Below are 281,319 nucleotides of genomic sequence, written 5' to 3' on the forward strand. Positions count from 1 at the left end.
TTTTCAATGTCCATTTCAGTTAAAATCCCCTCTTTTTTTTTTTTAAGATTTTATTTATTTATTTATTTGCGAGAGAGAGAGAGGGGGAGAGAGAGAGAGAGAGAGAGAGAGAGAAAGCATGAGCAGGGGGAGGGGCAGAGGAAGAGGGAGAAGCAGACTCCCCACTGAGCAGGGAGTCCGATGTAGGGCTCAATCCCAGGACCCTGGGATCATGACCTGAGCTGAAGGCAGACGCTTAACCGACTGAGCCACCCAGACACCCCTAAAATGCCCTCTTAACATAAAGGAGGGGAAAGTTCAGAGGTGAACAATAGAATATCCCTCACATTGCTGGCATTCTGCGCTGGTTAAGTGACTCCTTGGATAACTCTCTCGCCTATCCCAAGCTGAGAGCATCTAGATTTTGATTGGACTTTTGCCAGAGCTCATTAGCATAGTGTACCTTGACCTGGATTAGGGAAATGCAGCTTCTGTGTAGAAAATGACCAGAACCTGCTGGGACCTGAACCAGAGATGAGATTTTTATGACACAGTATTGTCTGCATCTCCATAAGAAGTCAGAAGGTAAGGAAGCCAGAAATCCCCAGGTGAGGCCAGTGTAAGGAATATGCTAATAGTCACCCCATTCCTACAGGGTTTCAGTTCTACTAGGTTCTCTATAGAAATGATGAAATTTGAATACATTTTGGCCCAAGTTGCTTAAAAAAAAAAGGGAAGTCTTTACAAATTAAGTTTTTTGATTCTGGAGGAAAACTGAGTTGTTTATTTTCGAAGGGCTGCATACGGTCCTTCCTATGTTTTGTTCTTAACTTTCAGGAAATACTAAATTAACGTTTGTTCATTTGGCAACAATTTATAGCCAAGAAAACCAAAAGGGCAATGTAGCTTTTGTGCAGCAAGATTTTTTTATTCCCCTCCCCTTAATTTAAAAACAAAAGAATTATGTCTATGTCGCTTAAAATAATGCTTGGGAATTTTTGAGATGTGAATCTTGTTATTCAAGGTTTTTGGTTTTCTGTTTTGTTTTGTTTTTTTAAAAAAAGATCAATCTGTCCCAATTAGCTGTAACAAGTTTTAGACCATCTGAGTTACTGTTGTTAACGCTCAAAGAGGTAAGTGCATCCAGCTGCTGCCATCAGGTCGACACGCGATCTCTGTGTCTCATAGACTTGTCATTGAAATCTGAATTCGGGTCGGTCTGTGACGACCTTTCTTGAGCGACTTCATGTCTATTTCCCAAGCAATTTTTTATTTAAAACTCCTGGGGATTTAACCTTGCATGGCAGTGTTTGAAACATGGGTGATGGACTTCATGCTCTTTGAATCTTTAACCACTAGGTTGTAGGTGAGTGTGGTGGGGGGATAAGGCGCAGACGGACCCCTAATTAGCTTGTTATCTAATGGTCATCGGTTCAGGTCAGCTGTCTTCTATATTCATATACTTGCCCTCGGATCTCAGAGACTGACAAGTATTAAGGTTCATATGAAGTCAAGTAACTAAGGAATGGGGCCCATGGCACTTCCTCAGCTGGAGACTATTAAACTCATAGTTCAAGTTTCTATTAAGTTGTTTTATGTAACATCAGTATGTCCCTTGTTTTTACAAGAAGCACCAGCAAATGGAGATGTCACACATGTAAACATGTGTCACTTTGTGTTCTACTAATAAGCACATTTCATCTGCAAAATGATTAGTTTTTTTCCTCAGAGTAGAACATTTCCTTCCTTCCTCTTTTTCTTCCTTCTTTCCTTCCTTTTTCCTCCTTCCTTCCTTCCTTCCTTCCTTCCTTCCTTTCTTTCTTTCTTTCTTCTTTTTCCCTTCCTTTTCTTTTTTTGGGTAAACTCCTTTAACAAATTATGATTAGAAACCAGAGTGGTATTTCTCATGGGGGAAGAAATGCAGTCTGCACAAACATTTTTGAATCTCTATCATTTACATAATACAATCTAATCAAAGTAAAGTGAGATAGAAGAATCTTCAGTGGGGGGCGGGGGGCAGGGAAGGGGGAGATTTCTATTAGAAAGCCTTGAAGGGTGCTTTGAGTTAAAGTCAAGAAACACTATTTTTATTTTTTTTATTTTATTTTATTTTATTATTAACATATAATGTATTATTTGTTTCATGAGTACAGGTCTGTGATTCATCAGTCTTACACAATTCACAGCGCTCACCATAGCACATACCCTCCCCAGTGTCCATCACGCAGCCGCCCCATCCCCCCACCCTCTCCCCTCTAGCAACCCTCAGTTTGTTTCCAGACATTGTCTCTTATGGTTTGTCCCCCTCTCTGGTTTCGTCTTGTTTCATTTTTTCCCCTCTTCCCCTATGATCCTCTGCCTTGAAGAAATACTATTTTAAAGTAGTAGTTCTCAAGGAGTTTTGCCCCCGCCAGGGGACATTTGGCCATGTCTGGAGACATTTTTGGTTCTCACAACAAAAAGATGCATTGCTACTGACACTTAATGGTCAGAGACCAAAGATGCTGCTAACCGTTCTACGGTGCACAAGATAACCTCCCACGGCAAAAAATTACCACGTCCATAATGTCAATAACGCCAAGGTTTTAGAGGGAATCTGATTTGAGGCTATCCATTGATAATATTTGAAGATACAGAGTACACACTGGATTTATTGAGGAGTTACAAATTAATGTCTGAGGCAATTTAGATTTAAAAAATACTTGTAGATACATTTGGTTGTGATGTTTCCCACTTGTAACTTGAACCACATATTAGCTAATGTACAAAGGTATATCCATGCAAACAACTCCAAGCTAGCTCTCCCTCTTGCCCCAAGGTATATGGAGGACAATGTTCTAACCATTGGCTGCAGGCGACCATGATCCCTACTCCGGCTTTCCCAGCCTGGGCCTAGAAGGGAGAAAGGCAGCCCCAACCCAAAGATCATGGTGCTTCTGATTCCCCGTGGTCAAGCTTTATTGCCACAAGATCACTAATGACTTATACCTTGTGTTTTTATTTTGTCTGTTGGTGCTTGCAAAAATGTCAATGAAACAGGTTTTTCTGGCAGGCAAGTACTGATTTTTATCTCTTTAACTGTCAGTATTACTATCACTTATTTTTTAGTGTCAGAAAACAGTCTCCAGGTCTAAGCTGCTTGACTCAAGAGTGGATTGATCCAACGGTAGGAAACGCCTTTGAAAGGAAAATTCTCCACCACTTCTGCGGGAGATTGGACAGGCAGAAACCTATGGGTGACCTGACTGTCATGGAGCCTGAAGACTTTGATTCCGAGGACAAGGAGATGTTAAGCTGGGATATTAATGATATGAAACTGCCACAGGTACGCACTTACATAAGAATCTGCCTTCAGCATTTGACTGTGAAGCCTTAACTTGCTAAAATCTGGAAGGAAATTGGTGAAGGTCCAAGCTGGGTAAATTCCTCTCCTGCAGAGCTTCAGCTGGGCATCCAACTGAGGAATTTTAAGAGGAGATGCCATGACCTAGAATTCGAGCAGGTTTTTACCTATCAGACACCACACCCTCCGCCCCACAACAGTTACAGATTGAAACAAAGGAAATGCTACTTCCCTTCTCTTTCAAAATTTGACTTGGCTTCTGTTGTACCCACCCTAGCTAGCTGGTAGAATAAAATCCATGATAAGGTATTTGCCAATAGATTGACTCTGCACAGTGCAGAAATTCCCATACAGTCTTATTTGCTATATAGTAATGGTTTTATTTTTTTATTTTTATTTTTTGAAGATTTTATTTATTTATCTGAGAGAGAGAGAATGAGAGAGAGAGAGCATGGTGGGGGTGGTCAGAGGGAGAAGCAGGGAGCCCGATGCAGGACTCGATCCTGGGACTCCAGGATCATGCATGACCTGAGCCAAAGGCAGTCGCTTAAACAACTGAGCCACCCAGGTGCCCCAGTATAATAATGGTTTTAAATTAAATCTGTAACTGGAATGTGCAAATGATAGTGCTCTTATGGGATAGAGCAGCTCTTCTAGAACTTTTGTAAGTAATGCATTTCATATTTTCTTTACCTTCTTTTTTGGCATTTGACTTTTTAACTCTTAATTTGGTGGAAAATAGTAGTTGTTTAAAACTGACCTCCCCTGGCTCCCTTTTTGGCATTCAAAGGATGTGTTTTCATTGGAAGTTGTTGGAGAGGGTGTTGGGAAGGCTGACTGGAGATCACCAGTACCATGTAATGAAAAGGTCAAGCTAGTCTGCCTGATTCTGGGGAACAAGAAATTTGGATTTTCCAAGGCAGGGCAGAAGAAATGAGATTTCCACAGTCTTGATTTATAACCACTCCAGATTTCATTCTAATGAAGACTTCCGGATCATTCCAAATTGCACTCTAGTGAAGATTTTCTTCTTTTTTTTTCCAAAGATTTTATTTATTTGATAGAGAGAGACAGATTGTGACAGAGATAGCGAGAAAGAGCACAAGCAGGGGGAGAGGCAAAGGGAGAGGGAGAAGCAGGCTCCCTGTGGAGCAGGGAACCGGACGTGGGGCTCAATCCCAGGACCCTGGGATCGCGACCTGAGCCGAAGGCAGATGCTTAACGACTGAGCCACCCAGGCACCCCGAAGATTTTCTTTTGTTTCTCTTAAATTCCTGCCTACGTTACCTCTCAGTAGATCTTGGAAGAGCTGGAAGACACAAAGCATACCCTGCTTTCCACTCAGTGAATGTGGTTAAATAAACCAGAACTGAATCATATAAATGTCTATTGTAGGGATTTGTCCTTATGGTTGCTCTTTTTTTTTTTTAGATTTTATTCATTTGAGAGAGAGAGCACGAGCAGTAGGGAGGGGCAGAGGGAGAGGGAGAAACAGGCTCCCTGCTGAGCAGGGAGACCCATGCAGGGCTCTATCCCAGGATCCCCAGGTGCCCCTTTATGGTTGCTGTTAATTGGTTTATGATTGTTGTAGCTATTTTAGGGGAAACTTTAAGGTACATTTTAGTTCTACCTGGCTCAGGGGTCTATATTGCTGCCTATTCCTAATTTCATGATTGTAGCTCACAAAGAGCTGCTGGATAACCTAAACAGCAAGAGTAGAAATAAACAAGTACAAGGAAGATTCGCAGTTTCGCATCCTAGAGCAGGAGTTTTAATGGGGTTTGAGAACCTTCTGAAATGGTGGGTAACACCGTGTACTAACATGCATTTTTTTCTGGGACAGAGGATCCATATCATTCATCAGATCTGTAGGCAAAAGAAAGGAAGCACCACTTCTCTGGAGGAAAACTCAGGGCTCATAAAAGTTCATTTTCCAATGTGAATTTCCAAAAACAAAAGCATTCACAGCTACCCAAGACATTAAACTCAGAAATTTACAACAAAAATACACAATGCAATTTTGAAAATGTATCATTTATAGTTAATCAAAAAGTTTAATTGCTCATGGAAATAACTCAAGTGCCCTTGTAAATAGGCCAGGGAAATGATTAGAAGTGCAGTGTCCCTTGGGGCACCTGGGTGGCTCAGTCATTTAGGCCTCTGATTCTTGGTTTTGGCTGGGGTCGTGATCTCAGGGTTGTGAGATCGAGCCCCACGTCGAGCCCCACGTCGGACTGCGCTGGGTGTGGAGCCTGCTTAAGATCCTCTGTCTGCACCCCCCCCTGCCCCCGCTCATGTGTACTCTTCTCTCACTGTCTCTCAAAAAAAAAAAGGTGCCGTATCCCTTTAATATTTTCTAAGCAGAGACTTCACCATCCTGATCTGGGTTTATGCTGGCTCTGGAATCGTATCAAGAACCAGTTGAGGTGAAAAATAAAAGGGTCTTGAAAAGATTTCCAAGCTAATCAGGTTGTGTATTTTGGGAGTATATCTGGTTGTGAGTATTACGAGGCCGAGAGGTTGCACCGTATGGGGACAAAACCCTGGCTTGGAATTCCAGTTCTGCCTCTTTTTAAACTGTAAAGCCTTAGGGAGTTGTTTACCTTTACTGAGACTCCCTTTCCTCTTCTGGAGATGAGGTGGTTGCACTCACCGGCCTAGGATTCTGTGACCTGAGATTAGGAAGGCAGCCTGCCTTCTGGAACTGTCCGCCCCATGCTAACACAGTACCTGGCATATATTAACAGCAGTGGATCAATGTGGAATTCATTAGCGGGTGGCTCCACTGCTTAGAATCTGTTTGGCTCTAAACAAAAGGATTTTAAGTCTCCGTTACCTCCTCGGTAAAAGGAAAATAGTGATTCCTTATGCAAGCTGCTTAGAACAGTGTTTCCCAAAGTATGTTCTGCAGAGTACAAGTGACGCGGTCTTTTTGTCGGTACCGTAGAGAAAGAAAAACAGAAACACTAGGTTCAACAAAGTTAAACAGAGTTCTCCGCTGCAGCCTCGGACACTTCCCTCCGTGTGTGTGTTGGCGGTGCTCCCAAGAGGAGGCTTGTCAGGCACTGCGGCTCTGACTTGTTTCTGACCCTGGAGCTCTCTCTTTGGAGGCCCTCAGGCGATTAATGTTCCTCAGACTACCTGCTTGGGCACCAAAAAAAATGTGGTTTGAAGGATCAAATGCAGTTGCTTGTTATTGTTGTAAATGTCACACAAGGAATTTAGAGTTTGTTTTTCATAATTCTGTGTTTTTGCCAGGATGACTACTTCCACAATGTGTAGGCAAATTCTGGCAACTTGTAGACCCATTTCTTTCCTGCTAATCCACTCACATGCTTCAAGTTTCAAGATGGGCCCCTGAATGCTGATTGCATGTCCCATTCCCTAAAATTCCATAGCCCCTTATACATCTCAGACATGTCACGATTTATGGGCTAATTTTTGGCAACAGTGAATGCTGATATCCTCATTAAGACATCAAGCATTTCATGGGGCGCCTGGGCGGCTCAGTCGGTTAAGCATCTGACTCTTGATTTCAGCCCAGGTCATGACCTCAGGGTTGGGAGGTCGAGTCCCGCGCTGAGCACAGAACATGCTTGGGATTCTCTCTCTCCCTCTCCCTCTGCCCCTCCCCTGCTTGTGTGCTCTCTCTCTCTCAAATAAATAAATTAAATTTAAAAAAAAAAAAGGACACCAAACATTTCTGAGTGACTAGAATTTGCCAGACGCTACATACAGCAAGCTCTGGGGATTCAGGGACCATTAAGCTATGATGACTTCAATGGAAGGGCTCATGATCTTCTGGGCAAATGGAGCAAGGTCCATGCCTGCACGGAGAACCTGTGTCATGCAGAAAAATGCTGGAGGTCCTTGCAAGAGGAAGTATGTAATTCAGCGTGCCTTGGACATGGGAAGCAAGGCAGAGCTTCTGGCAAAGGGCTTTCTCGGAGCAGTGCCTTGTAAAATGTAAAAGGATTAGGGCAGGGAAAGGGAGCAAACAAGACCCTCAAAGCAGAGCAGGGCACCAGAGTCCAAAGGCTGTTCAGCCTCTACGTTTGACGGAGCTTGTGCACAGGCATTCAGCAGGGACAGCAGGGAGATGGGAGAGGCAACTGGCTGGAAAGGTGCTTTGGAGGCAGGGTATCCCAAGAGGATTTAGTTATTTTCTAGTAAGCTGGCAGCCATTAGGCTTTTGGGGCGGGACAGCGTCGTCATTGGATCTGGGGCTCAGAGTCCACTTGCCCTGACTAAGCCATCCCTCCCCTCTATTTGTTTCATGTGGGCTTCCTCCTCCTTTCAGCTGCATGTTATATCTCTATAAATCCTCCTTTCACTTGTTTCTGGTCCCTCCTCTAACGTGTGGTTATTTTGACACCCTTTCCCCGTAATCCAGCCCCCAGGGAGCCAGCCCTGATCCGCAGGCACTCAACTTACTCAAAACAACCACTGATAAAAATCTCTATTCCAGGCCAACGTACACCAGTTTGCTTTCCCTTTTTATTCCCCTTAAATTACATTTTCATCTTAAAGATGCAAATATAATTGCTTTAGGGTTTGCTTGGCCCAAGCAGCAAATGTCTGGTGTTGGTTTAGTCTTCCCTACATTAAAAATGTTTATTACAAGTTCCTGGAAAGGGTCACGATCTTCATTAATACTGTAACTCTTGACAGCCTTGAATACCTAAGAAAGTGCTTTTTTTCTTTTTCTTGTTGGAAAATTGGGGAGAGAATCACTCCTTTTTCTTCCTAAGTAGTACCCACTTCAGCAGGGCACTAAGAGCACCTGCTCTGTTCCTAACACCAGCCAGTTTCTCTGAGTACAAGTACAGAGTGTTCCAAAAGCACCACAGCAGACAAACCCTGAATCATTTTGTTCCTAAGCATGAGTAGTTTTCAGATTAAACCTGTGGCCAGGGGTGCCTGGCTGGCTCAGTCAGTAGAACATGCAACTCTTGATCTCAGGGTTATAAATTCAAGCCCCATGTTGGGCATAGAGCTTACTTAAAAAAAAAAAAAATCCATGGCCAAAGCCACACCAAGACATTAACTCCCAAAATTCCAAGGTTTAAGTACATTCTTTTATAGAGAAAAGATAAAAAAATATATACACAGGCTAAACATAAATACAGGTCAACCTAAAACCTGCTGAGTCAACCACAAAGAAGCCATGTCTCCAATTAGTTAATTCCTGAACCATGATTTTAGCCAGCAAGGTTGACTTGGCCTCAAAGTTATAAGTGAAGGTGAATCTTTGAGCTCTGTCAGTGAGTTCATGTGGGTAAATGTAAATCACAATGAGCCAGAAGGAGTAAGTAGATGTGTCTTGGTGCTAAAGAGCTAACAGGTAAACCAGATTCTGGATTTCTTGCAATTATTATCTGCCTGCATGATCAGGTCACATTGTTGTTGGTCTGACAGGTACATCTATGATTTTGTCCTCCTTGGCGGCATTCCCCTTGATCTCAAGGTCATTTGAACTTCCTGGGACAGCTCCACCTATATTGGGCTCCCTTGGTCATTGAATCCCCACTTCTGGAGCCAGAATTATTCTGCCACTCCGTGCTCCTGGTGTGATGGGGTGGGGACATTACTGCATCTGTGGTAGGAGAAACTCTCTTCTGGGTGCCTGCCGGAAGGTCCCTTGCTTAGCTGGGTAGAGTGGAAAAGGGAAGGAAGAAGAGTAGAGAGAGGCAATCGATGGAGAGTTTGGAAAACTGGAGTACCCTGGCCCACCTTAGTGTTGTCTGAGCAAATAAGGACATTTTTGTTTTGAATTTTGACCCTTTAACAAAGGTAAGAAATTGCAGTATTAGCCTAAGGAGTCACTCTTGAGTTAACTCAAAAGCATTTTGTTGAGTTGAATTTCTTCCTTTGATAACCCTTGGAGTTTGTTTCTAGTTGGCCCAGAAGAGATAAGTTCCTGAAAATGTGTATAGATACCAAAATGCTGGTTGAATTGTTTTTTCTGTGTTCCATAAGTAACATCTCATTTTCTCCCTCTATCTGATTTGCTTAAAGGTGTATCTGTTTGCTCTCCCTGTTTTATTTGGAAACATTTATTTATAAAGAATTAAGCTATTCCTAGCATTAAAGAAAACCTGCAGATAATTGCTTTATATGAGAGTGGATTGTATTCTACGTGAAATCAATTTTAATATAATAACATGGTAATGTAGGTGTTTTTGATACCTTATTTTAAAATTTTCATTTTATTAGTTTTATGTAATAATATATATTTAATTTTTAAGGGACCCTATTAGAACTTTAAGTAGTTAAGTAAAGCAGAATAAGGAAGGTTGGGTGCTCTGGGATTCCATGGAGTTGCAAAGATTTTGAGTGAGTTAGAGGATTAGGTCTCTTAGTAAAAAAATTACAGAAATCATAGAAATGTTAATTAAAACCCCAGTGATGTTACCCATGAGATTATAAAATATAAATTCGTTAGATTTACCTGTTGGAAACCTGAAGAATATTCCCTTTAAATTATAAACTTCTTAACTGAGAGGAAAAACAAAGTTACTCATGAAAAGTTAGAAATTAAAATAAACACAAGATCAGAAAAGAAGAAAATATTTTATGGAGATCTGCTAAACAAGATTAAGAAATGATTATTCTTTCTTTTTAAATGTTACCTCTCTGGTGCCTTGAATTTACAAGGTTTTCAGAAATCACTATCATTCAACACCTGGGTTCCTTTGCATTATGGGAATCTGGGTTTTGTCTTACTTTCAATGTCAAACGTTGTCGAAGATTCCACGAAGCATCCAAATCTCAAAAGATTGGGCATAGAGAAGAGCTTGATAAGAACACATTTACTTCTAGGAATTTTCTCAAGTTAATAGTTTGTCAAAATTATTACTGATGGGACTGGAAATGTAGCCTGCCAGTGAAGAGGCTGCTGGGGGAGAAAAAAAAAAAGCTTAAAAGATGGTCAAATGTAGGGACACCTGGCTGGCTCAGTCAGAAGAGTATGCAACTCTTGATCTGGGGATCTCGGGTTCAAGCCCCACACTGGTATAGAGGCTACTAAAACAAAACAAAACAAAACAAAAAAAACAAACTTAAAGAAGAAAAAAAAAGACAGTCAAATGTAGAAAATATTATAAGCCCTGGGGCACCTGGCTGGTTTAGTAGATTGAGAATGTGACTCTTAATCTCAGGGTTATGAGTTCAAGCCCCACACTGGGTGTGGCGCCTACTTAAAAAATAAATAAAATATTTCTTAAAAAGAAAAGAAAATACTGTAAGCCCTAAAACAAACCTCAACAATGTTAAAATAATTGAAAATACAGTGTTCTCCAACTATAGTGGAACCAAACTAGAAATTAATGGTGAAAGGCAATAGGAAAATCTGCAAATACATGGAAACTATAATCCATAAGTCAAAGAGGAAGCTTCAAAGGGAGATCAAAATAATACATTAAACTGAGAGAAAACTGGGGGAAAAGAAGACGGTGGAGATAATTTCTTCCTCTGAACATCTGAGACACTCACATACACCTTCCCCTCCTCCTGGTTCGTGGGATTAATGGCACTGACCAACCTGCTGGGCCCCCTCACCTTGAAAATGAAAATCTCCGCTTTTCTTCGAGTCTGTTGCCCTTGTCTCTGCTACCCTGGCCAGCTGTGCTTTGTGTTTGAGTTCTTTAAATGCACCAGGCGGTTTTTACAATCCAAATTGTTAAAGGTCCACGTTTTAGCGTTTTAACCTGCATTTTTCTTTTTTCAGAAGATAAAATATTATGCTTCCCATGGCTTTTCTGTGACCACAGAAAACAAGAGGGCATTGTTTAGAGCCTTAGGTCAGAAGGAAAAGAATAGAAGAGAAGGCCGGGGGGGGGGGGGGCAGGGGGCGGGAAGCAGGAAGGGGGCTGCCTGAGATGAATCCTACCAGATAGTCAATATTTTCAGTGTTATGGGCCATCCAGTCTCTGCTACAATGACTCGGCTCTGCTGTAGGGGTGTAAAGTATGCATAGACAACACTTAAATGAATGAGCATGGCTGTGTTCTAATAAAACTTTATTTACCAAAAAAAAAAAAAGGCAGTGGGCTGGATTTGACCCATGGGCCCTACGTTGCAGACCCCAGCTCTTAACTGTTAACTAGCACTACCTCTCCCTCACTTATGGTTCCTCAGATCCACCTCAGTTCCCACGACATGCCATTCAAATGGCAACTATCATTGTATCAGACTTAGAATTTACAACACATCTGCTCTTCGTGGTACTTTTTTGAAGAATATTTTATCACTATGTCCGTTTTGGAGAAGAGCAAAATGAGGCTTCAGAGATAGTCACTTGCCCAGAGTCTCATGTTACAAAGTTCTTTGGCACGTTTTAAACTTGAAATCTAACTCAATAAACACCAACTTCCCCATGCTGCCCTTCCATCCTCATATTGATGTTTTCTCTTTTCCTTCTAAATTGTCTCCCTCCCCCAATATTCTATGCCTGGCTTTCTTGTTGGGGAATCAAAAGGAAGGCACTCTGATCTCTCCTTCTGGACCTTCTAGAATCTTCTCTCTGACCTTCTAGAATCTTCTTGATGAAAAATGTTCTTTTATGATGCCTGGTCTCTAGAGGCTGTGGGGATGGACACAACCTAAGTTTGAGTATGGAGACTGCTTAACGATTGTCGTTCTTGAGAATGAAGCAGGAACTGTTAAATGCAGGGTCTATACACCAAAGGGCCTAAGGAACATGAGCCTCAACATCAATGACTAACATTTATTGAGAGCTTATTCCATGCTAGGTGCTGTGCTAAGTATTTTTTATATATTATCATATTCTCAGAACCACACTTGGTTCTCATTATCCCTATTCTACAGATGAAGAAACAGAAGCACAGAAAGCCCAACAACAAAGGATTGATTGTACTGGTGATCTTTTTAAGGAGAGCTTAGATGTTCACGCACAGGGAATAGTGCCAGTGCTAGGCAAGAATATAGAACTTTCCAGCCAAAGTAAACTCTTCCTTCCCCCTGCCTTGTTGGAGGCCCGTGGATCCAGAAGTAGAGAAAAAGGAAGAAGATCTCCCCAGGGGAGAAAGTGGCTGTCAGGACCCTCCCAAACCCGGGCTCTCCAGTTTTCCCACTGCTCAGCTCCGGTGACCGCATAAACCCTTCGCCTTCCCACTAGGTATGAGACATTATCTCACTACCCTGCCACGGTGTTGTCCACTGTGATTGTGTAAGAGCACAATCATATTACTTCACCCTCAAAAATTCTTTGTGAGAAATGGTCAGTAAGTCTTCTCACCAAGGGCTAGAGAAACATCAGTGGGGTAGAACTCAGGGGAAGGGGGGCACTGAATGGCAACTCAGCTTGGTCCGGGGAGCAAATGTCCCATAGTCTCAGCAGTCCTCTTGCTCAGCGCTCAGATCCCGCTGCTGGAATGAAACCCTGGTTGGTCTTTGCCAAAGGTCTCCACAGCTCTCGGGTGCCAAAGCAAGCTTCACATCAGTGAACAGTTGTGTTGTTTTTATTTTTTAAGATAGTATTTATTTATTTGAGAGAGAGAGCGGGAGAGCATGAGGGGGGAGAGGGAGAGGGAGAAGCAGGCTCCCCACTGAGCAGGGAGCCCAACGTGGGGCTCGAGGCCAGGACCCTGCGATCGTGACCTGAGCCGAAGGGCCGAAGGCAGACGCTTAACCCACTGAGCCGCCCAGGCGCCCCGCAGTTGTGTTTTCTCGCTTAAATCATAGCGATATTCTTTGTGTTTCTATCAGAATGTGAAAAAGACCGACTGGTTCCAGGAATGGCCAGATTCCTATGAGAAGCACATCTACAGCTCAGAGGACAGGAATGCGCAGCGGCACTTGAGCAGCTGGGCCATGCGCAACACCAACAACCACAACTCACGCATCCTCAAGAAGTCCTGTCTGGGCGTGGTGGTGTGCGGCCGAGACTGCTCCGCCGAGGAGGGGCGGAAGATCTACCTGCGACCTGCCATCTGTGACAAAGCCCGGCAGAAGCAGCAGAGTGAGTAGGGTCAGGCTCCTCACCCCCCAGTATCTGCCCTGTGGTTCCTCCCAGGGAACCCGCCAACAAAGCTGCTCCCTTGGGTTAAGGCACCTGACTCAAGGCCTCTGTTCAAAAGCAGATGCGTCACTTAGGGACTCACATTAGGTCCTCAGTGCACCCACATAAAGTCTAGGAGAACGTTGGGGTTTTTTTGGGTTTTTTTTAAAGATTTTATTTATTTATTTGACAGAGAGCATAAGTAGGCAGAGCCACGGGCAGAGGGAGAGGGAGAAGCAGGCTCTCCGCCGAGCGGGGAGGCTCGATCCCAGGACCCTGAGATCATGACCTGAGCGAAGGCAGACGCTTAACCGACTGAGCCACCCAGGCGCCCCTAGGAGAACGTTGTTGATCACACTTGCCACTTGACATCTTGGGGAACGCCCCCGCCCCCCCCCCCCCCAGGAGCTCAGTGAATGCTTTGGTCTGGAGTGGGAGCATTGGGACGAAGTTTGAGATTAGACTCCATTCCGCGCCATTTAGGTCCATACCATAATCATGTTCATTTTGTTTCTCTTTATCACGTTCATCGCATTGTGAAACAGCTGCATCCAGCATTCCCCGTGCCTTGCTCACTTCAGACCTCAAGTTACTTCATGTTCTTTCCTTGTAAGGCGTCTTGAAAACTTGGTCTCAGGAGAGGCTCTGGTCTCGGTCATTTACAACTTAATGAGAATTTAGGGGCTGTGCGTTTTCTCTCCTGTGACTTGGCTCCTTGACCCTTAATTCTAATTGTGAAGTGAAAGAATTCTGTCCTCTTCTCTACAAAGAATTTCAAGTCTCAGTAAATACGGAGGGAGGGATTTTCTGCTCAGGAGAGCTCTCCCTTGACCTGTGAAATCGCCCACTCTGTAGGAGACCACTTCGTCTACCCCTGTCACCCCTGTGTGAGACTGGTCTGGGACGCGTTGATGGCCAGGCCTCCTCGGGTCAAAGGCAATGCCCAGTGGAAGGGAGCCCAAAGCGCTGTGCCCAGGTCCATTCTCTGACATCCTGGAGTCAGGTGCAAACTGCCAGGACTCAGTTGGCATGGTCACCTGCCTGTGCTCTCTTACAGGGAAACGCTGTCCCAACTGTGACGGGCCTCTGAAGCTAATTCCTTGCCGAGGCCATGGGGGCTTCCCGGTCACCAACTTCTGGAGGCACGACGGACGCTTCATATTCTTCCAGGTTGGATTTGGTTAGAGTTCTGAGATGCCACTTCTCTTTAATTCAGGAAGTGTGTACCGAGCACAGGGGGACGTTTCATACAGGAGATGGACAGGGGAACGTACCAACCCTGAGGTGCGCTCTGGGCAAGCAAATGTCTGCACCCGCGCCTCCGCGGAGGCGCCAAGCACGGGAGCCCCAGGAGGGGACGGGCTCCCTGGGGGAGGCAGCTGTCAGGAATCTGATCACACTCAGGCTAGCGCAGTGCTGCGGCATGTGGTTGGCTTCGGCAGACCCGAGGCTGAATACCGGCTCTGACCTCTCACCAGCTCTGTAAACCTCAGCACGTGACTGGACTCCCCTGAGCCCCAGTTTTACATGAGACGTGGATATGAAGAAGTACTTGAGGGGGCGGTGGTATGAACGGGATAAAGCGTGGCCTCTGATGGCAGACTGCCTGGGTCTGGATCAGTGGCGTGCTGGTCAACCAGCCCTCCGAAAAGAAAATGTCCCGATTGCTAGGGTGGGCCAGCATCTGTGATAACAACAGTTCCTGCCATGGCTCATCTCCAGCTACCAGCCAGCTCCCAGAATTCCCGAATGTCCTATAGTTGGCTCTCAGCTTGGCCAGCTAGCTCCGCATCCTTTGAATCCTGGCTCCCCACTCACTCAAGGGGGGCAGGGGGAGGAGGTTGCGGGGCTGGTGGAGTCTCCCCATGCTTCGTTTTCCTACTCTGGAAGCTGGGGCAGTAATAATGGTGGCATGACTGATGGGGTGCCGAAGAGTCGGTGAGATCATGTGTTCGTTGCAGCCTCCTCCACATACCGTAGGAAGCACTTCGTGTCACTTCTTATGGTTGTATGACTTCGCCAAGTGGGCAAGGGGCACCATGGACAAAGACAGGCAGGAAAGCACATGACGGGCTGAGGAGGTTTATGCAGTCTTGTGCCAGTCATCAAGAGCAACACCCAGGGCAGGGCACAGGGTAAAACTTAGCACACTGTGAGGTACAATCTTGCTATTTATTTTACCTCCTTGTCTCCTGTAAGTCAAAGGGAGAGCACGATCATCCAAAACCAGAAACCAAACTGGAAGCCGAGGCAAGAAGAACAATGAAGAAAGTACACACGGCGTCTGCCTCTGTCCCCTTAAAGCTGAAGGAGAGCCCAGAGACAAAGGTAACCTGTCGTCCTGTGTGTTCAAAACATATGGCGACTCACCACCCCTGTGGTGGGGGCAATAAACGTCCCTGGTCCCTTCCCCCCCGACAAAGGAGGTCAAAATCATCCCATCTGGCTCATCTACAAGGCAGCATTCCCCAGAGAAAAGAAATGGAATCTGGGGTTTTCCTCTTAATTTCTACCATCTTTGTAGCATGCTCTCAAATGCTCTTAAATTCCATATAATTTTAGAAACATCTTCCCTACTACAATTACAAGGAGAGACTTGGATTAGTACTTAACCTCTATTTGGCACTTTATATTTTGGTTCAGAAATGAACCTAAAATGGTCTCTGCAGAATATTAGCCTTGTGTTTTAAAATGTTTTTTCCAAAATTTCCATTCTTCCCCTAAATAGATAAAGCACACTCTACCAAGATGAAATAACCAGGAAGTTTCTGAAAACATTGGACACCTGCAGTGTTGGGGGTTGGAGAGGCCAAACTGTGATGTGAAATTTATGGCTTTATGGGCATCAAACCATAGGTTTGTGGGTTTGTCTGCTTAATAGTGATGCTAATTCCTGTATTTTACTACTGCTCAGTGCTCCGCATTTCATGAGGACAGAGATGGAGCCAGTTCATCCCTAGAGGTTCTAAATGTGTCTTACGTAGAAAAAAAATGTCATTTGGGTCTGTTAATAGGGACATGTGAGCCCCTGAAACCAAATGGCTGGTTCCTCATCCCTTCTCACAGCCCTGGGACAAATTGAAGGGCATTTCCTCCCACTCACTCTACCTGGTCATAGTCTCTCTACCCCCACCCTCGTTACATAAACAAGCAGATCACTTAATTCTCAACCAGCTTCTTTCCCTGTGAATAACTGGAAAGTAATAAGCTTCCTTTATTTATAGAAATAAATTTACTACTTCATATCCTAGAGGTCCTATTTATGATTCAACAAAATCCCCATGAGCTCGGAGAAAAACAACAACAACCCTAGTCTCTCAGACTGCAAACAATGCTAAAAAATAGAAAAGTCAAGAAAGAAAATGATGTGTGTGTGTTTGTGCATGCGTGTGTGTGTGTGTTTGTGCGTGTGTGTGTGTGTATGAGAGACTGAGTGAGCGAGCAAGACAGAGATCCACTGAGAGTTATACTGAGTATAATAGAAATCTTTGAAGCTGTAGTTTGATTTTTCTTAAATAGTCTCTTACAAAGGCAGTTACCATATCAGATTTGTGTTTGAAGATGAAACATTTTAAACACACTCACTCTGCTCAGAGTCAAAGGAGTAAGAGTAACTCAGCTCTTACTGGTTAGTAGGCTTTACAGTGGAAATGGACGCAACCTTCGATTCTTTCAGGCTTTAAGTGCTTGTGGTGAAACCGTGCTGTGCATTTGTGCTTCAAGTATGTAAGGAATGAGGAAGATCAGAGCGCTTATTTGTACAGAGTAACTCTGGGTGCCTGTGGTAGTTGTGTCAATTTGCTTAACTTATTAATGTGAGCTTTTCGCTTTCCTTTCTAGTCTCTTCCAGGTGAAACCCAAAGTTGGGGAAGTTTACCTTTAACTTGGTCTTTCCAGGAAGGCGTTCAATTGCCCAGTAGTTACAGTGGACATTTAATAGCTAACACTCCCCAGCAGAAGTCACTGAATGATTGCTTATTCTTCTCCAAGAGCTATTGCTTGGGGGGAACCGCTGATCTGGCAGACCCCACTTCCACCTTGGGCCCCACTAAGCTCTATGAGAAATGCAAACTGTCCAGTAGTTGGATCTATAATAGTGGGGACCTGCTTCATCCTGTTTCTGGAGTCTTCTCTGACTACGATGATCAGCAAACATGGAATAAAAACACTGCTTTGGGGAGACATTCTCTTAATGACAACTGTTGTCCCAGTTATCCTTTCCCTCTGACCAGCTGGCCTTACGACTTCTCCCCTTCCCAGAACTCTGCAGAACCCTTTCCCCAGCAGATTCCAGTGGAGCCACCTGCGGCCGAAAGTAGCTGTCGCCCCTTATGGCCAAACCCAGGGGGTGATCTTTATGAAGAGAAGATGCATGTGGATTTTAACAGCTGCTACCCTTCTACCACATGCCACTCACCTCAGGAAGACCCCTTTCTCCTTACCTACACCTCCCATCCCCACCATCAATACTCATTGGCAGGCAAGAGCCGCAAGTGGGATTTTGACGAAGAAATGAGGGGCGTGGGTTTGGATCACTACAACAATGAAATGCTTCTAAACCTCTGTCCTTTAAGATGATCCAAATCTAAAACCTGTACACTATTAGCAGAGATGGAATTTAGTGCAGACACTCTGGAAAATAGTATGGAGTTTCCTTAGAAAATTGGAACTGCAGCAGCTTTCACAATAGCCAAAGAATGGAAGCTACCTAAGTGTCCATCAACAGAGGAATGGATAAAGAAAATATGGTGTGTGTGTGTGTATATATATATATATACACACACACACATATATATATATACACACACACATAGACAATGGACTATCACTCAGTCTCACAAAGCGAGGATATCTTAACCTTTGCTACAACATGGATGCACCTTGAGGGCATTATACTAAGTGAAATAAGTCAGACAGAAAAAGACAAATACCATGTGATCTCACATGTGGAATCTAAAAAAACCCAAACTCATAGAAACCGATCAGATTGGGGTTGCCAGAGGTGGGAGGTGGGGAGGGGTGGGGGGGAATTTGGTGAAGGCAGTCAAAAGATACAAACTTCCAGTTTTAAGATAAATTAAGTTCTGGAGATGTAATGTACAACATGATGACTCTGGTTAACAATATTGTGTTATATATTTGAAAGTGCTGAGAGAGTAGATCTTAAATGTTCTTATGACAAGGGAAAAAGTTTGTAACTATGTGAAACAATGGACATTAGCTTATTGTGGTAAAAATTTGGCAGTATATACATATATCGGGTCATTACGTTGTACATCTTAAACTTATACAATGTTATATGTTAATTATATCAATAAAACTGGAAGAAAAAAAAAGATGACCCAGATTTTTTACAACCATTCAAAAAAAAAACTGTCTTTAGGAAATGGCTGAAAGAATTTCTTTGGGAAAGAATTTTCAAAACATAACCACGGGTAAATCGGAACCATGGCGACAAGCAAAAGGCAAGACTTCCTCACACAAGTAATTTGGGTCCTCCTCCATTCCAGTCCTCCCATCCCTAGTGAGGAATGGAAACTTGTCTGGTCTGTGGCAGGAAATGTCCTCTGCTTCTCCCCCCACGTTACTTGGGGCTCTCAGCGCCTCCGCTGCAGTGTCTGTTACATTGTCCTTGAATCCTATCAAACAGCAGAGATGTGAAAAGCCCACCTACCTAGGATCTCACCTCTGCCTTCTGGGAAGCTGAAGCTGAAGCAACAGGGATAACGGGTAAAAGAGCTTCAGAGGTGTAGAAAGATGAAGATTCTACCACTGAGGTATTTAATGCATTGCCTAGTATTAAACCTGTGGGATTCGTTCGTGCACTATGTGTTTTCTGGTTGATTTCTAAGACTTGTCAAGACAAGGACTGTGACCTGATTCCGTCTAAGACAAAGACCAAGACTAAATGGCTGCAGGAAGAAAAATCCCCATGGTGCCAAATGGCGTCCTGCTCTTCTTCCTTCTCACTCTTCCTTTTCCTCACTGCCTTCCCCTTCCACGAAGGCTTAGATTTTGTCCCATTTACCTTTGTTTTTATAGTGCCTAACTCAGTGCAAGTTCCTAATAGGTGCTTGAGAAAAATTAGCTCAGAAAAGTCCTTGTGTAGTTAACATGGCCGTGATTGGCCAGCCATATTTGAATGCCAGTTCTTTGCTAAAGTACTTGACAATGAAAGGTGAGCCTAGACATAAAATCTGGAAAGAACTGTGCAATAAACAAATATTTTCCAAAATTAATTATTTTCCTTTCTATTTGAAGGATAACAAATGCACATAATACAAAATTTGGTTCCCGGTCTCCTCAAGGCAATATTGACTCATTTCTTGTCTATTCTTCTAGAGGTAGAGGTATTCTGTGTGTGTGTGTGTGTGTGTAATCATACCAGATTCATTTATAGCATGGCTTTTGTCATTTTAGGACACAATCTGGGCATCAGGTCCTTTTAAGCATGTAGGATCTTATAAGCATATAGTTGCCTCATTTTTGTTTTACAGATTTTATTTATTTGAGAGAAAGAGCACAAGTAGGGGGGTGAGCAGAGGGAGAAGCAGAAGCAGACTCCCCGCTGAGTAGGGAGCCCAACGAAGGGCTCAATCCCAGGATCTGGAGATGGTGACTTGAGCCAAAGGCAGATGCTTAACCAACTGAGCCACCCAGGCACCCCTAGTTGCCTCATTTTTGATGGTACAGAATACATTCCATGACTGTATTATAATTAATTTAAATAGTCCCTATTGATAGACTTTTAGATTGGGTTGAATCTACTTAATTTTTTTTCTAAGTGCATAAAACTTAAATGTTCAGTTTGGCAGAGTTCTAAAGCAAAGGCTTATGCAAGCACCTTTCAGGCCAAGAAATAGAACTTCCTGGCAGTTCAGTAAATCAAGGTCCCCGGATAGGAGCCCCTAATGTCACCCATTCCTGATCTTAAACCCTTTCCTGCATTCGAAGGTAATTGACTGGCTTTTTATATTTTTACTTACCTTTGCATGTACTACTAAGCAATAGTTTGGTTTTGCCTTTTGGGGGAAACTTAACAAATAGAATCATATAGGATACTGTAAAAAAGTATTAAAATATAATTTACATACAGAAGGCACAAATCGTAGTCTACAGCTCAATAAATTGTCACAAGCACACATCAATCTAGCCATCACCTAGCATCATATAGTCTGCTCAACACTGTGTCCATAAGAATCGATCAGATTGTTGTGTGTAGTTGTATTTTGTTATTTTCACTGTTGCATTAAATTATTTTTTCAAGTTTATTTAAGTAATCTCTACATCCAACGTGGGGCTCAAACTCACAACCCTGAGATCAAGAGCTGTATGCTCTACCAACTGAGCCAGCCACGTGCCCCTAAATTTTTTTTCACCCAAAATGCCTTTTCCCATGCTCTAAAACAAGCGGTCTCTGCTTGCTAAAAATTTTGGCTCAAAATTCTGGAAAGTAGTGTGTCATGAAATTCAGCTCTACTCTGAGATTTCCAGGATTTTGCATCCCCTCATCTGCGTGGTCCTTGTGTCTATACAACCACTGATCCGAGAGTTTGAACTAAGTTTAAAGGTCACTTGTGCAAATATCTGAACAGACATGAATATCTCTTACTATTTCCCAAATAAAAGTTTATCCAGCATGTTTTTATTGCTTTGCAGAGAAGAGAAATTCTTTTCTTCAGAGCATAATCACCAAATAAAAACTATACAGTAGACTTAAAATGCACGTTAATTTGAATATTGTGATTTTTTCCTTGTTTTTCAAAGGGATAATTCTTATCATTCTTCCTGTTCCACCTCTGAGAGCAGGGATGGGGTAGATTAGTGTGTGTGTTCAACTTCTTTTTGAGATAAAATTGCCCTATAACATTGTATTAGCTTTAGCTATCCATCCAACATAATGATTTGATATTTGTGTATATTGTGAAACGATCACCACAATAAGGTTAGTCAACACCCATCACCGCACATAATTACAAGCATTTTTTCTTGTGATGAGAAGGATTAAGATCTCTTCTCTTGGTACCTTGCAAATATATATGGTATTGTTTTGTCTTGTGTGCATGTTTAACTTTAGCTGAAACTGCCAAACTGGTTTTACAAAATGGCTATATTATTTTGTTTTTTTTGTTGTTGCTTTTTTTTAGTTTTCTTTTTAGATTTTATTTATTTATTTGAGAGAGAGAGAGACAGAGATAGTGAAAGAGCACAAGTGGGGAGGAGAGGGAGAAGCAGGGTCCCCGCAGATCAGGGATCCCGATGCGGGGCTCGATCCCAGGACCCTGGGATCATGACCTGAGCCGAAGGCAGACGCTTAACGACTGAGCCACCCAGGCGCCCTATTTTGTATTCTTACCAGTAACGTACAAGAGTTCCAGTTGCTTCTTGACCCAATCTTTTAAATTTTAGCCTTTCTAGTAGGTATGTAGTGCTATTTCAGTGTGGTCTTAAAAAAAAAAAGATTTATTGATTTTTCAAAGATTTTATTTATTTATATGACAGAGCGAGAGAGAGCACTCTCTCTCTGATGCAGGGGAGCAGGGGGAGCGGCAGGCAGAGGGAGAGGGAGAAACAGGTTCCCCCCTGAGCAGGAAGCCTGATGCGGGGCTCGATCCCAGGACCCCGGGATCATGACCTGAGCTGAAGGCAGTTGCTTAACCCACTGAGCCACCCAGGCGCCCCAATTTATTTATTTTAGAGAGAGGGAGGTGGGGTAGAGGGAGAATGAGGGAGAAACTCTAAGTAGACTCTGCTGAATGTGGAGCCTGACACGGGGCTCCGGGTCTCGACTCATGACCCAGAGACCAGGACCCCAGCCGAAACCAAGCATAACCAAGCGTTGGCCACTTAACTGACTGCGCCACCCAGGCGCCCCTCCGTGTGGTCTTAATTTGCATTTCCCCTAATGACTAATGATGTTGAACTTCTTTTTGTGTGCTTGTTTGCCATTTGTGTATTTTTGGTGAAGTGTCTATTCGAAACTTTTTATTTTTAAGATTTTATTTATTTATTTGATAAAGAGAGAGCACACACACATAAGCAGGGGGAGCAGGAGAGGGAGAATCAGGCCCTGCTGGGTCCTGATGCAGGGCTTGATCCCAGGACCCTGGGATCATGACTTGAGCCTAAGGCAGATGCTTGACCGATTGAGCCACCCAGGCGCCCCTATTCGAAACTTTTGTCCACTTTTTATGGGGTTGATTTCCCAAAAAAACGTTGTAAGAATTATATATTCTGGTTACAAGTCTCTTACCAGATATATGTTCTACAGATTTTTTCTTAAATCTTTTGGATAAAAGTCTATAATTGGATATACGTTTTATGCATTTTTTTCCCAGCTATTGTGTCTTTTCTGATCCGAGATCACAAAAATTTTCTCCTGTGTTTTCTAGAAATTTTATTTTTCAACTCTTACATTTAGGTCAGTGTTCTGTTTCTAGTTATATGGCATGAGGTAAGCGTTGAGCTTCATTTTCTTTCGCACATGGATATGAAATTGTTCCAGCACCATTTGTTGAATCAAATGTAATTATGATCTTTGGTTAAATGAATATTCAAAATTTCTGCTTTTATGACTATGTTACAGGTAGACCATTTGGTGTACTATACTTACATTACCCTTTTTAGACAACAGATTGTTTATTCTGGAGTTAATAATTGTCTCATCACATCACTTAGTTTGCTATATTACTAACGATAGTTTATCCTTAACCGCTGTCCAAGCTATGCAAGTCCTTTATAGTAACTCACAGTTTTCTTTTCCTTTTTTTTTTTTGTTTTTATTTATTTGAGAGAGAGAGAGCACAAGCAGGGGGAGTGGCAGGCAGAGGGAGAGAGAGAAGCAGACTCTCCCCTGAGCAGGGAGCCCAATGTGGGGCTCGATCCCAGGACCCTGGGATCATGACCTGAGCCAAAGGCAGACGCTTAACCGACTGAGCCACCCAGGAGCCCCGTAACTCATAGTTTTCTTAAAGACAATCCTCCTAGAACCTGCCATCTCTCCTCAGCTGTGGACAGATTGCACAGTAACCCTGGTGCTCTGCTGTCATATTGTTTCTCTTCACCATCATCTTTGGACCCTCTTTCTTCTCCTTTCTGTGGTACTCCACATCTTTCTCATTCTTGGTATAGTTCCTCATTTGGTGGAGCACACACTCCACTAGTTTCCTATGAAAAGACAGATTGGAGATAACTTTTGAACTCTTGTACACTTGAAAATGTCTTAATTCTATTTGCATATTTGACTGAGGCTTTATCTGAGAGTAGAAGTCTAGGTTGGAAGTGATTTTCACTCAGAAATTTGAAGTTATTCCTCCACCGTCTTCTAGCTTTCAATGTTGCTATTGAGAACAGTGGGATGTTTTGATTTCTGGCCCTTTGAATGAGGCCTACTTTTTCTTTTTAGAAACTTTTAAGATATTTTTTGTTTTTTCTGATTATCTGAGATTTCATGAGAATGAGCTTTGATGTGCATCTTTTTATTTTTTATTTGTTGTAGCAGGCACTTATTGAGTTCTATTCTGGGGCATTTTCTTGTATTTAAAAAGATAATAATTTGGGGACCACCTGCTGGCTTAGTCCATAGAGCATGTGACTCCTGATCTTAGGTTGTAAATTTAAGCCCCACATTGGGCATGGAGCCTAGTTTAAAAAAAAAAAGAATAATAATTTTCTTTTTCTCATTCTCTTTTTGAAACTTCTTTTAGTTGGGTGTTGTGTTCAACAATTTCTCAGTGAGCACCTACCGGTGTATTTGCCCTGGTTGTGGTGCTAGGCAAAATTGTGTCAACTATGTTTACTGAGCATTGTCTGATTACAAGAACCATACTTGGACCTAGAGAAAGTTACAAGACGTAATACTTGATCAAAGGAATCCAAAACTATCAAGGTCAAGAGAAAATACAAATAGAAAAATATAAAAGGCAAGTAAAGTGGAAACATAGATATTAACGGTTACTATAGCACAAATTTTACTTTTAATATTGTCATGCTTCATATATGTAATCAGTAAACCTCCTATCACCTGGCTTAATGCCAAGCTCCTGGAAATGATTTAGAATGGCTCAAATGTAAAGAAGTGTCAAAGGCTAATCAAAATCAGCGATCAAGACTATTATGCTGACTTGGATAAACATGTAAGAACAAAGTGTCCAGAGTAGGAACTAGTTCTCCTGCCTTTGTTTTGTATAAAGACAAACTCATTTATCATCTAGTTCAGGGTGGCAGACCAAATTTATGCCTTTGCCACCTCTTCTTGAGATCTTCCTCAATGTCAATAATGAAGTGCACAAAAAGAATGAACTCCTAAGCCAAGAGAATTTAAGGGAGATCATAAGTCCACAAGAAAGGTCAACACATTTCTGAGAGGTGGGAAGTAGATGGAGGGTATATAGACCTGTAGTGAGGAGGTGTGTTGGTGGCATAGAGGTGGGGCTCCGGAAAGGCTGTGGGCTTGTTTGTTGTCACCAAGCTGAAGAGTAGGAATGGGAAGGGCGGTGGCTCCAAAAACAGGGCCAACACTTGAAGGTCTTTCTACAGATCAGCTGCTACCAGTCAGGCCCTCTCCCAGCAGGCATTCATCCAAACATGTATCCTAGGGAATAAAAAGTAAAAATAAGCATTAAATTAAGACTTGTCTCAAAAGAAATTCAATTAAGTGTTCTAGGAAGTACTAAGGCTTTTACTAGGGTCCTTGTTCCCCAGGAAAAAACCCTCTCATGCTTGCCTTTTGGGGGGCCAACATCTAAAGTAAAAACTGGCATTATTTGATCTTGATGCTAGTAACTTAAGGATAAGGAAAGATTCCCACAGATAAGGAAAGATAACCCTACCTGCTGAGTGATCCTGCAATGAGCTCTTTACATAGACCCAGTACCGTAAGTAGTAGTCCTTGAGTTCCAGCTTTTAAAATTTTGTCTGTCCAGACAGACAAAATACGGAAGGCCTCATAAAAGTTACAGCACAGGACATAACTTTTGCAAAGGTAAAGGTGTAGTGGACAGATGGTGAAGGGGGAAAAAGTAGAGAATTTGGGTAGGGTCCCTTATATCCTTGTGTGGAAGGGAGTCACCAGATGCTAATTAACATTGATGCAATAATAAATACATGGTGGTTTAACATGTTATTTCAAGCTTCCAAGATATTTCCTAGAAGCATTGAAGAATAATCCTACAACAACATATGACCGATCATGAAGAGGAAGGGAGAGGAGTGGCCATGCCCCTGAGCTAAAGTCATTCTGGGGAATCCATAGATCGCCAGACTGGATAAAAATAGGTTTTAGAATTCTGAGGGTGACCTTAGAAAAACCGAAACCTGATTTAAAGTAGTTGCCTCTTAGGGAAACTTGGAGGAGGGGCAGGACTTTTCTTATAAATTCTTTGCTTGTACTATTATATACATACATATATATGTGTATGTGTATATATATGTATATAATATATATGTTAAATATAATATGTATATAATATATATGTTATGTTTAATATATATGTATTTTCCATGTACAAATGTCATCTTGATTGAAAAATGAAGAATAACAAATCAAAAAATCACTACATGAGTGTCGCCAGGGTGACTCAGTTGGTTGAGGGTCATGATCTCAGGGTCCTGGGATTGAACTGTCTGCTCAGTGGGGAGTCTGCTTCTCCCTCTCACCCAAATAAATAAATAAAATCTTTAAAAAAAAAAAAAGAAGTACTACACGAACTTAATAGAAGTTCATCACAAGTGCTTTTGATTGGCTTCTGTTCATCATATATGATGAGTAATCTTCGTGTTTATGACATGAGTGCTAACAGCTGTGCTTCTCTGTACCTGCCTACTGCTGATCTGTTAGCTGGTTCTGAAGGTACGAAGTGGCCCTCCATTTGGGGAGTGCTTTCCTGTTCATTCATAGATAAGATGTAATCAGGAACTGGGTACCTGGAGAGGCGTGAGCTCAGAGACGCAGGTGAGGCAATATCCCTGGCCAGGTGAGTGAGTGAATGGGAGTGAGGGCAGTCAGTTTGGGTGTTGCCAGCCTGGTACGTGGCTTTGACTTCAAATGGTACCTTAACAGCCATTGCTTTTCTTTTGTCAACCAGCCCCTATCAGTAAGACAATACTTGGCCACAAGACTTGGTGGCCAAGTGGGTCCTTCTAAGCTCATGGGATGAGTGCAAGAGGAAGACCATTCAAAAGTGGGGTGAGGGGAAAGTTGGGGGAGATGGAAGATAATAACGGCATATGGTGATTGAGGAAAAAAGGATGGGATGCATTTTAAAACCAGAACCAATGCCCAAACTTTCATTCTGACGTTCAAAATAGAATAATTGTCCGGCTTCTAACCAGAATCCTGCCCTCAAGAGTGGAGTATTGTCCTAGGAGGGGAGGAGAAGGCTCCTGGCTCTGGGTGATTTCAGTGGTTTTCAGTGGTTTATTCTCTCCTGCAAATATTTACATAGAGGCCACGTCCAGAACAGTTTTTCCTTGACCAGAGAGAAGAAACCTATCCTACATGTTTCTTTCCCTATTTTGTGCCCTGTTAAGAAAAAAATATTTTGGAAATCTAATCATCCTTGGCTATGCCTGGGGTGGGGGGTCTTTTCTTTTTTAATGTGACACAGAGAACTTATGTTTCTTTTGTTATAAAATAAAATCCAATAATTGGACAGTAACCTGGAGACCCAGGGTTCATTGAGCTGATGCACGGTGAGGTATAAATTTCTGGGAGCTCTTGCTCTGTCAAGCTCCTGTGTAACTTCATGCCAGTGGTTGCCTTCTTTTGCACACAGCAGGGACAGAGCAAATAGCTTGTATCTAGTTTCCTATCAGCTGGGCAGATCTTCCAGGGACTGTCCTTTTCCCACCTCTTCAGACCCCTTTGGTTTTGCTCTGGTTATAAGGGAGATGGAGAACATCCCTTGGAGGAACTGAAGTGCACAAGCTGTTGAAACTCCATTCTGAGATGCAGAAAGTTTTTCATGAAGCCTGGAAAAGAATGCCCAATACTCCAATTCTTTTTATTGAGAGGGTTAGAACCTGCCAGACATTGTGCCAAATGCTTTCTGTACATTACCTTATTTAATCCTCAAAACAATGATGTAGACCATTTTCACTGTCTTCATTTCACAAAGAAGAAAACTGAACTCCAAGGCATTAAGTAATTTACAAGGCTACCCAGATAGAGTACAGAGTAAGGGTTAGTTAAGAGCATGAGCCGTGGGGGTGGTGGGTGGCAGGGGTGGGGCAGTGGATTGGGAAGAGGTTGATCAAAGAGTACAAATTTGGAATTAGAAGAAGAATAAGTTCTGGGGATCTCATACACTGCATTGTCATTATAGTTTCAACACTGCATCATATACTTCAAAGTCGCTAAGAGATTAGATCTTAAATGTTCGCACCACAAAAAAGAAGTATGGGACATGACGGAGGTCTTAGTGGTAACTGGGTTGCAATATGTAAGTATGAAATCAACACGTTGATGAAAGGTGGCCTTTTTACCATGTGTCTTTATTCCTCTGGGTTTTTTGAGCCGTGTGACTGTGTTTCCTATAAAATTCATTCCCAGTTCCCCCTTTCATAAGCGCCATACTTTGATCCAGTCCCTTGGATCCAGTCTGGGTGTGTCCTGTAGTGGTCAAGAAACTCACAAGACTTCACTTGTGAGAAACCACTCTGCCAACAGGTCTGAATCAGTTATCCTCGTACGATTTCATGTCTGCATTCTAGCAGGGGCCTTTGTGAGACAACAGTTTGGCCCAGGACTGACTTGAATTGCAGGAGGTATAGTTTGGCAGGATGGTGGGGGAATATTCTGGGACTGGTGTGTGCTCTATGAGTCCACCTCAAACCGGAGTCCATCATTTTGGCCTTGCTTGTTTTAGAGTTAGTAGTTCCCATTTACTGAGCACTTACTCTGTGCCAGGTTCTGTTTTAAGGGCTGTATCTTCATTGACCCATTTAAGGTACACAGCAGGACTACGAAGTGAGTGCTATTATCATCACTTTCCTAAGTGACAAGCCGTGGCTCAGACAGAGGTAACTTTCCCAGGGGCATTTAGTTGATCACTTGGAGGAGCCAGGATTTGGACCCAGACAGTTCTGTTCCCAAGCCTGTGCTTCTCAACCACTTACAGTATTTGCCTTGGTCTCTCAAAACTCAGTGAGCCCCAAAACCCGGGGAAGAAGGGCGACCGGCTAATGGAGTAAGGAGACCGGGCCCTCCCAGCAGTTGCTGCTGAGAACAGGGCTTGCAGGGGAAGGCCCAGCAAGGGAAAATTCATTCCCCATCGGTCAAGAAATACCACACCAGGAAAAGTCTGGTGCTCCCCAAGCCCCACGTAACTCATTTGAAATAGAAAAAGATAAACCAACTTAATTCTGACCACCGCCCCTCCCCAAAAAATGTTTTCAGTGAAGTACAAATGATGGGAATGAATGTTTACTTCCTTGAAGACTTTTTTAAATCCACAAAGGACATGCCACACGATTCCTTTAAAAAATAAGCTAAGATCCACTATAATAAATACAGCTTCCGTGAAACTTTGCCAAGAAAAGAGAGACATGTGGATACCATTCCTAGAGCTTCCTAATATCCCTGAACTGCAAACTTCAGGGTCAAAATGGCAAGGAGCTCTGCGGAAAGGCCCTGAGAGGCGGTCACGAGGCCCCCGAACGACCCACGGGCTCCCCAGATTGTGAAGGCTGTTCTGAAACCCACATGGCAGGGCTTCAGCTCCCCTGACACCCTGGTGTAACCGAAACACATGCCCTGCAAGGATAAATGTCACCGTGTTAATATGACAGAGTCACCTCAATTCTATACAAAGTTGTATTTTTTTACCATATTCTAATATTTCTGAAATATATATATATCTAATGTAATAGTGTTTTTTATTCTCTTTTTTTAATCTCCCTAAAGCCTATCATTAAAGCAGTGTCTCATTTTGCAATAAATAGCACCTAGGTCCTAAGAACCTGGGCAAACTCAGTCCTCAAGAGCTCCCAGTCCATATGGGTCCCCACTGGAAGTGCAATCCAGAGTGCCGTTCCTTTTCCCCCATGTCCTGGGGGTCCCTAAGCGCTACGTGGCAGGCATCCCCCAGGGAGGCCTTAGGCTCACCTTCTTGGGGGTCCCTTCGTCCTGCCGTGGGCCCTGCCCGCTGTGTGGCAGTCCCTCTTCCTGCAGTGGGTGGGAGGGGACAGCTGCAGGACAGGCAGGCCATGGCTCCGGCTCCTGGCCCCTTCCTCTGGCTGCCCCTCGGCTCCCTGCTGCCCCGCCCACTCCCACGGACCTGGTTCCCCGGGCTGCTCTGCCACTCGGGGCCTCTGTCCACATCTCTGCCATTCTCCACCGGCCTGGCAGTGCCTGGCCGCAGGGCCCTCCACCTCCGACGCCTTTAGGGTGTGGCACATGGATGGGCTCTTAGCGACCCTCACACCTGCTCTGGGTTTCCGCCTCCTCTCCTCCCATAGGGGAGTCCCCTTCCTCGCACCCAGCTTCTCCCAGGGGGATCCCACTGCGGACGCGCATTCTGGGCTGGAAGGCCAGTCGTTGGCGGGGTGGTGGGTAGGTGTGTGCTGCCCTCGGACCGTAGTTTCTCCCAGGATGCAGGACTTGGTGCTGAGTCTGGCCTTCCCGCCCTGCTCCTTAGCAGTTGTGATTGATCCCCTAGGATCCCCACTGTTCTTCCCTGCAGCCTCACCTACAATAAGCCTCCCAGCCCCCCTTAAGTCTCTCAGCCATTTCTGAACATGCCTGTGTCCTGGCCGTGGAAGGATCCAAGTTCACTCCCATTGAGCTCCTGATCCACCCTAGGAGTTCCTTGGCTCGGGGACAGAAGGAAGATGGACTGCCACATAGCAGGTGGGGCAGACTTCAGGACAGACTGCTAAAGGGACCGACCACCTCTGACACCCAAGCAGGTGAGCTTAAGGCATCCCTGGTTTATACCTGTCACGCAGTGCCTGGGGACTCAGGGGCTGAGGCTAGGCACTCAACAACAACCAGTGACACTTACTGAAGCTCCACCATTAGGGCCTGGCAAAGCCCCCTGTGCAGTACCTCGAAATAAGAATTTTAAAAATTCCATGGTGTCCCCAAAGGTGCAATGCACAGCATACACACACCTTTGCATATCCATTGTCATTCTGCCTCCATCGGCCTGTTTCCTCAGAGTGGTTTTGGTTTCTCCTGCTGGGTTTTGCTGGTTCCGTGGTAGCAAAAGCTGCCAGGGTTCAACTGTGAGACAGACCCTGCACTGTGGGTTGACGCAAAGAATTCCGGGCTTTGGGTGTGGAAACGGGCTTGGATGATCAGAGGTCACAAGGCTGACTTTAAATGATAGCTTCCTTAGAAATTCTGGACATTTCTCAGAAACCATCAAAGCCTGCCACAGTTTGCATGACTAAGTGTATTATTAAGCAAAAAAACTCTTTGATGCTCTCTGGCTTCTGGCTTGGGATAAGCCACATCATTACAACAGAGATGAGCAATGGGCAGCTTGCTCTGGGCTACCAGGCCTGAAAGATACCGCTGAGGAACTCACGAAATGTGGACCACGACGATTAAGATCTCCAGACTCGCCTCAAAATAAAGCATGCTTTAGGGAGGCAGCCAGGGTGGTGACAAGGTCAGGTGAAAGGAGCAGCTACAGACCGAGAGTTGAGCTCACCTGGGAACTCTTCCTTCACTGCTGATTTGGGAGTGTGGTGTCAGCATCATGAAGGGGAAAGGACACCGGACTAAATGCCAGAAGATGTTGTAGGGGAGGGACACTGTCTCCTCTCGCCTCTCAGGTTCTGTGACTGAGGCGCTGGATATTAAAATGCCGAAGGACAGATGAACAGGAGAAAAAGGTTGATTTCACATGCATATGGAGAGCCTCAGAGACATGAAATGAGACACCCTCCCAAAGACATGGTCAGACCCAAAAGGCTTCTACAGAGGACAATGAATGTGTAGAGAAGTGAAAGACATTTTAAAAGGGCTTTTGAGCTTCTGGGGCTGGTACATTGTGGGAAGGTAAATGTAATGACGGATGTTCAGGAAGCTTTGTTATAGCACTTCCTCTCGGTGCCATCTTGGGAGTGATGAGTCTACAGTCCTCTCCCATGATTCCGTCCTCCTGCCTTTCCAGGTACAAGAGAGGGGAGGGGGATCCCTTCACAATGGGAAGTTTGTGCCCTGCTTTTAGACAAATGGGGACGGTAGAGAGCTTTTTTTGTGGTCTGTTTCTCAGTTGCATTCAGCTCAAAACAATCCTTATGCCAAAGTGGCATATTTTGGGGTGACATATTCTATTAATGTTCAATTTCGTATAAGTTATCGACAGTCTCTCTCCTGCTAGGCTGGAAGCACTCTGAGGGTGAGGACTGTGTCCATCTTGCCCACCATTGTATTTCCAGAACCTGGCGCAGCACCTGGTCCACTTACTTGACAACAAATTCATGGACGACTGATTTTGAGCTGCTCTGGGCCTCAGTCTGTGAAGCAAAGATAATAATCTCGTCTTACCAACACTAAATCTCTTCCTACACTGACACAGAGGTTCCCAGGGTGGGCATGAGAAGGAGACAGTATAATCTCTTATTCTGGAAAAAGTAATGTTGAGTGTAAAAATTTTTTTTCATCATTTAAACGGTAGCTCTTCCTTATTTGAATGTTCCCAGGTAAATATGGCAAGCTCTGATGGAAAGCAGATCAAGACACATCGCAGCAAACTACCCGTGAGAGTTTTCTCATTTTGTCCCCTCCTGTGACACGTTTTGCTAAGAGTTTGAAATGTGTGGATGCACCCACTCTTACTCCTTCTGCTAAGGAAATTGCACCAAGGTGGGGATGGCTGGAGGGGCAGCAAGTGTTGATTTCCCAAGTGCTACATTCACAAAGGCAGGAAGGATAAGAAATCAGAAGCCCATCTTTGCTTAGCTGCAAAATGGAGTTTTTTAAAAAGGTGGCCCTGCGCTATCTCCCCTGTGGTTTTAGCAAAAGAATGATAGCAGCAAATCTATGGCTTAGTGGGAAAAAGTCCTTCAGGTTGGAATTGGGTATCTCGGATCCTATCCAGGACACATACTGCCTTGTCCTTGGGCAAGCTGCACTTCTCTGGGGCTCCTTTGATCTTAATGTCTATAAGGCCCCTCTGGGCTCTTAACGTTTTTTTGTTTGTTTTGTTTTTAAGATTTTATTTAGTTTAGAGAGAGAGAGAGAGCAAGAAAGAGCATGAGCGGGGAGCAGAGGAAGAAGGGGCTCCCCGTTGAACAGGGAACCCCACGGGGTGCTCGATCCTAGAACCCCGGGATCATGACCCTAGCCCAAGGCAGACGCCCAACCAACTGAGCCACCCAGGTGCCCCTGGGCTGTAACGTTTTTAGGAAGGTAATATCAGTACTGATTTGGATTAGCCAAATCCAGGTGCTGCTCCCTCAAGCCATCGCTTCCCATTCCCAGGTGATGCTGTCATCCCCCAAACCAAGTCAGCAGGCTAGCACCTGGATCCACTCCCCCAGGGTGGGTGAGGCTGCTCGGCTCATTAAGAGTCCCTGGCCCGAGATCCCAAGTGACCAAGGACTCAGCTAGGAGATGCGGGGAATGCAGGGGAAGAGTGGAGCCCTGGGGAGGGGCTGCAAGGAGAAGGGGGAGTTTCGCTCCCGGTGCAGCAGTTCTAAGGATTCAGTAGAAAACTGGTGAGTCCATCAGGCGCAGTCTTCCAGGTGTGAGTTTAGTTAGGCCAGGCAAAACTCAGCTTAGTTCCTTAAAGCTGGAGCTTTCAAGAAGCCCAGACATGCATCCAGGACCTACAAGTGGTATCCTGGGGCTTAGCGGGGGGGCAGGTTGGCGGCTGGGGAGGGGACTCTGCACACAAGTTGCTTACAATATAATAGCACACTTTTTCTCTGAAGCCTTGTGATGGGCGGTGCATGCCGGGATATGGGAGAAAGTACAGCACAGGTGAAACGCAACCTCTAAGAGTGCCCCAGAGGCCCAGGGGGGTAGATTGTATATAATTACTGAATTATTCTTTGGCTGGGGAGAATTCAGGGAAGGCCTCCAGGAGGAGGACTAGAACTCTCGAGGTAGAGCTGGAGGAACTGGGAGAAAGTCATTCCAGAGCCAGCAGAGCGGAGGTGCATGGGGCAGAGAGGTGCCTCGGGCGTCCCAGGAGCCACAACTCCTCTTGGCTAGCCGAAGGCCCAAGTGAGGGGAAGAGACGATTGGAAAGGTAGGTCATTGCTGAATCTGAGCCTACAATGCCGTGTTCATGATTTGGGATGTAGCCTGTACACCAAAGTAAAAAACTGGCTGATTGCGTTTATCCTGCAGATGGCTTTTGTTTGGCCTGTATAATGTGTGTGTTTAATTTGAGCCAACTTTTAAAAATAAGGACCTACATTTCACATACTGCCCAGATTTCCAGCTTCTCCTTAAACATAGGAGGATCTGGCCTCATGGAGACAATCTGCAGGAATGGAGTAGCTGAGTCCCTTTTCGACGAGAGCCCCGTAGGGTGCAGCTCACGTGTCTGCATACCTGCCCCACCTGGCTTGGCTCATCTGTGGCACCCTCCAGACCCAGGCCATAGAAGGTTGCAACTTGGGGTTCACAGCAGGGGTGGGTCTCAGTAAGGCTAATGGGGGAGGGGCGGAAGGGGCAGGAATGGAGGCAGCGTGCCCACTGAAGACAGTTGCAGAGGTTCCAGCAAGAGCCTCGGGGGTGGCAGGGCATGAAAAAAGAGAGCTGGCATTCTGTGCCGAAGGAATAGGTGCTGCCTGGTTGTGTGATGTGGGGGCCGGTAAGGTCTCGGTCCCAAATTCACTCTCAACAAGTGTGAAGCCCACGCTCGAACCGTAATAATAACTTACACCAGATCATTTCACCTTCCTTATCTCATTTGATCTGCCACACCCCTGTGAGCACGGTATGGTTACTGTCACCCCCGTTCCGTGGGTGAAGAGGTTGAGGGTCAGAGGTGGTGGGTTATTTGCTTAAAGCCTCTCAGCCAGTAAACAGAAGAACCTGAGCATACCTTTACCTTATTCGGGCTTCCAACCCAAATCCACCTCCGTTGGTCGGGTGCATGCCTCCTTACGTTGCACAAGGTACTCCTCTCGGGTTTTATCTTTTTAAAAAAATTAGGAATGCTTCACGAATTTGAGTGTCATCCTTGTGCAGGGGCCATGCTATTCTTCTCTGTATGATTCCAATTTGAGAATATGTGCTGCCAGAGTGAGTGCATCTCTCTGTGCTTTTTATTTTTTTTTAACTTAATATTAGAGAGAGAGAGTGAGCACGAGCGGGGTGAGGGGCAGAGGGAGAAGCAGACTCCCTGCTGAGCAGGGAGCCCGATGTGGGGCTCGATCCCGGGACCCCAGGATCATGACCTGAGCTGAAGGCGGACGCTTTAGCCTACGGAGCCACCCAGGCGTCCCTCGCTGTGCTTTTTAAAAGTGCACGTCTAGGTAGGAGAAAGCACTCCCATTGCCAGCAGAGGCTGCCGGTCTCCTGACAGAGGAGGCGCCGTAGCCTCGGGGGCCAGCCACAGGCTCGCAGCCCGCCTGCCTGGCCGTGAATCCCATTGCTCCCACTCACTGGCAAGTCACGAAATACTGCTGCCTCAGTTTCCTTGCCGGTAAGAAGTGGTGGTGGCACGTACTTCGCAGCGTTGTTGTGAGGATTCAGTGAGCCATTGTGTGCTCTCTCCCAGTTATCCACATTTTTCAGAAGCCTGTGCCCAGCCCTGGGTGTCTTGTGCTGAGCAGAAACAGCAGGGGCATCAGGCCACTTGCGTGAATGTGGCCTGAGTACTGGTGCCCCCTCTCTGCACGGTGTTTGCCAACAGGAGGCTATATGGGTTGGTGCAGAGCCCTCTGGGCCATGATGGGTGGTGGAGAGAGAGAGAGAAAGATGGGACTTGCCCTAGATTTACGCCCTCCTCCTAGGGAGTCAGGCCCGGAGGCTTATGTTTCTGGGACAGCCAGAGGAAAGGGACTAGAGGAGGCTGATGGAAGCGACAACACTCAGCTCTAGGCGCCTGAAGCCTCGAGGTAGATTCCATGCTGCCTGGTAATAATCATGGGTGCTAAACGGCTGGTATTGTGCCGAGGGTGATAACCGCCTAGTGACGCTACCTTCTGAAACCCCTGAGCTCACGACCTGCACCCCTCGGAATGGGGACACCGAGCTGGAGTGATGTTGATAGAGGCCAGGCAGTTGGCCCAGCTGTGGTGGGCGGAACAAGGGCCCTGATACCTAGGACCTGTGACAAAACGTTACATGGCCAATCAACTGTGCTGATGTGATTAAAGTAAGGACTTCAAGATGGGGAGACTAGCCTGGATTATCCAGATGGGCCCAATCTAATCACGGTGCTCCTTAAAAGCAGAGAAACTTGGTTAACTGTGGTTCGAGAGAGGGAGGCATGGCTAGGGAATATGCTTGCCACCGGCTTTGAAAAAGGAGGAAGGGGGCTGTGAACCAAGAAGTGTGGGCAGCCCCTAGAAACTGGGAAGAGCAAGGGAATGGATTCTCCCCTAGAACTTCCAAAAAGGAATACCACCCTGCAGACACCTTGATTTTAGCTCAGAGAGACCCACATCCCATTTCTACCCTCCAGAGATGCAGGAAACTCTCCTGGAACCAAGGAAGACAGGAAGGGGCACACAGAGAGGTTTCAGAGAGTCTAAGTGTTTGGGCCAGATCAATGGTGAAAGAACTGTAACTGGAGTCAAAGGTCAAACCTAAGGTAATACATTTAAGGAAATGTGAGCCGAGTTTTAGCTAGGCCTTGATGTGGAGTGAGTTTGGCACCCCAACCCCCTGAAAGAGACTGTCTGTCCCTAAAGCCATCTCTCAACTACTGCTCAAGACTTCTGGTTAGTTCTTTCTCCTTCAGGATAACTCCGTTTTTCTCAACAAGGCAAGGACAGGGGTAATTTTCCCCTCAGGATAGCAATGTCTGAAGAAATTTTTGGCTGTCACAACTGGGAGGGAGGATTGCTCCTAGCACCTAGTGAGTAGAACCCCCAGGTATTGCTAAACATCCTACAGTGGGCAGGAACGTACCCCCCCCCCCCACACACACACAACTAAGAATGATTCGGCCATAAATGTCAACAGTAGGAAGTCTGAAAACCCTAGAGGTAGACAAACTGGGAGGAATGGGTTCAAATCCACATAGCTATTGAGTGAGAAACAACCCTGCTTCTCTGTCTCCTCACTGAAACGCAGCCACCCCTCAACCAGTCCCCTGAGTGCTGCAAGTCTGGTTGGCCCACACATAGGACCAACCCCAACTCAGGTATTTATGACAGGCAGTAACTGGGATGACTAAATGAAGGTAGTTTCTTTTTTTTCTTTTTCAAAGATTTTGTTTATTTGGAGAGCAAGAGAGTGAGAGCTTGAGCAGGGGGAGGGGCAGAGGGAGAGGGAGAAGAAGATTCCCCACTGAGCAGGGAGCCCGATGTGGGGCTCGATCCCAGGACCCTGGGATCATGACCTGAGCTGAAGGCAGGCGCTGGACCCCCTGAGCCACCAAGACTCCCCACGAAGGTAGTTTCAATTCAATTCCCTCCTCCCAACGGCACAGGGGTAGTCGCTCCATAAAATATCACCTCCTCTCCTGGTCAGTATATCTACTGTTTCTTGGAGGTGCCTGTCCCATTCCAGCAATTTATCCCCTTGACCATGTCTTTCCAGGACTGAGCAGAGAATTCAGGGACTATTTCAGTGATCAGGAGATAGAGCTAATCTCAGGATAGCCTCTGATTCACCCTGAGCTCTTCTCCCTCTGTATTTCCCCATCATCCCCGCCCATCAAGGTAAACCAGGTGGTCACTGCCTCTTGGTCAGGCAGAGGGGTAGAACCCATGGTTAAGGTGTAAAGGCCCTGGCCGCGGAAGCTGCAATAAGTAGGCTTTGAAATAATTGTTTCATTTCTAGTTTGCAGGAAACTTGACACAATTTATCTGGTATAAACAGAGGTCTCCCCACTGTACAAATGAGGAAACAAGGCTTTGAAAGACGATGTTTCTCAAACGTGAGGGACTGTGGTTCTAGGTGGTGAAACCCCTAGCTACCACCAAATTTTTCCCCAGGCCAACAGTTAGTCTTACCACATCTACAGTCAAAATGCATTAAACGCACACTTTGCTCACACTTTCCATCACCCCATTTCTCACCGTTGTGATAACCACTATTAGTGCCCCTCACTTTCCCCATGCCAAACCCTGCCAGGTGAAAAACTGGCAAGGAGACAGTAAGAACATCTTCCCAACATACTGGGGTCCCACAGCACAAGGGTAACCGGGGTACGCATTAGTGAATGGTAGACGTGAGGCTGGCACATGCAAACAGTGGTTCTCTCAGGGGGCAGGCTAATTTCTTCTTAATGCCTCTCTGTGTTTTCCAAAATGGGTATATTCATTCTATAATCAGAAAAAAAAAAAAGTTCTGAAACCTACATTTCCTAAGAAATAATACAGGAAAGATGTGAGTCTAGAACCTACATCTTTTCAAACTGAGCCAGGCTCTGTCATCTTTACTTTTCAGTAACGTTTGCCAAAAAGTTTGGAAAATTCACAGGTGCTTCCCAGAGTGCTGTATCCTTGGAAAATGTAGGATGAAAGGGCAAGGTATTATTGCCTGTCCCAGAAAGATTAGGGAGAGGACTGTGGCATGCTTCCTCCATGGTGGCTGACCCTAAGGGTCCAAGCAACATGGTGGCCACATGGGCAACTCTCCTCATGCACAGAGAAATCTGCTTAATGGCAGTCTCAGTAGAAAAGAAGCCTGTTCTTTTTTAAGATTTTATTTATTTGAGAGTGAGAGAGCGAGAACAAGTGGGGGGAGTGGAGCAGAGTGGGGAGGGGGAGGAGCAGACTCTCCGGCCGAGCAGGAAGCCCAATGTGGGGTTCGATCCAGGGACCCTGAGATCATGACCTGAGCCGAAGGTAGACGCTTAACCTACTGAGCCGCCAAGGCGACCAAGATTTATGATTTTAGAATCTTCTTTCTAGGGGCTCCTACTTACAGAGCTATATTCCCCAGCCAGCTGGGTGTTACTGTTCTTTTAGACAATCCCATGCAATAATAGTTCACATAGATAGAGGGCTGATCACGTGCTGGGGCTTAACATCTGGAGTCTTTTGTTGTCACAGCAACCCAGGTAGGTGGTCATCATCATCCCTAGTTTACAAGTAAGGGTCCAGGGGCTAAGTGGGATAAGTAGTGCTAATAGAGTGGGAGTTCACAGCCAAGGCTGTCTAACTCTGGGTCCAGGGTCATCCTCCTGTCTTCTGCTACTTTCTTCTCCCTTCATGTTCTGAGTTAGGGGAAGGCATTACTCCTTCCTGTCTGGGGGAGTAAGATCCTTTCTTTCCTGTTCAGTTCCCAGGGATTCAAAGGAATCATGTTTAAGTTTTGAAAGATGTATAGATGAGAGCCCCTAGATCCATAGAAGCCCCAGTGTTAATCTCTTGCTTTGAATGGTACTTGCCTCTACTACAATAGGCTTGAATTGGGGGGCACGCAGGCAAGGGACTCCTCCTCTAACGCCCTGATAGTAGAGAAGATCACAGGCCTCCCCTCCGCTGCGAGGGTTCCTATGATGGTCAGACTTGAATCAGCTTGCATTTATTGAGCATTTACTATGTGTCAGGCTCTGAGCTCATGTCCTTTAATCCAATTTGTGGTCTTTGCACCACATTTCGCAGCTAGCTCCTCGCAAATCACTTGACATTGCAGTGCTCCAGTTAGGGTGATCATGCAGAGGAGGTGCCCCATGGATGGGAATGAAGAAGGGTCAAGGCAGGAGCGGGGTGGTTTCTACCATCTCAAGGCAATGTGAGTCATGAGGCAAGGGGAAGGTATCTCTCAGCAACTGTCCACATTAACCTGGGGTTGTGGGTTCAGCCCTGCAAGCAACTAGCCATATATGAGAGAAATCAGGCTGCACTCAAGCAGAGATTTGAGGGACGTAGGAACTGGCATATCGATGCAGACGTTGATGCTGTTGATGACCGGCGGCCCCGGGCTCTGCCAGCCGACAGCAGACGTTGGGGATCCTTCCGAGGGCAATGCGCAGTGTCCACCGGGAGTCACTCTTCACCCACTAAAGAAACCCCAAAGCCATTTTCTTCTTTGCTGTCAGGAGCAAGGGAAATAGCCAGACCAGGACAAATAACTTACATTCCAAGTTAAATCTGATTGAAAGCTGTTTGCAGGCTGGTGGCATGGCCTTGTATCCAGAGCGACCGTTCATCCCAGTTCGCCCAGTTTAGCAGTGCCAGTGTATGCTTGTTGTCTCAGTGTAATGAGAAAACACCCTCCTCTTTCCACTAAAAAATATACTGATTTTGTCAATAAACGCACTATATGCTCACCTGCTTATAGCGGGTTTCAGCTTACTGCGCCTTACTACTCCTCTACACAATAAAATGGCCTGGATGGATTTTCAGTGTTTGAGGAAAGGTTAATCTGCACAGACTTCCACTTTGTGAGAAAGAAGCCCATGCCACCGATGACGTTTCCACCCCATCCATCTCCAGTCTGCTGCGCGTGCACGCGTGCGTGCGTGAGTGTGCCTGTGCGCGCGTACACACGCACACGGTGTCTGGTGTCAGTCGCCATTCTTTGAACAGTCCCACACGCTTTTGTGAATCTCCGTTCCACGGCCAAATGCCTATTGGAGTCACAAGCAGAAGGTATAGATAAGGAAGCCTTGAGTGGATTTCATAGGGATGCGCATCCTACGGGAGACTATGGGAGGCAGGGCTGGGGGCCTCCGGATACAAAGTAGTCACAAATTGAACCGTTTGCCTGTGAAATGGGGACAGCTTGGCTCCTCTTCTGCCCCTTCCCATCTTTCTTACCCCCACGGCTGCCCCCAGATGACTACTCCCAGGATCCATCTCCTATTCTTCCAAAACAGGCTATTCGATTTCCTCAAACAGCCAAGATAAACTGGCCGATAAAAACGGGCCAAGACAACTGGGATTCCTTGGCTGAGTACTGAGGACTTCAGCATGGCAGGAGTCCGAGCTCTGTCCTCAAGATGGCATTTCATTTTGGATACACGCCTTGATTCTTGGATCCTATCATTTGCAGCTTTGAAGGCCGATCAGAAGGATTTGGGAGTGCTCCTGTTTTCTTGTGAATGTGAAAAACAGCTCCCGGTAGCACGGACTATAAATAGAAGCAAAAATAATGGTGGGACAAGAGTGTCACCTAGTGGCAAAGGCGTGCTTTCATTTCTTTCTTTCAATAAAGGTAATATCAAAAGCCCATAGAATGACCCCAGTGCTTCTAGGGATTATTGTTATTATTTTAATTGAATATAGTTGGTACACAAGGTCACATTAGTTTCAAGTGTGCACAACATAGGTGATTTCTGCAAGTCTATATGTTATGCTACGCCCACCACAAGAATAGCTACTGTCACCATACAGTATTATTGGAATACCATTGTATATCTTTCCCCTGCTGTATGTTTTATCTCCATGACATTCCATAGCTGGAAACCTGTATCTCACACTCCCTTTCACCCTTTTTTGATCATCCCCCTACCTCTTCTCCTCTGGCAACCATCAGTTTATTCTCTGTATTTATGAGTTTGTGCCTGCTTTTTGTTTGTTTATATATTTGTTTTGTTTTTTAGATTCCACATATAAGTGAAATCACAGGGTGTTTGTTTTTCTCTGTTTGACTTACTTCACTTAGCATAATAACCTCCCACTCATCCGTGTTGTTGCACATGGCAAGATCCCATTCTTTTTCATGGCTGAGTAATATTCCATTTTATATATATACCATTTCTTTATTCATTCATAAATCAATGGACACTTGGGTTGCTTCCATATCTTGGCTATTGTAAATAATGCTACAGTAAACACAGAGGTGCATGTATCTTTGAATTTGTGTTTTTGTTTTCCTTGGGTGGTGAATTACTGGATCATATATTTCTAGTTTTAATGTTTTGAGAAACCTCCATGCTGTTTTCCACGGTGGCTGTACCAATTTACATTCCCACCAACAGTGCACAAGGGTTCCTTTTTCTCCACATCCTCATCAACACTTGTTATTTCTTGTCTTTTTAATTCTATCCATTCTGAATGGTGTGAGGTGATCTCTCATGGTAGTTTTGATTTCCATTTCCTTGATGATGAGTGATGTTGAACATTTTTTCATATGTCTGTTGCCCATCTGTATGTCTTCTTTGGAAAAATGTCTATTCAGGTCCTCTGCCCATTGTCTAATAGGATTATTTGCCTTTTTTTGGGGGGGGGGGGCATTGAGTTGTAGAAGTTCTATATATATCTTGGATATGAACCTCTTACCGGATATATCATTTACATATCTCTTCTCCCACTCAGTGGGTTGCCTTTTTGTTTTGTTGATGGATTCCTTTGCTATGCAAAAGCTTTTTAGTTTGATGGAGTTTCAATAGTTTATTTTTGATTTTGGTCCCCTTGCCTGAAGAGACATATCTAGAAAAATATTGCTAAGGCAGATGTCAAAGAAATTACTGCCTGTTTTCTTCTAGGATTTTTATGGCTTCATGTCTCACATTGAGGTCTTTAATGCATTTGAGTTTATTTTTGTGTGTGCTGTGAAAAAGTGGTCCAGGTTCATTCTTTTGCATGTAGCTGTCCAGGTTTCCCAGCACCATTTATTCAAAAGACTGTCTTTTCCCCATTGTGTATTCTTGCCTCCTTTCTCGAGATTCATTGACCATAAAAGCATTTTTTGTGTGTGGGGGCTCTCTCTTCTGTTTCACTGGTCTATGTGTCTGCTTTTGTGCTGGTACAATATTGTTGTGGTCACTACAGCTTTGTAGTATATCTTGAAATCTGGAGTTGTGAAACTTTCAGCTTTGTTCTCTTTTCTCAAGATCTCAAATAGCTTTTGCTATTTGGGTTTTTTTGTGGTTCCATGTGAATTTTAGGACTATTTGCTTTGGTTCTGTGAAAAATGCTGCTGGTATTTTGATCAGGATTGCATTGAATCTGTAGATTGCTTTGGGTGGCATGGACATTTTGACAATATTAATTCTTCCAATCCATTAGCATGGGATATCTTTCCATTTGTTTATATCATCTTCAGTTTCTTTCATCAGTGTTTCAGTTTTCAGAGTACAAGTCGTTCACCTCCTTGGTTAAGTTTATTCCTAGATATTTTATTCTTTTGGGTACAAATGTAAATGAAATTGTTTTCACAATTTCTACTTCTACTTCATTATTAGTGCATGAAAACACAACCAATTTCTGTGTATTAATTTTGTATCCTGCAAGTTTACTGAATTCTTTTATTCTAATAGTTTTGTGGTGGAGTCTAGGTTTTCTGTATATTAGTATCATGTCATCTGCAAATAGTGACAGTTATACTTCTTCCTTGCCAATTTGAATGCCTCATTTCTTTTTCTTGTCTGATTGCCATGGCTAGGACTTTCAGTACCATGTTGGATAAAATTAGTGAGGGTGAACATCCTTGTCTTGTTCCTGATCTTAGAGGAAAAGCTCTCAGTTTTCACCATTGAGTATGATGTTAGCTGTGGGTTTGTTATATGTGGCCTTTATTATGTTGAGATGTGCTCCATCTAAACCCACTTTGTTGAGAGCTTTTATCATGAACAGATGTTGAATTTTGTCAAGTGCTTTTTCTGTATCTATTGAGATGATCATAGGATTTTCATCCTTGGTTTGTTGATGTGGTGTATCACGATTGATTTTGTGAATATTCAGCCATCTTTGCATGCCCAGAATAAATCTCACTTGATCACTGGTGATGGATCCTTTTAATGTATTGTTGAATGTGGTTTGTTAGTATTTTGCTAAGGATTTTTTCATCTATGTTCATCAGGGATATTGGCCTGTGGTTTTACTTGTTTTAGTGTCTTAGTCTGGATTTGGTATCAGGGTAATGTTGGCCTCATAGAATGCATTTAGGAGCTTTCCTTCTTCTGTTTTTCTTCCATCCTTCCCCACAGTAGTTTGAGGAGAATAGGTATTGACTCTCCTTTAAATGTTTGGTAAGATTCACCTATGGGTACATCTGGTCCTGGACTTTTGTTTGTTGGGAGCTTTTGATAACCGATTCAATATCTCATTATGAGGAATCAGTCTGTTCAGAATTTTTATTTCTTCCTGACTGAGAATCTTTAGAAGATTATATGTTTCTAGGAATTTATCCATTTCTTCTAGGTTGTCCAATTTGTTGGCATATACTTTTTCAGAGTAGTCTCTATAATCCTTTGTATTTCTATTTGTGTTGGTTGTTATCTCCCCTCTTTCATTTCAGATTTTTTTTGTGTCCTCTCCCTTTTTTTCCCCTGGAGTCTGGCTAAAGGATTATCAATTGTGTTTATTTTTCAAAGAACCAGTTCTTGGTTTCATTGATCTTTTCTATGTTTTTCAGGTTTTGTTTCTTTGTTTTTAGTCTTTTTTTATTTCTGCTCTAACCTTTTTATTTCCTTCCTTCTACTAACCTTGGGCTCTGTTTGTTCTCCCTTTCCTAGTTCCTTTAGGTGTGAGGTTAAATTGTTTATTTGAGATTTTTCTTGTTTCTTGAGATAGAAAATTTATTGCTATAAATTTTCCTCTTAAAACTGCTTTCACTGTGTCCCAAAGATTTTGGACTGTTGTGTTTTCATTTTCATTTTTCATCAGGTATTTTAAAATTTCCTCTTTGATTTATTGCCCATTGGCTCTTTAGTAGCATGTTTTTTGGCCTCCACATGTTTGTGCTTTTTTTTTCCTTGTAAATCATTTCTTTTGATTCATACCGCTGTGGCTAGAAAAGATGTATGACATGATTTCAATCTTTTTAAATTTATTGAGACTTGTTTTGTGGCCTAAAATTTGACCTCTCCCAGTGAATGTTCCATGTATACTTACAAAGAATGTGTATTCTATTGGTTTTGGATGGAATGTTGTGTTATATAACTGTTAAGTCCATCTGGTCTACTGTGTCATTCAAAGACACCATTTCCTTATTGATTTTCTGCCTGGATGGTCTATCCATTGAAGTAAGTGGAATGTTAAAGTGCCCTATTATTGTATTACTGTCCATTTCTCTATGTCTGTTAATATTTGATTTATGTATTTAGATGCTCCAATGCTAGGAGGTACATAGAAATCTATGTTCTCTTGTCAGATTAATTCCTTTATCGTAATGTGATGTCCTTCTTTGTCTCTTGTTACAGTCTTTGTCTTAAAGTCATTTTGTCTGATCTCAGTATTGGTACATCAGCTTGTTTTTAATTTGATTTTTTTTTTTTTTTTTTTTTTTTTTTTTGGTGTAGTTGAAACAAAATGTTGCATTCGTTTCAGGTGTACAGCTTAGTGATTTCACAAATTTATGATATGCTATGTTCACTGCAGGTATAGCTACCATCTGTTCCATTACATCACTATTATAATATAATTAACCTTTTTCCTTATGCTCTGCTTTTTATTCCCATGACTTACTCATTCCATAACTGGAGGTCTGAATCTCCTTCTCACTTCACCCATTTTGCCCACAGCCCCACCTCCCCCCTGCCCTGGCTAACATCTGTTTGCTTTCTGTATTTATAGTTCTTTTTTTTTTTTTAAGATTATTTATTTATTTATTTGAGAGAGAGATAGAGCACAAGTGGGGAGCGGGGAGAGGGAGAAGCCGGCTCCCGGCTGAGCAGGGAGCCATACATGGGGCTCAATTCCAGGATCCTGGGATCATGACCTGCTCCGAAATCAGACGATTAACTGACTCAGCCACCTAGGCGCCCCTGTATTTATATTGTGATTCAGCTTTTTGTAGATGCTGGTTTTTAGATTCCACATATGGGTGGAATCATGGTATTGTCTTTCTCAGTCCAACTTACTTCATTTAGCATCATGGCCTCTAGGACCACCCAGGTTGACTCAAATGACACCATCTCATCCTTTTTTATGGCTTTGTAATATTCCTTTGGGTATATATACCATATTTTCCCTTCTGTTCATCAATTGGTGGACACAGGTTGCTTCCATAGAAGGAGCAGGGGGAGGGGCAGAGGGAGAGGGAGAAGCAGACTCCCCACTGAGCAGGGAGCCCGACATGGGGCTCAATCCCAGGACTCCAGGATCATGACCTAAGTGAAAGGCAGACACTTAACCGACTGAGCCACCCAGGTGCCCCAGGTTGCTTCCATGTCTTGCCTGTTGTAAATACTGCTGCAATAAACATAGGGTGCATGTATCTTTTCAAGTTAGTGTTTTCATTTTCCCTGGGCAAATACCCAATAGTGGAATTATTGGATCATATGGTATTTCTATTTTTAATTTTTTGAGGAAACTCCATACTGTTTTCACAGTGGTAGCACTGTTTTACGTTCCCACCAACAGTGTACAAGGGTTCCTTTTCTTCCACATCTTCATCAACACTTGTTGTTTCTTGTCTTGATTTTAGGCATTCTAATAGGTGTGAGGTGATGTCTCATTGTGGTTTTGGTTTCCATCTCCCTGAGGATTAGTGATGTTGAGCATCTTTTCATGTGTCTGTTGGCCATTTATATATCTCCTTTGGAAAAATGTCTACTCAGGGCCTCTGCCCATTTTTAGATCAGATTTTGTGTGTGTGTGTGTGTTGTAAGAGTTCTTTATATATTTTGGATGTTAACCCCTTATTGCATAGATCTTTTATAAATATCTTCTCCCGTTCAGTGGGTTATTTGTTGTTTTGTTGATGGATTCCTTTGCTGTGCAAAAGCTTTTTAGCTTGATGTAGTTTCATTTGTTTATTTTTGCTTTTGTTTCCCTTGCCTTTAGGAGATGTATCAAGAAAAATGTTGCTATGGCTAATGTCAGAGAAATTACTGCCTGTGTTCTCTTCTAGGATTTTTATTGTTTCAGGTCTCATGTTTAGGTCTCTACTCCATTTTGAGTTTATTTTTGTATATGGTGTGAAAGTTGTCCAGTTTCATTTTTTTACAGGTAACTGTCCAGTTTTCCAAGCACTATTTATTGAAAAGACTATCTTTTCCCCATTATATATTCTTGCCTTTTTTGTCATAGATTAATTGACCATATATCTGTAGGTTTATTTCTGGGGTCTCTATCTTGTTCTGTTGATCTTTGTGTCTGTTTTTGTGCCATACCATATTGTTTTGATTACTACAGCTTTGTAGTATATCTTGAAATCAGGAGTTGTGCTACCTCTAGCTTTGTTCTTCTTTCTCAGGATTGCTTTGGCTATACAGGGTCTTCTATGGTTCCATACAAATTTTCAGATTATTTGTTCTAGTTTTGCAAAAAATGTTGGTATTTTGATAGAGATTGCATTGAATCTATAAATTGCTTTGGGTAATGTAGACACTTTGGCAATATTAAATAATTTTTCCAATCCATGAGCATGGAATATCTTTCCATTTGTTTGTCTTCAATTTTTCTCATTAGTGTTTTACAGTTTTCAGAATACAGATCTTTCACCTCTTTGGGTAAATTTATTCCTAGGTATTTTATTCTTTTTGGTGCAATTATAAATGGTGTTGTTTTTTAAGTTTTTCTGTGATTTTGTTAATGTATAGAAATGCTACCAATTTCACTGCATTAGTTTTGTATCCTGCCACTTTACTAAATTTTTTGCATTACTTCTAGTAGGATTTTTTGCTGGAATCTTTAGGATTTTCTGTATAGTATCCTGTCATCTGTGAATAGTGACAGTTTCCCAATATGGATGGATGTCTCTTATTTCTTTTTCTTGTCTGATTGCTGTGGCTAAGACTTCTAGTACTATAGTGAAAGAAGTGGTGAGAGTGGGCATCCCTTATCTTGTTCCTGACCTTAGAGAGAAAGCTCTCAGTTTTTCACCATTGAGGATGATGTTAGCTGTGGGTATTTCATGTATGGCCTCTATTATCTTGAGAGATGTTCCCTCTAATCCCACATTGTTGAGAATTTTTATCATGAATGGATTTTGAATCTTGTCAGATACTTTTTCTGGATCTATTGAGATGATCATATGGTTTTTTTTTCTTGATTTTGTTGATATGACATATGTCATTGATTGATTTGCAAATATTGTACCATCATTGCATCCTAGGAATAAATCCCATCTGATTGTGGTGAATCATCTTTTTAATGTGTTGCTATATGTGGTTTCCTAATATTTTGTTGAGGATTTTTGCATCTATGTTCATCAAGGATATTGGTCTGTAGTGTGTGTGGGGGGGGGCACATATTGTGTCTTTGTCTGGTTTTGGTATCAGGGTAATACTATCCCTGTAGAAAGTATTTGGAAGCTTTCCTTTCTCTTCTATTTTTTTCTCCTCTGAATAGTTTGAGAAGAATAGGTATTAACTCTTTTGTAAATATCTGGTATAATTCACTTGTGAATCCGTCTATTCCTGGACTTTTATTTTTTGGTAGTTTTTTTTTTATTACTGATTCAGTTTTGTTACTTGTAATTGGTCTACTCAGAGTTTTTATTCTTGGTTTAGTTTTGGAAGATTGTATGTTTCTAGGAATTTATCCATTTCTTCTAGGTTGTCCAATTTGTTGGCATATAATTTTTCATAGTATTCTCTTGTAATCCTTTGTATCTCTGTGGAATCAATTGTTACTTTTCCTCTGTCATTTTTTATTTTATTTGGGTCCTTTCTCTTTTTCTCTTGTTCAGTCTGGCTAAGGATTTGTCAATTTTGTTTATCTTTTCAAAGAAACAGCTCTTGGTTTCATTGATCTTTTTTTTTTTTTTAGTTTCTATGTCATTTATTTCAGCTCTGATCTTTATTATTTCCTTTCTTCTACTGATCTTGAGCTTTGTTCTTCTTTTCCTAGAACATTTGGGCATAAGGTTAGATTGTTTAAGATTTGTCTTGTTTGGGGGCACCTGGGTGACTCAGTTCTTAAGCGTCTGCCTTCAGCTCGGGTCATGATCCCGGGGTCCTGGGATCGAGCCCTACGTTGGGCTCCCTGCTCGGCAGGGGGCCTGCTTCTCCCTCTCCCACTCCCCCTGCTTGTGTTCCCTCTCTTGCTGTGTCTCTCTCTGTCAAATAAATAAATAAAATCTTAAAAAAAAAAAAAAAAGATTTGTCTTGTTTCTTGAGATAGGCCTGTATTACTGTATACTTCTCTCTTAGAATTGCTTTCTTTGCACTGTTGTATTTTCATTTGTCTCCGTATATCTTTTTTAAAATTTCTTCTTTGATTGCTTCATTGACTCCTTGGATTTTTAGTATCATGTTGTTTAGTGTCCATGTGTTTGTGTTTTTCCAGTTTTTTTTCTTGTGATTGTTTTCTAGTTTCATACTGTTGTGGTCAGAAAAGATGCATATGATTTCAATCTTCTTAAATTTATTGGCTTGTTTTATGGCCTACTATGTGATCTATTCTAGAGAATGTTCCATGTGTACTTGAAAAGAATGTGTATTCTCTTAGTTTTGGATGGAGTGTTCTGTATATATCTGTTCATCTGGTCCAATATGCCATTCAAAGACACTCTTTCCTTTTTAATTTGCTGTCGGGATGATCTATTCATTGATGTAAGTAGAGTGTTAAAGTCCCCTACTATTATTGTATTACTGTCACTTTCTCTCTTAATGTCCATTAATATTTGCTTTATGTATTTAAGTGTTCCAATGTTGGGTGCATAGATATTTACAATTGTTATATCCTCTTGTTGGATTGATCCCTTTATATAATGTCCTCCTTTGTCTCTTGTTACAGTCTTTATTTTTAAGTCTACTTTGTGTGATATAAGAAAGCTACCCTGGCTTTTTTGTCACTTCCATTTGTATGGTGAATGTTTCTCCATCCTTTCCCTTTCAGTCCGTATGTGTCTTTAGGTCTCAGACAAGTCTTTCAAAGGCAGGTATAGATGGATATTGTTTTTTTTGTTCATTCCACCACTCTGTCTTTTCATTGTAGCATTATGCCATTTACATTTAAAGTAATTATTGATATGTGCCATTTTTAAAATTTGTTTTCTGGTTGTTTTTGTATTTCTTCTTTGTTGCTTCTTCTCTTGCTCTTTGTGATTAATGAGTATTTATAGTGTTTTGTTTTTTTTTTTAAGATTTATTTATTTATTTATTTATTTATTTGACAGAGAGAGACACAGCGAGAGAGGGAACACAAGCAGGGGGAATGGGAGAGGGAGAAGCAGGCTTCCCGCGGAGCAGGGAGCCCGATGCGGGGCTCAATCCCAGGACCCTGGGATCATGACCTGAGCCGAAGGCAGACGCTTAACGACTGAGCCACCCAGGCGCCCCTATAGTGTTTTGTTTGGCTTTCTTTGTCTTTAATTTTTGTGTATCCATCATAGGTTTTGGGTCTGTGGTTACTGTGAGGTTCATATATACCATCCTAAGTAAATAACAGTCCATATTAATTTGTTGGTTATTTAAGTTCAAACACATTCAAAAAAATTTTTTTAATTGGAAAAGAAAAAATCTTTTTCCCTTTCTCTTTCCTTTTTCACTCTCTTCTCCACATTTTATGTATATGCTATCATATTTTACATCTTTTTGTTCATATTTTTTTATGTCTTATGGACATTTCTTTTCCACTTAAAGAAGTTTATTTCACATTTCTTGTAAGGCTGGTTTAGTGGTAATAAACTACTGTATATTTTGTTTGGGAAACTCTTCCTTTATTTTAAAAAATTTTGTATATTAATTCTCATTAGTTAACACACAGTGTTCTATTAGTTTCATGTGCACAATATAGTGATTCGGCAATTCCATATATCACCCAGTACTCATCACAAGTGTAATCTTTAATCCTGTCACCTATTTAACGCATCCCCCCACTCACCTCCCTCTGGTAACCATTAGTTTGTTCTCTATAGTTAAGAGTCTGTTTATTGGTTTGTCTCTCTTTTTCCCCCTTTGCTTGTTTGCTCTGTTAAATTCCACATATGAGTGAAATCATATAGAATTTGTCTTTCTCTGACTTATTTTGCTTAGCATAATACTCTCTAGCTCCATCCATTTTGTTCCAAATGGCAAGATTTCATTCTTTTTTTATGGCTGAGTAATGTGTATGTGTGTGTGTGTGTGTGTGCACGCGCGCACCTCATCTTCTTTATCCATTCATTAGTCTATGGACATATGGGCTGTTTCCATAATTTGGCTATTGTAGATAACGCTACTATACACACCAGGGTGCATGTATCCCTTTGAATTAATATTTTTGTATTCTTTGGGTAAATACCTAGTAGAGCAATTGCTGGATCATAGTTCTATTTTTAACTTTTCGAGGAAACTCCATACTGTATTCCAGAGTGGCCGCACCAATGTGCATTCCCAGTGCATAAGTGTTGCTTTTTCTCCATATCCTTGTCAACACCTGTTGTTTCTTGTGTTGTTGATGTTGGGAGTTTTTTGGTTACTGATTCAATTTCTTTGCTGATTATCAGTCTGTCCAAATGTTCTATTTCTTCCTGTTTTAGTTCTGGTAGTTTATATGTTTCTAGGAATTTATCCTTTTTTTTTCCTAGGTTGTCCAATTGTTGGCATATAGTTTTTCATAATACTCTCTTATAATTGTTTGTTTTTCTGTGTGTTGGCTGTTATTTTTCCTCTCTCATTTATGATTTTATTTATTTGAGCCTTTCTCCTTTTTTTCTTAATAAATTTGGCTAGAGGTTTATCAGTCTTATTGCTATTTTTCAAAGAACCAGCTCCTGGCTTCATTGATCTGTTCTATTGATTTTTTTTAGCTTCTATATCATTTATTTCTGCTCTAATCTTTATTATTTCCTTACTTCTGATGGTTTTGTGTTTTGTTTGTTCTTCTTTGTCTAGCTCCTTTAGGTATAAGGCTACGTTGTTTATTTGAGATTTTTCTTGCTTCTTGAGCTAGGCTTATATTGCTACAACCTCCTCTTAGAACCACGCTGCATTCCAAAGGTTTTGTACCATTGTGTTTTCATTTATTTCCATGGACTTTACTTCTTTTATTTCCTGGTTGACTCATTCATTGTTTAGTAGCATGTTATTTAATCTCCATCTATTTGTGGTCTTTTCAGATTTTTTCTTGTGGTTGACTTCTAGTTTCATTGCCTTGTGTTAGAAAAGATGCATGGGATGATTTTGATCTTTTGGAATTTGTTGAGGCTTGTTTTGTGGGCTAATATGTAATCTGTTCTAGAGAATGTTCCATGTGTACTTGTAAAGAATGTGTATTCTGCTGCTTTAGGATGGAATGTTCTGAATATTGCTGTTAAATCTGTCTAGCACAGTGTATCATTCAAAGCCATTGTTTCTTTGTTGATTTTCTGTTTAGATGATCTGTTCATTGAGGTAAGTGGGGTGTTAGTCTTCTATTATCGTATTACTATCAATTCATTCCTTTATGTTTGTTATTTACTGTTTTATGTATTTGGGTGCTCCCGTGTTGAGTGCATAAATATTTAGAATTGTTATATCTTCTTGTTGGATTGTTCCCTTTATTACTGTGTCCTATATCCTCATAGCAGAACAGCTATAGCTAAAGTGGGTGCAAGCTGAGGTATTCCAGGGTTCTCAGTGCATGGGGTGTCCTGGTGGGGTGACTAGAGTCAAGGCCAGCATGGGCCAGGGTATCCTGAGGTCCTCCAACACTGAGGGCAGACACCCTGATGGGGTGGCTGAAACTAAGATGGGGAGCAGTCCAGGGGTTGTGGGGTTCTCTACACAAGAGGAACCCCGGTGGGGCAGCTAGAACTGAGGCAGGCACTGGCCAGGGGCTTTCTGGGGTGCTCTGCACAGGGGGTGCCTTGGTGGGGCAGCTAGAGCCAAAGCAGGCATGAGCCAGAAGGTCCTGGACCTCTGTGTGCCAGAGGGGCCCTAAGCAAGCTGTCTGGAGCCAAAGTGGTGTGGGCCTAGAATGTTCTGCGGTGCTTTGCCCCCGTGTCACCTTGGTGTGACAGCTAGAGCTGTAGTGAGCACCAACCAGGGATTTCCCAGTGTGGGCTGCACTGGCGCTGCCATGGTGGGGCGGTTGGGGCCGGTGTGATTTAGGGGTATAGGGCTCACCGAGGTGGTAAGCCAGCGATGGCACCCAGACCTTGCTGCTGTCCATTTGTGGAGTGGGAATGTAACCTGTGCTGCTCACCAGCCCTTCAGATCCAGAGAGTGTTCCAGCGGCTGCCCCACCTTTTGGTGGAGTTTTATGACTGGCTCTTTTATATTCTAGTTGCTCTTCTATTTTTTTATTTTATTTCAATTTTTTTAAAAGATTTTATTTATTGGGGTGCCTGGGTGGCTCCGTCGCTAAGCGTCTGCCTTCGGCTCCAGTCATGGTCCCAGGGTCCTGGGATCAAGACCCGCATCGGGCTCTCTGCTCAGCGGGAAGCCTGCTTCTCCCTCTCCCACTCCCCCTGCTTGTGTTCCTTCTCTCACTGTATCTCTCTCTCTCAATTTATTTGAGAGAGAGAAAGCACTTGAGGGTGGGGGGGGGGGGGCAGAGGGAGAGGGCTTAACCACCACCCAGTTGGTCTTTTAAATGTAGCTTTTTTCCTGTGCCCCAGGGCATTAGGGGCTGGTGTGGGCTAAGGCCCAGAGCTCAGTGAGGCAGCTCGCTGGTTATGGTGCATGGACCCTGCTCCCATGTGCATCATCAAGGTGAAGGGGAAGCATAAACCTTGGCACTCATGAGCCCCAGGCAGAGTTCCAGCAGCTCCCTTGCCATTTGACAGAGTTCTAGGATTGGTTCCTACACATTCTAGTTGTCCTTTTAAAACATAGCTTTTTTTTTTTTTTTTTGGGTGCCTGGGTGGCTCAGCCGGTTAAGCATCTGCTTTTGGCTCAGGTCATGATCCCAGGATCCTTGGATCGAGCCCCGCATCGGGCTCCCTGCTCAGCGGGGAGCCTGCTTCTCCCTCTCCCTCTACTTGCCGCTCCCCCTGCCTGTGTTCTCTCTCTCTTCTCTCTGTCAAATAAATTTTAAAAATCTTAAAAAAAAAAAAAAAAAAAAAACCCACGCAGCTTTTTTTTTTTTTCCTGTGCCATAAGGAAAATAAATCTGTTTATGATCTCTCAGTACTGTCCTTCCTCATTGACGTTTGCAGCACTGGGGGTAATGGCTCCTTTCATAAGCGTGTCTCCATCTCCCATGCTGTTCTCAATGTGGTCTATTCTTTTTTGTGTGTGCAGACATTGTTTGGTCAGCCATCAGTTCTTCTTTAGGAGGAATTGCTTTATAAACAGGTGTAGATTTGGTGTGTCCATGGAGGAGGTGAGTTCAGGGTCTTCCTGTGTTACCATCTTGGATCAGAACATAGGGTTTATTTAATGTACACCGCACAGAGATGCTTCGGAATCAGGAATTTAAAAGGAATGGTCCCAGACCTCAAGGAACCCAGACTTTAATAGAGGGAACTTGATATGTAAAACCTTTAGAATTGTCTGTGATAACTAATGAGGAGAACAAAGGCAAGAGAAATGCAGCTAAAATTAAATTTCCTTACAATTTTGAGCTCACTGATAAATACCTGAGACCTACAGAGCATGACATTCCTCAAGGAACTCACGGTTTCCTTAATGTTAATTTTTTTTAAAAGATTTTATTTATTCGAGAGAGAGAGTGCACAAGTCAGGGGAGGGACAGAGGGAGAAGCAGGCTCCCCGAGGAGCAGGGAGCACGATGTGGGACTCCATCCCAGGACCCTGGGATCATGACCTGAGCTGAAGGCCGACTGAGCCACCCAGCTGCCCCAATGTTAATGTTTTGCTAGAGACTAAAAGCAACCTTATCTTGACAATAATAGTTAAATCTCCAGGATCCTATCATTCTTCTTTAACATGTGGAAATCCCTTTAGAGACTTACAGTATCTCTGTGAGCCCCCTCCCCCAAACTTAAAGTATATAATCAGTCATTCCTCACAATCACAAGTGCAGCTGTCTGCCCCCGGGTCCTGGGCCTGTGCTATAATCATTTTTTGGCACCATAAAATGTCTCAAGAATTCTTTCTTGACTGTTGTGCTTGATGGCCCCACATCATTTTTGGTGACCCATACATACAGGGATTCTGCATCTTCCTTCATCTGGACTTTGAGCCTTGGTGCAAACTTGGTGAGTTACTGATCTTAAGACTCCCATGGGAGGTTTCCTCCTCATTGGTCTAATGTGATCATTAGACCCTCCACATTTCTGGTTTAGCTGCTTCTGGCCAGGAGACCTCTGCCTGGAGCTGGCTAAAACAGGTACCTGATTGAATTAAAACCCAGCCAGGGGCCATTTCCTGGGGAAGTCAGCTATCAAGACCCCATGTGTTGGAATGTCACTTAGACCATGATGGATTTCCATCTTTAGTATTCTTCATCAGTGTCCTCTACTGACAACTTAAATTGTAACATTAAGTATTTCCTCCTGCAGATTCTTAGCATCTCCATGGGTTAAGATGACAGGCTCTCTTGGTCCACCTACCGGCACCTATTGTGTCCTGGGAAAAACAATAGGGAAGCAAAGGGAAGTTGACATCCCTTCAGTAAACAAGCTTTTTGAGGGATGCCTCTGGTCTCTTTGAACACTAGGAACCCTTGACATAGTCCTGAATGGGATGCCACCAAGCAATCCAGGGGAGATCATGATAATGGACTTTTCTTCTTTTATGGGAATGGGATCTTCCTCTTGGGGGTGTTTTTCTCCCTTGCGGTGTCTCTTAACCCATTGGAACCAATTTGGATTACAAGATTTAAAGAAGAAAAGACTCATCTTCTGCAATAACACATGGCCTCAGTACTCCATAGGAGATGAGGAAAAAATAGCCCATTAATGGGACAACAAAATTCAGTACTTTTATACCCGTTAGATCTCTTCTGCAGGAAACAAGGCAAAAGGATTGAAGTGCCCTCTGTCCAGGCCTTCATGGCCTTAAATCAAGATCCTGACCTAAGGACTTTTTGCAAAATTTGTTTAGCCACTAACCAAGCTAATAAACCCCCTCTCAAAATATTGGAGGATGACTGTCTAAATAGGCCCCCTCCTCCCAACAAATCTGGGAGGAATCACCAGCCAGTTCAAACAAAGAAGACATTGGATCTGTTACTATCCCTCCTCCTTACAAGCCCCAAGACCCTTCTGCTCCAGCTGGACATACCAGGAGTGGAATTCCCTGTCTTCCTCCTTCTAAATCGGGACTATATCCCCTTAGGAAGGTTGCTAATGGAGACAGTGGGTGCTATTCGAATCCATATCCCATTCTCCATGGCAGACTTGGCTCAGATAAAACAATTAGGACGATATTCTGAAAACCCTTCTCAATTTATTGAGGGTTTTCAGCAATTATCTATTATGCTTGAACTCATTGTTGTATCCCTGAGGAAAAGAACCATATCTGGGTGGGGGCTCAAGATTTGTTGATGAACTAGCAGCCAGAGATAGAGATCGTTATCAGGTAGGAGGTGTTGCTATCTCAAATACCCAACTACATTGGAATTATCAGGAGGTTAGGCAAGGAAGGGAAAGATAAGACCATATGATCACTTGTTTAATAGCAGGAATGGAAAAAAAAGTATTTTCTAAACCTGTAAGCTTTGTTAAAATTCAGGCAATTACTCAAGGAGCTGAGGAAAATCTAGCTCTATTTCAAGGTCATTTGATAGAAGCCATCTGTAACTATACAAATCTGGACCCCACATCGCCTGAGGGAACAATTAGATTGTGCATGCATTTTATAAGTCAATTGGAGCCTGACATCCACTGAAAATTGACTAAAGTGACTTTAGGTCCTCAAACCTCCACCTAGCACCTAAAGGTCGCTACTGGAGTTTTTAATAATAGAAAGTTTTAAGACAGGAAAAGGACCAGAGAGCTAAATTGCAGGGTAAAATACAGGCTCAAATATTGGCTGCCGCTCTCGCGGATCCCCCACAACACCAGACTAACCAGGGGCCACAGAAAAAGCCGGCATCAGACCAAGGACCAGGTAAGACCCATGCTATGGGTGTGGCCAGATCGGACATTGGAGCAAGGAATGTCCAAACAAAAGCTCTCCATCAGGGCCATGTCCTTTCTGTAAGGAAGAAGGACATTGGAAGAGAGACTGTCCTCATCTCCAGAGAGAGAGAAAGACAGGAACTCACTTCCTCGCCTGAGAGCAGGAACCTGAGGATCTGGCATGACGGGGCCCTGAGGCTGGTCCGGCTCCCTTTGACATCAAGATGACTGAGCCCCAGGTTACCCTGGATGTGGAAGGTAAGTTTATCAATTTCCTTATTGATACAGGAGCCATTTACTCTGTTCTTATTCAGCACTCAGGCCCTACTTACCTTTCTTTCTGCCTTTTTCTTTTTTTTTTTATTTTAGAGAGAGAGAGTGGTGGGGGGAGGGAGAGAGAATCCCAAGTAGGCTCTACGTTCAGCGCGGAACCCAACGGAGGGCTTGATCTCATGATCCCAAGATCATGACCGGAGCTGAAACCAAGAGTTGGACGCCTAACCACCAGAGCCACCCAGGCGCCCCAGCCCTACTTGTCTTTCTAACCATAACATTGTTGGCATAGAAGGGGAAACTAAAATGTGCCGTCAGACAATTCCTTTAACTTATAAATACAAAAGTCAATTGGTGACTCATGTTTTTCTAGTCCTTCCATCTTGTCCCACTCCATTACTTGGATGAGACTTAATGCATAAACTAGGAAGCAGGTTTGCTCCTACTAAAGAGGAGAATGGCTTATTCTCTTTAACACTTGGAGAATTAAAACCTTACCGTTATCCCTTCTAATATTTGGAAGGAAGTAAAGCCACAGGTCTGGGATTGCAATGTCCCAGGACAAGCTCTTAAAGACCAACTAGTTAAAATGACCTTAAAGGATCCAACCACTATACCTCATAAAAAAATATATATATATATCCCTTAAAACCTGAGGCAAAAGCTGGGTTATAACCACTTATTGTTAAATTTCTCAAACATGGTATTTTAAGGCCTTGTCAATCTCCTTATAATACTCCAAGTTTACCAGTTAAAAGGCAAATGGAGACTATTGAATGGCATAAGATTGAAGAGCAATAAATGAAGCAGTTGTACCTATTCATCCCATAGTGCCAAATCCATATACTATTCTCACCCAGGTCCCTGGTGATGCTAACTGGCTTACAGTACTTGACTTAAAAGACACTTTCTTTTGCATCCCTGTAAGTGAAGAAACACCGCCATTACTTGCTTTTGACTAGGGCTCACCTTCAAGCCCAGAGGATGCTCAGTTAACTTGGACAGTCTTGCCACAAGGATTTAAAGACAGTCCTCACCTATTTAGGGCTGCACTTAGTAAAGACTTTGGTGATATATCCTTGCTTCAGGGGACAATAATTCGATATGTAGGTATTTTTAATCTGTAGTCCCACAAAAGAAACGTCTGAGAGTAATTCTATAACTTTTTATTTCTTGGCAAACAGGATAGCATGTCTCCCTTAAGAAGCACAAATATCTAAACAAAAGGTATGATATCTGGGATATGAATTAAGACGAGGTCACCATACCCTGTCTACTGACAGGAAAAAGGTGTATTAGATCTTGGACCCTCAACTACAAAGAAACAACTCCATGCTTTCCTAGCTATGGCAGGATTTTGCCACCTGTGGATTCCTGGATTTGGGTTCTTCAAATCATTGTATGATTCAGTTAAAGGCCCCGATAAAGAACGTTTACTCTGGACTAAAGCCCAGCAGACAGGCTTTCAAACATTAAAAGCTAAGCTTTCGTCAGTCCCAGCTTTGGCTTTACCAAATTTAGAAAAACCTTTTACTTTGTTTATAGCAGAAAAACAGGGACAAGCTTTGGGGCTTCTTACCCAAAAATTAGGGAACGAAACAAAACGGGTGGGCTATTTTTCAAAGGCACTTGATAGTGTAGCATAAGGGTGGCAAGCTTGTCTTTGAGTGGTGGCTGGAACAGCCCTGCTAGTAGAAGCAGCTTCAGAACTTCCTACGGGACAATCCTTAACAGTGCTGACTCCACATCAGGTTCACAGAGAACTAGAGACCAAAGGCCACCAATGGATGACAAGAGACTGACTTACTAAATCCCAGCCTATGTTTTTAGATATGTCTGAAGTAATACTTAAAACCTGTCAAACTTTAAACCCAGCTACCCTTATGCCTGGATCTGACCATCATACTTCTATGCTAGGACATGACTGCTCAGAAATTATTGATCTTGATTATTCTAGCTGACCAGACTTAAAAGATTCCCCTACTGAAAATGCAGATGATAGTAGGCTTAATGATGGCGGTAACTTCATGGATAAGGGAGAAAGAAAAGCCAGATATGCTGTAGTTAGCTTAATTAAGACCACTGAGGCAAAAGCCCTTCCAGTAAATACTTCTTCCCAAAAGGCTAAATTAATAGCACTTACCCATGCTCTTCAATTGGCAGAAGGCCTAAAAATTAGTATTTATACTGATTCCAATTATCTTTCCTGGTACTACATGCCCATGGAGCATTTTCTTTGGAAAGAAAGGGGATTACTATCAAGTCATAACTCCCCAGATAGGGGCCTGAAATAATTACCCTTCTTGAGGCCCTAAATCTACCTACAGAGGTGGCTGTAATTCATCTCAAAGGACATCAAAAGGCTATGACCTTGGAATCTAAAGGAAACAATTTGGCCAACCATGCAGGCACATAGGCAGCACAAAATAAACAAATATTAAGTCTTACACCACTTTTAACTCCAATTAAGTCCATAACTCCAGTTTATTTATTATTTATTTATTTATTTAAGCGTGCGAGTGGTGGGGGTGCAGAGGAAGAGGGCAAGAGAGAATCTTAAACTTGGGGGCTTGATCTCACGACCCTGAGATCATGACCTGAAGTGAAATTAAGAGCACTTAACAGACTGAGCCACCCAGGTGCCCCCATATCTCCAGTCTATTTAGACCAAGAGATTCACATAGCCCATGAACAAGTATATTTTAAAAAATGCACAGGACTGCCTTGTTAATAATGACAGGAAAATCTTCATACCCAAAAATAACTGATGGAAGGTAATACAGATTTACACCAGGCTACTCATTTGGAGAAAAAAAAAAGCTTTAGAACATTTAATAAAAAATATATTTGATGGAATAAATTGTTATAACAACTATAAAACAGGTCTGTTGATCCTGTATCGTTTGTGTGCAAGTAAATCTGGAAAGCGCTGTCCATCCCATCCCCCCTCCCTTTTGAAACCACTCCAAAGACGTGGAACATATCCAGGAGAGGACTGGCAGCTTGATTTCATACAAAAGCCTCCTTGCAAAGGCTAGAAGTTCCTACTAGTGTTTGTTGATACTTTCACAGGATGGATCAAGGCCTTTCCATGCAAAACTAAAAGAGCCATGGAAGTAACCAAAGTTTTGTTGTGAGACATTATTCCTAGATCTGGCCTTCCACGGTCCCTTCAAAGTGGCAACAGACCTTCTTTTACTGCCCAAATGACAAATAGCACGAGCTTTGAAAATTAAGTATTGTCTACATCCACAACCCTCTGGAAAGGTAGAGAAAGCTAATCCTACTTTAAAACAACACCTTACTAAGTCTAGAGACCCAGGAAGACTGGGTTACTCTCTTACCAATAAGACTTCTCAGAATAACTGCTCCAGAAGAACCTATAGGTTATGAGATATTATATGGAAAACCATTTCTTACAGTGGACCTGTAATTAGATAAAGATCATAACACTTTAATTATTCATTCAAGGCTGGTTTAATTCATAAGTTACTTAATGAATATGCTGATCACATGCTCCCAAAACCTGATTTAATTATAACTGAAAGTCCAGCCCATGTCAGCACTGGAGACATGGCTTATTTATAGAATTAGAAGTCAAATACAGCAGGGGACTTCAATCCAAAATGGAAAGGTCCATATCAGGTCATATTATGTCCTTCTATTGCAGTAAAATTAGGGAGACACTCTTCTTGGACTCCTAGATCTAAAATAAAACCTGTACTTCCTTCACAGGAAACCAGTCAACAAACTAACATGCCTTCCTACTCCTGCGAACCTTTAGAAGATCTGAAACTCCTCTTCAAACGACTATGAAGGTTGTATATTTCTTTGTTCTTTGTTCACCAATTTTAACAGACAATGCCTTTCTACAATGGGCACAACATTATGCTGAACTTCAAAATCGAACAGCTTGTTGGATATGTGGAATTGTGCCCATGTCAAGTACATCTGAGTTACCCTGGTATGTTTCTCCTTTACAAGGTACTGACTGGCACTCCTTAAACACTTATATTTTAGATATGATAGATAATCCTAACACTAGCATATATTGTGATAATTCTATCACTAGAAAAAAAAATGTTTCTTCTTGGCCCATGATCAGTATGGCTTGGAACTTTCTAGGTCATAGCCAGACTTTTTCATACCCTCAAACTATAAAGGTTTTAACTGAATTCACAAGCCTGTCCATGAGTGCCTAGATTACAAAACCCTACTTCTCAGTATACCCAGGATGGTATATTTATGGTTTACACCAACTGCTGGACAACTCAATCAAAAGGCAGTTTTATGCTGAGAACAAAGAAATCATACATATACTACCTGGACAAACAGCACACGACATTTGGGATGGCTATGCTAGAAGTATGATCTCAAACCATTATATTCCGGATTACTGATTGGTTTGCTTCTGGCTGGGCAAGGCAACCCAGAATTAGATGGCTAGCTCCAAATGGCCCCCAGTGGTTACATGGATCTAACCTATGGCCCTGGCTTCCTCCAGGATGGACAGGTTGTTGCACCTTGGGTTTTGCTTAGATTCCTGGGCTCATTATCAAAACCATCACTACTCTGGCTAATCTTCCAAATTTAAAATGATGATAGACATGATCATATTTCACTGGCATGATCATTTAACGTCCATCTTTGTTCCCTTGATGAAATTGGAGGATGTCATTTGGCATATGGAATTCCTTTAACAAATGCACTATTAAAAGCACTAAATGACTCACAAAACAGTATTTCCTTCCTTAATGCTGAAGTTACACAGATGCTCAAAGCAGTTCTACAAAATCAAATGGCCTTAGATATTTAACAGCTGCACAAGGTGATACCAACGCCCTTATTAAAGTGGACTGCTGTGTATATATTCCAGATAATCACAAAAATGTAACAGGATTGCTAAAAGATATGAATACTAAAATTGGCACTTTACATGATCCCTCCCTCTCCTTTAATGATTGGTTAAACTCCTGGACTGGAGGAGGATTTTGGTCAATTATCAAAGGTCTTTTTATTGGGCTTTTCTCATAATAATATTAATCTTCTTTTGTTGTTTTTTTCTAGTGTCTCCCCGGCTGGTGCTGAGACTCTCTGACTGCCATTACTTCAAGCCGACAGATGATCCTTTCTACTTGAGGGGATTCACGTATGTTGCCTACCTTGGATTCGGCTGCCTGTGCCTTTGGTAACGCCTATATATAAATTCCCCAACTGACCAATGTTGACTCGTAGGGACATCTCTACGCCCCTGTTCAGCAGGAAGAAGTTACAGAAGATAAAACCTTCCAACCTCAGCAACCTGAAATATTGAAGGGTCAAAATTGTTCAGGAGGGAAAATGATGAGGAGAACAAAGGCGAGAGAAATGCAGCTAAAATTAAATTACCTTACAGTTCTCAGCCCACTGATAAATACCTGAGACCTGCAGAGCATGACATTCCTCAAGGAACCTCATGACTGCTTTAATGTTAATGTTTTGCTAGAGACTAAAAGCAACCTCGTCTTGACAGTAATAGCCAGATCTCCAAGATCCTAGAAGTCTTCCTTAACATGTGGAAATCCCTTTAGAGACTTATGTTATCTCTATATACTTTTAATTTTTTTTGGGGGGGGGGCATGTAATCAGTTGCTCCTCACAATCATAAGTGCAACTCACTGCCCACAGGGGTCCTATGCCTGTGCTATAATAAAAGCACCTTCTTGTACCATAAAATGTCTCAAGAATTCTTTCTTAACCATTGCGCTCCACAGCCCCACATCAATAACTGCTAGGAGGGAGGTAATATGGGATATTTAGGAAACACAGACCAGGGGTACATTCTAGTGGAGTCAGGGAATGTATTACAGAGGTGCTGAGCCTCAGGTTAAGAGCGAATTCATTAGCTCCATGATTGGCTCAGTGATCCCTGCAGCCAGCCAGTTGAGAAGCTGTGAGGGTTGAGCTTAGCTCAGATCACTCTCTTGCTCTCACTGGTTTGGGATGTGCCTGTCCATCACTGTAGCCACCTGCCTCATGGGGCTCTTCAGCATTTGAAATACAGCTAATCTGAACTGAGATATGCGGTAAATGTAAATTATATTGCAGATTTCAGAAATTAAGAATAAAAAAGAGTGTAAAAAAATCCCATTAATGTTTTTATATTACAGGTTGAAATGATACAATTTGGGATCCATTGAATTAAAAAGTCTGTTGTTGAAATTAATTTTACCTCTTATTCTTTTGTTAGTATTGCTCTAGAAAACTTAAGTTTAAATTATATTTAAGTTAGCCGACGCTGGTCTAAGTCATTGGTTCACCTCCAGTGGGAATTCTAGCATGTTGGAGTTTTGATGTGACTTCTTTAGAGGTGGACCCTTGGCTCTGCTACAAACAGGTGTTCTGGAGGCAGCCTTGCTCCACCACTCAGTAACGAGGGTAAGCTGGAGCAAGTGTAAGTAAGCTCTCTTAATGCCAGGACATTAATGCTTATGAATTGTGAGCATAAACACAATAATCCCTATAAACCAAAGGTTTTTGCTCCATACATAATACATTTAAGCTCTTAAAATGTTTAAACAGCTTTATTGAGGTGTCATTTACAAATAATAAACTCTTAATGAACATTATTAAGACTCAAATTGATTAAGTACATCCTACTGCCAAGCCCTCTGTATGAATTCCCTCCTGTAATTTGTGGGGTTCTAGTTTTACCACCTTCCGCAAACCAGTTCACCTTTCCAGATCCCCATTTCCTCACCTCCGCACTGGGATGGTTGATCAATAAATGATTTCTAAGATAAATTCCAGCTTTGACGTTCGATGTTTCCTCTGAATTAAAAAAATATATATATTAGCTCTCATATTTGTAATATCCCGAAGATATATCTTCCAATGGTTTCTTTCTTTCTTTTTTTTTTTTTTTGTAGTCTCTTGTTCTTGTTTCTCCCTGGTTGTATTTCTTCTTTAATCTCTCTGGAGATGTATAATGTTGGTTTGTTCTTAAATTTTTCTCCTACTACCTGTCCTTTCCTATTTCCTCTGTGTTCCTTGTTCCTTTTCTCTGTTCAGTAAGTTTGCTTCTCTATCTTTTGTGTTAGAGACTTTTCCCTTCCCATGTCTGGTCTTCCTAGCTTGCCCATTGATAGTCAAGAACGAGACACTAAATGCTAACTGGAACCTCTTTCGGGGTGGGCAGGGGGGCGCCTGTGAGGGGGGTTGTTGACTGAGCAGTGAGGGATGAGCCTATTTTGTTGAGGTACCTCAGTGTCAGTATCTAGAGGTCTTTATTTGGAGAGGCTGTTTTCCTGGAGAGGAAGTCTCCACATTCCTGCCTGATGGGTATCAGCCTGGCAACCCGAGTTCTGGAGGCTAACTGGGAATCCTTCTTGCCAGGTCTCACCATTGCAGTGTGGTGCTTTGCCTCCAGTTGGAGTTCAGTTGAGTTGATTTGCTCTTTTTAGCCTCCCCTACTTCCAGCTGAGGTCTCAAGTCTCTCCAGAGCAGCGGCAGTAACGAGAGTACATACAATGGCTGTTGCTGATTAAACACCAATTCCATCAGGCATTGTCCTAAGTGATTAACAAGGAATGTGTCATTTCTTTCTCTCCACTCTGTGGGTAGGTACTATTATTTCCTCCAATTTCTTGTTGGGACATGGAGTGTGACTTGCTCAAGGTCACAAAGCCATGGATCTAGCACTTCCACCCAGAACCCAGGCTCAAAACCACTAGATCACTTGTCCCTCTGCTTTCTACTTCCCCTCTCTTGTCCATTAATGGTACCTCTCCTGTTCTCCTTGTCTTTGAGGATTTGCACTTTATTTACTGCCATTTTAGCAGGGTTTCAGGAAAGAGTGGAGACAAATGTGAAGGTTTCATTCACCATATATAACCAGAGATGGACATCCCTTTTTGGATATAGGTGGCTATCACAACTGGTTACAGTGACTGATGGATGGCCCCCGTGAGACTACGGCCAATCCCACTGTCCCAGCTTCTGCTTCTGATCCCACTTAGACTTGTAGCCACAGAAGCCCCAGGGAGCCCTAGTTCATATATTTATTGGCATCATGGTCAAGTTACCTAGAGCTGTAGCCAATAGCATCCACTACTGGGGAAATGACTGGTTAGGTTGTAAGATTCAGAGCATAAGACCATCAGCTAAAGGAGACAGAACTAGAAGCATTTCACTGTAGGAGTGAAAAAAATCTCACAAAAATATTTGAGACCAGAACAATTAACACCAAAAGGTAAATAGTGGATTTTGTTGGGTGAGGTGACTACAGGTAATTCACATTTTTTCTTTGTGCTCATATGTTTTCCAGATTTTTTTATACTGCATGTGTTATTTAACAAGAAATGGTTAAGATATTTAAAAACATTCACCCTTTGATTCAACATTTCTACTTCTTGGAAACATCCTAAGGAAATGGTTAAGGATGTGTGTTAAGATTTAGCCACAGGAATGTTCATTCTAGAGACATTTATACCAGCACTAAGTTAAAAAACAGAAATGTCTAAAGAGGAGATTAAGGTTGGACTATATAGCCAGTAAGAATATATACTGAGCGGCACCTGGGTGGCTCAACTGGTTAAGTGTCCGACTCTTAGCTCAGGTCTTGATCTCAGGGTCATGAGTTCAAGCCACACACTGGGCTCCATGCTGGGTGTGGAGCCTACTTAAAAAAATATATATATATATTGAAGTGATGTATGTATTATTATGTAAAGAAACAAGCCTACAAAGCATTGTGTAATATAATTCCAGCTTTTTATTGAAGTATAATTAATATACAATGATATATTAGTTTCAGGAGTACAACATATTGATTCAACAGTTCTATACTCAGTGCTCATCATGGTAAGTGTAGTTACCATCTGTCACCATATGATGTTATTATATTACTGACTATATTCCCTATGCTGTACTTTTCATCTCCATGAGTTATTTATAACTGGAAGTTTATACCTCTTAACCCACTTCGTGTATTTTTCCCATTCCCCCCATCCACCTCCCCACTGGCAATCATCAGTTTGTTCTCTGTATTTTTTTTTTTTTAAGATTTTATTTATTCATTTGACAGAGAGCGGGAGAGAGAGCAAGAGAGATCACAAGCAGGGGAAGCAGCAGAGGGAGAAAGCAGGCTCCCCACGGAGCAGGGAGCCCGATGCAGGGCTTGATCCCAGGACCCCAGGATCATGACCTGAGGGGAAGGCAGACGCTTAACCGACTGAGCCCCTCAGGTGCCCCTGTTTTCTGTATTTAAGAGTCCCTTGGTTGGTTTTTTGTTGTTCATTTGTTTTGTTTTTTAGATTCCAAATATGAGTGAAATCACCTGGTATTTTTCTTTCTCTGTCTGACTTATTTCGCTTAGCATAATACCCTCATGTTTATCCATGTTGTTCCAAATGACAAGACCCATTCTTTTTTGTGGCTGAGTAATATTCCATCATAGGTATATACCATTTCTTCCTTATCCATTCATCTATTGACAGACATGGGTTGCTTCCATATCTTATCTATCGAAAATAATGCTGCAATAAACCTAGAGTTGCATATATCTTTTCTAATTAGTGTCTTTGTTTTCTTGGGGTAAATACCCAGGGGTGAAATCATTGGGTCATATGGTATTTCTATTTTTAATTTTTTGAGAAACCTCCATGCTGTTTTCCACAGTGACAGCATCAGTTTATATTCCCACCAACAGTGCACAAGGGCTCCTTTTTCTCCACATCCTCACCAACACTTGTTGTTTTTTGTCTTTTTGATTCTAGCCATTCTGACAGATACGAGGTGGTATCTCATGGTAGTTTTGATTTCCATTTCCCTGATGATGAGTGACGTTGAGCGTCTTTTCTACGTCTGTTGGCCATCCATATGTCTTCTTTGGAAAAATGTCTATTCAGGTCCTCTGCCCATTGTCTAATAGGAGTATTTGCTTTTTTGGTTTTGAGTTGTAGAAGTTCTTTATATATCTTGGATATGAACCTCTTATTGGATATATCATTTGCATATCACTTCTCCCACTCAGTGGGTTGCCTTTTTGTTTTGTTGATGGATTCCTTTGCTATGCAAAAGCTTTTTAGTTTGATGGAGTTTCAATAGTTTATTTTTGATTTTGGTCCCCTTGCCTGAAGAGACATATCTAGAAAAATATTGCCAAGGCTGATGTCAAAGAAATTACTCCTGTTTTCTTCTAGGATTTTTATGGCTTCATGTCTCACATTGAGGTCTTTAATGCATTTGAGTTTATTTTTGTGTGTGCTGTGAAAAAGTGGTCCAGGTTCATTCTTTTGCATGTAGCTGTCCAGGTTTCCCAGCACCATTTATTCAAAAGATTGTCTTTTCCCCATTGTGTATTCTTGCCTCCTTTCTCGAGATTCATTGACCATAAAAGCATTTTTTTGTGTGTGTGGGCTCTCTATTCTGTTTCACTGGTCTATGTGTCTGCTTTTGTGCTGGTACAATATTGTTGTGGTCACTACAGCTTTGTAGTATATCTTGAAATCTGGAGTTGTGAAACTTTCAGCTTTGTTCTCCTTAAGAACACTTTTGCTATTTGGGGTTTTTTGTGGTTCCATATGAATTTTAGGACTATTTGCTTTGGTTCTGTGAAAAATGCTGTTGGTATTTTGATCAGGATTGCATTGAATCTGTAGATTGCATTGGGTGGTACTGACATTTTGACAATATTCTTCCAATCCATTAGCATGGGATATCTTTCCATTTGTTTATATCATCTTCAGTTTCTTTCATCAGCGCTTTATGGTTTTCAGAGTACAGGTCTTTTACCTTCTTGGTTAAGTTTATTCCTAGATATTTTCTTGTTTGGGGTACAAATGTAAATGAAATTGTTTTCATAATTTCTACTTCTGCTACTTCATTATTAGTGTATGAAAACACAACCAATTTCTGTGTATTAATTTTGTATCCTGCAAGTTTATTGAATTCATTTATTCTTTTTTTTTTTTTAAAGATTTTATTTACTTATTTGACAGAGAGAGAGAGACAAAGGGAGAGGGAACACAAGCAGGGGGAGTGGGAGAGGGAGAAGCAGGCCTCCCGCCAAGCAGGGAGCCCAATGCAGGGCTCAATCCCAGGACCCTGAGATCATGACCTGAACTGAAGGCAGACGCTTAACGAATGAGCCACCCAGGCGCCCCTGAATTCATTTATTCTAATAGTTTTCTGGTGGAGTCTAGGTTTTCTGTATATTAGTATCATGTCATCTGCAAATAGTGACAGTTATACTTCTTCCTTGCCAATTTGAATGCCTCTTATTTCTTTTTCTTGTCTGATTGCCATAGCTTGGACTTTCAGTACTATGTCAGATAAAATTAGTGAGGGTGAACATCCCTGTCTTGTTCCTGATCTTAGAGGAAAAGCTCTAAGTTTTCACTATTGAGTATGATGTTAGCTGTGGGTTTGTTATATGTGGCCTTTATTATGTTGAGGTGTGTTCCTTCTAAACTTACTTTGTTGAGAGCTTTTATCATGAACAGATGTTGAATTTTGTCAAGTGCTTTTTCTGTATCTATTGAGATGATCATAGGATTTTCATCCTTGGTTCTCTTGGTGTGTTGTATCATGTTGATTGATTTGAAATATTGAACTATCTTTGCATCCCCAGAATAAATTCCACTTGATCGTGGTGAAAGATACCCTTTTAATATATTGTTGAATGTGGTTTGCTAATAATATTTTGCTGAGGATTTTTGCATCTATGTTCATCAGGGATATTGGTTTGTAGTTTTCTATTTTTTTTAGTGTCTTTGGCTTTGGTATCAGAGTAATGCTGGCTTCATAGAATGTATTTGGAAGCTTTCCTTCTATTGTGTGTGTGTGTGTGTGTGTGTGTGTGTGTGTAATAGTTTGAGGAGAATATATATTAACTCCCCTTTAAATGTTTAGTAGAATTCACCTGTGGATCCATTTGGTCCTGGATTTTTTGTTGTTGTTGGGAGTTTTTGATAACTAATTCAATTTCATTACTAGTAACCAGTCTGTTCAGATTTTCTGTTTCTTCCTAATTCGGTTTTGGGAGATTGTATGTTTCTGGGAATTTATCCATTTCTTCTAGGATGTCCAGTTTGTTAGCATATAATTTTTCAGAGTAGTCTCTTAATTCTTTGTATTTCTGTGGTGTCAGTTGTTACCTCCCCTTTCCTTTCTGATTTTATTTGTGTCCTCTCCCTTTTTTTTTTTTTTTTTTTTGATGAATTTGGCTAAAGGTTTATCAATTTTGTTTATCTTTTCAAAGAGCTGGCTCTTGGTTTCGTTGATCATTTCTTTTGGTTTTGTGTTTATTTGCTTGTCTCTATTTCCTGTTTCAGCTGTGATCTTTATTATTTCTTTCCTTCTACTAACTTTGGGTTTTGTTTGTTCTCCCTTTTCTCATTCCTTTGGGTGTGAGGTTAGATTGTTTGAGATTTTTCTTGTTTCCTGAGGTAGGCCTGTATCAGTATAAATTTTCCTCTTAGAACTGATTTCACTGTGTCCCAACGATTTTGGACTGTTGTGTTTTCATTTTCCTTTTTCACCAGCTATTTTTAAATTTCCTCTTTGATTTCTTCATTGACCATTGGCTGTTTAGTAGCATGTTGTTTAGCCTCCATGTATTTGTGCTTGTTTTTTTTCTTGTGATTCATTATGCTGTCTGAAAAGATGCATAGGATTTTAATCTTCTTAAGTTTATTTAGACTTGCTTTGTGGCCCAGCCTGTGACCTACCCTGGAGAATGTTTCATGTGCACTTGAAAAGAATGTGTATTCTACTGGGTTTAGATGGAATGTTCTGTATATATCCCTGTTAAGGCCTTCTGGTCTAATGTGTCTTTCAAAGACACTGTTTCCTTACTGATTTTCTGTCTGGATGATCTATCCATTGAAGTGAGTGGAGTGTTATAGTCCCCTATTATTATTGTATTACTGTCAGTTTCTCCCTTTATGTCTGTTAACATTTCTTTTAGGTACTTAGGTGTTCCAATGTTGGGGGCATAGAGATTTACAATTGTTATACCTTCTTGTTGAACTGATCTCTCTTTTTTTTTTTTAAGATTTTATTTATTTTTTTGACAGAGACACAGCGAGAGAGGGAATACAAGCAAGGGGAGTGGGAGAGGGAGAAGCAGGCTTCCCGTGGAGCAGGGATCCTGATGCGGGGCTCGATCCCAGGACCCTGGGATCATGACCCAAGCCAAAGGCAGATGCCCAACTACTGAGCCACCCAGGCACCCCTGAACTGATCTCTTTATCATTATGTAATAATGCCCTTATTTGTCTCTTGTTACAGTTTTTGTTTCAAAGTAATTTTGTCTGATCTAAGTATTGCTACATTGACTCCTGCCACCCATCCACTTCCATTTGCATGCTATATCTCTTTCCATGTATTCTCTTTGTCTGTATGTGTCTTTAGTTCTGAACTGAATCTCTTATAGGCAACATATATATGGGTCTTTTTTTTTAAGATTTTATTTATTTATTTGACAGAGCGGGAGAGAGAGCACACAAGCAGGGGGATCAGCAGGCAGAGGGAGAAGCAGGCTCCCCGCTGAGCAAGGAGCCCGACGCGGAACTCTATCTCAGGACCCTGGGATCATGACCTGAGCCAAAGGCAGATGCTTAACCGACTGAGCCACCCAGGCATCCCTGGTCTTTTTTTTTTTTTTTTTTTAATCCATTCAGTCACCCTATGCCTTTTGATTGGAGCACTTAGTCCTTTTACATGTAATTATTAATAAGTATGTACTTATTGCTGTTTTGTTCATTGTGTTGGTTATTTTTGTAGGTATTTTCTGTTCCTTTCTTCTTCTCTTGCTCTCTTTCCTTGTAGTTTGATGGCTTTCTTTAATGTTATGCTTGCATTCCTTTCTCTTTTGTGTGTGTGTATCCATTATTATATGGTTTGCTTTGTGGTTATCATTTCATTCATATAATGTCTCATGTGTACAACAATTATATATTAAGTTGATGGTCACTTAAGTTCAAGCACATTCTAAAAGTACTAAATTTTTATCCCCCCCTCCACTTTTTATGCTTATGATATCATATTCTGCATTTTTATTTTGTGTATCCCTTGAATGAATTTTATAGAAATAATTGATTTTACTACTTTTTGTTTTAACATCCATACTGGCTTTATAAGTGATTTATCTGCAACCTTTACTATATGCTTGTTTTTACCAGTGAAATGTTTTCCTTTCAAATTTTCTAGTTATGGCCTTTTCTTTCCAGTCAAAGAATTCCCTTTAATGTTTCTTATCAGGATGTTTTAGTGATGATGTATTCCTTTAGCTTTTGTTTGTCTGGGAAGTTCTTTATCTCTCCTATTCTAAGTGATGACCTGCTGGATAGAGTATTCTTGGTTATAGGTTTTTTTTTTCCTTTCAGGGCTTTGTAGGCCAGAAGGGATCAGCATGACATATTAAAAGTTTTGGCTAAAAAAAAAAAAAAAACAGCTGATAGCTTTATGGGGTTTCTCTTGTATATAACATTTTTTTTCTCTTGCTGCTTTTGAAATTCTCTCTTTATCATTACTTTTTGCCATTTAAATTATTATGTGTGTTGGTGTGGACCTCCTGGGTTCATCTTGTATGGGGCTCTCTGATTCCTGGACCTGGATGTCTGTTTCCTTCCCCACATTTAGGGAGGTTTTCAGCTATTATTTCTTTGAGTAAATTATCTAAAGTTTTTTTTTTTTTTTTTGAGAGAGAGAGAGAGAGCACAAGTGGTGGGGAGGGGCAGAGAGGGTGAAGGAGGCTCCCTGCTGAGCAGTGAGCCCAACACAGGGCTTGATCCCAGGACCCCAGGATCATGACTTGAGCTGAAGGCAGACGTTTAACCAACTGAGCCACCCAGGTGCCTCTCTTCAAGTAAATTTTCTGCCCCCTTCTCTCATTCTTCTCTTTCTGGGATCCCTATAATGCAAATGTTATTAGGGTTGATGATGTTGGTGAGTTCCTTAACCTATACTCATTTTTTATTTTTTATTTTTTTTCTATTCAGCTTGGTTGCTTTCCTCACCGTCTTCTGGATCACTGATCTGTTTGTTCTGCATCCTCTAATCTGCTGCCCTTTTCCTCTAGAGTAATTTTTATTTCAGTTATTGAATGCTTCATCTCTGGTTCTTTTTTGTATTTCCTCTTTAAGTTCTTAGTGAGTTTATCTACTCTTTCTTTTTTAAGTAGACTCCAGGCCTGGCATGGAGCCCAACTCATGACCCTGAGATCAAGAACTGAGCTGAGATCAAGAGTTGGACGCTTAGCCAACTGAGCCACCCAGGCGCCCCTATCCACTCTTTTCTCAAGTCTAGTGAGTATCTTTGTCATTACTTTGAATTTTTTTGTTGTTTTTGTTTTGAGAGAGAGAGAGAGAACAAGCAGTGGGGAGGGGCAGAGGGAGAGAGAGACAGAGAGAGAGAGAAAGAGAAGCAGACTCCCTGCTGAGCAGGAAGCCCAATGCAGGGCTCGATCCCAGGACCCGGAGATCATGACCTGAGCCAAAGGCAGACACTTAGCTGACTGAGCCACCCAGGTGCCCCCATTACTTTGAATTTTTATCAGGCATAGCGCTTCTCTGTTTCATTTAGCTCTTTTGCTGTGATTTTTCTTCTCTTTCATTTGGGACATATTCTTCTGTGTCCTCATTTTGTCTTAGTCTCTGTGTTTGTTTCTATGGATTAAGGAGGTCAGCTACATCTCCTGGTCTTGAAAGTTGTAGCCTTGTGTCCCGTGGTGTCCTGGAATGCAGTGCCCCCTGGGCACAAGAACCAGGTGCTCCAGGAGTGTCCCCGTGGATGCACTACATGTGCTCTGCTGTGTGGCTGAGCTGTGTTTGCCTTCCCCTAGTCAGCAGCAGTGACCCACTTCGCCTGCTGCAGGCACACGGCACGGGGTTTGGTCCCTGGGCTGTTGAGGGGCCTGATACCAGTTTGGGGCTTGTAGGTGGATGGGATCAGCAGTCAGACTAGGTGTCTAAGTCAGCCTTTCTGCTGTAGTTGTGGGCCCTCTGAAGGGCAGGGCTTTCTCCCTGTGGTCCACAGAGGCTTTCGCTGATGGGCAGGGCTGGCAGTCAGACTAAATTAATCTTTCTGTCACAGTTGTGGGTGCACCAAGCAGCGGGGCTTTCTCCCTGCACAGCCAGCTAAAAGGCTCTGCCTCTGGAACTGGGCGGGGTGGTGGGGAGCAGGAGTCACTTTGGCATGGTGCCAGCCCCTGCCAGAGCTGCTTACAGGGTGTGCTGGGGCAGAAGCTGCTTTCGGCGGGGGACACCTGCTGCGGCAAGAGTGTTAGATGATGCAGGTTTGCAGGGGAATTTGGGGGTGGCACACGGGGGTGCTGGCAAAGTAGGTGGAGTGTTAGTGCTGGTTCTCACCATATCCGGCTGTGTAGTCTCAGGGAGGGAGAGCCCCCAACAGCCCCAAGCCCTCCTACCTTGCCCTCCACTAAGGTGTGAGAAGGGGGCTGTGGAGGAAACACCACAGGAAGAGCCGACTCCACGGTTAGTGCTTAGGCCAGATTCCCCGTGAGGACATCTGAGCACTTCAAGCAGGAGCTAAAATGCAACTTCTGAAAAATGTTTGATTTTTTTAGGAGTGACTGTACCTATTGATTGTCAGCTTCCCATAGTATTTGCAGGTTTCTGTAATGTCCAGATAGGGCAAAGGAAGAACATTACTGAAGTTAAAAGACTTCTGCGGCAGGATTTGCAGAGAACAGGCGAAAAAGGCTACATGGCAAAAATTCCTTCTGGTTAGTTATCTTTGGGTGTATCTTCAGATGTTCTTTGATTCTCTGTATATTCTAATATTCTCACAATAAGTGTATGTTGCTTTTGTATTAACAATGTGAGTGTACTGGGGCAGGCACCTGCGTGGTGCAGTCGGTTAAGCGTCTGACTTGGTTTCGGCTCAGGCCATGACCAGGGTCATGAGATGGAGCTCCGCATCGGGCTCTGCACTCAGCTCTGAGTCTGCCTGAGACTCACTCTCTCCCTCTGCCCCTTCCCTCCCCGCACTCTCACTCTAAAATAAATATTTAAAATAATCTGAATGTACAGAAAATATAATTTGAGAAAATACGATTTTCAGCTTCAAGCTAAATACGTAAGAGTTGCTTTAGTGGGCACAAGGAAAGCTTTCAACTTGGTATCCACTGGCTGGCTGCAGCAGCTCTTGGCTAATCCAGGCATGGTGGCAAAACAACAGAGAATCTTTGACTCCCACTCTCCTTAGGAATATACTTTCCAAGCTATATTTGACGAGGTCCTAATCAGATGTCCTTTTAACTTGCATACCAAAACTACTGGTCACATCATGAAGAGCTGCCTTATCTTAGGCATTTTGCTTTTCTCCCTCTTTTCTAACTTGAGGGAAACACCGTTTCTCAGATTACTACAAAAAGCCAACCTTAGTAGTAGTCTCTTCTTTTCACGCACACTCTGGATGTTTGGTTTTCACCTTTAACATAATATGCATTAGTTGCTTTTTTTTTTTTAAGGTTTATTTATTTATTTATTTGACAGAGAGAGAGATCACGAGACTAGGAACACAAGCAGGCTTCCCGCCGAGCAGGGAGCCCGATGTGGGACCCGATCCCAGGACCCTGGGATCATGACCCGAGCCGAAGGCAGCCACCCAGGCGCCCACATGCATTAGCTTTTTAAAAGACCTGTCCCACATCGAATTGCAAGAACTTGGGAAGCATCTTTTAATGTCAACATGAATTTGAAAGCATCTGTGGCTGCAGATGATTTTTTTTTTTTGAGGGATGGGACAGTTTAATTTAGAAATAAGCTTTGGACAGCCTCCTGATCAGAAGGGAGCCTAAGGGCCCACCCTGGGGGAGAGGGGCCATCGCGGAGGGTAAGGCCCCCAGGTGGAGGGAGACCAGCATGGGCGCTGGTACCACGAGTGCCACGACACCGGTCCTGTGCTCAGCAGGTACCGACAGAGCCTGGAGTGATGAGCGGAATGGCCTTCTCAGGCACGGGGCTGTGCTTGATTGGACTTGCAGTTGCACCTTCCACTCAGGGCCATCAAGATTCCAGCGGTGCACAGGAGCCCTCCGAAAATCATCCCGCCCAGCCGCAGGCTTTCCCAGTCGTAGTAGAAGGGACTGTGTTTATCAACCAGGTCATTGGCTTCCAAGGCAGGCAGGCCTGCCAGTGTGAGGAGAAGGCCTCGGGTCACTGTCTTCATGCTACAGCTGCAGAGCAGGGCTGAGAGCCGGGTGCAGATCTGGAGAGGCTGCTGGGGCTGGGCCGCAGACGCTGATTTCTGAAAGTGTGTGCGCCTTCAACCCTAGCTGGGTCTGAACCGCCGAGAACAGAGCTGACTGGTAGAGGTCTGCCAGACACCAACTCTGGGACCACAAAGCAATGGCAGCGTCCCCAGGGAGGCACTCTCCCCGTTTTAATTCTGGACAGAGTTGGGCCTGGGTTGACACGATTACCTGCGGTGTTCTTTCAGGAACAGAGATGCCCAGCTGAGTTGGCTGAAGGGCTCTCTGCTGGGCTGTGGAGACCTACAGTCTGCGGCTGCAGAGACCACAGGTGGAAGGAGGCAGCCTCCCAAGCCTTTGCTGGCTACCCTAGGGCTGTTTATGACTCTGACATTTAAAAAAGGTCACCCAGGGCGCCTGGGTGGCTCAGTCATTAAGCGTCTGCCTTCGGCTCAGGTCATGATCCCAGGGTCCTGGGATGGAGCCCCGCATCGGGCTCCCTGCTCCGCGGGAAGCCTGCTTCTCCCTCTCCCACTCCCCCTGCTTGTGTTCCCTCTCTCACTGTGTCTCTCTCTGTCACATAAAATCTAAAAAAAAAAAAGGCCACCCAAAGATATCTTCTTGAAAGAAATGTTTATTATTTTTATTGGTCAAACAGTTTCAAACAAATTCAGAACAAGTTTTCACATTTTGAGCCTTTAGTGCAAAGACGCTATGTCATGCGTGAAAGAAATGCTGATCCAGTGGCGCCCTCCCCTGAAGCAAGTAAATATTGGGATGATCAGGCGGAAGGAGACTTATGTGACAGAAATCTGCTCAGAAATCCTCTTGAAAAAGGACATGATTTAAAGCTCATTTGAAGGTTTTTCACAACATAAATGTGCTTAAACAACTTGTAATCTCAACTTCTTAATTTCAAAACAAAATACCCCAAGTATCAACTATCCCTTTTAAATAAAAAAAATAATCAATTTATACTCTTCTTAAAAGAACTCTAACAATGTAAAATAAGTTCCAATTCCATATATATATATATGTACATTTATAACTTAGGTGCTCTTTTGCTCTATATACTTTTACTCATGCAACAGTGACAGACGACTGGACGTGAGGCCCTACAGAGGCCTCTCTGAGAAAGCAGTGTAGCTTCTCACTCTGGCGAAGAACAAAGGGGTGTACATCTTGTCAATCTCAAAAGCAGTAACTGCAGTCTCACCAGTTGATCTGGAAAGAAAGCACAAAATTACCAGTTACAAGGACATTTCAACTCATTTAAAATCCTTACATATTTAGAGGGGAGGGTTTATCTTACACTTTAGTCTTTTTTATTTTTGAATTCATCTCAGTAAATTCAAAATGATAGAGGCATGATAAGAGAAAACCACAGGCCCAGAATAGTGTCACTTAGACCGAGTTCCCAAACCAGGGCCTAATACCTAATCTAAATGCAGTTTCAAGTCAGTCAGAAATCTTCTGATGGGCCCTCTCCACCCCCCAAAGGAAGATGAGGTAGCCTGCATGGTATGACTCCCTGCTCTTCCCTCTCAGGGAAAGCAGCACTGCCTGGAACAACCCTTCCTGCCCCTACCCTCCTGCTATAAAAACCTTCCATTTTGTTCAACTCCTCCGAGCTCCCCTCTACCTGTTAGATGGGATGCTGCCCAATTCAGGACTTGTTTACTAAAGCCAGTTAGACAATTAAAATTTACTTGGTTGAATTTTTGTCATTTAACAGATTCGGTGGCAGCAAAAGGATCCAAAGGGAACTTCTGGCAGCATCTGGGGCGATGAGAACATAGGCGTGGTCCCTGTGAACCTTCTGAGCTCACTGTCTTTCTCACCATCTCGAGGGCTGTGGGTAAGTTCCTCTCAGTTACGAGTTTTTTGTCGTCGCTGACGTTCAAGCTCCCCATCTAAATGGCGTTCCCGTACAGGACAGGACGGCTTGAGCTGGCAGGCGCTTATGCCTGGAGCCCAGCCCCCAGCCCCACAGACCACAGTCCCTGGTGGAAAGCCATGCGCTGCGGGAATTGGTGGTGGTGTGCACAGGGCCCTCCTATGGCCGAGATGCAGTGCTGCCAAAACACCCAAGGGCACAGGTCTGTCTGTCTGGTTTTGTGTAAAGCCTGTCGCTAGTGGGGATCTTGGAGACCAAAAAGCTGCAAGAATTGGTGGGGATGGGTCGAGCATTTAAAGGCTGTTAGAAGTGCTCACCACCTCAGGAAGAATCCTGGGATGGGATAAGTTGGTCGTGAAACAGGTTAGCCTGGCACTAGGTCACCCACCAATCTCAAGAAACTTTCCAGGCACCGAGGTACACTGTAAAACACACTCAATCCCCAGCCCCATGGCACATCCCTTTCAGGTATTCATTCAGCTCAGAAGATCCCTAAATTCTGAAGGGTCAAGCATGCCACCTTCTGGCACACCTGCTTATTTCATGTCTAAGAACTACAGTCCCAGAAGTTTTAGATATCTAGCAAAAACGACAAAATCTTCCTAAGCTTGTTTTGTGTCCTGAGGCACTTGGCTTGGTAACCACCAGGCTGGGTGCCCCAAAAGAAGGCTGATGTGGGTTAACTCTGTGACTAGGGACCTACCGATGTGCTGCCAGCCCTCAGAGGAATCATGACCTAGAAATACAGTGGCCATTATGGGGAACGTTCCAGTTAGATAAGATCATTTAAGAAGTAGACCTGAAAGCACGAGTTCCCAAATTAAACAGAATGGGATACCCATTTCATTTGGCATGCAGATGCCTCCAAAAGGTTTCAAAGTTCCAAAACCGTTTCATTGAAAGATTTTATTGCAATAAGTTAAGAAAAATTAAAAAGAGAAAAAGGTAGGTGCCTAAAACAAGACTGTAAGACTGGGTACTCCTTCTCATCTGAATTGTAAAAGACTACCTAAACATCAGCCAAATTCTGCCAAGTTAATGGCCGTACAGACACCCTGTTCTCTACCTTCTAAGCAGGGCCCTCCCATGAGCCCCTCCCAGAATCAACGAAGCTGAGGGATTTTCTGATAAACTGCTACATTATTCCTTAGACAGTCAAGGGAAAACCGGCAGATACCAGATCGTGCCCAGGGGATCCTGGAAAAACTGGCAGAAGCCAGCAAAAAGTGAAAATTCTTTCCAGAGTCCGCGCTTCCAAATCTCTGCCTGCCCAGTCACACAGAAAATAAAATCACACTGTCCTTCCCTTCTAAATCCAGACCCACTGGTTACTGATCCCTTCTCTCCCAGGGACACCTACTGCCTTCCTGCTCCTCTGGTTTGGCATTGCTGGGCTTGGCTTTCTGCCTGCTTGGGACATGCAGGTTGTTGGTTCTTTCTTTTGGCCATCATTGTGAGTGATTCTAGATTTGGGGAAGTTGATATCCTCCATACCGTCCTTGCTGATCCATCTTTCACCCAACAGAAGCAATTCAATACTGCCACAAATACGTAAAGTTAGAATGATGTACCCAGAGGGGGAAAAAAGCAAACTGAGGATACGAGAGTTGGATAGGGGGAGAATCTCTGATGCCATTTAAGTTACAGTCCAATTCTTTGGATTGAACTGAAAGCAATGGTCCTTATGTTACACATCTTTGCAAAACCACAAACGCAGCTCTACAGGCAACTGAAAGTTCCCCTATTCCTTTACCAATCCCCCAGTGCCCCGTTTATCTCCAACAGCTTGTACATTATTGGCCTTAGGAAACCAAGTTTCTTCTAGAAGGAGCTTGCATTTTTCCCTGTGCTTTTTAAATCTAAATGTTCAATGTTCTACCTGGTCTTCTCCAGGAATTCCTTAGTTCATCTCTTTAAAATGCAAACTTAAGGAGATGATTCTTACCAAGAAAAAACAAAATGGGCAAAGTCATTTGGAACTTGACTTGCCAAGGGCAAATACAAACCTTAAGTGTCTTCTCTAAAGATGTATATAAAGAAAAGCTTTACCCATGTAGCCAGGTAACCTCAACGTATTCAACCTACCAGAAAAACAAACTCACATCCGACTTTGATAAATCCTGTATTTATTTTAGGGCAGGATTTTCAAAATCAGCTATAAGGTCTCTGAGTCAGTCTGTTCGCATGTGTCTATACACGTGTGTTATAGTTATGTGGTACTTTCCACCTCTGATGGTATCGCGAAAATGAATTTGTAAAAGAGCTCTATTTAGTGGGTTTGAAGGCAAGTGCCTATAAGGATGGGCATTCTGAAAATCATACAGTCAGAGACTAACCCAAATGTTTAAGTGCATGTGACCCAGGAAAATATTGATATAAAAGCTAGATAACGGTTGATGGTTTAATTAAAAGACATGTTTTTAGTTATCAACATTAAATATTAAACTTATTCTACCTGAGTTTACTAGGTAAATTCACGTTCTCTCTTCTAAGATGTGGCCACACAAAACAAAGTGTTTGTAGGTAAACATAATTCAGGACAAATAAAGCTAAGCAGGACAAAAGTTTATAAATGAGCTTTTCAGCAATATTTGTCTACTTAGTTTTCCCAAGCTTTTTTTTTTTGATAACCTAAAACCTTAAACTAAGTTAAATGATGAATTAAGTTAAATTCATTAAATACCTAGATCATTTCCAAATAAGATAAAGTACTAAAGCATTAATTAGTAAACACAGATTTATCTACTTTTGTCTTCATATTACAGAGAAACTAATATTTAAACATGCTAATGATACTGAAACACGTAAAACAGCACATGCTCTAGAAATTTTAAAATGTATTCATAAATATGCCAATTTAAAAAAAATGCTAGTGTAACAGTTCAAAATTGCTCACTTCTTAGTTTTCACTAGAAATTAAGGTTTTTAAGGGTTAAGAATGCTAATTAATATCTTTGTATGCCAGTAAAGCAGGATGTGTTTTTCATAAAATAAGGTATGAGAAATAGAGAGTAAGTTTGTCCTAAAATGAAGCTGGTTGTTTAAAAGAAAAAAAAAAAAAAAAAAGACAAAATCGGGATGTAGAAAAGAGGTTGTAAAAGGTTTGTAGAAAACAAATATTTGAAAAGGAATTTTAATGTGTGGTCAAGCAGGTTAAGATTAAAATATATTTTAAAAAATGAGTTTTAATATCAAAGTAAGATGGTGCAAAATTATTTAGTTTTCTGTCAAAAAACAGTTTTCTTGGACTTTGGTCTGCTTTTGAAAAGACTGCATTTCATAACAATCTGTAATCCTTATAAGGCAAGTGCTTTAAAACCTTTTTTAAAAAATTGTGACAAACTTCCAAAGGACCTGTTAAACTAATGAGGCTTATTCGCTGTAAGTGAATACCTAGCCTTCTGTGTAGCACAAGTGGCTGAAGTCCACTCTGGGTCCACAAACATGGCCCCTCATCACCAGACTTGCCACCCTGATGTCCCTGTAACATGGCAACAGCCTGCTTCTAAACCGAAGACACTGAAATGAGTGAGCACTGACAGCAAATTAAACACACACTTACAGAAACCTAGATGGCCCGGTTCTTCCTGGCTCCCTGGCAAATCCCACATTTTAATTTTTGCATTCATTCACCCACCACAGCACATTGACGAAGACTCAAATTATAAACAGACATTGATAGACTTCTATAAAATTACAAAAGTAGTCTACCAGCAATGCCTGACCTGTTTGGTCACTACCACTCCCCATGCCCCACCCCCACCCCCATAACCTGTTTTTGTTCCAAGAGACCTCAAACCTCTGCCCTCTGGATCCTTCAAACACTTGTAGCTGGACTTCATTCAACTTTTATAAACTTTTGTCTTGCTTAGCTTTATTTGTCCTGAATTATGTTTACCTACAAACACTTTATTAAACATTAGACAGTCAGCCATTATCCTAAGCTATTATGAGTGATCAATAGGTTCTTGTTCTTGCATGTGTGATTTCTAGATGGGTCGAGATTTCCCGTGCTGTAAGACTGATGCCTTCACAGGAAAAACCAACCAAAACAAACCAACTTAAAAATGTGTTCCCACTTGGGGTATACTTTCCACTCTCTCCAGTGATCAAGGCATCCATTTCACTGGACAAATCACATGCGCCTCAACGAAAACCTTACAAACTTCTTGGAATTCTATCAGGACACAACCTTCTGGTCCCTTGTTGTCTCCTGCTCGTATGACCAGCTACTGTAAGTCTCCACTGTCTTATGCTCAAGCCTGTCACCCATCGATTCAAGAAGCTTTCCTGGATCCCAATTCAAAGAAACCTGTTCATCACAGCCTAGAGTTTGGTGACCATATAAGCGTTGCCAGAGGAAAACCACTCTCCAGCCCCACTGGAAAAGGACCTTCCCAGGTGCTCCTGACCACGGACACTGCTGCAGAACTATGAAGTATTAAGCCTTGGGTACACATCACAGAGCTAAGGCTCCACCCGCACCTGGTCCGGTACAGATGCTGGAGACCTCCACATCAAAGTGATGAGCAAGACAAGTAGTGGACATCGAGGTGGTCGCTTCCACCCCAGATGACGGATGGAGACTCCGTACACTAAACGTAAACCCTTTTCTCCTCTTTTCCTTTCCTTCACTCTGGCATTGGCCTGGAAGGATAACACCCTCATCTGTATCTCCCAGGCCACCATGAAGGGGGTGGGTGTGGGAGGGGTATAACCTCTGGAATTTAAAACAATCTTTTATTTCAGGCTAGGAGAAAATCTAACTGTGCCTCTAACTTTTCACAAGCAAAATAAAAGATCTCATTGGTTGAATCTCCTAAATTTACATTGTTGAATTTAAAAAGAGACATTCACGATTCAGATTCACTCCTTTACAGAGGTCCCGATTTCCTTGGTTAGGGATACATATAAATGAGGCTATGATCAATTCTCAAAATTATTGCAAAATCTGCTGCTAAAGCAAAAGCAGCACCACAAAGATCCTTGGACTCTCTAGCCAAAGTTGTCCTTGATTATCTTTTAGCTGAGCAAGGAGATGGGTATCTGTGTTGCGGCCAATACCACCTACTGTGCCTGGACTAACACTGATGGGGAAGTTAAAAATCGTATAAGATCACTGAGCAAGGCACTGGGCTTAAAAAGATGACTCCTGCAGTAGGGGCTTTCTATGGTTTGGTTGGGTCTTGGGGACCATGGCTCTAAGTACACTCCAACTATTGGGAATTGTCCTAACAGTAAGAATAATACTAAGAATAATAATAACCTATAGTAATAGTAATCTCTTTGGTGCATTATATTCTCTCAAAAGCTTTAAATGTATGTTCACAGCCACTCATCACCAAGCAAATGATCTAAGACTGGAACATGAACCTGAAGCTGTGACCTACCAATATCACAGATGAAGGAAAAGCATCGTGACCTATGGGTACCACACAAAGGATCAACACAAGCTGTGAGAACTACAAAAGGGTAATTGACAGTTGGTGCTCATGCCTTAAATTTTGATCACATCTCTCAGTTAAGCTGACAATCTGATCAAAAGGGGGAACTGTTAAAAAGAAAACCACAGGTCCCAAAATGGCATCACTCAGGATGGGTTCCCAAAGCGGGGCTTAATATATAATTTAATTGCAGTTTCAGCCTCCCCCAGAAATGCAGTCTAAACTGATCAGTCAGGGGCGCCTGGGTGGCTCAGTTGGTTAAGCGGCTGCCTTCAGCTCAGGTCATGATCCCAGGGTCCTGGGATCGAGTCCCGCGCATCGGACTCCCTGCTCAGTGGAGAGCCTGCTTCTCCCTCCCCCTCTGCCTGCCTCTCTGCCTACTTGTGCTCTCTCTCTGTCAAATAAATAAATAAAATCTTTAAAAATAAATAAATAAACTGGTCAGAAATTTATTGATGGGAGCCCATGAGTCTGCCACATGGGCCCTCTCCGTTCCCCAAAGGAAAATGAGGAGTTTGCATAAGACCCTCTGCTTTTCCCTTTAAGAGAAAATGTCCTTGCCTGAAACAATCCTTTTCTTTTGCTAATAACCTTCCTGCCCTGCTCTCCTTCTATAAAAACCTTCCATTTTATACAACTCCTCAAGGCTCCCCATTCACGAATCATTTAATAAAGCCAATTAGATCTTTAAAAATTTTACTTGGTAAAATTTTTGTTATTTAACAGGCATATTGTAAAAAATTTGAAAAACTGAGAAAAGTACAAAGAAAAAAATCACTCATCATTCCATCATCTAATATAACAATATGAGGTACAGTTGACCCTTGAACAACATAGGGGTTGGGGTGTCAAAAATCCACATATAACTTTTGAGTCCCCAGAAACATAACTACTACTAACTTGTTGACCAGAAGTCTTACCAATTACAAAATCAATTAACACATATTTTGTATGTTACATGTATGGTGTACTGTATTCTTACAGTAAAGTAAGCTAGAGGAGAAACAAAGTTATTAAGAAAAGTACAAGAAAAATACATTTACAGTACTGTATTTATAAAAAAAATCCACATTATAAGTGGATGCATGCAGCTCAAACCTGTGTTGTTCAAGGGTCAACTACACCTTCTTCCAAGCACCTCAACCTGTCTATCGAGCTTTTCTATTGAGATTATAATACTATCAGTAATCCTGCTTTTCATTTAGCATTCTGACATATGCATTTCCTCACATTATTAAATACTCTTCAGAAGCCATTACATATTTCACTGTCTGCCTGTACCACAATTTCCTTAATAATCTCCCCCCTCTTTTTTAAAGATTTTATTTATTTGAGAGAGAGAGAGAGAGAGAGCACAAGTGGGAGGAGGGGCAGAGGGAGAGAGAGAAGCAGACTCCCCACTGAACGAGGAGCCTGATGCGGGGCTCAATCCAGGACGCCGGGATCATGACCTGAGCTAAAGGCAGATACTTAACCGACTGAGCCACCCAGGTGCCCCAATAATTCCCTTTCTGTTGGAGATTTACGTTGTTTTCATTGTTTGGTAATTAAAAATGTGATAAGCTGCTCAGAGAGGATTCTGCTTGTCCCTCTCCCTCTGCCCACCTCTTGCTCATGCTCTCTGTCTCTCTCAAATAAATAAAATCTTTAAAAAAAAAAGTGATATTTTTGATTATGTCCTTTGAACAGATTCCTTAGAAATTCTAAGTAAAAGGCTACAGATATTTTAAGGATCTTGTTAAAATGTAATTTAAGAAGAATTATAATCCTAGAATAGAATTTAGTGACTTAATATTTGCATGATCAACAGCATCATCCCAGTGGGGAGGGAAGGGAAGCTGATGATAAGTAATACTACTACAGCCTTTTAGTTTTGTCCCCCAAAGGGATAAATAAAGGGATAAATCAAGCGACTTTATACATACAGTAAGGAAGTCAATGTGAGCATTAGCAGTTACAAATGACACCTATAATAATGTCCTTCTTCCTCCTAAAACATGATGTTTTCTATTTATTTGGTACTACTCTGAGTTTGGTTTCTTTCTATGAGAAGAAAATAGAACATTCCACTGCACAGTTTACTGAGAGAAGCAAAAAGGAGATACAGGACTGCTAGGTAAGAATGAAAAGAAAGAAAAATGCTGAGAATCTCAGTTCTCAGGACCTTTCACATGAGTGGGAAAGGAAACAGGCCACAGATAGTTTTCAACCCTGTGGTCAAGGCTGTGAAGTAGGTTAATAGAAGGTGATCTCAAAATCTGTCTCTCAGGGGGCACCTGGGTGGCTCAGTCGTTAAGCATCTGCCTTCGGCTCAGGTCATGATCCCAGGGTCCTGGGATCGAGCCCCGCATCGGGCTCCCTGCTCAGCGGGAAGCCTGCTTCTCCCTCTCCCACTCCCCCTGCTTGTGTTCCCTCTCTCGCTGTGTCTCTCTCTGTCATATAAATAAATAAAATCTTTTAAAAAAAAAAGAATCTGTCTCTCAGAATTTTGGATTCTATTTTGGAACCAAGAGGCGTCGACCACACACCAATATTCTTTCAAACCTAAAAACAGCAAACCTCACTATCCACACACATTGATGTTTCACCTACTTCTGTACTGTTCCTTTCTCACACACATTCTTCTGTTCCTTAATTACTCCTTACAGGTAAATCCTAACACAAACAGCTTTAAATAGGAACCACCTAATAGATGTATTAAAATCGGTGTATAATCCTGAAGGATAAACCAACCAGAAGTAAAAAAAAAAAAAAAATGGTAAGAGTGAAACACAGGAGAAGAAAAAAGATTTGATGTTTTAAAAGTGACTTAAGTCAATGAGTAGATAACACACAGACAGCTTAGAGGTGACTGAGTACCATTCTAATTCCAAAGTGGTGGCCCCCATTCCCATGCCTATTCCCACGGGCAGTGGGGAGAGCACCACCTCCTGGTCCACTCCTTTGCATACCTGACAGAATCATACTGAAAAGATGGTCATTAAAAAAAAAAAAAGAAAAGATGGTCATTGGCCAGGGACCTCTCCCTGGCGACAGCTCTCTACACAGAGCACAGCAAACTCTGGAGGCATTTACAGGAGACGTGTGATACTTTGTAATGTAACATCCTGGAACATAAGGTGGTTTTATAATGTAACATTAACTCTGAGGACTTTAAAATCTATCAGAGAGTTTCCTAAGCCTGATATGAAGTACACATTTATTCTGCAACTTTGGCATCTGTATTACATTCACCTACTTGTAAGTAATGTGACAAGAATGATGTATCCAGATGAGTTTGTTGAACCTCTGGTGGCCACTGGAACACAGCTGGAGCCCCACATGAAAACTCTGATCTGCTTCTTGCACAGGGACGCGACGGAAATATCTGTATTTGTAGTCAAGTGGCTTCTGTAAAAGAAAAGGTGTGTGAGCTATCATGAAACCTCCCCTCACTGATACATATAAATATTACAGGAATCTATTATGCAAGAGTGACACTAAAAGTAACAATCTCTGCACACAGTAGAGGGGTCTTGGGTATCAAATGAGAAGGTGGATGAGTGCCCTGAAAAATGTTAAGCATTCCAAAACTGTTTTCTCTCCATCATCGGCTCAGTCAATCAACACAATCACCCCCAGTGTTAAATATGATTGTACATTGCTGTTTAACGGCTGAAAGAATGAAGACCCCAGGAGGTCAAACAAGTTAACCAAAATTACACAGCAGCTGCAGAGTTGGAAATGAAAACTTCTGTCTTCTCCATGTAAGCCTAGTATTTCCTTCTACTGAAAATACGGGAATTTTTACAGAGGCAAAGTGATAAATTGGTGAAAGATGCAGAAGAAGCATGGAGTAGAATTTATCTTTTGCGGTAACAGTAAGAGTCAATGAAGAAACATGTGGACAAGGTTCATTAGAATCACACTTCTGCAAATACTGTTGCTAACAACACAAGAATGTCAACACTATGCATGGTTTCACTGTTATCATATTCTGAAGAGAAAACTGGTACTCAACACAGGAGTTCCTAAACTCTTTTATAAGGTAAGACCTAAACAAGGGCCCATAACTCCCTAATTCTGACCTCAGGAAACTCATGGCCAAGGCCACAGCCATCGCAGCTACCTCTGCCCTTCAGACGGCTGCCCCAGAGCCCTGGAGCCTACCTGAGGCAGAGAAGCTGGCAACCGGTGGCCACAAGGTGAAGGGACACCGATGAAACCCTGCCCTAACTAACACATGATGCCAGGGAAGACAGGAGGATCTGATAGAAGGAAAACTTCTAAAAACTATTAATTATAAAAGCATTAGGCAAGTATTTATTCCAACTACATCACAACTGACTCTTTTGCGTATCCATTTTTAAAACCAGGATTGAAAAACGCATACAAAGGAAAGTTGTGAAAAAAATTAGGCCCTCAGTTAACAGTTAAAAATACTGGAATGCAATAATTCAACAATATTTGCTTGGCATTTTTTTCCCTTTTGTAAGAACAGGAAGAAGGAAATTATCTTACTTTTTAGCTTATTTCCAGTAGAAATTGAAATTCTCTGTAAGAACACCCTTGAGAAAAAAATTATATGAGCTAACTTAGGAAGGAAATCCCTTATGATTCAGAACAGGAATAGCTAAAAAAACATATTCAGGTATAATTTCACTAGTTATTTCATAGCACATTTTGGCTTTACATTTTCTAATGTGAAAGACCTGGACCAGAAAAGGAAATCATTTAGAGAAAAACAAGCTGATCCAATTAAAAAACCCCCCACATTTTAGAAAACCCTCCAGCTCTCTTCAGGGAGATGCTATAAGTCAACGTACATTTTGTGTAACAGTATATTTTATGAAACAGTATTTTCTTACCCTTTCTAATCAAGAATGCTTAAATGAGTAGGGTACTGAAATAAACAGAGAACCTTTAATTCCACTCACTCACCTCTTCTTTTTTCTTAGTTATCACAGCAAATACTTTGGTCTGATTGTCTGTATCTTGTGACAAGCGATAATGACCCAATAGAATTGCATCAGTTCTAAAAATTAAAAAATACAATTTAAGTCCAAGTCTATTAACCAGTTGTTACATGTATTTAAATAACCTAGGAAGTAATGGGTTCTAATAGTGGTTACTCAACTTGCCCGAGAAGAATCAGCTAGGATGTGAGTAAACCTAATTTGCTAAGGCTCCCAAGACCTACTGAAACATACTCCCCAGGCAGAGAGGCCCAGGCACTGGTATTTTTCACAAGGGCCGCTGCTGAGTGCTGTTTTTATCAGCCGGTACTAAGTTAAGGAAGCACTGGATTACATTAACCTGCAAGTAACCACATGAAATGTGACCTGTATAGAAAACTATAGAAAAATACTACCTGGTATTTCTAGTTCTTAAACGAGGAACAATGGACTGAGGCTCCTCAGGGGTTGTCAACACCATCACATGGCCATCAGGGAAGAATCTTATGTACCTGTGTAAAAAGAAAAGAACACCAAAAAACACCACACACACACAAAGTATAAAACATGTCCTTATTTCCTGGCACCTAAACCTGTTCATTGCTGTGAAATCAAATCAGAAATACCACGGGCCAAAAAATCGGCAAAGCATCATCAAAACAAACACGACTGGCAACCTGTGAGGCCAGCGAAAAAGAAGTGAAGACAATCTTACGTTTCCTAGAGGGAGCTGTCAAACTTTCAGTTTTACTCCTGAATAAAAATAAATATACCTCCGTTAAAGCTGTGTGTGTTTTTTCCTAAAGCACTAATTAAGGTCAAGAGTGAGATCTAATGATCATACACAGTTCACATGTCTCCTTATTTCTCAAGGCCAGTAACATCTGATGGCCATTAAGGCTGAAATATAGAGCACGAGCTAATTGAAAAGGCAAATGAGGCCCACCAAAAGCAAAAAAACAAGGAAGAGCTCTAAAATGTAAAGTGATTCTTAGATTTAAAGGCTAGGAGGAATTAAATAATTTGTATTAACCTCCTGGTTCTTTGAGTGCAGTTCCTGTTACAAAACTGGATAAAAATACTGAGGGTCATCATGTGGATAAATGCAAAAGCCACAAAGAACAGCTGCCCAGTAACTAATGAACTAATACTTGGAGAGAGAGAATTTTTCACTCACTCAGTTTACTACAGTTGTACCTGTAATATTCCACTTGGTGCCAGGCTCTATAGAAACCATCAAGAGACTGTTCCCCTTGACGAATGTATGTCGTTTTACTGATATACACTCCTATTAAAAAAAAAAAAAGAAAGTTTTGGGTTTTTTTTTAAGTAGGAACATAAATAAAACTTTTACAATCACCTAACATGTTTCCAGCTTTGTTTTTTTTAATTTATTATGTTATGTTAATCACCATACAGTACATCATCAGTTTTTGATGTAGTGTTCCATGACTCATTGTTGCATATAACAGCTTTATTTTTATTGTGGTTTCCTTTAAGTATGATCAGAGTATTCAGGTCTGTATTCTTAATTCAGGAAATTAAGACTGTGTATTTATCAAAAATCAGCATGCTAGACCACTATTTCTCCTGAGTTCTAAAGAGTTCAACTTACCATCAAACCGAACACGGGGCCTTTCTAAAAACATCTCTCTCCAGGATGTGTATGGAACAAGTTTAATACAGCTTCTGCCCCAAACTTTCAAGCAGGCCAAACGCCATATCTCAGGGTCTCTAGGTAATAAAAGCATAACATCAATTTATAAAAACGGCTAAGTCCCTAAACGCAGAAATACTTCTGCAAGAATTTGATGAGCACCTGCAAGGCACTGACCAGGGCTCTGGAGACAGACAGACAGACGAGGCAAAGGCCCTGCTGTTTTCCTTGTGGGAAAGCAAACAAAAACAAAGAAAACAAAGAGAAAAGTTTCAGATAGTGTGCTCAGTGCAAAAGCAAACGAAGCAGGGTACACAGAGCAGGACAACTGCGGTGGGGAAAGAGAGACTATTTCAGGTACAGCAGCCGGAAAGTACCTGCGCAGAAGCCACAGCAAGTGCAAGGCTCTCGGGGGGTGTGACCGGTGCGCTCGACGAGGATCACACGGTGGTGGCAGACTAAGCCAGGTTCACAGGCTACACGACTGGAGAGGCAGCGAGGGGCAGGGGAGCGAGGGGCATACAGGCTGTTTAGGTGACATGGATGCCACTGAGAGCTGAGTGTGATTCATGCTTTCAAAAGAGCACTCTGGTGGTCTGCTCTCGGGGTGCTCTAGGGGTATAGGAGGGGAAGCAGGCCACTGCCGTAACCCAGACCGGCTGTAACAGGGGCGGAGCAAGAAGGGTCCCTGGACAAGGGCGAAATGGTCAGACTAGAGATCTGTTTTTAAGGTAGCACCAACAAGACTCTGTTATGGGATTAGTGTACAAAACTGAATTTTTTTTTTAAAGATTTTGTTTATTTATTTGAGAGACAGAGTGAGCGAGCGAGAGAGAGCACAGAAGCAGGGGGAGAGGGAGAGGGAGAAACAGACTCCCCTGCTGAGCAGGGAGCCCAACATGGGGCTCCATCCCAGGACCCTGGAATCATGACCCGAGCTGAAGGCAGCCGCTTAACCGACTGAGCCACCCAGGCGCCCCACAAAGCACATATTTTTATGTAAAATATCCATGAAAGATTACCAGCCTCAAATCATTTTATACTAAACTATGATTATTCTTCACATAGCAATATTTTAAAAGTATAGGATAACTTCTAATGGGCCACAAAAAAATTCTAGTGCAATCTAAATTTAAATCATTACCACTTAATGGGTTTAGAGTTATTTAAAGATGACTTGAGTTTGTTTTCCCAGCACAATTCTTTTTCCAACTCGGCGAGGCTAGCACGCAGACCACCCTATGGACGTGACGCGTGTGCCCACCTCTGCTGTACCTAAACGCTGTACCCCGGGAACCTAGCGCATGCTAGCCTTTAGGGGCTAAGCGGTTTGGGGAAATCACAGACACACAGCTTAGGCAAAACCGTTCATCTACGTTTTTACTCAGAATATCGATCAAGTTTTCTTTTTTTTTTAATCAAAACTGGCAAAAGACCGTAATTCTTTTTTCACCACTGCCTGAGTTGTTTTAGAAAGATGAAGTACCTGGCACAGATATAGAATCCTCTGCACACCTGCGACAACTGCTCTAATGACCGGAGGTCCAAGTCACTAGACACCACCCATCGGAATATGTACATCAGGACCTCCATTGGCAGCGCTGCAAAAGAAAATCATCCCTTCAGCGACTCTCCTCGGTTACTCTACCGTCTCGTTCTCGGTGCAGGCAGCCTCAGTACTCCCAGACATGTGTGAATCACACCCTCAGTATGGCGCAGAGCTGTGCACGACTGTATTTGATTATCCGAAAGTCATAATGGTTTCTAACGTCAAGACACAAATGTTTTTTTCAGTACAGAACAGATCAGAAGCTACTTTTATAAAGCACCCTTTCCTTCAAAAGATCATTTTAGCACCAAGAGATATTAAAATAAGTGTTATTAAAATAGTTTGATATGTATATCTGTGTATATATATATATACAATCCATTTGCATTTGCTAACGCTAAAAACTTATTTTCATCTCCTTGAATATTTTCAAGTGTCCTCCTCTGGAAAATCCCCCATTGAACATTTAACATATAAAAATTAAAAAACACTCACTTTTATTAAGATCTTTTTATTTGAGAGAGAGAGAGAATGTGTAAGCACAAGCCAGAGGGGCAGAGGGACAGAGAGACTCTCAAGTAGACTCCATGCTGAGCGCAGAGCCCTGGGGTTCGATCTCACAACCTGAGCTGAAACCAAGAGTCGGGACATTTGACTGAGCCACCCAGGTGCCCCAAAACATTCATTTTTAAACAGGCAGCCTCCCTCAGGCTGAAATGCCTGATGACACCAGCCTTCCTCTGATTTTCTTGGCTGCTTCAACAACTCAGATACCCTTTTAGATCTTCACTGAATAAAGCAGGGCATCCTTGAACTGCACTACAAATTCCTTTCTACTTCAATTTTGAAAAGCTTATTAGTATATGCAAACAGTAATTATAACCAGCTCTCCCAACGTACTTTGAACTAGAGCAATTATCTGGCAAGTTATCTGGCCCTGTAAGTTTGGAAAACATAAATCTAAAGTGAAAGTGTGCCTCCCTGAGTTCTAACCACCATGAACTCATACCTGATATGTGAGTCTGATTGCTCTCCAGCTCAGGCTGACACAGTTTGAGCACAGACTCCTGAAACGTGAGCTGCTGCTGGAAGCACGACAAGAGGTCTGCCATCTTGCTGTCATCGTCATTATCTTCCATGCTGAAAAAGGAGGGAGGGGAATAAATTAAGTGCTTTGTTCCACAAAAGTAGAGCTTAGAAACTGATTTTTCATTGTACTTGCAAATCTGCTTCAGAAAAAGTCATCTAAAAGCAAACTGTCTTAACTACTTTCTTGATTTGATAAAAGTTTATTCTGCCTCACAAAGGAGGGCCATACCAAGTCTTCTGACAAAAAAAGCTTCAGCAATTTTCATTCTCACCCAGAAAAAACTAGAATTTTGGATACACGTGTTGAGATTTAATTAGTCCATTTTATTGTAGAGATTTCTTGAGTTAGTGAAAAAGATAATTTCAAATGATTTAAAAAAACTTATGTAAATATATTCCATACAATGTGACTACAATCCATTCTAATTGGATAAAAATCAAATATACAGATGTCATCTGTGGTTCTTACTTACCAAGCGTTTTCTAACAGATGTGCCTTATCACCCTACCTTAAGAGAGGAAAATATGTAATTTAAAGAATCTTAGCAGGGCCCACAAATCATCGACCAATCATCTAAACAAAAGAGTACTTTAGAGTTTAAAAAAAAACCTGCCTTTAATTTTTGCTGAAATTAACCTTAAAAGCGATCAGACCTACAAAAAGGCCTAGATGAGGATGAGGTCTGAAGACCCAGAAGGGCTAATTATACCCTAATTATACAACAAAGGCACGTGTGGCAGAGGCTAGGCGGGCACAAGGGCCGCTCTACCAGCATTTCACAGAAGGCAGAAAACAAGAACAAAACCAGGAGAGAGATTTTCAGGGATCATTAGACCTGATAAGAAAAAAACAACTGTATCCTTCAAGAACTTTCACTACATCTGGGTTTGTACAAAGGGATGGGAAGGAAAAGAAATGCTTCGTCCACGTTTTAATATAGCCTTTCTCAATAGCACCTCCATCTAGTCACAAAACTGGCTAAGAGCTGGGTCTAAAAGCCTGCCTGAGTATAAAGAAGGCTTAGAAAAAGCCCACTTGATTCGTTTTGAGTTTGAACTACCTCACACTGTTAGATTTCATTTGGTGAACAACACCATTAGCCTCCAAGTTCAAAAACACAATTAAGACTGATATCATTGGCATGTCTTTACTATCCAAAGCTTGAGTGTTAATACTGTAAGTGATTAAAAAAAACACTGGCAATGAGCACATGTTATCCATAAAGGTAACTTCTTAATTATTTCATGACAGAGGTAATACCATAACATGATGGTAATATTTTATTACTAAAAACCCTATACTCCTATGTATTGCTCGTTTCTAACCTGACATTCTCTCATAGGTAGAGACTCTCCTCCCTTCTAATATGAGCAAATTGAGCTTTTGGACACAGATTAAGCCGAAACAATTTTATATAATTGGCTTGCAAATAACTTCAAAAGTATTGGCTTCAAAATATGTTCTCTTGATCTTTGTCCATGTAAAACTATCAATGCCACTTTATGACTTTGATTCAAGTGGCATCTACCCAAAGAAACACGGCTTCTATCCTGCACCTGGGCTTTTAAACAAACGTTACAGTCTTGGGACGTCTGGGTGGCTCAGTCGGTTAAGCATCTGCCTTCAGCTCAGGTCATGATCCCAGGGTCCTGGGATAGAGTCCTGCATCGGGCTCCTTGCTCAGCAGGAAGCCTGCTTCTCCCTCAGCCTGCCGCTCCCCCTGCTTGTGCTCGCTTGCTCGCTGACAAATAAATAAATAAAATCTTAAAAAAAAAAAAGTTACAGTCTTAACAACATCCTCACAGATACCTTAAGAGAATAATAAAGTCGTTATAATTTAGCATTTTCTTAATAAAATGAAAAAACTTTAAAAAAATGTATAGCTTCAAACATATCAAAAAGGAGAAAGACTAGTCTGATGAAACCCCATGTACCCGTCACCCAATTTCAACCATTATTAACATTTTGTCAACTTTGGCCTAATTATATTTTAATAGGTTTGACTTTTTTAAAATAGGTTTCAGAAAGCTGAAATGTGTCTTTTAACTTACTTTCAATAATCACTGCTTTTATTTAAAGAAACTCATCACCTTATCTTCATTATATCTGTTTAAAACGTGCATTTCTATATTTTAATCTTAAAATTTCCCTAACTAAAAAAAATTTCTACAACTTTATAAACAAGTCTTTATACTAAAGACTATGTAATTTAACAGAATTACCACCATCTTCTTATCACGGTTAAGAGTCAACAGGGCAAAGATGCTTAGTTTTAACAAACTCTATGTATTACTGTCTATCGAATTATATACGCACTAGCTGTTTCCAACGCCATCACCATCTGGAGACCGGGTATAAGTAATCTTGAACTCTATATCAGGTACAAGTTGCATAGCCCTACGATAAAACTTGATGGCTAAAAGAAGAAATAAAGCTAAATTAGCTATGACCACACATTTTTGTCATTTCCTTTGATTACCCGTAACTGTGGTTTAATTTGGTAACTTTCTTTACAAACAGCCAAATTCCTTTTTTCTATATGCAATAGTTCAGTGAACAAACTTATTTCCAAGCCTTACTACTCAGAAGTAACCTTTCTTTTTTCTAAAGCTAACACATTATAGCAGCTTAAGCACGTCGTATTTCACTCTCTGCTGTTTGCCCTTCCCACCTTCTCCCTCAGCCTCGTACTGTTAGAAGTGATCTTACTTGGTTGTCTTTCTTCAGGCTTTGGAAATGCAATTGCTGTAGCCCCAAGAAAAACACTTTTAAGCAACCTTTTCTTTCTAGGATGCAGAGTTGAGGATAATCAAATGCTTCTTACTAGGTAGAATAAAGAGTTTTTTTGAATTTAACCTTCAAATCCAACTTCCTTTAGTCCAGCTGCCCATTATTTAGCTAAATAACCTTTAAAACCTATTTTCTTATAAAGTTCCTGGCCAGGTGGTTTACAGCTATGATATTTGGTAATCTCTCCCACAAAGCTATACAACAGAACTTGAGACTGCAGAAGCCAACTAGCTCTTCTTCCCTTAGATGGACTCTATTCAATTCAATATATTCTGCTGTGTTCTATTACTCTGGGTGAATTACTGTACACTAAATGGAGATGAGACTCTCACAAACTAATGAAGACTGTGGAAGGAGTTCACCATTTGGGCTCTTTTAATATCTGAGTAAAAATATCACCAGAAGAAACTTGCCAATAAAATGCAGTAATCCTGAAAATGTTATTTTGGGGATATTTTCAAGTGATTCAAGCACAAGCATTTTTCCCATGCTCCAATTTTTAGCTTTATTATCACAAAATGGAAGCCTACTTACACATCTAATACAGTAAAATGCCCCATCGCTCTGTTTATGCATTTTAATGGGTTAATAAAAGAGACAATTAAAGCTGAAAATTATTCCTTTGTGTAAAATGTAAATTAGAAAATGTGTATGTTCCTGAAACTATCTTTTATATTCCCCTCCTCTGAAGTAGTTTTCACCCATAATAGAATACACTATTTTAAAATGAGAAACAATTATTTTTAAGACTTTAATAATGAAGAATTAATAAATACTAAAACCTAAATGTAGACCAATATGATGTTTCACAGCAATATTTTTTGAAAAGACGTTATATAGAAATACAATGTTTAGTTTTGATTTGGTAGAAAATTTCAAATAAAGGGAGACTGATGTCTATATATCAAATATATTCTAGTTAAGAAAAAATTGTTCAGTAACTAAGAGTTGTTTTTCAGAAATATCATGATCATATGATCCTGGGCCCTGAGTTTTTTTACCTTCATAGAGAGCTCCATTCTGTTCTTCTTCTACTGCTTTTAGGAAGAGTTCTCGAGCCTATAAAAACAGTGAAATGCAATTTTTCAAAGTCTGTATTAAAAATGAGTATGCGTGATCTAAAACTAATGATGTAATGTATGGGGATTAACATAACAATAAAAAATTTTTTAAAAAAATGAGTATGCGTGGCAGGACAGCCTTTCCAACAAAAGTAGAACGATTGGACCCCCATAGGCAAAGTAATTAACCATGACCTAAACCTCACATCTTACATAAAAATTAACTCAAAAATGGATCATGGACTTAAATGTAAAATACAAAACTTTTAGGGAAAAAACATTTAAAAAATCTTGGAGGCCTACAGCTGGGCAAAGAGTTCTTATACTTGATCCCAAAAAGCACAATCCATAAAAGGAAAGGTTGATAAACTGGATCTCATCAAAATTAAAAGCTTTTGCTTGATAAAATACCCTGAGGATGAAAATATAAGCTACAGGCTGAGAGAAAGAATGTACAAGCCACTTACTCAACAGAGGACTGTATTTAGAATAAAGAACACTCAAAACTCAACAAACATAAGCAACGCAATTAGAAAAGACAACATATTATACAGAGAGGAGATAAAGGTGGCAAACAGCACATGAAAAGATACTTAACATCATTAGCCATTAGGGAAATACAAATTAAGATCACAATGAGGTATCACTACATGCCTATCGGAAGAGCTAAAAAGGAATGACAACCCGAAGGGCCGACAAGGCTGTGGAGACGCTGGACCACTCACTCATACCCTGCTGCTGGAAACATAAAATGGTGCAGCCACCCTGGAAAACCCCTGGGCAGTTTCTTTTAACCAAATAGGCACTTAACATACAACCAAGCAATTGCACTCCTAGGCCAGAGAAATGAAAACTTACACTCATGCAGAAATCTGCACATGAATATTCACAGCAGCTCTATTAATCGCCAAACACCGGGAACAACCCAAATGTCCTTCAACTGGTGAAGAGTTAAACAAACTGGGGTGCACCCATACCACGCAATACCACTGGGCAATAAAAAAGAACTACTGTTATACACAAGCTTGGATGGATCCCAGGGGAATTCCGCTGAGTGAAAAACGCCCATCTCAGAAGGTTATATGCTGGATGATTCCACTTATGCAACATTTTTGAATATCAAAGTTAGAGAACTGGAGAAGAGACTAGTGATTGCCAGTGGTCAGGAATGGTCAGGGAGTGGGGGATGGGAGAGAACTATAAAGGTGTAGAAAGAGGGAGCACTGCGGTGCTACCAGAGTCTGGATCTTGATCATGGTAGTGGTTACAGGAAGATATACATGTACTAAAACTGCACAGAACTATTTATATGCATGCACACAAAAAAGTGCTTCTAAATCTGGGAGGTCCGAATAAGCTCCGTGCATGGTACCAATGTCTATTTCCTACTTTTTGATATGGTACTTACTACAGCTATGCAAAATGTCATCACCGAAGGAGAAAGGGTGAAAGGTACACATGACTTCCCTGTACCTATGTTTCTGTAATTATTTTCAAAATAAAAATTAAAACAAGACGGATATGGAAGTTTTTGGTTATCATGGTAATTTCAATTACTTAATGGCAAATTGCTTGTAAAAAAATCTGTATAAAGATGACAGCCTCTGTGGAACAGGAAAAATGGAAAGTGTGCTGTGCCTACTTCATGCAAGTACTAAAAAGAGGTGAACAATTAGATAGCATTCCAAATTTTTCAGTGCAAGCACTTTCAAAATTTTCCAGAAGAAGGAAATAATTAATGCATCATTATACATTTGTTCAACTCAAAATTTAACAAAATACTGCATTAAGACCTTTGCAAAGGTGTTAACATTTGAACAAGTTTTTCCCCTTTTGGGCTTCTGCTAATAAATTCAGAGGCATCGCTATTTTAGAGACCAAATGAATCTTAGGGATCTATAAATTGCCAAAGACAGTTCCATGAAGACACCGTACCTCTAGAAAGCCCATAAGGAGTGGTGGTATCCTCCAAAGTACCTAGAAGTAGTAGTGAAGGATGGACATACCAGTATATTTTTGCACACGAGGAAAAATCTTACAAGTTATGTGCTTATGTCACCAGAATACAACTCTAATGATCACCTACTTACGACTCTGAAAACTCTCATGTGCAATTAAGAAAAAAAAAGTTACTTTGTCACAATGTCCATAATACTTAACTTTTCTTCTTTTGCCAGTTCTTGCTTTCCTTTGGTGTCTGCTGCTTTCAGTAAAGAGCCTTTTGTTGCTCTGCAAGGCCGAGTTTCTAAATTGCTAGAGCCTACACCTGGAGCAAGTTCAAACATCCACTGAGCTCGGAACATCTGGAGCTGTGCCTAAGGAAAGAAAAGGACTTTAGGGCTCATCAAGGAAGAGTAGCTTAACCCTGGACAATTTATCAACAGGTCCAACATCAATTTCCACATAAATACATATTCTAAGACTAGAAAACATGGTTTTTTAAATTACTAAACTAACATCCATTCAATGCGTTATCTTCTAAAATAACGTTCTGTTTAAATCTTTAAAGAAATCATGAAGAGTTGCCTAGGTTTGTCTATATGGGAAAGGTACATGGGAAAAATCTAACGGTATCAGAAAACCAAGTTCTGGTTAGAGCTGGAAATATAAGCCATCATCTGGGGGCTGAACTCAGAAGCTTTCCAACATTTGTTTACCTGGAATACATCATCTACTAGACGTGAAAAGGACTGTTAAAAATACTGTAGTTGAACCCTAAATCTTTCTTTCAAAAGCATTCTTTTTTTTAAAAAGGAAATACTTTCTCTTATATATGTAATAAAAATTTTTAAATATAGAAAAAGTGAAGTTCCCCTGTGTGATGGATTCTTCCTTGCTGCCCAGATCCCTTCAGGAAGGAAGGCACTGATTAGCCCACCTGCTGGGACCGCTACAATTAACAGCCCTCAGCTGTCAGCCCCTCCAGAGCATTGCCTAGGCAGGATCATGCCCCTTCCCAGGCGATCCCTACCCAATGACTGATCAACAGCTGGTAAGAGTCTGAAAGGCTCTGGTTCCTCCATACTCAGAACTCCTGAAGAAGTGGCTAAGGCGGTCCATTAAGACGGTACAGCATGGGGCGCCTGGGTGGCTCAGTCGGTTAAGCGGCTGCCTTCGGCTCAGGTCATGATCCCAGGGTCCTGGGATCGAGTCCCGCATCGGGCTCCTTGCTCAGCAGAGAGCCTGCTTCTCCCTCTGCCTGCCTGCCACTCCCCCTGCTTATGCTCTCTCTCTCTCTCACTCTCTCTGTGTCAAATAAATAAATAAAATCTTTAAAAAAAAAAAAAAAAAAAAAGACGGTACAGCAGCTGGACTTCTCCCTTTGCCCACTCTGGCTTCCTCCCTCTCCCCCGCCCGCCTTCCATAGGTGTGGATCCCAAAAGCACTCCCTAGTACACCTCCCTCATCATAGTCTCTACCTTAAAATCTGTTCTCTGGGAACCCAACCTGAAATACTCCTCCTCCCAAAGAAGGCCATTATCAATACGACTGTGTATATTATTCCTAGATCTTTCTGAAGAGGCATATATAAAATATGTAAGTTTTTAAAATAATTTTTCTTGCCATTCTGAACAGTTCTGGTTCCCACCCTCCTACTTTTAACACAAAACATACCTCTGCCCTGTGGAATCTTTGGTAACACTGAATGTCTGCTAGATGATACATTCCAAATAAGTATTATAAAGCTTATAAATTCAGTAAGATTCATTAATGTAATTACAACGAATATTTTTCTATTTCAATGCACAAGGATTTGCCCCATCCTTTTAAATGACTGCAGTGTATTTCACTGTATGAATAGACCATTACTCAATACAAGTGATGGATATTTAGGTTGTAGTCTATTTTTTCATATAACAATGCTATAATAAACATTTTTGTACATTTATATTTACTCAGTTTCCCCAACATTTCCTTAAGATTAATTTTCTAGAAATAAAATTGCTTGATCGGGGCACCTGGGTGGCTCAGTCAGTTAAGTGTCTGACTCCTGATTTCGGATCAGGTCATATCTCAGGGTTGTGAGATCCAGCCCCTTACTGGGCTCCATGCTCAGTGCGTACTCTGCTTGAAATTCTCTCTTTCCCTCTCTGCCCCTCCCCCCAACTCATGCACATACACTCTCTCTTATTCAAAATAAATAAATACTTTTTTTTTAAGATTTTATTTATTCATTTGAGACACAGATACAGAGAGAGAGAGCATGAGCAGGGGGAGAGCCAGAGGGAGAGGGAGAAGCAGGCTTCCCACTGACCCAGGAGCCTGATGTGGGGCTCGATCCCAGGACCCTGGGATCAGGACCCAAGCAGAAGGCAGACGCTTAACCATCTGAGCCACCCAGACGCCCCTCAAAATAAATAAATCTTTAAAAAAGAATTCCTTGAGGGGCGCCTGGGTGGCTCAGTCGTTAAGCGTCTGCCTCCGGCTCGGGTCCTGATCCCAGGTTCCTGGGATCGAGCCCCGCATCAGGCTCCTGCTCAGCGGGAAGCCTGCTTCTCCCTCTCCCACTCCCTCTGCTTGTGTTCCCTCTCTCACTGTGTCTCTCTCTGTCAAATAAATAAATAAAATCTTAAAAAAAAAAAATTGCTTGATCAAAGCGAATGTTTTTCATTTTGTTCCATATTGCTACTCTGCCCTCCAAAAAAGTTGTAGCAATTTACACTTCATGTACACTGCTTGAGTGTTCTCAAAGCCTGGACAACAATGGGCACTGTTCACCAATCTGATTAAGAAAAATCTCAATGTAGATTTAATCTGTATTTCAAAAATCATGAGACTAATTATCTCTTCAAATATTTAATAGCCATTTATATTATTTTTTCCATTTAGTTGTCCATTCATATCTTTCCATCTTGTGTCACTCATACTAATTTATAAGGATGTTCCATATACTGAGGGTAGGTATCAATCCTCTGCCAATATATAGTAAATAGCTTTTCTAGCTAATCATTTCTCTTGATTTATGATGTCTCTTCTACATAGAGGTTTTAACTTTTAGGTGGTCAAATCTGTCAATCTTTTTAAGGTGATGGGTTTTCAGTTATGCCTTGTTTGGAACATATGTCAAACCTCATAATGCCAATTATTGTTATCTTCAGTGTGAGCACTTTCAAAATTTTCCAGAATAAGAAAATAATTAGTGCATTATACATTTGTTCAATGCAAAATATAACAAAATACTGCATTAAGACCTTTGCAAAGGTGTTAACATTTGAACAAGTTTTTTCTCCTTTTGGGCTTCTGCTAATAAATTCAGAGGCATTGACCTTTTAGAGACCAAGTGAATTTCAGGGGTCCATAAGTTACCAACAAGAGTTCCACGAAGGTAGTGTACCTGTAGGAAAGAAGCCCATGAGGAGCCCATGATACTTTGGTATCATCCAAAGTACCTAGAAGTAGTAGGGAGGGATAGATCAACTGGTTCTGCTGCTTGTGGAAAGTGGTGAATGGGAGGATCCTGAGCTCACCTTCTCTGATGGACATACCAAGACAACATCCACCACCACTAATTCTGTAAATAACCTGAAGAGGCAGAACAGATCTCCCACAGCTAGTTGTAGAAAGAAGACCTCTTTGAAAAGGGTAGGAGGGGCAGGGTCACAGCTGGGAACCAATTCCCCAGGGTGACTAACCACTAGCAGGAGGGACATCACAAGCATAGAGGAGCGAGGGGATCAAATCCCACACCAGGCCTGGGAAGAGGAGTCCCCATTACATCTGGCTTTGAAAATCAGTAAGGTTGAATTCCAGGAGATCCAGATAGCTATTGGAAAAGGAGTCTCCATCCTTAAAGGGTCAGCACACTAAAAACTCCACCAGGAAATAGCACAGAAGTAGCACTTTGAAAATGCTGGGGTATACATATAGGGCATTTATTAATTCTAGGACATGTGCCAAAGGGGCGGGTATCTGCAGGAGAGTTCTCTAGGAACAAAAGTACTGGTGGGTGCCATTTTTCTTCCCTCCCGTAGCCTGAATAGTTGGATGCATGCAGGAGCTAATTCTAACAGTATCCCTCTCCCTTGGTAGCACTGTATGTCCGGCTGCTGTATTTACCTGTAGACTTCCCACCTTGTAGACACCCATCCAAAACAGCTCTATGCCCGTTACAGCCAGCAGGCAGGCCTGGCCAGGACCAGCAAACCTCCTAGTGACTCCTATCATCGGAAAGGTGATAACCCCACACAACAGCATGTCAATTCCCGTAGCCAGCCTCTTTGCTGCTGTGCAGGAAGCAAGCCCTGCCCTTTGCTGTGCCTGCAGCTGTCATCGCAGTTAACTGCAGACAGCCAACATGAAGACTGACTCCAACAACTATAAAGCCCACGGCAGCTACAGCTGGGCATCTAACAGCACCAGGAGCAAAACCTGCCCTGTGCGCCTGCAGGAAGCAGCAGATCACTGAACCCAGCTGTAACGAGGGCAGAGCAGCAGGCCACCCACAGCATGCCTGTATCAGTCACAGCTCATCCACAACAGGAGGGCAGACACAGACTGCACAGTGGACACTATGGCGTGCCTGGTTCTGGTGATCAGGGAACTGAGCTACGGGGCACCTCAGGACTTCTTCCACACAAGGCCACTACTTTCAAGATCAAGACATGTAGCTGACCTATCTAATATAAAGAAACACAGAGAGTCAGACAAAATGAGGAGACAGAAGAAAATGTCCCAAATGAAAAAACAAGACAAAAATCGCCAAAAAAAAAAAAAAGCTAAATGAAACCAAGACAAGCAATGTGCCTAATAAAGAGTTCAAAGTAATGGTCATAAAGATACTCAACAGAGTTACAAGTGGATGAACTCAGTGGGAACTTCAACCAAGAGATAGAAAATATAAAAAAGAACCAATCATAGCTGAAGAACTCAGTAACTAAAATGCAAAATACACGAGAGGGAATCAACAGCAGATCAGAGGACACAGAGAATGGATCAGTGATGCAGAAGACAGGATAACGTAAAGCAACCAAGCTCAATAGCAAAATGGAAAAAGAATAATAAAAAATAATAGGTTAAGGGACCTCTGCAACATCATCGAGTGTAGTAATTTGTATTATAGGGGTTCCAGAAGGCGGGGGGAGGGGGGCAGAAAACTTATTTCAAGAATACCTGAAAACTTCCCTAATCTAGAGAGGGAAACAGACATCCAGGTCCAGGAAGCGCAGAAAGCCCCAACAAGATGAACCCAAGGAAGTCCACACCAAGACCCATAATTAAAATGGCAAAAAGTAATGATAAAGAGAGAATCTTAAAAGCAGCAAAAGAAAACAGTTCCATATGAGGGAAACCCCATAAGGTTATTAGCTGATTTTTCAGCAGAGACTTTGCAGGCCAGAAGGGGGTGGCATGCTATAATCAAAGTGCTGAAAGGAAAAAAACCTACAACCAAGAATACTCTACTCGGCAAGGCTATTACTCAGAATAGGAGAGACAGGGTTTTCCAGACAGAAAAAAGTTAAAAAAATTCATCACCACTAAACCAGCCTTATAAGAAATGTTAAAAAGAATCCTTTAAATGGAAAGTAAAGGCCATAACTAAAAGAAGGTATTGATAGAAAAAAAATTCACTGGTAAAAGCAAACATACAGTAAAGGTAGTAGAGTAATTCTTAGGAAGCCAGTATAAAAGTTGAACTAATGTAATAAAATCAATTATATCTATAAAAATTAGTCAAGGGATACACAAACTAAAAAGATGTAAAATAAGACATCACATACAAAGAACAGGGAATGGGTATTGAAAAGTTAGAGCTTTAGAATGCATTTGAACTTAAGTGACCATCAACTTAACATAGACTGGTGTATGCACAGGATGTGATAAATGAACCCCATGGTAGCCACACATGAAAAAACCATAATAGATACACAAAAGATAAAGAAGAAGGAATCCAAACATAACACTAAAGAAAGCCATCAATCACAAGGGAAGAGAGGAAGAGAAGAAAAAAGGAAGAGAGGAAAGCTACAAAACCCAAAAAACAATGAACAAAATGGCAATAAGAATACACCTATCAACAAGTACTTTAAATGTAAATGGACTAAATGCTCCAATGAAAAGACAGTGTGGTGAATGGATTAAAAAATAAGACCCACCTATATGCTGCCCACAAGAGACTCACTTCAGAGTCTGAAAGATGGTGGCAGAGTAGGAGGACCCTAGGATTGCTTCATCCCACAAATACAACTAGATAACTATCAAATCATCCTAAATACTTCAGAAACTGACCTGAAGACTGGCAGAACAAATTCCACAACTAAAGGTAGAGAAGAGGTGACATCAAAGAAGATAGAAGTGTGGAGACACAGCATGAGAGAGAAACAGATCATGGACACTCTAGTGGGGAGGGAGTCGCAGTTGCAGAGAAGGGCTAGAGACAGACTAGCACACAGGAGAGAGCAAAGAGTGGACAGTTGCTTATACCAAACCCCACCACCCCATGCTCCAGAGGTACCACCCTTCCAGTCACAACTGCCTCAGTCCCATTGTGGCAGGCCCCTTCTCCCCTAGAAGCCCAACGCAAACCCCTGCCCACATGTTTCCCAACCCAGGAGTTTTGCAGGGCTTCAGTTCTGGTGGCAGTGGTGACAGGTATCATATCATAAGCAGACCAGAGCACACCTGGTTAAAACTGGACCAAATGGACCAAATACTGCCCATAATAGGCAAAGGGAGCCTCTTCAGACTGGCCTGAAGGATAAAGCAGCCAGGACATAACAGCAGAGTGCACATAGCACACACTGGAGACACTCCCTGAAGCACCAGGCCCTGGGGAACAGGAGACACTAGACTACAGGGCACTACAAGACCTCTTCTTCATAAGGCCAGTACCCTCAAGAACAGGAGACATAGCTGACTTTCCTAACACACAGAAGTAGGCACAGAGACTTAGACAAAATGAGAAGACAGAAGGATTTGTCCCAAATGAAAGAACAGGACAAGGCCATGGCCAGAGATTTAGGTGAAACAGATATGAGTAACTTGCCTGATAGAGAATTTAAAGTAATGATCATAAAGATACTCACTGGACTTGAGAAGAGTGAAAGACATCAGTGAGATCACTAACACAGAGATAAGGAATAACATAGAGATAAAAGATTCAATAAACAAAATGAGAAACACATTTGATGGAACAAGCAGCAGGCTGGAAAAGCAGAAGAACGAATCAATGACCTAGAAGACAGAGTAATGGAAAGTAATCAAGCTGAACAAAAGAGAAAAAAGAATTATGCAAAATGAGAAAGAATGCACATTCTTTCCAAGTGCACAAGGAACATTCTCCAGAATAGATCACACATTAGCCTACAAAACAAACCTCAACAAATGCCAAGAAGAGTGGAGTCATACCATGCATCTTTTCTGACCATTAACACTATGACACTAGAAGTCAACCACAAGAAAAGATTTGGAAAGACCACAAACATATGGAGGTTAAATAGCATGATACTAAACAATGAATGAGTCAACCAGGAAATAAAAGAAGAAATTTAAAAAGTACACGGAAACAAATGAAAATGAAAACACAACAGTCCAAAACCTTTGGGATGCAGCAAAATTGGTTCTGAAAAGGAAGTTTATAGCAATGCTGGTCACCTCAAGAAACAAGACAAATCTCAAATAAACAACCTAACCTTACACCTAAAGGAGCTAGAAAAAGAACAAACAAAACCTAAAACCAGAAGGAAGGTTATAGTAAATATTAGAGCAGAAATAAATGATAAAGAAACTAAAAAAAAAAAAAAAACCAACAGAACATATCAATGAAACCAGGAGCAGGGTCTTTGGGAAAAAAAAGCAATCAATAAAATTGATAAATCTCTAGCCAGACTTACCAAGAAAAAGAGAAAGGATCAAATAAAATCACAAATAAGAGAGGAGAAATAACAACCAATATCACAGAAATACAATTATGGGAATATTATGAAGAACTATACGCCAACAAACAGACATCTAGAAGAAATGGATAAATTCCTAGAAACACATAAACTACTAAAACTCAAAAAGGAAGAGAAAGAAAATTGAACAGACTGATAATTAGCAAAGAAAGTGAATCAGTAATAATAAAAAACAAACAAACAAAAAAACCCTCCTAACAAACAAAAGTCCAGGACCAGATGGCTTCAGAGGGAATTCTACCAAACATTTAATTAGCAATAACTGTGCCTTGGATAAACTTCATTAGCTATAATATTGCCACTGTGCAGAGCTCTACCAAACATTTAAAGAAGAGTTAATACCTATTCTTTTCAAACTATTCCAAAAAGTAGAAGAGGAAGGAAAACTTCCAAATTCATTCTATGAGGCCAGCATTATCCTGATAACAAAACCAGATAAAGGCACTACTAAAAAAGAGAACTACAGGTAAATATCCCTGATGAACATAGATGCAAAAATGCTCAACAGAAACCAGCAAACTGAATCCAAAAATACATTTAAAAAAATCATTCACCACAGTCAAGTAGGAGTTATTCCTGGGTTGCAAGGTGGTTCAATATTTGCAAATCAATCAATGTGATACATCACATCAATAAGGGAAAGGATAAGAACCATATAATCATTTCAATAGATGCAGAAAAAGCATTTGACAAAGTGCAACATCCATTCATGATAAAAACTTCCACGTACAGTATTTCACAGTATATCTTCTCTTTTTTAAAATAATTTGTAAGACTAAAAAAGTGTGTGACAGAAATATTTAGAGATAAGCCAATAAAGTGTACCTTTTATTTACTTACTGTACGTTTTAGTCAGAAAAAAAAAAGACTTCATATCTAGAGACATATACAAACTGAAAGTGGAGGAAGAGAAAAATATATACCATGCAAATGGAAGCAAAAAAAAAAAAAAAAAGCAATACATGTATCAGAAAAAACAGACTTTAAAATAAAGACTGTAGCAAGATGCAAAGAAAGGCACTACTTAATAATGTAAAACAGATAAAAAGATCAATCCAAAAGAAGAATAAAACAATTACAAATACCTATGCACCCAATATAGGAGAACGTAAATATATAAAACAAATATTAACAGAGGAAAAATGGACAGTAACACAATAACAGTAGGGGACATGAACACCTCATTTACATCAACAGACAGATCATCTAGACAGAAAATCAATAAGGAAACAAACAAAAATTAATCAACACACACACACACACAAATCAATCAACACAGTAAACCAGCTGGACTTAACAGATATATACAGAACATTCCAAACAAAAGCAACGGAATACACATATTTTTCAAGTGTAAATGAAACGTTCTCCAAGACAGATCACATGTTAGGCCACAAGATACGTCTCAATAAATTTGAAAAGTCTGAGATGGTTACCAGAGGGGAGGTGATGGGAGGATGGTGAAATAGGTGATGGGGATTAAGGAGTGTACTTGCTATAATGAGCACTGGGTGATGTATGGAATTGTTGAATCACTATACTGTACATCTGAAACTAATACTGTACATTAACTATGTTGGGATTAAAATAAAAAATAAATAAAATGTTTGAAATTATATCAAGCATCTTCTCTGACCACAACACTATGAAACTAGAAATCAATTACAAGAAAAAAAGTGGGAAAACCACAACCACACGAAGGAGCTAAATAACATATGACTAAACAACCAATAAATCAACAAAGAAATCAAAGAGAAAATCAAAAAATACATGGGAGACAAATGAAAATGGAAATACAATGGTCCAAAATCTTTGGGATGCAGTGAAAGTAGTTCTAAGAGGGAAATTCATAGTGATAGAAGTTTCTACTTCAAGAAACAAATCTCAAATAAACAATCTAACCTGACACCTAAAGGAACTAAAAGAACAAAGCCCAAAGCTAGTACGAAGAAGGAAATAATAAAGATTAGAGCAGACATAAATGAAACAGACTAAAAAACGAATAGAAAGAATCAATGAAACTAAGAGCTGGTTTTTTGGGGGAAAAAAAATATATTTAGCCAGACTCATCAAGACAAAAAGAGAACTCAAGTAGCTTCAGAAATGAAGAAGGAGAAATAACAACTGACACCACGGAAATACAAAGAATTGCAAGATAATATTATGAAAAAGTATATGCCAACAAATTGGACAACCTAGAAGAAATGGATAAATTCCTAGAAAAATATAGTCTTCCAAAACTGAATCAAGAATAAATAGAAAATTTAAACAGATCAATTACCTTAACACAATTGAACTGGTAATCAAAACACTCCCAACAAACAAAAGTCCAAGACCAGATGACTTTACAGGTGAATTCTATCAAGCATTTTTTTTTTCCTATCAAGCATTTAAAGAAGAGTTAATACCTATTCTTCTCAAACCATTTCAAAAACAGAAGAGGAAGGAAATCTTCCAAATTTACTCTACAAGGTCAGCATTACCCTGACACCAACAAAGACACTAAAAAAAAAGAAAACTACAGGACAGTATCTCTGATGACCATAAATGTACAAATCCTCAACAAAATATTAGCAAACTGAATTCAGTAATACATTAAAAGGATCATGCACCACAATCAGTGGAATTTATTCCAGGATGCAAAGGTGATTCAATATTTGCAAATCAATGTGAAACTTCACTCTAATAAAAGGAAGTATAAAAACCATATGATCATCTCAACAGATGCAGAAAAAGTATTTGACAAAATTCAGCATCCATTCAGGATAAAAACTCTCCCAACAAAATGGGTTTAGAGGGAACATACTTCAACATAATAAAGGGCATATATGACAAACCCAAGCTAATACCATACTCAATGGTGAAAAATCCATAGTTTTTCCCCTAAGATCAGGAACAGGACAAGTATGCCCACTCACCACTTTCATTCAACATAGTACTGGAAGTGCTATCAACAGCAATCAAACAAGAAATAAAAGGTATCCATGGGGTGCTTGGGTGGCTCAGGTGGTTAAGTCAGTCTGACTCTTGATTTTGGCTCAGGTCATGATCTCAGGGCCGTGGGATCGAGCCCACAAGTGCCCATGGAGCCTGCTTGGGATTCTCTCCCTTTCCCCCACACCCCCTAACTCCTGTGCATTCTCTCTCTCTAAAAGAAAAAAAGAAATAAAAAGTATCCAGATTGGTAAGGAAGAAGTAAAACTGTCACTATTTCCAGTGACATATATATATTTCCATATATAGGAAATCCTAAAGACTCCACCAAGAAACTATTTGAATAAATGAATTTAGTAAAGTTGCAGGATACAAAATGTTGCAGAAATCTGCTACATTTCTATACACTAAGAACAAAGTAGCAAAAAGAGAAATTAAGAAGACAATCCCATCTGCAATTGCACCTGAAAGAAATTATCTAGGAATAAACTTAATCAAGAAGGTGAAAGAGCTATACTTTAAAAACTATAAGACATGGGCGCCTGGGTGGCTCAGTCGCTAAGCGTCTGCCTTCGGCTTGGGTCATGGTCCCAGGGTCCTGGGATTGAGTCCCACATCGGGCTCCCTCCTCGGGGGGCAGCCTGCTTCTCCCTCTCCCACTCCCGCTACTTGTATTCCTGCTCTCGCTATCTCTGTCTCTGTCAAATAAATAAATAAAATCTTTAAAAATAAAATAAAATAAAAAATAAATAAAAACTATAAGACGCTGATGAAAGAAATGGAAGACAATACAAATAAATGGAAAGATAGCCCATGCTCGTAGATTGGAAGAATTACTATTGTTACAATGTCCACACTACCCAAATCAACCTATAGATTCAATGCAATCCCTGTTAAAATACCAATAGTATTTTTCACAGAACTAGAACAAATAATCCTGATTTATATGGAACCACAAAGACCCTGAAGAGCCGAAGCAATCTTGAGAAAGAACAAAATTTGAAGTATCACAACTCTGAATTTTAAGATATACTACAAAGCTACGGTAATCAAAACAGTATGGTACTGGAACAAAAACAGATACAAAGATCAATGGAACAGATGAGAGAGCCCAGAAATAAGCCCACACTTAAATGGTCAATTAACCTACAACAGAGGAGGCAAGAATATGCAAGGGGGAAAAGACAATCTCTGCAAAATGGTGCTGCGAAAGCTGGAGAGCTACATGCCAAAGAATAAAACTGGACCACTTTCTCATACCACACACAAACATAAACTCAAAGACCTAAATGTGAGATCTGAAACCATAAACTCCTAGAAGAAAACACAGGCAGTTATCTCTTGGACATTGGCCTTAGCAACATCTTTATAGATATGTCTCCTTAGGTAAGGAAAACAAAAGCAAAAATAAACTATTGGGACTACACCAAAATAAAAAGCTTCTGCATAGCAAAGGAAACAATCAACAGAACAAAAAGGCAACCTACTGATGGGAGAAGAGATTTGCAAATAATCCAATATAAAGAATTTATACAACTCAATACTAATAAAACAAATAATCCTATTAAAAAATGGGTAGAGAACTTGAATAGACATTTTTCTAAGCAAGACAATGGCCAACAGGTACATGAAAAGATGTTCAACATCACTAATTATCAGGGAAATGCAAATCAAAACCACAATGAATTATCACCTCACACCTGTCAGAATGGCTAGAATCAAAAAGATCAGAAATAACAAGTTTTGTCGAGGATGTGGAGAAAAAAAGCACCCTTGTGAATTGTTCCAACCACTGTGGAAAACAGCATGGAAGTTCCTCAAAAAAATAAAAATTGAAATAACATATAATCCAGTAAGTCCACTACTGGGTATTTATCCAAAGGAAACTAAAACACTAATTTGAAAAGATATATGTACCTCAAAACAAACAAAAAAAAGTTATATATACCTCTCTGTTTATTGCAGCATTATTTAAAATAGCCAAAATATGGAAGCATATGGAAGCGACCTAAAGCATCCATCAATAGATAAATGGATAAAGATGTTGTATGTGTCAACGTATATGTGTGTACACACATACAACAGAATATTACCCAGCCACAAAAAGGAGTGAGATCTTGCTATTTTTGACAATATGGATGGACCTAGGGGATACAATGCTAAGTCAAGTAAGAGAAAGACAAATGCCATACGATTTCACTTATACATAGAATCTAAAAAACAAAACAAATGAAAAGACAAGAAAACAGAAACAGACTCATAAATACAGAGAAGAAACTTGGTGGCTGGAAGAGGGGACAATGGGGCAATGGTCAAAAAGGTGAAGGGGACTAATATAAAATAAATAAGTCACAGATGAAAAGTATACCATAGGGAATATAGCCGATGATACTATAATGACATATGGTGACAAATGGTTAAAAAAAAAATCTGTAACACAGCTTTAATTTGCACATTCTGTAAACCAGTATGAAAATACAGTTAAGTTCAATGCAAATAAGAACCGATAAATCTTGGAGCACCTGGCTGGCTCAGTCAGAAGAGCATGGGACTCTTGATCTTGGGGGTTGTGAGTTCGAACCCCACACTGGGGATAGAGATTACTTAAATACATAAGTAATCAAAAAAAAAAAGAGAGAGAACTGATAAATCTCCATAAGTACGGCCAATTTTTGCTTATGCATGGAAAGCAATGGAATAAGAATTAAATATACACTTGAAGAAACATGCCTGCAGATCTGTTTCAGCAGGGCTTTCATTTTCATCATCTTCTGCTCTGACATTATCAGAATGACAATCTTCCTCAGCTTCTGCCTGAGGGGAGAAAAACCAAAAGAATTCATCAGGAATATGTGAACATCAGTTTCCCTCTGTAATCCACATCTCCTTGAGCTACCTGTCCAGTGAAATATTTAGTTGCTTCTCTCTAGGTATCCCCTTCACAGCTAAGTTTAATTATTTGATACTTTAGTAACATTGTAGAATAAACAACTTCACTGTGCTTCAGTTAAAATGTTTTGGTAGGTGATTTAAAACAACTTTGCTTCAAAAAATAACATAGTAGCAGCATAGAGTTCAGCAAATAGTTTTTGTTTCATGGATCACTTAAAATTTGACTGTTTTTAGTCCATATTTGGATGTTCTTCCTTTTACACGACTGGCATGTTCCCAATACGTGAATATGACTTTTGTCTATTATTTTAAATGTCCTAGGAAAGCTCATTAATCAAAGACATGTAATAGTGAATGTTTTTGTAAAGAAGCCTGTTCTGTTTCACAAACCCAGATTTTTATATACTGGATTGATTTAAAGTGGAATAAAACTGGACTGGAATTACTGGGGAATGGCCTGCGGCTTAGTACAGGTCTCAGGTCAGTTTCCTTACCTTTTATCCTTGTATTCTCAATATATGTTTGCTAAATTAAACTGAATCCTACCTACCAGGGAAAATGACATGTTGCCTCAGGTCAGTCTGTTGGCTAACAGACTTATTAGCAAATGGGACTTGCTCAACACTTCATGTGTTCAGTCCTATAATGTAACAATAGGGGAAATGACCTGAGGGTCAGAAATAAGAAATAATGAAACCAATTTCACTTGCTCCAAAGATGTAAGCTTAATAATTGTAGATTTTCACTGTGATTTGTTTCTAGGACAAAACCATTTATATTAACACATATTTCTGAACTCGGCCACCAGACATACGTGCAGTACTTTACAGAGCAACATAAATAAGCCCCACATCTTATCTCTGACTACCAGGCTCAAAGCAGAGGTGCCATTAAGTCTTGAACTAGTTGGTATAAAATAAAGTGCTAGGCTCACTGTAAAGGATAAATTAATGAAAAAATAAATGAAAGCGGCCAAGATTCTGAATTAATTTCCAGAAAACTGGAAAATGGAAGCATTAATGTATCATCAAATATATTTTTTCGTCTCTTTAAGCTGGGAGCTTTCCTACTAATAGGAAAATACATAATGAAGGACTCTGAATTTATAGATCCCATTGAAAAGGCTCTTTCCATTCTCCAGTAAGAGGCTGATTTATTACTGTAAACGCTAAGTACAGCTAATGGGAAGGGACCTAAGCTCCCTAGGGTATCCCCTTAGTAACTCAACCTTCTAGCTCTATCCGAGCAGTCATGCTAAAGTGACTTCTTTCAAGAGCTTTCCCTGCTCTCTCCAGGTCCAAGCTCTTGCATATGCTGCTTGTTCTCTCCATCCGGAATAATTTCTTCTTCACTTGGCTATTTCTCACCCTTTAAGGTTCAGCTCAGGCATTATCCCAGTAAGAAGCATTTTCTGGTCCTGTGAATTGCCTTTGTTTTCCTACAAAACCTGTGCTTGTATCACAGCACCTAACACTTGGATTGACATTTTGTCTCTTCCTAGAGTCAGTGCATTGGGAACAAGGATCAGTCATGTTTGTCATCTCAGAGAGCAAAACACATTGCTTGAGTCATAGTAAAAGCCTGCCCAGGCCTCAGCTTTCACATCTGTAAAGAGAGGGTGTTGGATGTGGTAACCTCCGAGGTCCCTTTTCATATATGACATTCTATGATTAAAAGTTTACCATGAATCACCTTTGGTGATTTGATCTGGTTATACTGAAGATCTAATATTGTGCTGGGGGTCTAGCATTATGCCAGGCTACTAATAAGTACTCAAAAAAACTGCCTGAATTAATAAATAGAGTCATGTGGATGTATAGTGCATATCTCAAGTTTGAGGAAAAGCAATGAGAAATCCATAATACACAAAGCACCTCTCCCCTGAGTTCCTGTGTTATTCTTGAATTCCAATCCTTTATTACTTTGATTCTGGCAGTACGATAACTATTAAACTATCAAATTGGTAGTTTTACTACATTTTGCCAACTCAAATACCACTTGAAATAAGTAGGTCCCCAGCTGTCACCCAGAGATTTTCACTTTATTTTTCATAATTGAATCTGACCTACACAGCACCTTTCGCTTGAATAGTTTATGTCTCCATGATTTTACTCCTGTTTTACACACAGGATTAATGAAATATAAAAAGTTAAGTGATTAATCCTGGTTAGAGAACCACTTCTGAAAGCTGAAGGGCATTGTCAATTACTGCTTTTTCTATCCTACAGGTTAACTTAATAAATTCTTTCAGCCATCCATTTATTCAATAAATATTTGACTGTCTACGATGAACTCATTAGTTTAGTATCATTTCACACTTGATTCATTTAATCCTAGCCAGAGATTAGTTTCTTAAATGGGAAATTTATTCAAAGCCAAAGAAAGGTAGCATAGAGCAGAGACTACATATTCCAGCATGCAATAGTCCCATGGAATTTGCGTTGTCAATTTCTGGAGCTTAACTCAGTGTCTCTCCATTTGGACCGCACTGACGCTGCCCAGGCCCTCACCGCTACGAAGTGAGACATAATCCCTCTGATCCCACACCGCCAGTACCGCCTGCCAGCATCCTACCCTCCGCACTGACGTGTCATGGGGCAGGTGCGTCCTAATCCCAGGACTCCTTAAAGGACCTGAACGGCTTCTCCGTGGGTACTGCTTTCCGGAGGGGTAGCAATCAACAAGTGTCCCCGTTTGCCAAGGCTCCCCTCCGCGCCCGCCCCCCCCCCCCGCCAGTTTTAGACGCTGCAATGGCTCACCTCAACCTATGCTCACTGCTTTTGATAAAATCCCTCGAGGAGGGTAAGATTGGCTCAATGTCCTCAGCGAACCAAGAAGAGGCATTCTTCTCTGCTGTCCTGCACACCCGCGCTTCCTCACATCGGGTCCCGGCTACTGGGGAGTTCAGCAGAAGGAACCCCGGGGAGCGGTCAGGGCTGGCACCCGCTCCACTCCCGCTCAGGCCAAGGGCCCTACAGTGGGTGGCGGCCAAGCAGCTCCCACTCCTCCCAGTCTCCACTTCCCGCTTTCTAGGGGCTCCCCCCAGGCCTAGCCCTTCTGCACACCGCACTCCCGCCTCGAAGTGTCCCTCCGAGCCCCCTCCCGGGTTACCATGCTGGCGGGGCAGCCGGCCGCGGTCGGGGGCTCTCCGCGCCCCCTCTGCACCGCTCCCCCGAGGAGGTGTGCTGGGTGTCCGGGTGTCTACTCCTGCCCGTCTGCTGCAACAGGGCTTAGCAGAGTTCTCGGTCGGAGAAGCGCACCAGGCAGCGGCAGTAACTGCGGGCCCGGCGTACGGCAGCCATCTTCGCGGGGCAGGGGGCCAGATCCGGGCGCGCTAGAGCGACGGCCGGGAAGTCGCAGAGCGGATGGACGCCCGCTGCCAGCGAAGGCCGAGGACCGTGCGAACACCAGAACGTCGGCGCTGCTGGAAACCCCGGACGCCGCGGCGGAGCTGCCCCCTCTACTGCGGAAACCTGTGCCGACGCACTGAGCATGCGCAGTATCGCACTGCCTGCGTGCGCCTCACGGCTCCCCTGCCTCGCGTGCGCTGCCTAGTGGAGGGGTCGGTGGTGCGCGCCTACTGTGTGCGCGAGGCGGAATTGGCAGTCAGGTCACCAATTTGCTGACCCCAAATTCAACCCACGTATTTGTCTCAGTGACCCCTTATGCAAATTTGAACCACCATTATCTAAATAATGTGTATAACTCAAATTTAGGGTTGAGACCCTAAGGCAAACATCCCTTAAAGAGCACTGAACTTGGTGCTCCGAGAGTCGCTACACGCTTTTCGGGGGTTGTCTAGAGTCCCACGCCAGGAATGCAGGGAAATAGTGAAACTCCACTATAGTCACAGGCTGTTACAATGACTAAACTTTTTGAAAGCACGGATCTGGAAGTTGAGGAAAATATAGGCTTAAGAGAGAAGCAAGAGGAAAATAGAGCCACCGCAAGGCATGTCTTACTACAGATCCCATCATGCAACGGGAGAAAGACGTTGAGGCGGCTCCTAAGGCCCTGAAACCCGAGTCCTGCGGAGACGGCGCTCGAGATGCACTCTGGGATTTGTAGTCCGCTGTTTCTCGTAAAGTGCCGGAACTTACCCGCGATACTAGCCCCGCCTGTTCAAGTCCAACACCTGACTTTGTTTCCTAAGAAGACCCTCTTATTTATCAGGCAATTTATTATTTTTCCACACTTTACATTATTTTCATTACGGAAGTTTGCATGCTCTGTGAAAACCTACAGTCTTACAGCTTCTTACCTTCTTTCGGCGAACATTTACTGAGTTTCTATGATTTCTACCAGGCGTCAGGTACTATAGCAGTGATCAGGTTTCCAAGACTCTAGTTCATCGAGCCCACAGAATTTAAATCTCTTATCCATTATTTTATTCTGGAGATATGAGAAATGCAATACATCTTCGGCAGAAAAATAGAGTAATAAAGGGGGGGGTGGCAAAATGGTGAGCTGCTTTCTTTTAATATTAGGATCCACCCTTCGGATAGGTGTTTTTATTTGCTCCCTAAATCAGCTACCTAGAAAAAGTAACTTCATGTTTAACGAAGGTCAAAAAATTTAAGTTTTTAATTTTTAAAGGAAACTTTAAAAGCCTTTTAAAGATGACTTTCCTCCCAATGACCTATTTAAAATTGGATTTTGCAGTTTAAATGGGGGGGGAAGGTCAGATGTTAGGATTTATAATTGAAGAAAATGATACATGTAACAACACGAAAAATCAGTTTCGCAAATGAACAATGAGGTATTGAAATGTTTTCAGAACTACTCAATTTCATTAAACGTGTTCAATGCTAATTTAAGATACCTTGGTTAATTAATACAGATGATTTCTATTCTTGCTAATAATAAAGCTTAATAAAATAATAATTAGCATTCATAATGATAAATTAAGCACCTATTTTATTAAAATGCCATTATGGGGGCACCTAGGTGACTCAGTCAGTGAAGCGTCTGCCTTCAGCTCAGGTCATGATCCTGGGGTCCTGAGATCTATCCCTCATTGGGCTCCCTGCTCAGTGGAGAGCCTGCTTCTCCCTCTCCCTCTGCTGCTCCCCCTGCTTGTGCTCTCTCTCTCTCTGTCTCTCTGTCAAATAAATGAATAAAATCATAAATAAATAAATAGATAAATAAAATGCTGTTTTGTTTCAGTTACTAATGTTCTATTTTAGACAAGTATCTGCTGTATCCACTAGACTTCAGGTTTGTATTATCCTATCGTATTATGTTCACAGGATTGTAATTTTCCTGACCTAAATCACTTACTAGCTCAGTGGACCCTTGTTAAAGGTAGACCAAGAGAGTCCCCGTATTTGCCAGGTAGACTTGCTTGGACAACTGGATTTGACTAAAACTGGTAATTTTAGATACTTTAAAAATCACTTTTCATGGGAGCAGTTATATAATTTGTTAGGTTACCCCTCTTGTCTCCCTATCTTTTCATTGATAAAGACTTTCAATTTTCATTTGCCATATGGTTTGGGGGGTGTTAATATGGATAAACACAAAGACTGCCAAGGGGCCAGATGATCCTTTCCCATCTGGGACATGTATCTTGTGGGTTTCTTCAATAGGAGCAAGAAGAGAGAGGGATTCAGGTCTTTGTCATAGATTTTATTAGGAAAAAACAATGCCTTGAGTTCTTAGAATTCAAAAATAAAAGGAGAGAAAATCGATATCGTGATGAGCTGGAGAATTTAAACTCAGAAAGATCCACAGTGTGTAAATGGACTATTCCTTTACGGATTAAAATTGTGTTGCTTCGGGCAGTGTGGTTCCCTGGACCAGAAGCATCAGTACCAGAATTCTGAGAATAAGGACCAGCAATCTGTTTTCCCAAGCTCTCAGATGATTCTGATGCCTCCAACTAAAGTTGCCCCCTCTGCTATGGGCATTAAACTAGTTCTGAAAAATATAAAGTCTTGGGGCAATTATGTAAATTTAAGTATTTTATTTATTTATTTTTATTTTGACAGAGAGAGAGGGAACACAGCAGAGGGGATGGGAGAGAGAGAAGCAGGCCCACCGCGGAACAGGGAGCTGGATGCGGGGCTCGATACCAGGACGCTGGGATCATGACCTGAGCCGAAGGCAGATGCTTAACCGACTAAGCCACCCAGGTGCCCCTCTGTGAGTTAAATCGGGGGCCTTGAAGCAGTTTCTTTTTTCAAGTCACTTCATAACCAGTCCTTATGTGGATGATTTAAGGTAATGTCTACAATATAATTTATGACACGAGTGTTTAACATACAAGTATAAGTGTTAGATTACATATAACTAGTTACACCCAGAGGACAATTGTTGCGTATATCATATCTAGTCCGTTTCCCACCTGGATAACAATCCAGTCTAACAGCTAAAGTTGCTAACCATAGAACTCTTCAAGTTCAAATGAATGCTATGGGGCAATCCGTTGCGTTTTTATTTTAAAATATTATTGCGGTAAAACAGAATCTGCCATCTTAACCATGTTGGAGTGTACATTTCAGTGGCATTGACTTCATTCACAATGTCATGCATCCCCGGTTACGTTTTTTTAAAGCCGGGAAAAGGTTTTCACCACGATCACCTGAAATGAAATATACTCAGAACGTGGGTGCACCGCCTCCATTTCTAAATCTTGATACCTGATGCAGCCGACCTGCAAAAAAGACTTGCGTGTGGAGCTGGGGGGCGCACGGGCGGTCAGCGGGCCGCAGGGATCCCTGGGCTCGGTCCGCCCCGGCGGGGAGCGCAGCGCCGCGGCTCGGCGCCCCCGGGCGGCCTGGACGCGGTGCAGGGACGCGCTGGGCCAGCGAGGGGAGCTGCAGGGTAACTTTTCCCAGGGAAAGCGGCCGGTCGTCCCCGCTAGAAGCCTCCCTGCCTTTTGTTTGTTTTTCTGCCGGAGGCTGGAGAGCGGCCGGGTTCCTGCTGCTCCACCATGCGCCGCGCGGCCCGTGCGACTCGCCGGACCTCCCGGGCGTCCCTGCACGGACCGCTCGGTCTGTCCTAGCAGGGATCGCCCCCATCCCCAGTTCCCCTGCGGGCCGCTGCGCCCCAGTCGCCGAGGAGCTGCGCTCACCGCAGGGGCGGGCCCCCGCCTGGGTTCGCGACGCCAGTAAGTGGGGCCAGGGATTTAGGGGCTTCTGCTGGGCGACCTGTCACTGGGGGTGAAGGACTGGAGCTGCGGAGGGATCCCTCCCGGGGCCCCCGCGAGGGGCTGCAAGGAGAGGGAGAGGCTAATGGGCTGTAGTTTCTCTCCACGGTCATGTGGCTCTCTCTCCCTCTTAGCATGGAAACTCCGGGTTGCTCGGAGTCTGGAAGATTTTAATGGGTGTTTACCTTTCGGTGTTAGAGAGGGGAAAGACCCTTGCCGGGTTTGAAGCCCCTTTAGTAGGATGTGGAGGACTTGTTCTTGGAATTTTCCTGACTAGGCCTGTGGCTGTCCCACATGGGGTCTTAGCAGGAATCCTCCCACATTTATGTGCAACCATTTTTCACTGGGTTTCTTTCTGCTCTGATTTCTTCTTACTAATCTGAGTAGATGTTATGAGAGGGATGTTGAAGGATTTTTCCAGAGCAGCCGTTTCTTTCGTAATGTGCCTTTTCAAGTCTGACTTGGACACTGACATTGAGGGCTTTTAGTTTTACTTTTAAATATAAAAGTAGTTGAAGGCATCATTCTGCAGAAAAGAGTATTCATTTCTACTTATAATTAAGTAAAGATCTGCTTTTGCTAAATCTGGGCTATGCTGAGAGAATACTGCCTTGAATTTTGCATGCAAGTCTAGATTTCCCCAAGGCATTGGGACTTGTGTGGTTTTTTTTGGCCCAGAGCACTCTTTGTAGCAATAGAAGTTTGATAGCTACACTCTTCATTTCTTGCATTTTTCCAGTGAGTAGGCTTTCAGGATGTGCCCCAATAGTGAACTGTACTGTTGCTGAATGTAAAATTAAAACGAGCTTAAAATTTGTGTAGTCAACATATAAATTATTAAGAAAAATTTGTGTCTCAGCCATATGCTAGCTGTACTGGGAGTTAATGTATGCATAGATACGCACATTTGAAATCGTTTCTGGACAAAGCGCTGCAATTTGGTAAAGAATCCTTTTTTTTTTTTATTTGGTAAAGATTCTTTAAGGCCTTCCTATCTATCTGAGGACCAGTAATTGTAATACACTAGGAAGTGGGTGTAGAAATGAGAGCAGTGCTGGAATCCCCTATTTAAAATGATATCCTGTACCACTGCCCCCTCCCTAAGGTCCAGCCCCCTATGTGACCCTGCCTACTTTCTGTTTCCCCCCTGTCCACTTTGCCTTGCCCCTTCTCCAAAGTCAAAGCTGTTGGCTGGGCAGGAGTGGGCAGCCCCGTTTCTTAGTGAGATCAGTTTAGTTTTAGATGATGGAGGGATGTGTTGGAGGATTGATGGAGCCTGTCTGAGTAGACAGAGGTCTGTGCTCCTTGCCAAGGGAACTCAGCATTTAGTCACACAGAAGTGGTTTTTCTCACTGAAGTTTCTTACCTACAGACTACGTGTAAACGAGCTCCCAGGATAAAGAACAGGTCTTTGGGGGTTTTGTTGACTGTGCAACACCATCAAAGCTCTTTTTATACTTTCATTGTTTTCTTCTCAGTGCCTTTTGAGGTTCCCAGTAAAGGTGGAAAGTCATGTCAGTCTTGAACCTTTGGAATTATCTTTAACCATCTTTTCCTTCATTTCCTTCATCCTTTGTATCAGTGAGTCACCAAGACCTTTGAAATGTGATTTATACAGATCCCTCCCTCCATATTCTAATCCAGAACCTCACCCTGCCTCTCCTGCAGACTGGAGCAGACTCAGCTGGCCACCCAAGCCTGGCTCTTAATTAAGTCCTCAGTATCTGTTTGCTGAATGAATGAATGGATGAATGAACGAGACGCTCCCCTTTCTGTTCTCTTCAGCATTTGTTGTCCGTCTGATTTTTCTAAACTATCACTTCCTCAACTCTCTCCTTGCCTTTCAACCTGGTTCCTCTCCATTCGCTATCTCAGGTCTAAAATAATTTGCCTGGTTTTTCAAGGCGTTCATAATCAGGCCTCACCCCTCCTATCTAAATCCTATTTTCAGCTCAGCGTACATCCCCGTGCTCTATGCGGTTTGGTCTTGCTGTCCTGCTAACGGGGCCAGGCTCATTCCCACTGCAGTGTCACTGCCCACATTGCTCCCCTAGAAACTCCCTCCTTCTCCCCACTCTCCCGGGCAAATCTTACCCATCCTCTTGAGAAGGAGCCCACACGCTCCTTCTTCCCTAATGTCTTCTCTAGCTACTCATTTCTCTTCTCTTTCTTTATTTTTTTAAGCTCTTTTTTTTTTTAAAGTTATCTCTACGCCCAAGGTGGTATCTTTTTTCATGACCCTGAGATCAAGATTCCCACACTCTCCAGACTGAGCCAGCCAGGTGCCCCTCTCTTGTCTTTCTTTATTTTTTTTTTAAGATTTTATTTATTTATTTGAGAGAGAGAATGAGAGAGAGAGAGAGCATGAGAGGGGGAGGGTCATAGGGAGAAGCAGACTCCCTGCCGAGCAGGGAGCCCGATGAGGGACTCGATCCCGGGACTCCAGGATCATGACCTGAGCCGAAGGCAGTCGCTTAACCAACTGAGCCACCCAGGCGCCCTTTCTTTCTTTAAAGTCTTAAGGTACTTGTTTGTTAATCCTTCATTATATTGGCTGTATTGATCTCTAATTGGTTTAGGTTATTTTAAGCCTCTTCAGGGTAGAAGCCATAGTTTAGGCTGGTAATGTGGTGTCTTGGGCTTTGGAGTCAGGCAGAATTGCGGTCAGGGCCTGACTCCACTCATTACTCCTGTGGCCTTCCCCTAGCATTTGGAAAGAGGGGAAATGCCTCCCCCAGCAGGTGGTGGTGTGAAGGTGGTCGACAGTGCCTCCACAGGGCCTGACGTACGCCTGACTAAAATCTGCTCATCCCTCCGCAGTGACTCAGTGACTCAAAGAGGCCTGAACATTTAGGACATATTTGGTAGGTATTTGTTGACTGACTTGTAGTCTACTACAAGTCAGGGCTCAGCCTGGAGGCCCAGAGGACAGGGCAACCGTGCAGCGAATCCTCCGTGAGTGTTATCCTGCCCTTACTTAACATGGCTTGAGCCGAGGTTATTCCTGGCTACAGCTCTGTTTCTGGGATCTGTTGCTGTTTTTCCATCTGAACCTTGCCAGGAATGCTACTGCCTTCTAGTTGTGTGTGTGTGGGGTGTGTGTGTGTGTGTGTGTGTCTCACGGCTTCTCTCGCAGAAAGCTCCTCCCTTTTGTTTTGCAGGATCTTGCCGAGTTGGAGTTGTACCTAGCCCTTCTGTTTTTCTACTTGTGGGGTATGTGTGAGTGTCTGTATTTATGGCAGGACTCCTTGCCTGGTGCTTTCTTGGAAAAATTCTGGGTACAGTGACCCTTCTGTGTATGCTGATCTGTCAGCCTGTGAGGAGCGTCCCACTTAACTCGAATTCTCTCATTGGCAGTCTTTGCCAAACCACAGCGTCCTGAGGGGGGCGTACAACTGGAGGACTAGAGATCTCCTCTCTGCCGACCTCAGTGCGTGTGGCTGGGAGAATGCGCAGACGTGTACGCTTGATGATTTACACACATACACACATGTTCTTTGGGGGTTAGGATGCAACCATATCCTAGGTTGTGACTTCGCTTACCCCAAAACAGCTCTGATGTTGTTATCCATACACATGTGTTCTGGAAAATTACCTCATAAAAGCAACTTGGTAAAGCAAGTCATTTTGTGGGGCAAATTGCATTACAGTGCTGAGTGGTATGGCAGGAAGAAATCAGAGATGTCTTTACTCGCAGCCAAAGAAGTAAAAGAAGCAGCACAGGTCTTCCCAAGATGGTAAGGAAAGTTGATGTGGACATTCACACTCACCGTCTGCTCCTAGTGAGGGGCTGTGTGACGTTCGGAACATACTACTATTCAGCCGGTCCTAGGGAAATACTTAATCCAAGTGGAAAGCTTCCATTCCTGGGGCGCCTGTGTGGCTCAGTCGTTAAGCATCTGCCCTCAGGTCATGATCCCAGGGTCCTGGGATCGAGCCCCGCATCGAGCCCCGCATCGGGCTCCCTGCTCTGCGGGAAGCCTGCTTCTCCCTCTCCCACTCCCCCTGCTTGTGTCCCCTCTCTTGCAGTGTCTCTGTCTGTCAAATAAATAAATAAAATCTTTAAAAAGAAATATGCTACTCTGAAGATAACAAAGATTCTATTCATATTAATTGGGTCTCTGATCTCATCCGTAAAGTGAAGGTATCAGATCATCATTAAAGTCCCTTATAGGAAAAAAAAAATCTAATTCTGTAGTCTAAAGTTTCCTCAGCCTTATGCTACATCTGCTATATATGCTGTATGTTGAATTTAGGTCCCATTGAACTTAGTTAGCATTCAATCTATACTGATTAATATTGGGCTCTATATTACTTTAAATTTTTCTGGAATTTTAAGTTTGTCATCTTAACTCAATTTTTTAAAATGGAAGGGCCACGGGGCGCCTGGGTGGCTCAGTCATTTAGCATCTGCCTTCGGCTCAGGTCATGGTCCCAGGGTCCTGGGATCGAGCCCCGCATCAGGCTCCCTGCTCCGCGGGAAGCCTGCTTCTCCCTCTCCCACTACCCCTGCTTGTGTTCCCTCTCTCGCTGTGTCTCTCTCTGTCAAATAAATAAATAAAATCTTTAAAAAAATAAAATAAATAAATAAAATGGAAGGGCCACAGTAGTGCCTCACATTTCCTTTGGTACTTTTTCTACCTTGCCCAGGGCTGTAGCCACTTGATAAATGGACAGTGACGGCCAAGAACTTGTGGGAGCCCCATATTTGTGAGGAAAGAAAGATCAATGTGAGTCGTATTTTACCTTCCTGTAGGTGTAATATGACCTGTGATAAAGTGCTGATAACAAGTGACTGCCCTCGTGGTTACTATGGAAGATAATGTCCCAGAGCCAAAGGTAAAGTATTATGGTGTAATGTCCAACCACATATTGGACAATATCACGAAAGTACTATCTGCATGAACTTGTAGTTCCCAGAAGATAACAATGGTTTTGGCCTCTTGGATGTTGCCTTTGCTCTGAAAGTAAATTTATTAAAGAGTGATTTAACTTGGAAAAAACTGAGTGAGAAAAAAGATACGTACGTGTTCCTTCATGTTATCTTAGCTGTTAAAAAAACAAATGTTTGGGGCGCCTGCGTGACTCAGATGGTTAAGCATCTGCCTTCGGCTCAGGTCATGATCCCGGGATCCTGGGATTGAGCCCCACATCGGGCTCCCTGCTCCTTGGGGAGCCTGCTTCTCCCTCTGCCTCTCTCTCTGTCTCTCATGAATAAATAAATAAAATCTTTTAAAAAATTTTAAAAAAACCACACAAATGTTTTTGTACATTTGTGTAAAAATTCGTAGAAGGCTTCATAATTTTTGTGTCCTGGCCCCCATATAATCATTCAGTCTTGCAAAGAAGGGAGGCACAAGGGGATGGGATGGCAGTGGGAATGCGGTTGGTGGTACAGGAAAGTCATCAGTAGTGAAAATTACCCTTTACAAACCCATAATGTGCTCATTCATTAATTTATTCATTCAACGAATGTTTATTGTGAGCAGCTATTTTGTGCCAACTGCATGCCACGTCCACGTCTAGGTGCTGGGAATAGAGTTATGAACTTAATAAAAATTCTGCCCTCAAGGCATTTATATTCTCAGGAGAAACCTAGTTTGAATAACCCCATAACCTCTATAACCCCACGGTACACAAGGCTTATATGGAGAGGGCTAAAATGTTTATTTCTGTGCAGATTTCCTCTGTTTCAGGGGTAGACAAGTTGTGCTTTGTAGGCATATTCTGCCTGCTGCCTGTTTTTTTAAATAGACTGTATAGGAACACAGCCCATTCGTTTACCTACTGTCTATGAGTGCTTTGGTGCTGCGTTGGTGGAATTGAGTAGCTGTGATAGGAGACATAGCCCTCAAAGCCGAAAATATTTACTAGCTCTTCACAGAAGACGCTTGCTGACCCCTGCCCTATTTTATTTTTATATTAAGCCTTTCCCTCTTTGATATGTTTTATTGACTTGTTCGTTGTGTATGATAGTGAAGCACCTTCCATTGAGTGAGATCAGCTCCAGAGTTACAAGATTTGCACAGCCCTTGAGATAGATGGTATGTTCTCATTCACTCCCCTCATCTTCACCTCACCCTGCCCTGCCCACCCTTCAGTCATGAGGTGGTACTCAGGCAGGCCGCCGGGCCTGACTGTTGCCATCCTCGACAGCCTTCTTTGTGAAGCTTGGGGACGGACTGTCCCCGAGCTCATCCACGGTTTCACACAAGTCAGGGTAAGTTATTCTTCCTCTCGCTCTTCAGCCTTACACACTAACTTCAGCTCCTCACAGTCCCCGTGAGCCACCTATAGTGACGTGCCCTCGTTTAGAAATAATCTACAAGTGACTTAAGATTTTTTTGGTTCAGGTTCAGGGCCAGAGCGCCCTTCAGTACTGTAGGAGAAGCAGTGGGAAGTCGTGGTATTAAGGACCCTGCTGCACGAGGAGTTCTTTGCTCAGAAGTGGGGTTGAAGGAGGAGAGGGAGAGAGAGAGGCGTGGAACACGTTCTGGGGAACAGCTAGCTAATTTTCTTCTCCCCTCACTCCAGCTGATGCAATAGCCAAAAGCATCTTTAATGCATGCCTTTGCCGAGGTAAAAGCAAAGCAGATTCCACATAAAGAAGGTTCCTTTGGCCTTCTAGCTTCGAGCTGCTGTCCCCAATGCAGAAAAAAGCGCTAATCCAAGAGGTAAAATACTTAGAAGACATTTTTGCTGAAATGAATATGGGCAGAAAGATTAGGCCCCAGAGAGGAAAATATAAACAGAGATGGTACTATTTTTAGTACCCTTTTAAAGTAAATTAACAGTATTAACTTAACTCTTGTAAAGTTATGACACATTTGGACCCAGAATATGATGCGTAGTTACCTGCAGGATAAAGTAAAATGGAACTCTGAAGTGCCATGAGAAGGGCCATTTAATGATTTTGCACATAATTCAGCTTTCTTAGGAGGATAGATAAGTTTCAGTGTAACACGATTAAGGCTGAGGGAGAAAAGCTGCTCAGAAGGGTCCGATTTTAGCAGGGCCAGTGAGCCGCAATTCCCAGACAACACGAAGTTTGTGTACAGTTTTGTGTTCTCTCTTTAAAAAATTAGTAATTGTCACATTTATTCAATGACGGTCCAAGTTTCATACTGAAGAATGGACTACGGTTCCCAGCCTGTTTTGCAGGCTGTGAATGAGCAGGGTAGCTGGTATGAGCTGCTGGCCAGGAGCAGATGTTCTTTGCCTCTGCTGAGGATTGAAGCCGAAGGGAGGGAATTGGGGCGGATCGCAGGAAGGTTTCCCCAATGCCACCTAGCCGGAGAAACCATGACATTTGTTTCAAAGATTTGCCGGAACTCTGCAAGCGAAAGAAAGCTGTATGTCTTTGTTGGTTGAGTACAGCCTCGTCCAAAGTCCAAAGTCCTGAGCTGATGACATTGAGGGTGCCTTTCTGTGATTCCCTGAGACACAGTAATTCTAGTGTTGGGGTAGGAGGGCCCCGGCGGCCTGCTGCGTCAGCCTTCCTATGGGATTTACTGTTCTTCCATTTTAGAATTTCAGAGCATTTCTGGTCAGGTCAAACGATTTGATGATCATTACTTCGCACGCGAGGAAATAGCACTGTGTTGGGAGATACTTACCAAGGGTGGTACAGGATGTAAATAGCAAAAGACTAAAATTCAAATTTTGACCATTCGAACAAGGAGTACCTACTATTTGCAAGTGGAATGTAAGGTGTGAGGGCACAGAGATGAAGGAAGCGCCGTGAGTGTCCCCGCCAATGCCGAGGGCAGGCCTGCATGTCCCTGACCCCAGAGAAGGGCTGGCAGTGAGGTGGGGACAGGGTGCTGTGGTGGCTGAGGGAGAGAGCTGTTAGCTATGCCTCTTGTGGGATGGGAGGCTCTCGAGGTGATGTTTGAGCTGGACTAAGGGAAGGGCAGGAGTTGATTCTGACCTGGGGGCCTGGCTGAGTCAGTGGGGCACTGTCCCCCCTCTAACAGAGAGATGTCATGTAGCGTACAGGGTCGCTCTGGGCCACTACCTTCCCTTTGCTAGCTTTTGTGCGTGTGACGGGAAAAGTGGAAACACTGGTCCATTTTTTTTCTTAGATAAAACTAACTTGAGTCCTGACACAGAGTCACAGAATCAGGGACCACTAGAGTGGGAAACCACCTCACTTCATCAAGCCCAATGTCCCGACGGCGCAGAAAGTAGACCCAAGGACCAAGAGGTACTCCGAGTCACAGGGGTCGGTGCCTGTGGCCCTACCCATGTGATCTGGATGAGAGCGAGCAAATCCTGAGAGGACTGATTTAAGTGATCAAACTGCTGTTTTACAAATGATGTGTATTTTATATCCCATTCTCTCTATATACTCTGCTATGTATTCTGTAAAGGAAAGCCAAGAAATTGGACCCAGAACATATTGGGCCCGCATCAAGTAGCATTATGGGAAAAAAAAACTTCTGTTTAGTGTTCATCAAAAGACTGGATGTGTTGCAAAAAAATGGGTGTGTCAAGAGCATCTCAGTTTTTGCCAGAACAATGGTTTGGGGCAATCTACAATATGTGACAGAGTCACAGAAAAATATTCTGTTTGAGTTAAAAAGAGCATCTTTAAAAAGAGCACTAAGTGATCCCAACAACAGTCTTTGCCCAAGAGTGGTGAGGGTGTGGGTGGTCAGGGTTTCCATCCTGGGTGGGTCCCATGATAAAAGCAAAGGCCGACTCCCCATACCCAGTGTTAAAAACCCAATGAGGGGCGCCTGGCTGGCTCAGTTAGTGGAGCATCTAACTCTTGATCTTGGGGTCTTGAGTTCAAGTCCCAGGTTTAGTGTACAAATTACTTAAAAAAAAAAAAATAAGTTCAAAAAAATAATAATATAAAAATAAAAACTTTTCCTTTGGAAAAAAAACCCACCAAAAATCAAGGAGCTGGTGATCATTCCGCAGGACAGGTGAAGGCATTCAAACATCACTACATCATTTGCTATTTAAAAGCAGTTAACAAGCCTGTGAGCTCAGTCTATGTGACGATGCATTTGAGTTGAAACTGGAACCCAGTCCCTCTTTGTCTGTATTCAGTTTGCCTCCATTGTAGACAGTCAGTGCTGGGGAGGTCCCTGCTGGGTTCCCTGATGTTTGATTGCAGAATGGGGCCAGCTAGAGCATGGCCACCTCACTGGTTTCCATATTTGGACTTTGAGCTACAAAGTACTTCCAGTTCCTCTCATTCTCAAATCCTCAAAAGATTTCATGGTCTTTGGATCTTTTGCAACCTTTCTTTTGAGTTTGGTGCAGTCAGCCTGGGTTCCTATCTCAGTTCTATCACCTATTAGTTATATAACCTTGGGCACGTCACTTGTGTCTCAGTTTCCTTATCTAGAAAATTGGGGGGAGGCGGGTTGGTGATCACAGTACTGTGGACAAGTTGCTTGTGCCTCCGTTTCCTTATCTGTAAAATAGGGATAATAATAATAGTGCCTCCCGGTGGAGTGTTGAGAATTGAACGGGTTAATATATGCAAAGCACTTGTAGTAGTACTGTACACATACCAAGTATTTAAATTATTATCATTACTATCCTTTTGGCTTATTTGATGTATTAGGAGGCTAAAATTCTGGTGAGTGCTTTATCCAAGTTAATTCTTGGAGTCAGAGCAGTATTTAGAGTACTGCCCATTGGCTGGTTAGCTAATTCCCAAGAAAGGATGGGCTGCTGCATCCTGTTGCCTTCTCAGGCAGTCTGTACCATGAGCTGCGAATTCAAGTGCTATCAAAGGCAGAGGAAGAAATGTAGAAGATTCAGAGAAGCTGGGTATGTGCTTGTGAAACAGCAAAGGAATTGCTCTTCTCTCTCTCTCTTTTTTTTTTAAAAAGCACCCTTTTTCTTCTCCAGTTTTTCTCCAAACAGGAGGAGTTTTTCAGGCTTTTACTTTGTCACTTTTGTTGGAGGTCCAGGAACAGAGAAATATTTTTCTTTTTCATTCTTTTTTTTTTTTTTTAAAGATTTTATGTATTTATTTGATACAGAGAGAGAATGAGAGAGAGAACACAAGCAAGGGGAGTGGCAGGCAGAGGGAGAGGGAGAAGCAGACTCACCGAGCAGGGAGCCTGATGTGGGGCTCGATCTCAGGACCCTGGGATCATGACCTTGAGCCGAAGGCAGACGTCCAACGACTGAGCCACCCAGGCGCCCCGAGAAATATTTTTCTTCCAGTAAAACAAGTGGTGTGAAGGTACAAAAATAAATGACAACTAAAAATATTGGCAACCCATGTGGTATCCATTTTAGGGACAACAGGCAGGATGGGGACTGTGATGAGCCTGGGGACCCTTGCCCAGTCTTAAAAGATGGTGACGTTTCTCTGGCTTTTTATTACCGTGGAAGGCTAAGGAGCTCTTGTTATTAGCTCTTCAGTTTTTCCAGAGAAGCCCCAAATGTCATTTTTATAGGAGAGTTCCTATTTTTAAATATAGACTGAAAGCATACCTCTGAATTCAGTTCTCAGGCTGCTGGGTTGCAACCCCTGGTCCACACCATGTGGAATCTCCATATGCTAATGTCATATATTCAGGGATTTCAGCCAGAATTGTGAAGTCTTGTCCACTGTGCAAAATTAGAGAGAAATCCTCTCTGTATTTCAGAGAGGAATGCCCTTGTTCATTGGGTACGTAAGCACAGACTTCTGATTCCATTCCTAAAACATTCAACTTTGAGTGAATGAAAAGCATTGCTCCATGATTCAGATGATTGTCTGAAAGGCTTTGGGACTTACGTTCGAGAGTAGTAGGCTAAATAATATCCCCCAAAGATAGGAGGTCCCTGGAACCTGTGAATGTTACCTTGTATGGCAAAATAGACTGCAGATGTGATTAAATTAAGGGATTTGAGGTGAGGAGGGTCCCCTCGATTATCTGGGTGGGCCCTAAATGCAAATACGGGTTCTTACAAGAGAGAAGCAGAGGGAGATTTGAGACCACCCAGAAGAGAAGGCCATGGGACCACAGAGGCGGAGACTGGAGCCATGTGGCCAGGGCCAAGGAATGCCAACGGCCATCAGAAGCTTTCAGCTGTACTCAATGGAATATCTAACATTGGCTTCAGCAACAAAGACCTTTAATTAGGTCATATAACGAGAAATCTACAGCTGATATTTTCAGAGATCATGCAGCAGTGCAATGCTGTCATCACAGACTCAGCCTCTTTCTTTCTTTTTATCCATTCTCAGCAGACAGGATTCTGATGTTTCGAGTTGATTTCTCATAGTCACTAGAAGGCTGTCTCAGCCCTAAATATTACAGGTTTATGCAACCATGTTTAAGGCAGAAACATAGGGCAACCTCTTTGTCAGCTGTCTTTATCAGGGAGGAGATTTCTTCTCAGAAGCCTTTCTCTTTCCCTTACCAGCTCACTTTCCTTTCCATCTTATGAATGAGAGCCATAGTCCCATTCCTACACAAATTTCAGTGGCAAGTGGAAATGCTTTGCTTGGCTTAGACTGACCAGAGTTCATGCCCTGGGGCTGTGGTAGGTGGCTGCCTTCCCTGATTATGTTGGATCCTGAATAAAATCAGGGTTTTGAAAATTAAGCAAGAAGGGCAGCATTGCTATTGGGTAGATCAGCAAAGGCATCCGCTGCCTCACCCTTCTTTTTTCTAGTGCATTGTCCATTGCCCTGTTGTTTTCCCAGAGCAGCAGTGAGGTTTTGTTCAGTTTCAGATTATGACATGAGTCATCATATTTGGGCCACCACAAAAATGGTGAACAACTGCAAATACTGAACTCAAATGTATTTAACCACTTCCTGCTGGGATGTACTCAGAACTGACTGTGGGTGGACTGATGCTTCTTGTGTAATGCTAATTTGAATAATACCACTGCATTTTTTAGTATGGGAAATAATTCACTAGAGTACAGACTAGCAAGCTCAGACAGTGGTCACGGTCCTGTTCTCTGGATCCAGACATAGTGCAACTACTTCTTCTCTCTTACGCCCCTTTGTACACTTGAAACAAAGATCGTGGCTCCCCAAGTCTCTTACTTCAAGTATTCTTTCTTCAACTACTGTTCTTGTGCTTTTATTTAGGCCCTTCATTATTTCTCTAGTGTCTCTCTTGAAATTTGTCACCCAAAGTTGAAATGACCAGAGTCGTGCAATGTATCAACCTTGTCTGAATGCTGTGTTCCTAATAAGAGCTCCAATCAGGCATTATCTTTGGAAAAAATAAAATAAACAACCTTAGAACTACTCGTAGCTGTCTACTGAGCATCTGAGCATCTCCAATGAGGGGTTTTGTACATACCTCAAATCCTACACCTTTGAAAACAGAACCCATCATCTCCACACCTTGTCCAAGTAACATAGGCACACACATTCCATATTCCAAATCTGTGTCTCCCGTATCTGAGAGTCATCCAGTCCAGGCCCTTTGTTCAGGCCTTCAACATGTATCACGTGGAGTACTGCAAGCCCTCTAAACTAGTCTCTCTGCCTCTAGTCTCTCTATCCTAACATCTGGGTGGTCTCCAAAGGGACCTTCCTTGTGCCATTTCCCTGCTTAAAAGCCCGGGAGAGCTCCTCTCTGTACGGTAAGACCAAACTCCTCCATGACAAATAGAACCCCTTCACAGCTGGGCCCCATCCTGACTTTCTAGGCATTTCCTGCCATTTCCTTACTGCCCTAGTGGTCTTTATGCCTTAGTCCCCTTCTTCACAGCCTGGTTTGCAATTAGAGTCACCTGAAGAGCTTTCTTAACTACTGAAACTCATTCCCTACCCCTGACCTGACCGTTAGAGGTGGGGCCTGGGCATCAGTATTTGTTAAAAGGTGATTCTAATGTTCAGCCAGGGATGGAACCACTGGGCATTTGCCAAGGTCCTGTACCACCAACCTTTGGCACATAATTTCCTCCATCTATAATTCCTTTCTCTCCCTTTTCTGTACAATAAAACCTTGCTCATTCTTCAAAACCTCAGTACTGCCTCTTCTCTGAAGGGTTGTCAGATCCCTGCCTCCACCCAAGAGTTGGTTGTTCTCTCTACCATGTTCTCATAGTACTTTCTACATTTTTCATGATCGTGTCAGTTGTGAGTTATTTAAGGAAGGATCCTTACCTTACTCATAGTGTGCCCCCAAAGACTTGCATAATGCTTAGCATCTTAGCAAAGGTTCAGTAAAATTGTACACTGTCAACCTGACATCAGTGCCCAAAGAGACACTAGTTTGATCCATTGTACAATCACTATGAAATTACCTGAAATAACGTTAAGATTAAAAAGCAGCTATCATGGCATGGTAAGAGTCAGATGTTGCTAGAGTAATTGAATTTTGTTCTATGATAGTATGACAAACTGTAACAAGGAGAAGTTGTGAGGGCGACTGTGTGTTAAATGAATGACTCACTCTATCTTGACTTCACTGAAGTTCTTAATTCTTTCACAAATGGCTTTCTTGATGATAATCTAGAAGCATTGTCCCAATTATACAATTTAATTGGATGAGGAAGTAGTGGGACATTAACTACCAAAGAAAGGCTTCTACGATTAATAATTTATAGATATGAATCAGGAGTATAATGCTGTTGCAAAAAAAAAAAACGTGGGGGAGAGCCCACATGCTACTGAAATGTACATCATTATTAAGGTTGGTCACCACAGCTCATCAAGAGGATGGAGAAATGTGTGAGGATTCATAGATGAATGCCAAAGATAATTAAAGGAGTGGAAAAAGGTCCTATGAGGAAAGGTTGCGTAACTAAAGCAGAAGGCTGAGAGACACACTTTTGATTACTAATTTCATGTACACACATTTTTGTGGGATAGTTTATATTTGCATCAAAACAAAGCATGAAGAAATTAGCTTAAATTAGAACAGGCAAGTTTTAGTTGGACATTAAGAAAAATATTCTAATTAACTGGATTACAAAATGCAAATCTGATCATGTTATTCTTAAGTTAAAAAAAAAAAAAACCTTGGGACGCCAGGGGGGTTCAGTTGGTTAAGCATCTGCCTTTGGCTCAGGTTGTGGTCCTGGGGTCCTGGGATCCTGGGGTCCTGAGGTCCTGGGATTGAGCCCAATGTCGGGCTCCCTGCTCAGTAGGAAGCTTGCTTCTCCCTCATCCTCTGTCCCTCCCCCTGCTTGTGCTCTCTCTCTCTGTCAAATAAATAAATAAAATCTTTTAAAATAAAAAAATAGATGGAGGTAAATAGGAAAAAGAAGAAAAAAGGGAAAACAAACGCAGAGTCAAAAATTGCTTATGTTGTGGTTCAAGTACTCTTTCTGTGTCATATTGAGACACAGCCATGATATATGATAATGTTCTAATATTAGATTTTATTGAATAAATCTACACTTGTATGTCTTAAGCTGAAATAAAATGTTTGCGACACGTATCTTTTTAGATTCCCTTCCTCTACCATTTTGGGGAGAACTTCTTAAACTTCTAATGTAGAATAATTTCAAACATACAGAAAACTTGCAAGAATAGTACAAAGAACACCCATATACCTTTACCCAAATTTACCTATTGTTAATATTTTACCCCATTTGTTCCCTCTCTGTCTACACTCACACCATTCCCCCCCCCCCACCACGCGCACACACACACAATCTTTTTGTTCTACCCAGTTGAGAATAAATTGCATACATCATGGTCTTTTTCTTATAAATCCTTCAGGGTGTATTTTCTAAAAATAAGACTGTGCTCTTACAGACCACAAGACAGATACCAGCTTCAGTAAATGTAATACAGATGCAATACTTTTACCTAATCTACCATCTATATTCCAATCCTTTCCATTGGCCCAATGATGTCCTTTGCAGCACTTTTGTCTCCTTTGGTACAGGATTCAGTCGAAGCCTACGTTTTTCAGAATCCTTGTGAGGCCCTCCACAAACAGAACTCTGGGGTTCTCTCTCTCCAGTTCCAAGCTCCCCACCTTTCCCTCCCTCCCATGTTGAAGCCCCTGTGCCTTTGTTTCTGCTCCTTGGACTGCTAGAACATCTTCCCTTACAAAACACCTACTTTTCTTGTTCTCTCAAGCTCCATGTTTTGTGAAGACTTTGCTTATGCCCATCCTCAGCCCAGATGGAATTGACCCAGCTGGAAGCCAGGGGACTTTCTCTTTAACCTCTCCCATGTCCTGTACCTGAAACCTAAGCATACTTGATATATCTTAGTGCATGTTCATGAGTACATATCTGGGCCCACCCACCACCCTCATCCCCCTGCCATGAGACCCTAAGATCTCTGAAAAAAGGAACAATATTTTATATTCTTTGCATCCGCAGGGTTGAACATACAATCTGTTGCATAGGAGTTGCTTTTTAAGTATTTATTAATCAGCAGTGGGATATATCACTGTAAAGAGCTGCTGTAGGAAGTTGCAGGGTGTTTGATCCTGTCATCCTTCAAGAGGAAGGAAAATGCTCCTTTAATCAGAGGCCTTAAAATAGCTCTGGGGGAGGGGAATGAGTTTGGGGTGGGGGAAATTTGATCTCTGAAAGCTCTCCAGTTATATGATAGAGTGTGATGAAAGCAGACATAACCTTTACATTTAAAGTTTCCCAAAGACCCACACAACCTTCGCAAGAACATAGACTGGATTTTTTTCACCCATCCCCCCACCCACCTCCCCTCTGGCAACCACAGTTCTTTATATTTAAGTCTGGTTTTTGGTCTCTTTTTGTTTTGTTTTGTTTCTTAAATTCCACATATGAGTGAAATCATATGGTATTTGTCTTTCTCTGACTGACTTCTTTCACTTAGCACTATACTCTCTGGGTCCATCCATGTTGTTGCAAATGGCAAGATTTCATTCTTTTTGATGGCTGAGTAGTATTCCATTGTGTATATATAGCACATCTTTATCCATCCTTCTATCAACAGACCCTTGGCTGCTTCCATATATTGGCTATTCTAAATAATGCTGCAGTAAACATAAGGGTGCATATGTTTTTGAATTCGTGTTTTTGTTTTCTTTGGATAAATACCCAGTAGTACAATTACTGAATCAGATAGTAATTCTATTTTTAATTTTTTGAGGACACTCCATGCTGTTTTCCACAGTGGCTGCACCAGTTTGCATTCCCACCAACAGTGCATGAGTATTCCTTTTTCTCCAAATCTTCGCCAACACTTGTTGTTTCTTGCATTTTTTATGTTAGCCATTCTGAAAGGTGTGAGGTGATATCTTGGTGGTGGTTTTGATTTACATTTCCCTGATGATGAGAGATGTTGAGCATCTTTTCATGTGTCTGTTGGCCATCTGTATGTCTTCTTTGGAAGAATGTCTATTCAGGTCCTCTGCCCATTTTTAGTTTCTTTAGTATTGAGTTGTATAAGTTCATATATGTATTGGATAGTAACCCCTTATCAGATACATCATTTGCAAATATCTTCTCCCATTTAGTAGATTATGACTGGATTTATTTTTTTAAGATTTTATTTAAAAAAATTTTTTTAAGTAATCTCTACCCCAAGGTAGGGCTCGAACTTAGAACTCTGAGATCAAGAGTCACATGTTCGGGGCGCCTGGGTGGCTCAGTTGGTTAAGCGGCTGCCTTCGGCTCAGGTCATGATCCCAGGGTCTTGGGATCGAGCCCCACATCGGGCTCCCTGCTCAGCCTGCTTCTCCCTCTCCCTCTGCTGTTCCCTCTGCTTGTGCTCTCTCTGTCAAATAAATAAATAAATCTTTAAAAAAAAAAAAAAAGAGTCACATGCTCTATTGAGTGAGCCAGCCAGGTGCCCCTGGATTTATTTTTTAATTCCAAACTAATTTTAGACTTCCAGAAGAGTTACAGAAAACCATACAGAGAATTCCTAGAAATCCTTCACCCAGCTTCCCCTAATATTAACAAGTTCTATAACCATAGAACAATAATCAAAACTGGGAAATTTGCATTGGTACAGTGCTATTAACTGAACTATAGACCTGATTCAGATTTCACCAACTTTTCCACTAATGTCTTTTTTCTGTTCCAGGGTCCTATTCAGGATCCCACATTGCACTTAGCTGTCTCTTTAATTGCCTCCAATCGGTGACAGTTCCTAAGCCTGTCCTTGCCTATTATGATCTTGACACTATTGGAGACTATTTGTCGTTTATAGAATGTCCTTCATTTTGGGTTAGTCTGAGGTTTTCTTATGATTAATCAAAAATCTGCATTTTTGATAATACCACGGAAGGGATGTGCCCTTCTCAGAGCATCATATCCAAGTTCATGATGTCATAAGTTTTATTAATGGTGACATTGAATTTGATCACTTGGGTAAGGAAGTTTCTGCTGGATTTTTCCCTATGGAGTTACCATCTTTCCCTTTGAAGTTAATAAGTATCTTAGAGATACTTTGAAACTATGTAAATGTCCTGTTTCTCCTCAACCTTTCATCCACTCATATGTGCATCCATCAGTGACTGTTGTCTGCAACAAATCTTACTGTGGTATTTGTCTAACAGTGAATTTTTTATTTCCCTCTTTCCTTCTACATTTATTGATTGGAATTCTTTTGGAAGGAGAAGCTGTGTGGACTGGATTTAGTTGCAGAATGTCACATACTTCTAATCAGTATTTTCTGGTCTTTTGATTTTTCACATAATTAGTTTGACAGCCATATTTCCCTCAGGGTGCCTGGCTGGCTCATTTGGTAGAGCATGTGACAACTCTTGGTGTCAGGGTCGTGAGTTCAAGCTCCATGTTGGGCGTAGAGCTTACATTTAAAACAAACAACTTTTATTTTTATTTTAGTATTTATATTTTATTAATGTTTACATAAAAGCATTGCAATCACTTAAGTTATTACTACATTTTCTTTATTATAGGTAGATTGAATGACTTAATTTTATAAATTACAAACCCAATGATTTGTTATTAAAGAAAACACAACTGAATGACTTTTAAAAGGGCACATCCTACATACAGACCTTAAGAAATTAGTTGTTCTGGGCACGTGGGTGGCTCAGTCGTTAAGCGTCTGCCTTCAGCTCAGGTCATGATCCCAGGGTCCTGGGATTGAGCCCTGCGTCGGGCTCCCTGCCCAGCGGGAAGCCTGCTTCTCCCTCCCCCACTCCCCCTGCTTGTGTTCCCTCTCTCGCTGTCTCTCTCTGTCAAAAAATAAATAAAATCTTAAAAAATAAATAAAAAATAAGTAAAAAAAGAAATTAGTTGTTCTTTGTTTAGCTTCTGTATGTCTAGTCGTAAAAATAATACTGTTGATGCCTACCCACAAATAGTTCCTTTGGCACATGTAAATTCTGTATCAGGAGAACTTTAATTTTAACATTTCTTGGTTTTGTTACATTGTAAATCGTAGCAGAATTACACAGAACACAGTATATTTAGTACAGATTTTTGTAGCTCAGCAGTTTTGTCGACCTTAGTTTTCATGCAGTGTTTGCCCTCCGTGGCTGGTCAGCAGAAAGCATTGGATTGCAACTGATCCATTTCTGAGTCAGTGACAAATTCACTTTCCAAGAATGGTATCTCTCATCTTACAAAAATTTAAGAGAGCATTATTTAGGCCAGAGGTTGGCAAACTTCTTCCATAAAGACCCAGATCATAAATATTTTAGATTTTATAAGCCATATAGTCTGTCACAACTACTGAATTCTGCTCTTGTGTGTGAATACATCTGTAGACAATATGCAAATGAGCGGCCATGACCGTGTTCCAATAAAACTTTATTTATAACAACAGGTGGCGGGTGGGCGGGGGGAGGTTGGTTTTCATTTGCTGACCCCTGATTTAGACAATAAAAATACACAAACTTAAAATGCACATTAGCAGTTACCCTTGTCTGTCATTTTTCTCTACAGGCAGAAGACTGATCTTTGAAAATATGTATTTGGGAGATAGTCACGTTCTATTGAATACCTTGTGCTGGTGCTGCCATCGAAAAATCTGGTTACACTCCGGGGAGGCCTGCCGCCTCTGCAGGACTGCACCGCCTCGGCCCTGAGATGAGTGTCCGGCCTGAGCGGGCACACCATGAATAGATACACAACGATCAAGCAACTCGGGGATGGAACCTATGGTTCCGTCCTACTGGGACGAAGCATTGAATCTGGGGAACTGATTGCCATTAAAAAGTAAGTTTTATTCTTCACTCACATCAGTTCATCCTCAACTACACATTGTCAACATTGTTTTAACTCTACCCTCTGCATGTCTCGTCATTGAAAAATTTCTAAAGGGGGGTGGGTGGGAGGCATGGAGGAAAGACTTAGACAATGATTTCTGTGGGCTAGGTGACTGTTGGCTCTGGAATGTTCATGGCAGAGGTCTTAAACACATTTCTACTTTAGATTTGTTTATTGCACTAGTACGTTTTCAAGGTGTCTTATCCTATTGTGACATAGTAACGAGCAGGTTTAGAAACATTTTATTGGAAAGGAAACTGAAACTCTGAGAAGTTAAGTGACTTAATTTGGGTCATTTACACATGTGGTGGTCTGGGGACCACTATCTTCATCTCCCCACTCCACTTGCCCTTTGCAGTCTGAGTCCACTATGTTAGTTATCTGTTGCTGCGTAACCATTTACCCCAAGAATTCGTGGTTTAAAACTACACACATTTATTATCTCTTATTATCTCTGTGAGTCAGGAGTCTGGGCATGGTTTAGGTGAATTCTTTACTTAAGGGTCTCTCGTGAGGCTGCAGTCAAGGTGTTGGCCAGGGCTGGGGTCTTCGCTCAAGGCTGGACTGGGAAAGGATCCACTTCCAGGCTCACTCACGTGATTGCGGGCAGCATTCCATACCTCCCTCGTGGTTGCACTGAGGGCCTCAGGTCCCTCCTGGCTGTTGGCTAGAAGCTGTCCTCAGTCCTTTGCCATGTGGGCCTCTCCAAAGAGCAGCTCACAACATGGCGCCTTGCTTCAAGATGTGGGGACCATGAAAGCCATGAGAGAGGCTTCTACCAAGGTGGAAGTCACATCTTTTTGCTTTTGTAAACTAATCCCAGAAGTGACCTCCTCTCACACTGCTGTATTCCATTGCTTAGAAGCAAGTCATTGAAGGAGAGGTGTTACCCCAGGCTCTGAATACCAGGAGGTGGGAGTCTTCAGGGACCATTTTAGGGCCTGCCTGCTATACCCATCTATATCCAGTCACTTTCTCAACATCTCCATTTGGATGCCCTGTAGACACTTCAGACTCATTATATCCCAAACTGAGCTTTTATCCAACATTTTCCCTCTCTTGCCCCAAACCTGTTTTTCCTTCAGTGTTCCCTATCTTATGAATGACACTACCATCCCTTCAAAACCTGCACATCCTCCTGACCTCCCTCTGTATGCCCAGCATTGGCCACCTAGACCCATAGATTCCAACTACTGTATATTTATCTGATCCACCTACTTCTCTGGATTCTCCCTGCTAACCTCCCATTCAACCCATTATCATTTACCACCTCTACCACTAGAATAATCTCCTCTGTAGGGTTCCTGGCTTCGATTCTACCCCTCTCCATTCCAGTATGAAGGGATTACTTTAAACACATGAATCTAGTTGTCTAAAATCATTTGCACCAAACACTGTGTCCCTGCTGCCCTATCTCATCACCTTGTCCCACCTGACTTCAGTGTGCTGTGGTGTATAGTTCTATGCCCACTACCAGCAGCCCCCCCCCCAAAAAAAGCACATGGGAGACTCTCAATCAGGGCACTCTCCACATGGGCCAATAGAAGGCCCCCAGCAGGACTGAGCCCCAGTTGCACGCCTGGGTATCAGCTCAGTAACATACACTTTAATGGGTTTTCCATGTCTCTCTTCCCATTTTCCCTGCTCCTTGCCCTGGCTTCCTGGAATCACCTCCCAAATAAACTGCCTGCACCCGGGTCCTTGCCTCAGGCTCTGCTTTCAGAGGAACCCAAACTATAGCATTTTGTAATATCGTCCTATCAATTTTAGGATCAAGCCTCCAATTATTAATGTGACCTACAACTTGCTGCATCACTTGGCCGCTCCCTGTTTTCTTCAGTCTGATCTCCTGTCACTACCCCCCTGCCGACGTCATTCCCGCCACTCTGGCCTTTCAGCTTCTTGAACTCACCAAATCCCTTTCTGCCCCTAGTCTTCACATTGATATTCCCTGCCTCCTACCTCCAGGGGCTAAATTCTACTGATCCTTCAGGTCTTAATTGAACTATCACCTCATTCCAGAAGTGCTTCCTGATACCCCAGACTAAATTAGGTCACTGTGGGGTCTGCTCTCACCGTGTCCTGTGCCTTTCCTTCCCAGCACTCAGCACAGAAAGTGATGATGAATTGCCTGCCTTCCTGCTGCGATGTCAGGTCCACAAGGGATGCCCCTCTCACCGTTGTATCCCTAGTGCCTGACAAAGCCCCTGCCACACACAGGAGGGGCTAAAGAATATTTGGGGCATGAACTCCACCAGCAGACAGTGTGACATTGGCGACAGAGTGTGAGAGTGAGGTAGAGAGATGGAAGCTGGCCTCTTATTAGCCAGCAGGGAGACCTTGGGGGAAATCACATGACTTCTCTGTGTCTTCATTTCCTCCCTTGTCCCATCTATTAACCCAGGGCCACTGGAAGAGCCCAGTGAGACCATGTGATTGCAGTGTGATGTAAGATAGAATCTTGAAACTTGGTCTCTGGTTAGCCCATAGGGTTGTCTTTCTCTCCCCTCAGGCTGTAGGCCAGGGTTGGCAAACTTCTTCCGTACAGAGCCACACAGTAAATATTTCAGGCTGTGCAGGCCACATGGTCCTGCCCCAACGCGGTTCTGCGATTGTGTAAAGGCAGCTATAGGCCATGTATAAATGAATGAGTGTGGTTGTATTCCAATAAAACTCTTTACAGAAACTGAAATTTGAGTTTCATAAAATTATTACACGTCATGAGATCTCACGCTTCTTTTGATGTGTTTTCCCCAACTATTTAAAAATACAACCGTCGTTCTTAGCTTATGGGCTGCGCAGAAAGAGATGGTGGGGTAGAGTTGGCCCGTGGGCCATAGTTTGCCAGCCCCTGCACCAGAGGGTCTAGAACTGTGTTGTCCAACAGGGTGGCAAGTAACCATAGGGCATTTAAATGTGAATTTTCTTAAAAATTGAGTTCCTATGTTATGCTAGCCATATTCCAAGTATTCACTACCCAGATTTGTGTAGTCTCATGGCTACCATACTGGACAGCACGGAGCATTCCCATCAATACAGAAAATTCTGTTGGAGAGCTCTAGTCTAGATCAAATAAGCCTGAGGGATTAGCCTGCAGGACAAGGTTAGCCAATTAGAGATGGAGCAAGACAGCTGGAGAGGTCTCCTTGCACTGCCTTGCACCGTCTCTGCTGGGAAATTTTGTGATGTAGGATTGATCGCACTGCCAGATTTTAAAATGAATGTTTTGGATAGTATAATATTTGGTAGAAATTGAAACCAGCTTTCAGCACTATTCATTAGATTCAGAATGAAAACATATTTTTTTGTTTGTTTTGGGTTTGGGGTTTTTGGGTTTTTTAGTGTTTTGGGTTTTTTGTTTTTCCACCTCCCCCCCCCACAACCCGCCCAGAATGAGAACATTTTTAAACAAGAAAGTTTAGCCTGTTACTGGGAATAAGCATGCTATTTGTTTCTTTGTTCTCTTTTAGAATGAAAAGAAAGTTTTATTCCTGGGAGGAATGCATGAACCTTCGGGAGGTTAAGGTATTTATTAATACACCAGGGAAAAATTTATGTATGGTTGATTGAAATAGCTTTATACTTGCTTAGATTTATGGTTGATAGAGTTAGTCATTCTGTTTGAATTGTTCCACTGATGCTAACAAAAGGGGGCAAATGACAACATTATACAGCTAAGAGCTCAAAGTAGAAGATTGCTATTATATTAGTAAATATACTTTTTTAAACTTTGGTATAGTACTATTAACTAAACCACAGATTTATTCCGATTTCACACGTTTCCCACTAATGTCCTTTCCCTTCCCAAGTGTGATGAAATATACATAGATGAAATTTATCATATTACGAATTTGTAAGAGCACCGTTCAGTGGTATTAAGTGGTATTGTTGTATGGTCAGAACCTCCATCCACCTCCAGAACTCTTCATCTTGCACACTTGACACTCTGAACCCGTTAAACAACAACCCCCGTGACCCCTCTGCCCCCAGCCCTTGGCAAACACCCTTTTAATTTCTGTCTCTGTGAATTTGACTACTCCAGGTGCCTCAGATAAGTGGAATCATGCAGTATTTCTTTTTTGTGCCTGGCTTATTTCACTTGGCATCGTGTCTTCAAGGTTCATATCATAGCCTGCGTCAGAGTTTCCTTCTTTTTAAGGCGAAATCCTATTCGGTTTTAGGTAGATGCCACATTTTGTTGATCCATTCACCCGTTGACGGACACTTGGGCTGCTCCCACCTTTTGGCTCTTGTGAACCTTCCCATTTCTTTAAGCTCTTCCTTTCCACTGGCTCCTTCTCTTCCATCTCTAAATAAATATATGTACCCTCCATCCTCCCTGATCAGCTGAGCAGGGAACCTGACGTGGGGCTCGATCCCAGGACCCTGGGATCATGACCTGAGCCGAAGGCAGACGCTTAACCGATTGAGTCACCCAGGCGCCCCTCCAGTTCGTTTTCTCAGGCATTTTCTTGCCTGCGGTGTTGGGTACTGTCCTCTCCCAGGGCTGTGTGACTCTGCTTTGGCCTCGCTGTCCTACCTCTTTCTTGCCTTTCTTCAAGTGCTCTGTATTTCACCCTTTAAATAGCGATGATTTCTCACATTCCGTCCTTAGCGATTTTCTCCTTTGCTCTGAATCTCCTCCCAAGTAATTTCATTTACTTCCCTCACTTCAGTGGTCTCATCAAATCTTTTATCCTTTGTAAGCACTAGACCAGGGGTTGATGAACGGCCATGTCCTGTTTAAATGCAATTTTGTTGGAACACTCGCCCACTTGATTACATATTTTCTATTGGCAGATTTCACATTTTGATGGCAAAGTTGAGTAGTTAGGGCAGGGACCGTATGACCTAGAAAGCCTAAAATATTTATTCTCTGTCCCTTTAAGAAAAGTTTGCTGATGCCTACTTCAGGCCCACATATCCAACTGCTTCGTGGATATCAGCGCCTGAATTTTCTAGAATGTCTGCCTCCCCCAGTGCTCCTATTTTCTCCCTCTTCTGTTAATGATCATTTACCCATTCACCCAGAAACTGCAGCTCACTGCAGGTGGTCTGTGTGACGTCTCTTCCTCCACATCTCATCCACCCCATGTGCTGTCCCCAGAACGATCTCGGGGACATTCAGCCGATCACACACTACCTACCATTTCCTGATACACTACTATAAGCCAGACAGCATCTGCGTTGTCTTATTTCATCCTCACAACTACCTCATGAGGAAAGTGCTAGTACCTTGGGTTTGCTGCTGAGAACAGGGTTCTCAGAGACTCAGTCACTTGCTAGAGGTAAATGCAACTCTAAGCCACAAAGCTTGGTTTCAGACCCACGTTTGTCAGGCTTTAATGGCATATGCACCTGGCATCCAACCAGTGTATTCCCTTGCCCACTTCCCCTGTCAGAGTCTTCTGGATGAGTTTCCTTCAGAACCAGACTGGGGCAGTTCTCATCCCTCAGGCATAGACCACACCATTCCACTCCCACACCCATACCTAAGAAGGGCTTCTCTCCTGACACACCCTTTCCCTCCCACTGACTTGTCTAGATGCTATTCTTCCTTCAAGTCACACTGTGGATGGTACACTCATTGACCATTGGGGTTTGCTGATTACTCCTTCTTGAGACATTTCTAAGGTTCCTTGTCTCTGTCATTCTCTTGACCCTAATAAAATCTCCCTCATTCTGTTCTGTGGATTTTGTATTCGTGCCCTCTCTTCTTAATTAGGCCATTTGCTTCTTACAGGCAAGGACTGTGTCTCATGCCCCTGGGTACCCTTGAGGAGCAGTATGTTGTAGTTTTGTTAAATTGTTAAGAACCTTCATCCAAATGGGGATAAACAGTCTCCATTTGGACTGCTGACCTGGTTTTAATTTGCTATTTGTGCTTCTCGGCTCTAAGTGTCCTGCCTCTTCCTCTCCTTGTAAACCTTTCGTGAGCCTAAATAAGATGCCTTCTCTCTGTAAAATGAGTCACATGAAATCTCCCACACAAAATTCATCCCTTTTATATTAAACTAATATAGATTTTACTTGTCCATGAGGCTCACTCAGGAACAAGAACTGTGAGCCCTTAGACTTGAACCAGTAATTCATGCACAAAACAAATGTCAGGCCAAGCGTGGAAGGTACTCTGTTCCTTGCCTAGGATGTTCCTCTTGTTTTCTTTTCTTTTTTTTTTTTTTTAAGATTGTATTTATTTGTGAGAGAGAGAATGAGAGACAGAGAGCATGAGAGGGAGGAGCAGACTCCCTGCTGAGCAGGGAGCCCGATGTGGGACTCGATCCCGGGACTCCAGGATCATGACCTGAGCCGAAGGCAGTTGCTTAACCAACTGAGCCACCCAGGCGCCCATAGGATGTTCCTCTTGAAAAGCTTAAAAAACCTACTTCATTTTTCCTCTGACTGAATTTGCCGCGTTCATCCTGCAGCTCATCCACTGGACATGTCAGCCATTGCTGTGATGCATTTTAAGCGAATAGAAAAGAAGGCTGCAGAGGTGAAAACTTACGAGTTAAGCAATGTTTGTGTTTGTTACTCATGGAGAACCTGGAAACCAACCTAACTAAAACAACTAATCAGCCTGGTTGGGTCATTCTAGAAGGATCCAGCCTTAGGTTGAGGATTTCCTGCCAGAGAGGCTCCTTGGCAGGAGTTTTTCTTTCAGGAAAGAGGCTCCAGAAGAGTTTTATTTTGTTCTCATTCACTGGCCATATTTCCTCCCTCTTCCCAGCCACTTGAAGTAACTCGATCATATTACAGCATTCCCAAGCTCTGATTCCGTGGAGGCTTTATTACTGGGTGTCCTAGATTTGGATATTCGTGTTCACCTTTTTGTCTTCTGCCACCGTGTTTAGTTTATAAAAGGAGTGTTCTTTTTAAGGAAATTCAAAGATAAGAAGGGCTTGACAATGTATTATTATCAGAGTCACTTCTCTGTGAGGAAAAGGCTTTTGGAATTAAAGGGCTCATCCCACTGGCCGGTGGCCCTTTGAGGCTCCCTTGCAGGAGACTGTTAATAAAATTCTGACCATCTGGTGAGCAAAGCCACAGTCTCTCTGGCTGTCGTATATGAACAGGATCGCTGCTTACGAATACAAAAGTGTACTCGCTCACCGTGAACAGAACTAATGATGCAAACAGAAAAAAGTTGACATGTGGCTCTGCTCACGGGGTTGTGGCAGGAACGGGAAAACTGCACGTGTGCAAGGATGAGGAATCAGGTCACGCCCCATTTTCTGAGCCACTCTGTTGTTTCTCATCACCCGCCTGACTTTTTTGCCTTTGCTGTTCTTGGAAGCAGAGCTCTTTCTCCCATCTCACCTTGGGTTGGGGGTGGGGGGGGGGGGCAGGAGGGCTTTGCAGTGAGATTTCTCCTCTTCATCCTTTCTCCTTTAAAACTCACATCAGTGGGGAGTCTGGGGGGGGATGGGGATTAAAGAGAGCACTTGTTGGGTGGAGCACTGGGTGTTGTATGTGAGTGATGAATCACTAAATACCTCTCCTGAAACCCAATACTACACCATATGTTAACTAACTTGAATTAAATAAAATATTAAAAAAAATAAAACTCCCATCGTAAGGACTGGTGTGGGCCTCGTGGACACACATGAGTCCGATGGAAATTGAGAGCCTCGGGCTATCAGCCTCTGTCTATGTGAACAACTTCCTGTTCACAGGGTCTACAGACTGTTAGCTGGTCATCTCGGCCCAGAGCAGCTACCTTTTCCAATACTAGAACAATCAAACTTCAGCTCCCCATTGGTTCCCTTCTGGCCGTTTTCATGGATTGAATCCCATCATCTGGAAGGAGTGCACCTAAAATAGCCCTGGCCCATTGGCTGGTGCAGCCAGCAGCCAGAAATACCGTAATGGTCAAGTACTTACTTGCTAGTCAGCTAATCGAAATGGTTTTTCTACGTTAAAGTGATTATTGACTTCAGCGAAATACCATGTATTGTCAATAAAATAGGGATTGTGGCACTTCTGTGGTTCTAGAATTAGATGTTTCTTCCGAAGTATATGTGCAGTTGCTTTTCTTTTCCAACAACAGATTTTCTCTCATTTTTTTCTGTTTCTCCCCCTTGCCTTTCAGTCTTTAAAGAAGCTCAACCATGCCAATGTGGTAAAATTAAAAGAAGTTATCAGGGAAAATGATCATCTTTATTTTATCTTCGAGTACATGAAGGAAAATCTTTACCAGCTCATTAAAGAAAGGTACAGTTTGATCATCGCGACCTTAGAAGTAAATATCGCAAAGAGGATGTGTTTTCTTTTTTTGCTTTTGTCTATCGCAGTTAACGCTGCTTAGGCTTCCCTTTTGAAAGCTGCCCAGTAGATGAGGGGCCCAGGCCACATTCCTACTCTGGAGGCCTCACGAGGCCTTCATAGAAGCCACGTTCAGTGTAGCCGTTTTCCGGTTTTAATGGGTTATTCACCCAGAGAAGCTCAGAGATTGAACAGATACTCCGCAGCTCTCCATTCCCACAAGGACATATGGGCAGAGCAATTACAGGTCAAGGTGTAACGGCTTTGTTCTTTCTGAGACCTCCATTGAGAACTTGGAGGTTTCTTGCCCTCGCTTTCTTGTAGAGTGCTCAGGGGCTTGTGTGCTGGGAAGAGGAAACTAATAACAAACTTACCTGCTATGGTAATTTTGAACTTTGAAAGTGAACCACGTGGAAGTTCTAGGACATATTTTCTCAGCGGCAAGTGAGCGCTTCATTCCCAGCTTCTCTCTGAGTGAATTCGGTCAACAAATAGGGTCTTCATTGTCACTAACAACAGAGAAGCTGTATGGTTTGCCCTTCCGGGGGGAATACAGCACTATCCCCTACTATCCACTACATTTCATAAGGACTTCATCTGGAAGACCTCAGATTTTCCCCATTACAATTTTTTTAAGTTTTATATTCTGGAGAGAGAAGATCTTTATAGGATAGATCGGGGGGTGTGCGGGGGGGTGGTTACTATAAAATGTTTAATCTTTTCTTCTTTGTAACATAACTGAACATACCAATTGCCAATATACCAATACACCAGTGTTTACAAGGTAGCTGTCTTGTACGGACAAATAGTTGTTTTTCTTTGGTCTTTATTATCAAAGGATCTGGTCACATTAGTGTGTGAGCAAATGTTTTCTTACATTCTTACTGTATAACCAAAAGAACAGGAACAGAGTATTTGTTTTCATGTGTAAATCTAGATTTATAACCTTTGTCCTCCTCTGTCCCATCCAGAAATAAGTTGTTTCCTGAATCTGCTATAAGGAATATAATGTACCAGATATTACAAGGACTTGCATTTATTCACAAACACGGTAGGTGGTTTGGAGTCTTGTGCTTGTAACAGCAGTGAAATGTCATCAGGTAGAAGGTACAGGAAGCATCCGGGTCTTTGGTGACTGCCTCCCAGAAGAGGTTGGCAGCTTGGGAGGCTGACAGTGGGGTTTGGGATATGTTCTCTTTTGTCACTTGATTTCTGAATTTTTCTCATTATTTATCACGTCCGTGTGTTCTTATTCTTTAGGCTTTAACATTAAGCTCGTTGGTTATAGGTCTAAAAGTTATTCCTGCCCATTACCTGGTGTATTAATAAGATGCCTAAGATTAGAATTCAGAGACGTTTCACATATTATGTTTAATCTACTACTACTGCTTCACTGTGGCTTCTCATTTTCCTGATGTATTATATTTCAGTCCAAAAGCATTCAAAAATGGCCTAACAAAATTTATTCACACAGGAAAATAAAATCAATTAAAAATTAACAAAGAAAGAAAAAGACAAAGACAAAACAAGATATGGATATAGCTAGAGGGGGAAGTTAATCTGCAAAAGGCATGTCCGCAAGTTCTACTTAAGTAAAAGAAATAGGCTACAGATTTTTTTCTGAACTTGCTTTCTGACAATGCAAAATGTGAAACATGACCAACTGCATCCAACATAGTTCCCCCACCCCAGTAAAAACAGTCCAGTTGCCCAAGAGAAGCAGAACTATTCTTGGAACTAAGACCAAAGAGGTTTCTCTTATGGATCCTTCTAGAGGGGACAGTATGTAACGTGACTTCACGGTAAACAGTAACAGATTGCATAGGGCAGTTTCATGTCATATCCCTCATTTTAGGCCAGTTATATCACTTGATCAGAGAAAACAGTCCTACTGGGGCCCAGTATGATTCACCATAGGGATGGTCTCAGTAGTCCAAGGAGAGATTTAGAATATCTAGAGGAATGGATGGCCACATACCCTTCGGGAAATCCTCCAGTACTGTTGTCCTTAGCTGAGTTTTGAAAGGTGTTGAGTAGCAATGACCGAGGCTGTATTTTCCAGCAAACACCTGGGACGTTACGAAGTCTCTGCTACTAACTAGACGCAGACCCACCTTCTTGTGAACCTAGAGCCATGGGATGGACGTGTCCACCAGTGGAGCCAAGAGTCCCGTAGGGGGTCATTTGAAGTCACTTTAACTGTAAAGACAGATGGACGAAGCAGTTGATCTTGCACAGGCAGAAAGCCATTCACCCCCCAGCCTAAAGATGTTGCCGTTGCAAATATTGCACCAACAGATGAGTTTCATTACCCAATAAGGAACCTGGGCGGAAGCCCTTTGATAATACGGTCGGCACAGATTTGACACAAATCGGCAGTGAGTAGAAAAGACACCGCGGCTCAGCCAGTGGCACGGTTCATCCTGGGATCTTTCCAGTCTGCTCTTTAACCTCTGGGTAGCCCTTCAGTTAGAGGCTAAATGAAGCACAGATAGACAGAGGCTATCTGTGCAAATCCATGTCGGCCTCAGGCACATGCTGAATAATCAGTGAATAATGTGCAAGACTGAGTCCACTTGTGAACCAATTCCAGTAAAAAGTTTTCAGTAAAAAGTCAGCCCAATTCTGTTGGCATCGATAGAGCCTTCAGTCACCAGGATTCACAAGGGATGGAATTTGCAAAACATGAAAAACTGGTATGGTGTCTTAGGGACAAATAGGGGGAGAAGGGTAACTTACTAGATTTAAGAGCATAGCAAAAGGAAGTGATGAGAAATCAAAGAGATTCTCAAAAGAGAAAGATCGACCAGAATGTTTTCACACAGGGACAGTCACATAATGTCTCAGTTACTCGGGCTGTATGCTCAGTCCTGGAAACTGAGTAGCGGACCTAAAAGAAAGTGAATATTCATTGGCTTTCTCTTCTTTTCCTTTGGTTGCATTTCATGAGACTCAGGTATCTGTTGCCAGAAAGGACTTGTAGTCTTTTTACCTGGGTCTCTACCTAATCCCATCAAATGGACACGCACACTCACCCACGTGCCTCATGCAGGTGCATATGCATCTACACATACACAAGCCTACATACCTGCATGTACGCTGCTCCCCCAACACCTGCACACACCCACACCCACAAATGCACCTGTATGTGCACACACACGGTGCATATTTGTATCCAGTAATGTAGCATCCAGATACCGTTGTGACACCACAGCTCTTGGAAACTCTGCACTGGCAGTTTCCCTCACACCCCTGGGACGCTCAGATCCAAGGGAAGACGGTGCAAGGGAAGGCTCAGGTCATGGAGTAAGTCAGACCGCCTCTGTTTTTACAACCCCAGTGCCGTTGCTATTACCAAAGATTCTTGTGGATGCTTTTCCCCAGCTGTTAAGGTGCCCAGTTCTAGTTTGAGCTTCATAACATTTCATCTGTCACCCGACTTACTTCCTTGCCACTTTCTCAGTGAGCAAGGACAGATCGTATCTGTTCCTTCCAAAGAAGAAGAAACTGACGTTCAGAGAGGTTGAAAGACCTGCCAAAGCCCCCACTGCAGCAAAGTAGGGTGGAGATTAGCTCGGGGGTCTGTGCCTATTTGCCATGCTTTACTAGAAAAACCTGTGTTTTTTCAAAGAGAACCAGAGAATCAGAGGTGAACCAAATAGTGGTAATAATTGTAGGTGGGAGGGATATTAATTTTACAGGCCCCATCTCATTTTCATTGCTAAGTGATTTTCGGAAGCTATAGCGGTTGGTTTTTATATGGTAATTGACTTGCCTTTGTTGAAGTGCACATGTAACTCCATACTATCCCTTTCCTCCGTAATAGAAAAAAAAAAAAATCATCTCAAGCACTTCACAGATTTGTCTTGTTAGCTTGTTCTCACTGTGAGAAGGTACATTCTGCCCCCGGGGAGTAGACTCCTTGGAGAGGGGAGAACAGCACTACAGGTAGTTGCTATGGTCATAGTTCATGTCACTGAGTACTTTCCCCGCTCAGGGAATGAAAACGTGACTCCACCTGGTGCTGATTGAGCAATGCCAAAGCATATGTACTTTGCTGGAATTAAATAATTAATGCAAACCGTGTTTCATCCTTGACCTGCCCTTAGAAATGTCCAGCTCACACTTACTCACTGTTACCCAATCAGAAATGCCTTAGGTGGCTTGGAGGACAATGTTTTGCCCCAAGAAGTGGTTCTCTGCTTCTGTGTTTCACCACTGTCTTGCAGTGCATGACCTTGAGTCAGCCCTTGGCCTTTCTATGCATTGCTGTCCTGGTGGTCTTCTTGATCATAAAAACACTGCAGGTTTAAATTCAGTAATATCTGTGGAACTAACAACTTCCATAGCAGGAAGGTGTGCTACGTAAATTCCTCGTGTTTCGGTATTCCCTGGTTATTTCCATATATTCATATCAGGTTCATCATTAACAGAATGTGGCAGAGGGGAGAAAGCCTTCTTTGTGGCTTGATGTTTCCCTCGCCCAAGGGTTATTAATGAAAAGTAAGCACCGCACACTTTCTGCCAGGATGAAAGAGAAAATCCCTCTGTTATTTGACTGGCATGGGGTACCCTGAAATTTAATTGAAGGTCTGTTCCGGTCTTCTGGAAGCCAAACAGTTTGAACAGAAAGATTCTTATCTTGACAGCACTTTGCTGTTGCGTGATGTCTGAATGACCCGTCTGTATAGGTTCCCATTGTGAATCAGAAGCCGAGAGGAAGAAGTGGGCTCGTTGTTACAAGCTCAGCACACACATCAGCAGAACACGTACCTAGCTAAGAACTGGATCAAAGCTTAGTACCACCCCTCACAGGTGAAGCGCATGACTAGCTTCATTGTCTTAATTCTTACATGCAAAAAATGGAGCTGTGTATGCCTGCCGCCCCCTTACTGGGAGTATAAGAGGATTCATACTACTACTAATGACAAGGTCTCGCAAGGGGCCAGGGTGCCAAGCAGGGCTCTAAAACCTTTACAAAATTAACACATTGCATCCTGCAAAACAAGCCCTCAAGGTTTTCTTCCCATTTTCCACGTTAGGAAAGTGAGGCACAGAGAGGTTAAGTGATTTTCCAGACAGGGAACAGAATTGAGATTTGAAATTGGGCCACCTGATTGGTCTGCACACCTAACCACTATGCTGCATTGCCTCTCGTGTGGAAGTTATAATATTTTGTTAAAATAGAGATGAAAAATACATGTACACGACGTGAGGGTCTTATAGTTTTAATTACCAAGGAATAGAACTCATGGGTGTAAGACTATAGTAGCTAATGTGGTAATGAAAAGAACAGAGGGCTAGATCTTCTACAGACATATTCATGAATTCTTCCTAGTTATAAAGGCTTATACTCAAATACAGTATAACAAACAGCATATGTCACCTGACAAATACAGTTTTCATTAGTCATTTGTAAGGGTCTGTTTGCAATTAAGTTTTTTCCTAGCCATTGTTCCTGATTGTTTTGGGCCTGAAATATGATCTATAGAATGTGAAGCTGCTTACACAGACACATGGGGGACCAGAATCCTCATTCTCCTCATTTTATGAGTGCATCTGTTCTGGCAGGATTAAAGAGGAACTAGCAGTGAGGGAAAGGATAGAGCTTGACTAATGTGAGGAGGTGGTCAGTGCTCATGGGAGCATAACCTATGGTGGAAGCAAGGTGCGAAGTCCGGGGTGTAAGAGTGATTCTTGTATCATAGTATAAGTCAGTGTGATGGGATGAACTGAGCAAGGATAAGGTGCAAGTTTGTCGAGGTGGGTGTTATAGATGGTGGCAGAGGGAGCTCGCCATGGCTTGGACGCTGGAAGACAAATGACTCACGATAAGGGAAAGGCCACATGAGTTTGGAAATAATTATTTAGCCCAAGTAGAGGAGAAAAGGTGTCTAAGAGGAGAAACAGCATCAATGTGTGCTTGAGAGGACTAGAACCACAAATCAAGATTTAACTATGCGGATTGAGAGGGACAGAGTCAAGCCCAAAAGTACAATGGCTCTAGCACATTTCTGGTAGAATTGTGAATAATTAACCACCCCCCACCATCACCAACCAATGACTCACTTTTCCCATCTGTTCAGTTGGAAAATGGTGTTTGCCATTTCTTTTTTTCACTGGTGTGTTTTTAATGTCCTGAGTTTTTCGGAAGAGAGCCCATGGTCCCACAATTCATGGCTTTTCAGGGTCACAGGAGTTTTCCTGCATGCACTGACAAAAGGTCACTCTCTGGTAACTGCTTCTGTCTTTGCACATTCATAAGCCAATTCCAAGATGGGCGCGTACAACCAGGCCTTCTGGGAGCTGGAGGGTGCTCTGAAGAACGGAGGGTCCAAACATGATGACTCAGTTATACTGAGTCTTAGAAACCACCCACTCTGGTGTGCATTGATCATCTTTATTTAATTCATCTGATAATAAGCCATCCAAACTTGTCCACATCAGAAAAGTCTTTTATTTTTTTATTTTTTTTAAAGATTTTATTTATTTATTTGAGAGAGAGAGAGAGCACAAGCAGGGGGAGTGGCAGGCAGAGGGAGAAGCAGGCTCCCTGCTGAGCAAGGAGCCCGATGGAGGACTCGATCCCAGGACCCTGGGATCATGACCTGAGCCGAAGGCAGACACTTAACCGACTGAGCCACCCAGGCGCCCCAGAAAATTCTTTTGTTTTAAAGGCCATCCTTGACTAATATTGAATTACCCTTTGAATTTGCTGACAGCCTCAAGTTTGGTTCTTACTATAATTTAGGTTTAATTTATTATTAATTTGGTTAGGATACTTAAGGAAGTGGTGAGAAGAAGACCATAGGGTATATATTGGTATGATGGCAGACTAAAGAATGAAGCAATGGAATATAGACATATATTTTTTTTTTCTTTCCATATACATTTTCATACAAACGAGATACAAAGGCATACGCACACACACATTCATATGATGTACCAATAGCAAACTCTCTGTACCTGCCTCTGGTCTAACCCAGGCAGGACTCCTTTGATCTTCTCAATGCCTTGGATTATGGAAAACAGAAGCAGCCTTTGGTGGGAAGGAAGTACTTCCTCTTCTCACTTGGGGCCCCCTTGAATATGTATGATCCCTTCTGTACCTTCAGCCCCTTCTTTTTTTAAAATTATTTTTTTATTTTTATTTTTTTTAAGATGTGTTTATTTATCTTAAAGAGAGCGCGAGTGGGAGGGGCACAGGGAGAGGGAGAGTCTTGAGCAGACTCCACACTCAGCACAGAGCCCAACACAGGCCGCGATCTCACAACCCTGAGATCCCAATCTGAGCCGAAACCAAGAGTCGGACACCCAACAGACTGCGGCTTCGGCCCCTTCTATGTGCTCTGTAATTATATTTATTTTGTGCATCTTAGCCAGCCATTCGCCTGCAGACCCATCATTATGCCATAAAACTATCCATTTGGAGTGTGACCTAGTACCAAGCTCTGGCGGTGAACAGAGGGGAGTGTCTTTTCTTTTAAAACACTGTTGCTTTCCATGATACATGACATCCACTGCATGTTCAGGTACAGCCACATCACAGTCACCTGCCCGTTCCTCTAGAGCAGAGAGGGTTTGGGGGATTTAGTCCTGCTGGAACTCCCCCCGTGCTGAGGACTTCCTGCCCTGAGCCCTCAGTGTCTCCCCCACTACTTCAGGGTCACTGCTCTTCTCACTTCTCAGTTGCTGTCTGGTGAGCCTTCCTGCCTCCTGGTCTTCTCTCTGTTGCCCCTGCCTACTTGGCCAAAGTAAATTTGTCGCCATTGAGCTCTTTCATGTTCCCTAGAAACCTATTCAAGTCCTTTGTTCAGTCAGTAAGACTATGTTATGAGACCACCATGCTCCTGCCATGGTGCTAGGCATTTAGAAAAAGTAGAATTGTGGCTTCTACCCTTAAAATGCTCCATCTAATCATGGAGAGATGGTCAATATACCTGAAAATGGCAGAGCTCTGCTCAAGTTCAGAGGGAAGAGCCTATCATGTCTACCAGGGAAAGAACTGTGTCCATTTGGGTTGCTTCTGAATCCACGGAGCCTCGCCCAGTGCCTGGCCTGGAGTGGGCCCTCAGTGAACATTTACTGATAGGGTGAATGAGGGAAGAAGGCTAGCATGATTAAAATGGCTTCCTGGAGGAGGGGAAACTCAACGTAGGTCTTGAAGGATGACAAAAATTGGGATTGACATAGATAAAAAGGAACAAGGGTGCAACATTGTTAATGGGAATAGATACAATGAACCTGTAGGAAATGAGGAATTTTACCTGACTGGAACATACCTTATATATCCTGGTGATATTAGAAAATAAGTCTATCTCTTTAGGTAGACTGAAAGGAGTTCGAGCTTTTAAATAACTTTAAAGGAGCCATGGAAGGCTGTGTGTGCATGTGTGTGTGCGTGTGTGTGTGTGTGTGTGACAGTGACAAGGGAAAGACAGTGTTTAAATTATCGGAAAGTGTGGAAATCCAGAGAAACTGATTGAAGAAGGCCTGACAGCAAGGGGCAGTGGAGGGATAGGTGAGGAGAACAAAGATTTGGGAAGGAGGAGTGAAAGGGGGTAGGAAGGATCAGATAGGAGATATTTGGGTGAGAAATAGAACATAATTCCATGACTGTTTGGGAAGGATCCAATATAACTACAAGGAACCGGGGTATCTTATCAAAGGTTTGGGTAGGAGAGATGATTTGGGAGAGGAGAAGAGTGGTTTGGGACAGGTTGATGGGGGGAGACAGTGATATCCATCTGCTACCCCATTGGAGACGCGGGTCCAGAGAAGGGTGGGAAAGGCGTGTCAGAGATGTAGATCTGAGCATCTTCAGCATAGAGGTTGTCAAGGAATAGTGTAGCTCTCCTGTAATGGCTATTCATTCCCCCCATCATGTGCTGGTTGGGATCCAACTGTCACAACATTGATAAAGACAACATATAACAACACTGTCAGCGGCATTCAGAGTTGTATTTCCAATTTCGGTATTCCATTGCGATTTAGAGTCATGCAGAATGATGTCTATATCAGTGATGCTCTCTACAAGTGGAAGGTTTTAGGTTTTCAGAGGCATTTATCACTGATCAGTGGGTGTCTGAGCGCACCTGGAAAGTTCGCGTGTTGAACATCCTGCACACCCCCCCCCCCCCCCCCCAGAGCTCTGCTGTAGCTGAGACAGGCTTCCCATTTGGTGAGTTGTCTTGCCTTCCACAATGCGTGCTGCAGGTATACCTCTACTTCCTCATTAGGTGAAGTAATAAGCATTTAACATATAAAATATTTGTTGCAACAACCAGAATCTCAGATACGAGTAGGTCATATTCTTAAATCCCCTGTTCCTTAAACAAAAATTATAATTGTGTTTTTCTTGTGATAAAGACTCTCAACTCATAAGACTTTTGTCTTTTGAAATGGTTTTAATCTCAGACTCTTTCTAGCTGCCTTGGGCAGTGTAGGCATTTTATATATATATATATATAATTTCCGCCCCTTGGGTGACAGTTTCTTTTTGCAAAGTTATCTCAGCCCATAACTGAGTTTTGATATTTTAAAGGCTGTTTTCTATCTTGGAAAAAAATTACGAAGATCAGTTTCTGAATTGTTTTACATTTTGAATTCATCAGTGGGAAATGAAAGAAGTCCTGGGCAGAGAGCCTTCAGTGTCATTCCAGGCTACTTTTCAAGTTATAGATATTTATGGAAAGAGAAGTATAGCTGCAAAGAGTAATGCAGAAGCAAATATGAACTGGAATTCCTTCTCCACGCTCTCTACAGGCTTCTTCCATCGGGACTTAAAGCCTGAGAACCTCCTCTGCATGGGCCCGGAACTTGTGAAAATTGCAGACTTCGGGTTGGCCCGAGAAATCCGATCAAGACCCCCATACACAGACTATGTATCTACCAGATGGTAAATCCTCTTTCCTTAAAATTATTTAATTGCACTTCTTTTAAAATATACCATCATACTGAGGATAACATTAATGTCACACATAAGTAACTTTTCACTAAAGGTTTAAAAGCTTGGGCTGTAAATCCTTTTAAGAGGAGGCAGTGGTGCTTTTCCATGATATAAATATTTTATATTCAGCCCTAACTGAAGACCGTTTCCTAAAAGAGTTGTGTAGAAGATTCTCCAAAGACCTGTCTAAAAAAACCAGCTAACGACTATGCTGAAACTTTCAGACCTGAAGCATTTAAGCAGTTGGCCATGACCAAGAAGTAGCCTGCAGACAAGTTTCATGTTCTCTCTTTCTCCTGTTCTCTCTTCTTTTTCCTCACTCTCGCTCTGTGTTTCTCAACAATGCTGTGCAGCAGAGTCCTGCAGAGAAATGCTCCATAGAAAATACCATGAAATAGAGAAGCACTACTTTATGACGGCGTGCCAAGCCATCCTGGGTCCACCTATCACACGGAACTAGATAGAAATTAGAAATACAGGTCTCTCCCTGAGAACTGATGATAGTATTTCATTTAACTTCTGACCTGTAGCAGCACTAACCGGCAGTTCATCTCTGCCCCTCCAGGTACCGGGCTCCAGAAGTGCTCCTGAGGTCTACCAACTACAGCTCCCCCATTGACATCTGGGCGGTGGGCTGCATCATGGCCGAAGTGTACACCCTCAGGCCACTGTTCCCCGGGGCCAGTGAAATTGACACCATCTTCAAAATTTGCCAGCTGCTGGGGACACCCAAAAAGGTAATGATCCGGAACAAAAGCCTGTGGGCTGAAGCCAGCAGCTTCCCTTCCCTCCCCCACCACCCCACTCCCCCAACCCCCTCCCCCCCGCACCCCGTGCAGCCTTGCCCCTTTGGATCACCTGCCAGACCTGCAGGCTTTCTCTCGACCTCAGTGGTCCTTCCCTGCCCTTTCCGCAGACGTGGCTGCCTCTGGCCCTCCTGCTCTTAATCTTAAGTACACGTGTTATAGCTCCCTCTGCTCTTCTCTCGGCCACCTCACCTCCCTTGCCGGGCTTCGCTATCCTCATGGCTACGACGCCTGCATCCATTAGGAAGTCTCCTACGTGAAATCCCTCCTTGGAACTGCAGTCACATACCTAGACTACCTGTGAGATTTCCTCCCGACACCCTCACCGTCACCGTGGACTCAACATCTGACACAGATTGTGTTTGGCTGACCCCCAGCTAGCCTCCTTGCCCCGTTCCCCGTTCCTGGCCGCGCTCTCACCAGAATCCCAGCGCCGCAGCCTTGAGGCTGGGTTTCAGTGTCACCCTGTCTCTCCCGTACCCTCCTTCCCCGGCCACAAATCCTGTTGAACTTGGCTGCACGGCTCTGGCCCGGGAGCCCCGCTGCCGCCAGCGCAGGCCAGCGGTGAGCCTCCGGCTGTGTCGGGGCGTCTTCCCAGTCCGCCTGCCCTCAAGTCCTGCCCCCAGCTTATCTTTCGCTCTGCAACCAGATCCCCCCAGCCAAACAGCAGCCCTGGTACGGCCCTCCCTGCTGAAAATACCCGTTGAGGCCCCACGCCCCAGCCTTCTTCACTCTCGCAACGAATCTCCCATGTGGTCCCTGCACCCTGCTGGCACGGCCCTGGTGGCGCCCCGCGGCCCTGCTCTGCGCATGCGCGCTTTGCACCCCTGCGTGAATGTCCCACGTGACCGAAGTCCACCCTTTTTCCAAGGCCCCTCAGTAATTTACCTCCTCTCTGCTGCTCTGCTCACATCTCCATTTCAGCTGTGTTCTGTGTTACTAATATCTTTATCCCAGTACATCTCTGTGCCCTGGACCATAGGCTTGTGTTTATTGGTATTAATTTTCCAGGTCCTAGCACCATTGCTCGTACAAACTAGACCCTCAAAACATTTTAGATCATTTGAATAAATCATGAGTGCCACCTTTTCAAGATTTCCAGAGTCTTTTGCTGGAATCTTTACCTCCTCTGGATACCTGTACCTCTCTTGTGACCCTCATCACTTTTTTTCCTCTGTATTATTGTGTTTTTAAATAAATGTCTTATTTTCTCTTTTTGGACAGTAACATCCTTAAGTGCAGGATTTATACTGGATTATTTTCAGATACCCAACAACACTAAACATATAGTAAGCACTCAATAACCATCTAACTGAATAAATGACATTAGCGATACATAATGCCACTTGACCTTAAAAAAAGATAAAAGCAATTATACCAGAATGTGTTTTGTAAAATAGTAGTGTTGGAACTAGAAGGGACCTTAAAGATTATTTGCTCATCTTTTTCTGTATTACCTCCAGAATTTAGTGGGAATGATGCATGGAACAGTGGAGAGCTTGAGATTGAGTGGAATAGCTTTCTTTACTGCAGGACTTCTCCACATGGTTATTTTGAATGATCAAGATGGGGATATTGTCCTGCGCCTGGGTGGCTCAGTCGTTAAGCGTCTGCCTTCGGCTCAGGTCATGATCCCAGGGTCCTGGGATCGAGCCCCGCATCGGGCTCCCTGCTCCACGGGAAGCCTGCTTCTCCCTCTCCCGCTCCCCCTGCTTGTGTTCCCTCTCTTGCTGTGTCTCTCTCTGTCAAATAAATAAATAAATAAATCTTTTAAAAAAAAAGGGAGTTATAAAACCAGTTGGTGGCAAATTCAGTGTGTTTCCCACTGTTCCTCTGACTTCATGTTCTTTGTAGTTCCTCCATTAGCATCCTCTGTGTTTCATCGCACACGGTGCCGCACTGTGAGTATGAGCACGGTAATGACATGATTGCTTTTCCATTAGGGGTACATGGGCCAAAATAGGAACTATCACAACAAGTCGGCTAAGCAAGATCTTCTGTGTCTTTCTTCTTTCAGACCGACTGGCCTGAAGGGTACCAACTCTCTAGTGCGATGAACTTCCGCTGGCCCCAGTGTGTACCCAATAACTTAAAGACCCTGATTCCCAATGCGAGCAGCGAAGCCATTCAGCTCCTGAGAGACATGCTCCAGTGGGATCCCAAGAAACGGCCAACAGCTAGTCAGGTTGTCTTCCATTTCCTTCTGTTCGATGCATTTCTTAGGAAGTTCATATCTGACTCTGAATAATTCCTATAAGTTTCATAGGAAGTATTTCATTTGGTATCATGGGTGAAAAATAGTATGAAATGCCACTAATGGTAATATTATATATAAAAACATAAAATAGTTTGAAACTTACTGTATATAGTTAAAGGTTTAAACAATACAGTTGCTTTGAAAATTGGCATACAGTTTCCCATCACCACATAGGAGGAAATGAAAATAAGCAGATATATCTACCTATCTTTGGAGAGTGTTTTCAAAGATATTCTCTAAGTTAAGATTACGTAGCAGTTTGCTTGTAAGGCAATACTGGTTGCCAAAAGGGAATTTGAAAATATCTTGTGAAATCCAACTCCCTTGTTTCACAGCTGACACAGAGAGCGACAGACGAGATAGAGCTAGGATGATAAGTATCATTAATATTTTATAGCACTTAATAGTTTGTAGATGCTTTAGTATGTTTTTACGTGATTTGAACCCTATGAAGATTCTGTGAAATCAGTGGTACTATTTTCACTCTGTAAGTGAGAAAACTGAATCTCGGAAAGCTGAAGCGATTTCCCCTAATCATTCATCCAGCAACTAGTACAGATAGTGCAACCAACTGCAGTTCGATGACACAGATGGTGGGTCTCCTGCTTCATACCTCCTGTTTTCTCAACCTGCCTTCCCCCAGGTCACTTTGACCTGGATGATAAAATGCACCCAAAGAGACGTGGTAGAGCTATGGCCTCAGCCACTCCCATGCCTCTTGCAAGCCTCCCTCTGCATTAGCATGTCTGGCTCCTTCTCTGCGGCCCCCGTTGGCGGTTACATGGCTCAGAATGACAGAGGTGACCAGTTCTAATCAGAGACATGATTTGGCTAAACAAAAGTGACGGGGATGTTTGAAGATAGGGCTGATGTGATGTTAGAATTTGCGAGAACCAGAGAGACAATAGTTGGGGGTTAAGGAATTATGGAAAAGCAGCTCCAAAGGCTCAGAGAAGAAAGAGCCATAATTTGGTACCATGAGACTCTGGGTGGCCGGGGTTGGAAAACTCTCAGAAGTGCACTCCGGGGGATGAAATTCACAAATATCCTGAAGGCAGGAGAAAAGCTTTCTGACGAACCCAGTTTTTTAAAGGTTGTACCCAAGAGATGAAAGAAAAAAATCTGTAGCAAGGAACCAAGAGAACAATGTGTACTTTTAAGAATAGCGTCAGAAAAGCTAAAAACAGCCCCAGATCAGTTTGCAAAAATGCCTGGAACTACAGAGACTTTTCAAGTTAGATGCCAGGGTCCAAAACCGCTACCAGAGTCTCCATGGTATCGCCCTCTGTGGCTACACTTACATATAATTATTACAGATGTTTATAACCCAGAGTTATTAAGAAAGGTTATGTTCCGTTTGGTGATTTCCATTCTAAAAGACTAGGGAATACAGGGAATATTTCAGAAAGAATTGTGAACCCAGCCCTTTAAGATTTATCCCCTGACTATCCGGAAGACTGGATTGTTCAGAACAACTAACAAGGTTTGTTAGTTGTTGTTGATAGCCAGGGTTTAACTTTATCACGTATTACATTCTTGGCATTCCTGGGGTAAAATACTGGCTCATTTTACACTTGATTCTTCAGAGTCTTCCAAGATTATTGAGTTTGGCTCTCAGATTTTTTTTTTTCTCAGTTTTATATTATTTTTTTTTCTTTTTACGGGCTGAGGAAATTGGCTCAGAAAGGTGAAATATTACATTACATTAAGACACACAGCAGGGGCACCTGGGTGGCTCAGTCAGTTAAGTGTCCAACTCTTGATTTCAGCTCAGGTCGTGATCTCAGGGTTGTGAGCTCCAGGCCCACATTGGCTCACGCTCAGCAGGGAGTCTGCTTGAGATTCTCTCTCTCTCCCTCTCCCTCTGCCCACCCCCCTCTCTCTCCCTCTCTAAAAAAAAAAAAAAGATATATAGCAAGTAAGTTACAAAGCCAGCATCTGACTGGGTATTGTGTAAGACTGATGAATCACAGACCTGTACCTCTGAAACCAATAATACATTATATGTTAATTAATTAAATTTAAACAAACAAACAAACAAACTATATACCAAAAATTAGGATTTGCCAGCACAGACCAGTATTTCTATGGCTCCATGATACAATGCATATGGAAATTATTTAAATATCCTTTAAATCTTTTAATGAGGTCTACTTATATTAAATGGAAGTTTCAAAGAAAAGAAAAAAGAAAAAAGCCAGCATCTGTTGAGCCAGATACTTTTCAGAAGTAGCAAAGATAATAGTACTATTACTGGCTGCTTTATCCAAATAATTTTAAATGTATACATTTTACATTTTAGATAAGGAAGATCATAAAGAGTATCACACATTCAATGCTGTTTTCTAGTTGGTTTAGGCTAAGAAGCTACAGTAAACTGGTCCCATGAAATGTAGCTCAGTGAGCCTGATGGTATTAACCTTCCTGGATAGACTTTTCTCCTAAAGCAGCCCTATGTATTATTCCAGGCTCTTCGATATCCTTACTTCCAGATTGGGCATCCACTGGGCAGCACCACACAGAGCCTTCAAGATTCAGGAAAAGCACAGAAGGATGTCCTGGAAAAGGCTGGCCCACCTCCTCACATCAAGCCGGTCCCCCCCACCCAGCCCCCAACCAAGCCACACCCGCGGATTTCTTCGAGACAACATCAAGCCAGCCAGCCCCCTCAGCATCTCATGTACCCCTTCAAAGCAGAGGCTTCCAGGACAGATCACCCGAACCATCTCCCAGAGGACAAGCCAAGCCCGTTGCTCTTCCCATCCCTCCATACCAAGAATCCTCCGTCGGTAAGCAGGGAAGATTTGCTAGCAAGACTTGTCTGGCCTGTTCCTCTTCTGACCCCACTGATTGTGTGCAAGATTTTCTTTTTTCAGCATATAAAGTCTAATTACAGTGACCGTTAATTACAATAAATGTATCTTTGCAATATCGTGGAATAGTGAAAAGAGCTTTGGCCTTGGAGTTGAAGGTCTAAATTCAGGTTCTGGCTGTGTCTGTTCATATCCGTGCTGGTGGCAGGCAGCTGCGGTGTGGTGGTTGAGAGCTGCCCGGAGCGCTCACGGGGCCAGGCTCTCCAGTCTCAGCTCTGCCACTTCCTGGCTTCATGCCCCTGGGCAAGTTCCCCGGCCTCCCTGCTCCTCCTTCCTCGTCTCTAAGATCGGGATAATAATTGCATCTACCTGATAACAATTCTTTTGGGGGACTAAATGAGTTAATACTTGAAAGAATTTAAAATAGTAGCTGACACTTCATCAGAACTTGATAAATGTTAGTCATTGTTATTATTAATCCCTGTGGACTCAGTTTCCTCATCTGTAAAAGGAAGATCCTAATGCCTGTCTTGCCCCCCAGACCAGGCTGTGCATGACAATAAAAGGTCCTGCTAATTGTGAAGATGTTTTGAAAAATCACAAAGTGCCATAATAAAATTTATAGATGTTATTCCTATGAATGCTGTTAATGCTAGGCTGTTAATTGAGCCCAGATCTTTCTCCTTCTCTTGGACTGGTGCTCAAGAAAAAAGAATGAGCGTTAGATTCAATAATAACCTGAAAAGGGCATCTAGTTACCAGTAGCTTTGTAATGCTGTCTGAGAGTCTGATTTTTCTGACAGCTTTATGCAAAGGCAGTATTTTTTCTGTCAACTCGTATTCATTCACTGAGTCCCAGCTCCCAACCAACACTGAGATACTGCATGAGGTTACCAGAGTGGTATCTTTAGACTGTTCGCTGTACCCCAGCCCACAACTTTGGAAGCAATGTGTATTTGGAAATTTCCTATTGTAGCTAATTCTGTAATTAAATAGTATCCAGATCTACTAAGAAGGCAAAGAAAGCATATTTGCAGTGTTTTCGGTGAATGGCAGGATGACTGATATCTGAGCTGTATTCTCCTGCATCTCTGTTTATGACAGAATAAAGCATGTTAATGCTTTCAGGGATGAGGCCCGGATGACAACCTAGCTATCCTCCCCATGTGTGAGAAGCACCTTAAATTTCTTTTTAGGGGCACCTGGGTGATGCAGTCAGTGGTTAAGTGCCGGACTCTTGATTTTGGCTCAGGTCATGATCTTGTGGTCGTGAGATTGAGCACTGCATGTTTGCGCTCAGCGTGGAGTCTGCTAATGCTCTCTGTCCCTCTCCCTCTGTCCCTTCCCTCTCTCTCTCTCACTCTCTCTCTCAAAAATAAATCTCTTTTTTAAAAAATTTCTTTTTAAAACTCCTTATCTTGTACACCTGAGTGTCCCCATAGGATGCCAATGGGTGTGATGTGTGCAGGAGAGGTGAGAGACAGAGGCCCAGGAACGTACTTCCCATGGTTGCATGTTGAGAATGATATGTCCCCGATCCTCCTTTTCATCACTGAGGAAATTTGGAATGGGGATTACTCATGGGTGAGCTCCATTTACCAAGTATGACTTTATCCCCCACTCCTTGGATGCACAGAAAATGCTAGCTGGCCTGGAACACAAAAATGGGGAGATCAAGCCCAAGAGTCGGAGAAGGTGGGGGCTTGTGTCCCGGTCGACAAAGGATTCCGATGACTGGGCTGACTTGGATGACTTGGATTTCAGTCCATCCCTCACCAGGATTGACCTGAAAAACAAGAATAGACAGAGTGAGGAGACTCTTTGCAGGCAAGTGTGCACCTGGGCTCTGTACACAGATCGAGTCTGGGGCTTGTGAAATGATCTGTACCTCTCTCGTGATGCTTTCCGTCCCATGCTGATCTAAGCCATGTTCCCTTGCTTCAGATTTGAGAGTGTCCTGGACCTGAAGCCCTCTGAGCCCGTCAGTACAGGCAGCAGTGCCCCCACCCAGACCTCCTATCAGAGGCGAGACACGCCAACCCTGAGGTCCGCGGCCAAGCAGCACTACTTGAAGCACTCGCGATACTTGCCTGGTAATAGAAATGCTTGCCTTTACTTTCCTCCTCAGAAACCATTTCCCCGGAATCACGTATTCACAGAGATTCTGTTTTGAAAGGCAAGTGCCCAGGGCCTTCTGAAACTTCAGAACTGGCAGGAACATTACAAAAATATTTGCTGAAGCCCAGGCCTCACATTTTATATATATATATAGTTGCATAAGAAAAAATGTTGTAGTGGAAACTGGGTCTGGCCCCCCAGGAGGGAGGAACTGGTGGTGAGAGGCAGGGGGCACGCCTGAGGCCCCTGCACCAGACCAGGGTTAGGAACAATGACCAGTCCTATGTACTCTCAGGAGACCGGGGTAGGTGCTCAGTCCCACCACCCGGCAGTATTACAGGGGGTAAGCGTACATGCTCTAGTTTGATGGGTGCACAAGCCTCTCTCCACATTCTCCCGATTCCAAGCTTACAGCACCAGCCAACCATTCATTCACAGATTCATTCAATCAGTACATACGTCCTGAGCATCGAATGTGTGCGAGGCACTGGGGAAATCATGGTGAGCACAGTGGCCAAGTGGGACCACCGTCTATGCAGTGACTTTGTACCACAGCCCTGTAGACAATACTCTCGCCCCCGTGCAGCTTATATTCTAGTGGTGGGAGCCAGACCCTAAACAAATAGACAACCAGTAGTTCCGGCGGTGATTGGAGGCAGGGAGGAAGCACCGCTGTAGACAGAATGCTCAGGAAGGGCCTGTCTGAGCACGTGACTCCTGGCTGGGCCCCCACAGAATGGGGAGGGACAAATGGGCAGAACAAAGCACGCAGGGGAAGCAGCAAGTGGGGAGCCTGGGAGGCAGGAAGGGGCTTGGCTTGTGAGGGGAAGGGCAGAGGGGCCGGCGTGGCCCGAGTGTGGTAAGAGGTGATACACGTAGCACGAGGCATCTTTGGAGTCTTGTAAGACATTTGGGATTTATTTCACAAGCAGCAGGAAGCTGTTGAAGGGTTTTAATTGGAGAGCATGCTGGGTTCATGCCCATCTTCGTGCTGAGTACATGAGGGCAGGCTATAGCTCTCATGCAGGTAAGGGGAGTGGTGGCTCAGGCTGGGGCTGCAGGACCCACGGGACATGAGGTGGGAACAAGGCCCCACTGGTGGATTGACTCCTCGCCCTTGGCTGGCCTCCCAGGATGACCTGGAAGAGGAGAGAGCAGGTGACAGGGTACAACAGTGGTCTAGGTGTCAGGGGCAGAGACCCCCAACTCCAGGGGCCACAGGCCAAAGGGAGCCAGCTGGGAGGGAATTAGTTATTTCTTTTTGGCTCTAGGAGAGGAAGGAGGATAAAAGATGAATTCAGTCTTTGCAGTTCTGAAAAATAGCTGCAGTGCTTGACATAAATGGGCAAGTGGGCGGTCTAGTGGGTGGTTTGGCTTGAGGTTGAGATGATTGATTAAGGTCAAGGCAGCCTTGGGCGTGAGGGAGTCCGTGAGGGTCACCAGCACTTGATGGTGCTCATGGTCCAGGTCAGGTATGAAGAGGGGTCTGGGGGACAGAACGCAGAAAGAGGAGAGCAGGGGGCTGCAGAGCTGGCCGGGCGGAAGGGGGGCAGAGAGGAACTTGGGAAGGTGACAGACAGGCAGTGACCCATGCAGGGGTACCTGTGGGAATGACCAGAAGCACTGATGCCCAGGACAGCACCAGAGGGGCCGAGAGAGAAGACGTGAGACAGATCTGTTGGGAGAAGTTTAGGAGACCTCTCTCAGGCTGCCCGTCCTCTGGGCGTACTAAACCCCAGGTCGCCATCTTTCCTCCTTTCCTCTGCGTTCTATCGGACAACCTCATGGTCAGTTTTTGCTCTGACGATCGAACCATAGGAAGTTTAGACAAAGTGAATTCTGGGATGAGTTTGCCACTGAAATCTGGTGCAAGACGAAATAATGTATTTTGCATTTGAAAACCATTTCTTCCTATTAGGAATAAATATGAGAAACGGCATACTTCCAAATCCAGGCAAGGATTTTATTCCATCTAATCCGTGGTCTAGTTCTGGTTTGTCTGGAAAATCTTCAGGAACAGTATCAGTAATCAGCAAAATAAATTCCGGTGAGTAGTGATTATTAACTCCTAAATGACAAGAGGCAAATTCTCTGGATGCGGCAGGGTGGGTCCGGAGAGACAAGCTAATGGAAATGAGAGGGTTTTCTGGGGTGGAAACCCAGGGCCCCTTTTTCAAGGCCGTGCTCCTGTCTCTTTCTTGGCAGCAGGCTCTGGGGACCCCGCCAGCTGCCACGGGGTCTGCCCTCAGCGTAGCTGGGGACTCAGGCACCTCTGGCTTCTGAGGCCCTGTGCTGCTGGCCATCCAACTTAGCTCCATCCACCTTGCTCCATCTCGTCCCCTCCCTCTGATGACCCAGCCTTAGCCCAGAGCATCGAAAAACCTCTTCTCGTTGGAAGGTGGACAGCTCAGAGGGCCATCCCCACTTTTTTTTTTTTCTCATCCCCACCTTTTTTTAAAATGAGAAATGAGTTTCATAAGCCTTCCAGACGGGCTAACCCCATTCCCAGCAGGCCCCTTTCCCGCCTCATTTTCCCTCACACAGGCAGCCCCTGCCATGCATTGCTTCTCCTTCCACACTGCCAGGGAAAAACATCCGGGCGTCCCTTCTCCCTGCTTTATCCATTACACGTTCATTTATTTTGAGAAATACAAAAAAGAAGGAAATGAGGTATCAACAGCCATGTACCCACCACCACCAGCTCAAGGAGTCAAACTGCAAATACTCCTGAAGCCCACCGTCTAGGCCTTCCTACCCTTTCCCTCTTTCCCCCTCTCCTTCCTCCGACCCCCACCTGATTTGAGTGTTTATTATTTCTCTGCATTTTTAAAAGATTCATGAACCACATAGTATGTTCTTACATGTTCAAAAATTAATACAAACATAATTCTGGATCTCCACTCCCTTTAGTAATTATATTATGATATAGCAATTACACATACATGTAAGACATATCATAGTATATATTATAAAACATATATAACATATATCACTGCATCACCCCATAATTTATTACTTTTACTGGACGATAATGTATTTATCCTTCTCTTGTTGATGAGCGTGTAAGTTGGGAACCATCTTTGCTGTGAGAAGGAGTGTGGAAATGAACCTCGGCGTACCCTCTTGCCGCGCACCTGCGTGAAGGTTTCTCGGGGGATGATGTAAACAGAGTAAAGGGTGTGCTCATCTTTGACTTTACAGATGTTGCCAAATTGCCCTCCGGCAGGGTCTGGGAGTGGTGCTGCATCCTTGATGGCACTTGGTACTGTCGAATTTGCAAACTGTGTGCTGGTCTGATGGGTGTGCAACGGCATCTTGTTGTGGCTTCAACTTGCATGTCCTGTGTACTAATGAGGTGGAGCATCTTCTCGTGTTCACGGACTATACGTTTTTTTCCCTTTTGTGACTTAACCTGTTCAAATTCTCTTCCCATTTTTTTTTTCGTATCTCTTCACCAAAAATGCAGAATGTGCTCTAGCACAACACAGCCCCCTACCCAGGCATTGCCACTCTGCCACACATTCTCTCTTTTCCCCCCGGATATAACTTCCATTTGTATAACGGCCTGTAATAACATTTTTCCTCATTCTGTGTGTACCTGAAGTCTTAATGAGGCTTATTGATCTCTGTTCATCCATCTAATATGTATTGATTACTGCTACATATAAGGCATCCCATTAACCTCCTGGAATAGTAAGATGAGTCGCATATAGTTCCAGCCCTTAAAACACTCTCACTATGAAAATGTCATAAAAAATGAATATATTTAATATAAATCATTACTTTTTCTGATTACGGGTCAGAGTATTTAGCGTAGAATTCCTTGTCATAACTAAATAATTTTTTTGAAGATTTGATTTATTTATTTGACAGAGAGAGACACAGCAAGAGAGGGAAACAAGCAGGGCGGAGCGGGAGAGGGAGAAGCAGGCTTCCCGCAGAGCAGGGAGCCTGATGCGGGACTCGATCCCAGGACCCTGGGATCATGACCTGAGCTGAAGGCAGACGCTTAACCGACTGAGCCACCCAGGTGCCCCCATAGCTAAATAATTAAGATCACCTGTGTGCTGCTCAGTAAGAGAACGGTTCAGTGAATTATGGTTTAGCCAGATTCTAGAATTTGTATATACTGACATGGAAGGATAATTATTCTCTGTTACAGCGTGGAAAAAGCAAATTTTGGAACAGGCTAAACCCGTTATTCCAAAAAAGAAAGAGAAATGCATATATGTCCCTTTTCTTTTCTTTTCAAGATTTTTTATTTATTTATTTGACAGAGAGAGACACAGCGAGAGAGGGAACACAAGCAGGGGGAGTGGGAGAGGGAGAAGCAGGCTTCCCGCTGAGCAGGGAGCCCGATGCGGGGCTCGATCCCAGGACCCTGGGATCATGACCTGAGCCGGAGGCAGACGCTTAACGACTGAGCCACCCAGGCGCCCCGCACATGTCCCTTTTCTTGAACGAACCAAGCATCCAGGCTCCGTTCAGGCGCAGGCTATAGGAGCGGCCCTGTCTTTGCTGCCCCCCTTCCCCGTCTTTCCGACAGTGTGGTGTGGAGGAATGCTCTGCTCGCAGTTCCTATTTTTATCGTATTTCCCCTGAAAGTAAATGCCCAATTCTTTATTGTTCCGCACCCGTGTAACCCTGTTGGTGTTATGTGCACGTGGGGTCTTTGTAGTAACGAGCTTTTGCTTTTGTGAATCAGTTGGTTCCAGTTCAACAAGTTCTAGTGGACTGACTGGAAACTATATCCCATCCTTTCTGAAAAAAGAAGTTGGTTCTGCTGTGCAGAGGGTACACTTGGCACCTCTTCCAGACCCTTCTCCTGGTGAGTTCTGTTTTGGGCTATTCATGAAGCAGCTCATCAAACGGTTCTCGAATAATGGCTTTGTGCCAGGCATGTTGTAGGCCGAGGACCCACCAGCGAAGGAGACCGACAAGACTCCCTGTCCCACGAACTTACACCCCACACACAATAAGTAAACCGAAGCAGATGCTCACCAGTGCTGAGGAGAAAAATGAAGTAGGCGGGATATAAGGAAGGTGGAAGTTGGAGTGTGCATTTTTAAAGAGGGTGGCCAAACCATAAGAGACTCTTAATCTCAGGAAACAAACTGAGGGTTGCTGGAGGGGTGAAGGGTGGGAGGGATGGGGTGGCTGGGTGATGGACATTGGGGAGGGTATGTGCTATGGTGAGCGCTGTGAATTGTGTAAGACTGATCAATCACAGACCGGTACCCCTGAAACAAATAATACATTATATGTTAAAAAATAATAAGAATAATTAAAAATAAATAAAATAAAGAGCGTGGCCAAAGAAGACCGCACCGCAAAGGAATTGTTGAGTGAAGGTGTGAAGGAGGTGAGCAGGTAGCCCTGCGGTGTGGGCGAGACTGCCCCCAGCACGGGGTTCCTAGTGCATGGGCCTGGAAGCAGGAGAGAGGGGTAACCGAAGGTGGGGTGGTATGAGGCCCTGCAGGCCACCGTAAGCTTGCTGTCACTGACTGCGTGGGACATGGGAGCCAGCGGAGGGTCTGGAGAAGAGGCGAGAGGCCATCTGACTTGCATCGTGCAGCCTCACTCACGTGCAGGTTGTCATTAGACTAGGGGCCAGGAACAAGGTTGGAAGCAGGGAAACCAACTGGCTGCCAGAATTATCCAGGCAGGGAGTGATGGGCCAGGCTGCTGAGAGCTGAGCTGGGCCGGGTTCTGAGTGTATCTGGAAGGGAGAGCCAGTGGCATTTGCTGACCCATGACACGTGGGCTGTGAAAAAAGAGGGGTCAGGAATGACACCAGTATTCTTGGCCGGACAACACTAGAATGGAGTTGTCCTTCAGCGGGAGAGGGAAGACTGTGAGTCGCCCACCAGTGCTTCTCTTGAACTCCCATTTTCTGATATTTTTGTCGCCAAGCTGCATTTATTTCCTTTGTTTGCGGGAGGCCCATATCAGTCCGACCCACCTTCCTCTTTAATTGCAGGCTATTCTTCCCTGAAGGCTGTGAGACCTCATCCCGGGCGACCTTTCTTCCACACCCAGCCTAGGAGCACTCCCGGGCTGATGCCCCGACCTCCAGCTGCCCAGCCAGTGCATGGCCGGACCGACTGGGTTTCTAAGTACGCGTCTCGGCGATGACCAGCATGAAGCTTCTGGGCGCAGGGGAAAGCAAGACACGGTCCCTCGGCCAACTGGTGTTCTGCCGGCAAGAAACCGGCAGATGGTGTGAAAGCAAACACTTTATAGTTATTCTTCTGAACTAAGACATTTCAATATTCTTTTTAAGATTTTTTTTAAATATTGATTTGAATGCAATACCCTTTTTTTGTACAAAATTATTTTATTCTAAAACTGGGTCCCATTATTTTCTTAAACAGCGCATTTTGTATATATGGATTATGTTTTAGCATTTTATACAGTCAACTTTGTAATGAACTTTTTAAGAATTAATTGATTTTCCTTTGGGGTTCCAGATAATATTTTATACAGATTTTTAAAAATGTAATAATACTGATGCAGTATGCAGCAGGGGTGCAATTGAAGGCCACCCGACAGAGGGTTATTTACTCAACGCGTGCAGATACTTGTGAAGCGGTTAAATTTTAAATGTGGCACACTGGTACTTCAGGCTTTCTTGGACCAACCTCAGCGCTAGATAAATGATCTTCTGCTTTCCTCGATATCAGGTTATTGGTTTGATTTTGTGACACCACTGTGCTGTTCTAAAAATACTATTATGCAATGAATTTCCCAGCTGAAAGAACTCTAAATAGTTTTTGAAATTTTTACAACAACCCTTTTTGGTGGTTGGAGATATGCAAGGTGGTTGGAGACATGAACCAGGTTTTATTATGCTGGACCATCACATTCTATTTTCTCCCGTTTTTTTATGTTTCCTCCATTTTTGAAATCCAGTTGTATAAGTACCCCCAAAAGGGAAGCTTTTGAAGCCAACAGGTCTTTAACATAAAGGTCAACACAGTCCGTTAAACTTGTATCCCTATCAAGATGCACGACCAAAAAGCTAAGTTTCAAAGCAGCAGAAGATTTTGTTATTATAATAACTGATCAACTTTTGCATTCAGCTCAGTTCTCCAGGCCTGGCTAGGAACAGACGACAAAGAACCTTCTGTCCTAGCCACATTCTCAGGGCACTTTGGGGAGCAGGAAAGATTTATGGCAGAGGTTCCACTGACCTGGGAAGTCCCGGCTACCACGAGGGTCATGTCGGTAGCGTGCCACATTTGAACTCTTAACCCTTGTGTAGTTTCTTCACACAGTGGGAACTCTATTTGTTGGACAGAGGCTGTTCCATTGAGAGGAATGTTTACAGCAATTTTGAAAATGACAAAGCTAGTTTGGAGACAGAAAAAGACAAAAGGTCCGCTCTTCGTCCATCTCTGTAGGGTACGTCTGCCTCCAGCAGTGGTTACCTGAAAGGCAGGAGGGAAGGTCTCCGCCAGGGAACACGATACAAACTCAACAGTGTGTTGACTCACATTCTCCCAGGCCCCAAGCTACTCTCATTTGGTTCCAGGTTCCAGGATCTAGCAGGTTGAGCCATATGAAATTGTCTGTCATTTCTGTAGGTTAAAATGATAGATTAAAGTGAATATTGGCACTTTGGTATGATTCAACCCAATATGTGGGTAAATTATTGCTTTGATGTATTGGTAGTAAGTTGCAGCCTGAACAAATTGCCATGGCTCCCAAGGGGCCCTAATCTAAATCAGGGAGTAATTTCTGCTTTGGAGAATCTGGCACAACAATGTACTTGACTAAGCACTATGATCCCTAGGGGCATGAGAAAAGCACATAATGGATGTGGATTTGATAGGTAATATTTTCTGTTAACAAACTGGCAGCAAAGCTTCAGAAAACAAATATGTATATGTAAGCACAACTTGAAGCTGAGTTCACTTCTGTATTATATTCTCAACTCATTATCTAAAGCAACAGAAAATGTGTTTTCAGAGATGAGTCCTTTACTGCAATTAATATTTATTTTCCCTTTCTGTATTATATATAAAAAGTAAGTTAATCTGTAACCTTACCCAGCTTGCTGGAAAGCTGGTTTTAAATTGTAAATACCTCTTAGAGAAGCGAATGGATTGTGAATACCATATTCTTGGCACTCTAGCTTATGTTAAGGTCATGACATTTTTTAAATTGAAAAAACCTAGTCACCTGGTTATTACACATTATAAAATTGTTTTTGTAATACTTTTGTGGGCCCAAATTCAGAAAATATTTCCGTTTTCGTCCTCTTACTTTTTCCTTTATTTATGAGTAAACAACTTCCCTTAGAAAGCCAAACATGTTTATCCATGTGAAAGTCGAGAAGCTGATGTGCAGTTGAGAAAACCAGAAGACTGAAAAAACAATGTAAATTCTAAAGAACCAGCAAAATCCTAGAAAGTTCTCTTTTTTTTTTTCCCCCGTAATGGGTAAAGGACGAATGTGTATACATGCTGTTTACTATAGAAGGGAATCGTGACCATTTTTTGTTAAGTGAAAATCAAATGCTACCTGGTGTGTATATCTTTTAGTTAGTAGAGAATTATACGATGTACTATAAGACACCAAGAGGAATGAAAGAGTTTCACTGTACCTTATTCATGACTATACCTCATTTCCGGTCAGAAAGCTTTTTGGGATGTCGGGAAATGGTACAGGGATGGCTCTCATTGCACACCCAAAGGTCCAGTGATAGTGGTGTGCCAGGGGGTACATGTGTGAACTGCAAGGCAAGCTGCATGGGCAGAAAAGCTACTCTTGGTGTGACTGTTCATCTTACAATAAAATTCCATTAATTACTAAGCACTCACCCAGCTCATGTATGATAGGGTTTAAGTAGGAAGAAAATTGATTTTCAAACAGTTTTTTTTAGCCACCTCTCTTATAGATAGCCTAAAGGACTGTATACATATAACTAATTGACATTGTGTCATCTGCTGACGTTATCAAAAATTGAATACAATCAAGGTAACGCCTAAGTACAAATACCAGTACTACTGGGGCTCATGGCCACCATCTTTTCTCATGAAGTAGTGTTTCCCTACCATCGAGCCATCGTTTTGTGCCATTTAGGAGAAAAGGAACACAGGCTGTATGTTCCAGCTCAGTGTATGACGAAAAGCAATATGTTTATAAGAAAATGTTTGACATGCTAATTATTTTATATCATTTAAAGCATACTATAGCAACTCGTTTGTTTAATATATGTGCTTAATTTTTAGAATTATTTTTACAAGTTCCAACCAAAGTACTGTATTTTATATAACTTATTGTGAGGACCCTCTCATGGAAACTATTAAGAAGACAAACTGGAGGCAAGCATCACATCAATCTGTATTATCAGTTTCTTAGAGACACTGTGCTAATGTGAATTTGAAATGACCCAAACAGTCTTCTGATCTCAGATGTCTTAGTAGTGATAGCAGTTTAGTCACCGGATTTGAATCCAAGGAAATAGCTGAGAATATATTTATTTAAAAAGCAAATATTCATAATGATGAGAATAGAGGAGGACAGAAAACCACTGACACAAGCCCCTTCTGAAATAAAATACTGTGTTTTGAATAGTTTGTCCTAAGGTGTTTAAAAACATTAACTTTATGTAAGGAAAATTCTGCTCCAAATAAAGTTAACAGTTAAAGAAAGAAAAATGATTTGAGTGTTCCCTTTTTATTTTCAGTGTTCTTCCATCAAAAGATAACAGTGGGGCTCCTGGCTGGCTCAGTTGGTAGAGCATGCGACTCCTGATCTCAGGGTTGTGAGTTCAAGCCCTGTGTTGGATGTAGAGATTACTTAAAAATAAAATCTTTAAACAACAAGATAACATTCGTATTTCCTAATGTGGGATTTTGATATTTTATAACTTCTTAATGCTTAGTTCATAGTGTTACTGCCATGAAATTAGAAGCATGAGCTTAGAGCAGCAATGTAAAGAGTTATCCTGCAATCTGGAGACTTATTTTTATTTTATTTTATTTTATTTTATTTTATTTTTTTGAGGCTTTTTTTAAATTTAGCATTTAGCAAGTTAGGTGACTAGGAATATTTAAAAAAAGAAAAAAGTATGTGGAGACGATTTCTTGTTGCCGATTTCATCTTGCTTCATAATTAATACCTACCTTGTATGTTTTCAGCTTTTCACAGCATACTCCTATGCACGATATAAACCTTCAAACGAAACTCATCACGTCATGAATTACATACAGGATTCCACAGGAAAGTCACTTCCAAACATTCTTTGGATCCTCGAAAGAATTTTTTAGGAACACAATTTACCCAAGGGGTACTGCTGAATCCCTAAGTGTGCCCTCCCATCAGAACACAGCTGCCCTGACTATGAAATCGACAGCATTTGTCTAACTTCCTGGAATCATCTGCCCACCCTGCCCCTTCAGAGGCCCTACAGATCTGAGCTCCCGCCATCCTTCCTGCTAATAAAATCTGCTGTTGGGGCGCCTGGGTGGCTCAGTCGTTAAGCGTCTGCCTTCGGCTCGGGTCATGATCCCAGAGTCCTGGGCTCGAGCCCCGCATCGGGCTCCCTGCTCCGCAGGAAGCCTGTTTCTCCCTCTCCCACTCCCCTGCTTGTGTTCCCTCTCTCGCTGTGTCTCTCTCTCTGTCAAATAAAAAATTAAAATAAAATAAAATCTGCTGTTGGGGTCTCCCACGTAGAAGCAGATTCCTGGCTCTCCTCCTGGGTGGGCAGCAGGTTCCGAGGTGGCCTGGGCACCAGCATGAGTGTGGTTGGAGGCTACAGCGGGGCCGGGGAGGGCACCACAGCGGTCCCGAAACGACAGCCTGCTGCGCCCTCTTAAGCTGGAGGTGGACCCCAACATCCAGGCCGTGGGCACTCAGGAGAAGATCATCAAAACCCTCCCCAACAGGTTTGCCTCCTTTATGGACAAGGTGCAGAAGCTGGAGCAGCAGAACAAGACTCTGGAGCCCAAGTGGAGCGTCCTGCAGCAGCAGGAAATGGTGCAGAGCGACATGGACAACACGCGGAGTGCTTCGTCAGCAACCTTGGGCCGCTGCTGGACACAGTAGCCCGGAGAGAAGCTGAAGCCGGAGGTGGAGCGTGGTGACAGGCAGGGGCCGGCGGAGGACTACAGGAATGAGCGGGCGGAAGAGATCAGAGAGCGTGCAGAGATGGAGAATGCATCTGTTCTCAGCAGGAAGGCTCTGGATGAAGTTTACATGAATAAGGCAGAGCTGGAGTCCCGCCCGGAGGGTTCGGCCTGAGAGATGGGCTTCCTCAGATCCGCTGATCTCCGACACCTCTGCGGTCCCCTCGGTGGACGACAGGAGCTCCCTGGACAGGACGGCATCACCGCCAAGGTCAAGGCCCAGCCAGCACCAGGGGATCGCCAGCGGCAGCTGCAGCTACAGCCAGGCCGAGACTGAGAACGTGTACCTGATCCAGTACAAGGGGCTGCAGACACTGGCTGGGAATCACACTGATGCCCCCCAAAGCGCGAAGACGGAGATTTCCGAGATGAACCGCAGTTATCAGCCGACTCCAGACTGAGATCGAGGGCCTCCAAGGCCAGAGGGCTTCCCTGGAGGCCACCAGAGCTGATGCTGAGCGGCGCGGGGGAGGGGACCATTAAAGACGCCAACGCCCCGCAGCGAGCTGAGCAGGACCTGGTGCAGCAGCTGCCCGAGAACAGAGGGCTCAGGGACGTCAGGCTGGCCCTGGTCAGCGAGATCGCCACCCGCCCACGCTGCTGGAGGACGGCGAGAGCCGGCTGGAGTGTGGGATGCAGAAGGTGAATGTTCATACCAAGCCCACCAGCAGCTACTCAGGTGGGCCGAGCTTGCCTCCAGGGGCTTCAGGGGCCCTGGCCTCCGCTACCGACTGAGCTCCTTCTAGTCCAGCTTTGGCTCTGGGGGGGGGCTCCAGCTCCTTCAGCAGTGCCAATTCCTCCAAGGCCATGCTTGGTGAAGAAGGTCAAGCAAGACCCGTCATGAGAGGCTGGTGTCCGAGTCATCGGATGTCCTGTCCAAGCAAGCGGCCTCCGTGGTCCCTCCCAGTCTCCCCCATCCTGTGCCTGCCATAGAGTCTTTGGGGGAATGAGCTGTGCAGGGGAGCACTGGGAACAGGAGACCCAGCTAAGACTCAGCCCCAGTTCTCAGCCTACCCTTGGGGGGAGTCTACTGCCCTGGGTACCCCCTCTTGCCCATGCTTCCAACTAAAAGCCCATTAAAGTGTCTTTTCTAAAAAAAAAGCCTCAGGGCACTGGCTAGCTCAAGTCAGCAGAGAGTTTGACTCTTGACTTCTGGGTTGTAAGTTGGAGCCCCAGGTTGGGTGTAGAGATTACTTAAAGATAAAATCAAAATAAAATACAAAATAAAATAAAATAAAATGCTTCACTTGGTTCAAGTCAGTATGACGCGGGAAACAAAGGCAGAAGAAAAATTATTAAATTTCCTTACTACCTAGAGCCCACTGACAGGTCCTTGAAACAGGCAGAGGGACATCCCTCTAGGGACTCAGCTGCCTCCATGTTAATACTTCGCTAAGGGCAAAAGGCAATCCTAGCCTGAACACACCCACCCCCCCACACACACACCAGGATGCTGTAAATCTACTTTAATGTATAAAAATTCCTTTGGAAACTTCCTTTATCTCTAAACCCCCCAAGATACATGTTGGCAATCATCCCCCAAGCATATGGTCCACCGATACACATCTGAAGGGTCTCATGACTGGAGGTTTTATTAGATGGTAATAAATGACCTTTTCCCAACAATAGCTAGCCCCCTCAAGGTCTCCTAGAAACCTTGCTTCCAAAATTCCTTAGAGACTTACGCTATCCCCAACCCCCTCCCAACTTGAAAGTATATAATGGGCCACTCCTCATGACCCCAGTGTAGCTCTTCCAGCCCACGGGTCCTGTCCTCGTGCTTTAATAAAATCACCTTTTCGCACCAAAGACATCCATCTCAAGAATTCTTTCTTGGCCGGGGCACCTGGGTGGCTCAGTCGTTGGGCGTCTGCCTTCGGCTCGGGTCATGATCCCAGCGTCCTGGGATCGAGCCCCGCATCAGGCTCCCTGCTCCGCAGGAAGCCTGCTTCTCTCTCTCCCGCTCCCCCTGCTTGTGTTTCCTCTCTCGCTGTGTCTCTCCCTGTCAAATAAATAAACAAAATCTTTAAAAAAAAAAAAAAAAGAATTCTTTCTTGGCCATCGCCTTCAAACCCTAAATCTTTCCTACATCAAGTACAGCATGCAACTCTTGATCTCAGGGTTGTAAATTGGAGCCCCACGTTGGGTGTAGAGATTACTTAAAATCTAAACAAACAAATAAATAAAGAAGCCAAGCCTCAGTTGGTTCGACCAAAAACAAATCGACAAAAATAAAACCCTGATGTTGGGGAGTGACATCACCAAGATGGCAGCATAGGTTGTTCCTGACATCATGACCTCCCACCAGAACAACCAGCAACTATTCAAGAACAAGACACCACGGAGAATCCTAGAAAATGCAGTTGAGGCCGAAGCGCCCCCTGCCCCAAGGAGACCAAGAGCTTCTGCTTTAGAAGGGTAAGAAGTGATTACATGTTGACTGCATTGCCCCTCCCCCAAGACAGCCTAGTGCCACACAGACAGGTCTCCCCTGAGCCTCTCCTTCCTCCAGTGGGAAAAGAGAATCCCAGGGGGACAACTGGCCTCCCCCCACCATCGTGGGCCATTTTGGAGGAGCCCCTCCCTGATCTCACATCAGGGGAATCTGCAGCTACTGGGAATCTGTGATGGAAAAGGGGGGAGAAACTTGCAACAACCAGCACACAGATCTCAGCAGACCGAATTCATACTTGCAGTGTCCAAGTAGTAATCCCAACCGGCAGTTTTGCTCATCTGCAGAACCAAGGCGGGAGTGCACTCTGACCAGGGAACTTGGTGGGGTGCAAATCCACCCGAGTCAGATCCTCAAACACAGAGTTTTATTGGCCCTAGAACTCAGTTTGTCCATGCCCGGGCAAGCAGCTGAATCACAACCCTATCTGCTGTGGAGTGTCTCCCAGCCCCATCTGACCAGAAGGGCTGGTGACAACTCCTGGAAGCTGTGTGGCCCAGCAGCACTCAAGCTAAGAGGTGGCTGAGCAGAGCTGACCACCCGCAGAGCAAAGCCAGTATGGGGTGCAGAATGTTCCCATGCTGTGCACAGGCAGGGGAATTGATTCACAGCCAAGGCTGAAGGTAGCTGCTGGCTTCTCCCAACCTGAGAGCCCGTTTGGGAAATTGGGAGTAGCCTGGAGCAGCCCATCCCCTTCCCACCAGGCAAGGGAGCTGAGACAGGGCCCTACTTGCTGTAGAGAGTGTCTTCTGGCCCCATCTGATCAGAAGGGCTGGCAAAAACACCTGGAAGCCGTGTAACCCAGCAGGACTCAAGCCTAGAAGCAGGCAGAGTCTACAGTTTGCAGAGCAAAGCCAGTGGCCCTGTTCGGACAGGGAACTGGGGCGTGGGTGAGCTTGAATTAAGAAAATAAATGAAGAGCTGTACCAGCTTTAGAGCTGCTTCTCCTGCTGCATCCAGGCAGGGAATCTGCTTCATAGCCCTGCTCATCACTGGATACAGACTTCAGCTTATCCAGCCAGGGGACCTAACCAGAGCACACGGGCAGCTGTGTAGCCCGTTCAGTGACATTGGAGCAGAGCACAGCCCATGGCTTTCCCATCTGCAGAGCAAAAACAATGGCTTCACCTGACCACAAAATTCAGTGCACACTCTGGCCTGATTTGGGTCCCCAAACAACGAGCTATATAAGACTTGGGTTCTGTCCTGCTACTCTGCTAAGGCAAGGAAGTTAATTCATAGCCCCATCCATTACTGAAGATAGTCCCCGGTCTTGACCATCTAGCAAGCCTCACCAGGTACTGTGGGGCCCTCCAACAGCCTCACTTGTGTAGGGAACCATGCCAGCAATCCCGTCCAGCTGTTCTCATCCAGCGACACACTCTCCCATCCCCGTCCTCAGAGCTTGAACATTGCCTCACCCAAAAATAGACCATAATAGTAGGCCTCTTCTATTCAAAGACATTACCAGCAGACACACCCAAAAACCCCAACTGAGCTGACTGGTGAAGAACTGTCTTTCCCAAAGTAAATCTGTAAAGTCTGAAAGAGGAGCCCCATTCCTCAAATACACAGATTCCAATGTAAAGAATCAAGGATCACAAAAAATCAAGTAAATATGACACCACCAAAGGAAACTAATAAAGCTTTAAGAACTTACCCTAAAGAAATGGAAATCTATGAACTGTCAGATGAAGAATTCAGAATAATCCTCTTAAGAAAAAGCTTAGTGAACTGCAAGAAAACAGACAACTAAATGAAATTAGGAAAACAATGAAAAAAATGACAAGTTTAACAAGGAAATAGCAACCATCAAAAAAAAAAAAAAAACAAACCAGAAACCCACCCAAAACCCCATCAAACCCTAGAAATTCTAGGGTTGAAAAATACAATCAGTGAACTGAAGAATTCAATAGAGAGTTTCAAAAGGAGACTCAACCATGCCGAAGAATCAGCAACCTAAATGAGACACTGGAAATTACCCCATCAGAGGAGAAAAAGAAAAAAGAATGAAAAAGAGTGAAGAAAGCCTATGGGAATTATGGAACACAATGAATTATGGGACACAATATGAAACAATATTCATATCATAAGAATTCCGGAAAGAGAAGAGAAAGAGAAATGGACAGAAAGTATATTAAAGCAACAATGGCTGGAAACTTCCCAAACCTGGGGAGGGAAATGGACATCCAGATCCATGAATGGGGCCCAAAAGACTCCAAATAGGTTGAACCCAAATAGGGCTACACTGTGACATGCTATTATATTATAATTAAATTATATTATGTTTTATTATAATTAAATTGTCAAAAGTCAAAGAAAGAATTTTAAGAGCAGCAAGAGAAAAGAGAGAAGTTACTTATGAGGGAAACCCCATAAGACTGTTGGTGGATTTCTCAACAGATATTTTTCGAGCCAGGAGAGAATAAGATGATGTATCCATAATATTGAAAGAAAATAACTGTCAGCCCCAAATTCTGTACCCAGTGAAGCTGTTCTTCAGAAATGAAGGAGGGATAAAGACTTTCCGGAACAAACTAAAGCTGAGGGATTCATTACCACCAGACCTGCCTTACAAAAAATGCTAAGAGGATTTCTTTGAGTGAAAGTAAAAAACACTAACATCATGAAAACATGAAAAGATAGTGTAAATCTCACTGATAATGATAAATATATAGTTATAGTTAGATTCTGCAACACAATCCTAGTGGTGCATAATTCACTTAAATCTCTAGTTTAAAAGTTAAAAATTAAAAACAAATGTAGTCAGGGGCGCCTGGGTGGCTCAATTGGTTAAGCGACTGCCTTCGGCTCAGGTCATGATCCTGGAGTCCCTGGATCGAGTTCCTGAATCGAGTCCCGCATCGGGCTCCCTGCTCGGCAGGGAGTCTGCTTCTCCCTCTGACCCTCCTGACCCACCCCCCTCTCATGTGCTCTCTCTCTCAGTCTCTATCTCTCAAATAAATAAATAGAAAATCTTTAAAAAAAAAAAAAATGTAGTCAAAATAACCATAACTACAATAATCTGGTATTAGTCACAGAATATTAAAAAAAAAAAACATGTAAATTGTAACAACAATAACCTAAAATGTGAGGGGGAAGAAAAGTGTAAGTTTAAGGATTCTATTGGTTAAAAAAAAAAAGAATTCTATTGGTTAAGTTGTTATCAGTTTAAGATAGGGTGTTACCAGTTTAAGGTGTGCAAGTTATCAGTTTATGTAAGCCTCATGGTAATCACGGGGGAAATCCTGCTGTATTTCACAAAAGAACATGATAGAGAAGTCAAAGCATACTGATACCAAAGACATGAAAGCACAAAAACAGAGAGCAGAATAAGAAACAAGGAACAATGGGTCTATGAAACAACTGGAAACAGTGAACAAAATGACAGTAGTTAAGTCCTTACCTATCAATAGTTACTTTAACGTGGAGGGGATAGATTCTCTAGTTAAAAGAGACATAGAATGACTCAGTGGGTAAACAAACAAACAAACAAACAACAAAACACACCCAAGATCTAACAATATGCTGCCTGCAATAGACCCACTTTAGCCTTAAAGAAGCACGTAGGCTGAGAGTGAAGGGATGAGAAAAGATATTCCAAGCAAATGGTAACAACAACAACAACAGTAACAATGACAAAAAGCAGGGGTAAGCTACACTTATAGCAGACAGAATGGACTTTGAACTACGAATGGTAAAAAGAGAAAGGAGGTCATTTTGTAGTGATAAAGGGGTCAATACATTAAGAAGATATGACAAATGTAAATATTTATGCACCCAACATCGGAGCACCTAAATATGTAAGGCAAAAGAGAGGTAAAAAGAGGAATAAACAGTAATACAGTAATAGTTGGGGACTTTAATAACGCCACTTTCAACAATGAGTAGATCATCCAGACAGAAAATCAATAAGGAAACAGTGGATATGAGCAATACTATAGACCAAAGAGACCTAATAGTCATATATGGACCGTTCTATCCAATGGCAGAAGAATACACATTCTTCTTAGGTGTACATGGCACATCTAGGATAGGCCATATGTTAGGTCACCAAACAAGTCTTAGCAAATTGAAGAAGACTGAAATCATACCAAGTATCTTCTCTGACCACAATGGCATGAAACTAGAAATCAATAACAAGGGGAAAACTGGAAAATTCAAGAACACATGGAAATTAAACAACGCTCTCCTAAACAACTAATGGATCAAAGAAGAAATTAAAGGAGAAATAATAAAGTTTCTTGAGAAAAATGAAAATAGAAACACAGCATACTAGAACTTGTGGGATGCAGTAAAAGCAATTCTAAGAGGGGAGTTCATAGCAATTAACACCTATATTAAGAGACAAGAAAGATCCCAAAGGAACAACCTAACTCTATGCCATCAGGAACTAGAAAAAGAAGATCAAACTGAAGTTAGCAGAAGAAAGGAAATGATAAAGAGTAGGGTGGAAACAAATGAAATAAAGAACAGAAAAACAATAGAAAAGGTTAACCAAACTAGGAGTTGATTCTTTGAAAAGATGAACAAAATTGACAAACTACATTGCTATTAGAATAGGGTCTCTGACACCATTCATTTTTAGATAAGGCTGAATGTAAGCCAATTGCTTCCCTCTTCCTGGAGTGTTTACATATAAACCTTCTCTAAAACTGAGAGTTGAAGTTCGGTTATTTCAAAGCTCAGTGATTTTTGTTAAGGCAATTTTACCTGCTCCTGAGTGGGTGGGCAAAGGCTGAGGACTTTCCTGGGCACTGAAAACAAATCAAGTAGGTAGAATCTATCTACTATCTACTACCATACTATCCACTATGATTAAGACTATCCCGGATTGAGAGTGACCCCTAGGGTCTCCAGGAATAGAACAATGTGATCAAACTTAGCTCCCCAAAATTGACAAACTACTTGCTGTTAGAATACAGTCTCTGATACCAGTCATTTATAGCCAAGGCTGAAAGTAAGCCAATTGCTTCCCTCTTTCTGGAGTGTTTACATAAAAACCCTCCAAGGAATAAAATGACCTAAATGTACCTGTTATAAAATGGCACAGAACTTTATTTCTCCACAAGCCTATGTAATCATAGAGTCTTATGATACTGCTTTAGTTTCTCATTCAGGTAAACAAGACTGCTAGGGATAATATTACCCCTATTGTATTAATTAGGTTGGACTTATGAAGTTGACATTTTTGTAGGTTGGAGAAATACAGTAAAATATCAGCAATTTGATATGGTTCAACTCATTAGAAATAAGGAAATGGAGATAAATATTTGGTTCATAAACAAAACTGAATAATACTTGTCCTATCTAGTTTGCTTAAAGTGGATTTTTGCAGAAAGATGGGTTAGAAAAAATAAAGAATAATCACTTTCAGCAGGTTTGGAAAATATGACTGCCTACCCATATTAAACTGAGTATTGTCTGTGTTAAGTCAGAATTAGAAAGGTGAAATTGAACATATACTGTTAGTCTTATTTGTAAGTGACTTCTCCGATTCTTGTGGTGCCCCGCTGTTCTTGACTTGCTTCTCTTACTTTACATACTTTTCTGGATAAGCTCATCCTTTTGCTGCCAGTTGGATCCATCTCAGTCATGTTTTCTGAGTCCTCACTGGCTTATTTAACTGTCTAGTGGACATTTCCGGATGAATGGCTTGGAGGAATGAAAGAAATCAACTCATTATTTTCCCCAAACCTTGTCCTCCTCCACCCAACCAATGTTCATTCTTGTAATCATTTTTCCAACACATATTCTCTGAATACCTACTGTGGGCTAAGCATTATTCTAGGAGCAGGTTATACAAAATCATATTTTTAAAAAATATGAAAATTCCTAACTTCATGGTATTTGCATTCTATTAAATCTACCAACAGATAACAAAATACGTAAATAAAATACCCGATATGTTTGATGACGATAAATGTTATGAAAAATACAGAAGGAGGGTGGAAAAGGAAATGCGTGTGTTTGGGGGGAGACTTTTTCTCTTCCTTTCCTCTGCTCCCTGTGATATGATTAGTAAATCTGTTACCTTCCACCTCCTTAATATCTTACCTTTTCATAACCATCATCTTCAAATTCATGGTGGTACTTTAATACACACGGGTATTTAATAGGTCTCTCTCTCCCCTTCCCACCGTCCCAATTCATTCTCCGCACTCCTGCCACAGGAATCTCCTGAAATTAAAATCTCTTGTTCTTTGCTGCCATTGTTCAGCGCTGCAGGTTTCTCAAGGCAGGTACTCTCAAGAGCCCCTCATGGAGGAAACAATAATCAACATCTGTAGTTTGAGCAATAGCAGAAGCTGCCTCTAATAACAAGAAATAGTTTTTCAGTCCTTTTGAAGGCATATGTTTTAAACTTTGAGATCCATGTGAATTCTGCCTTCTACTCTGTAATATAGCCTTGATGGCTTTACTTTATTTTTTAAAGTTTTAACTTATTTACCAGCCAAATTACTTTTTTAGCCCCACTAATACCTCCACCCCAATGCCCCCCTTCCTCCCCTCCAGGAAGGTGCTCTGTTTAGCCTGTGACTTAGAGTGGTTGTCTTTAAAGTGTATGAAATGAAGGGAAAGCTCAAGATGATCATGGGGTCAAGAAAGAAACGGGAAAAAAATATGTATATGATCTATATACAGAATGAGACAATTTAAGTTCTGTTTAATAATATATGGGTTCTGTTTAATAGTATGTTATAGAAGTACTTTGTCCTCTTGTAGGTACTTTGCCTGCTTTAAGAGGCTTCAAATTAGTTATAGCTGTTGTGAATTTGCAGTGTTGCATTGTTTGTACTTGCTATTTGTCAAGGATTTTAAAAAATATTTAAGATTTTATAGGCAAAAGAAAGGCAGACTGCCACGTGCAGCGCCTCATTTGGATGTGTCTGGAGTCTTGGAAGCTTGACTACCCTACGTTCTCCTACAAATGGACCTTGAGAGCTTGTTTGGAGGTTCTAGCAGGGGAGCGCAGCTACTCGTATACCCTTGACCGAAGAACGGTCCTCCTCTATCGGGGAAGGTCGTCCTCTTCGACCGAGCGCGCAGCTTCGGGAGGGACGCACATGGAGCGGTGAGGGAGGAAGGGGACACCCGCCTAGCCAGCCAGATCAGCCGAATCAACCCTGGCGATCAATGGGGTGACAGATGTCGCAGCCAGATCGCCCTCACATCCGAGAAACACAGCTGCGCACAAGCTATATAAACCCTAAAAAGAACTTTTCTTTTCGCATAGGTCGAGTTGCCTTAACCACACCGGATCTCTACCAGGTCTCTTTTAACTAAAGTTGTAATCTAACCAACCCTAGAATGGCCATTTCATTCGCACAAGACTAAAATTTTTGTTGAAATTGCCTTGAATTTGGGCTATTTTCATAGTATCCAGAATGCCTTGCACATGGGTGGGGCATGCTAAACATTGCCGTCTCTATTGGTGAAACTTCGCGGAGCCTCGCCCACCGGAGCGCCTTTTGGCGGCCAGCTGGCCCCGCCTCGCTGCAGACAGCTCGCCGAGCGCTTTGTACGGCTCCGGGAGCTCCGAGCGGACTCCAGGTCTGTCTCCCTCCTGCCGCCCCCACCCGCCCTCTCTCCTCGCCGCGTTTCTCCTTCCCTCCACTCCTCGGCCCCAAGCCTCTTACTCCATCGTCCGTCGCAACTCTCCCCAGCCCCCATTCAGCCCTTCTCGTCTCCCTCCCTCCGGTCCTTTTGGCGCCTCCGCCCCCATCTGGGCAGACGTGGGCTCCTTTGCTGGGGCTGGGGTCATTCTTGGCTCCGTGTGCGTATTTTTATTAACCCGCTCTGCGGAGTCTGAATCCACCGGTTTCAGTGCGAGACTAGCTCGGATCCTCCCAAAGCCCCGGTGTAGCGGGGGCTGAGCGGGGACCCGGGTAGCCCAGGAGTCTAGTCTCGGGTGGCCGAGTCCGTGGCCTGGGCGCATTCCGAAGGTGGGAGGCTCAACTCCCAGTTGGGGTGGGGGACGCGCGGGACCCACGGGGAAGCTACCGCAGGCAGCACGACGGACGCACATTTTGCAGACAATAGTGTTGCTCGGCCCGTCCACCTCCCAGTTGCTGTGATAACCGATAATGATGCATGTGAGAGCATGAATTCTTGCAAGGGTTCCAAAGGGTGCATAATTCCCCACGGCCCTCCGCGTCTTGCCTCTCCAGGCCGAATTTGGAAAATTTAAAATTTTCAAGGTCAAAGTATATGACAGCTTCCCGATTCAGAATAAGAAGTCATAAATGAAACGGTGTGAAACCCAAGGTGGTTGTTTCTTTTAATATTTGGAAATGGTGTTAGGTTTTTATTGAGTGAGGGAAAACGCAGTCATAAAAAAAAAGCAAACAAACAAACAAACAAACAAAAAACAAAACCGATTTCCTGTGCCAAAATCCTGAATATTCATTTAGGCCGTGAGCACAGAATTGAAGACACGAAATAAGACTGCTCGTCTACGAGGAGCTGCGCATTTGGTTTTTGTGTGTGTGTGTGTGTGGTTTTTTTTTTTTTTTTTCCAGAAAGCCTGAAAGGCCATCATGGCAGCGAAGCCCAAACTCCACTATCCTAACGGAAGAGGCCGGATGGAATCCGTAAGATGGGTTTTAGCTGCCGCTGGAGTCGAGGTACCCTATATGCTGTTTCTTCACAGATTTGTCGTACAACTCTGAGACGTTTGAGGAAAACATCAATGGCGGAGTCCTGTTCTAGCTTTCTCCCCCCTAACACAGACAGGCTTGGTTGAGTCAGAAGATGCCTTCTTTGCCAGGGTTTTTTTCTTTATAAATGAAATGTGGTTGATGGAATTCTATTTTACTTTAGACTTTTTACTTAATCATTAGCTTCTGATCTGCCACCAGTAAGTATTAATAAGGAGAAAAGGAATGAACCTGAAGTTTGCCAGGGACGACTTTTGTGAATTAACACAATCTGTAGGTAAATTTCCACTTCACTTCAATGGCTTCTAGCCCGGAGCTTTCTTGTCTGTCTAGTATAGTGTAGGCTTTGATCACAGTGTTTTTATCTTTCTTTTTGTTCTCTAAGCTTCTTATTTATGGAAATGTTGAGTTGGTACAGAGGCTGAGAAAACATGGTCATGCATTTCCCCTCACCCAGTTTCAACAGTCATTTGCTTTAAAATGCTGCTCTTGTCTCATCCATCTCCTCCATTTCTTTTGTGGGAATATTTTAAAGCAAAATCCAAGCATCATATCCTTTCATCTGTGATGAGTATTTCAGTTTTTATTTCTAAAAGATGAGGATTTTAAAACATAACCACAGTACCACAATTGCACCCGACAAAATGAACAATTCCTTATTAATATCTGAACAGACTGATTGTCTCAAACAGGTCTTTTTATAGTAAGTTTATTCCAGTCTGGATTTCAATCACGCCCACACATTGCATTTGGTTATGTTTCTTTCAGTGTTTTTAAAATCTGTAACAGTTTCCTCTGCATTTCTTTAAAAATTAACTTTATATTTGGGAATAATTTTAAATTTATAGCGAAGTTGTAAAGACAGTTCATATAAAGACCACTGAGTCTCCCCTAATGATATCATCTTACGTAATCGTGTCAAAACTAAGAAATTAACATTGGTGCACAACTAAACTGCAGACTATTCAAATTTAATGAGTTTTGCCAATCAGGTCCTTTACTGTTGTTGGATCCAACCTTATACTTAGTCACTGTGTTTCCTTAAGTCTCTCTCAATCTGTCACAGTTCCTCAGTCTTTCTTTTATTTCATGATGTTGACAGTTTTGAAAACTGTTGATCAGAATTTTTGTAGAACTCCCTAGTTTGGGTTTGTTTGATGTTGATTGGCCTAGGGTTTGGGGTTTGGGGGAAGACCAGCACAGAGGCCAAGTGCCCTTCTCCTTGCAGCATACTAGGGGTGATATTAACATGAGTTATCCCTGGTGCTGTTAACTTTGGTCACTTGGCTAAGGTGGTGTCTGCCAGGTTTCTTCCTTGTAAAGGGATTATTTTCTTCTTTATTATTTCAAAACTAGTCATTAAGCTCAGCCCGCACTCAAAAGGATGGGAAGTAAACCACACCTGCTGGAGGGGGAGGTATCTGCATTTAGAATTCTTCCATAAGAGAGATTTGGGGTTTTTTTCCTCCTCCATTTATCTATTCAAGCATTTCTTTATATCAGTATGGACGTAAGTTTATAGTATTTATTTTATGCTTTGTGTTATAATCCAATAATAATGTTTTCTTGCCCAAATTGTCCCACTTTGGCCATTGGCTCCTGCATCACACCTGTGTACATGGCTCCACACTCCCTTTTCTTTTCTTTCCCTTCAGCTCTCTCTTACTTTCTGACACTTCAAGATGCTCCAGGCTCATCTTGTATTTTCCTTGCCCTTGCCCTAGAATCTGGTATTTCTCCAAGGAATCGTGGTCCCTTTTACCACCAAATGGTTTTAGCAACCAAGAGCTGAGTGCTAAGTGTCTGTATTTGTTTTTAGTGCCATTTATTTGTAGAAGAAACTGCCCTGTAGAATTTCCCCCATTACAGATTTGGCTGCTTTACCCTCATTTTAACATATTCTTCTATTCCTATATTTCCTGTGAACTGCTAGTTGGACCGAGAGCTGTGATCAAATCCAGGCTCATTTTTTTCTATCTCTAAACTTATTATTTTTTTTTTGCCTGCCAGACTCCATCATAGGGATACTGTGAACATGTTTTTATTATACGACATCAAGGGATGCATGATGTCTGACTGTCTCCTTTTCAGCAATGCTGGGCTTGATCAGCATGTTCTGGTGATGTCGGCCTGATCCATGCATTACAAAATTTCCTCCGTTACCTTCTCAACTAGCCATTTTAGCATCTATTTATCATCACCATCGTTAGGGATTATAAAATGGTGATTTTTCTGTTTCTTTCTGTCATTGCATCTGAATTTATTAACTGTGTTTCTCTTACAAAGAGTAATTTTTAACTTAACTATTTAATTCCCTTGAAGTACAGTTCATATGGGAACGGTCAGGTAAATGCTTGATGTAGTCTCTTTATCAATTTTTAGACTACTCGGTTGTTACCCTAGCAACCTCCAAAGATGGCAAATGAGGGTTGTTGGGTTTGAGGCTTTGTGTTTTGTTTGGTTGGTTTTGGTTTTGATTTCTTTGCACATCATTCTAACTCACTGTACAGTGTTTTAAAATTAGCTAAATCAGTTGATATCATTTTTATATACAAATTCTGATTTCTGACTTCTCTTGATATATTTGAAGATCTGATGATACTAGGCCCTCATTTTCAGAGGGCTGTAATTGCTAAATCTGAGTAAGGAAGGACTGCCACTATAGATGGACCTTTCTAGCTCATTACACTCCCCATCATTCCCTGTTGTCTCAGGATAGATTTTTCTAATTGTGTTAAGAGGAGAGTGAAAAAAAAAATTTTTTTTAAGACTTTTTATTTATTTATTTGACAGAGAGAGACAGCGAGAGAGGGAACACAAGCAGGGGTAGTGGGAGAGGGAGATGCAGGCTTCCCGCCGAGCGGGGAGCCCGATGCGGAGCTCGATCCCAGGACCCCGGGATCATGACCTGAGCCGAAGGCAGACACTTAACGACTGAGCCACCCAGGCGCCCCTTGAGTGAAAAAATTCTTGGTCCCGTGACCTGAACCTGCTTGGCTTATTCATGTCACCTGTCTTTTGTCTGTGTGCTTCTGAGTTTGCAGATCTGGCTTATTTAATAGGTTTGCAATGGGTGTCTTACTTGTGCATTTAATACAATCCTTTGTCAAATCCTTTCTTTCCAACCTTCATTCTCCCCTATTCCTCCTGCTCCCCTGTGTATGAGTCAAGATTCTTGGTGACAGCAGTAGAAAAACCAACCCTAAGTAAGTTAAACAAAAAAAAGAACATGGGTCACATGACCCACCTCCCCTAGACCAGTCCCAGTAGACACACAGGTGAGGCAGACTATTGGCCCAGCGGGTCCCAAGCCCACCCTTCCGACCCATGTGGAGGGACCTAGATTAGCCTCCCTTACTTGGGGCCGGCCACATGGTTTATAGGAGCCATTCCCCAAAAGTAGTATTGGTGAGGGGGCCTCCACTTCTCTTTTCCAAAGCACATGTTTAGTTAAGCACAGAAACAGTTGTGGAGGATGGGCTGGCAGCCCACTGGGCAAGTTCATGATTCCCAATGTCACAGTGCTGGGTTGAGCCTGATGTGTAAAGCACACACATGTGAGTCACTCGGTAACCAAAACCTGCTGAAAGGCGGCCTGCCTGATTCGGAGAGTCAGCATCCTCGCTCTCAGTCACTTGGTTTGGGTCCGTAGGCATTGCTGTTGCTGTCTGCCAAGTGTTGCTTCATTGCTGCTTGGGGCTTTATTTGGCTGAAGACCCCCCAGAAGCCTGGTCCGATCCCCCGTGTTAAGAGGGAGAGTAACACATGTAGAAGAAGACTCCAGTCCCACAAACTCCTAACTCAGGGTTTCTGGGCAATTCCCATAAACTTGACAGAGTGCTGAAGAGGGAGTGGTGTGGTGAGCAAGAGGGCAGGTCTCCAGCGTATCCCACTGGGAACAGTGCCCTGGTTAGGGAGCAAAGGTCGACGCACTGTGTCTGTCCTTGCAGCCTTGCACAATACCAAGCTCCCTCCAAGCTCTGCCTTGTGATTTTTTTCTTTCCTCTCCCACCTTCTCATCTGCAGTTCCCATGCCAGGTGCTTCTTACTGACCACATTTTGTAAAGCTGGACACAAGAGTGTCCCTGGTGAGAGATCACACACATCTTGCATAATGTTCCCAGGAAGTCAAAAGCCAGAATCAGAACCCTTTAGAAAGATTTGCTTTTAAAAATGTACATTTCTAGTCTCTCTCAACTACTGAATGTGAATCTCTGAAGAGTGGGCCTGGATTCACACACACACATACACACACATACACACACACACACCTACACCTTCCTATTTGCTCTAAATGATCATGGTTATAAAAGTTTGCGAGCCATAGTACGGAGGGAGCACCACCTGCACTACATCTGTTTGTTTGGACAAATGCCCTGAACGAATGATCTTTCTTTCTTTCTTTCTTTCTTTCTTTTCTTTTCTTTTCTTTTCTTTCTTTCTTTTTTTTCTTTCTTCTTTCTTTCTTTTTTTTTTTTTTTTAAAGATTTTATTTATTTATCTGAGAGAGAGAATGGGAGACAGAGAGCATGAGAGGGGGAGGATCAGAGGGAGAAGCAGACTCCCCGCCGAGCAGGGAGCCCGATGTGGGACTCGATCCCGAGACTCCAGGATCATGACCTGAGCCGAAGGCAGTCGCTTAACCAACTGAGCCACCCAGGCGCCCCTCTTTCTTTCTTTTTTTTTTTAAGATTTTATTTATTTATTTGAGAGAGAAAGGGAGAGGGAGAGGGAGAAGCAGACTCCTCGCTGAGCCAGGAGCCCGATGAAGGGCTCGATCCCAGGACCCTGGGATCATGACCTGAACCGAAGGCAGACAGTTAACCAACTGAGCTCCCCAGGTGCCCTGCCCTGAAGATTCTTGCCCTGAGGTTGCTGCTCAGCAGGCACCAGATGGAGTTCCTGCCAGACCCCTCTTGCTCCGTGAGGATCCTGGCAAGTAGCAGAAGCCGTACCTACGCCCCATTATTTTGATTCAACCCCCAAGTCAGGTAGTGGAGCCAGAAGAGGGGAGGATTGCTGATTCTGTGCTGGTCAGCTCTGCCCCTCCCTCAGACGATTTGGGGAAGCAGCACAGGGACAGACATGGGTGGGGAGTCATCTGGGGACTTGGTGAGAGGAGGTCTCCCCTTCTTGACATGAATCACGTTAGTGCATTAGAACACATTTTTTTTAATGTGCAAGAAGAGGAACATGCTTCCACTGTTTCTTCCCCCCCCCCCCCCCGCCAACTTTTTAATTTGAAAACTTTCAAACCTACAGAAAAGCTAGGATAATGGACACCTTTCAACTAAATTCACTAATTGTTAACATTTTGCTACATTTGCTTTCTCCCCTCCTCTCTCTACTTTTTTTTTTTTTGGTCAACCATTTGAAAGGAAGTTGCAGACATCAACACGTATTTTCCTCCTAAGAAAGAAAAAGTAATTGTTCTAATAACTGTAGTATCATTGTCACAACTAATAAATTGATACTAATTTTGCAATAGCAATATATGATCCATATTCAAAAGTTCCATACTGTCCCCCAAATGTCTATATACCTGTTACCTATTTAGCAGTTATAACTGTCCACCCCCCCTCCCCTGCCCCCAATATCCAGGATCTAATCAGGATTCAGGTGTTTGGTTATTTTGTCTCTTTAGTCTGTTTTCATCTAGAATAGTACCTGCTTTTTATTCCTTTTTCCCTCCTATGCCCTTCCTTGACTTAACTGAAAAGAAATGTGGAAAGGAGAAACTGACTCTTTTGCATGAACTTGGAAACCAAATTCCATAAAGAAGGATCATCAGAGGAGGGCTACCTGGCTAAAGTCAAATCTCTTTTAAATAAAGATTTGTCCTTGGACAATGGACCTCAAGTTTTCAGTTGGGAAGTGAATGGAGGTCTAGAAAAGGAGAGCCAGATAAGTGGTGAAGAGCGTAGAGTGGGAATGGCAGAGGCAAATCCCTCACACCTGTTCTCAAACCTTGCACACCCGGAAGAAGCTTAAACACAAACAAAACAAGTTGTTTTTTAAATATTTTATTTATTTATTTGAGAGAGAGCACGAGAAGAGGGGAGACTCAGAGGGAAAGGCAGAGGAAGAGGGAGAAGCAGACTCCCCGCTGAGCAAGGAGCCCAATGTGGGACTCGATCCCAGGACCCTGAGATCATGACCCGAGCCAAAGGCAGGCGCTTAACCGACTGAGCCACCCAGGTGCTCCGAAAACAAGTTTTCTGTAGATTTGAGAAAGTCCCGGCCATCTCTGTTGCAGAGTGCCCCACATTCTGGCTATGCCTGATTTTCACCTTGCAGTTGGATCTGGGTTACAGTGTTACTGTGCCCTTCTTATTGGTCACAGCAGGAAGCACACGACGTCTCCATGTCCCCCAGTGGGGAGCTAAGTTTGATCACTTGGTTAGATAGATGGTGAGATCTCCAGACCTTTTCACCACAAAGCTGTATTTTTCCTTTGTCATAATTAACTTGTGGGCTGAGACTTCAAGGTTGTTTGAATATTCTGTGCCTTATAACTCAGTGATTTCAGCATCCATTTTGATCCTTATCAGAATCAGTTATAGGTTACAAATTGGTAATATCCTAATTTTATCATTAGTTAGCACTAATTCTTCTGTAAAAAAGAGCTTTTTCTTCTACCTTTTTGAGTATCATCACTTAAGGACACAGGGATTTTTTTTTTGTTGGTGTGTGTGATGATCCCTAAGTGACATTACTCTTCTGATGCTTGAATTGTCCCAAATTTGGCTAGGGACTCACCTCAAGTAGGGTCCTCCATGCCTTTGCCTTGGCCATATCTCATTGGTCTTTGAGCTCTTCTTTGCTTCCGAATCTACTAGCATCAACCTTTTCTCCCAGGAGCCCTGGTTTCTTTTTAAACTTTTTTCTTTTTTAAATTTTATTTATTTATTTGAGAGAGAGAGAGAATGCACGTGCTAGAGAGAGCACAAGCAGGGGGAGGGGCAGAGGGAGAAGCAGGCTTCCTGCTGAGCAGGGAGCCTGATACGGGGCTCCATCCCAGGACCCTGAGATCATGACCTGACCGAAGGCAGACACTTAACCAACTGAGCCACCCAGGTGCCCCAGCCCTGGTTTCTTATAGTGGGAAACCAAGATGTGGGTGCTAAGTGTTGTTCTTTCTCTCTGCTTCTGAGACAGTTTGACTTGGTATTTTCAGTCCTGATCCCATAATGACTTATGCCTTCTTTGGGGGGGGGGGTATCTTTTTTTCTTTTAATTTAGTTTGATGAAGAATTCTTAGAAACAAAAGAACAGTTACAGAAGTTGCAGGATGGTGAGTATGGAAATGAAATAACTGTTGGTAATATTGATTGTTTCCCCAGGTTTTGTTTTTTAAAGATTTATTTTTATTTTTAGAGAGCGTGTGTGTGCGTGCAAGTGAGATACAGCAAAGCAGAAGGGAGGGGCAGAGGGAGAGAGAGAATCTCAAGCAGACTCCCCTCTAAGGACAGAGCCCAATGCGGGGCTTTACCTCACGACCCTGAGATCAGGATCTGAGCCAAAATCCAGAGTCGGACGCCCAACCGACTGAGCCCCCCAGGCGCCCCAAGAATGATTTTGTTTAAGAATTGGTCTTTATGTGGAAGGGCAAAGATGCTGACACTGAACATTCAGGACAGTATCCTAAAACCCAGGGGGAGAAATGACTGAAATTGCAAGGAAATCACTTTTAGTCAGTAATTTCCTGAGAGCTAAAGGGAGTGAGGTGAACAGCCCTTCTCCATCCCTTTCTCCTTCTCCTGCCCGACTCTGACCTCTCCCTCCCCTCTTTTGTCCTCTCCTTCATCCCTTCCCTCTTCTTCATCTTCCCCACCTCGCTCCTTCCAAATTGTCTGAGGCACCCACCAGTGTCTGCTTGAAGTATGCAGACAGAGGTCCCCATTTACAGTGGGGTGAACACCAGACAGAAATGAATTCAGTGAAAGGCCCCCCTTTAACTCCTGGTCAGCCCCTCTCCCTCCATGCCCAGGCTCCGTTACCCAGCGACTCTGTAAGTAGCCTCCCTCCCAGCCATCAGCAGCGTCTCTCGGCCCAACTGAAGGCTCCCCAGAGAGGGACCAGCTGCAGTGTCAGCCTTCATGCGTGACACTGGCCTGACGTCACTAGGCTTGTGCGGAGTACTCATCTCCCCCAGACCCTCAGGTACCCCCCTATCCTTGAGTCCCTTGAGGGCTGGGCGAGCCTATATTTGCACCTCTGCATGTATAAACAACACCCCTCAATACTTCTCTTTGTTGAAGAAAGCAATGGGTTGCTTTTCGATCACTGACCTTGAACTTGGTCGTACGTGGTCTGTGGCTGTGGAAGAGCCAGTGCGTACACGAGTGTCAGTTGGTGACTTGGGTTTTATGCTCAGATTTTCTAAAGCAGTGTAATCTGTAGAACATTCTACAGTGGTGGAAACCTTCTGTTCTCAGCCCGATGTCGTAGCTGCTAGCCACGTGTGCCTACTCAGCACTTGAAATGTGTCGAGCGTGCTTAAAGAATGGAATTCTACATTTTTCAGAATTTTGATTAAATTTAGGCTTCACTAGATACATGCAGCAGCTACTGATTGCTGTGTTGGCTAAGGCAGCCCTGCAGAAATATCGTCACTGCATTCTCTCCCGCCCCTTGCCATGGTGGGTAGGTATTTCCCCCCGGGGTGAAAATGAAAAAGGAAGGTTTAGAACAGTGCTGGTTTTCAGGCTTCTTTGATGGTTCAGTCTGCTCCCCTGAATGAAGTTGAGGTTATCTGTCATCAGGGAGCATCGCAGCGTTCCCAAGGCTCTGACCACACGGTCCCTTTTCATTCGGTTGGGCATGTTTAGGGGCGCGGGGACAGGGAAGAGATCAGTTCTAACTCTGGGCCTTCATTCTCAGGAAATCACCTGCTGTTCCAACAAGTGCCAATGGTTGAAATTGACGGAATGAAGTTGGTGCAGACCCGAAGCATCCTCCACTACATAGCGGATAAGCACCACCTCTTTGGCAAGGACCTCAAGGAGAGAACCCTGTACTGTGGCCCTTTTCAAGTGTTCTCGCTTGTCACTCACTGATACCTTAGCTGATTAGCAGTCTCCACAGCACGCCCCGTCTCCTTTGTGTCTCGTATCATTAGTGTAAACAGGGAATAATCCATACAGAGTCTTGGTAAAAGGTTAGAGAATAATTGAGTTCAGATGCTGGATCTTCTCTCTGGGGCGTGATTGTTTCAGGTTTCAGCATCTTTAAATGCTTTGGTACTGCTTTTTACCTTTCTCGCAAATTTATTATCATGAAGTATGAAGAACAGGAAGCTGCTACACCAGTCAAGGTCAGGGATACTGTGCCTTGATTATAAATTCAATTATATTTTTGAACTCAAAGCCTGGTCCTTGTACCTCCTAAAATGCATGATACAGGGCGAGGTGCTGGGCTCCACAATCCCGCTGAGGGGCCTGTAAAGTATATGGATAGCACATGCCTGATCATGGCATCGGAGTCAATGAAATACTGGGTGTAGAGCTTTTTAGCACCATGGCCCTCGTACACACCAAGCATTCCATAAATGATCTCCGCTATTTTTATAAATGTGAAATCCACCCACACCAAGCGTGGGTACTGGAGTAAGGGTAGAGGATTAGGGGCCCGGGAGAGGGGGACGTCATGACTCTTGTGCTTTCTGATTTGTGACGGATTTTTCTGAATTACAATTAGAATTGACTTTGCATCTTTGCTCTTGGAGACAGGTATAGATAAATGCTTCTGGGCACTTCGGTAGCCAGAGCCTTAAGAGAAAAGCACTCTGAATTCTTAGTTGTGGAAGCCGATGAGTTCGGGGAAACTGAGGAAACTTCTTTTTTTGTTTTAAGGATTGACATGTACGTGGAGGGGACGCTAGATCTGCTGGAACTGATTATCATGCATCCTTTTCTAAAACCAGATGATCAACAAAAGGAAGTGGTTAACATGGCCCAGAAGGCTATAATTAGATACTTTCCTGTGTTTGAAAAGGTAGGTGGCAGAGAGGCCCATGAGCACAGCCTAACCAGACTACAAGGGAGCTGCCCCTAATGCCCCTCTCTGCTCAGGGCAATGTAACACCGAGCGCCATTGGACTAACCTTGCTGGATTCCTGAGAGCTGATGGTAGCCGTCAGCACAAAGCCAGGATGTCTTGAAGCCCCTCAGATGCTCCTTGGGCCATGTTATTCAGAAGGCTGGAAAAAATAATGGGTTTACCACATGGGCGTGTTACTGTCCTTACATTCACCACGAGCCCACCCTGTGTGAGATACAGCAAAGCAGAAACTACCTAATTCCTTCCTTCTTTCGTCCCACAAACATTTGTGGAATGGCCGTTGTGTATCAGACATCCTACCTGATAGTTTGATGTGATGAGAAGACCATTGTTGTTTTATTTCTCTTCCCTTTGCTCTTTTTGTTTCCTGTTTTGTTATTTTCCTTATCTTAATATATCCGCCTTTCTGAGCTTCAAACTCTTTTTCTCAGCTGAGAGGAATGGTTTTAAATGTTTCAGTTAAAAAAAGAAGAGAGTGTAAAAAAAGGGAATTGGCAGATCTCCTCTGGCCATCTTTGTGGAATGAGATTTAAGAAGGAGAGGTATTTTCTGGGCTTTTCTGTCACTTGGTGTCACAGTCTCTTGCCCACAGGCACTTGGTGAATGTAAAATATGATAATGTAGAAATGTGGGTGTGATGAGGGAGAAACAGGTGCCTTAGTGAAGGGTCACTGCCGGTCCCTATGTTCCTGCGGTCCAGACTGTCAGGGCTCCTCCCAACACATCAGCTACAAACTGGTATCCCTTGGACACATAATGGAATGGCATCATAGACAGATTGAGTGACACGCCTAAGGTGGGGAGCCAGGATTAGACAGGCCTCTGACTACAATGCTGGATTCATTGTGCTCTCCCGCTCCGGCTTCAGTAGCTATTTGATGTTGTATGTAGAGCCCCTGTCAGACACCACACACACACACACACACACACACACACACACACACACACGCTTGTGGGCATCCAAGAGTTCGCTGCAAAGGAGTCCCCCCCCCCCCCCACCACTGTTCCTTGCCTCTCCCCCATCATCATCTATCCCTATGAATCTCTGAACCTACATGCTCTCAAAATGGGGTTCAAGATGAGCCCTGATGCTTTTAGTTTTCTCTGTCTTGGAAGATATGAAAGGAAGCCTACTTTTTTAATAGTCATGTCTAGTTAATGACTACAAGTCCTGATGTTTGTAGAAACAGCTGGCAAATGAGATGAGATTCCTTGAAGGGGACCTGTTGCTTACTTACATCACATCCCCCAGCCTCCTGAATTTGTTGCCCCTAACTCATTTCTATAGATACATTTATGGAATGGGGGTGTCCTTTTAAAGCACTGGTTGCTAAATCCAGAATTAATATTTTCTTCCCCTTTTCAGTGTTTCATTCTGATATAAAGCAGACATTTTACGGTAGTTCCATTTCTACACCCTTTCTGCGTTCTCTCTCTGATACAGGGAACCTCCTCTTACTTGGTATTATTTTTAAAATACTCAGATACTGCACTGATTCAACAGTTTCATCAGTCTCTCCATATAAATTATTGTAAGCAATGCAAAACATTTGTATCCTGTAGGTTTTAAGGGATCATGGGCAAAGGTTTCTCGTTGGTAACCAGCTGAGCCTTGCGGACGTGATTCTACTCCAAACCATTTTGGCTCTAGAAGAGAAAATCCCCAATATCCTGTCTGCATTTCCTCATCTCCAGGTAAATAAAACCACATTTTAGAACATTGGCCCAAAACTCATACACCTTCCTTCAGTGTCTGTTGATTGGTTGGCTGGGGGGGTGTGTATGTACATTTTTAGATTCTAGTTCACGGAATGAAGGTACAGACTTGAAATGGTTTTTCTGAGGGGCGCCAGGGTGGCTCAGTCAGTTAAGTGTCTGCCTTTGGCTCAGGTCATGATCCCAGGGTCCTGGGATTGAGCCTCACATCAGGCTCCCTGCTCAGCAGGAAGCCTGCTTCCCCCTCTGCCCTGCCCCCTGCTTGTGTTCCCTCTCTCGCTTTGTCTCTTTCTTGTCAAATAAATAAAATCTTTTTAAAAAAATGGTTTTTCTGGTCCCCAAATCTTTAGAGCTGAAAGATCATGTACCTGTGCAAGGAGTTTTAGCTTAGTTTTGTTCTGTAACTATGCTCTTGAAACAAACTCCATACAGTTTGCCAGTAAGGACTAGCAAGTCCCAGTCTTAGAAATAACGTGCTCTCAAATTGGAAACATCCCAGCCTGAGTTCTGAGAGCTAATAAGTGGCACCCAAAGAGTTCCCACCATTCCCTTTCCCAGAAATTCCAAGGAGAGACTTGCGTGTGGCCACTTATTCCTCAGTATTATTCTGCCAAAATTGATCATAGAACTTCAAAGCAGAAAAGGGCTTTATTTTTTTTAATTTTTTTAGAGATTTTATTTATTTGTCAGAGAGAGAGAGATAGTGAGCATGCACACACACAAGCAGGGGGAGCGGCAGGCAGAGGGGGAAGCAGACTCCCTGCTGAGCAGGGAGCCTGATTCGGGACTCCATCCCAGGACCCTGGGATCATGACTTGAGCCAAAGGCAGACGCTTAACTGACTGGCCAGGTGTCCCAGAAAGGGGCTTTAAACAACCAATCTCATCCAGCTCCTTTAGTATAGATATGAGGAAATAGAGCTGAGGGTAAAGAAGTCAGCAGCTGAGATGGCCTAGTTAGTGGGGGCCTCAGTTCTGTCTAGAACCATAGCCTTTCTCCCAGGCCAGTGGGCTTTCTTCTATATGGGGGATTGGCAAACTACAGCCTCCAGGGTCAGATCGGGCCCGCCACCTGTTTGTGTACAGCTCTTGAGCTAAGAATGGTTTTTACATTTTTAAGTGTTTGAAAAAAATACCAAAAGAATAATATTTCATGACACATGAAGTTCTATGAAGTTTGAATTTCACAAAGCCACGCTCATTCATGTGTGCATTGTCTACGGCTGCTTCTGTGCTGCCACAGCTGAATTGAGTAGTTCTGATAGAGACCATACGACTTGCAAAACCTAAAATATTTACTCACTGGTCCTTTATAGGAAAAGGTTGCCAATCCCCTATATAGCTCAAATGACTAAGTTGTCAAAGCGAAATATATCAGATCTCCAATGTCTCCAAGTATGTATGCTTTTTTTAGAAAAAAATAATTTTTCCAAGTCTAGCAAATACATTTTGATACACTAATGAGGACAACCACCACTATTTAAATACATGCCTCCAGAAATAAGAATCGACGTCTTCCACAAGGCAATAGCCATCATTATGTTGTTTAGCTATCTGTTCATTTCCTCTTGCAGACAAAGCACACGTTCTTTAATTTGACTTTAATACCAGTAGGTCCCTGAAATAGCCCAGGGACCTGTTGGTGTTTTCTATCCATGATGCTAACAACTTGTTTTTATACCCCAGACATAGGGGTGCCTGGGTGGCTCAGTTGGTTAAACGTCTGCCTTCGGCTCAGGTTGTGATCTCAGAGTCCTGGGATCGAGCCCCTTGTCGGGCTTCCTGCTCAGTGGAGAGCCTACTTCTCCCTCTCCCTCTGCAGCTCCCCCTGCTTATGCCCTCTCTCTCTCTCTGTCAAATAAATAAATTAAAAAAAAAAAAAAAGCTTATACCCCAGGCACATCTGTGTAAATATATATATATATATTTTTTTTTTTTTAACATGGGTGCAGTTTTTTTTTCCTATTGAAGTATAGTTGACACACAACACCATACCAGTTTCTTTCTTTTTTCTTTTTTTTTTTTTAAGATTTTATTTATTTATTTGACAGAGAGACACAGCGAGAGAGGGAACACAAGCAGGGGGAGTGGGAGAGGGAGAAGCAGACTCCCTGCTGAGCAGGGAGCCCGATGCGGGGCTCGATCCCAGGACCCTGGGATCATGACCTGAGCCGAAGGCAGACGCTTGACGACTGAGCCACCCAGGCGCCCCCACCATGCCAGTTTCAACACAGTGACCCAACAGCTCCATACATCACGCTATGCCCACAAGTACAGCTACTACTTGTCACCATTCAACACTGTTCCAATGTAATTGACTATATTCCCTATGCTGTACCTTTCATTCCTGTGAGTTGTTCATTCCACAACTGAAGCCTGTACCTCCCACTCCACCCTTTTTGCCCATCCCCCCCACCCTCCTCCCCTCTGCAACCATCAGTTCTCTGTATTTATGTGTCTGTCTGTTTCTGTTTGCTTTTTAGATTCCATATATAAGTAAAATCATATACTTGTCTTTCTCTGACTTATTTCACTGAGTGTAATACCCTCTAGGTGCATCCACGTTGTCACAAGTGGCAAAATTTCATTCTTTTTTATGGCTGAGTCATGTTCCATTATATATATACCACATCTTCCTTATCCATTCATCTGTGGTTGGACGCCTAGGTTGCTTCCATAATTTGGCTATTGTAAATTAGACTACAGTAAACATAGAGGTGCATATGTCTTTTCAAATTAGTGTTTTCATTTTTGGGGGGTAAATACCCAGTGGTGGAATTACTGGATTGTATGGTATTTCTATTTTTAATTTTTTGAGGAACTTCCATACTGTTTTCCATAGTGGCTGCACCTAAGTACAATTTTAATTAAAGGACTTCAGAATCTTTTTTTTTTTAAGATTTTATTTATTTATTTGAGAGAGAGAATGAGAGAGAGAAAGAAAGAGAGAGCACGAGAGAGGGGAGAGTCAGAGGGAGAAGCAGACTCCCCGCTGAGCAGGGAGCCCGATGTGGGACTCGATCCCGGGACTCCAGGATCATGACCTGAACTGAAGGCAGTTGCTTAACCAACTGAGCCTTCAGGTGCCCCAGGACTTCAGAATCTAACACCAGATCTGAGTTGAATTAAAGGGTCATTCCTACACTGATTAAAGAGTATAAAAAACAAGTCAGAAGTCACAAAATTTTATTATACATCACCTCAGGTAAATCTTGAAATAATAAATCCAATAGAAATAGCTTCTAAATATTGGTATAGTATTTGAAATTAGATGATACAAAGAGTTTGAATAAGTGATAAAAAGAGAAACTTGTCATTTACATAGCTTTGACATAACTATTAGCTTTTGTCAGTATTAGTGATACATGTATGTATGTTTGTATATCTTTGTGTGCATGCTTAAGGCTGGTCTTTGTACATTATAGACATTTAATAGTAGCTTTTTTAATAAATGACCTCTTTGAAAAATGTTATTAGAATAACTATATTTGGTGGATATACACTTCTTCATATGGTTGAAATTTTTTACTAGCTCAAATAGACTTTTCTTCTCAATTACTGAGAAATGGTAAGATTTGACTCTGTGAATGGAAAATATGATTTCCATAAATATGGTTTACATAAATATCTGGTATCTGGTGTCTGAGCCCCAGGCCATTAAAAAATATAACTGGCCATCTCCCACACATAGCCAGAAAGAGGATTCATTTGCTAATAGGAGTAAAAAAGTCCAAGGAAGCTGAATTTTAAAAAGGAAATTGTACCATATGATGACCTTTTAAAGTACTTTTATTTAAATGGCTCATGCATTTTCTCTGAGTAGATAAGTATATTTAAGGTACTGATCTTTCCTTCCTTTTTTCTCTTAAGCAAGCATCATAATCCTAATTTAAGCATTTTTTTTATTTTTCTATCTCTGAAAAAAATTCACATGTTGGTCTGAACCGTGAGGTTTGCATGCGTAAAACCTGGTCTAGATCCCAGCCATTGTGGACAGAGATCATAAACAGTCACACCAAGAGATCAGACCCCAAGCAGATGCTGGATGACATTTCTGGTTGGGTTCCTGTAACAAATACTTCTTGAACAAATTTTCATGGGCCATTTTACACAACCGTATTTTCGTAGTTACCATTACCTTTGCTGTTAACCTCAGACTGTTGTGTTTTCCTTTTGCAGGAGTTCACAGTGAAAATAAGTAATATCCCAACAATTAAGAAATTCCTGGAACCTGGCAGCAAGAAGAAGCCTCCTCCGGATGACATCTACGTGAGAACCGTCTACAACATCTTTATGCCATAAAGCATCACATCCATGTGTGAGTGAGAGTTAGCCTCTAGAGCTTGCTGTGTCCACAGTCCATCTTAATTGATGCCCTGATCCCAGCTCTGTCATGGTGCTATGTAGAACTGTTCCTTAGGTGGGTCTTTCATGCCAAGATCTTTTCTAGAAACATTCATTGACCTTTTGGTTTGTCCGGTGAATAATTGTTAACGCTACTTTTTCCTGAAAGCCCTTTCAGAGAGACTGGCATTTCAGTTAGATCTGATGTGGTGACTCATTTCCTGACAACCAGGCTGGGCAGGACCTTGTGTTCTCCCTTGAGCTTCTTCCCGCCCTCTCCTTATCCCTTTCTAAAAGCCCTCTGGTCTCTTCCTAATTTTTGGTGTTTAATAACAACAGAATATCTAGTGAATAATTCCTCTCAGCTATAATAAATCTGTGGTGGTAATGAAGGCAGTCAATATTAGCCAAAATAAAGAATTTACAAATCATTGCCCTGTTGCCAGAATTTTTTTGGATTACATTTCTTGGTATCTATAACATATTCCCATGGTTCAGAAATCAAAAGAGCGTAAGAGGGTGTAGAGTTGGAAGTGGTCTTTTCGGCCTTGGCCCCCAGCTACTCGGTTTCCACAGGCAAACGTAGTTATCATTTGTATATCCCTCCAGTTGTATTTGATGCATGTATAAGAAAATTATATATATATATAATAAAAAAAGTAATATATATATTACTTTTATCTTCTTACTACCCAACTTTGTTATTTGTCAGCTGCTAATTTTTTGCATTTCAGAACTGAAAGTATGGTTTATTAATACGGCTTTTAACCTGTGTTGATTTGGGTCTCAAATATTAATTGAGCACTTATTATGTGCCAGGCAGGGTGCCAGGAGGCAGAACCCTAGAACAGAGCCCCTGCTCTAGAACAATTCAGCACATAGTAGGTGAGAGATGTGTAAACAGCTGAAATTATTTTGGAAAAGGAAGAATTGCTGCCTTTAGCGTATCTGATATTTCGGGAGTTAAAAAACTGAGGAAAAGCAATGGAGTATTGTCAACCAGGGAAGCTCACTGGAGCCTTGAGTCCAGACTTTGGGGGGCACTCCATCATGTGGGCATGACTGATGGCCCATCTGGCTGGTCTGTCTCCAGCCCTCCAGAGTGGAGCTGACAGCACATGCCCTAAAGTGCCCACCCTACCCTGCAATGTTGGTGTGGCTCAAAGTTCTTGCCCTAAATCATCTAGTTATTACCTGGCTGACTCAGGGCCTCCAGGCAAAGAGGTGTTTCCATCAGACATGACAGTCCAGGGGCTTAGAGATCAACTCCCAGAAGCAATGGCCAGACCTGTCTTTGGGCAAGGTAGTACTGTACGATACATGCCCCCATTTTCTTCTTATTGGCTTGTACTCTCGGGGCCTGGCGGGATCCTGGGCCTCTCCCTCAGAGGCAGCAGCCTGGGCCATCACTGCTCCTCAGGCTTGCCTGGCACTGCACCCGCCACCAAGCCACGGTCCGGTAATTCTAAGTATCGTGGTGACGACAGAGGCCTACATGGTGGACGTGGGAACACAAATAACCACCTGGACACCTGCACTTGGTTTTCCTCTAATCAAACACGGAGGTACTTGCATTGATTGTCACGCAGGGTTGCCAGGATGAGTGAAAGCTGTCCACAACTACACGGGAGAGAGCACATCTGGAAGCTCCATGTGTGCAACTCTCCTGATTCTGCCCTGGGCCTCTCTTCCCTTGGCTGATTTTCTTTTTTTTTTTTAAGATTTTATTTATTTATTTGACAGAGACAGCGAGAGAGGGAACATAAGCAGGGGGAGTGGGAGAGGGAGAAGCAGGCTTCCCGCTGAGCAGGGAGCCCGATGCGGGGCTCGATCCCAGGACCCTGAGATCATGACCTGAGCCGAAGGCAGACACTCAACCGACAGCCACCCAGGTGTCCCACCTTGGCTGATTTTCATCTGTATCCTCTCCCTGTAGTAAACCATAGCTGTGAATAGAACAGCTTTCAACATGTTCTGTGAGTTCTAGTGGATTGTGGAACCTAAGGCTGGTGTTTAGGCACTCCTCAACTTGGAGCTGGTGTCAGAAGTGAGGGTGGTCTTTTGGACCGCTCCTTCTAACCTCTCAGGGAACAGAAACGTTTTATACTTACGTGTCGATTAATTTATGCATAGGAACCAGACATTGACTTGATAACACCCAGGGGTCTGTATTATGCAGTTGTGTGGGATGGCAGCAAATTTGCGCTATTTTATACTATGATTTTGGCGTGATTTTACTATGCAGTAGCATTGCCTGGTAATATGTGGACGCTAAGCCTTTTTGTAATCATTGGGTTGTACTTCTCTTAAACACCAGGGGGCTGGCTCTGAGGAAACAACCAGAGAGAAAGGTTGGCTTCTGCACTGAGTTAGAGGATTAGAGGCAATAAATGCAAGAGGCCACGCTGTCTCAAAAGAAGACAGGTGCCCCCGTCTTTCCTGCCTATAGGTGCATGACCTTAAATGGTGCAGTGCCATTCCCATACTGAAAACAAATCTCCCTCCTCCCCCATCTTGCCTTGAGTAGCATTACCCCAGTTTTGTCCCAGTCCCCTTTTGGTCCAGAGTCCTACCCTTTAGTCTCAGCCCACGGCACCCCACCCCCTTTTCCTGAGCCACCAGACTCTCTGGTCATAGAGTAAGAGGACAGGCACGAGAAATCATTGATCCTCAAAAACAACAGTGTGCGAGAGGGTTCAGGGCTGAACCCAAGCACAGGAACCAGGAGGCTCACCGACTAAAGACCCAACAGGTAAACCAAGGGGTAAAAGTGCAGAACAACATGTCAGGGGGCTGTGGTGTCTGGACAGAGGGGGACGGGCAGCACTTAATGAGTCTGGGACCCAGCACCAGCCATTCAGAAAGTTTGCCGTACAGATTTACAACTATGCTAAGACCACTTTCGAATAAGATGGGTAGTGCAGGTATCTTAGAGTATTCCGATTCCTCCTTCTGGTCCCTTATAACATTTCTGTTATAGATGTCACATCCATCAGCTATAATCATCTGCTGCTACTCTTACTTTTAACACACTACATTGATTTGTTCATGTATTGACACTGCGTGTCTTCCCCAACTAGAATGTAAGCACCACGGGTGCGGGAACTGGGGCTGTATGCCCGCCATTTTAGACCCAGGGCCTAAAATAAACTAGTGCCTGGCATGGAGTGGTACTCAGTAAATAATTTGTTCGAGGAGCCGGGGAAATCCTTCTTCTTTTTTATTTTTTATTTTTTAAAGATTTTATTTATTTATTTATTTGAGAGAAAGAGAGAGAGACAGAGAAACAGCATGAGAGGGGACAGGGTCAGAGGGAGAAGCAGGCTCCCCGCTGAGCCGGGAGCCCGATGCGGGACTCAATCCCAGGACTCCGGGATCATGACCTGAGCCGAAGGCAGTTGCTTAACCAACTGAGCCACCCAGGCACCCGAAATCCTTCTTCTTACTTGGGCAACTTGATATGCTCTCAAATACAAAAACAACAGATGTAAAGTGAAGCTGCAAAGGAATGCTCATTGGTTGGCTAATCCCTTGAGTTGGGTGGAGCATTCAATGGGAAAGGAAAGAGTTATAAACCCTCATTGGACCTCCCCACAGCACCCCAAGAGGAGAGCCAGGAAGAAAGAAGGTTAGTGGTGAATTTCTTACACACTGTTCTTGGGTGCGGGGGGATAGTTATATTTTGTGGCCAATTTTGCAGCTTGCAGTCAGCCATTGTTTTAACTTTGTGGCTAATTTAATGCCTATTTTAAACTTGTCTATATCAAATAAAAGGAACATATTTTTATACAGAGTAGATGTGTACATGAAAACAAGATAGCAAATGTACATTTAGACAAGGCCTTTTAAAGGCTTTCATTGCCTATGCATGACACATATTAGACATTAAAATGCCCTCCTACCCCCATACCACACATGAAATGTAATTTAAAAAATGTGTAAGAGTCAAGTGGTGTTTCAGTGGATTGGTGGAAATAACACACTTAGCAGAATTGAAGCTTTTGAGCCCTTCCATTTTTTCTTCCTCAGGCAAATCTCATATATTTTTTTTAAGATTTTATTTATTTGAGAGAGAGAGAACAATCGGGGCGAAGGGGCAGAGGGAAAGGGAGAAGCAGGCTCTCCACTGAGCAGGGAGCCCGATGCGGGACTCAATCCCAGGACCCCAGGATTATGACCTGAGCCGAAGGCAGACACTTAACCGCCTGAGCCACCCAGGCGCCCCCAAATCTTGTATTTTTGTATGCAGTTGAAGGGAAGAACACAGGCAGTGCCCACTCTGGGCCTAACAGAGAGGCTAAATCTCCTTCTCTAGGTGTCTGCGTATGCTTGGAGGATGTAATCCCAATTATCTGACATGGGGGTCTTCTTCTGAGGTCCTGCATCCCTGGGGGGCGAGGGTCTGTGCTAAGTTGAAAAACAGAGGAGTCTCTGGTCAAGCCCTGAAACAACTTTTCTAGGACTTGTCCTGATCATTAAACAGCAGTGGGGCAGGTGATGGTCCACTCTGTTTATTCTCCCAGCAGCCTCAATCACCTGGGCAGGTGAGCATCTCTTTTCATGGCTCAGGTACATTTTTCATTTCAGTTTATAAGCCTGGGTGTAGAAGTCGACCTCTCGTTAGTTTTGGAAACGTGACTCAATCCATTAGACCCTTATGGACAGGAAATATAGTTTCTAAAACTGAAATAGTGGGCTTTTTGGAGAAACTGCTTGGCATGTGAGGCCGGACTAGAGCCACCTCCCTACCCAGCTTGTACAGAAGTGAGTCACACCCTCACCCCACCCAGGAGTATCCTTTGGCTGGCTGTGTATTAAAAATGCCAGATAAGTACTTGAGCTGTTTATCAGAAGAACTAGTGCCATGTAGGAGGCTTACCTTTTCATAACATGTCCAATTCAACTAATCAACATATCAGATCAACTAATTAAATATTTTGCTAATAGGTCAGGTTAGGAAAATAGAAGAAAAATAATTCCTAGTCAGTTATAAATGGAATGTAACTTTAAGGCTATATTTAGCCAGACTTTGAAGCTCTACTGAAAGTCTTGGTTATGCTGTTAATATTGCTATTTTCCAACTTGGAACATATTCTTTGTCTGAAACATTATGTACTTAGGACTAAATTGATGCTACATCTGTCTAGTCTAGCAAATTTTTTTTTAAGATTTTACTTATTTATTTGACAGAGAGAGAGCACAAGCAGGGGGAGCACAGAGGGAGAGGGAGAAGCAGGCTTCTTGCTGAGTAGAGAGCCTGATGCGGGGCTCGATCCCAGGACCCTGGGATCACGACCTGAGCCTAAGGCAGACACTTAACTGCCTGAGCCACCCAGGCACCCCCAGTCTAGCAAATTTAAGTTCTGTGGGGAATACAGGGTTATCTGGGAGAGGTTCCTTTTTTTTTTTTGCTCAGTGACACATTTTGATCTGCTGGTTGTAATGAAGATAGGCCATTCTGATCCACTGGAGAAGCTAAAGTAAATGTTATAGCTATTTCTATTAATAATAGATTTAAAATTGACATCTTATATTCTGGCCCAAAACATCTGCTAAAACTGGCAGCCTCTTAAATTAACCCCTTAAAATTTTTTCATTATCCAGAAAATTCAATATTCAATTTTCACCCCAAAAAGATTGGCTGCTCTCCCGATGTGTGTGTTCCGCATTTAGGAGCATAGGGCAAAGAATGAAGACAAGGGAAGAGACATTAGATCAGAAAGACTGTTAAAACTGGAAGAAATGAAGGAAATTACCAAATTCTAAACCAACTTGCATTTTTATAGTTCAGGCACCTGACATTTCTTCCAGACCTGCCCCAGGATTGGAAGGAAGCTACACGCCTGCTACTTGGTTAAACTTGGGGATTGAAGAAAGCCTTACATCTCCTCAAAGGGGGTCAACAAAAATGATTTACCATGGGAAATTCACTTATACTTACCCCCAATTTCCTCTCTGCCCTTCGTTGTCTTCTTAGCCACACACACTCCGGCACTTCACCATTTGCTCACCCTATTTTTCAAGCATCATTTTCTGCAATTTACACCTGCACAACAATCCCTGAGAAGAATGACCTAGGGCCACACACCAAGGCCCAGATACAGTTTTGTTGGGTTTTCACTCCAGACCTGGCTTCTCAAACTTCATTTTAATATACAAGTGAATCATCTGGGGTCTTGTGAAAAATGTAGGCTCTGATTCAGTCGCTCTGACCCAGGGACTTAAGAGTCTGCATTTCTAACAAGCCTCCAGGTGAAGCCGATGCTAATGGTCCAAAATCACACTCCTAGAGAATGCCTCCCCTTCCTTTCAGAAGCAAGTTTCACTTCTTTTCTGTCGCACGTGAATGTTGCTGCAATCTGGAGATGTGGATGTGTGTGTGTCTATGTGTGCATGCAGGCGTGCGTGTGTTCATGGGTGTGTGGCATTATTTGAGTTCTTACTGTGTTTAGTGATTTGCACACATTATCTTATTTCCACCTCATAACTACCCACATGAATTAGGAACTATTAGTCTTATTGCACAAATGAGGAAACTGAGGCTCGGAGTTTAAAAAACTTGCTCAAGTGAGAAATAGAGCTAAAATTTCAACTTAGTTCTTTGCTTTTATTGGTACCCGGGGCAAACTCAGATATGAGTTCTCCCACATTTTCTTTTCTTTTTTTATGTTATTTATTTATTTTAGTGGGGGAGGGCAGAGGAGAGAGTCCTCAGGTAGACTCCACGCTGAGCATGGAGCCCGACAGAGGCTCTGGTCTCACGACCCTGAGATCATGACCTGAGCCAAAACCAAGAGTGGATTGCTTAACCGACTGAGCCACCCAGGCACCCCCCACATTTTCTAAAAGATTTTGGGCATGTTTTTCACCAAGGCCCACACTCTGACTATCCAAAGGTTGTGATGACATCGGCACTGCTTTCTGCTGCCCCTGCCTTAGGCATGGGTCCCCGGGGCTCTCGGTTGGGGGGTAGGGTGCACCTCAGGTGAAGCTGCACAGGGGGGATGTTTACGAGTCCCAAGAGGTGGCTTTCGATTCCCAATGTAATAAGCCCTGTGTGGGAAGCCTAGTTGGTGAACCAGGTTTAATTCAGGACATACCTGTTGGTCAATATTAGCAGCACAAAAAACAGACTTGTTTCTGGTGAGCACAACACCTCGGGTTCTGGATCTTCCAGCAGCTGTGTTCGCAGAGTGTCTGCATTTTGGGTGAAATTCAGAAAACACTCTCCTTTGTTCCCTTTATTTCTCATGAAAGGAATGAAAATTTCCATTGCGGTATGTACTTTATCCATTACTTTACTCAGTCCTTAGTCCTCACAATAGCCCCCTGAGATCAGCAGTGCAACCATCACACCCATTCTAAGGATTAGGAAACTGCGGTTTACAGAGGTGGAAAAAGGTTGCACAACATTAGTGAGGACTCATGACTCTAAAGCCCGGAGCCCCCTGCCTTTAAAAGATGGGGATAGTAACACACACTTATTTCCATTTGAGGACCGGACATGGTTGGGTATCGTGCCTGGCAGAGGGGCTGTAAATGAATGGGACCAGAGCCACATCCGTGCCCTCAGCTTTCTCAGTGTTCATTCTCTCAGGGAAGCCGGGGGGGGGGGGGGAGGGTGTTTATCCACGTTCTTGGTTATAGACCTTAAGGAGCACACAGCTTTCCCTTCTCACCCGGTGACAACGCCCCTCCCAATGGAACACAGCACCTTCCATCCCTGGCAGTCAGACTCCCGTCTACCTGATGTTGCCAGCTCCCCATTGTTTTATTCCAGCACCTCCGAGAGCTCGTATCTCTGCATCCCTCTGAGGGTTGCTTCTGCCATGCCGGCAAGAAGCTTGCCCTCTCCTGATCATTTTAGGACTACATGTCTCTCCTTTCATCTGAGAGATTTCGCTGGGTCTCTGGAACAAATACGATGTCTGGAGCCTCCACATTATGACACTCAGTAGTTGTGTTAGGTATCTGTCTCTCGTGGGCAATCTGGGGCTAGGATTTTAATCTCCATAGGTTTCAAATAACTAAGAGAATAGTCAGAAGAAAGACCCTTCAGCCTGCATTTTAAGTGACCATTGGTTGCTTAGAAACAGCTTTCTGGAGGCTACCAGACATGACCTTTTCTGGATTCATGGTCTAAACCAAAGGGTAACGTTCAGCTCTGGCTAACTGGGGGAGCAGGATAGAATTACTATAAAAAGGGTGTTCACAGGTGTTTCTATGTCCCACATTCTTTCACCATAAGATTTATTTCAAACAGAACTTGGACTGGTTGAAGGTTTCAAGGACACAGAACGACAGGAATTAACCTGAGACCAGCCCCAGCCAGATTCACAGCCTCATCCCCGTCCCTCAGAGCAAGTGGAGAGGGGTCAAACTGGAGCTCTGTGTGCTAAGCAGAGAGTGGAGAGATGGAGCTCCTCAAGATGGACGGTGATACTTAACTTCACCAGTATTGCTTTATTTTTGTCTGAAGGCAGCAGGACGGACAGAGACCAGGAAGGGGTTCTCAGACTGAGGGCTTGAATCATTTGTCAGTCGCCCAGAGTTTGCTGCTGTTGGATGTTTGTAGTTGTTTGTTTGCCTTGCAGCCTTCGTGACACTTGGTCAGTACCTGAAACATGGCCCACGTGGATGTGAGTTTCTCTAGCACTGGGACCCATTGGGCATGCGCATCCTGCTGTGCGTTGGCATGTTGGGGAACTGCTATGCTTCCTCCTTCTGACTTCTAACAGTGCTTACATTTGCTCCTTAAACATCCTACTTGGGACCCTGTAGGCGACCAGAAAATTTAGGAGTTTTCTCACTGGCGAAAGGTTAACACGAAGCCACCATTTCTCTTCTCCCTCTTGTCATATTTTCTCCACACTGATTTTACTGTAAGGTTCATTCTAAGGTGTGTGGGTAGTGAGTTACTACACTCAAACATATTTCTCTAATCAGGGAATTTGGATTCCTTTTTAATCATTGTGTCTCCTAAAACAATAAAGTAGTGGGGTTTTAGGAAGCTCCAGAAACTTTCAACACTCAGTAGCTAAAGAGGCAACTTAAAAGGAATGAATCTTGACAGCAACCCAACAGAGGCAGTGCCCAGGGCATGACAAGACCACAGCAAGAAAGGAATTAGTGTGGCTTTGGCTGCACATACACTACAGTTGGAACAATACAGAGATTAGCATGGCGCCATGCAAGGATGACGCACACATTTGTGACGTGTTCCATATTTAAAAAAAACAGAGGAGGAAAGGAATTCAACTTTTCCAAGAGTTAAACTGTAAATCCAACATATAAGAAAATAGGGTTGGGGCACCTGGATGGCTCAGTCGTTAAGCATTTGCCTTCAGCTCAGGTCATGATCCCAGGGTCCTGGGATCGAGCCCCGCATTGGGCTCTCTGCTCAGTGGGAGGCCCGCTTCTCCCTCTCCCACTCCCCCTGCTTGTGTTCCTGCTCTTGCTATCTCTCTGTCAGATAAATAAATAAAATCTTTAAAAAAAGAAAAGAAAATAGGGTGGTTGTGGGCAACATTGCTTCAAAACACCTGTAAGATTTTCTGAACCTGAGTGACTTTGTTGTCATATGATTGTGGGTGTTCACAGTCAAAGTTTTCATCATCAGCCGAACTACTGATCTTCTGATTTTTAACTTTCTTGTGAATTTTGTTAGCACAGGCAGCATCCTCAAGTGGAATCCCAGCTAGGACAGGATACTTGGCAGTTTGGGGCTTAGTGGGCGAAGGACCATGGTGAGTGCTGCGTTGGGAAGCTGAGGTCAGCCTCTCCGAGAGCCACGTGTCACCCCGCGGGTGCACCTGAGCACCCTCCCAGCCACAGCACCCATGTGCACCGCCTGCACCAGCAGCTTGGCTTTTTTGCCGTTTCCTTGAAGCATGCATTGTTGCCTATGGGGTTGGAGCGGCAAACTTGAGAAAAGGAGACCCAGCAGTCCTCTAAGTTGGTGTAGAGCTTTTAGCATTCTCAGAGCACGTTCGGTAATCCTGTGAGACAGGCAGGGGTCACTAACATAATGACCACTGTGGCCCTTGCCACGGCGAGGTGCAAAGTGCGATCAGGTGCACTCGCATTAGCTCTCGCCTCTTCTTTAAAAGGTTGTGGGTCACCAGGGACATCCTTCTCCTTCCCAGTTGCAGATGAAGACATGCAGGCAGACAGAGGTACTGAACTGGGCCTAGGTTTGCTTGGCTCCCTGGTGGCTGGGTCAAGACTAGAATCCTGGGCCTGACGAGGCCTGCCTTTGTCTGTGCCTCTCCCAGCACTCAGAAAAGTCTTGTGACAGAGACGAAAGCGTGCCCAACTCCCACGGATCATTTCAGTCCAAACCAGCCCAACTCCTCGACACTGTTAGATAATATTTTCTTTTGCAAGGTCATTCACGAAACCATCATATTAACTCTGGGTTCTTGGCTCAAAGTACCAGAGACAATCTCTCAAATCTATGGAATACCTTGATACCTTGATATGTATCGTTTGTTCTTTTTTTTTTTTTTCTTAAATTGTGAGAGAGCACACATACAGGAGAGTGCATTTACCTGCAGACTAGTTATAAAGACTGATTATTAATTCTGTTTTAAGAAACAGACTATTAATAGCACTCCAGTCTCCTTCCCCATATCCCTCCCCTATCACAACCCTCGTTCTCCTCACTGGAGGTAACCACCATCCTGCTTCTGTGATCATTGTTCTCTTGCTTTTCTTATTTTTATTATTTTGCCCTTCAGAAAACCCCAAGCCCAGAGTCATGGCAACCAAACCCAAGCTCTTCTACTTTCATGGCTGGGGCAGGATGGAGTTGATCCGCTGGCTGCTGGCTGCAGCTGGAGTGGAGGTTGGTTCCTGATTGGGAAAAGGAAGGAGGGTAATTTGGGTGGACTGGAGTGGTCCTCTCCCCCCTTCAAAATTTAGGATGGTGCCTTCAAGATAGATCCACTCTTTCCCTTTCCACCTACCTTTCTTTGTAAGAGGTGAGAGAGGGATCATAGTCCTCTGTTTCAGCAAGGTTGGGAGGGTGGAAGCCTAGGGAGATGTTCTGGAAGCTTCATAGGGGCCCAAGAGGTCCTGGTGACTCATAAGACAAAGAGGAGAGAGGAAACCCATAACTGGATTATCATCTTCACTGGAACCAGCTAATTTCCTGTGGTCTTTCCAGCTCTGGCCAGGCACCTCAGTCTTGTTCTACCCATGGCTGCCAACTGGAACCCTAGGCCCAGCTGCAGTCTGGTCTCCTCTTGAGCCTTCCTCGGAAAGGTCTGCCCCACTGGGATCGTTCCTTAATTCTGAATTCCTTAACCATTGACTTTTCCATAGATTTTCACAAGTTATTTGGAAGGTGTAGACTTCTTTTTCCCCATTTTAATGCCATCTTCTTTTTTAAATTATTATTAACATACAATAATGCCATCTTCTTTGAGACAAGGACTCGTGCATGACCTTCTTTGTTTTGTTCACCTTATCCTACCCCCATCTCAAGGTTTAAGGGACAAAAAAAAAATCAATCTTTCCCACAGAAGCTTTAGGGATTCCATCAATAAATAATGGTAGCCCAACCTGAATAATGATCTTCAGATCCCTTTCATTGAATGTATGAGCATTAAAGAGAAATTTGATTTGACCTGATAGGGAGGGAGAATGACACACAAGAGAGAAAAGAAAGGAAAGAGAGGAATGGAAAAAGGGAAATCACTGGGGGAAGTTGGTGAAAAGGACAAGAATTTGGAGAGAAAAAAGAGCTAAGGTGAAGAAAAGGGAAAATATGAATGGGGCTGAGGATATCCTATAAGTAGGCAAAACCCCCAAAGGGGTGCCAGTCCCATGACTGTAGAAGCTAATCTACACACACATTGGCGGACTTTTCAGCTGTGTGGAAACTGACAACTTTGTGGTTCCTTTTAAAATTTTCATTCTGAAAGCTATTGGGCATTTTATACTGTGAATATCTCTCTCTCTCTCTCTCTGTCCCCTCTTCCTCTGAGGACATTAAAGTTATAACAAAGTTTCTATCCTTTATCTAGTTTGATGAAGAATTTATTGAAACAACAGAACAATATGAGAAGTTGCTGAAGGGTGAGCCTGAGATTTATTCAATGTTTTCTTACAGGAAAAAGTAAACATTTGTTTCTGGAAATATTCATTTCAATATAGAACACAGAACTCTGGAGTGACAACTATTAGAAAAAGGACTGCTCACACTGATTGAGTGCCCACTATGTCCCTGTCACAGGGCTAAATTTATCATTTGCATTGTGTCTTTAGCCGTCATAAAAGCTTATCAAGTAGACTCTGACCCGGACCTCAGTGAGAGATGGTAGCCTGGGTTTGACTCAGCTAATTGGTTCAATACTCCCCATCCCACTGAATGGAGCACTGGGTGTTATACGCAAACAATGAATCATGGAACACTACATAAAAAAAAAAAGAATGCTTGAAGAATTCTTAAATAATGATCCAGTGGGTTGGAAGGGAAGGGGAATTTGGGCTAAAATATTCTCTAGTTCTCATGGCTCATATCCGTTCTTCTTAGTGGTTTCAACAGATTAACAGACACCATTTTATCAGGTCACAATTGTAGAACCAAGACTATTGAAAAGACCGAAATTTGATTAAATGCGGAAGTCTTTCACCCTTACAACTTCCTAGAAAAGTTTCTCAAACCAAGAGAAAAGACTAGTACTTTCATAGCACTTCTTAACCTTCTAATAGCCACAACATTACTTTCCTTACCTAAGGAAACATGGATGTCCCCACCATTGCTGATAAACAGTCATGAAATTGACACATATTATTTTTTTGAGAAACCTTCAACTAGTAATCAGACCTGCCGTTCAACTAGTAATCAGCAGACCTGCCGTTTACAAACCGTATGACTTTGCAGAAGGCCTTTAACTTCTCTGCATCTTATCTCTTTACCGTAAAATAAAAATAATCTCTGTGGTCACAGATGCAGTATACCAGTAGATCTCACTAAATGGGGAAGGTTGGCTAGCTACTTACCCAATTCTTGTCCAGGAACTTTATTGTCTGGAATATCCCTGAAGCTCCCCATTCTCTTTGTTTCTGCCCTACTCCACCCCAAATGAGGCCAGTCACTGGTACGTGGTAGGGATTAAGTACATATGTATTGAATAAGTAAATGAAATGCATCTCCAGAAACTTTTCCATGATCATTCCAGCAAGAACTCCTCCCTAATACCCTATAAAATCCTCCAGCCCTCCCTGAGTCTGTGATGCTACTCTTGTGCTTGAGACACTCTCCTGGGCATTACCATTATTTGTGAATAGGAGACAGAGAGGGGCAGCAGAGAGGGCTGTGGGCTGAAGAGTCAGGAGGCCCACTTCTGTTGTGAGTTCGAGCAAGTCATGTTTGCCCCCTTGGCCTTCACAGTGCCATAGTCTATTATATGAGTGAGCTAAATGATCTCCAAGATCCTTTCCTATACTCTTGATCTGAGAGTTTTAAAAATCCTTCTGAAGATCATCAGCTCTTAGAAGCAAGGATCGTATCTAATAATCTAATATCTTCTGCATCACTAACAAGCAGTAGCACAGAGCCCAGTTTAGATGCTCATTCAGTTTTGGACAAATGTAGAACTGCTTTTAGGAAATGGAGATTTTGCAGTCTCTTCATTAATAATAGTACTAATATTTCCAAAGCATGGTCACAAGGTGATCTTATTCCTGCTCAAGGAAATTCTACAATGGGCAGATCAGAAAATAGGCTCAGGGAAGCCTGAAGTCATCAACTAGACAGGGACACTGGCTCCCTGGAAAGTTCCTATGGTGGTTTCCTCTCCACCATCCTCTACTGCCTCTCATTAAGTCAAGTAGCAACAGTATTGGAAGTTGGGGAAATTAATTCTGGCCTTTGCCAATGCACTAGTGAAATCTGGTTCCTATTCTGGATAAAAAGTTCCTGATTCTCAGCAATGTACAGGTGGTAAAAGAAACTTAAAGGCCATTTATTTCTTCAAGACCCTATGAAAAGAGCACTATTAATAGTACATCTTTAAATGCATTACTTAGGGGCACCTGGGTGGCTCAGTCGTTAAGCGTCTGCCTTCGGCTCAGGTCATGATCCCAGGGTTCTGGGATCGAGCCCCGCATCGGGCTCCCTGCTTGGCGGGAAGCCTGCTTCTCCCTCTCCCACTCCCCCTGCTTATGTTCCCTCTCTCACTGTCTCTGTCAAATAAATAAATAAAATCTTTAAAAAATAAATAAATAAATAAATGCATTACTTATATAGGCAGTCACTCACAAAGAAGAAAATTTAACTTTACTAAACACTAGTTATTGACAGTATGCAGTGTTTTATTTATTTCATTTCATCTTTTCAAAAATCCTGCTAGATAGATATTATTATTGTTTTAGAGCAAAGGAAGCTAAAGCTCAGATAGGTCATTTGCTTAAAGTCACATGGCTGGGGAGGGCTAAAGCTGGCGTTTGGACCTCGTCTGCCTGGGTTCTTGCTGTCACATCCGTCCTGCTGCCACACAGACCTGGAGTGATACCTGCTGTGCTTTTCAAAGAATTCAGGCTCCCAGCCTCCACCCCTGAATCAGAGTATCTGGGGAGTGGGGTGAGTATTTTTAACAACCCACCACCCTGAGATGAACTTTGAGAACCAGAAGCACTTATACTATAACACAGTCATAGTAAATGTATAGCGTGTTAAACAATCATGATTAACCAAGACACAAAAATGTGTGAAACCATCAAACAAATCTCAGATTTTCCATAAAGCAAATGGTAGGCATTTCCTCAACAACTGGGGTCTTTAACTCACTACTTTGGATGAAAACAAAATCACTCAACAGAATTAGAAGAGACCCTCCTACAGGCTTACGTGGACCATGGAAGGACAGTATCCTAACCTCACTTTGCTCAACCCACAGATGGACGCTTGCTTTTCGGCCAAGTGTCTATGATTGAAATTGGTGGAATGGTGCTCACGCAGACTAGAGCCATCCTCAGCTACCTTGCTGCCAAGTACGACTTGTATGGGAAGGACATGAAGGAGACAGTCAGGTAGCATAGTGTTCACATCTGTACTTGATTCTTATCCAAGCTCTGTAGTCCTGCACCTGCTGGGACCCAGTTAAGGTGTAGCCTTTCCACCTAGACTGCGGGGAGAAGGCAAGGGGGAACAAAGGGGAGATGCTCTTGCTATACCCATATGCAAAAGCAATCTATTTCTCATCATTTTGATGCATAACTGAATAAATACTCCAGTTCTTCCCTTTTACTACTCATAGTGGTGGGCATTCAACATTCTCATATTCTCTCTCCACTCCTAACAAAATACGTTCTCATAAAATGACCTGGTAAACTATTCTACATGAAGGTGGAAATGGCTGACTCAGCAAACAAACATTGAGCATTATATCAATAATCTATTACCACAAATAATGCTGTGTAACATATCACCTTGAAACACAGTGACTTAAGTCAGCATGCATTTATTACTGGGTCATGTGGGCTTTGGCATTATCTGGGCCAGGCTTGACTCCTCTTGGATGGACTCACTCATATGGTCTGTGGTCAACCAACAGTCAGCCAGGAGGCTCTGATTTTGGGTGTTGAGTATCAACCGAGGGGCAAATGGGCCATGTGTCTCTCATCCTCTCATGCCGAGCTTGTTCTTGGGGTAGCTAGGGAGGGTTCTAAGAGAGAGACTGAAAGCACACAAGGCCTCTTAAGTTCTAGGCTCAGAACTGGTCAATTCCACTTCACTCCATTAGTCAAAGCAAGTCATGAGATCAACCCAGAAAACAGACCCCATCTATTGATGGAAGGAGCTGTTGAGTTTTATCACAATTACTCAGGGGTGAAAATTGGTGTCCATGGTTTTGCACATATATACAAGCATCTACCATGTGCTGGACACTATGCTAGGCCTGACTGAGGATGGCTGGATTATTACTCCCAGGAATGGTTCAGAGTTATAGGAGATAAGTGAACTAAAGACAAAGCAAAGACTTACAACTATTAAAGTTTTATCTGGATTTGGGGTCAAAGGGCCATTTTAATGGTCCTTGAAATCTCATCCCCATAAGCATGACACTATGGGATGGTCCATACATGTATATAGAAGACATGGTGGGAGAAAGATCCAAATTCAATTGTTCAGAAGAAGGAGAGAGAGAGTATATCATAGGAATGAGCAAAGTCCATAACAAGAAGCAGCATGCCCCAACTTTTCCATTGCTCCAACTTTAAAATGAACTTAGTCATCCTAACTTGCAGTCCCAAAAGTATATGGCAAGAGAAGCAATTTCAAACTGTGTGAAAAGAATCCTTTTATAATAATGTAAACAAGTACTAGTATGCAAAAGCAATCTGTTTGTCATAGTTTTGATGCATGTGTTGTTTTTTTACAATTAAAGGTGACCAGCTAGGTAACAATCTAACCTGTAAGAAAAATGATTTGTAATTCAGATAGGACAATAATGTAAATTATGCTTTTATATATGTTAAAATGCAAAACACAAAGATGACCACTGAACCAAATTTGTTGAGCAATTAGCATATAGTGGGGGATACACAGACACACAACCCCTAATGTTTGCGCACTGGTCGTAGAGATAACTTGCACAGCATAACTGCACCAACAGGGAAATAATCAATGATAATAGATCTACCATTCTTGGTTATTGTTGTTGTTTTTAGCTTTTTGTGTTTGTCAATGAAAGGAAAATTTTAGAGAATGAAATCCAGTATCTGTCTGACCTGACTAGGAAAGCAAACTTTTCTTTCTCAGTTGCCAGGGCAGGGGGAAGACCTGCTAAATTATGTATCTTCCCTAAAGAAGTGAAAAGGTTCTGGTACTAACAGTTTTGCACTTCTGGTAAACTTCATTCGGTTGGGTTTTTAAAAATAATAATTATTTATTTATGGCAGATTTCAACTTGGAGGCGCTTAATTTTTTCACACATCCCTTCATCCAATGAACATTTCCAGAGACCCTAGTATCCTCGGGTCCCTTGGAGGGCTCTGGTTCCAGAAATCATTCCTGAGCATGGACTCCTAAGGGAAAGGGTGTGGAAAGTCATTTGGCCCAATATCCATTTACGCCATCGCGGTGGCGAAGTAGGACACCCCCATACTCCAAGGTTACCGTGGGAACGCGAGTCACGCGCTCTTTTGTCAGGATCAACATGTACACTGATGGCACCCTAGACCTCATGATAACGATCGCGCTGGCTGCGTTCAAACCCTCCGCGGAAAAAGAGGAGGATCTTGCTTTAGTAGTGAAGAGAGCGAAAACTCGTTACTTCCCCGCCTTTGAAAAGGTAGGCGGCGGGAATCCAGTTTGCCTCGTGGCGGCAAGATCTCACCCCGCGCCGGGCAGGGGCGCCTGGTTGCTCTCGCGAGAGCCTGGGTCTGGGTCGGCGACCGCTGCGCGCGCAGATCCCGCGAGGGGGCGGGGGGAGCAGGGGGCGGGGCTGTGACGTCCTCGAGCGGCCCCCAGTTCCCCCTCCCATTCCAGAGAGGGGCGAGAACTGAGAGGCGGGTTTCGGGCGCAGCAAGTTCCCACTGACGCTTCCCGGGATGCGGGGATCCAGGACTGATTTCCTGTTGCTGAGAAGAATAGTTCCCGAGTGAATATCTGAAAAGACCAGCTATGGTAGTGCTTTCTTGCCCTCGGACCAAAACTTTAATCAGGGTTCCAAAACAAATGACATGACGGAATTATGTGGAACCTCTAACAAAACAGAATGGCAATAAACCAAATGCAACGAAAGGATACAGCCTTTCTGTTCTGATTTTTAAAATAAGCCATCAGCAACCCAGGGCATCGGCACCTTAAATTCACCGTGTCAGATGTTTCTTTAATACTGGAGGCTAATCATGCCTCAATCAAAAGAACAAGGTCTTTTAAATTTACAACTTTCTCAAAGTCATTTTGGAGTGAATACTAATTACGAATGTCCTTGAAGTACATCTGGTAAGTTTCCAAACATAGAGGACAGCATGGGACATGGTAAGAAAGACTCGTTAGCAGAGGGCTCCATAAATAAAGGCTTGCCAGACAGAAGAATTCTGTGGGATTTCTCCTCAGTCTTAGTCTCGGGAAAGAATGATTTACTACTGATTAAGCTATAATGAAGACTCTTGCCGGTACCTCAGAGTCCTAGACGATCCAGTTCCTCTTTGTTCGGGAGCAATGTACAGTGTTGTTGAAATGCCTTCCATTTAAAAAAACTTGTATGATTATTTGAGTTGTAATGTTAAATGGGCTTTCTGATACTATTTTCTACCTCTGGTATAGTAGCCTGATTCTAACTAATCATGACCTTCGTGTCTCCCTATACTGGTGGATATAGTTTTACTTAACCAGCTGTAGGCTTATAAGAGAGAGCTCCGTTCCAGCCCTTCACTACCCAAAATGTCTTGATAATCACTGACAAACTTCCAACAAGACTGTGCCAATTTACAGAAATGTTTAAGAGTGCGTAAGAGTTGGTTTCATCTGATCCTTTCCAGCAGTCTTGGAGATAATCAAGAAAAAGCTTCTTTAGTAAATTTGATCTGGACAGAAGACTCCCTGCTTTTATAAGTGTTTAGCCAGGCAAAATAGTCTTTACTTTTATTTGATATTCTTTGTTATTTCTCTTTCTGTAGATTTTGAAAGACCATGGAGAGGATTTTCTCGTTGGCAACAAATTCAGTTGGGCAGACATACAACTGTTAGAAGCGATTTTAATGGTGGAAGAACTTGATGCTTCTGTTCTTTCTGACTTCCCTTTGCTAAAGGTAGCGTATTCACATCCACACAAAGCCCATCCACACAAAGTGAATAGAAACGAAGACTAAAATGTATCTCCAGGTCAATCTTAAAAGAAGACTTGCTAAAAAATCATTATTTCATGCATCTTGGCAATTTTCTCCTGCTCCGTACTACAGGATCATTAGGAAATAAACCCTTATGATGGGAGAGAGATAGGTTATTTTGGTTTCTAACATAAACATTTAGTGCTTTCCTTTTTTTTTTTTTTTTTTTTAGTGCTTTAAGCGTTTTTTCCTGATGAAGCAACGCTGACAAGTCTGTCTTTGTCGTTTCCCTCCCCAGTGCCTACTGGACAACTCTGCCCCCCTTTAGTGCCCCTGATGCCGAGGACACCCCACCATGTCCCTCCATTGCTCAGAGCTTCTGCCTGGGTGTCCCTGCCTGTCTCCTGCTGTTGCTGGTCCTTAGACCTCCCTCTCTCAATCCTGCCACTGCCAGACCAGAGCTGGCCTCTCTTCCAATTCCTTAGAAACATTTTATCTAAGAGGTGACCATAGGTTTTGTGGTTTAAGAATAGTATTTTTTTCTTACTACCAAAGAAATGAAAGTTCAGGTCTTTACGTTAGGTATTTGTATGAAACAAAAAAAGAAAAGACCTAACTAGCCAAATGCTACTACTGGATTAGACTCTCTGATCTATTATTTTACATTTTTCCTCAAAATAAGATCATACTAAATATTGTTTTGTGGCCCCCTTTTAACATTTAAAAAAATTATCATGAATGATTTGACAGGTTAGCAAATATTCTTCTACAATATCATTTTATTTTCATTAGGCAATAGAGTCACATCTTTTTGAATAATCAGAACTATATAAAAAGGGCATAAACTGAGAAAGCTTATTCCCACCACTGCCCTCCCACCTTTCTGCTCCTATAATCACTTTTATTGGTTTCCTGTGTAACTTCCCAGTGTTCCTATTTATGCAGATACAAGCAAATATGAATATCTATTTCTCTCTCATCCCCATCCCTGGCTTTCTTACACAAAACAGCAAATATATTCTGTTCTGCCCTGGACTTTTTTTTTTTCCTTTCTTTAAACTAAACCGTGCATTCTAGAGCTCTTTCCCTGTCAATACAGGGACCTTCCTCTTTCTTTTTATATATAAGTCATTTTAAATTACTGGCTTATATACCTTGTAAGGACATACCATAGTTTATATGACCAGTTTTCTTTTCTTGGAAACATAGGTTATTTCCACATTTTCACCCTGCTAACATTCTTTTTTTTTTTTTTTTAAGACTTTATTTATTTATTTGACAGACAGAGAGAGAGAGAGCCCACAAGTAGGGGGATCAGCAGAGGGAAAGGGAGAAGCAGGGTTCCGCTGAGCAGGGAGCCTGACGTGGGGCTCGATCCCAGGACCCTGGGATCATAACCTGAGCCGAAGGCATACACTTAACTGACTGAGCCACCTAGGCACCCCCACCCTGCTAACATTCTTAACATGATTTCTTTGCTCGCACCTTACGTGATTTCTTTGCTCACCCTTATAATAAATTCCTAGAACAGGAATCGATAGGTCAAAGAATATGAATTTTTTAGAGTTTTTAATATGTGCCATCTACTTGGGACAATGAGTTTTTAAGAAGATAATTTCATTCACACTAAACACACTAGCCATTGTATTAGCTTTCCGGGAACCCCCAGCAAACAGGTGTTGAGGGGTTAACTCAGGTTCAACCCACTGGACTCCCTAAGCTGACAGTCTAAGCACCCTCCTCCCGTGACAAAGTTCTGTTAAAGGTCACGACTGCTATCGAGGCTCTGACTTGACTGGTTCTCATCTCAGGCATTTAAAACAAGAGTCAGTAACATCCCTACAATTAAGAGGTTCCTGCAGCCTGGGAGTCAGAGGAAGCCCCCCCAGATAGCCACTACGTGAAGGTGGTCAGAAGCATCCTGCACTTCTAATGGCAGCAGGCCTTACCGTGGCAAACAGCGATGGTCTGGTCACAGCATCGGTACGGGCCGCCCAGCGAAGCGAATTGTACATTCTGGGAGCCAAGTGTCTGAACAGAACAAAACCATACAGCCAGGAAAACGGCAGACACCAATTAAATGCAATACAGAGCCATTCTGGTGTGTGAAATTTTTGTAAACTTGTCGGTTGTGGGTGATAGTTCCAACTTTGATGAAATCAGTGTTCTGTGTCAATAAATCAGAGGCTGATTTATTTAGGGCAAGGGGAGGCCCACGTAAGGCACTGTTCTTACTGTCTGTACCGAGATCAGGACCCCTGTTGGAAGAAGGAGCAGAGATTGGGGGCCCAGGATCTCCCCAACACCCACAATGACCCTGAGTACTTGGCATAGGAAAAAAAAGTGACAAATGACAAATCAGGAGTAAGATGATGGCTGTTGCCAGAAAATCCTGTGAGAAAGGATAGGGAAACAGAGGATTTCCACAGAACATCATTCTGAGACCGTGAAAAAAAAAACTTGGACAATGAGACAACTCTCTTCCACCTAACAGAGCCACCTGAGACTGGGTTTGGCTTTGCTGAAACAAGTAACACTGAGATTAAGATATAACTGATATTTATACGAATTGACTCGAAGATTCCCTGTCCTTTAAGAGTAACCCTGGTGTTCCCAAGTTCGGTAATCTGGACCTCAGCCCCACATCCGGGTCCTGTGTGGTGGAGGATGGAGGAGCTGCGCAGGTGACGTTACAGGCACAGCTGTGGTTTCCGGTGGAGGGCTCTGTGGTCCGGAGCAGGGCTCCTGCCAGTCCTTCGAGGTATACAACTCTACCAGGTCTCAGCTGCTGCTGGGCCATCCTGCCCGGGCCACACACTTGCTCAGCTTCTGAGTGAGTATCCACGTGCATGTCCTTACTTGTGAAATGACCTAATGGCTCACCAGACGTCATGCCCTTTCCTCAGGACCACCACAGGCCAGGACCATTCCTACATGATATCCGGTCCCATCCATTTTTCCTCCCCAACTCAGGTGACAGGTTGATCAACAGAGTTAGGACCACCTGGGCCATTCGGCATCCCCCAGCCCAGCCTGTGTAGGGCCTGAGCTCTTGCTCCCACCGTGGTCAAATCCCAATCCATCGCCTGATCTCATTCGCCACTCTGGCAAGGCCATGGCCAGCTACCAGATGATGCGTAAGACAAAGGAGGAGAAAAGGCTTCTCACAGGAAAACCCTGCCCCTCTCTGTGTGAGATGACTTTTTCCTCTGACCTCCACCAAAGCTAAGAGTCTGCCCTGGCAGAAATTAGGTGAGAAAAGGAAAAGAACTTATTTTTTATGATTCATAATCGCAAGCCAATCTCTATTTGTTATAATCACATGGTCTTGGTAAATAATTCAGTGGTTTAGAAGACTTTCACAGTGAAAGAATAAAATCCTCCCCTCCCTGGATTGTTCTTAAACACAAGCGCTTCCTGGGCCCTCCCTCCTTGCTCCGGTGCCTCCCTTGAGAATCCAAGCACAGCGTGATTGAGTTCCCAAAGCTCTAAGCCTGTTTTGCCTAGGGCACTACTTCCTGGCTTTTGAAAACAAGCCCTAGGTCTGACCCCAACCTGGCACATTTTCCGAGTACACCCTAAAAGCACCTGACAGAGGGATGGCCAGCCAGGGCCAAAGCATGGTTCATCATCCAATAACCCCATATGTACAACTTGCTGTCTTTATTGTAATAGTTTTTACACCTTCATTCTTCCCTATAGGGTCCTCTTTGGGCCCATTGCCTAGTTACCCAAACTAGTAGAGGTAACTCTGGGTACCCAAGGAAGTGAGCCTCACAGAGCCCAAGAGCACTCAGCAACATTCAACTTCTCCCCCACCACCAGAGAGTCATAGCTTTGGACCGAAAGAAGAAGGACAAGTGAAGACGGTCAGCTCAATATACCTGTAGAAACAGAGAGTGGGGGCCTTGTTGGTCCTTGGTCCTCTCTTCCAGAAGATACGGGGATGGAGATCCTGTTACCAGCTTTGTTCTCCCATTTCAAGAGTTTAGCACTCTAGAAGGTGAGAATTTCTTTTCTTGGCAACTATGAATCTCCCGTTTCAGTTAAAGCCCATTTGTTTTGTTTGTTTAAACCTCAGCATACAAAGAATTAAAACCTGTGCAGTGGCCCCATAATGACCTTTCCTAACTTGGTGTTGATAATTAATCCTCCTTTTGGACTACAGCTTGGATTTTAAAATGTGGGATTGCTGAGTGAGTTTCTCTGCACAGGGCTAGAGTGAAAAACTTAAGACAAAAGACAAAGCCCTGCGACCCGCCCCCCCGCCCCCCCCCCCCCCCCCGCTGCCCCCGCTGGATTGCCAGCCTTGAGCAAAATTGGGAGAAAAGGATTTGTTTTTGTTTTTGATTTTTGATTTGGGGCACGGGGTGTTGGTTGTTGCTTTTAAGCAAAGAAGGAGGTTTATTAGCTCATATGTTTGAAAGAACAAGTATGAATCCAGAGACCTTTCAGACCCATCAGGATTGCCCAGATTTCATTCTGTGTTGGCCTCAGGCTCTTCCAAGGTTCTGTGGTTGGCTCACCCTCATCCCAGGTGACCCAGGGGCTAACACTGAGGTAACGCTGCAGCCACTGGGAGTTGAGGTTCCTCAAAGGAGTGGGCTGGCAGTGCCAGGAGGAGAGGGGAGACATGCTGGCCACAAAGGTTTACTATCTCCCCAGTTTACAGATAGGGAAAGTGAGGCTCGGCAAGTCTGTTACCCCATACGCCAAGCTCCCATCCTGTGTGCTGCCAGCAGGAATTATATTCTGGCCTTAGGGATGGGAAAAACTAGACCCACGGAGGGGAGACAAATTGGTCTAAGCTAATGAGTGGCTGAACTGAACCCAGACCCAGCAGTCAGGATCCATGGTCTTTTAAATAGATTTGGCAGTAGCCTGGTGTTCAGTTTGCGAGACTGAAGATAGCTGGGAGATAGTCTTTCCTGGTTGCTTAAGAATAGGCAGATTTGGATTGGGTATTCCCATGCCCTGCCCTCTGCAGCAAGCATATTGTACTTTTTGGTTTTTGTTTTTTCCCCATGGCCCTTTCCATCCAATATCTATTGTATCCTCCCCCAAACCTTGCAAGACTAAGACTTCTTTCTTTCAGATTGTAATACTATTGGAACTTGATGCCTTTTTTTTTTTTTTGGATAAAGCTTTTTAACTAAGTAAAGCAAACACTCAGTAAAGGGGGTAAATCTTACATTTGCAGCTCAATGTTTTCTGTTTCTGTTCTTACAAATGTCACATTTCTTTTTTTTTTTTTAAAAAGATATATTTATTTGAGAGAGAGAGAGCAAGAGAGAGGGAGAGGTGGGGCGGGTGGTAGAGGGAGAGGGACCAGCAGACTCCCCACTGTGTGTGGAGCCTGTTGCTGGGCTTGATCCCACAACCCTGAGATCATGACCTGAGTGGAAATCCAGAGTCGGATGCTTAACCAGATGGTTCAGTTGGTTAAATTAGAAAATAGAATTATAAATTCTTTTTTAGTTTTAGAATGCTCCCATTCCGCAAAAGCTTCTTTGTCCCAGTCAAAGGCTGCTCCCACCCCCAGCCCCAGGCCATGTCTGATCTGCTTTCTGTCACAGACCATTCACTTCTCCAAGATAAAACTGGCATGAACCCACAATGCCAAGGTAATAACCCTGGGTCATCTTCCTATGGCTTTTGCTTCCTGCAGAAAGGTCCAGTAAGACTTGCCCTCATAGGTGAGAGGGTGTCCTACCTGAGCTGGTAGCTCCTTCTCTCAACAGTGAATGAAATAAGGTATTACAGACTCCGCTGGGCAAAGAGAGAATGTCAAGGTTCTGTGAGGAAATCTCAGAAGCTCCTAAGTCTGTTAAGGATGTTGAGGTCTAACCTCAAGAAAATAGGATTTAATGAAAAAGGGAGTTAGAATTCACTTAGCAGTTTTATAAGGCAGGGTGCAAAGGATGGGAATTTGGAGACTGTTCCAGTACTTGAACATGAGTATTCTGGGCCCCCTGACACAGAGCTTCCCAATCTGTGTGTCCTGGATGGGTTGCAGAAGCCAGGAATTAATCAGCCAACCCCTTGAGGCAGTTAGAGCAGTGTTGTGATTTACCTCCAGGGCTTACAAATATGACCATTTCTTCTCTCTACTAGTTTGTGAAATTGCCCTGGGAAGTGCTGATGGTGGACCCTGAGTTTATAACTTCATGAGTCGAGCCAGCTCTCAACATCACCCCACTTCCTTACCTTGGATTCTGCATTCATCACGGCTTCTCGTACAGACTTTTTTTTTTTTTTTTTAAAGATTTTATTTATTTATTTGACAGAGAGAGACAGCGAGAGAGGGAACACAAGCAGGGGGAGTGGGAGAGGGAGAAGCAGGCTCCCCACTGAGCAGAGAGCCCGATGCGGGGCTCAATCCCAGGACCCTGGGATCATGACCTGAGCTGAAGGCAGACGCTTAACGACTAAGCCACCCAGGCGCCCCCAGACTTTTTTTTTTTTATGTCCAGGATTGTGGGTGTGTTGGCCAGCTACCAGGAACATTCTGATGCTCCAGGCAATTATTTTCTTCTTGCAAAGTAAAAGGTGTCTCTGGTTTGTATATATGTTTCCTCTGTGTGTTTTATTTCTTATTTTTTTAAGATTTATTTATTTATTTGAGAGAGAAAGAGTGCAAGCATGAGCGTGGGGAGAGGGAGAGAGAGGATCTCCAGCAGACTCTGTGCTGAGCGTGGAGCCCGACGTGGAACTCGATCTCACAACCCTGAGATCATGACCGGAGCCAGAATCAAGAGTCCAGTGCTTAACCAACTGCGCCCCCCAGGTGCCCCTCCTCTTTGTGTTTTATCGTGGTAAAATATGCATAATATAAAATTTACCATTTTGACCATTTTTAAGTGTACATTTCAGGTGTGTTTACATTGTCGTGTGACCACCGCCATTCTCCATCTGTAGAAATTTTTCATCATCCCAAACTAAAACTGTATACCCAATAAATAGTAACTTCCTATTCTCCCCCAGCCCCTGGTAAATACTGTTCTATTTTCTGTCTCCATGACTTTTCCCACTCTAGGTACCTCATATAAGTGGACTCATACAATATTTGTCCTTTTGTGTTTGGTTTCAAGGCTCACCCATGTTGTAGCATGTGTCAGAATTTCCTTCTTCTTAAAGCTGTCTCCTGTATTTTTTATGAAAGGAAGTTTTCTCCTGTTGTGTTACCTCTGAAGGCACTTACTCTATTGTATCTTAAGACCTGCAGAGCTGACACACAGACGCGGGGCTGTTGACCCTACAAGACACCGCCATCTTTGTTTGAGAAGCCAGCTGGGGTCCTGTTCCTTCTGGCTTCTCTGATCACAACACTCTTCCCCTCCACAGTTAGTTCTCAGATTTATGTAACCTCTCTCTGCACAATTTGTACGTTCTACCTCGTATTTAATTGTAAAAACCTTTGTCCCTTCTAAGAGGAATCTCAGATATCAGAAGATAGGTATGGATATATCAGGGATCAAAGGTTCTTCATGCTGAAACTATACAACATAGAGATTGCTTCAGACATATGTCATGAGTGAAAAGTAATGTTTATTGGAAATTGTCTATGGACCAGGCTCTCTTCCAGGTGCTGTACACCCATTATAATATTTAATCCTTTCAGTAATGTTCCAAGAGCCATACCATCATTTGAGATGGTACAGAGGAACTCGAGGCCCTGAGAACCCGGAGGACGAAGATTCCCAGAGATAGAACCAGGACGAGGGGGAAAAGCCAGGGCTACTCATGCCAGGCCCAAGGTGCCTTCCTTTTCCAGAGTTAAGAACAAATAACTGTAAAATACAAGGCTTTAAAAAGATCCAGACACTTGTTGGGGAGAGATTATTCCATCTTGTTTCCCAGCATGGCCTCTGATAGCATTAAGAAGTCCAGTCCTATGGAGACATCCTTGCTCAGCCCAGGCTCCGGGTAAGACCGTTCTAACAAGCCAGGTCCACCAGGCCAGTGGCCCCAGAAGGGGCCAGAGAGGCAATTCTCTTTTGCTTTCCTGGTAGTGGTGGTAGATCACTATGGGCATCCTGGTTGGTAAGTCTATGTGGCCCCATTCTCCCCGGCGGCATCCCCTAAGACCTGCCTGGCAGACTGAGGTTGGCTTCCTGGCTAGACTTCTAACCATGTGAGATAGCAACCATTCCCAGAGGCAACTGACTTGCCTCTCTCATCCCCACTTTCTATTAGCACTCCTCGGTGCTTTTAAATTCTCTTTCCGTAGCCTGTTGCTACTGTCTTTGAGTGCCTTCCTTGTGTCTAGCGTTGTGCTAGGCAGGTTTTACCTATGACTATGAGGTAGGTCTCTGAGAAGTTAATGGAATAAGTTAAGTGATTGAAAGGGAGTTTCCGCTGCCTGGCCCAGGAACGCCTGTTGCGAATCTCACTCCGGAGGAGGGTCAGGGGCGGGAAGGGCCTGCAGTGTTATCAGACTGCGCATAGCAGTGACACCAGCACAGGGGAGAGGAGAGTGTGGAGAAGTCTCAGGTTCTGCTTTAAGCTGCATCACCTCTTCACAGGGCTGGAGTGCGCACCTAGAAGGAGCCAATATTTCCCAATAGTCTGAAGGCCTCTGTTGTCCCTTGACATTTGCAAAAGAATTCAATAATCTACTTAATTTGATTATTTTTCCTTTCAGGACTTTGTGGCCTAATGAAAAACTATAACTTAGTTGCATTTATTATTCCCAGAAGGCATCAAAGAGAATAGCTTTATGTAGTGATAAAGCATCCGGTCAAGTGCAAAACAAGCAGACAAAGGAATCTTGGGATTGGAAGAGATGCCAGAGTTAATTGAATCAGATGATACCTCCAGAGACACGTCCACTGAACGGGCGGGGCAGCCCCAGTCTCTTCTAGGGAATGGAATTACAAAGGCTTCTTCTCGGGTAAGATTATACCCTATCTGAACAATTTCCAAAATCAAATTTTCTGTTTAATCAGGGCATCCGTATCAACAAAAGCAAAAAGATTTGAAGTGTGCGTGTCTATCAGTACTCTAAAGATAGACATTTATTCTCACAATTGCATTGAACAAAAATTAAAAACCAGCTGCTTTCTGCCTCTTCAACATGGATGTGTTTGTGTGTGCGTGCGCGCGTGCGTGCGTGTGTGCGTGTGTGTGTGTGTGAATCCAATGATGGATTGAGGCACAATGCCTGGCACACAGCAGACCCTAGATACATTGCAGTTTTCCTCTTTCTTTCCAACCCTAGAGAAGAGAAGTAGAGATTTTTGCTGATGACCCTGAAGCCGCTATCTGCCTTCAAGTTTGCCAAATATGAGGTGCCAGACCTTGATATCTAGAACAGTTTCATTCTGTAGCATCCACATTGCTGATCTGGGGCAGGGAAACCTCTCTGCTCCCCAAGGCTGGCTCAGGCCCGGTGCAGCCGGCTTCTTATGAGCCTCTCTGGGTCTGGCCCCACAATTCGATCCTGCCCCCTGTAATTCAAAAACAATCAAGCTCTGAAAAGTGAGATTGTGGGGAAGGCGTTCCTTTGATCTGGAGATGGAAAGATGAGATGAGATCATCCTCATCCTTGAACGCAAATGTCTGCAGGTAGTAAATGCTCCCGTGGCCAGCCCAACTGCTGTGGAAATGCAGAAATCTTGCCACTGGCAGGAAAGAGATAGCACCCCCAGACCAATAGTGTTTGTATGTCTCTTGCTAAAAGTAAACAGTTAAGACCCACAGTTGGACTGGGACAGCAGCAGAAAAATAACAGCCATGCCCAAGACTGTGGTTATCTGAAGCACAGAATCCTGGCACCTCAGCGGCTGTCCCCCGGTGCCTCTGTCCCCCATCCCAGGGTGGAAGCCTCCATCTGTAGAGGGCACTTGTGTCTGAACTACCCATTCAGCTTACATGGTTTACACATACTACTCAGAGTGTGGCCCCAGACCAGCAGTATGGACAGCACCTGGAAACGTGTTAGAAATGCTAAGTCTCAGGCCCCCCCCCCAGACCCACTGAATGAGACTCTGCATTTTAACCAGATCCCAGGTGATCTGGGTGCCCACTGAAGTTTTTGACGTGGCCTTGTATTATTACTTGTCTTTCCAAACAAACACACTCTTGGCTCCCCATGGAGAATGCTATCCTCCCCAGGTGTGAGAATGTTCTATTGCCTTTCATCCCCTACTTGTTGTCTACACCACAGGAGCCATCAGACATTTACTTAATAAGAACAACTTCAAGGCCCTTGCCTCCAATTCAGACAAGCCAGATACAAAAGGCGTTCAGAAGTAGGGTTGCTAATTTAGCAAGTAAAAATACAAGACGCCCAGTTACATTTGCGTTTCAGAGAAGCAGTGGAGAGTTTTTTGGTACCAGTATGTCCCAAATGTTGCATATGTCCTGGATTTTACTGGCAGCCCTACTCAGGTGTCAAAGTCCTGGGTTGCCCTGACCCCCTCCCACCTTCACCTCTGCCTGCTTCAGGTTTCAGACCCTTACTTGCTTCCAGTGGTGGCAGCTTTGGTTCATGTTTCAAGCGCCAGATCATGGTATGATTTCTTCCTCCCACGGTGGGTGAGAGGCAGGTGGTAAAAATAGCACAGACTTTGGCATCAAGGCAGCTCCTTGACTCAGCAACTTTTGTCTTTCCGAGCCTGTCTCCTTGCCAGAGAGTGCCCAGGACAGAACACATCTGCTTATCCAATGTCCTTGGCTGCCTTTAGTTATCTCTTGATAACCAGGTCCCTGGCAGGCTCTCATCCAAACTCAGGCAGGCGAGGCCCAGTTGTCCTTGAGTCTGTACCCTTGTCCGGTATCAACTCCAGAGAACTGGATGTGAACAGCACGACGACGCAGACGGGTGCCATCCTCCCATGACGTCCGTCACTGGTCTGCCATGAATTCAGCTCTGACTGGAGCAATTCCTGGGTTGCAAATTTAGCATGAGATCCTTTCCTCAAGGTGCTTCCAAGCAAAATGTGGTAATTATATGGTGGTTATGTTGTACCTATAGCAACTTTTTTTTTGTTTGAAAGGAAATGTGTTTAACAATCACCAATGGATGAGTTTTCATTTGGGTGGTTTCAACTGCATGTCTAAGGAAAACATGTTTGGGCTATTAGACATTCCATGCGTTCCACAAACACCATGTACTTTTTTCCCCCTTGCATTTCCCCTTTGGTTGGCTCGTTTAAGCGCTCCTGCTGACACCACTAGAGGTCAGCAGAGGTAAGAAGGAACCTTCTATTCAACGGGTCTTTGCTGGTGGTAGCTTTGAGAGGGGAAGTTGAATTCTTCTGTAACTTTTTCTTTTCCAAATGGGGAGAAACAAACCTGAAACTGATGTATCCACGTAATCATTAGTTTTACTAGGTCTATTATACAAGCTGTGTATATATTTGATGATAGCTGAATAATCAAAAAGTTAAAGAAGTACCAGCTTTATGAAGTGTGTTGCATCTAAAGTTTACTTCGATTTCAACGTCAAATCAGCAGCAAGCTCCAGCCGCAGCCGTTAATGTTGCATAGGCAGTGTGGGGGGTCTCATTGCAGTTAAGGAAACAATATCTCACAATAATAAGAAAGAGGAGCTGGGATTTAAAAGGTCCATCTGCCATGAGCACCAGGTGATGTATGGAAGTGTTATGGAAGTGTTGAATTGCTATAGCATACACCTGAAACTAATATAACACTGTATGTTAGCTATAATGGAATTAAAGTAAAAATAAAAAAATAAGAATGACATCTGCTTGCTTTTCCTCAGTTAAGATTTTGGTTTTGGTTTCTTAGCTGGCTCTATTTTTGTCAACACAGATATTTGTACCCATCGGTTTGCATTGCTCGTCATGACCAATGACTTCCGTCCCAGCAGGCCCCTTTTGCCCTCTGGATAGTTCCAAGCATGTTCGAGGGAGGGACAGAGCTCCTCTCCACCGTGCTACAGACCTGGTGTGGAGACATCTGACAGTTAATCTCAATCTAAAGTCATCTGGGGATTGGCTTTAACAGAAGCACCAACTTGATTGTTGATGAGTTTCAAATGGTTGGTTTTCAACGTAGAACCTTGTAGCGGAAGGAGGATATATTAAAACAAACACTATCTTCATTGGGGCGCCTGGGTGGCTCAGTTGGTTAAGCAGCTGACTCTTGATTTCAGCTCAGGTCATGATCTCAGGGTCCTGGGATCGAGCCCTGCGTGGAGCTCTGTGCTCAGCACAGAGTCGGCTTGAAGATTCTCTCCCCTCTCCCCCCATGCACACACGCACTCTCTCTCTAAAATAAATAAGTAAACCTTAAAAAAAAAAACCCACTCTCTTCATTGAAATGAACTTGGAATTTGTTGTTCCTGTTGTAATATGAGAAAATAAGCTGGATTTTAAGTAGAACAAGCAGACATGATCAAAACAGGCCATTGTTTGCTTTTGCCTTAGCATGTGTCCCTAAAAATGTCAGGGGAAAGTCTCTTTATTGGTCATTTGATGGCCTCCATGGTCATTTTGTAGCTTTTCTTCTGTACTAGACTCCTACATTTCTGGAAACTACCAAACATTGAAATCAGAGATTCCAATAACCACTTGTCAGATTCTAGGCATACTAAACATTGATCCAAAACCTTTAGAACCATCCTGAATGAACCTAATTTTCCTAAAGAATTTGTTTCCTCCCCATAGACTGGGAAAGTCTGGACTGTCCTAAACCCACACTATGTACACTGCACAGTCTTTCCATCCACTGGCTGGAGCTCTCTCCTGGAAGCACGTTCAGATTCAAAGCATGTACTCACCTATCCCGAAGGAACCAGGGGTCACCTGGTCCAGGCTCTCACCTAAACTCTCATCTTCTGGACATGAAAACAAAGACCCAGGGAGGTTAAGAGATCTGCTCTCTGGAGAACAAGCACCAAGTCGCCCAGTCATAAAGAGGGAAGATGGTATCCCTAAGAGCTAATTTGGTTTCAATGTCAATGTTTTTATGGTTGGTAGTGTCCTCTAAATGTGTGGTTCATAAGTCAGCAGCATCAGCATCAGGGAGCTTCTTAGAATGCAAATATCTTTATTATTATTATTTTTTAAAATATTAGTAAAACACATAAAAGATAAAATTTACCGTCTCACTGATTTCTAAGTGTACAGTTCAGTGGCACTAAGCACACTCACACTGTTGTGCAACCATCGCCGCCACCCATCTCCAGAACTCTCTTCATCTTGCAACACTGAAACTCTATACCCATTAAACAATTCCCCCTTCCCCTCTCTCCCCGGCCCCTAGCAACCACTGTCTCTATGAACTTGACTCCTCCAGGTATCTCATGTATGTGCAATCATACAGTCCCTGTCTTTTTGTGACAGGCTTATTTCATTAAGCTTCATCCAGGTTGTAGCATGAGTCAGAATTTCCTTCCTTTTGGAGGCTCAGCGCTATTCTGTTGTATGTACACACCGTATTTTGTTTGTCCATTCATCTCTTGAGGAACCTTGGGTGCTTCCACCTTTTGGTTTTGTGAATCATGCTCCTATATGAACTTGGGTGTGCAAGTATGTCTTCAAGACCCTGCTTTCAATTCTTTTGAGTTTATACCCAGAGGTGGAATTGCTGGGTAGAAGTACAAATTCCTTGGGCTCACCTGAACCAACTCAATCGGAATGTCTCCTCAAGGAAGCCCACGATCTGTGCTTTCTCATGCTCTCCAGGTGATTGTCTTCTACCCCATAGCTGGAGCAAGCACGACTCTGGAGGGCTCCTCAGGGTGGTGGGCTCGCGGGGAAGAGAGGGGCTGGCTTTCCTCGGGCAGGAGCTTGGTTGCCCCCCTGTCGTCGTGGTGCAGGTAAGAACCGACTTTGCAGTTGGTGAGATGTGAGGTGTGACTACAGAGTCCTGAGGTAGATGTCTTCAAGAGGGGACTTCGGAATCCAGCTTCCTACTTGAGGGCTCTAATTCATTGGAAAATGAGAGTGCAGAGTAATAGGTGGGGCTTTAATAAAAACAACAACTAAGAAGAGGCCAAAAAAAAAAAAAAAAAGGTTGATTACTCTGCTTTTAAGGAAAAAAAGGAGGAAATTGAATGATAATAAAGGAACTTATTATAAGGACTCGCTGGAAGATCAGGGATAGCAAACTCAAATGCCTGCAGGGAACATGGAGGCCAATGAATGAAGTGGGCCCTTCTGTGGAGGGTGTGTGTGAGTGCCAGGAGAGGGGCATGCTGTGGCCTCACCAGACTGGCCGCTATGACTCAGCTCCGGCCCATGGCTGACCTGTCTGAATTTGCACAAATTCCTTCATTTTTCTGAAATTTTACAAAAGAAGCTTGATTTCCGGGTGTGTATGTGAAATCTCCCCATTTCCACTGTTGGCTTTAATGTTTTAAAAATATTGGGCAAGTCAAATAAAAGACTGGGACAGATATAAGCCCATGGATGACCATTGAGAACCTATCTTTCGCCTTCTTTTTACTAAGACCAGGAGGTAAAATAATGTGTTCAAGACAGCAGACTCTCCTTGGACAAACTGTTTAAACTCCTTAAGCCCCAGATTCCTATCTGTAGGAGGAGGATAATGGTGCCAGATCAAAGGAGGGTTGTAAGGGTTACAAAAGAGGACTCATGAAAAAGCAATTAGCACGGGAGCTGCGACACAATGAGTCACTTAGTAAGTCTTAGCTAGTATAAATATTGTCAACATTCATTCATTTATTCAGTCATTCAATTAAGAAATAGTTCTTAAATGCTGTCTGCGGTGCTGGATGCTGGGCTGGACAGACCATGGAGACCAAAGTAGACACAGTCCCTGACATAATGGTGCTTATAGACTAACAGGGAAGATAGTCAAATCATTAATAATAATAAAATAATAATAATATGTGCTAAGTATGACAATGGCAATAGAACAGGTTCCTATAGGAGTTGCCAGGAGTGGGATTAGGAAGTCGTGGCACCTAAGCTAAAACCTCCAGCCCTCTTTGGCCCATATATACAGGTTTTCAACTGGAGATGAATAGGTCTTTTCTGGTGCTTTACATGATCTCCTCTGCACTGATCACTATACCACCGTTGTAACTTCTCCTGGCCCCAGAGATAGACTCCAGTCTTTCATCTTACTGGGGCGGTCCTGCCATTGCCTAAAACTTAACCCCACAACACCTTTGTCTCTCCTCCCCACCCCCAATTGGCTCTCCTGCTCAACTTTCTTCCTGGCAAAATTATTTCACTTATCACCATTATCTTTGACTCCTTCCTCTCCTTTATCAGCTTGTATGCAACTGGTTCAACAATAACAATGCTTTAAGTAATTGATAGTTCACTTTATGCCACATCATGGAAGGTATGGGGGCTACATAGATGAATAAGATAATTATCTCAATGAGCTTATATTTGATAAAGAATCATTACATTAAGAGGTAACTACTAAGATAAATTGCAAGAGTGTTACAAAAGTAGGATGATGTAAAACGTATTTAACAGTAGGTTTTAGGAAGGCCAGGGACTAACCAGAAGGGAACTCAGCCCTGAACAACCACTGTGGTGGTTTCTGTACTGAGTAGATATAGCTCGGAATGGGACTTTAATAAGGGTTATTTAGCCCTATCTTACATTAGATGAAAGGGAGACTATCGGGCGCCTGGGTGGCTCAGTAAGTTAAGCATCTGCCTTCGGCTGAGGTCATGATCTCAGGGTCCTGGGATCAAGCCCTTCATCAGGCTCCCTGCTTAGTGGGAAGCCTGTTTCTCCCTCTCCCTCTGCCCCTCCACCTGCTTATGCTTCCTCCCTCTCTCTCTCTTTCTCTCTCAAATAAATAAAATCTTAAAAGAAAAAAAGAAAGGGGAGAATATCTCCTCCAGGTGAGTCATGGAGGCTCAGTATTAGCATGAGAATAAAGGAGGGAGAGGACAAGCATGGAGCAGATTGATTGGTATGTGTAAAAATACTTCTTAGTTTGTATTCATGCTGCCAGAATGTAGAGTAGGGGACTTAAATCATGGGGAGCCACTAAAGGGCCTTAATCTGGAGTGCAGGTGGATCAGATATGCATTATTGGGATGCCTTTTGTGCAGAAGGAGGTTGGTGAGGAAGGTGAGGCATAGCGGGCACGCTTGGTTGCCTATCCTACTGGCATCCAACAATTTGTTCTGTCATCACCCTCTCATGGGCTTAGGGAAAGTGGCCCCTTCTCAGTTCCATCAATGAATTTTGATTAATCTATAGGCAATCATGGTCATGTGTTTATGTGCTGCCATGCAACCTTAACTAAGGACACAAAAGCAGAAGTCAGCTGAAGAGCCGAGCAGACTAGGGCTGTGGCAGTCATTGTGTGGCCAAGGGCACGACGTCATGAAGCTGCCAACATACTTGCAGAGTCCTTGATAACCTTATTGTGTTGCCAAGTTAATGATCTCTTGAGATGCTTCCAGATTTCTTGTTGAGACAGTGATACTCTCTATTGCTAACACGCTGTGGTTTGAATTTTCGGTAACTTCAAGCTGAAAGAATCATGGGGCAGGGAATCTGTTTAGGGGCTCCTGGAAGGACCCAGCTGAGCGATGGTGGAGCCAAAAGTAAGGCAGAGGGAAGTAAGGACAGAGGAGGAGATGGATTCAAAAACAGGGATGAAAATCAGCAAACTTGGTGGACATTAGTTATGGGAGTGAGGGAGACATGGGAAGCCCATGACTTCCTGTCGGCCACCAACTCCTTAGATTCTTCCAGCAAAATATCAATTGTGTCGAAATATGTTTTAAGGAGGAGTTAGGGATAACAGCAGATTTCCATCTTAAACCAATTAAAGCTCAATAAATATATTGAAATCTACTTTGAAGGCTTGGAGTTGCTTCATCTGTGTTTTCATGACATTTTCTTGGCCATATCTAAGCATTATTTTATACTGAGTCCTTGGTCAGAAAGAAGCTCTACAAATATATCACAATTCTTGGGAGAAAATAAGCTCTGATTTACAAAACTTGCTTTAGAAATTTTTTTGTGTGATGTAATTGACATGTAATATTATATTAGTTTCAGGTATACAACATGATTTGACACTTGTATATATTGCAAAATGATCAGCACAATAAGTCTAGTTAACATGTATCACCACACAGAGCTACAAAGAGCTATAAATTTTTCTTGCCATGAGAATTTTTAAGTTCTACTCTCTTAGCAACTTTCAAATATACAGTACAGTTTTATGAACTATAGGCACCAAGCTGTACATCACATTCCCACTACTTTTTTATTTTGTAACTGGAAGTTTATACCTTTTGACCCCCTTCATCCCTTTCACCTGCCCTCCACGCCCGGCCTCGGGCAACCACTGGTCTGTCCTCTGTATCTATGAGCTTTCCCCCTAAGATTCCACATATGAGATCAGACAGTATATGTCTGAGTTCTCTGTTTGACTTATTTCACTTAGCATAATACCCTCAAAGTCCATCCATGTTGTTGTAAATGGCAAGATTTCCTTATTTTTTTTTATGATTGAATAAAAACCTCCTTTCGAAATAGTTTCTAGAGCCACATTCTAATGAAAACCTGGGATTTAATGTATTTATTGAGCCAGAGTCTCCAGCATCTGTCAGCAGACTGTTGGTGAAAGGGCCCAGCCCCAGTGTTTGCATATTGACCTCTAGCTTTATTGACGACCCTCCCACAGCTGGGCGTTTTTGTTTGTCATCCCAAATGATCTCTAGTGTTTTTTTTTTTTTTTTTAATATTTATTTTATTTCATGATAAGTGCACTCTTTAATCTCCACCCCCTTTTTGTACCATCCCCCCACCCACCTCCCCTCTGGTAACCATCAGTTTGTTCTCTATAGTTAAAAGTCTGTTTCTTTTTTTGTCTCTCTCTTTTTCCTTTGCTCGTTTGTTTTGTTTCTTAAATTCCACATGAGTGAAATCATATGGTATTTGTCCTTCTCCAACTGACTTATTTCACTTAACATTATACTCTCTAGCTCCATCCATGTTGCAAATGGCAAGATTTCATACTTTTTATGGCTAAATAATATTCCACTGTGTGTATGTGTGTGTGTGTGTGTGTGTTTGTGTGTGTGTGTGTGATGTGTGATAACCATTTTTAGTTAAGTGCCAACTATTTTACACATATTACTTCATTTAAACCTCACTAAAACCTAGTGAGGTAGGCATTACTCTCTCCATTTTACTCATGAAAAATTAGGCTCAGAGATATTAAACAACTTCCCAAGTTTGCATAGTTAGTAAGTGGTTAAGCTGTGTTTTGAAACTAGAACTCAAAGGCTCACCACTTCTTCCTTGTACAGTTACAGTAACTGATGAGGTGCAAGGAGACCCTAAGCTAACACAAGGCAATGCAAAGCAAAGTTAAAGCCTACACCAGGTTGGGCCACACTAATGCATGTTCAGCTAAGCACTAATTGCACTAGACCCTGCAATATAAGGTGATGCTTGCCATCTGTGCAAATCTGTGTTCAGGTAAAGTGAATCCTGCTTCTTCTTTTTCCTTTTATCTCTCCCTCCCTTCCTTCTGTTTTATAGAGGAAATTCCCTTTTGCTTCATGCCTGTTCTCCTGATTTTAATTAATTTATTTTATTAAGAAATGATATTATATTAAATTCCAATACATTTAAAAAGATTAATTTATCCACAGTTTTGCAACTCCAATGAACGTTATTTTCCTTCTTCTGTGCTCCTTTCTGTCTTTGCCCGTGTACATAGATAGCCTCACATATTTGTAACCATTGTGAGGAAATGGTTGAGTATTCTGATTCTTCTTAACTTCCTAAAGTATTGCATTACTTTTTCTTTAAATTTCAAACATAGTATAGGCTTAATGTGCAAAACTTATGAAAAGACAAAATGTACACACCCACACCACGCCTAGTTTCACAACCCAAAGATAACCATTGTTAATCATCAAAATGTATATTCTTTCATATTTTCCACATACAACCTACCACCTAATGGGATTAAAGGCTGACATTCAGGAAACACTGGGACAGGGGCAGAAATATAATGATTAAGACATATATATAGTGCTTTTTTACTATTAGGCTCTGACCAATGCACTCCACATTTAATCCTCACAATAGGGTCATGAGATAGGTATTATGGTTCCATTTTACAGGTGGGGAAACTGAAACACAGAAAGGAAACAATTTACCCCAACCTACACAGTAGTGAGGGCCAGAGCCATGATATGAACCCAGGGAGGTAGTCTGGCTCCAAAGGCTGGGCTTGTAACCACCACAGGAATGTAAAGCCGAGCTCTTAGCAGACCTGGTCTGTGGGACATGTCAGGAGAAGCTTCGAGCAGGCAGCGGCCCTTTAGCGGGCCTGAAGTGTGAGGAGCAGGTATCCAGAAGGGGGAGGAGGAAGGCAGATAGAAGAGAGAATTCTAAGACCAAATGGCCTGTGTCAAGGCAGGAGGGTAGGGAGGTGGGAAAGAAGTTCTAAAGGGGGGGGGGGTGCCTGGGTGCCTCAGTAGGTTGGGTGTCTGCCTTAGGCTCAGGTCATGATCTCAGGGTCCTGGAATTGAGTCCCACATTGGGCTCCTTACTCTGCGGGGAGTTTGCTTCTCCCTCTGCCTGTCGCCCCCACTGCTTGTGCCCTCTCTCTCTCTGACAAATCAATTTTTAAAAAATCTTAAAAATAAAAATAAAGGTGAGATGGTGGGGGTGGGGGTGGGGGGGAAGTGACTGAAATGAGGCTGGACAAGAGTGGGGGACTCGGGAGGGCTTTGTAAACTCTGTGCAAGAGTCTGGACTTCACCCTGAAGGCAATGGTGGCTTTCTGAAGGGGTTTAAGCCAGAAAATGACAGGATTAATTTGCTTCTTAAAAAGACCCCTTTGAGGGACGCCTGAGTGGCTCAGTCAGTTAAGCGTCTGACTCTTGATTTTGCCTCAGATCACGATCTCAGAGTCACGGGATCGAACCCTGCATCGGCCAGCTCTGTGCTCAGCAAGGAATCTTGAGATTCTCTCCTCCTCTCCCTTTGCCCCTGCCCACCCCCAAATAAATAAATCTTTTAAAAAAAAGTTTAGAAGATATATATTAAATTATTTATGGATGAAATAAAATGAAGTGTGGGATTTGCTTTGAAATATTGCTGACAATTGTTGAAGCAAGGTGATGGGTACATTGAAGTCTATTATATGTTAGAAATTTTCCATTAGGAAAAGATAATAATTTTATTAAGTCCCTTCCATGGGCCAGGTACTATAGTTAGCCCTGGGCACTTGCAGCCCTGCTCTGACGGAGCCCATAGTCAACATGGGGAAAGCAGCTATTAACACATGATGTCAAAATAGTGATGGGCTAGAGGATGCACAGGTTGGCTAAGAGTAGGGAGGGGAGACTGTTTCCAAGCACAAGAAGCAATACAGGCAAGAGCCCTGGGGCTCAAGAGAAAAGCTAAAGTACAGTCAAGAAAAGAAGAGTCTGCAAATGATCCAGTTAAGGCAGCTGAGGTCCTCCCACCCAGGGCTAGAACAACTCAGCTAGATTTTCTGGTCGTACGGGATTTGGGTTGCAACAGTATTCACTATATAGTCTTTTTGACCAATTTAGATGGCTATCTCCCTATTCTCTCTATCATATCTTCTTTGCTGACAAGACCCTCCCATGACAAGACCATCCCATGCCTTTCCCCACAGGACTTTTTCCATCTGCCATAAACTTTGCAGGCAATGTAATGAAACCCATGGGCCATGGTGTTCATAGCAGCCGGGCTCCGCTGACCTTCTGGGCAGCAAAATAAGCCTGAAACCTCTTGCTTGTGCATTCAGGGATCACCTTGAAATGAAACATTGTTGATTTGTCTTTTTTTTTACCTGGTCTGGTGGGGAACCCTGTGGAGCCTGGAGAGCCATGGGAGGGGCTGTTCCCTATTGGGGAACACCCTTTGGATGGGACCGGCTTGTCTCAATATTAAAGCATTTAATATACATATCAGAAATTGGCATTGAGGAGTGAGCAGAGGGGCAGCCTGGACTTTAATCAGGTTATGGTCCTGACTTTATCGACCTTCATTAATTTTCTCATGCCTGTTTCACTAGGAAAATATTTTCAAATGTGTTATTTTGAGTACTTTATGTTTTTATTGTGCCTTCTTTGTGTGCTCAGGAGACAATTCAAGCATTGTTTATTAGCTCCTCAAGGACATATCTTTAAGAAAAATAATCATAGTCAAGAATTTAGAAAGCAAGAACAGAGGATTTGATAATATGGGAAAGGTCAGGGTGTTATCATTATGGGCAATCTGAAAATACCACCATTCCAATGCCAGGAGCATTGGAATGAGCTTACACTAAAATTGCTTTCTCTATTAGAAATGATGAATGAGTGTGATTCATCCAGAAGTCAACACACAATTATATTAGACTCAAACTTGGCAGCGTCCCACATCTGGGGACTCCCACTTAAGCAATGAAAAGAAAATATGTCCGAGTGGTTGCATGCCCATTGAACGGACATTTCCTGTTGGGAAACCGATCATGAATGCCTGCCAATCAGAATCAGAATTTACACCCCACAGCTGATTTCACATTCATTAGCTGGTTGTTCATACGAGTTACTTTATGATTTGGTGCTAAGTAGCATGCTATTTTTCTTTCTCCTTCTCTTTCATTTTCTGCTCCTTCTTTGCAGCCTCCTCCTTTTCTCCCTTGTTCCTCTCTTCCTCCTCCCTCTCTTTCCCCTCCTCTTCCACTTCCTCCTCCAGCTCCTTCTCTCTCTCTGCCTCCTTCTCCACACCATCCTCCTCCTTCTCCTCCTCCTCCTTGTTCAGTGTTTTTGGGACCAAAGGATGGGCAAGGTTTTTTATGGAGCAAAGACTCAAAACTGCAAGTGAATCTAAATGTGTAGGGCTTTTGGGATAGTAAGGCGAGTGCATCTAGATTTACCTCCTAGGCAAAGTTAAGAGCAATAATGCCCTTCTCTTGAGCTACCCTGTTCCCAGTCCAACAGAGGATTTGTGAATTCATTCTGTTTGACTAGTTAAACATTCCCCTGGGCTACCTTGCCAATGAACTGTCCAAATTTTATCACACAGTTATGTTTCTGCCATGTGGGAGGGTTCCACTGCTTTGATAAGTCTGTTTAAACAGCACCATGTTGGGCTTTCTAATCAGGATCAGTCACTTCGTTACCACGATCCTAGATTATTATTTAATTACTTTATACTCCCATATTGCAAAATGGGGGCCCATGAGGGAAGTGCCAAAAAAAAAAAAAAGAAAAAGTGTGGCTCTTGAGTATCCAATCATGCTGTGTTATATGGAGGGTGCCGAACTTTGAGCCATACTGAGCCATACTGAGCAATGTACTGTGTTAAAGGACTATGACAACTTCTCTGCTTTCTGGGAGCTCACAGTTTAGTGAGGGGCACAGAAACTGTAATCGCCGCAGGCTGTGAAAATTCAATAGTTAGGAGTAACAGGGAGAAACTAGTCTGAATGTCAGGAGAACTAGGAGCTAGTCCAGACATCATTGCTAGCTGGCAAACCAGACGCTTTCTCTGGGGTGCGGCGTATGCATTCCACATTTGGAGGACTAGCTGACTTCTCAGTTGCCTTGTGGCTCCATGGCTCTGGAGTCTTGAGGGGAGAGCTGGATACATCAATGGAGCACAGAATTAGTCTTTAGAAGGCACATGAAGGCATCAATTAGGATGCAACATAATGAGAGTCAGCAGGGCCCTAGAAGTATTGCCAGCATTTAGAGAATGAAACAGGAAATAAATAAAACAGGCTTTCCCTTATACAGGAAAGCCTCAGACCTTCAGTTGTCTACCAGCTTATTTTTCTGACTAGACTTAAACCCCTTCAGGGGAGGGAACAAATCAGGCTTGTATCCTGCTCCTGACCGGCCATTTTGGCTTCATACACGGAACCGCTCAGTGAGTTAGTGGAGGAAGTTTGAAGGAAACTTCTCGAGAAGAGGAAATGTGCTACGTGTCAACCAGGAGCCAGGTGTCCAAGAAGAAAAATAAATAAATAAAGGACCCCTGGAGCATTTAAACTATTTTGGCATATAAAAATCCAAATTTCATGTCACTTTTCAAAAATATGACAGTTACGTAAGGACGAACACGTTTGTGCTAAAAACTGAACCACCACGAAATCTTGCAAAGATGTTTAAAAATATTTCCTGACCAGAGCTCTGATGACTAAAAATGGGACTGAATCCTTGCTTTGTAATGAATCTTGTGCTTCTGTCCTCACGTCACTGACAAGCCCAAGACCATGGCTGATCTTCCCAGTAATTGTGTGAGGAGCTCTCTGGCTCCTCCCAGCTGTGAGCAGCTTGGCGTAGAGCCATGTTTCTCAGCCAGGGCTGATTTTGCCCCTGGTTTTATTTTGGGTTGTCATGATGGAAGAGGGACACTATGCGTCCGGCATCTCATGGGTAGAGGCCAGTGACGGTACTAAGTAAATATCCTCCAATGCACAGGACTGCCTCCGATAAGAAAGAATTACCCAGCCCCAAATGTCAATAGTCCAGGGAAGCCTTAGAATAGAGTAATGGCTGTCAGACTTCTTTGGCTGCTCCCTGTCAAAATATTTCACTTTATAACAATTCAGAGCACCCAGTCACACAGGGACACTCACATGCAGCATAAATGTAACCAAAATTAAAACTTTACCCCCAAAATACGTACCCTTAATGCATATGATACACTCTGATGTTTACTTTTATATTGCAATTGAAAAATCTAAGCAGAATCTGCTGTGTTGATTTCACAACCTGCTAATGGGTCACAGCCTACAGTTGGCAAAATACTGGTACAGAGAAGCTCTAAGACTTTGGGGTCAAATAAAAGCATGTTTGAATGCTAGATTCACCACTTAATTTAGGCTAGTCACTTAACCTCTATAGATATCAAAATCCCCAAATGTAAACGGAGAATAATAACAGAATGTAGGGGCGCCTGGGTGGCTCAGTCGGTTATGCGTCTGATTTTGGCTCAGGTCATGATCCCAGGGTCCTGGGATTGAGCTCCACGTCTGGCCCTCTGTTTAGCGGGGAGTCTGCTTGTCCCTCTCCCTCTCTCTTTCTACCTCTCCCCTGCTTGTTTTCTCTCTCTCTCAAATAAGTGAATAAAAAAACCTTTAAAAAAATTACAGAATCCCCTCAAGTAATTTTTATGGAGATGAAATGAGGATAAAAAGGAGAAAAATGCCTTTTATGTGATCACTATTAGTTCCTTTACATATACTCTAAAGGTAAGGCACTAACATCCTCTTTTTCTAGATTGTAAAATCAAATTTGCCCAGCAGTAGAAAACCATAGAATTTCAACTGAAAAAAAATGGGTTGAGTATCCTTTTCTATGGAGAGAATGTAGAAGGTTTTGGCAACAGTCAGGGGAAGACAAAGGCCCAGTTAATGCTTTTGAGCAAGTAGAGCATGACAGCCAATGGGTGGAGACTGACTGCTCTCTCTTCCTCCTCCCTGTGAGTGAGGTCCTTTGGTCTCAGTGCCCCTCACAGGCTCCCAGGGCCAGAACCTGTGCAGGATCGAGGCTGCCCTAGTTATGCCCTCCTTGTGAGAAGGAACAGCAACCTGAGCCTGGTTTGGTGCAATTTCATGATGATGGCCACTGATGGGTCAGAATTTGGGCCATGAAGCCCTCCATGGGACTCCTCCAACAGTCCTGTGAAGAACACAGACACATCGCTCTTCTGTTTGAATGCACATCATAAAGTACAGTTTGCTTCCATGGTTTCATTCGTTCAATGGTTATCCATCCATCCATCTATCCAGGTTTAGGGAAACCAGGAGACAGCATCATGGCGGGGGAGCCTGAGCTTCACTACTTCAGTGGATGAGGCAGAATGGAGTCCATCGGGTGGCTCCTGGCTGCAGCTGGAGTAGAGGTATGTTCTAAGTGAGGTCATCTTAAGGTGGATATAAAAGTATGACTGGATCAAAGTAGTTTTCTCTCATAAACTAGGAGATTTCCATACTAGATGGCAAGTGAATAGTTTTACCTTAAGTAAAAATATCCACATATTAAGAAAGAAATGGGCCGGGAATGCCTGGGTGGTTCAGTTGGTTAAGCGTCTGCCTTCGGCTCAGGTCATGATCCCAGGGTCCTAGGATCCAGCCCCACATTGGGCTCCTTGCTCAGTGGGAAGCCTGCTTCTCCCTCTGCCTGCCTCTCTCCCTACTTGTTTTCTTTCTCTCTCTCTGACAAATATATAAGTAAAATTTAAAAAAAAAAAAGAAAGAAATGGACCGATTTGACTGAATGAAAATTCAAGTCATCTTGTCCATGAGAGAGCACATAAACAAATTTTCAGGGAAACAAAACACACAACAACTGATCAAATGTGTGGACCTCATTTGGATTTGTATGTCAACAAACTATACGTATGACACCTACGAAATTTGGAAACTTGATATTTGCTTGAATATTAGATGGTATTAAAGAATTATTGTTAATTTTTAAGTATAATTTTAGGTGTATTATTGTGGTTATTTTCAAAATAGTTCTTATGCTTCTGAAATATACATAGCAATAAGTAGAAACTTTGGAGAGCAGGGAAAGGGACCCCTACATAGGAATGTCTCTCAAAACCTGCCTTAAATGCCATGAATACCATGAGACTTGTTACCGAGACCCAAGTTCGGCTGCCTGTCGTTTGAAAGGCCAATACTCAGGAGATAGGATTTGATTGAAGAGGAATATGAGCTTTAATCAGAAGGCTGGCCACCTGGGGATTAGCTGGACTCTTGTCCAAAAGCCAACTCCGAGGCTTCTAAAGGGGTTTTTAAAGGAGTTTAGGGCAGTTAATCAGTAAAGGGAGTGTAGTGTCCTGCAACATTCCTTGATTACAAGCAGCCTCCATGATACAAATGTTATCTCAGTGCTCAGGGTTGTGCGAGGGGGTGGGGTTCCTGTTTCATGACGTGCAACAGTAACTGTTCTTTCTGCAAAGGAGAGCAGTCTACAGATACACAAAGGAAGGTTACTAAAATCATTTGTGTGACCTAAAAAAAGAACATTTGGCTAAAAAAATTGCTAGGCTAATCAGAAAGCAGAGGCCGCTTCAAACAGACTTACTGGCCTCTGCATCCCGGGAAAGTTCTGGTCTTTCCCTCCTCAAGGCCAGTGGTCTGTCTGCTAAGAATCCAGGGACTTAACGTCAGCAAATCAGGAGCATGTTAGCTTGACATAGGTTAACCCTTCAGACCAGCCGGAGTGCTGTTACAGACTTCCTTTGGAACTTCCCATTTGGAATGGCACCTGGTTGGTAGCCTTGTTGTAGTCTCTTCCGACATCTTCCTAAAATCTCCATGATTTAAGAAATAAATTGACACAAAATTATAAGGGACTTCTTATGTACCTGGGTGGGTATTTGAGCAGGTACCCATGGATACATACATGGATGGACACATGGCATGGTGGCTAGAAAGTAAAAGAGTGATTGCTAGGAAAAACGAAGACTCTGGGAACATAAATACAAAATGCCATTCTGCTGGAGTGTTACCGGGTAATTCTAATTTCATTTTTTATCTCAACAAACGTGTTTTCCATCTGAGAAGAGTGTAACCCAGAAAACATTTCACTCTGCTTCTTCTTTTCTTTTTTCAAGAGACAGAAGTCTGATGTCCCAGCAAGTACCAATGGTGGACATTGATGGAATGACGCTGGTGCGGACCAGAACCACTCTCAACTACATGGCCCCCAAATACGACCTCTGTGGGAGAGACCTAAAGGAGAGAGCCCTGTGTGGTACTTTTTCTGTGCTTTCATCAACAATTAGCAGGAACAATCTTGTTCCTTCCCTGAGTGAGCAGGACTGTGCTCACAGGTTTCATGGCCAACAGCTGTGTAGGTCTTGGTGTTAGAGGTTCTAGAACAGCAGAGACCTATGAGGGAGAGAAATAGTAAACTTGGAGCGGATTCAAGTGAGTACGATTGTATAAGGGGGTGCAGTCTATGGATATAGTACACTGACAGAGTTTCCCAAAACTGATGAACTATGAAGCCAGGAGGATAGTGGAAACATGACTCCAGGTACTCAGGCTTTTAGGAGCTGGATACACCCAACAGCTAGAACCAAGGCCAAAGTATCTGAGTGTCTAGAGAAGAAGGCTTGGGAAAGCCAAAGGAAGATCCTTTGGATTCTCAAGTTCCAGAAATTACAAGAATAATGACCTGGAACCTAACGTATCAGCCAGTTACATGAACTGGCCACTTGACAAGGGTTAGCAGAGGCTGGTCCTCAAAATGCTAGGATTACCTTGAACATTTTGATACAGGACTAAAGCAGCCAGATTTAGTTAATATGGAAATATCTGGGGGATCTCCTGTCTGTTGTGATGGGATCACATCATTGAAATTTAAATCTTACAGGGAACTGTAGCAGTTACACAAAAATTACACATAGTTATTGTGTGTCAGTAAATCCACTGCTATGTATACACCCAGGAGAATGAAAAAATCCACACAAGAACTTGTTCACAAAAGTTTATAGCAGCATTGTTCTTAATAGTCACAAAGGCGAGGGACACCTGGGTGGCTCAGTCTGTTAAGCATCTGCCTTTGGCTCAGGTCATGATGCCAGGGTCCTGGGATCAAGTCCCACATTGGGCTCCCTGCTCAGGGGAGTCTGCTTCTCCCTCTCCTTGCTGCTCCCCCTGCTTGTGTTCTCTCTCTCTCTCTCTCTCTGAAAAATAAATAAAATCTTTAAAAAATTAATTAAAAAAATAGTCACGAAAGTGCAGCAAATAAAATGACCATCAATGATGGATGGATGAGCAGAAGGTGGCCTATCCATACAATGGGATATGAAGAGGGATAAAGTACTAATGCATGCTACCACATGGATGAGCTTTGAAAATGTATTAAATCAAAGAAACCAGTTACAAAAGGTCACATATTGTATGATTCCAATTATATGAAATGTCCAGACATTCAAATCCATAGAAACAGAAGGTAGTTGAGTGGTTGCCTGGGGCTGGAGGGGCGAGGAGATGGGGAGTGGCTGTCAAAGGCACAGAATTGTTTTCAGGGTGATAAAAATGATCTGGAATTAGAAAGTGGTGATGGTTTCCTAATATCCTAAAAACTACTGAAAATATATTTTGAAGGGTGACAGTTATGGTATGTGAATATATTTCAATAAGCTGGTATTGAAATTTCTATAATTTCTATTATACTTATGTATAATAGAAACGCCAGTTTGAAACAAAAGAAAAAGAGATCCCCTGTAACATGTACTGGTTGAAACTATATTAAGAATTTCACCATTTCAGGGGATGTTTTAGGTGAAGACTTGAGAAATGCAAACAAGGTCAGAGTTGGGCAACTGTATGTGGACAGGGTTGTGGAAAATAATTGGAAAGCCTGCTGATATTGGGCACATCAGTGGGCCTGGGTGTGTAACAGGACGAGACAGGAGGGACATGACTGAGATGGCTGTGCCAGGGACTCTCTCTAGAGATCACTTCGGTGGCAGGGCTTAGCCACATGAGTCACATTACCTTGTGCAGAGAACAAATCACAACAGATATGGCAAGGCCCAGGCACGGTCCCTGTAGGTGGGTACATGCAGGATTGCACCAATTTCTCTGTGATGCTGGACAGGTCACCAATGCTCTCTGTCCCTCTCTTTGGTCATGTGTATAATGAAAATTTTGCACATAATGGCTAGACATATATCTACGTTGATGGCTTGTTCTAGAATGAAATGTTCAAATCAAGTAAAAATCTGAGCTGAATGGGTGGCAATGAAAATGCATCCAGTGGGAGCTGAGCCACTTTGCCACCTCCTGATGCCCATTCTTGTAGGTTTTTCAACTATAAAATCAAGGCAGGAGACATTTGACAACTTGGTCCCTTTGTCTTTCAGGATAGATATGTACACAGAAGGTATGGCAGATTTGAATGAAATGATCATTGTTTTTCCTCTATGCCCACCTGACCAAAAAGATGCCAAGATTGCCCTGATCAAAGAGAGAACGACAGATCGTTATCTCCCCGTGTTTGAGAAAGTAAGTGGACTGGTGAGCGCTTTGGGGCACTGGACTTGGAAGCAAGGAAAGATAGTGCCTGGCTGGCGTTCCTTAGGCATTGACCTTCACTCCCAGTAGCACCCTGACTCTCAAGGCATTTTATAAAAACTGATGGTGAGGGAGAATTGTACCAGTTATACCCAAATTTCAGTTTTCCAGCAAGACTTCAACTAACCAGGACCCAATCTAGAATTCTCTATTCAGCAGACCTCCCTGGTCATAGTCAGAGCTTGGGCGGTTGAAGGCTCTGAGGTTGGAATAGATCTTGCAGAGCACCATGCGGGGGCTTTGATCCAAGAGGAATACAATGACAGCAATGGGTCAGGAGAGACACTAGCAACATGGGTAGGGAGACGTGAGGCCAGCTGCCCTTCAGAAAATATGGTAGTGTTTTGGGGATGGATGGATGAGATGTATCTGGACAGAGATGGGGGCAGTGGGATGGAGAGGAACAGACGGATGGAGGGATGTTAAGGAAAAATCAATTGACATAGTTGAAGACATGGTTCTCAGACTCGAGAGGAAAGTCATGCAAACTAAGGAAATGAGGTTCCATCACTATACATAGTATGTATGTTAGTTAATGTTTCTCCTGGGAGGTAAGAGGAGAACATTTCAGGATCAAAAGTACCTGAAATTGTGCTAAATAAAAACTATGGGCCAAAAAAATGATTGTAGGAGATACAGGGGGCCATACATAGAATGAAAGGGTTAACACGGACACACCCAACTTTATGAGGCATTAGATCATTCTGTTAATCACTGACAAATGTTAAGTCATTGCTTGCGTGTTGGCCCTTTTCAAGGAGGAAAGAATTCATAGTAATCAGGAAATATTCTCTCTCCTGACCCTGTGGTGCTGAGAGTTTGGGGCACATTCAGATGAAGTCCTGAACAGTCTTCCCATTTGAGCACAGCTATACTTTGAAATCACAGAGCCCTATGATAAGATAAATGAAAACTGTAGGTTACCATATAGCATTTGAAGTTTTATTATATTCTTTGCCTAATAAATTGTCCATGTTTCCTTATGTGTACATAGGCTGAAAGGGTATTTGCCAAAATTTCCTGAAGTTGGTGGTGCCGTGGGGTTTTCTCTTCATGTTATCATTTGCATATTATTGGAATACTTTAATAAATTTCATGAATTTCCCCAACATTTTATTAGGAAAAGTTGCATACGTCAGAAGAGATATACAGTGAACACATGTTTTAGGGAGACATTAGCCAGGACTTCAGCTGAGGGAAAGAACAGCAGAGACCCAGTGTCTCAGTGAGTCAGGGGCAATGCAGAGGGTCTGAAGCCCACACCCCCTCAGTGAGGCGGCAGAGGTGGGGAGGTCGGGCTGGAGAGCTGAGAGGAGCAGAGAGGCCCAGCCTGACTGTGCCTGAGCTCATGATGTGATTCCTCAAATGCTCCAGGTGTTAAAGAGCCATGGACAAGACTACCTTGTTGGCAACACGCTGAGCAGGGCTGACATTCACCTGGTTGAACTTCTCTACTATGTGGAAGAGCTTGACCCCAGCCTTCTGGCCAACTTCCCTCTGCTGAAGGTGATCTCTCTCACAGCTTTCAGGAGGGAAGGCTCACATCTCCCACCTCAGGATTTGACATTTGGACTCTGGTTCCATCATTGTTTCTTCTCAGCCCCACAACTCCCTCCAGAGTTAGGTCCTAGGGGCTGGTTGAGGCACAGAATCTTGTCATGCCAAGGACATTTGAGGTGGATGCTTCCCCAAGAAGAATAGATTGTCTTCACCAGGAGAAGGACCCAGGGCTCAGCATCAACCTCCCCATCCCCATTCCATTATGGTTTCTGTCCTTGTTTTCTCTGGGTTTTCCCTCATCCAGGTGTATCCTTCGTGTGTCTGCCTGAGCAGCTCTCCTTCCTCCCGCTTCCTTCCCTCCACTCCTGCTCCTAATGTTTCTCTGGGCAGAGTCTCCCTCTCTCCCTGTCCCTCTCTCAGTGGGCTGACTGGTTTTGACCAGTCTCATGGTTTACCTTTCTATATTTTCTGTCTTCTGTTCCAGGGCAGTTTTCCTATATGTTCATCTGTCTGGAGACTTTATGTGTGTTGATATCTGACAGACACATTCCTCTTCCCTGGGTTGCACAAGAGTGATGAATCTACAGGATTTATGTGTAGGGAAGGAGATAGGGAAAACCTGAAACCAAAATGAGTCTGAAAGAAAGATGTTTTTGGGGCAAATGGCATTGAGCTGTCTTTTCTCCTCCAACCCTCATGTCTCCCTGGGTGTCTTTTTCAGCCACACACTGGTGCTGATGGAGGGGACTCAGTTGGTCCTTGCAGGACGGTCTCTGATTCCCTGGCTTGTGCTAATGATGGGGTTGGTCTTTGGCTCCATTCTGAGGCTGTGCCCTTGTGCATTGCAGAATCAGCAATCTCCCCACCGTGAAGAAGTTTCTGCAGCCTAGCAGCCCGAGGAAGCCTCCCACTGATGAGAAAAGTTTAGAACAAGCCAAGGAGATTTTCAGGATTAAATGAAGCAGGAATGGATGTCCAGCACATGCAGAACCAATCTGCTGAGGTTTTCCAGCAATGAAGTGCGTTACCTAAATGTAAATCCTGGCTATCATGAGACTAGGAAAAGTTGCCAAGGTTTAGTGGTAATTAAATAATAATACTCCTATGAGCCAATTTAACTTTTTAAACTATTATTTATTCTTTTTCATTAGGATCAAATATAAAATCAGTATTCAGTCCCTCTATTCTATCTCTTGGAATTAAAAATTAACATAGGAAAACATAGATTATGTGGTCTCTTTGATCTTTCTAGGAATTGTCATATAACATTTGTTACCTAGCCTCTCAAAGAGTTGAGTGTAGAAATTCATATCTGACCTTCTCATGTACCCACAGGAAAATAGCTACCCCTCTGGGTAATGCCATAAAAATATGTTCTTGTTTCATCTTTGGGAGTCATTTTTCTTTCTATAATAAAAATGTTTTGGGAATGGTGTGTCTGGAAATGGTGATAACATTGCCCAAGGCTCCGAGTACACCTCGATGGCCCAAGGGTGTGAGTCTGGGCTTTGGGAATTTCTCACAATTCCCCTGCCTGACGTCTGTGTTCATTTATCCATGTCTCAAAATATATTTATTCATCTCACTCAAATGTGATCTGTGGACCTTGCTTGGATTCTGATGCCAATAAACCAACTGTACAGAAAACTTCATGAGACATTGGGGGAAATTTGAATGCTAAAAATTTAATAAAAGTCAGGAATTAAAAAGTGAGCATGATAGGAGAATAGTATGGTTCTGTTTAGCCAAAGTGTTTACCTTTTACAGATTACCATGCTAAGTTTTTGATAGATGGAGTGATATGCTGTCTAGGATTTGCTTCACAATAATCCCATGGTATTGGGAGCAGTAGGTGGGAGTACATACTAGTTTCTCATGGTTACTCTACCAGTTACTACAAACGGGTGGCTTAGAACAACACAATCCACACTTTCAGAGGCCAGAAGTCCAAAGTCAAGAGGTCAGCTGGGTTGTACTTCCTCCAGAGGCTCGAGGGGAGAATCCTTCCCTGCCTCTTGCAGCTTCTGGTAGCTTTCTACAATCCTTGCTTCTCTTGGCTCAATGCCACATCACCTCCCTCTCTGCCTCTACCTTCAAACAACCTCACATCTGTGTGTCCGTGTTTTCTCTTCTGTTATAAGGACATGCATTATTGGATTTGAGATCCACCCAGGTCATCCAGGATGATTTCATCTCAAGTTCCTTAATTTCATGACCTCTGCAAAGACCTCTTTTCCAAATAAGATCACATTTCCAGGTTCCAGGGATTTAGACATTTAGGAGGCCTGCGTACCACCCACTACAGGGTGTTGATGAAAAAAGATTGTTGGCAATTGCTGAAGCAGGGGGATCAGTACATCAGGATTTGTTATACTATTCTCTCTACTTTGGCATTTGCTAAACATTTTCCACTTAATTCTTTTCTTTTTTTAAAAAAAATATTTTATTTATTTATTTTAGAGAGAGACAGAGAGAATGAATGCATGGGGGGGGGAGGGGAGAGGCAGAGGGAGAAGCAGACTCCTCGCTGAGCAAGGAGCCGGACGCGGGACTTGATCCCAGAACCCTGGGATCATGACCTGAGCTGAAGGCAGACGCTTGACTGACTGAGCCACCCAGGTGCCCCTCCATTTATTTTCAAACACTATATTATTTATTGAGCTCTCTGTGCCAGGTGCTGTGCCAGGCAATGGGAGCTTGACTGAAAACAAGATGAAGATCCTTTTCCCAAGAGTTCATAGCATGGGGGAAATTGATATTAAACATATAATGTCAAAATACTGTGAGAAAGGACATAATAGGGGACAAACAGCAGCTCAAGGTAGAGTATTCCAAACAGAACAAATAGTAAGTGCAAAGGCCCAGAGGCTAGGAAGGCTGACTGGAGTGAGGAAGAGAAGAAAAAGCATAAGAACTGAGTTTCCAGATTTAGCAGAGAAAATACAGGACACCTGAAATATGAATTTCAGGTAAACAATAAATAATTTTTTAGTGTAAGTATGTTTCAAACAACATTTAGGACATACTAATACTAAACAATCATTTATTTTTTAAAAGCTTGTATCTTTTTTTACTAAAAATTTGTTTTTAATTCTAGTATCAGTAACATATTAACATGTTACATTAGTTTCAGGTGTACAATATAGTGATTTAACAATTCTATATATTACTCAGTGCTCATTACAAGTATACTGTCAATCCCCATCACCTATGTCACCCATCCCCCACCCACCTCCCTTCTAGTGACCGTCTGTTTGTTCTCTGTGTTTAAGAGCCTGATTTTGTTTGTTTCTCTTTCTTTTTTTTTTTTTTTGTTCTGTTTCTTATAGTCCACATATGAGTGACATCATATGGTATTTGTCTTTCTCTGACTGGCTTATTTCACTTAGCATTATACCCTCTAGGTCACTCTGTGTTGTTGCAAATGGCAAGATTTCATTCTTTTTTATAACAGTAATATTCCATTGTGTATATGTGGTATGTATTTATCCACTCATTCATCTGTGTTTAACCCATTCTTTATCCATTCATCTATTGATGGACACTGGGGTGGCTCCTGTACCTTGGCTATTGTAAATAATACTGCAATAAACATAGGGGTGTATACATGTTTTGCATTAGTGTTTTCATGTTCTTTGGGTAAATACCCAGTAGTGGAATTACTGGATCATATGGTAATTGTAATTTTAATTTTTGAGGAACCTCCATACTGTTTCCCACAGGGGTGGCACCATACTGTTCCTACCAGCAGTGCACGAGGGTTCCTTTTCCTCCACATCTTCGCCAACACTTGTTGTTTCTTGTGTTTTTGATTTTAGTGATTCTGATGGGAGTGAGGCGATATCTCATTGTGGTTTTGATTTGCATTTCCCTGATGGTAAGTAATGAACATCTTTTCATGTGCCCGTTGGCCATCTGTATGTCTTCTTTGGAGAAATGTCTGTTCGTGTCTTCTGTCCATTTTTAAATTGGATTATTTGTTTTGTGGGTGTTGAGTTGTAGAAGTTCTATATATATTTTGGGTATTAACCCCTTAGCAGATATATCATCTATAAATATCTTCTCCCATTCAGGAGGTTGCCTTTTTATTTTGTTGATTGTTTCTGTTCTGTGCAAATCTTTTTATTTTGATGTAGTCCCAATAGTTTATTTTTGCTTTTATGTCCCTTGCCTCAGGAGACATATCTAGAAAAATGTTGCAATGGCCGATGTCAGAGAGATTACTGTGTCTGCTCTCTTCTAGGATTTTTATAGTTTCGCGTCTCACATTTAGATCTTTAATCCATTTTGAGCTTATTTTTGTGTGTGGTATAAGAAAGTGGTCCGGTTTCATTCTTTTGCTTGTAGCTGTCCAGTTTCCCCAACACCATTTGTTGAAGAGTCTGTTTTTCCCATTGTGTATTCTTGCCTCCTTTGTCGAAGATTAATTGACCATATAAACGTGAGTTTGTTTCTGGGCTCTCTCTTCTGTTCCATTGATCTATATGTCTATTTTTTGTGCCAGTACCAAAAAAAATCATTTATTATGTGTCTGAAACTCACATTTAATTGGGTGCCCTTATTTTATCTAAAACCCAATATAAACAGTATTCCAGAGATCTACTTGCCATTTACGGACATCAGCTCCCTGCTAGGCTCATGTAGCGGTTTCTCATCTACCTTGGACCTGGCATCCAATTCATGAAAACCTCACAGTCAATTTCTTCCAAAAGCCATACTCCACTGACTGGCAGAGAGAGTCCAATCAGTCTGAAATTGTTTAATCTTTTAACTGCCAACCTTGAAAAGGTACATATTACCCAGCTGTTTCATAAGAGGATGACTCGCCATTTCCTTCTAATCTAGCATGGAATCCAAGGCCCTGAACACTGTGGGAGTAACTTTTCCCTCACTGAACTCTACCCTTATCAGAAAGGAGGCGTTACTTACTGTCAAAGAGCTTATAAACGCATGAGGGGTTGGCATGGAGCTGCTGAGCCTCCTGGGAGAGCGACTTTAATAAGGTAAGTACTGCTTTCATACATCTTCTGATGTTGCCTCACATCCTCATCTCTAGGTTACCAGAAAACTACTTTAAAATGTGTCCTTAGCACAGGGAAAAGTCTGTTTTACACTCACATTGTGCCTTCTTGGTGTGTTTAGGGGATAGTTCAAGCGTTGTTTACTCAATTGCTGTTGGATACATTTTTACAGAAATGTAAAAATGAAGAGATTCGAAAACCAGGGCATGAGAATGTAGATAGAAAAATAGTCATGGTATGAGGGGGAAAAGAATGAAAGCATTTCAGCAATCCGACAATATGACAAGAGCAAGAGCGAGCAGACGTGTTTGTGCCAGCCTGACTTTCTCTGTAGGTATAGCGCCCCCCCTTATGTGTGGTTTCAGTTACCCATGGTAACCAACCACAGTCTGAAAATATTAAATGGAAAATTCCAGAAAGAAAAATATTCATAAGTTATCAATGCACATCACTTTTATTACAGCATATTGTAATTGTTCTATTTTATTACTAGTCATTGTTGTTAACCTCCTACTGTGCCTAATTTATGAATTAAGCTTCATCATAGGTATGTATGCATAGGGCAAAAACATGTCTGTATAAGGTTTGGTACTCTCCTGGTTTCAGGCATCCCCTGGGGGGTCTTAGAACATAGCCACGCAGATAAGAACTATTGTAGTCAACTCACAACGGTTGTGAATTATGATACTGCAATGTTATGTAGCCTGTGAAAATTAAGACTTACTATAATAGAAAAAAATATCAACAGAACTAGATTCCAAGTCTCTGCTCTGATTAGCTAGCTGGCGAGGCCCATTCTCTCTCTAGGGTTCAAGCAGCTCATGGCAACCTAGAGCAGGGCTGGAGCAGGGTTTCACAACCTTGGTACTATTGACACTTTGGGCTGGCTTACTCCCTGCTGTGGGGAGCTGTCCTGCTAATTGTCCTTTTGTTGTTGTTTCGTTAAAAAATATGTATTGTAGAAATGTACATTTAATTCATTTTAAAGAACATACTTGACAATAATCTTAACATACATATTTCCTCAAATTTGGAAACTTCACACCTTTAAAATATCTACAGTGATAGTTTATTTACAAGTTTTATAAGAAACGGTCACTTCATCAATACTGTTGACACAGTTTAGATTCTCATAGTGTCTGTCCATTTCATTCAGTACTTGTAGAAAGAGCACAGTGCGGGGGTAAGGCTCCATCCTAGTGCCAGTGACGGACAGCCCGAGGAGCAGAACGAGAAGTCCCAATGGCTAACAGGAGCATGAGTGTATTTTCCAAAATGGCCATGCGCTCTCTCCTGGAAAGACTACATAGATACAGCAGCCAACTACAATCAATCATAAGATATTTCCAACTAAATATCCAATAAATGTGTCTGTCAGGATAACATGGTTGATGAAAAACAGGCAGATAAATTGCAGAATGACTAGTAGTAGATAAAAAGCATTCAGAGGCACATGAAGCATGGCCTCATGCCACATCAGAAGCTTTTCTGGTCTCTACCCAGCTGACATGGTGACACCCTCCCTTCTGGTTTTGACAATCAGAATGCCTCCAGACATTGCCAGATGACCTTCAGGATGCAGGCGAGCAAAATCACTCCCATTTAAGAATCACTGGCCTACAGGACTTCCCAAACTCCCAAACTCAGGAAGTCTTGATAAGAAAACTAGGTGATCAGCAGAGCATATCATTCATTTTTAAAAGGCACAGGAATTCACCTAGCTAGAATGCACGAGTCATTGGAATCAGACTGGAAGAGTCAACAATGTGCTGCCGGAAGTGTTAATATCCGTGGGGAAAGACAGGTTTTGTACAGGTGAGACGAGAGGGTCAGTGACATCACTGTAACAATCCAGAATCCACGGGGAAAAATACAGTACCTATGGCAGAAGATATTGAGATGGCAATGAGGAAAAACACTCTGCAAGATGCTAAAGAGAGCAAGGTTGACAGGGATGTGGCGTGACCCTAATCGGAAGGGCAGGGAGGCAGACAGGTGGGGGTGGAAGAGGCACGGAGCGTGAGGATGTCATGCTGCCCCGGGAGGCAGGAGCCGGCCTGGACAGAAGGCACAGCATCCTCGGCTTACAGCCCGGCAGCCTTCGCCTTGCTGTGACCTGCTTGGCCATGAGAATCATGACTCATGATTTCATTGGAACCAACGAAACTAGAGTCGCCACTGGGCCCTCTGTGTGCTGTCTGTTGTCTCCAAACCCTCTCAGGCAGGAACCAAATCAGGCTCCTACCTTGTTCCTGTGCAGCCATGGTTTCTTAGTACGGGAGAGTGCTCAATGATGCTAGTCGAGAAAGCTGGAAGGAAACTTTTTGAAAGCAGGAAATACATGACACGTCAGCCAGAAACAAAGTGTTGGAGAAGGTTCAGTGAAATGTCTGTTACCAGGTAGGGAACAGGATGTTGGAGAGAAGCGATCATTTTCGTCAAGTGTTGACAGCGAGACCCTGCACTGCGGTGCTGTGACCAGCAATCCCACTCACGGGGCTGGAACCCATGCGGAGGAGCCTGGGGACAGGAAAGACTCCAGAGTGTCTGGATCAGGGAGCCGGGGGCACGGGGGGGTGGGCCAGAGGTGAGAGATGCTGCGGGGTGCATGGGGCAGGGGCCGAACCAGAAATCTGCCGACGTCTTGAGGCTACAAAAGGCTGTGTTTAATGATGTGCCCGACCTCCCTGAATCTTCGTCAAAGGTCCTGCAATTCCGGTTAGCACACAGTCAATATCACTGGTCTTTCCACACAAGCCTGATAAATGATTGTATGACTCTGAAACAACATCTGGATATATGTAACATCTGATTCCTACTGGAGCTCTGTGGGTCAAGAGGTAGATAGATACACACAAGGTGATGGATAAATAGGCAGAGAGATGAGATAGACAGACAGACAGAAGAAAGATGTGTGCTACCCAGTGTGCCCAGAGACCAACCTTCGCCCAGAAACAGGGAGCAGGAGGGGACTTGCATTTACTGATCCCTATTACGAGTTTTAGGTCCATGATCTCACTTAACTTTCCCAACAGCCCTCAAGAGTAAATGTAACTATCTCTGTTTTTAGAAGAGAAAGTTGATGGGCAGAGATTTAACAACCTGGCTGAGTTTATGTACTCAGAAGCAGAGGGGTTGGCATTTGTCTCTAAGGCTTCCTTCTCTCTCTCTGACCCACACACTGTGATTAGGACCACATCCAGAGCCATAACTCCTTTCATTGACTACTGGAATTATCATAGGATATTCTCCTTTTGAGGAATATGAGTCTACTTTTTTATTAAGGTAAAAGCAAAGCAAGGTGTGCTTGTGTTAATATTCTTATCAAGCCCTGTAAATCAGCTAACAAAAAAGGAGCTTGTGAATTCCATGTTTCCCCCTCTGCCTCCTTCAGCCAGGAGTTGGCTAATGGGCTCTGAATGGGAACAAATTAACAAGGGTCTCAGAGAGAAGCATAGAAGCTGTCAAAGTGTTACATGGTTTTAAAAGCCCAGGACCTGAAATCAGGTGAGTTCCGACTAAGCCAACACTCACACAACCTGGGAGTGGAGGAAAGCGGCTTTGTCTCTTTGTACTTGAATTTGCTCATCTTTGAAAGAGGATATTAGAAGCTGTTTCCTGGGGTTGTCCTGGGGGGTGGTCAGGCTCACCAGATACGGAGTGCCAATCAGGAACATAGGTGTGTGGCTCTATGGCCAATCATTGAGTCTCTCCGGTTCTCATTTTCCGCTGATCAGGCAAAGTTCTGTGACAACCTTTGCCCTAGTCTTGATGAGACCTCCCGTTCAGAAGGGAAGCAAAGTTGCTTACCTGGGGAGCCTTATGATCAAATATTATATAAGGTAAACATCGTTTACTTTTGTATCCTGACCCTCAGTCAATGGGTAAGGCAGTGTGAGACCTTTTATCACAGCTCTGTGATCTGTAGTTCAAAACACACTCAGTAACAAGCTGCATTCTCCTTTTCATTCTGCTAAGTCACAGCACCTCCATTCCCCATGATAAGGAAGTACAATAAACAAAATCTCCAATTACAAGACAGATGACTTGATAAGTACATTTCCAAACAGTTCTTTACTTACTTACTTTTTTTTTTTTAAGATTTTTTTTTATTTGTTTGAGGGGGGCGGACAGAGAGGGAGGAAGGAACAGACTTCCCACTGAGGAGGACCCTGGGATCATGACCTGAGCCGAAGGCAGAGGCTTAACTGACTGGGCCACCCAGGCGCCCCAACAGTTCTTTACTTTCTAAAGGTTAGAACTATTGAGTGCCACATGAAAAATGTGGACATTGAAAACATTTTGATATCTAAAATTCAAGTCACACACACTTTTTCAGAGATACATCCATTTGAGGTAGTTTTTTGGAGTAGTGTTGGTGGGGTCTGGAGCGGATGGCCAAGAACAAATTCTTGAGACTTGTTCAGTGCAAAAAAGGTGGTTTTAATGAAAGAACAGGGACCGGACCCGTGGGCAGGAAGAGCTGCTGCCTCAGGATTGTGAGGAGCAACTGATGATATGCTTTGGGGGTGGGGGTAGTAAAGATAAGGGATGTTCCAGGAGGATCTTCAGATGCTAAAGAAGACACTGGGTACCAGAGGCCTGGCTATTGTCAAGCTAAGGTTGTTTTTCCCTCTAGCAAAGCATTATCGTTAAGACAGTTGGGAGTTTCCTGGAGGAATGTTACAACTCTGCCTATCTCAAGTGTTTGTCAGTGGGCTGTGAGGACATTTAATTTTATCTACATTTCCTTCTGCCTTTGTTTCCCACATCACATTGGGTAAAGAGAGGTATCTTTTTGTCCCAAACTCCAAAACAAAATTTTGCAAGAGAATCTTAATGTTCTGTAAACAGAGTCTGGGATTTGCACAGAATATGCACCTGTTCCTTTTCAAGACCTGGCTTTGAGACTCCTGGTTTTGAGTCCTGTGTGTTTCCATTCACATCTATGATAGAGCATTCATTGTTTGAGCCATTGGGTTTCATTGTCTGGCTCCCTGCTATGTTCACTTCTCATGCAGGCGGGGATGAACCAAGGGCTTTCAAGCTTCACTGACCAGGCAGAACCAAAGTATCCCTTACCATTATACAGATCAAATGAGTGTGCACTCATGCACACGCCCAAACACACACTGAAGAAATGTTAGTTCTGTTCCATTTACTGTAAAGTTAATACAGTAACATCCCCTTTTCCAGATTATAAAATGCCACCAAAGTAAAGGTAGAATGCAGAATTCCAAAAAAAAGGAAGGGAATTAGCATCCTGTGTCTACGGAAAGAACTAGCGTCTTTTGAGCTATAGGTAAGTGAGTCTCAGCCCTAATTTTGCTTTAAACAAAAGCAGCATAACAGCCAAGGAATGGAAGACTGACTCTGCCTCTCCTCCCCTTCTTGTAAGTGGAGTCCCCTGGTTTCAGTGCCCCTCACAGGCTCCCAGGGCCAGCACTTGTGTGGGTTCCGGCCCTATCCTCTCTTTTTCATCCTAGGTGTGGATTTCCATGTCCATCACTAACTTGAGAATGACTATAGACACGTCTTTTCACCTCTGAGCCTTGTTCTCATTAACTGATATGGGTATGATAACAACCAGTTCTTGGGGCTGTTATGAAGATTAAAGGTATAATGTATCCAAAAGGACTAGCATTGGGTCTTGATCGTTAGGAGATTTTTCAATAAATATCAATTCTCTAATCCTTCCCCCTCCCCCTAACGCCCAGACTTACATCTTTACCGTACACTCTCTCCTATTAGCCTTCCAAGACAATCAGATTCTAGGGCTCCTGGGTGGTTCAGTTGGTTGAGAGACTGCCTTTGGCTCAGGTCATGATCCTGGAGTCCCTGGATCGAGTCCTGCATCGGGCTCCCTGCTCAGCAGGGAGTCTGCTTCTCCCTCTGACGCTAACCCCTCTCATGTGCTCTCTCTCATTCTCTCTCTCTCAAATAAATAAATAAAATCTTAAAAAAAAAAAAAAAAAAGACAGATTCTACCCAGTGGAGATATGAGCATGGTTTGGAACAATTTTCCAGGGTTGGCTACTGATGGATGAGAATCTGGGCCATGAAAGACATTCTAGGGACTCTTCCGACTCTGCCATGAGGAAGGCAGATGCTCCTTCCACATGGTTGGTGCTATCTGACCATACATCAAAAAGTACATTTTTGCTTCTGTGGTATTGTTCATTTGTTAATCCATTCGTTTGTTCTTTCATCATGTTTAGAGAAATTCGGAGACTACCATGGCGGGAAAGCCCAAGCTTCACTACTTCAATGGACGAGGCCGAATGGAGTCCATCCGGTGGCTCTTGGCCGCAGCAGGAGTAGAGGTTTGATCTGAGTCCTGTCATCTTAAGTTGGATCTAAAATTGACTCTATCAAAGTACTTTTCTCACATAAGCTAAGAGAATTTTCTTACTAAATGACCTGTCAAGAGTTTTGCATTAAAAAAATTGTCAGCTGGGGCACCTGGGTGGCTCAGTTGGTTAAGTCTCGGACTCTTGATTTCAGCTCAGGTCATGATCTCAGGGTCGTGAGACTAAGTCCCACACTGGGCTCTGCCCTGGGCGTGGAGTCTGCTTGGGATTCTCTCTCCCTCCCCCTCTGCCCGCCCCCTCACGCTTGCACTCTCTTTCTAAAAAAAAAAAAAGAAAAAAAGTCAGCTATTAAGAGACGAACAGATTTGGGGCGCCTGGGTTGGTCAGTCAGTTAAGGGTCTGCCTTCGGCTCAGGTCATGATCTCAAGTCCTGGGATGGAGTCCCAAGTCGGGCTCCCTGCTCAGCGGGGAGTCTGCTTCTCCCTCTCCCTCTGCCGCTCCCCTTGCTCATGCTTTCTCTCTCTCTCAAATAAATAAAATCTTTTAAAAAAAGAGAGAGATGAACAGATTTGACCTAATATATTATTAAAATTTCTTCTCATCAAAGAACATAAACAATTAAAATAACTTAAGGAAACTAAGCACAGTGTGTAGGCCTTATTTGGATTTGGATTTAAGTGAACTACAAAATATCATTTATGACATGTGTGCAACAATTAGAAACATGGACCTTGATCTTAGATGATTTTAAAGAAGCATTGTTGATATTGTAGGTATGCTAATTCAGTTTCTGCTTTCCAGTTCGAAGAGAAATTTATAGAAACTCCAGAAGACTGGGATAAATTAAGGAATGGTAAGACCAAGTATCTAATTCCTGGGATGAGGTTATCAGGTAGAAGTCATAAGCTGAGGTTTTAACACCTATCTGTGAGTGTGGTGGGAGTTGGGGGTGGTGGAAAGGAAGAAAAGTGGCTCCAGTGTAAGGGGTGGGGCTCCTTGGGCCTGTGTTCCATCTCATTCAGGGCTAGGAAGGGCTTGAACTCTGAGTATTTACTAAAGGAATCATGCCACTTGTCCTGCAAATGCCCTCTCTTTGCTCTCTCCAGCTTTTCTGCACCCCGAGTGAGCTGGGTCAGCTCAGCATCCCACACAGCCGCCCATCCAAGGACCCTCAAACACATGCAGTAGAGTGAAAAAGTAGAAATAGGTCAGCAGTTGCTGTGAGTGCTTTTCTCTGGTGGGGTTGACAAGATCATACCTAGCAATATTATAGACTCAGAGAATGAGATGGTATTGCCTTAGCTGAAAGGCCAGGTGACAGTATGAAGAAGGAGATGAAGAACAAGGTCCAACACTACAAGCATCAGCGGACTCAGGAAAGCAGGGCCTGCCCTGCACACACTGTCCAGCGGTAGAACTGCAAGAGCACATAAAACAGCCTACAGAGACATCTCCTTCAGAATTGCCCTTAACGGCATAAGCTCCAAGGGACTTCTCACTTGACATACAGGTGCTTGCTTCCCTGTTGCAGCTTCTCTCAAGATTTCCCAACACATCCACGGAAGTAAATCGGCTGCAAAAACTACAGGAACCTACCATGTATCTGCATGGGAAAGAAAAAGATAAATGAAATAATAGGTGAAAAGTAAGAGGTAGACTGAGAACAAAGAGGATTAGGGGAAAGCTAAAAACAAAATGCTGTTTTGATGAAATGTGACCAGGCAATAATTTTTTGTTTGCTTTTATGTCTCAGGTCATGGCAACACATGTTTTTTCATGCTAAAAGAGTATGATCCAATAAAACATTTCACTCTGCTTCTTCTCTTCTTCTTTCAAAAGATGGATGTCTCATGTTCCAGCAAGTGCCAATGGTGGAAATGGATGGAATGAAGCTGGTGCAGACCAGAGCCATTCTCAACTATATTGCCACCAAATACAACCTCTATGGGAAAGACATAAAGGAGAGAGCCCTGTACGGTATTTTTTCTGTTCTTTCATGAACAATTGATGTGAAAATTTGGGTTCTTCCTTGGGTGAGCAGGACTGTGTCAGGGAGATTATGGCCAGCAGCAGCACAGGATTTGGTGGGATAGACTGAGGTCCGACACCACAGAGATCTGTGAGGATGAGGGATTCTACTTGGAGTGGATTCACCAAGTGGGGTCACAGAAAAGGAAGCAGTCCATGGATAGAGCACATATGGTGAGACGGTTTCCCTAATGTTGATGAACTATGAAGCCAGAAAGATGGTCGGCTCATCACTCCAGGTACTCAGGCCTTTAGGAGCTGGATACCAGCTAGAGACAAAGGACAACGTGTCTGAGTATCTAGCAGATAAGATGGGGGAACAGAAGGATCCAAAGGAGCTGATTCTAAAGGTTCATAAATTACAAGAATGCTGACCAAGAACTTCACTTGCCAGCCTGTTATATGGACTGGTCACTTGACCAGGGTAAGCAGAGCCTGGTCCTCAAGATGCCAAGGTTATCTTGAGCATTTTGATACGGGACTAAAGCAGCCAAATTTTAGTCAACACAACCACATCTGTGGGTTCTCTTCTCTGTTGTGATAGGACCACATGATTGATATTTAAATCTCAGAAGGCTCTGCTACCAGTTACTCAAAAAGTTAAACATAGATTTACCATATACCAGCAACTCCATCACTAGGTGTACACATAAGACAATTGAAAATCCATCCACACTAGAACTTGTACACAAACATTTATAGCAGTGTTGTTCTTACTGTTCAAACAGTGGAAATGATACAAATGTGCATCAACTGATCAGTGGTTGGAAGATTGGCCTATCCATCAATGGAATATTATTTGGCCATGAAAAGGAATGAAGTAGTGATGCATGGTACAATATGGATAAACCTTACAAACATCATGTTACATACACTAGACACAAAGGCACATATTGTATGATTCTATTTGTATGAAATATCCAGAACACTCAAATCTAGAGAAACAGAAAGTAGCTTAGTGGTTGCCAGGGGCTGGAGGAGGGAAGAAATTGGAATGAGTATAAAAGCATACAGCATTTCTTTTGGGAATATGAAAATATTCTGTAATTAGGGTGGTGATGGTACAGTATTGTTTGTCTTTACTATAAGAATCACAAAATTGTTACACTTGAGAAGTGTATACATTATGGTATGTGAATTATGTGAAAATAAAGATTTTATTTGAAAAAACTCTTACAGGAAGCCCAGTTTAGAACAATAAAGCCAAATCTCCTAAAATATGTACTGGTTGGAATGTACAAAGAATTTCACCCTTTTTGGGGTTATTTTAGGTGAAGACTTAAGAAATGCAAACAAGGTCAGAGTTCAGTCACTGTATGTGGGTAGGGTTGTGGAAAATAATTGGAAAGCCTGCTGATATTAGGCACATCAGTGGGCCTGGGTGTGTAACAGGACGAGACAGGAGGGACATGACTGAGATGGCTGTGCCAGGGACTCTCTCTAGAGATCACTTCGGTGGCAGGGCTTAGCCACATGAGTCACATTACCTTGTGCAGAGAACAAATCACAACAGATATGGCAAGGCCCAGGTACGGTCCCTGTAGGTGGGTACGTGCAGGATTGCACCAATTTCTCTGCGACTCTGGACAGGTCACCAATACTCTCTGTCCCTCTCTTTGGTCATGTGTATAATGAAAATTTTGCACATAATGGCTAGACATATATCTACGTTGATGGCTTGTTCTAGAATGAAATGTTCAAATCAAGTAAAAATCTGAGCTGAATGGGTGGCAATAAAAATGCATCCAGTGGGAGCTGAGCCACTTTGCCACCTCCTGATGCCCATTCTTGTAGGTTTTTCAACTATAAAATCAAGGCAGGAGACATTTGACAACTTGGTCCCTTTGTCTTTCAGGATAGATATGTACACAGAAGGTATGGCAGATTTGAATGAAATGTTCATTGTTGTGCCTCTATGCCCACCTGACCAAAAAGATGCCAAGATTGCCCTGATCAAAGAGAGAACGACAGATCGTTATCTCCCCGTGTTTGAGAAAGTAAGTGGACTGGTGAGCGCTCTGGGGCACTGGACTTGGAAGCAAGGAAAGATAGTGCCTGACTGGCGTTCCTTAGGCATTGACCTTCACTCCCAGTAGCACCCTGACTCTCAAGGCATTTTATAAAAACTGATGGTGAGGGAGAATTGTACCAGTTATACCCAAATTTCAGTTTTCCAGCAAGACTTCAACTAACCAGGACCCAATCTAGAATTCTCTATTCAGCAGACCTCCCTGGTCATAGTCAGAGCTTGGGCGGTTGAAGGCTCTGAGGTTGGAATAGATCTTGCAGAGCACCATGCGGGGGCTTTGATCCAAGAGGAATACAATGACAGCAATGGGTCAGGAGAGACACTAGCAACATGGGTAGGGAGACGTGAGGCCAGCTGCCCTTCAGAAAATATGGTAGTGTTTTGGGGATGGATGGGTGAGATGTATCTGGACAGAGATGGGGGCAGTGGGACGGAGAGGAACAGACGGATGGAGGGATGTTAAGGAAAAATCAATTGACATAGTTGAAGACATGGTTCTCAGACTCGAGAGGAAAGTCATGCAAACTAAGGAAATGAGGTTCCATCACTATACATAGTATGTATGTTAGTTAATGTTTCTCCTGGGAGGTAAGAGGAGAACATTTCAGGATCAAAAGTACCTGAAATTGTGCTAAATAAAAACTATGGGCCAAAAAAATGATTGTAGGAGATACAGGGGGCCATACATAGAATGAAAGGGTTAACACGGACACACCCATCTTTATGAGGCATTAGATCATTCTGTTAATCACTGACAAATGTTAAGTCATTGCTTGCGTGTTGGCCCTTTTCAAGGAGGAAAGAATTCATAGTAATCAGGAAATATTCTCTCTCCTGACCCTGTGGTGCTGAGAGTTTGGGGCACATTCAGATGAAGTCCTGAACAGTCTTCCCATTTGAGCACAGCTATACTTTGAAATCACAGAGCCCTATGATAAGATAAATGAAAACTGCAGGTTACCATATAGCATTTGAAGTTTTATTATATTCTTTGCCTAATAAATTGTCCATGTTTCCTTATGTGTACATAGGCTGAAAGGGTATTTGCCAAAATTTCCTGAAGTTGGTGGTGCCGTGGGGTTTTCTCTTCATGTTATCATTTGCATATTATTGGAATACTTTAATAAATTTCATGAATTTCCCCAACATTTTATTAGGAAAAGTTGCATACGTCAGAAGAGATATACAGTGAACACATGTTTTAGGGAGACATTAGCCAGGACTTCAGCTGAGGGAAAGAACAGCAGAGACCCAGTGTCTCAGTGAGTCAGGGGCAATGCAGAGGGTCTGAAGCCCACACCCCCTCAGTGAGGCGGCAGAGGTGGGGAGGTCGGGCTGGAGAGCAGAGAGGAGCAGAGGGGCCCAGCCTGACTGTGCCTGAGCTCATGATGTGATTCCTCAAATGCTCCAGGTGTTAAAGAGCCATGGACAAGACTACCTTGTTGGCAACACGCTGAGCAGGGCTGACATTCACCTGGTTGAACTTCTCTACTATGTGGAAGAGCTTGACCCCAGCCTTCTGGCCAACTTCCCTCTGCTGAAGGTGATCTCTCTCACAGCTTTCAGGAGGGAAGGCTCACATCTCCCACCTCAGGATTTGACATTTGGACTCTGGTTCCATCATTGTTCCTTCTCAGCCCCACAACTCCCTCCAGAGTTAGGTCCTAGGGGCTGGTTGAGGCACAGAATCTTGTCATGCCAAGGACATTTGAGGTGGATGCTTCCCCAAGAAGAATAGATTGTCTTCACCAGGAGAAGGACCCAGGGCTCAGCATCAACCTCCCCATCCCCATTCCATTATGGTTTCTGTCCTTGTTTTCTCTGGGTTTTCCCTCATCCAGGTGTATCCTTCGTGTGTCTGCCTGAGCAGCTCTCCTTCCTCCCGCTTCCTTCCCTCCACTCCTGCTCCTAATGTTTCTCTGGGCAGAGTCTCCCTCTCTCCCTGTCCCTCTCTCAGTGGGCTGACTGGTTTTGACCAGTCTCATGGTTTACCTTTCTGTATTTTCTGTCTTCTGTTCCAGGGCAGTTTTCCTATATTTTCATCTGTCTGGAGACTTTATGTGTGTTGATATCTGACAGACACATTCCTCTTCCTTGGGTTGCACAAGAGTGATGAATCTATAGGATTTATGTGTAGGGAAGGAGATAGGGAAAACCTGACCAAAATGAGTCTGAAAGAAAGATGTTTTTGGGGCAAATGGCATTGAGCTGTCTTTTCTCCTCCAACCCTCATGTCTCCCTGGGTGTCTTTTTCAGCCACACACTGGTGCTGATGGAGGGGACTCAGTTGGTCTTTGCAGGACGGTCTCTGATTCCCTGGGTTGTGCTAATGATGGGGTTGGTCTTTGGCTCCATTCTGAGGCTGTGTCCTTGTGCATTGCAGGCCCTGAAAACCAGAATCAGCAATCTCCCCACCGTGAAGAAGTTTCTGCAGCCTGGCAGTCCAAGGAAACCTCCCATCAATGAGAAAAGTTTAGAACAAGCCAAAAAGATTTTCAGGATTAAATGAAGCAGGAATGGATGCCCAGCAGAAGCAGAACAAATCTGCTGAGGTTTTCCAGCAATGAAGTGTGTTACCCAAATGTAGATCCTGGCTATCGTGCAGCTAGGAAACTTTTGAAAAGTTTAAGTGCCAATTTCATTAGGAATTATGCAGATTTAGTTGCAAAGCAGTTTATTTTGTTTTGATCAAATATCAAATCATGATCACCTCCTAGGATGTCTCTTGGCCTTAAAAATAAATAAAGGGAGAAAAATTTCATGGGTTCTTTCTTTGATCTATTAAAAAATTGTCATTACAGCTACCATGTACCTTGTCAAAAAGAGTGAAGTAGAAATTTTCATGTGACATTTTACTAACACAAAAATAGTATTTTTCTTTTGTATTTTGCTATATTTCTGATCTGCAACCTAAAGGTTTCTGTCTTCCTTTCTTTCTTTCTTCCTTCCTTCCTTCTTTTCCTTCCTTTCTTCTCTCTTTTTCTTTTTTGAATCAGAACCATTTTCCTTCAGGAAATCTTTTTTTTTCCCTGTTCACTTATGGAACTTATATTTCTTTTATGTGGAATATAGAACGTTCCATATTCCAGGAGGTGGGTTAATAATGATAAATAAGCCAGAAACAGTCTTTGCCCATTGGGGGGTTACTGTAGTGATAAAAACAACAACAAAAAACCCCAGGTAATTCTAATCCCAAATCATGTATACCTTGTACATCATGTTCTAGGGCTACTATAACAAATGACCACAAATTTGATGGGTAAAAACCGTAAAATGTATTGCTTCACAGTTCTGGAGTCTGTGTGAAATGAAGGTATGAGCAGGGCCATGCTTTTTCTGAAGGCAGTAGGGAAGGATCCTTCCTTGACTTGTCTTAGCTTCTGATGGTTGCTGGCAGTGCTTGGCATTTCTCGGCTTGTAGATGCCTAACTCCAGTCTCTGCCTCTGTTTACACATGGCATACACATGTGTGTGTGTGTGTGTATGTGTGTGTGTGTGTATCCAAATTTCCCTCTTTTTCTAGGAACACCAGTAATCAAATCTGGGCCCACCCTAACCCAGTATGACCTCATCTTAACTTGACTACAACTGCAAAGACCCTATTTCTAGATAAAGTCACATTCACAGGTACCCAGGGTTAAGACTACAACCTGTCCTTTCTGGGGGACACCATTTACTCTATAATCTCACACTAGGGCACAAGAGCATGCTGAGCATCAATCCAATCAGGACACCTTGGCTTGAATCTGTGAGTCCTTCATGGTCTGTCATGAGGGGGCAGTTTGGATTTTGTTCCAAGGAAAATAGGGTGCTGCTGAAGGGCAGCCATATAGCCTGCTTTCCCAGCCTGATGTGCGTATAATAAAATCACATCTTTTAAGTATTCATTTTAAGTCACTCAAGCATCCATCTTGGAACAGCAAGAAGATTCTTCCCCCCAGCTGTCTTTTTTGCAATGGTAAACCCAACAACCGAGGGGCTTACTCCATTCAAGGAGTCAGGTAGACTTGACACTGACCAAAAATCCCAGAAGCCCCCTGCTGCAGTACCTGTTCTTTGGTGCCACTTCTGCCACATGGAGTTCCTGTGTCCCCCACACTGCCTGATCTGAGACACTTTGGTTGAAACCCTGGCTACCATTCATCCACCTGGGCAGCAGCATCCTCTTGCTCTGTAGCTTCAGAGAGAAGGAAGTGGAGGTCTCCCTCCCTGCTGTCACCCAGGCCTGGGATCTCAAACTGTACATGAAGAGATAGAGTCCTTTTCCCCCTGGCATGTTGCTCTGCAGGAGAGGCTGGGATGATGAGTGGTGTCTAGCTTCAGCTATCTACTGAGCCTATAACTTGGGCTCCCCCAAGAAATGTAGGATCTAGGGGGCTGAGCCCATGGCCCTAGCCCTGACTGCCCATTTTCTTTTTTTTTTTTTTTTTTTTAAGATTTTATTTATTTATTTGAGAGAGAGAGAATGAGAGACAGAGAGCACGAGAGGGAAGAGGGCAGAGGGAGAAGCAGACCCCCTGCTGAGCAGGGAGCCCGATGTGGGACTCGATCCCGGGACTCCAGGATCATGACCTGAGCCGAAGGCAGTCGCTTAACCAACTGAGCCACCCAGGCGCCCAGCTGACTGCCCATTTTCATAGTGTGAACTTCCGCACACTGGCATAGGGTGGGGCAGACACATACACGGGGCACATGGCTTGTGTCCTTTATGTCTACTCAGTGTTTGGTCAATTCAGCCCAAGCAAGATGTGCCAAGTTGTCCTCCCAGGAGGCTCCCATTTCTCTTTGCATTTACCTGTTCTCTGTCCAGCTCTGGACTCCTCAAGGTGTTTATGAGGAGGAGGGGCCTTTGTTATCTATCCTTCCAACAATATATTTTTACACCTTTGCTCCAGAACAGAAGTTCTCAGCCTCATCACATCTAGCCTTCCCCAATTTATAACATATTTTATAATCCCTTTTAATGATCTTTTTTTAAAAAATTATTTATTTATTTGAGAGAGAGAGAACAAGCAGGGGAAGGGGCAGATGGAGAGGGAGAAGCAGACTCCCCGCTGAGCAGGGAGCCTGATGTGGGGTCAATCCCAGGACTCTGGGATCATGACCTGAGCAGAAGGCAGACGTTTAACCAACTGAGCCACCCAAGCACCCCCTTTATAATGATCTTGAAGTGAACTAAGATTTACCTCATTATGGCTGGTGGTCTGAGTACCTGAAGAATACGATACCACCTCATCTCAAAAAGGGTGGCTGAGGAGAGGTAGTGAAATGCCTATCAACAAAGCGGGAGTAGCGTTAAGATACCTCAAGGGATGGTGATGCACTTGGGGCTAGCCACGATGGAAGGCTTCCACCTCCTCTACTCTCAATGGGACAAGAGCAGAAAGCAGTAGAGGGACCTAGGAATGTGCCGAGAGTCATGGGTGCAGGAAAGGGCCACCCTGACAGAGCAGACTGCACTCGCTGCCAGCCCAAACTGCCCAGAACACACAGATAATTAGTACAAATCACAAATGACTGGAAACTCTCACAATGATTTCTGACTGGCTTGCACTGTAGCTTTATCAGTGTTTACACCGTACACAGTTTAGTTAGAAAATAAAAAGCAGTATTATTAATTTTCAGTACATATCCTGACATATACTAATTTATATTTCCTATACAGATGTCAAGTATTTTAAATATCACTCCTGGGTAATCTGTGACATAAAGGGATAAAGATGCTTGTTACAAAATAATTTATATCTGGTGTTTGACCCTTATACCACCCACCATTTCCATGGAGAGATCATACAGATATAATTGAAGTGAAAATAGATACTAATTTCTCTGTATTGGGGGAACTGGGTCAAGATTTGAGCTATTATACATGGTAACTTGCCAATTTTCCAAAATCTGCTTGAAGAACAAGTATCTATTGGAATCATTTTGCCAACCAGAGCTGGTTGGACGAGGCACCCATGAGTCGGCACAACTTTCATCTATGTTTTCATGGATCTACTTTGCCTCCTCCCTTTCTCTCAAAATCTTTGCTTACCTCCTCTCTGCACTCACCAGCTATGTTTGAAAATATTTGTCCTTTGGAGCTTTCAACATAATTGTGACATTCTAAGTCCACAGGCCAGCCAAGGATACCTAGTAGAAAAAAAAAATATTTAGACTGTGACCTCAGAAACCTTCTTAAGGATTATGGTTCTAATATTTAAATAGTTTTCTTCTTTGTTTCATTTAGTAAATGTTTACTGAGCACCTATTTTGTTCCCTGCATTTTTCTAGGCACAGAGGATGCCATGGTACATATAAGAGCAATTTCCTGCTCAGACAATGAGTAAATAAATCAATGAAAAAATTATTATGATTAGTAATGAGTGCTAGGAGGAAAATAAAACAGAGGAAGGTGATGGAGAGTTTTTAGGATGGCAATGGGGAAGTGGTTAACTTAGAGTGGTCATAGAAGACTAAGCCTAAATGACAGGAAGAAGCTAGGCATGAGGAGTCCCAAGGCAACGGGATGCTAACCAGAGGTACCAGTGAGGACAAGGGTCTTGGTCAAGAACAACTTTGGTGTTGTTTCAGGCACAGTAGGCAGGCAGATGCTGTGGGAGCATGGTGAGAAAGTACTGGAAGATGAGGTCAGAGAGGTAGGCATGGATGTATCATGCCTACCTTAGTGCTTAGTGACTTAAAGCAACAAACATTTACTCTCTAGCACACCTTCTGAGCGTCAGGAGCCTGGGAGCAACTTAGGAAGGTGGTTCTGGGTCAGGATGATTGAGGAGGTTGTATATCAAGCCATCAGCAGGGACTGCAGTCATCTGAAGGCTTGACTGAGGATGGCAATGCGCTTCCAAGATGGTTCCCCCACGTGGCTGTTGGCAATGAGGCTCAGGTCTTTGTCGTGTCTGCTTCTCTGTAGGGCTACTTGAGTATCTTCATGTTAGATCAGCTAACTTCCCCCAGAGCGGGCAATCCAAGGGAGAACAAGATGGAAACAGCAATGTCCTTTATGATCTATCATCTAGGGCCCCACTTCTGATGACAGGGACAGACTGGAGACCCAGCTAGGATGAGAAAGCAGTTGGAGAGGAAAAGGGAAGCAGAGTGGGAGCCAGCCAAGGAATCCGAGGAGGTGGTGTCTGTGAAGTCGGGGAGAGCCGGAAAAGTGTGGCGTCATGAAGGAGAGGAGCGTGAGGACTGGAGAGTGAATGGTGATTCTGGGGACAGGAGGCCACAGCTGGCTTGATGAGGGCAGTGGAGTGTGGGACCGAAGCCTGACCAGAGTGGGTTGAGGAGGAAATGAGAAGTGAGAAGTGAGACAGCAGCTACTGATCACCCTTTTGGGGAGTTTTACTCCAAGAAAAGGCAGATGTGTGGGACAGTAGACTTTATCTGAGAACTAAAAAAGAAAGGGAATGTTACATAGGCTGGGCTTGGCTTCACTTGAGATGGCGGGAAGTCACCTGAGAGCAGCGAGGCAGGTTGTTACTACAGTGACAGAGTTTCCTAAAGGCACTGAGGTTGTTGGCACCAAGAAGGCCCCATTGCTCTGGGAAGTGTGCCGTTAGCGCTCAGCCATGGCACCCGAGTCAGACTGACTTCTCAGAGTAGGTCCAGCCTCTTCGGTTCAGAGCAATCGGTTCGCTGGAACAGAGAAATTAACTTTTCTTAAAAATCTTAAATCTACGTTGGAGAACTGCCAAAAGAGAAACTAGACATTTCTGACTGACAGGCCAAGGGGGAAAGTTTTCCACGCTTCCCCTCAACTCCTTCCAGTTCATTCTTCTTCTTTCTTCCTCCTTCACCTCCTTACCTTTGTCCATCAGTCCCCTATTCCATTTCCTTTCCCATTGTCCCTTTCTATGACAAAGATTGGAGTGATGCTCCCACAAGCCAAGGAACGCCATGGATCGCCGGCAGCCACCAGCTGCTAGGGGACAGGCATGGAACAGATTCTCCCTCACAGCCCTCAGGAGGAACCACCCTTGTTGACACCTTGATTTCAGACTTCTGGCCTCCAGAACTATGAGAGAATCAGTTTCTGTTGTGTGAGCCGCCCAGTTTGTGGTCATTCGTTGCAATGGCCACAGGAAACGAATACGGCTACTTCGTGGTAAACAAGAAGGAAAACACATAGCAACACAGACGAGTCTCAAAATAATGATGCTGAGTGGAAGAAACCAGACAAAACAGAGCACTTATTGTATGCTTCTATTTATATGAAATTCTAGAAAAAGCAAACTAATTTTGCATGACAAGCAGCAGACCGGGGTGGTATGGAGAGGGACAGGCAGAGGGGATCACGAGGGGGCTTTGGACACACTGCATTCACTCTACTGATTGTGGTGATGCTTTCACAGGGGAAAACATATGTCAAAACTTATCCAGTTGTACACTTAAGTTATGTGTACTTTATTACAGATCAGTTATGCCCCCAAATAATGGTAATAATACTAATGGAGGCAAATAAAGCCCCACAAATCTGTCCTGTAGAGAGTCATTCTGGCCAATTTGTCCGCTCGCCAAGCTGCCTCGCCTGCCTTCCTCGCCTCTGGAACGTTGCCTTCTAATTACAAACTGACTGAGGTCTCTCCTGTCCTAACCTCCTTAGCCACCTACATCTGTAACCCTAAGGAAGAAAAGAATTCCAGCAAACACTGCAAAACAAATCAAAACAGTCCTTCTTTACCCCTGGCTGGTTTTCCCGTTGGCTATTTTCTTCCCTCTTTCCTGTCACTCCCAAAGCTTCAGGGGTCTACATTCTGGCTACACTTCCTCTCACCAAAGGCTAAAGTCTTGAACTTTTGTTTCATAACTAATGAAGTAACCACCACGTTAGACCTATTGATTCGAAGTTCTCTTTGCAGTTCCATCTTCTTTGACCTCTTTACTGTAAACCCAAGCCCACCCTCCCTTTCTATCAGCAACTTTCTGCCAGAGCCCCCCTGCCCTCCACTAAACTCTAGTGCTCACATAATCCTGGGGCTCACTTTGCTTAGTTGAGTGATCTACATGCCTTTCTTGCCAACATGCTGTCACACTCATTGCACCCAATCCTGCTTCATTTCCAAAGGACAGAATGTTCACAAAATGATTAACAAGTTATCAGTGACAGCTTTCCTTCCTCCAGAGCTCAGGCTTGTGAAGGATGCTACAAAAACATTCCAGAGTCTGACATTGGGCATTGACGGCAGCACTTGACAGGGCAAGCTGGACAAGCCTCACGAATGACATGACTACTGTCCCACACTCTCTAAGCTCCTTTCCTTCTTAGCTTGGAATGTTCTCTCCACCGTCGCCGTCTGCCAGTCTGTCAGCGCCTTTTCCATTATGATACGTTCACTGATGAACTCTACAAATACTGGGCATTCCCACAAGCGCTCCTGGATATGAATGTTTCTTTCCATTCTGTTCCCATGTCCTCAGGTTATACTTGCCTCACCCTAGCACTGCCCAAGGTGTACAAGGGGGTGGTAGTCAGTAGTGGAAAAACATCTCCTACTCAGTAGGAAGGTGGCTATTAGGCATTGTCGGTGAAGGCTGGGCCCCATGCGTGGAGATGGGGAAGCATGGAAGCTGATTAAAATTCTGTCATTGTACCTCCTGACCCTGTTGTTCTACTTCAAGACCTACCCATACTTTTTCTGAGGTTGCCCTAAATAATAGTTGTTCCAGTGTTATTGTGAAAAAACGAGGAAGGAAGAATCAAGTATCAAAACTTGGCAGCCATCTTACCCTCAAGACATCTAATCTCCCTACTTTAGGTGAATAATGGCAGGGGTCCAGGGAGGACCCCTGGGGTTTGTCTAGGGTCACAGGGCTGGTCAATGGTAGGATCAGCCTAGAGGCCAGATCTCCTGACACAGGCCAAAGCCTCTCCCAGTTATTCATTGATTCAGGAAATATCTTTTGAATCCTAATATGAGATGTTGCAAGGGTGCAGAGACATGGGGATGAGCAAGATGGACAAAGGCCTTTGACCTCAAGGAATTTACATTTTAGTGAGAGAAGATAGACCACAAACAAACAAACAAATAAATATCACAATTATAGCCTGTGATAGGGATATGAAGAGAATTAAACAGGAACTACAACAGAGAGTAGCTGGGGGGCAGGTAAGGGGATAGCTACACTTTATATTTTTCCAGCATTATGGAGGTATAATTGACAAATAAAATTATAAGATATTTAAAGTATACAATGTGATGTTTGATATTCATAAACATTGGGAGAGGATTTCCCCCTTCGAGTTAATTGACGTATCCATCACCTCACATATTTACCTTTGTTTGTTTGTTTGTTTTTTGTGAAAACATTTAAGTTCTACTTTCTTAGCAAGTTTCAACCATGCAATAATGTTATCAACTATAGTCACCATGTTATACATTGGAGCCTCATACCTTTACACTTATACGTAAAACTTGTACCCCTTTACCAACAAGGGCTCTACTTCAGATGGATGGTAAGGGAAGTCCCCTCTGGGGAAATGACCTTTAAGATGAGACATATAAAGTGAGAGGAAACCAGGCAGGCAAGGAGATGGGCAAGAGGGTTCCAGACCAAGGGGCTCCTGGTGGCTCAGCTGGTTAAGTATCTGACTCTTGATTACAGCTTAGGTCATGATCTCAGGGTCATGGGATCGAGCCCCAGGGTCTCTCCCTCTCTGCCCCCACCTCCCCACTTGCCCTCTCACTCTCTCTCTTTAAAAAAATTAAGGGTTCCAGATTAAGGAACCAGCATCCTCAAAGCCTTCAAGTGGGAAAGTGCACAGTGTCTTGTGTACCCCAAGCCAGAGGAGGCTGGGCTGGAAAGTGGGGGATGGCAGTGTGGCCTGAGATGGGGTGGCAGATGGCAGATGACACACTCCTTCCAGTCCCGTCAAGGAATTTGGATTTTATCCTAGATGAAATGGGAATCCAATGTCTGGCTTTTTTCCATAAGATTTTGCCCAGACGATATAGTATTTGGGGAGGAATAACTTCACATTATAGATATTTGAAAACATGAACTATAGAAGAAAATCTCATCTGCTTTTGCACCCAAAAAAGGATGACAAGAAAACTGAAAACCAGCCACAGTATGTGGATTTGTCAAACTAAATCAAATCCGGAGTTTAGGGGATAAGTCTGTTGGTATGATTTGTAAAACTTGTAAAAAAAAAAATGCATTATGATGCAATGACGTAAAGAGGATGGGGCCAGCCAATAACTTTCAATGAGACTACTGTTTGCTGGGTGTAACTCACTGAGGAGGGAAGAGTGAATCAAAACATTTTAACAGAATCATTTAAATATATCAGAGAGCTTCCTGCTTAAACCTACTAAATCATTTCAAAACCAAAAGGAGCCCTGTAAGAGTGGAAATATTTGCTTCTGATACTGTCTTATAAATTAGTATTTTTATGCTGAGCTTTCTCGAAACGAAGCTTCCGGTACACGATTGTGTTTGTGTTTGCACACTCACACATACACTCTGCGCACATACACATATGTGAAGAAAACACATATCGAATGCTGCTGGGCTGAATTGTCCCTAATTGCGAAGTTCCATGTTTTAAGGTTGTTGGACAATTTAAAAACATGAGATGAATATATGATAGGTATTGGGATTTCTTGAAGAAATCATTGATTTTGCTTAAATGGTTTCCAATATAGTTTAAACAAATTAACTTGTTTGCTTATCTGGCTATCATCTGATTAGTTTACAAAGCCTCCTTTTCCACCATTCCTAACAGTTTAGTTCCTACACAAGCAATCCTCTGGCCATGACGCTGAAACACAGACTTTTCCAGAGCAGACCAATGTGTGCCAGGACAGTGTCTTCATGAGAGCAAAAGAAACTTCACTTTGTGTCATCAGCAGGACAGAAAGATTTTCCAGAGACCAGAAAACATGCATTCAATACCCAAGGACACATGAAAATGTATTGTGCACTAGGCTTCTAGCTTGACTTTTATAGGGGAACATCCCTACTCTTTCTCTTAGATTATCCAGGAATCAGTGTTACTGATAATCTGGTTTCCATAGACAAAGCAGAAGGGGGCATGATGCCAAGATAATTGAGATATAATTCCAGAATGCCAGGCTGAGGATCAGGGAAAAAGACGTGTAGTTACTGGTCTGTTTAATTCCTTTTATTCTTATACCCTTGAAAGAATCGATTATTACCTTTGATTTTTTTTTTTTAAATTTCAGATGCCCACTTGAAAGTTGTGAAATTATCTACTTAGCAGGTGTACCTGCTTAATGGAGTTCTTTGAGCTAGAATGAAATAAATGCACAATAATTGCTTCTAATCCCTTTTTATTTTCTGCAAATAGGTGGGGGAGCATTGTGATCAGTGCTCTTAGAGTCTATTATTGAGCCTTCTTATGATTTCCCTTGTCCTCCATAAAAAGCAGATTTGGAAGTCTGAAAAAAGTTGGTGGAAGATGATACTTTGCTTAGAAATCTCTTTGGGGTCATTTGTAGGAGTAGGTTCAGTACTTTCTCTTAAGCAAACAAATTCAGTTGTTGAAACCCAGCAATTACGCTACAGTGTGTTCACTATATGTAGAAGTCACAGATACTTACAATATATCCAATTTTTTTCTGTTTATAATAAAGTTATAGCTTTAATGAAAGCCCAAATTACAGTTCGAATGGTTTAAAATGGATGAACCATTTGATTTAGTTATATTTGCCAAATACTCTTGTTATTCTCTCACCTCAAATTAATATGTACCTTTAGAACGAGTGGACTGGGGACTTACCATTATGTTACGTATCCGGGGGCTCTCCCAGCTGTCACCCTGGTCCTTCTCTGCTTTCTCTTTTTCTCTAAGGTATGGTTTTCTTTATTAAGGCTCAGATAAGCTGCTCCCAGGTCAAGTACTCATGAATGTCACAGTCCCCAACTGGGGGACAGGCAGGCAGGTGAGTTGGGGCAGAGGCCTTCCACATCCCCCAAAAGTGGGGTAGAGGAGGGAGCAGGATAATAGGGGAGCCCTGTGCTGGTCTAGTCAATTCCTGGGGAGTGGGGGTGACCCAAGAAACCCCAGGTCCAGAATGCTGGGGATGTCCCCACTTGAGGGAAACCAAGGCTCTGTCTGCCCAAGTAGGGTCCAGGGAAAGCAGAGGGATCAAGAGCTTGTGCCCCCGGCTGGTGGGTCTCCTGGGAACCACTCCCAAGAATGAATGCTTATGGTGGGGAGGGTCTGGACAGGGCCCCCATGGCAGTCTTGCTGGGAGTCGGGCACAGGCCCTGTGGATGACAAGTGAAGTTCTGGGTGGCTCAGGCCCTCCCCAGCTCCAGGCCCCACCTGTGCCTGTCAGAGCCTCCCTAGCACCTGACCCAAGGCCGCTCACTGGTCTCCACTCTGCGGAAACCAGCCCAAAGCTGATGGAACCAGAGACCAGCGACCACAATATCTAGCCCCAGGTCCTCACGGGGGCCTCCCCATGCTCCATGAACTCAGCCCCTCTCAGCCAGCTCCCCAAGACAGCATGAGAATCAGAAGCCCATTGTCCTGTGAGAGGCACCTGCTTTCTTCCACATCTGCCCCACATCTGCTGTGGGCGAGACCAGATGGGAAGGTGGGTCAGCTCACAAGCGCCCTGGGCCTCAGACTTTTCAGAGGGAACTTTTCAGAGTGGATACTGTGGGGTGCGGATCCATGTGAGCCAGTTCACAAATTCAAGAGTACAAAATTTTTTTTTGTATTTCTGTAACAGTTCTATTTTGAACCCCATTCCACCAGGGGTGCAAACTAAATCTAGGCTGAGCATTCATCCCACACATTCATCCCTGAAGCTGGAATGAACACTGTTCCAAATCTCCTTGTGATTCAGAAGCCACCCCAGGGCCTTAAAAGCTTCGGTCCATTATGAATAACATCAGCTTTTGCTGAGCAATTAAAAATGTTTTTATGATGGGAAATTTCATACATTTATGAAAATGGACAAATAGTATAAGCAACCCATACACCCATCACCCAGTTGCAGCAGTTAGCAACAAAATGTCTCTCGGGTTAGACTGAGACTCCCACCCATTCCCCCTCACAACTGGATTAATTGGAAGCAAATCCCAATATCATACTATTTTAGCCATAACTTCTTTGATATGAATCTCTGAAAGATAAGGATTTTTTTTTTTTCCTGAGGATAACATCCATTTATTATTTCCTAGTTTCTGTAGGTCAGGAATCCGGCTTTAAGTTAATTGGATCCTCTGCTCAGGGTCTCTCAAGATAAGGATTCCTTCTGAAAAACATTCCATAATATCACCATAATACCTAAAAAATTAACAATAATTCTCTTATATTAAATGTTCTTGGTTCAAAGTTTCTAATCGTATCATCTATTTTTAAAATAATTGCTCTGTTAAAATGAGAATCCAAAAAAAGTTTCTGTACATTGCATTTGTTTAAAGAATCTCTTAAATCTCTCGAGCCTATAGATTTCCCCTGCCTCTCTGATTTTCATGCAATTTTTTAAAAAACTTCTTATCACCACAGTATAAGAGTAGAGAGTTCTTTGGGAATGTGTTAGTCACTTGGCCTGCAGAACAGTGCCTCTCAAATTTGAATGTAGTGGATGTAAATCCCTGGGGATCTTAAAATGTAGATTCTAGAGGGTCTGGGTGGAGCCTGAGAGGCCTGCATTTCGAACAACTTCCCAGGTGATCTATATGTTGCTAGCCTGGCGACCACTCTCTGAATGGCAAGACTGTTGATTTCCATGTTATAGATTTTGCCGATTTTGCTAATTGCATCCCTGAAGTGTTCATCTGTTCCCTGCATTTCCCATAAATTGGGATCTTGAGGCTTGATTGAATTCCTGGTCAGTTGTTTTGGCAAGAATCCTTCAAGGCAGTGCTGTACACTTCTCCTGCATCACGTTGGGAGGATTGTCATGTCTGGTTGTCCCACTTTTAGTGATGTTAGGTGTGTGGAGTGGTCAGCCTGACCTTTCCATTCTAGGGATCTCTATTAGTAGTT

General features: G+C 43.0%; 7 protein-coding genes, 2 non-coding genes and 3 pseudogenes across 15 annotated transcripts; 9 read left to right on the forward strand and 3 right to left on the reverse strand.

Moving 5' to 3' along the window:
• Positions 1–3,225: 3,225 nt before the first annotated feature.
• GCM1 (glial cells missing transcription factor 1) lies at positions 3,226–18,137 on the forward strand. Its single transcript, XM_036092723.2, has 5 exons — positions 3,226–3,304; positions 13,052–13,304; positions 14,401–14,513; positions 15,543–15,671; positions 17,184–18,137. Exons 1-5 carry the CDS (start codon positions 3,230–3,232, stop codon positions 17,919–17,921), a joined length of 1,308 nt encoding a protein of 435 aa, XP_035948616.2. The 5' UTR covers positions 3,226–3,229; the 3' UTR covers positions 17,922–18,137.
• Positions 18,138–34,455: 16,318 nt separating this feature from the next.
• On the reverse strand, positions 34,456–34,562 carry LOC118536032 (U6 spliceosomal RNA). Its single transcript, XR_004917473.1, has one exon. It is a non-coding gene; the product is annotated as a U6 spliceosomal RNA (small nuclear RNA).
• A 39,655-nt stretch (positions 34,563–74,217) lies between these two features.
• Positions 74,218–74,722, reverse strand: LOC144378982 (FXYD domain-containing ion transport regulator 4 pseudogene; annotated as a pseudogene).
• A 571-nt stretch (positions 74,723–75,293) lies between these two features.
• FBXO9 (F-box protein 9) lies at positions 75,294–114,193 on the reverse strand. Of its 2 annotated transcripts, XM_078055235.1 has the most exons (13): positions 113,930–114,193; positions 110,657–110,740; positions 97,259–97,414; positions 95,040–95,097; positions 93,565–93,664; positions 91,168–91,298; positions 90,096–90,210; positions 88,568–88,686; positions 88,150–88,240; positions 87,369–87,464; positions 86,939–87,032; positions 85,257–85,408; positions 75,294–75,901 (listed from the first exon to the last, which is right to left on the reverse strand). In XM_078055235.1, exons 1-13 carry the CDS (start codon positions 113,930–113,932, stop codon positions 75,793–75,795), a joined length of 1,308 nt encoding a protein of 435 aa, XP_077911361.1. In that variant the 5' UTR covers positions 113,933–114,193; the 3' UTR covers positions 75,294–75,792. The 2 variants fall into 2 exon arrangements, with proteins under 2 accessions (XP_077911361.1, XP_077911362.1); XM_078055236.1 differs by lacking the exon at positions 97,259–97,414.
• Positions 114,194–117,415: 3,222 nt separating this feature from the next.
• Positions 117,416–136,906, forward strand: LOC144379075 (uncharacterized). The gene is made up of 2 exons (XM_078055237.1): positions 117,416–117,929; positions 136,764–136,906. Exon 2 carries the CDS (start codon positions 136,787–136,789, stop codon positions 136,904–136,906), a length of 120 nt encoding a protein of 39 aa, XP_077911363.1. The 5' UTR covers positions 117,416–117,929; positions 136,764–136,786.
• On the forward strand, positions 136,900–174,095 carry CILK1 (ciliogenesis associated kinase 1). Of its 2 annotated transcripts, XR_013441234.1 has the most exons (14): positions 136,900–137,036; positions 140,558–140,612; positions 145,180–145,301; positions 146,324–146,403; positions 155,118–155,250; positions 155,867–156,038; positions 158,125–158,292; positions 160,833–161,153; positions 162,814–163,004; positions 163,122–163,270; positions 165,214–165,342; positions 168,001–168,123; positions 169,276–172,624; positions 173,444–174,095. XR_013441234.1 is itself a non-coding variant. In XM_036092715.2 (13 exons), exons 1-13 carry the CDS (start codon positions 136,936–136,938, stop codon positions 169,428–169,430), a joined length of 1,899 nt encoding a protein of 632 aa, XP_035948608.1. In that variant the 5' UTR covers positions 136,900–136,935; the 3' UTR covers positions 169,431–172,960. The 2 variants fall into 2 exon arrangements, 1 of the variants encoding a protein (XP_035948608.1); XM_036092715.2 differs by lacking the exon at positions 173,444–174,095 and having other exon boundaries at positions 169,276–172,960.
• LOC144378924 (keratin, type II cytoskeletal 8 pseudogene) lies at positions 174,041–176,723 on the forward strand (annotated as a pseudogene).
• A 7,577-nt stretch (positions 176,724–184,300) lies between these two features.
• Positions 184,301–202,096, forward strand: LOC118536022 (glutathione S-transferase A4). Of its 2 annotated transcripts, none has more exons than XM_036092721.2 (7): positions 184,301–184,436; positions 185,405–185,509; positions 192,785–192,836; positions 194,426–194,558; positions 195,397–195,538; positions 197,168–197,299; positions 201,499–202,096. In XM_036092721.2, exons 2-7 carry the CDS (start codon positions 185,423–185,425, stop codon positions 201,619–201,621), a joined length of 669 nt encoding a protein of 222 aa, XP_035948614.1. In that variant the 5' UTR covers positions 184,301–184,436; positions 185,405–185,422; the 3' UTR covers positions 201,622–202,096. The 2 variants fall into 2 exon arrangements, with proteins under 2 accessions (XP_035948614.1, XP_035948613.1); XM_036092720.1 differs by having other exon boundaries at positions 184,318–184,436; positions 185,297–185,509.
• A 3,170-nt stretch (positions 202,097–205,266) lies between these two features.
• LOC144379076 (glutathione S-transferase A4-like) lies at positions 205,267–222,545 on the forward strand. Its single transcript, XM_078055238.1, is given in 8 exon segments — positions 205,267–205,291; positions 212,403–212,509; positions 213,693–213,744; positions 216,570–216,702; positions 218,825–218,966; positions 220,300–220,431; positions 222,261–222,327; positions 222,330–222,545. Coding segments are annotated over 7 exon segments (666 nt in total). The 5' UTR covers positions 205,267–205,291; positions 212,403–212,422; the 3' UTR covers positions 222,383–222,545.
• On the forward strand, positions 210,793–210,894 carry LOC118536033 (U6 spliceosomal RNA). The gene has a single exon (XR_004917474.1). It is a non-coding gene; the product is annotated as a U6 spliceosomal RNA (small nuclear RNA).
• A 22,629-nt stretch (positions 222,546–245,174) lies between the features above and the next one.
• Positions 245,175–252,029, forward strand: LOC118536023 (glutathione S-transferase A3-like; annotated as a pseudogene). Its single transcript, XR_013440946.1, has 7 exons — positions 245,175–245,272; positions 245,477–245,514; positions 245,806–245,808; positions 246,986–247,118; positions 249,246–249,387; positions 250,831–250,970; positions 251,799–252,029. The product of XR_013440946.1 is annotated as a glutathione S-transferase A3-like (transcript).
• A 3,784-nt stretch (positions 252,030–255,813) lies between these two features.
• LOC118536018 (glutathione S-transferase A2) lies at positions 255,814–269,109 on the forward strand. 3 transcript variants are annotated; one of them, XM_036092711.2, is made up of 7 exons: positions 255,814–255,959; positions 262,196–262,300; positions 263,090–263,141; positions 264,128–264,260; positions 266,172–266,313; positions 267,757–267,888; positions 268,729–269,109. In XM_036092711.2, the coding sequence occupies exons 2-7, from the start codon at positions 262,214–262,216 to the stop codon at positions 268,852–268,854; spliced, it is 672 nt and encodes a 223-aa protein (XP_035948604.1). In that variant the 5' UTR covers positions 255,814–255,959; positions 262,196–262,213; the 3' UTR covers positions 268,855–269,109. The 3 variants fall into 3 exon arrangements, with proteins under 3 accessions (XP_035948604.1, XP_077911365.1, XP_077911366.1); XM_078055239.1 differs by lacking the exon at positions 255,814–255,959 and adding an exon at positions 261,174–261,279; XM_078055240.1 differs by lacking the exon at positions 255,814–255,959 and adding an exon at positions 261,464–261,551.
• Positions 269,110–281,319: the final 12,210 nt, after the last annotated feature.

The sequence above is a fragment of the Halichoerus grypus genome, chromosome 9 (genome assembly GCF_964656455.1).
Source record: "Halichoerus grypus chromosome 9, mHalGry1.hap1.1, whole genome shotgun sequence".
Taxonomy (NCBI): domain Eukaryota; kingdom Metazoa; phylum Chordata; class Mammalia; order Carnivora; family Phocidae; genus Halichoerus; species Halichoerus grypus.

Bases quoted from the DNA above. Each gene is read 5' to 3' on its own strand.
- LOC118536022 (XM_036092721.2), top strand. From the start codon at position 185,423: ATGGCAGCGAAGCCCAAACTCCACTATCCTAACGGAAGAGGCCGGATG. The intron at 194,559-195,396 runs GTACTGTGGCCC...TTTTGTTTTAAG, and splicing joins GACCTCAAGGAGAGAACCCT to GATTGACATGTACGTGGAGG. The intron at 197,300-201,498 runs GTAAATAAAACC...TTCCTTTTGCAG, and splicing joins CTGCATTTCCTCATCTCCAG to GAGTTCACAGTGAAAATAAG.
- FBXO9 (XM_078055235.1), bottom strand. The intron at 97,415-110,656 runs GCATGTTTCTTC...TTCTTTCCTTAG, and splicing joins CTGCTGAAACAGATCTGCAG to GCACAGCTCCAGATGTTCCG. The intron at 93,665-95,039 runs GTAAAAAAACTC...TTCTTCTTTTAG, and splicing joins GAATGGAGCTCTCTATGAAG to CCATCAAGTTTTATCGTAGG.
- LOC118536018 (XM_036092711.2), top strand. From the start codon at position 262,214: ATGGCGGGAAAGCCCAAGCTTCACTACTTCAATGGACGAGGCCGAATG. The intron at 266,314-267,756 runs GTAAGTGGACTG...CAAATGCTCCAG, and splicing joins ATCTCCCCGTGTTTGAGAAA to GTGTTAAAGAGCCATGGACA. The intron at 267,889-268,728 runs GTGATCTCTCTC...TGTGCATTGCAG, and splicing joins CCAACTTCCCTCTGCTGAAG to GCCCTGAAAACCAGAATCAG.
- GCM1 (XM_036092723.2), top strand. From the start codon at position 3,230: ATGGAGCCTGAAGACTTTGATTCCGAGGACAAGGAGATGTTAAGCTGG. The intron at 3,305-13,051 runs GTACGCACTTAC...TGTTTCTATCAG, and splicing joins ATGATATGAAACTGCCACAG to AATGTGAAAAAGACCGACTG. The intron at 15,672-17,183 runs GTAACCTGTCGT...TTTCCTTTCTAG, and splicing joins AGGAGAGCCCAGAGACAAAG to TCTCTTCCAGGTGAAACCCA.
- CILK1 (XM_036092715.2), top strand. From the start codon at position 136,936: ATGAATAGATACACAACGATCAAGCAACTCGGGGATGGAACCTATGGT. The intron at 156,039-158,124 runs GTAATGATCCGG...TTCTTCTTTCAG, and splicing joins TGCTGGGGACACCCAAAAAG to ACCGACTGGCCTGAAGGGTA. The intron at 163,271-165,213 runs GTAATAGAAATG...TCTTCCTATTAG, and splicing joins GCACTCGCGATACTTGCCTG to GAATAAATATGAGAAACGGC.
- LOC144379075 (XM_078055237.1), top strand. From the start codon at position 136,787: ATGTATTTGGGAGATAGTCACGTTCTATTGAATACCTTGTGCTGGTGC.